At 46.4% G+C, this 288,358-nt stretch overlaps 1 protein-coding gene across 1 annotated transcript; it reads right to left on the bottom strand.

Annotated features, from left to right (window-relative positions):
- Positions 1-112,303: 112,303 nt before the first annotated feature.
- On the bottom strand, positions 112,304-263,968 carry LOC144148447 (hapless 2-like). Its single transcript, XM_077679984.1, has 17 exons — positions 263,771-263,968; positions 257,435-257,575; positions 255,866-255,961; positions 243,418-243,485; positions 238,010-238,181; positions 232,511-232,642; positions 222,562-222,680; positions 222,105-222,147; positions 216,995-217,185; positions 212,702-212,943; positions 212,111-212,208; positions 209,769-209,928; positions 207,642-207,807; positions 192,742-192,892; positions 116,335-116,389; positions 116,167-116,226; positions 112,304-112,398 (listed from the first exon to the last, which is right to left on the bottom strand). The coding sequence occupies exons 1-17, from the start codon at positions 263,966-263,968 to the stop codon at positions 112,304-112,306; spliced, it is 2,187 nt and encodes a 728-aa protein (XP_077536110.1).
- Positions 263,969-288,358: the final 24,390 nt, after the last annotated feature.

The raw sequence follows: 288,358 nt of genomic DNA, 5'->3' as shown, positions 1-288,358 counted from the left end.
CCTCCTTTCTGCGATAACTTTCGAATTTATGCTTGTCTGAAATGTATTTAAGCAAAATTTCATACACAATCTTGATTTAACATCAACAGTTAGTTAGCAACTTAAGCTAAGAAAGAAAAAAAGGTGAAACAGCACACCTTTCAATAACTTGCTGCTTTCATGCTGTAGCCTAGACACTTCGCCTTCCACTTCTTCTTCGGGGTTAGACGTTGTGTACTTAGAGCAAGCGTAGGAGTAAAAATCTTCACAAGGGTCCGCTTCTTGGTCCACGTACGACAGAACCGTCCCAGCTAGAATCGACAGAGTAAAGGCAGAGTATTGGTAACGGGTACCGGAATTACTGTAAAAGAGTCATGCATCATATAGCAGAAAAACATGCTAATAAAGACTCTTACGAAGGTGATAAAGGCTGTTTTAAGGCAATGTGATGAGCATACATCATACCTTTATCAAGTCCCGCCTCCTGAAGCGATATTGTAACAATGAATCTTCCTCAACTAAAGAAAACTTAAAAAAAAAATATAGAAGTGCCTCTAGGCTTTCGCTAAGCCTGCAATGTGGCAAATATTACTGCACTATTAGATGTGATTATTGTTGAAGTGGTTATTAAATAGACCTCCTGAAGAAAAAAAAAGTAGTAAGGGGATAAAAATCTGGATCTCTCGCGTTTTACAAAGGCGAGGATTCCTAGGTACCTAAGAGTGGTCCACAAAACTCCATCGCTGATATGGATGGCTCGGTTTCTTTTCAGTAAATCAGAGCTTGAATTCGACGTTCCAGATAATATTGTTAAATGGCGCCAGAGTGAATGCGATAAAAATCATTGCAGATCACAACGATCTGATGGCATTATTAACAAGGTGGCCATCGGAGAGACGGCGCAGGCTCCACCCGGCCACAGCTGCACCTTTGGAGGCAGCAGTCAGACATTTGTGTACCACTGTTCGCATATTCGTCCTGTTGTAGCATTGCCACGTCGTCGAAGCAAGCAATCTCGGTCGAAGACACAGTAAATGTACTGTTGCTTTGAGTACAAGAGTTGAGAAGTAAAGAAAGAGTGGGGAGCCCTTGTAGCCTGGTATGAGAACGTGGAGTTTTTTAACACCGTCTACAGAGCCGCACTGCTCGCCAACGTAATGAAGCGAAGTTCAAACCTTTTTGAAAACTGGCCAAGAAAAGGGATAAGGGAAAGTCGGAAGCTTCGGGTCAGGCTACGGCTGCTCATGTCGTATAGTCTCGGTGGGTAGAACACATGCCACTGGGAAAAGGTCACGTTCATGGCGGACTGGTACTGGAGCAGAAAGACGCAATCGATGAGCTTAGAGGGGACCGAATCAGTAGCAGAGATGGGGCGACGCTGAGCCAGATTTTGAATGGGTAGCCCCTCCAAGCAAAATATCATTCGCAAACAGATCAAAACGTTGTTCTTAACAGGTAAACTTTCTGTAAAGTTTCCTGGTACAAGCGACACTTTAAGGTTTGGACGCGCGGAGCGCAGCATTTCCAGTAACGTCAAGACGGACACAGAACGGCCTTGGGAAAGTACGATGCACATGAGGAGAAACACTTCTGTATTGCGGCTCATTTAGAGTGGCAGTGGGCTTTGTCCATACCTTGGTCGGGCATAGGGCGGGCGTAAGGACATCCTAGATCTTGGCGGCGAAGGCACATTAAGGGAATGTGGCGGCAGTTGTTTTCCGGGCCACCTATGTGTAGACCTATCAGAAGAGTCGATTGTCAGGCGAAGCGTTCCGTCGTGGTAACCGAAACTAGGGACCCTATAGCTGTCAATTGTTTTTGGACAGCGGCAGATTTATAGCGGTCATAGTGTTTTCGTCAGCCCTTAAAGCACGCAGTATGTCAGAAGCAAAGGAAGCAAAGATGTTAGTTTGGCGGCCCGGGGTAGATTGTGGGAATGCCACTCCACCGGCTTCCTCCGGATACCTTGTCTCTTTCAGCTCGAATCTGGCCCTGTGTTAACTGTTCTAACGGCTACGCTTCGTTAAGATTTACTTTCATGAGTCATGGTTGCTTAGGAATGGTTGTCAGCCCTTTGACGATACGATATCCGAATATCTCGGGCGTGAAAACACGGGGCGCGTGCCGCATTTGTGAAAACCTGTGTGGGGTGCTTCCGATGCCCGCAGTATTTTCATGTGGTTCCCTGTGTTGTGTTTTTTCTCGTATTTTTGTTTAGTCTTCTCCTATTTTAAATGTTGAAGAGTTGCCATCGTGTCAGTGTTACGGGTGCGTAGCCCGCCGCAGTTCTTACACGGATTTCGTAACGCACCCAATCAGATCGCTACGAGATGCTAATAAACCTCTGCTTGGGGCCGCACCTAAGTAACCCGTTTGGAGCATGAGACGCGTGGTGTCGGGGTCCGTTCATGGGCTTTTAAAGCGCTATGAATGGTCGGCGTGCTGCCGAGCTGGCAAGGTTCACCTTGGGAGGTTTTTCCACTGGGATGGTCTTAAGCCAGGATCAGTCTAGGACGAGGGCACCACGTGAAAAAAATGTCTGAGCTGGCTAAAATTGTCATTATATTTTTCCTTTGTGAATTATCAGCCTGCCAATATTCTGTAGGTTGTTTTCACCAAAATGTACAGTTTAAAAAAATCCTCTCTAACTGTCGTCGCCATGTCATCAGTGCCGCACCTAGAGCAACGTCCGCAGATCATCAAGCAGACTTCTCGTCACAGCGTCGACGCATCAAAACCACATCGAACGTTCATTTACAGGCGCAGTCGGACAGAAGCGGCCAGGCACGACGACGAGGACAGCGACGACTGATATCCAACGCGTATCGTCACGTGTGTAATGTGCAGAAGACATCGTCTACCGGAAGCTCGTAGCAGGCACCTTGACAGAACTTTCGCTGCAGCTTGCCTAGTACTAGTACGAGCAATAGATAGTCGGCAAAACGTTGTCGGAGTGACTACGGGGGAAGCAGCACACCAAAAATATGAATTGTGGCAATTACTAGACGTTTTGATCGTCCAGTGAGAATCAGCAGCGAAGGGATGCCACCGGGAAGACTACGGCGGGGCGTCAGTCGACAGGGGATCATGGGGTGAGTTCCTTTTGCCTTCTTCCATACGCGATAACGGCCGTTGGGTCAGGGCACGCAATAGCGTAAATGGCTATTCAGTTAATACAGCAAATCATGGCGAGCGAGCATCGTTCAGTATCAGCAATGGAAACTGAGCTCAGGGATATTTGGGGAACACTTGGATTGCGTAAGGTGACTCAAATTATGGAACAGCGCAAAACCTCCAAGCAGCTGCCGTTGCGTGGAGCGTAAGGATAAAGGCTGCGTGATAAAATCCAATATTCTATTGCAGTCAAATACGGTTATAGCGAACTAGAATATTCGCCACGATTAGTTCGATATATTCAATAGTTCCATATAGTCGGACAGCATATAACGAGTTGATTGTTACGAGTTCGCAATACGCGGGAATCTCCTTGCGATCCCCGCATGCAGGAACGAACAAAACAGAATACGTCATTATCATACCCAAAACAATCGATTTATTGCAAATAATAATGCTACCTTCCGCCTCAACGCATTAACTGCCTACTTACCAAAACAGCGGTGAGTTTTGTTTTCCCATTCGTTTTGGCAGCGTCAACTAGCACAGCATTCTTTACTAGAGATATTGTTTGCACCAGTTCGGGTTCGTGTTCTTCAATATCTAAGAAATATTACCGGAGGACATCGACTGCCAAAAGCACTTCATTAAGCGTAGGACAGCTTTCACTCGCGGCATCCTCGGCCTCCTGCGTGCTTTTCACCAGCATTACGACGGTGCTGCGGACGGTGCCCGCATCACGGCGGCTTATAGTGACGGCAACGTCGTCATCGACACTCAGGAAATCTTCGAAGGGCACTTCTTTCGGCACAGCATCGCGAAGGTTGGCGAGCTGCCGTCTTAGTCCGAGCTCACTGACTGGGCGGGTTCCTACGTGAGTTCCGCGCGTCAGAAACAGTTACGGAAACTGTCGGTCTTCATATCACTCCATACGAGGCGCAATGTCTTTGTTCGACAATGCAACCAAACAGATCGCCACGAGATGCTGCTTGGCCTGTGCGTCCGGAGTGCATCCTAAGCGACTGACTAAAACCACGAGACGTGAGGTTATGAGGTCAGATTCGCGGGGTTTAAAGTGCTGTGACCAGTCGCCGTACTGCCAAGCTGGCCAGGTGCGCCCAAGGAGGGACCCACGTCCTGGGTTGTCTTAGGCCAGAGTCCGTCTGTTAGGGTGGTACAGCGTGCAAAAAGTCTTAGCTGGCTTAAACTCTCATACTTTCATTACTTTACTACACTTCGGTCTGTAAATATTGTGTAAATCTCTTTCGCTTAAACATACAGTTTTAAAATCTCTACCCCAACTATCGTAGTCGCGTCATCAGCGCAGCACCAAGATGCACCACCGAAGATCATCATGAAGACTTCATGCCACAACATCGGCGCAGCAGATGTCAGGGTGGAACTATCCAACCACCAGCCGAAGTACCCATAGAATCTTCCTTTAGTCGTTCTCCATTAGTCGTTTAGTCGTTTAGACGCTACAAGGTTCTCCCGTTTACAAGAGATAATATTGCAGCCGTGGTCTCCAACGTCTGAATAAAGACGTAAAGTTTTGGTGACGAACCTGTAGGCCCGTTCATTTCGAAGCAGATGCCTGAGTGCCAAACTGCAAATCATACCTACACGTTGGAAATGTGGGAAACGACTTCTGTAGCATGTGGTCATCGGGCTTGGATGGAAGATTGCATGCCACCATATAAATATTACTTTTGCTATCCTTTCATTTTGTAAAAGCAATATTTAACCACACTGGTCGGAAGCCTGAAGTTTATGGCACCCAAGCCCAGCGCCCAATAGTAGACAAATAGAGTGACTGCGCCAATAATTTGAGGCAGGTCAATAAATGAACGAGCCACATTTCGCATGGAAGCTTTCATAAACAGCGTAATCTAACAAGAGCAAAAGTTACGTAAATTGGGCTAGGGGTGGGATTGTAACAAGGATCGTACGGGAGGAGAGTTGAGGAAAAACTCATAGACCACTGCAGCCACACAATTTTAGTTGAGGAACGTTAAACAAGGGGCGTTGCGCTTAGCTTAGAAACGCGCGTAAGTGCAACGTAGTTATATTACAGAGAAAGGAGTTTCCGAGTGCTACATGCAGATATAGCTATTACGCCAGTAGCAAAGCGGGTCTTCGCTGATACCACTATCACGGCGATGGGCTATCCCTCTCAGCAGTAGTAATGAATCGAGTACAAAAAACATACAATGTGGAAAGAGTTCGAAAACAATTCCAGGCCACAATGTCTCCAGTGGACCAGTGAGGTTCGAGGAAATGTTAAGGTGGCCCCAACGTACACAGCATTCAATAAATGAACATAAATTAAGTGGCGTACATTCATTCACGCGAAATTTGTTCATTACCACACCACGAAAATTGAGCATAGTCTTATATTTATTTTGAAGAGTGAGGAGTTTTTAAACCTCTACCGCGGTTTCTAGAGTTGTCAATTGGCCTGAAACAATCCTTGCACTGTAAAAGATGCGCCCGTTTTCTCAATGCTCTTCCGTGCTTATATGCTCTCAATTTTTTTTTCTCGTTGCATTAGATGTACGTGATCTCTCACGCACCACGTTATATCATTCTAAAAGATAACCTAATATTTCTCCCCGTTAAGTACGCGTCGTTCAGGCCACTTCTTACTTAGCGTTTCTATGCTTTGATATTCCTTCGGGACGAATACTTTGGAAACAAGCTGCTCGGTGTCCTCATACATACTCGAACTAAATACGCTGTTTGACATATTCGGTAGTGTATTACGTAGTGTATTACCTTGGTTATCTGAACTATTAACCTGAACAATTATTCGTTCCGTCGAAGTTATGTCTGTTCAATAAATTGTGCTACAATCCTTGGCCACATTCTCCAAGGAGCGAAAAACACGAAGAAATAAAAAAACGGCTTGACGTTTACGCATGTGAGAACTAGGCCATTACGAGATACTTCGGCAACTTCTTCCAAAGGAGGACTAAAAAAGAATTATGTCTAAATATAATATTATTCTTTTTAACATGTGTTGTTTTATATGACACAGAGCGCAGGAAAGGTGAGGCTGCGAAGCGTACGCGATAAGTTTTGGTGATTGCGGGTAGACGGTTTTATGCTCTGTCGAACGATGGCACAAAATGGGCCGATTATGAGACGCGAATCGGCCATCAATTAGCTTTACTAAAGCTGAGGACACTGCTCGGGACATACTGCGCAGTTATGCGACCCTTACACTGGAGGTGCATACCTTGACTTTTAGGGTTACGAGATTCTTGATACAAAAATAGAAGCTTAGCCAACGACTTCAGTGTTATAAAAATAATTTGATCCTCCACAAATATTGGGAACACTGTTGAGGGCTTTTTTTAAGGCGCAGAAAAAGTGACGAAGCCATGCCTCTACATTCACAAGTATTTGAATTCGTAAAAAAATTACCTTCAATGGCAAACAAATAGTTGTTGTAACTGTTTATTTGTTGTAGTATTAAAATTATTTGTATTTAGCCTTAATATTACAGCAGACTAATTTTAATCCTTGACAGCAGAACTCCAAGGTTCCTTTTTAAGAAGCTACATAGAAGTGATTCCCGTCCCCAGGATATTTCTGAAAACACACTACTTACCTGAAGAAAGAACGGTGATACTGAAATTTTATCCTAATCTCAATATCAGTTCATGCATCATGAAAAGCGCTAAGTTTTGGCAAACAATGAATAATTTTGACGTTTTCATATATTAGACGTACCGCGCTCCTCGCATTCTTTTGATGTACAGATTTCTCTTTTCTCGATTACATCTGTAAGATGTGTGCAAAAAAAGCTTTTTAAAATTTTGCGACATGAATCCATAGCAAAACGCACACAGTACTTGGGGCATCATAGCCCATTTGTTGGCTATATTAGTGTGATATAGCACCAGTAAAGATAGACCACTACACATGCCATCATGTAGCACCATAGCAAGGAATAGGATAAAGCTTCAGGGTACCCAAAAAAGCATGAGACATTTATTTTCTCTGCCGTACAATGTCGCGTAACTTCCAAATTCAAAAACAAATGTAGCCGAGTGAAGAAGTAAGGTACGTGAAAGAAGACACGGACAAATATCACTATTAAGACCACGAAGATGACGCTTGATCACAATCACAAAAGTGGCAATAACACCAAGAAAAGGAAAAACAAATAAAAACAGTCAACACGATTTATGCTGTACGAGGACCTCTCCAGATAATTTATAATCTGTTGTGAGCCAGTAGATTACATTCTTTGCGCTGAATCAACTGAGATAATTTCTTTTTATAATACCTACATTGTCCCTATTTATTATCTGTTAATGGGCAGCCGCTCCGTTCGCGACTACTCCACCGGTTGCCCCGCATGCGCCGGATGTGTCCTGACAAAACACATTTCTTTCACATACTTTCAGTGAAATATCTTCCATATAAGATATTACAGAATCTGTGTTGTTTTTTTCTTAACTTTCTTTTTATTTCGAGAGGCTTAGTAAAACCCCACGTTTCTGCCAATTACGTTGTTTCTGGGAAAAGACATTTAGTTTATAACAGCTTTTTCACTAACGATGGAAGCTTACAGCTCAGGTTGTAAACTGCTTACCGAATGCAGCCCGCCCGATAATTGTTCTGTGCTTACATCTGCTTTCAATATTTGCATCAGCCCCAATACCATGCCGAAGATAGATGTAATAACACACTTTTTTCAATATTTTCCCACCTACTATGGGGACATGGTTGTTTGCACTTTTATTGCCCATAACTTGGTGCTTTTGCAGTTTAACCCTGAAACATACCTTTAAAAGTACAACTATGGATACATGTCCTATACTCCCTGGCTTCTGTGACCTACTAGGTCAAGGAACCCCCAAACCTAACTTGACTGAGGTATTCCCAATAACACTCTACTCCTGTTTGCTCCTTCAAACCCTTCTTGAGGCATCTTCACGGCATGCCTTACATGGGCAAAGACCGTGCCCCAATGCCTTACACACTTTTTCTAATAAACTCTGTTCTCCTTCAAACAAGTATTGTTTGAGTGGATACGTGGTACATTTCTGAAACCAAGGCTATATAACACATGCTAACAGCATCATCGTGGAGCACTGAGTCAAATCCTTCTTCAAAATGTATAGGCGTACAATACAAATTTATTTTATTGTGAACAATTGTAAATTTTTCCAATAATGGCTTGCTTATGATTTAAAGTTGGAAACGTTTTCTTAAACAGGCCTGCTTCTTTGGCTCCTAAAAGTCTAAACGGCAGCTGTAGGCAGTTAATTATTCCATTTGTTAAAGAATGGGAAGACACCAAAAACATCCTTCGGGTTTCGAATGCCAAACCTCGAAAGTGCATTTCAATGCCTGAGACCCCTTGTTTGCACGTCGCCTTGTTGAGGAATCTGTAACCCGTTCCATTGAGACGTATGGGATATCCGATAACGTCTCAGACAGGTCTGTCTTTATGCCCACGAAGGAGTACGAAACAGCCCCTAAAAGTGTAACGCGAGGTGGGCCGCAGGGCGGTATTTTAATCCCAACCCTATTTATTATCCGCCTTATTGGAATTGAGAAGAGCGCGCCACACTGTGTTAAAATATCCCTCTATGCCGATGAAATCTGCATCGTGAGCTCTTACCGCAACAGGCGTATTTTACGATCTCGCCTGCAAGAAGTGAAATAATTCAATCCCGGACATTTTGACGTGACAAAGCCTTGACATTTCGGCTAAGAAATGTGCGACAATTGCCTTCACCAGGCGTCATGCCTCGCGATCCATTTTAGTTTTTTTACTTGCACTGTGGTATCTTCTACTCAAGTTTTTCAATGATCTAAGAAGCTCATTTCCTGTCTCCAGGTTTTAGTGCATGGCCGGTTCCATGGCGCGTTCAGTTAATTTAACTTTGCTTTCCTTTTGTTTAGTAGGGCGGCAAGTTTGAGCTTCATATGTCAACACCGGCAGCATACAGCGGCTGTATATTTTTTTTGAGTTATAGAGGTGCTTGTAAGAGTGCTTTGAGAATGAATATGTACAGTGCTTGCGAGTTCTGAGCTGCACATGCCAACTCTTCCCCCAATTTCTCTCTTGATTGGAAAAGCACTAACCATCTGTCAGAGGTAGTTCTATTCTGTTACTTCTTCCAGCGTTTCTTCTTCCATTTTGAAGATGGAGCTTTCGGCATGCGTATTCCTCAGTACCAGAGTTGTAGTTCTATTTTTTTTTATCCGCACTGCCGTGCTTGTTGATTGCAGTTAAGCACGCACTTTTCCCAAGTGGTCTGCCGTCTCATTCAGCAAGACTGTCGTCTGCAAATGACTGAAGATATCAAATGACTCAAGTGACTCGAATAATTCAAGTGAATCACCTGAAATGACTCAAGCATTCACGGTTTACACATAATACTGTGTTGTCCAAGTCACCCTTCTTAATACCCCCTCCAGACATGATGTGAAACGCTTTGCGAAATGGTTTTGTTCAGGAAAACTGGGCCCCAGGCCACGGCACCGCTCAGAACGCCTGCCTTTATTCCCCTTCTTCTTTTCTAACCAATGATGGTGATAATTTCCTATACAATCTCGTCTTCGTTTTTCTTCAACGTCCTCCCGCCCGTGACAATGACTCATACGCACACAGATATGCACGGGCACGCGCAGGAAATACCACAAAAAAAAAAACCCGCCCGCATCTTCCCACAGGGGGAACTCGAGTAAATGCGTCGCAGAGTGGTGGGGGTATCGCGGGAATGTTGCGTAATTAGGTATGGTTTAAAAATGCTTAATTGTTATTTCGTCTTTATTATTCTTATTTATTGAATGAAGGAGAAGCGAAGGCAAGGAGTGTAAAGTTAGTCTGTTTTTATAGCTTGGTGCCGTCAAGCAAAGCGTCAAGTAAAGCGAAAGCCTAGCAAAGACGCCCTTGACTGAATTCCGAACGCGCGCTCCGCCGCTTATATACACACCACCCGCGTTCGAGGGAGAGGAGTACGGGGGAGAGACGTGCATGCGCACACTTCCGTATACAAGTGCGCGAACTTTCCAGGCCCCCACCACGCCGTTATCACATGTACACGCCCTGCCGCCGTTACTGCTGAGCGCGACGCAGCGCACGGGTAGCTACGACGCATGCGCGCACAGACGCGCTCCCCCCGCACCGCCGCAGCTGTTGTTGAGAACGACGGAGCGCACGGGGTACACGCGCTCCTCCCGCACCGCCGCACGTGTTGTTGAGAGCGAGGAGGGTACGGGGAAGAGACGCGCACCTGCGCCTCGACGCGACGCGCATGCGCAGTGAGCGTGTGGACGGCGCCGACAACCTCGACGAGTGACATCGAGAGCCTAAGAAATGCTCCGCATTTAAAATCAGTAACAGCCAGTTCAGCACCCTCGTTGTGATTGATTGAGCCGTCTGTCTGACGTCGTGATCTGCTTCCATTTCCACCGGTGCTTTGAGGAGTGATATAGCTTCCTTGTTCCGATTTTGTTCAGCGCTAGCAAGGAAAGTCCAACAATCCTCGGTTCCGGGGTAGGAGTTAGATAGCAGGCAATCTTGGGTCGAGGTTGTTTGCAACGCCGGATTGATTTGGATTCCTCGTGATTCAGACGTCGTTTTTGTCGGTAAGAGTGCATAGTAGTTTTGGAAACTTGGTCTAGCTTGCTCCTGCAAGCTTCCTTTACGCCTGCGGGCTCCTCTTCGCCATACTCAGTGAACATTGGGGCGTGGCTGATGGCGACGAAGCGCTGATGAGAAAGCAGTTCATTGCTGCACATAAGTTGATACCCGGTGCGTCGGTAGCCGTCCTGTTCTCCCGGTTTGCCGTAGCTGCCAGGATCGTAGGGGAACTCACCCTGCTCGGGCGGTCGCCTCAGACTGACGAGCTCAGTCTTGTGCCCGCGGCAGGCACGCACGTAGCCAGTGCCGGGTGGCAGGGATGGTAGCTGCTCACATGTGACCACTCGTCGTGTGCACACATTGTGATCGCGAACTGCTCCCCCATGCCTCAGGAACGATGATCGTGTCAGCTGATGGTGTGGCGTCCAGGAGCTTCCCAGGGGGCCGCAAAGCGCGGCAGTTGAAGCTTCCCAGTTGCCGTCCACGAGGTCTCTGCAACCACGGTCGCCTGACTGTTCGTGCGATCCAACTCGGGAGGCCGGTACGCCGGTCAGAGTAGCGGATACCAGGAAGCGGTGACGGCAGCAGAGATCCCAACAGAGAAGCCAGCGCCCGTAGCAACACGGCCACCTTCGTACAAGTGAGAACGGCGCCCGATCGCGACCATTAACAACCAAATTCTCTCTCAGCAAGGCACCCTCACGAGCGGAAGCGATGTCCAAAGCATCGAGGAGCATCACGCTAGACAGGTCCGCATCACCGCACATCGTGGTCATGGGGTCCTTGGAGAGGTCAGTGCCGTCCTGGACGACGATGCAGTCACCGCTGGGTGGGCAGCTGGGTACACCTAGTTGTACCTCAATTAAATCGGTCGTACTCTCCGCTGGTCTCTCTGGCGGGTCAGACTCGTCGGCAGCTGCGAAGACGTTCCGACGGTCAGAAAGGCACGGCTCACACGCAGCGGGAACGTTCGCCACATTGTCAGCCTCCGTGGATATGCTGCTCTCACCGGAGTGCACTACGGTGTTGCCGTGCCGGATGACGGCGAAGTATTGATTTGGTGCTCCGGTGCTCCGAGCAGCCACTACAGAAGGAACGGCAGATGGTCTGGTAAAGTACAACTGTGTACGGATAGTGACGACCTTTTCATCGTACTCGTAGCTCTCGAGCAAATCGGCTTCCATCTCGTCCACATCGATTATCTCATAGATGCGCGTATCCAGGGACTTCACCTCATCGTACCTCCTGTTTACGGTGCGCGGGTGCGATAGGATCTGGTCGGTAGACGTGAGAGGATCCTGCAGCAGTAAATGAATGTCAGCTACGCTCCTTGTGATGGTTTCCCTCACAATTTCACGGCGGCAGCGTAGCTCCTCCATTGCAGACGGCATGAAAGCAGGCGAGCTGGTGTACTAGGCACGAGCAACAGCGGCAGACAGGGTTTGATGACGAGGCTGGCAGACTAGCGAAGCTTCCCGGGGACCCCGGGCCTAGCGTCCTCGAAGACTGCGCCGCATCAGGTCAGGCCTGCTCGTGGGTTGTCTCCGGGTTCTGTGGGCGTGGTGTGGAGTGTCGAGCAGCCGGCCATGGTGGGCGCCGCCCAAGGGGAAGGCCGCAGAGATGAAGGAATCACGAATTATCCGAACCAGGAGTTTCCCACGCCTTGCAAGCCTTGAAGATGCGCTGCGCCATCAGGCAGTCCACTGGGCCGTTCCTCCCGGGTTTCACGGCACCAAATGTCGAGGAACTCGACCCAAGGCCATGGCACCGCTCAGAACGCCTTTATTCCCCTTCTTCTTTTCGATCCAATGATGGTGATAATGTCCCATACAATCTCGCCTTCGTCTTTCATCGACAGGTATATTGCGGTCTTCCTCACTTCGAATCGCTAATGAATCGCTGAAATTGTGAAGTGTTATCCTGGTCGTATATCGCATACATATGTCATCTAAAAGGCTTAAGGGATAAGACGCGATTCAAATTTTTATGCAGTCACAACCTCCATGGGTACGTTGTGCGGTTTCGCATGTTAGTGACTATCGTATCGTGTTTCTTTATGCGCAACTGGTCCTTATTAAGCACTGTTTTGTGTAACACGAAATATGCGTTGAACGTTTAACGTCCCAGATGCAATCGCTTGGCAGTTCTCAGAATTAAATAATTTTAGATGGAACAGTGTGTAACATGAGCATGGCATGATCGCTGACGAACACACAGCCGTGAAGGTTAGCCCAACTGTGGCTGTCCTGAAAAAACTACAGTATTTGGGAGCTTGGAACCAGATGGGGTGGATTCCGGTATTGCCGCTGACGGCCTACTATACAACTTGTGTAAATTATTCAATATGTCGGTGTTTTGTTCCCAGAATAAATAAAACCAAGAAATTTGAGGTAATAATTTTTTCTCTTAGGCATTTCTTTAGCGCAATCTTTATTGTGGTACGCTCTGATTTCGACAAAGACCACACTATCACAAAATGTGTTCCATATGCTGTGTCCACAAGTTGTCAACTATTTTAAATACCTATTGAAAAGTAACGTACAGGGTTCAGTATATGCAGGTAGTAACGAAAAAACAAGAGTGGTAAAATTTCTATAAACTCCACGTGTTTGTCCTTAAAACACTTAAATCTGGTGAAGTTGCACTCGCTGATGAGTTACTGCCCGTTTATATTTTCATTGCGTTTGCACAATTCTCAGGAAAGGATCTTTAAACAATGTATGCGGTCAATGCTGAATATTTGTAGTTGTCTGCAATTTAAAACCAAATTTGACAGTTTATGTATATAAGGAAAGTGGTCTACATACCACACACGGCGTCTTATATTTGTACTTACCCCTTTTTTCTGGGAACAACAAACCATTACAGATTCCCATAGTTGCTGCGTACAGTAGGCATACACGAACGGTAGCCATCTCCTGCAAAGGAAGTTCAAATTCAAGATTCCACGTACAATGTCGTTATATTTAACTACATTGTGTTTTAAGACCTCCTGTGCACCCTCAAGAGTCCGCAAGTCTATTGTCAACATTTCTTTTTTGACGTTGTTGCCTCTGCGAAAAATAATTTTGCAATAATAATTGAAATTCTGAAAATAGCTGCAAATAACCAATAACGTAGTTCTAAAAATATACGCCTAAAAAGCGATGCCCCCCAAAAAACGACCTGTAAAAATTTCTGTCTATGAAAGCTGCAATGCATGACTTCATTAGATAGCGTTTCTACAAAGATTCCCGGCGCCGCTCAAGTGCAACATATCAATCCAAAGAACACCTTGTAGCACATCAATTTATAGCTCATATCCTTACTTTCTCTGATTCTTTGCGCTTTCCTCTAGGATTCATTATCATCATCGTCATCACCAGCCTATCTGCGCCCACCGCAGGGCAAAGAATTTTTCCATTATTCGTTAATTACCCCGGTCCTGTGCCAACTGTGACCAATTTATCCCCGCAAACTCCTTTATCTCATCTGCCCATCTAACTTTCTGCCGCCCCCTGCAACGCTTGCCTTATTTAGGGGTTCACTCTGTTAACCTTAATGACCAACGGTTATCTTGCCTTCGCAATACATGCCCTGCCCACGTCCATTTCTTCTTCTTAATTTGAACTAATATGTCCTTAACACGCGTTTATTCCCTGACCCACTCCGCTCTCTTCTTGTCCCTTAATGTTGCACGTCTTATTTTCCGCTCCATTGCCTGCTGAGTCGTTCGCAGTTTAAGTTGAACCCTCTTAGTGATCCTCCAAGTGAGCCTCCTCTAACATTATGCTTCCTCTTTCTGGTTCCCCTCCACTCTCCTGGAAACACCCCACTACTCTAATCCAGTACCAAATGACATACCCTTCCCAAAACTGCAGCGGCGCTCCATTTGCTCTCCCCATCTCCTTAATTCCATCTATATCACTGTTCATTTTCCCCTTCGTTCTTTTGCAGCACCCACCTTCTATTTAAAAAAGATATATACATCAAATAAAACATTTGTGATTAGTCACTTCTCCTAAGAAGTAGGCTTCAGGAACAAACAACGCATAGCACATTTTGGTGCGGTGTCACGGTCGGAGGAGGATAATTGTAGGAAGGAATTGCCAAAGTGTTGCAAGATATTACTCACGAATTTCGTCGTGGACGATCGTGAAACGGTTACGTTAAAGCACACAAATACTACAAAGCGTCTGTGGGGAGAAATAAACGCAAGATGTCTTCAGTGAGAAATCAATGGTTAAACGTGCTGCGCTTTCACTAGAAGTTAAATTTGATTCGAAAAGACCCCCGTAGTTCCGCCTAATTCGTGATTGCTCGGAAGTAACATATACAGGCGATATCATGTTACCCTTCGCGTTGCCGACACTATGCTTTGGTTTCCGAGATGCGTGTTCTAGGTGACACCTGGTGCTTTTTATAAAGTTCCATGTAGTATATACACCCGCCTTGGTTTCAGGCTAGCATGATGGACACCATTTTTGTTTTTATAAAATACGTGCAATGAAGAATAGTTACCAGCTGTGTAGTGCCCCTCACGATGAAAACGCTCGCTATTATTGCATGTTCGCTCGACAAAGTACCTTAAATAATGGATCTAGTTTCCCTGTCACGAATACAAATCTTTCTACGAGGGGAATTCTTCTGCTAGCGTTGACACAGTTTTTTTAGCTTCTGCTTTCGGTAACCATATTTAAGGCGAAAGGCCTATCTGCCAGGCGAGAAACCCGGCGTTGTGAGGTGGCAACCGCAGAAAAATTTAAAAAGCGCACCTGTGAAACGACTTCCGAGGGAAAGGGTGGCAAAGAAGAAATAAATTAAGTGAAAAAAAATACAGAATGAGTTTCCCCACTTTTCGTCTCAATGTCTGCGCCTGCACCTCGGGTAGCGCAGCCCGTCTATGGAAAATATTACTTTCACCGGTACTCAGTTGGACTAGTGGTATTGACCATAGGAACAGAGTCAGAGTGAATCATCAAAGTCCCTTTAATAAAAAACTATTGATAAAATGCGAAAATTTTTTTCATGCGTCAGCCAGGTCAAAGTCCAAAATTTGAGCTCCGGAAGTCCAACGCCAAAGCCGACTTCAGCTAAGCCAAAGTCGAAATTCAACGTCCAACTCCACAATACCAAAGCTCAAAGACAGAGGCCAACACTGGCTACCTAGAGAATGTATTTCATCTTCATCCTCCTCCTCATCATCATCATTGCTAACCGTGTTTACCCTGAAGCTCTGTTTTTCGTATTACAACAGGTCGGGTTAAGTGTTCCAAGAAATCTCGTCGTTATCTTTTGTGGTGCAGGTTTGATGTACGCTTTGTGAAATCTATTGTGTTGAGATGGCTCTCGTGCAGTGTGTTTTACTTTAGCCTGAACGGCTTCAGCGACGCATTGAAAACATAGGTTTTAATTCCTAACACGCACACATTGAAAATGTATTTTATATCGAGGCCAGGAAGAAATAGGAAACAACATCTGGCGTTACGCCAACATCCAAAAACCGAAATATCAAACATTAAAAAATAAGCACATCGAATTACTGCGCAGCACCGTGATGTACTACTAAAAAAGACTATCGCGCTTAACTTCGTGCAGTCTAATGCATCTTACCGATCAAGATATTCAATGTCACTTGCAAGCAGGGCAGCTAAAAGGGTGCTTACTCATTGGCAGCTCAACCAAGGCACATATGTGCTTTGGACGGACTCTTCCTGAACTTACCCACCACAGTGTCATAACTTTGCCGTGTGCACGTGTACCACCAGCTCTTCTGTATCTCGGTAGCCTCAAACTGTGTCGAACGACCTCAAGTTGGAAGCTGTACGAGAAGATGGCTAAGGGCGGATATTATCTGTGGATACGAACATTCATTGAAATGTTTCTTCAGGCCTCTACTGCCGGACCCAAGGACGCGGGTTTGATTTGCGGGCGCCGCGCCCACTTTTCTGATGGAGATTAAGCGCAAAATTCTCCGTGTTTTCGAGATTTCGGCTCGTATTAAAGAATCCCAGGTGGTCAAAATTAATCCACAGTCCCCCACTACGGCGCACCCCATCGCCTGTGTAGCGCCGGAGCGTTAAACCTCATCATCAATCAATTATTTCTTGAGGTAATAGTTGTTTTTTCTAGGGTTTTCAGGCACAGAGGAAGGAGTAGCAAGTACATAACCCACTGAATATATTACGTGATGAATACTTTATATAAAAAAAACCTTACCTAACCTTTATCAGACACTGTGACCTTTATAAGACACTGTGTAGTTGTTCCAATGCAACACCTTCGGCTGCATTGTGCAGTTTTACATGTTTAGTATGTCAGTTGACGGATTGTGGATGGCTAGATAACTACTTTATTTGCAAGGTGCAGCAGATGGGAAAACGCGGCGCGCTTGATCCGGATACACCAGAAGCCAATTTTACAAAGTCACAAAATTTTTCAATGCCTTCTCTAATGCTACCTGTCTTTTTAAATAAAAGTTTTATCTAATTCATATATATGTATGATGTTGGTTACACTAACGCTTAACTTAGAAAAACACACTTACGATGACTATACGGCCTAGAGAGAAATTTGTGCACAGCGCAAACTCGAGTTTCAGCGGTCAGGGCACATATACGGTGCGTCGCAGGAAGGATTTGTGCGATGAGCCAACCGAATGCGACGCATGCTATACTGCCGTTTACTTACACCGCCTCGTCATCGCTGGCGAGTGTGTTGTTGCGAAACACGTTAATCCTACCGCGCGCATATTACGTCGTTCGGATACTGCTATGTTCATACGACCGAATAGCCATATCGTGCGCTATGAACGTAACAAAACGGCCTTTCACCCCGTTCGGTTGGCTGAGACGTCAAATGACGTCATTTTTTAAAGATGTTACGACAGTTGCGACGAAAGTCTGAACCCGGCCTACGCCACGAATGAAACACGAGGCTAAATTGTGAGGAATGGTGGTGACTCAATGACGTCATAGCAGCGCTTGCCGCCCACCCCTGAAACTTTCCTCAGAGGCTCCGTCGAGCATCTCGTGTGGTCTCAGCGTACTGCCCTCCTCTTCACTCTTTCGCCCCACTTTCCTCCACCGTTTTCTTTCCTCTTCCCTTGCTCAGTTACAATGGCATCGCGAAGCTACTGTAGCGGCCGACAAAGTGATGCGCACTAACATTTCTCGGAAACATAAACCTGCTTACTTGCTTCGAAGTAAAAAGTCAAGCGAGTGATCATCACATTTTGCTATCGCTACACCGTATTTGCATCTGTCCTTTTGCTTTCATTTCTTTGAGTTTTGACACTTGTCCAACTGACGTGACATATCCTTAAACTGTCATGCCGAATGCACTGTTACCATTCTTCTTCCCTTCTGAGAAGATCTTGAATTAGCGGAGTGGTAACGCTCTTGTATCCTGCTCTGGAAATCAGTGCTCATGTACTAAACGGGCCAAAAGCGGTTCCTATTAAACATTTTGCCGTGATAGCTACGGCCATTTTGGTGCCGTTAGTGTGGACTCCAGGGTCCACTCACAGATTTTGGGTTTGATTATGCACGTGGGGCCTCAACCTAATGAACACTTTTGTAACTCGTCATGTCTATCAACTCTAAAAGCAGGTAACAGAATTCGCACTAATTAAACTACATAAATGCTATCTACGAAAAAAGGGTAACTTTGGAACACCAATTTTAAACGTTGACTTTCATAACAATTTAAGGAGCCACGGAGACAAAATACAAGTTGGGTTTATTAGAACGACGGCTTAGTCCCGAAAAAAATGATACCATTATCACCGCAATCTTTGAACAAATAACGGAGAAAACGTGTGAAGGAGTCGCGACCCCTAGCCGATTTCCCGCAACTTTTCTATGACGTCACAGAACCTTGTTTGTGAGATTGGCGGCCGCCTAACAGATCTTTCGCGACGACCCCTGACTGGACGTCTGTAATGGGACCTCTAGTTCCTTTTGGCCGCATCACTTGAATGCTAACGGGCAGTTAACGCACTGAAAATTATGTTTTATTGTTGGCCCGTATGACATCATTCTTGTTCATAACACGTCACTGTGGCGCAAAATTTGAAAGTGTTTAAATACTTCTTGCTGTTTGTTAAAAAAATAACTTTTGTGGCTGTAATGGAGCTGAGTGAGATACTGAATCCCAGCTCTTTCAAATTACACGAAGTTGTATTTTCTCTTCATGGCTCCTTTAAATTGGTTGATTATAAATCAGTTTTCATTACGAAAAACGGACTGATAAGTGATTGCCTTTACATCGGGTGCTCTGGGCGTGGGTGCAGGGGCGATATTTATGAATATATACTCTTATACAAAAGGGAGCAACAGGGATGTGCCATTGCTCCTTTGGGGGACTAACTGCGTTGCCACAATCATTATTCCCCTACCGGAGTAAATGCGAGGGGACGAACGGTTACTCCCCAAACTGTTCGCCCTCAACAGACGAACGGTTGCTCCCTTCTGTTACTCCGCCGCCGCACCCCCCCCCCCCCCGCCTCCCTGGAGGCGAGGGAGCAGCGGCGAAAAAAAAATGCGCTGAATCGAACCACTGCCCCTCAAAACACGAATGCGACGCGCTATCGACTAGGCCACGAGACGTTTTTTCTTTATTGCATATTGAACAGTCACGTCAATGTCTACGAGACCAGATGGAGAAACGGGCAGAATATGGGAAGTCGAGTGCAAAACGTTTGTACCATGAACTTGCCGTCGTTGCGTTTATTGCTGGCGTCGGAATTCCTAGCGATGCAACTGCTTGCAATTCCTGCGCTGCTAACTCTAGACATTATTGCTGACCTTCGACTACCATTAGGCGCTCACAAGCATAGGTTTTCCTCGTAAGAGAAACGAAAACCAACCATGGGCATCGCGGCAGGAGGCTGGGTATTCTAACGATGCAGCCATTCGGCCAAAAAAAAAAAATAAGTTTCCAATGTTACCCCAGATTTCTTTGGTCTCATATGTAGAAGTTTATGGTTGTCTGTGCGACAGAAATACTAGGGGGACAGGGCTGATGCTCCTCCGTAGACGAAAGAAATTGCAGCGCTGCGGACTTCTTCAAATAGCGTTGGTAGACGGGACTGGAAAATGCAGCCGGGTCTGATAGCAGTTGAGGTATTTTCATTGCTTTTGTACGAAAGGCATTTATGTCCCGCTAATGAAATCTAACAGCAACGCGCTCGCGTGTAGTGTTGGCGTACGATTTGCCGTTGTTGTCTTCGTTGTTGTCGGCCGGTATAAGCATGTGTATTCACTACACTTAGTGAGTAAGGTGAGCGATTTTTTACTACCTGCCTCACTGTGCCATGTGCGCGGAGTCTTTCATTTGGCCTTATTATCGCTCACGAGCCCTAGGTGCGTGACACTTTGTCGTAATGTGAGCAAGAGGCATTGGGGATATCGCACATCGCCGCTTCGTGCCGCGAGCCGCCTCTTCACTTCCGCAAGGCACTTTTTTGTTATTTTAAAAACTAAAATTTTAAAAACTAAAACTAAAAACTAAAATTATTTTAAAAACTAATACTCCCGTTGCTATTTCGTCCTCCCGTTGCATTTCGTCCTCCCGTTGCTATCTAGATCGGCGGGGACGAACATTTACTCCGCGAATTATGCACATGGAACGCACGCTCCCACAGTTCCTCCTTTTGAGGAGCAATGGTGGCTAGCGTGGTCTAACAGCTACAGTTATTCCTTTTTTCGTCCTTTTTGGCTAAGAGTGTATTTAAATATCTTGAATATGCCTGGCGCAAATTCCTTGTATACGCACCTTCACCCCAAACCTCACCTGCCTTTGTAAAATATGCCGTGCTTCTGTTGTCACCAAGTGGCAAGGAGAAAGCTTCTAAAGGATTGGCTAAATTTATGTTTTGAATGCATTTTACATAAATGAACGAGTGCGGATTTTAACAACAGGTGGTAACCCGTGATTTTTCTTTGTATGTTTGTGAGTTTTTATTGATCAAAAACGTTCTCGTTGAATACACCGCTGCGTGCGTCTGTGCGTTGAAGAGGGCACGATCCAGGTACCCCCTTCTCAACATACAAGTTTTCACCGCCAGTCTGCACGGTGCCGCCATATTTTCAAAAATTGACCTTGTCCGGGCGCACCACCAGATCCCCGTCGCTGCAGAGGACATATACAAGACGGCCATCACAACACCTTTCGGGCTTTTCGAGTGGTCCCGAATGTCGTTCGGACTCAGGAACGGTGTCCAAACGTTTCAGAATTTTATCCATACTGTCACGCGTGTACTGCCCTTCGTCTATGTTTACGCGGATGATCTGCTGGTAGCAAGTACGTCCTTAGAGGAGCATCTTCACCATCTCCGCATTCTCCTCGAACGCTTAGCTGCCTAAGGCGTCATCATCAATGCAACGAAGGGCGAGTTCGGTGTTCGCGCCATCGACTTTCTGGTGCATCGACTGGATGCGATAGGCATTCGGCCCCTCTCCAACAAGGTCAAGGTCATTCTTGAGTTCCCAACACCAACGTTGGTCACCAAGCTCCGCCAGTTCATGGGATGGTAAACTTCTACCTTCGTTTTATCAGGAACTGCGCCAATCTGCTTGAGCATCTCGACCGCCTCCTTTTCGCGAAGCGCTCAACCACCGAATTCAACTGGAACGCTAATGCTGAGGCAGGCTTTCACGCCACCAAACGTGCGCTGGCAAACACCGCTCTCCTCGCTTACCGAAACCAAGGACGTCCACTAGCAGTGGTGACGGACGCCTCGAGTTTTGCTGGGGGAGCTGTCCTCCAACACCACGTAAACGGTGCGTGGCAGCCCTTGGCCTTCTCAAAACGTATAACCCCACCGCAAAACCGGCACAGTGTCTTCGGGCGTGAACGTTTGGCAATGTACTTGGTTGTGCGTCATTTCCGACATCCTCTGAAAGGTCGTCAGTTCACCATCTTCAGTGACCAGAAACCTTTGACGTACGCCATCGGCCGGCCTGACACCCATTATACACCACGGGAAGTGCGGCAGCTTGCCTACTTGTCCGAGTACACGACGGATATCAAGCATGTCAGTGGCGTTGAAAACACAGCCTTTGGGATTTGTTTTTGGATTCTCCACAACAGCCTTGTTTTTAATGGCATGTGTTTTCGAAAAATCTTCAGTTGGGAAGGTCGCGAAAATACGCTTTCGCTTGTTAGCATCCTATGCTCATTTTAATTCCGTTGCCCATTATGTGGTCACAATCGTTGGGATCTCATTATTCAGATCCTATTCCTCCGTTATCGAAATGCATATTTGACTTGTTCTTCGCAATATCTTTATTCATCCGCGGCTATTCATTCGTGCCTGGCAATATTAGCATCGCTGCCGTCCTCAACAGATCTTCCTATCGGCGTGTATATATTATATGCGTGTTTCAGAAAGTCACTGCACACAAGGTTTGCGGGAATGAGTTTTAGATTGCTAAGCAAAGTGACAATACAAAGAGAGCAAGTTCATATTATTAAATCAAAGACGAATGCAAGAATCATGCTGACTTGAAAGTCTAGATCTGGGATGTGAACAACCCGATTTTCCTTTCGTGGCTATGCTGAGAGGATTTTTAGTGATTTGGAAGTAACGGTATTTCTTGGTTGGAATATTCTCATAGCAGATGGGGACAGTTTTCTTAGGATTTTCGTTATTAACAACTCGTCGAACAAGTAAGTCGTCTTCCCTAGGCAATATAATAAACTACTGTGGCTTCAGCTGAAAGGTATCGATCATTCAGGAATATATGTTCTCGAGACCAATTGCAGGTAGTTTGTGCCTTATAGGCAGCCATGCTGCAGCATGATTGTAGGAAACGCCTTGTAGCAAGATAAAACTAATCACGCCTGCAAAATTAACATCTTTAATGTCAATACGCGAAGTAATATGTCCACCCGAACAAGATTGAAAATACTTGTTTGTATTTAATACGGAACCACTGCTTTGGTTAGCGGATTTCGAAATTATCACGTTGTCCAAAATCAGATTGGAAAGCAATACGGAAGCTCATCCAAGCCTGGGTTTCATTCGCTTTTCGTGCACTACGCTGACACTAGAGAGGTTAGAAAGGTTCAGTAATACTTCCACCAAAAAAAGACTGAAAAAAATGCCGCCTGCATGCAACTAAATAGTTCGCTGAGTTTAAGTTGTAGGCGGCAAATAAAAAACTTCATTCCCTAGTGTCTACGCGTACCCGGCACGGTGACGTGCACATTGAGAGTAAAACTGTCAAAGGAAATCGCCGACACTTTTACGCAAAAAGGACTAGAAGTTAGTCTTTTGGGGGACTGACGGCCTTAGTCACAACCATTACTCCCTTTGGAGATCAACGGTCTCCGACGGACGAACAGACGAACAGACGGATGAAGAGCGGACGCACGGTCAGTCCGGCACCCGGTTGGTCCGTTTCCATACTACCGAAAGGCGAACTGCTGCAAGGGAGTTGCAGAAAAAAAGTGACACCAGCAGAGATCGAACCACCAACGCCGGCAAGTTTACAAAAGGAACCCAACATGTTAAGACTATACCACGCCGAAGAGCGAAGTTTCAGTCGAAAATATTGAAGTGTACAGCCTGTAGTACTGTTGACAACGCGACCGATTCACGGCTACTGGTGTCCGAATTTTTATCCGTGCAAGCGAACCTGACGGCGATTTACGCTTTGCACTTAGCGCTTTGCTAACTGTAGGATTATTGCCTAGCTTGATTCTAAGTAGAACCTCAGAAACATAGTTCTTTGTCGTAAAAAGACAACCAACTCGTCGCCTAGTTGAGACGTTGTTGGGTGATCGGACGACAAATTTTTTCCGCAGGAGTAACCGCAAACTAAGTATAATATTGTCACGAAGTCAAAGAAGACGCAGTCGTCTTGAAGAAGAACACGTTTATTGGAGCGAACTTGTGCTCCCCTAACAACTCGAAGAATACATAGGCGGCGAAGCTGCCGTCAACAAAGTGACGCGTGCGGGCGACCGTCGACGATCGGAATTCTGTGGCGTCTGCTCTGCAGGCTTTTATCTTTCGGCGCGAGTGTTTCTGGAACCGTCAATTTACATCCAGAACATTGTAGATCAGAGAAGATTATTCTGGGCTATTGACGTTAACACGAAACAGTCTGCTTATCTGAATGAGATAGCCCGTGCGGTATAGAAATAAATAATGCAAGACGCGCTTCGCTTGACTCAGAAAGCATAGCCGGGCGTAGCCGGGCAGTAAAAACAAACAATAAATAAACAAAGAAACGCATACATGGGTCCCGGCAATATTAGTGCGGTCTGCCTATGTTAAGGGTTCCAGGTATTGTATGTAAAAGCGGCCGTCTCTGTGAGTGTCAGAAAAGGGAAACAGGCCATATTTTCCTGCATAAGCCAAACCAAATTCGGTGTTGCTTAGCCATGAATTCTTCAAGGTAGCGTTGCCTAGACGATCGGGACTGGGAAATGCAGGCAGGTTTTACAGCAGTTGCATCATTCTCATATTTCAAAACAAGAAACACAGGTCACTGACCAAGTCAACACTGTACACTGTACTATGTACACTGCCCAGCGGTGTACATAGGTGAATCCGGTAATTTTTGCAAACGCATAAAGCAGCACCAGTACGACGCGCGAAAGAAAAACGTGGTCTCCAACGCCATTGCGGAACACGTGGCGAATACTCAACATGCGATAAACTGGGAACATTCCAATATACTGACAACAGAACGCAACATATCTGCACGCCTGAATCTGGAGTAGTCCTTGATTATTCAGACAACTCCGCAAACAATCAACAGGACGGACGGCTGCATGAATCCTGACCACGCCAAATCTCTTAAAAGATTACTGGGGGCTATATAATTCGGCGTCTTCCAGTGGCCGTTTTCATTGTGAACAAGGGAGCCGTAGCGCTCCCGAAACGTCAATTTGTTGTTTTTGACTTGGTCAGTGACCTGTGTTTCTTGTTTTGAAGTATGCTACCTGACCCGACGGTATGCCGTCCAACCATCGACTTCATCAGCTTACGCCACCAATACGGTCAAAGTGCCATCACAGGAATCCGCCGATTCATAAGCACCTCCAGACGACTGGCGGCATTTTCGACGCACCTGCGTTTCAACTTGGCCTGCAAGAGCAACCAATTAATTCCTCGATCCTTGCGGCTCAAAATACCCGTCAAAACACGTTTTGGGCATCACGTTGTTGCGAAAGCGGAACGTCACCTTCTCCAAGCACGCATCGAAGAGTGCAAGCTAACCAAAAAGCGCCTGGAGACGGATTTATTCTTCGCAAAGCGACAGATGGAATTCATCGCCCCCGACGCCTTCGCAAGCGTTCAATTGGTTGCGAACCACGAAATGCGTCTGAGAGAAGATCAGCTTACGAAGACCAAGAAAGGAAGCTGCAGGCGCTACTAACCACGAAGGAGAATGACCGGGCAACTCCATTGTTCGAAACCCGGAACCTTTCTTCCTACGTCCTGTCTTCAGCCGAAGAGAAACTGCTCACCCGTGGTCTGAATTTTAACCAGGGGAAGCCACCTGACATACGCAAGGTCGCGTGCGCTGTGGAAGGAGCTGTACGTTTGCTGGATCAGGACGTTCAAGATGAGGTTAGGACGAAAGCCATAGGTGTGCTCTCTCACATAAAAAGGAGCACTTTTCGCAACCCCTCTCAGAAGATGAGCGCAGAGCCATCCGTAGCCTACGTTCCAAAGACGACATTGCTGTCCTGCCCGCCGACAAAGGCAACGTGACCGTCATCCTTGACCGGTCAACGTACCACAAGAAAATGGTGAGCCTCTTGCACGATGAAGACACTTATAGCCGGCTTGCGAAGGACCCCACCTCTAGAGTGCAGACGCACTTTCAGAAATTGCTGGCGGAAGTTTTCAAGGGATTACCGCCATCATACAAGCGCCTGTACTTCAGGCTGCTTTGTACCAACGGATCAGCTCCAGCCATTTACGGGTTGCCGAAAGTGCACACACCAGACGTGCCGCTCCGCCCAATAGTCGATTTTACGAGGTCTCCTCTTTGCTCTCTGTCGAAGTACCTGCACGAAATCGTAGCGTCACTGGTCGGGAAGACGGGGACCTACATCAAGAACACATCGGACTTTATTACGAAAGCGAAGGCTGTCACTCTGGAGGACAATGATATCATCGTGTCGTTTGACGTTTGCTCCCTTTTCACAAGCGTTCCTGTTGAACTGGCAATTGAAACTTGCAGGCAACGTCTAAGCGAGGATCCATCGCTAGAAAAACGGACCCCTTTTGACGTGATGGAACTATGCCAGCTGCTTCGTTTCTGCCTGGGAAACACTTACTTTAGCTACAACGGTGAATTCTACCAGCAGACTTTCGGGACAGCGATGGGGGCCTCAATATCCGTGACAACGGCAAACCTCGCAATGGAGGCCATAGAATCCAAGGCATTGGATAATTTCCAGCCACGACCAAAACTGTTTCTCAGGTATGTGGATGACTGCTTCTGCGTCCTGGACCGGAGGCACGTTCAACGATTCCTGGAGCACCTTAACGGCGTGGAGCCTTCAATTCAATTTACGGTTGAAGAGGAGGCCAGTGGCTCACTTCCTTTTTTGGACGCCATCGTTTCTCGTAGCGGTGAAGGCCTTACTTTCCGTGTTTACCGGAAACCGACCCATTCTGAAAGGTACCTGGACTTCAAGTCTGCACAGCCTATCAGTCACAAGCGGTCAGTTGTCCTGGCATTAAAAAATCGGGCCAGACGAACCTGCTCCGATGAAGTTGTCCTCCAGAAGGAATTGGCAACAATTGAAAAGCACCTAAAGAAGAACGGCTACCCGCTTTCGTTCGTGAGAAACACGCAGAGAAGAATGGTTCCGGAGCGCCATCTACTCGAGGAAAATGTAACAAGCCAGAACACAGAGAAGCCAAAACGCGCCGTGGTGCTATATGTACCTGGGATCAGTGAGGCCCTGGCATGTGTTTTCCGAAAGCACAATTTGCAACCGTTCAGGCACCTACGAGCAAGTTGCGCAATGAGCTGGTGAATGTGAAAGACAGCCTTCCGCGTTGCAAATTTCCTGGTGTTCTTTATCGGATCGCTTGCGCTGAATGCCGAGCGGTGTACATAGGCGAATCCGGTAATTTTTGCAAACGCATAAAGCAGCACCAGTACGACGTGCGAAAGAAAAACGTGGTCTCCAACGCCATTGCGGAACACGTGGCGAATACTCAACATGCGATAAACTGGGAACATTCCAAGATACTGACAACGGAACGCAACATATCTGCACGCCTGAATCTGGAGTCCTTGATTATTCAGACAACTCCGCACACAATCAACAGGACGGACGGCTGCATGAATCCTGACTACGCCAAATCTCTTAAAAGATGACTGGGGGCTATGTAATTCGGTGTCTTCCAGTGGCCGTTTTCACTGTGAACAAGGGAGCCGTAGCGCTCCCGAAACGTCAATTTGTTGTTTTTGACTTGGTCAGTGACCTGTGTTTCTTGTTTTGAAGTATGCTACCTGACCATACGGTATGCCGTCCAACCATCGACTTCATCGTTCTCATATCTTTGGTGCGCAATGCAATTATGTACAGAGGCTAAAGGATAACGTCAACACGCATAGCTGTAGCCTGCGTTTTAAGTTTGCAGTTGTCATTAGCAAGTAATGCTTTCTTCTCGTAGGTTAAACATATACAAATTCATTACGATTTAGGTCAACGTTTGCTATTGCCACTAATATTTATCTTAATGTTGACGTGCTGGAAATGTTTCATTGGCCGTTATTACCTCGCAGGATTCAAATGAAACTTTTCAATAACCACAGCCTCCACTAGAAGCGTTCATCCATTGCGCTTCGCCGCTCTTTGCCATTACCCGCCGCTCGATTAACCCTAGGAGGTTTTTTTTATAATTAGCATCGATACGCCCTTCCGGGGCACTAAGTAAAGGACCTACTGACTGCACTTACTTGTATTTTGGAAGTCTAAAACTGTCCACAGACATGCACGAAATGGCAACAACGACGTGATTACAGGAGATTCACGGAGCCGCAAACAGACTAAATGCATGCGTTTGGGCTTCCCGTTACTACATATAGATTGGCGGGGACGAAGTATAGTCCGACATTGTACACGTGAAACACTGGCACAGTGTTACTCTATTTGAAGATGAATGGTTGCTCGAGAAGATTGAGGGCCGTATTTTAGTCTTTATTTTGTTCCCTTCTGCCTACATGTGTATGTATGCGAAGCTCAGGTTGAACGAATCAAAAGACAAAACTGTGCGCGTGTACTGCGCCTTCGCCGCAAACTGCAGCTCCTCGAGAACTATGAGAACGATGTCCACGCTGCGAAATCACTGTGTCTGACCCCGCAACAAGAACGTTTAAACAACTCCTGTAATCATGCTGCAGGAATGGAACAGGAGTTGGTGCGCTTGAAGATTGGTGTTACATACTCCAACGTATTGTGCAACCTGGCATACACGTAAAAAACCCGCACAGCGATATGTAACAATGTAAGCGTTCCTGTAGCCATTTGTATGATTATTTTGATTGTAGGGTTTAACGCGCCGACGCAATGCAGGCGATGAGGAGCGCCGTCGTGAAGGGCTCCAGATTAATTTTGACCAACTGGGGATCTTCACCGTGAGCAGAAATCTCGTACACACGGGAGTTCATGCTTTTGGCCTCCATCAGAAAAGCGGCCGCCGCGGCCGGGAATCGAACCTGCGACCTCGTGCTCAGCAGCGCAATGCCTTAGCCACTGAGCCCCCGCGGCGGGTTATGCGTACTATAAACTGTCGTCCCTAACAGGGACACTGCAGGAACACACGGACACCTGTATTTTAACAAGCTCTTTTCCCTAGTTGGCTTTGCACCATTAAACACCAAAGACCACCATCATCGAGTCATTGTAGATCTATGGGAGGGGCCTTTGCCCTGCAGTGGGCCTAGACACGCTGATGACGAGGATGATGATGATCATCCTTAGATATTAATGTCCACGTTTGCTCCACCGTCCTTTATATTATTAATGTAATTATTTATTAAGAAGGGGTGTCTCAATTTTTATTCAGCGAAGGGAAAGACCGTAAACGAGGTCAAGGCATCTCCATGCTTTTAGGTACTTGAGGAAGTCCTCTGGGAAATGACAGTTTCTTTTGAGTGAGCCAAGATTATTAAATAACTTGTATTTGGCACATTTTCTCCCAGAATCTTCATCAGTGCCGGCAGAAGACAGTGGCTTAATGCTAGTTAGAAGCGTCACATGCATGCTTAAGGTATGTATGCATGTTTGAATGCATGCTTCACTCGCAGTTTGGCGGAGTCGAGGAGAGAAGAGGAGTTGGCCACTTGGAGAGGGCGCAAAACTGATGGTTCAGAGAAGCGCGCATAATTAAACGACTGCGCTTGGCGGTCGTTTTTGGAATGTTTAGAGAATAAATGTAGTCGGAATCTCCAGTGGATAAAGCAGAACGCTAAGAGGGCCAGGGAGAGTGGCACGCAAACGGGCATTCCTTCGGCCGGGGAATCTAGAAGCCTGCGCAAAGGATACGGACGCCATGCGCAAGCAGATAGATAACCGTTCAGTAAATCTTACCTTCGGAAAGTCGATGTTTTGGCTTTGATCAATTCTTTTAAGTTACGCCTTGAGAATAGGAAGGCCAGAAAGCTTCGCTGCTGATGTCAGCGTTTGTGACGTTACGTCACTAAAGCTGGTCTACTTTTTGTGTCTTGTAGTTTCTTCGCGTACAAATTCACAAACCTTGCTTAACTCTAAAGGCGGCTATCCTGAACATGCGTTTTCAGCATTCAGCGAGCTTCGTTAAGGGGAAGCAAAAATTTCTTTGAATCTTGACGTGTTCGAGGACATCGCTTACAACCCCTTCAAGCGGAGGAGCCCATTCTCAAACAATAAAATTGGATTTCGTGCCTGGCGAGGTCGTATAGCGAGTGGCTGCCTAAACACGACTTTATTCACAGCCGTGCCATTGCGCAAGTTCCTCCGCCGTAGTTTTTCTTTGGAAGTTTGTAATATTCAGCGTTCAACACGTGCGTCTCACTATCTTTTTGACTACGTAACCATATCAGCATATCAATATTTGCCTAATAGCTAAAGGGGACGATCCCACGAAAATTGTTCGCCGCAGCAAATACTCTATCTATTCGCCATCTCACCCCTCACTGCAACAATCATAACGGTGTTTCCTTTTTCAATTTATAGCTTTTCCTCTTGCTAAGGAATATCATCATCATCACTACCAGTCCACTACGTCCACTGCAAGGCGAAGGCTTCTCCCATCGGCATCCTAGATCTCCTGTCCTGTGCTGCTTCAGTTAATTCGTTTCCTCCGAAATTCCTTATTTCGCCCATCCATCGAATACGTGGCGTGCGCCTTATCCTATACGGGTCTCCCAGTATCCACTTTTCAACTATGATAGTCCACCGGTAGTCATTACGCTAAACTACGTAGTAAGGTGAAGTCCAGTTGTTTTTCTTTAATTGAAGTGTGATATCTTCTACTCTAGTTTTTTCGCTAATCCAAGAAGCTCAGTTTTCTCTCCCTCTAAAGTTTCTCCTATCATTTGTTCCATGGCCCGCTGAGCGGAACTATATTTGCTTTCAAGTTGTTTAGCAAAGCGCCAAGTGTCCGCTCCTTACTTCATCCCATTTGGAACGAATTCATTGTATATTCTCATTTTCAGTGTTAGAAGAAGTTTAATTTTCGTTAGTTGGAGTGTGTGAGAAGTGCACAACAGCCCATATCTAATGGCACCGCTTTTTTTTTAACGTGGTTGGGATCAATACAGGCAACCTGACTGAGGTAATCAGGACCTTCTTCTTGTTCTAGCGCTACATGCCATATGCTGAGCAGGACGCTTTATGTATGTTTATTCATCATCTCTGTACAGTTGTTCATAGTTATTTTTCTTGCTAAATTATTTCGCTTTCAATATATTCAACACGCATTTTTCGAATGTTTCCTGCTGACTCGCTCAGCACGACTATGTCATCTGCAAACCTCATACGGCTCAAGTATCTGCCGTTTATCTGTAATGCCAAGAGACCAAAGTACATATTGCAACGAAGTGGCCAGACCAGCCACCGTTGTTCAGTACCTGTCGCTGTCCGCCCCAACAAATGAGAACTTCTTTCTTATTCAGCAAGCCGGGCTCGCTGAAGCGTATCCTAAGCGAAATGATCAGTTCTACATGTCTGGAGCTAGTTTTAACGTTATCGTTTAGGCATGTCGGCCTACTCCAGGCGAAAACAAAAACAGCGAGTATTGCAATGAGAGATGCATTTAGAAAACGTGAGCGTGCTAGCTTGAGCGGTGCACTCAGAAGGCACTTTTAAACTGTGAAAAAAATGTCTTTTTGTTAATTTAATTGCATTGAAATAAATCACAGCCCAACAACGGTTTTTCTATTGGTGGAGCGATCTCGCCGCTTCTCACACATACATTTTCCCTTCCAGGAGGCGATGCGCATACCCACGTACACTCCTGAAATCCCCTCGGTTTCCTAGTAAGTGGGCTCGTGGGTTTTAGTTTTTATTTTTATATTTCATTTGGGCGGCGCCGCAGGCGTTCAGTTTAAGCCGTTGCGAAAAAGACAGTGCGTCCACGCAGTGTGCAGACAATCTTTCGGTTGCATACAACAGCATTTTTTGTGATGAATCGCTTTCCTGTATCCCTTGCGTACCATTTTTTGTTGGTTAAAATACCATTTGGGTTTTTGTATAACGCTGTGAAAGCGTCGCGGCCATTTGTTCTTATCCCGGCTGAAAATGGTTCAGGGCTAAAGGCCGTGCTTCGGGAAGTCGCCTGTTCCCACAATTGACAAGTTATGCCTTCCTTGCCCTCAAGACGGCGCCGAACACATAACATCAGTGGCGCCACTCTACCAGCCGACGAAGCCCATAGCCGCAGAGGGCGCACACCATGCTGATGAAGTTGGTCATGGCTTTGGCCATCTCTATCTTGACAAGGCCTATTCTTTATATGAAGAATTCCACTCTACAATGGCTGGATGACTTCAGAAAGACCTCCTTCCATACGGTTCCAGTACAACATCGAGATGCATGGTACTAAGGACAGGGTTCAGGAAGTGCACAATGACGAAGGACACCTTTATGCCAACGCAGGCAAAAGGACACCAAACACAGTTCAAAACTACAACTCTCTTTTCGGTGATCTTGACAGCCGCAGAAGCCGAAGCAGGTACCGTGTAGAACATTAAATGGATAGGGTGCATCAAGTGCCCAGGCCATAACGGCCCACTATCTCGTCTAAGGCGCTCACCACTACATTCACGGTGACGCCCTTCCGTCCCATAAAAAGAAAAAAAATGGCAGCACCTCCACTCCGTAGTTGATGTAGAGTGTGCAGAGTGTGAAATATAAAAAAGGTATAAAGGGGGCCAGAGATATCTATTTTAAAAACGAAAATAATAGATTGAGAGCCAACCTATAAGCCTTTCTGGCAATACAATAAAGGGTGCAGGTCTGACAGTCTGGGTATTCACGATATCGTATATAATAACCAAAGTTTTCTTGATGACACAGCCAAGGCGAACTGCTTAAAAAATTATTCCAAATCTATCTTTTCACCAATACAGGATTTCACTTCTTCATCCTACGCAACTAAAGTATCCCCAATGAACCCGATTCAGATTAGCGTAAGTGGCATTGGAAAGCTATTGAAGCAAATAGATGAAACAAAAGCATTTGCCCCCGATGGAATTTTTCCGCGTATCTTGAGACGCTGTGCTGAACCGATCTCACCGTATCTGCTCATAATTTATGTACAATCTTTATTGACAGGCGTTTTACCTGATGACTGGAAAATTGCTTATGTCGTCCCATTCCATAAGGGGGGATCGAAAAAGGAGGTTGAAAATTACAGATCAATTTTTTAACCTCAATTCTGTGCAAAGTAACCGAACACATTCTCTATTCCGGAATAATGGAACACTTGATTGAAAACAACATCCTAACAAACTACCAACACTGGTTCCGCAAGGGGTTCTTATGCACCTCGCAACTTGTTGAATTTTACCATGATCTGGAATCTGGCCTTAATTAAGGGGGACAAATAGACTGTATTTTCTTAAATTTTCATAAAGCATTCGATACAGTAACGCATTCGTTTCTCGGTAACAAACTTAAATTACTAAACATAGATACCGTTGTGGTTAAGCAAAATATATAATTATTTTTGTCAACGTCGACAATGTGTCATTTTAAACGGCAAAGCTCTCAGTACGTTGATGTGGCGTCGGCAGTCCCGCAGGGATGTCTATTGGGGCCACTTTTGTTTTTATTTTATATTAGTGATATTCCAGTAGGTATTTATTCAAGTGTGAGACTGTTTCCAAACGATTGCGTCGTGTACAATGAAATCAGAAGTGAGAGTGACTCTACCCAACTGAAAATTGACTTAGAACATGTTCAGGATTGGCGCTCTACATGGAAAATGAAGGTAAATCATAGAAAGTGTGTTCACGTTTGTTTTACAAGGAAACGGAAGCCAATTGAGACTGGGTACCTTTTAAACAATGAGCCTGTAAAAAAAAGCTGCTAGTTATAAATATCTAGATGTAGAGTTTTCATCATACTGCTGATGGAATGCACATGTACGCGACGTAGTGGGAAAAACTGGAAGGGCGCTGAATTTTATACAATGCAGCTTAAAAACGTCGGAGCAAAACCTAAAGAAGACGGCTTACTTCATATGTCTAAGACCTATACTAGATTATGCCTGTGCCGTATGGGATCTCTTCTAAGTCACACTGTCTGACGGACTAGAGAAAATTGAAAGCCGAGCGGCTTGGTTCGTCTCGGGACGGTACAACAGAGGAGATAGTTGCCCTCAGATGAAAAACGAAATTAGATGGGAGCTTCTTTCCTCGCGACGATGAAAACTGCGGTTAAATTTTTTTTGTTCAGATATTTCACAATAAAACAGGAATTAACAAAGAAAAATACTTCAAAGAACCTCATTACAGTTCACACAGAACTTACCATGTCTTCAAACTAAGGGAATGGCGTACCAGGACGGACCTACTCAATAAGTCATTTTTTGTAAAAACCATTTACGAGTAGAACCGGTTGTCTGAAGCGCAAGTGTGCTGTAAAAATGAAGATTTGTTTATGTCCATGCTGTAACCCCCCTGCTGTAGCGCCTTCGGGCAATGCGGGGTAATCTCTCAATAAAGATAAAGAATAAAGTCCTTATAAAACAATCCGACTCTCGTCGTTTTACCTCGTTTCCTTATCAATTTCTTCTTGAAAGGAGCGGACATAATGGACATGATGCCTCAACCGCTGCCGTTACAGGGAAGCGTTGTCATTGGTGGCTTGTCGACGTAACTCCAAGTTCAGGAGGCCTATAAGCAAAATACAGATATTGCTTCCACGTTTTTTTTTGCGTTTCTTTCGACCACTTCATCGCCGCAGTATTTTTAAGATTATCGTGGGAGCGTCTACGAGGAAGAGTGGAGCGCAATATCACGGTATATAGCGGCGAAACAAGAGAGGGTTGTCCGCACAATTTCCATGACCAGAATGAGGCCACGAGTACAGTCTACATTTAATAGGGTGTAGCAGAAACTACACCCCAACCGTTTTGCGCTGGATATCAGCCGATTGGCCGTGAACGAGGCGGACGCGAATTGTTTGTCCTCGCCCAGCAATGAAGATAGCCGCCTTTAGAGCATCCGTCATGTAGCAGTTGCATGGTGACAGATCGCCGGGCAGGCGAGCCACCTCTGTACCGGACGATGAAGAGCCGAGCAGAAAACTTCAATTGTTCATTACATGCGAGACGGCAGTTGCGACGTTTCAGGGGCAGGAGTCCGCTATAGTGATGTGAGGATTCGGAGGGAGTAACGTCTCGTTGCTATGCTGAGGGCGTTCTGACTCGGCTGGTGCAGCGGCTGTAACGAAGCGAGAAAACAAAAAATACACAACAGACATCTTTGCTAGATACACCGATAGGATATCCCTAGAATCAGCGCCGAGGTCTGAAGTAGTCCACAAATGATTCGCCGAAAGGAACTTAGGATCGATGAGTCATGCGCCAAACGGCGCCACTGCCGTAGTTACAGATCATGAGTACTGAATCTTTACCGCCACAAGTAAAAACTTCGCCGAAAAGCACAAAGATGCTCCATGGGCTCGTTTCCCGGCCACCGCGGCCGGTTTTCTGATGGAGGCGAAAAGCGAAAACTCCCGTGTCTGCGAGTTTTAGGCACACGTTAAAGTTTCTAGGTGGTCAAAATTATTCCGGGGCCCTTTACTACGGCGCGCCTCATCGCCTGTGTTGCGTCGGCGCGTTAAACCCTACAATCAATCAGTCAGGCTCCGATTCACTCACAGGGCAGCGCGGTACGAATGGTATCATGTTATCTTGGAGAATTGAGTGCCGCGCACTTTGCCATGCACTCGTAAGTTTATTTGACAGAGCCCTTATTTTTGGAAACATTGAAGCACATCGAGATCACTGTTGATCAAGAAAGAAAACTCTAGGCTACAGTCGGCAGAGTGAAACCATTTTACTACTAAGAGGATTTCAAGGGGCAACACACAACACACATAGATATTGCACGCTCCGCTGGAAAGCGGTAACACAGACTGGGCGCCCAAGCGCTGGTACCAAAACACAATCAAGACACGTTCGCGACAGCAACCACATAATAAAACAAATCGCGCAAATCCATCCCGTGAATGTGGTTGGAAAGCAAAGCTGTAAACGGCACCCATACCGATTACCCATGCCACGTCACTTAAATTCACTCACATCGCTCTACAAATAGCAAAACTAGATAGAAGTGAAATGTACTTAACCACACCATTTATTACTTCTAAGAGATATTCTTGTTAAGGTCAAATCAATGCAGGAAGCATGAACGGGGTTTGGTTAAGTTGTATTGGTGCAGCACAATAGTGGAAACGTTTTTTATAAAATTAAAGTAAGCTCCAACCCGGTGTTCGACGATCTGTCTTCTCCGTCTCTGCGTCGCGGACGGAGGCGACGAGATTTGAGGCAGTAACGGAGGAGGAGGAAGAAATACTTCTGTTCAGATTTCTGAACGGCCTAGAGTGCAGCCCTGTGGAGTGATTCCTTCTTCTGTGGGGCCCATATGCACTCCGCGCGGCCTGTGTTTTGTCCACCCGCTGAAGCTGGGTAGGTAGAGAGGGCCTGGACAGCAGCATCTCCCATTACTCTTGTTGGGTAGTTGACGGAAAGAGAGGAGGGTGCTCAGGGCTAAAGTCGCACACCCCGATTACGGGGCGGAGTGTTCTTACTTCTGAGCAGAATTTACATTCAGCGTCGTAGCCATTCGGATACATTAAGTGAAGATGCGTAGGCTGTGGGAAGGAGCCCGGTTTGTATGACCCGTAGGGTAGTTTGTTGTTCTCTAGAAAGTTCAGGGTAAAGCGAACGTACGGTCTGTCTCAGAAGGCTATAATGCTGGGTTATCTCCCTGAACGTGACAAGCGAGTGACTGTCCTAGTGCAGCTCCATAGCACGGGAGGTAAAAGCGCAGGCTTGTTGGGTGGGCGTATTTGTTGCCCTCCATTGAAGCGTGAGGGGGTGTCCAGATGAACTGAATGGAACCGTTTGGGGAGAGGTTTTTTATCACGCGCAGTGCAGGTCAGGACCCCCAACCCGACTGGTAATTGCAGTAGGCTTGCAGGGAATCGGCGACTACCCTCCGAACCCCTGGTTGAGTAAGAGCCAAGGTGATGGCTGCCTCTTCTGCTGTCGTCATTTCTTGGGTCCTAAGCGAGGTACACGCAATAAGGAGGTTTGGTCTGCAGGTAGCCACGATGATGGCGTATTGCTGCCCTCGATGTTTGGAGGCGTCTGTGTAGATAACTGCATGATCCCCACCGAGGATGTTGTTTAGCGCTTGAGCCCGTGCTTTTCAGTGACCCTCGTCATTTGAGGGGTTCATATTTTTAAGCAAAGGGAGCATCTTTAGTTTTAGTCGCCAAGAGTCTGGGAGTACGTCAAGCGGAGTGACATTCTGGGCTGCCCAGCCAATCTGGTGAAGCATGCGGTTACCCATCGCAGTTATGATTCGGACCTTCCTGTTAGAAAGATGGCCTTCTCTTATATATTCCACCGTGTTGTGGAGCCCCGTGCTAAGCAGCCTCTGTGTGGACGCACTCATGAGAAGACCAATGGCCTGCTCGACCGCCTTTCTAATCATTATATAAAGCATCTCTATGTCTTCCTTGTCGAGAAGAAGACAGGGGTTGACGTAAGTGACTATCGAGAGGACAAAAGCTTCAATTATTCGAAAGGTACCGGATTCCGTTAGTCCTCGCTTCTTGGTGGCAACTCGCCTGATCATGTGTATGATTTGATTTATGCTGTTTTTTAGGCGCTGCAAGGATACGTCACTCTTGGTCTTAGCCTCGAGATGTAGGCCCAGGATCTTAATGCTGGGGCTTGGAGTGATGGCCTGGCCATTAAGGAGTATTTGAATGTATTGTTTGATTTGGCGTGAGGGCGGACGACAAGAGGCTGGGATTTTTTACGTGAACACTGGAGGCCACAGGCTTTAGCACATTGGCGTACTAGAAGTGAGATGCCATGCATTGGTGTGAGCTTCCTTTAATTTTTGTAACTCTTAGCACATGAGCGATGTGCGCACAGGGCCGCTAGACGGGCGTGAGTGGTCGCGTGACGCTTTCACGTGGCATTCAGCGAGAACGCAGGGGGTAAACCCGTAGATGTGCTTGGTGAGTACAGCACCTTTCTTCCCAGTCTTTGCGTGGGCTCGTAGCTAAATCGGTAAGACCATGAGCACTCGCTTTGTTAGGCTATTAGTTCCGGGTTCGATACCCGATAGTGCCAGTAAATTCTTTTATTTGTTCGTTGGAGTCTTCTGGTGACACCAACGGTCGCGAAAGAACCCTTGGAGGATAGGGGTAAAAAGCTTTGCTTTAAAACGCGAATATATATTCCATCATCTGCTATATTAAGGACTGAGGCAAACCACGAAACGACTTCAGGCCACGTGAGCCATTATGAAGGCGTGGAGAAACCGTCGTGAACAACCTCATAGACTATTCGGCCAACACCTAATTCAGCTGCGTTCGGTCCAAAATATCGGCCCCGAAACTTCTTTCTCAGAGTGTCTAATTGAAATGGTTTGAAACCCAAACGCAATCGCAGAGGTAGGGCTTTTCAATTCGGCGCTAGAGGCTGTAGCCTGAGCAGACTACGAGTGGCTGGTCTGTTGTGAGATCCCGAGCCTCCTGACGGCCGCCCTCCGCGTGTTGCAGGTATACCTAGACGTCGGTTTCTCTAACGTGCGATCGCATCAGGCGGATCATTTTTGCTGCTGTTTTCGGTTTTTAGGGTTTCGTAATAGGGTTGCAAACAGAATGGGGCCTACTTTGTGTTTTACTACAGCAAAGTGTCGCGTTTTTGTGCTCAACTCGCTTTCAGGAGATGCTCGATTCGATTCACGCATGGTCCAAATATCTGGTCTGTTTTCGCTTTACTAAAAAATTTCAGTTTCTGCCTCGTTTCTGTGCCCTTGCGATACAACGGACGGTATGCTACAGCTTCTCTACTGAATGATTTTTTTGTTGTTGTGGATATTATTCTGCTATAATGAAGATTTACCGTGTGCCGAATGGGTTATAGTGCGTTCTCACGAATTGAAATTTCACACTGGTGAATTCTGTCGTCACCAGTGCTTCTGTTCTTCGCCATAACAACACGCGAAATATAGGTCAGGAGAACTTTGCAGCTTGTCTTGGGGGAAAATTATTTTTAGGGTTTATGTGCTCAAAGACGTTGAAAGAATATGTCCATATGTCACGAAGCCAAAGACGACACAGTTGCCTTAAAGGAAAAACAAGACTATTGCGCGAAGATGCGCTCCCCTATGAACTGAAAGAATGCACAGACGACGAAGCAGCAGTCAACAAAGTCAAGTGCGCAGGCGAGTGTCGCAAATCGTCTACCGCGGCGTCTTCTCTGCGTGCATTTGTCTCGTGGCGTGAGTGTTTCTCGACCCGTCTAATTACATGCACAACACTGTGGATCAAAGAAGATTATTCTGGGCTGGTATCGTTAGTTCGAAACACCCTTCCTATTAAAGGAAACAATAAGTGCGGCATCTAAAATATAGAAGTGAACATGCGCTTCGCTTGGCCCACGGATAACACAGGGAAAGCAGCCCGGTGCAGCCGGTCGGCAAAACCTGAACATAAACAAACCAACTGCATGGTTCCCGATAATATTACCCTGTAAGGGGTCCTCCTGAGTAGTATAGTTTAGTTAGCTGTCGTAAGAAAGGCAAAAAATATGCTTACACATATACTGCGCAGATTTCTTTGTGTTAAATCATTACACTTTTTTCGGTGAATGCGCTTCGTACCCGCTTGCCTCACTCCAAAGGTCATGGGGAGATAATTGCCTGCCGTGGCCGCTGCCTGGTGATGCCCTTTATTTTCTCCCATCCCACGTGTTTTCCCCTCCTCTATGCCTTCTATAACTGCTGCTATCAATTTTTACTCAATTCGATTCAATATTCTCGAGTGCCTCAGCATGTATGTCATCTGTTCAAACCCTTTATTATTTGTATTTTGGAACAGCTGGAGCGTAGATTTTTCGCTGTTTTTCAACGAATGTGCGTTTGACTCCGGTCTTGCTGCGTTTTTATCCTTTGCAAATAAACACTTTCATTGCTGTACTTTAAACGGACGTGATAGTTTCAGTTATGCACTGATTAAGCTGCTCAAATATGGCCAAATATTTGTTTTTATCAACTATGGGTATGCCTGTGATTCTGCCCAATGGTTTCAGTATTTTGCAGCAAACTTACCTAAAACAATTCTCGCTGAAGATTTTTTTCAGTTCTTGGTCCGGTGACGGACTCAAGTGAAAGAAAGGCAGAAATGGGGACAAAATGTATCGTCCATGGGTAGCCCAAGAAACACTATTTAATTTAAACGTTGTGAAATTCACTAGAGTCTTTTAAGGTTTTCCTTAGGAACCTTCACCTACTGTTTCATTAGTTGCGACAGGTATTACTATTTAGGTTTTAGCTTTCGTAGGGCGGTCATTTAGTGTCCTCGGTTTTTCCAGATCCTTCGATGGCCCCTCGAAAATAACCCCACAATTGAAGCGGTATACAGTCCCGGGAGACCTCGTGCGCTGAGCAAATAGTTACACAAACACGGCCTCTTTGCATGTTGGTTTAGCGCTGCAACTGCGTTGTTTAACATGGAGGAAATCATACACTATTAGTACAAATGTACAGTTGAACAAGTGCGTGAACAGAAGAAAAAAAATACTGACAACGAAAGGAAAGCAGCATAATAGGCGTGCGGAGTGGGGTAGGGGTCGACATTACAGCCTTGGGTGACTGCCACGCTTATTGTATAGGTATGGTGTCAACAGATTATCACTAACCCGCAGAGCACCTGCCACCCACCTACCCAAAGGGAAAATTAGAAAAAAAAACGATATCCGCAGGGCTAGGCGTGCATTGTTTTAGTGGCAAAGCTCTTCAGCGTGTTGGGGTGTCGGCACGTTTTGTTATCATCGTCGTAGATTCATGTAGTCGCAGTACTGAAACACCGAGGCACTCTTGCATCGCCTCGCGCTAAACGCGCCTTCTCCGTTGGAAAAACGCGTTCTAAAATAGCACACTGGGACACTCCTTTTCCACTGCCACGCTCTTTAACGCTTCGTGCTTCAAAGACAGGACACTTACATCAAAGCTTTCACAACTGAAATGAAATAATTGCATTATCCATATGTTGCCAGCGCTGATTTTCTGTGCGCAACTGAGATGATAGGAAGCTTTTCAAGCTGGTGAACCATAGCAGGTCTTTAAGGCTCGATCAGATGAGACTACACAAGCTCATCACGGCTGTGCTGCGCGAATGTTTATTTACACAATTTTGGGGCAGTAGCAGGATGGATCTAGGAAAATAATAGACATCATAGAAATGTCATAGAAAACATAACAAATATTGTACCTCCCATTGCATCGTTGCTACACGAAGACAACCAAAGTCGTTGTCAAATTTTTCTTACTAATTTGTCTTACTGCGACCAAGTTTTCGGCTTCCTCAACTATGCTTTCATGTTTCCGAATATTCTGAGTATGAGTATCATGGGATGCTTGGGCTTCTCGCGCTGGAGACGTACAGATCGGCCCCTTATTAGGAACCCATTGACTCAAAAACCATCCATGGAGTCAAACTGTTGCTCGCATACGCGCACGTGCCTTGACTGAAATCTTGCTCTGTTCCACATCTCGCGCTGTTATCAATCGCTAGGAAAGCTGAGCAACAAAATTATTTCCTATTCTCTTCGGTTGCCTGAGAAGCAACCCAGCGTGCATCACATCTGAGGCATCGTAGTTGACGCGGTTGGTCCTGCACGTTGGGTGCACCAAGGTATAATACACAACAAACACCACAGCAAGATTGCGAACCAACGCACTGCGATCGCGGCCGTAGCCATCCCAGCCGCTGGCACCGGACTTGGAGTGCTACCGCTGGGTAGCTTTGACCCACATGTGAAGCCCTCACATAGCGTTACGAAAACGTTTCGTGACCAGAAAAAAATTAAAGCACTTGATAGAAATACCCTTTTTATTGCTAAATACATCCTAAAAAGTTGAAATACAGACGTCCTTTCCCCCAAGTACGACACCAATTTATCAGGAGGATTGGAGATTATTGGACCCCCAGGCGTGATGGACAGCCACTGATGGACAACGGGAACAGCTGAAGGCCAACGTCATTTTTACCGTCGTCTTTCTTTGTATGGTAAGGCTAAAAGTTAGCCTTGGCTGAAAACTGGCTCAGGGAGACAAGCGACAAACGATAGAACAAGTGATGCGGTTGCCATTGGGGGGAGGAACTTTAATGTAGCGGTACTAATTCCAACACCTTCTTGCAGGGGTACGGCGAAATGCATGCTTTGCCGACGGAGCCAGAATGTACGTTTTATTTTTCGTGAATCTTATAGAAGTAAAAGTTTTTCCTCTATAAAATAAAAAATATAAAATAAATAAATAAATAAATAAATAAATAAATAAATAAATAAATAGTCACTTACGGGGAAACCCGACATAAATGCTCGAAGAATACGTATAGACTACAAATGTGTCGCCACGCGCGTCCTATGTGCAGCGCGCTTTCTTCTAGTGTTAAACACCAGTTTACACAAATTTGCATACATAAACCAGCATACGCAAGTATTCATTAGTCATATTTTCGTTTGGTGCTTCATCGACTCTAGTTTATGAAACAAGGTTCCTTGTGTTGCGTCTGTACACAAATATGGGCGGTAAAGTTTCCGTGTCCCGCCCAGACTACAGAAGACGTCCTCTATTATTAGTCGGATCGAAACAGCAAAGCATGTCCTGATGCGTTGTATAAGAGAAACACGAGCAACAAACACATACTCTACGGTGTTCTGAACACTGTGAGATAGTGGATTCAGCTGCTTCGAAGAAAACAGTGGTTGGTCATGTCCAAGTTCTGTGTGTGGCCTCATAAAAAATATAGTTGTGTAATGTGGAGCATTAGTAGGAATTGGCAGTCACATGCAGTCGCACCTCTAAAGAGCTGCTTGTCTGCGAAGCCCTACGGAGATGAGAACAGATTCATGTCTACTCGCATTTCGCACATTAGTTACAAATACAAATTATTAGTTACTTAATACAAATTGTTTATTATAAATTAATATTATTTAATACAAAGATTACCCGGTTCTCTGAACGGCATCACGTATACCTGCCGAAAGCTAACACCAACTACGGTAAGCAAACTGCCGTTTTCTCAGCCATAGCACTCTGTAATTCTTTGCCGGTATCGATAAAATTATCGCTTTGTCAACGTACATTTTCAAAGTGTTTGAAAACATACCTACTCCAAATGTACCTAAGTAATTCTTAAAATCGTGTTTTGTCTGTGTATCTTTTATCTTTTGGTTGTATACTTCTTTCTGCATTTAACTTCAGAATTTTGGCATTTTTTAAAGATGATGATTGCTTAGATATTTATGGGTTATTGTACTATCACGTGGTCCTGATTTCTTGATGTTTCATCCCAGAGTTTCAAATTTAGAAGACAAGTCACACGACCATGCTGTCAAATCCAGAAAAAAAGAAGCTGGCAGCTTGTTTACCATGAATTTCGCGCTGCTGTGTCAGCAAAGGACAGCGAACTGACACGTATGAAGGAGCAGTGGCGCCGGGTGAAAGTTACGGCAAAAACCAACTGGCGGTGGGCCGCCCGTTCTTCAACTGGGGGAGGTACACCTCCACAACACCTCTCTGCATTGGATAATGCCATCAAGGATGCCTTTCCGGCAGAATTTTGAACGTGACACAAGCTCGTATGACGAAGACTGTGTGCTGGATACAGATTGGTAAATATTGTATTTACTAAGGTTTTATCTTTGTTAGTGCCGCGTAAAAAGCAAAAAAAAGCAGTTAATTTAACGTATGAAAGTGAGAATAAGTGGGCTTGTAAATGTTTACTCCCTGAATTTTGTATTTTTGCGTCGCAGTTTTCCGGCAAAGCGATACTCGAATCACCTTTGCTTAACCTGCACATTTCGGAAACGTGCAGGCCGACCGGGAGCCATCAGCCTGTGGCCACTACTGACAGCAGAATATTCGAAGAAATCACCCGGAATGCGTCAAGGTGACATATACCGGCGTGATGCTGGTGCTCAGATTACTATGTTTCTGCGCGCAGTGTTTATTTACCGTAGAACCGTTTGTCTGGCATAATTTTTTTTCTGCGGGGACGAGGACTTCTTCTGCTATCTATTCGCTTCATGTTCGGGTTATGTGGTGCCTACACGTGATCGTGAAAGGTGGCCAGATGCCACTGGCCAGATTATACAGAGGCCGAACAATAAACTTCGCTTTCATGCAGAACACGGGAGAGTTGTGTGCTCGGCCCAGCAGGAGCAGAAGCCGCTGAAGAAAGCGCAACTCAGCATACAACCACAGGCACCCGCAAAGAAGTGCAACAGAGTGACCCACTGCCAGCCTCCTTAGCGACATCAGCCGTCTGCGATGGCGTGGCGTCAAGGAGCCGTAGAAATCGGTAATTACACGGACGGGGAAGTGGAGAGTTCTCGGGTAGTTTTTAAAATTCCAACCCTGTCCCCGATCTATTGTAACTGTCTTATATCAAATTATTTTGGAGGGCACCGTGCAGTAATCAAAATATTGCTCTCCCATTTCGTATCAAACCATAGCTGTGACCAACCATTCTTTCGAAGGATGCCATGGTGAGTTTAATATTACGTGAGTGAGCTTGCGTAGTGATTGCTTCAGGAAGGAGAGAAAGCTGGAGGCAAGAGCAGAGAAGGGCAGATACGCGTGGTAACTACAAAAAAATTCAGAAATTTGCTCAAAAAATGAAATCCTGAAAGGCGATGTTGAGGGAAATCATTAGGTCATGTATAGTTAAAATTTCTATAAACATGCGCGGCCGCTGAAAAAAGCGGGAACAATATTCCTTACCCCGTATGCACAACAAGGACGCCCGGTTATCAACCTTCATATAACAATGGCGCTGCTCTGAATTCCTCTTTTGAGGATTATTGTTCAAAGTGATGCGGTTCCAGCAGGTGCCCCAACTCTGAAATCTGCAGCCGGCGCACTAACAAAAATTTCACGTTTCTCGTATAACGAAACCCACCTTACATTATTGCTGTTTCCAATCATTTTACGGCCCAGATAACGTGGTGTTACTCGAACAGATCTACCAGCAAGATTCCAACGTGTTCAGCAAGGTAAAGCAGCGCCACCACTTTTTTTTGTTTCCCATTTTTTTTTGGAGCTCCACTCAAACTTTTTTCCATGCCCCAAGGGACTTTGAGGTCGGCGCAGTCCATGGTGGTAGCCGAGTGCTACGAAAACAGACTGCGTATAGAGATTACGTGCGAGCGACAGCAGCACGAACTGCAAGTCAAGCTCCAGGAGCGCAAACTAGAGCAGGAGGACGCCAGGCGAAGGCACCTGGGCGAGAAGCACAAAATGAAGATGGCCATTTTGAAGCAAGAGCTGAAGTACTTGCAGAAGAAAAACAGTAGCATTTTGTAGTTATCGATAAAGTCTGTTACCCACTCCTACCTCAACATAAAGTAACCTGTCATTTGAACATTTATAGTTGTTTGGTTTTTATGTGTATTTCTGTTTCGTTTTTATTCTGTCAACTCTATTAAATACGTGTTATTCTAGATAACAAACTGTGCATTTCGCTTTCGCCTATTTATACCTGCCATTCTAAATATAGGAAGAAAATTTTATTGCGTTGCTGATCTTTCAATTTAGAGTAGACCTCAAATAATTGTCGAAAAAATAAAAGTTTACAGCTTTCCTGAGCAACAACAGTGTCCGCGGGCTATAGTAGAACATAGGCCATGCGTGACTAATTAGTTCGCACGATGGCGTCCATTCATCACAAAATTGTTTCGCTGACAATGAATAGAATGTAGGACAAGGTAGCCTCCTGGGAAAACGACGTTCGAAGATTAATGAGCACACTACCACCCGCGAAGTGTGTCCGTATGTATAGAGCCCTGAGCGCTGCTCTACTTGGGTAGTCTGCCGGCACATCGGAGCTACCACCATCGTCGTCACTTCCTCCTGTTGCCTGGCTGACATCCACCTCCTAGTCGGAGTCCTCCAAACTGTCATAGTCCCCTTAAAAGGCAATGATGATGATGATGGTTGGATGTTTATGGCGCAAGGCCAACTGGGGCAAAGAGCGCCAAAACAATAGTCATATATGAGGGGTGAAACCTTAAACACTAAGTAAAGTCAGCAAAAACAAAAGTAAAATCACAAAACGACAATGAGCTTGGCTGGTGTATAGGGCTAGATTTCATTATGCGTGATAGAAAATGAGGTTTAAAAACTTGACGTCTTAGAAATACTCAAACACACGTTTCACGGCAACAATGGCATCGTCACCTAGAAAAAACGATGGATGTAGGGGAATATGTCGTCTGTAGAGTTCTATGAAGTGTTTGTGTCGTGTTGTGTGAAGTGCCTTGCATGTGATTAGTATGTGCACTACGGATAGGTCCTCTCCGCACCTGCTGCACTGGGGTCTAGAAGATCCCGTCAGCAGATACGAGTGTGTTGCATGGGTATGCCCTATCCGGAGCCTACCCAAGACGACTTCAGTGTATCTGTTGTGTGAGTCAGTTATGTAGCGTCCCAGTTGTGGTTTTATTACGTGTAGTTTGTTGTCTGTTTGTTGACTCCAGTGTAGTTGTCATGTGTTACGAAGCTGTCGTCTGATGTGCGCCTTTAGGTCGGTGTAAGGTACTGTTGTTATGTCAACTGTGGTCATGAGAGCAGCAGCACCAGCCGTTTCTTCAGCGGTCTCATTGCCAGGAATCCCACAGTGAGCTGGTACCCAGCATATGGTTATTTCTAAATGTGAAGTATATGCAATCATTATGACCTTTAAAAGAACATTGATTACATAGTTTTTTGATGACCTTCCTTATGACAATGCCTGCACAGCGCTTAGAGAATCTGTGTAGACGATGGCCTATGGAATCTTATGTTCGAGGATGTGATTTGAAACGAGGAAAATGCCATACGCTTCTGCCGTGTAAATACTGCTGTGTAAATTCATTGTTTTGATAACTCTAAAATTTGGTCCATGCGCTGCACAAGAGACAGTAGAACCGGATTTGAACGCGTCGCTATAGAATTCTGCGCACCTGTACTTGTTCTGCAGGAACAGGAAGTGCTGCAGAATCGCATTCCTGGGTACCCTATTTTTTTCTATAAGAGTGAATGACAGGTCGCATGATACAGGACGAAGATGCCATGGTGCGATGAAATTATGAATGTGTGTCTTGTGCTTGTCTGAAAGGGGGACATTGAGTGCAGAAGCCTCCTCCCTCACTCTGCGAGGGAACGGTAAGGGAATAGATGGCCTGTTTAAAAAGAGTTGTAAATTTGATGTATCGTTCATGATAGGATTAAAAGGATGGTTGGTCAGAGACACGATCTTGGATGCATACAACAGGTCAACATACCCCCGCTGATGACATAGGCACCATTTGTCGCACTCGACATAAAGACTTTCAACCGGGCTAGTGCGGAATGCGCCACATGAGAGGCGAAGGCCAAGATGCAGCACTGGGTCGAGGATTTTCAGTGCTGTTTTTGTAGCCGACCCATACACGACACTGCCGTAGTCGAGCCGAGACCCCAGCAACGCTGTGTACAGGCGCAGCAGGAGTTGTTTGTCGGCCCCATAAGATTGATGTGAGAGCACCTTAAGAATATTCATTGTTTTTAAGCATTTGCATTTGAGCTGTCTGATATGTGGGATGAATGTAAGTTTTTCGTCAAAAAAATACCTAAAAACTTGTGCTCCGTGTTCACAGGAATTGGCACATTCGCCAGAGTGATGTCTGGGGCCGGGTGGACGCCACGTCTCCTGGAGAACAGAACACAAGAGCTCTTTGCGGGATTAAGATTAAAGCCATTCTTGTCAGCCCAGCCGGCAAGTTTCTTGACTCCGAGCTGGAATTGACGTTCGCAGATGGACAGGTTACACGATTTAAAGGATATCTGAACGTCATCTACATACATGGAATAAGAGATTGTAGGTGGCAGTGCCTTTCCAAGAGAGTTCATTTTTACTATGAAGAGAGTGTAGCTCAACACTCCCCCTTGCGGCACGCCATTTTCTTGCACGTGAACATTTGAAAGTGCACAACCAACTCTGACGCGAAAGGTTCTCTCCGACATATAACTACAAAGGATGTTCAACATGTTGCCCGAAACACCGATTGACTTTAGGTCACTGAGGATACCATACCGCCAAGCGGTGTCATAGGCTTTCTCTATGTCGAAAAACACCGTAAGACAAAATTGTTTATGCACAAAGGCATCCTTTATATATGTTTCAAGAGCTAAGAGTTGATCGTTCGTTGATCGCCCCGCCCTGAAGCCTGCCTGGCAGCTCTCGAGAAGACCGTTGTACTCAAGGAAGTACACGAGCCTGCGATTTATCATCTTCTCGAGACGCTTGCACAGGCAGGTGGTCAGGGCAATGGGTCGATAGCTAGCAGGAGAGGAAGGGTCCTTCCCTTCTTTCAAGAATTCTACAACTATGGCCTCCCTCCAAGACTTTGGAATGTGCCCCAAAAGAAATATCTTGTTGTAAAGGTGAAGGAGTGTTACAAGAGTGTCTGTGTGTAAGTGCAGGATCATTGTATATGTAATGTCTGGGCCTGGAGCTGAGGATTTACATGTGCTTACAGCAGACCTCAGCTCATGTAGTGAAAACAGGGAGTTGTAAGAAGTCTGTGATTTGTTGTTGTCGCGTAGGGACTTCTTTTCACAAGAGGCTTTATGTTTCAGGAAACTGTTTGTGTAGTGTGCAGAGCTTGACACGTGTTGAAAGTGTTGTGCAAGTGTGTTAGCCTGATCTTCTAGTTTGTCCCCAGTCGTGCTGACCAAGGGCAGGCTATGTGTATGTTGTCCTTTAAGTTTACGTATTCGTGTCCATACTTTGCGTGTGTCTGTGTATGAATTTACGCATGTTATGAAGGAGCGCCAACTATCCTGTTTTGACTCACGGCGCACGCGCTTTCCCAAGGCCTTTGCTCTTTTAAAAGAAATTAAGTTAGCTGACGTGGGGTACCAGCGAAGGACACCCAACGCCTTGTTCTGGGCCACTCGCGCTCGCCTGCAGTCCTCGTTCAACCAGGGCCTCCTTTGGTTGCGTGGGGCCCCGGAGGCCTGGGGAATGGACTTTGCGGTTGAGTCGAGGATGTGCGAAGTGAGCAGTTCGGTTGCCTCTTGTACGTGTAGGTGTTTTATGGATGTGAAGTGCAGTTTAGATGTTTCTGTAAATGTACTCCAGTTTGCTCTTCCCTCATTGAACCTTTTACGAGAGGGGGAAGTATTTGTGCCCATGCCTATGTATGTCAATTTGGTTGGAAAGTGGTAACTACTATATAGGTTTGTGTCCACATGTCACTCAAGAAATTGGAAAAGAACTGCAGAGCCAAGAGCCAAGTCAAGATGTGAATAACTGTTTTGTCCTATGTTATAATATGTAGCTTGGTTTATGTTAACAATGCAAGCTCCCGATGATGTTAGAAATTTTTCAATTAGGCGACCTCGGGCATCTGTGCAGGAAGAGCCCAGATTGAATTATGTGCATTGAGGTCGCCTAAGACTAACTACGGTTCAGGTAGTTGATCTATCAGGACCTCAAAATCAGTGTTCTACAGTTGGTAATCAGGAGGGATGTAGAGGGAGCATACCGTTATTAACCTATCATAAATAATTGTTCGAATCGCGACAGCTTCAAGCATGGTGTTTAGGTGGATGGTGTGATACGCTAAGGATTTTCGGGCTACTATGGCCACACCACCTGAAGAATAAGTGGAAGTGTGACTGTCTTTTCGAAAAGCCAAGTACCTATTCAAGAAGTTAGTATGTTTACTATTTAGGTGTGTTTCCTGAAGACACATGAGACTTGGCTGATGTGAATGAAGTATCTCGTACACATCATGTAGATTGTTGATAAGGCATCTACCGTTCCATTGAATGATGTTGTCTGTTCCCATTATTTACATTTAAGAATGACTGAAGTGTGTGTGTGTGTGTTCATGTGTCGTCTTTCAGGGCTTTTACTCTGGGATTAGTCTTTTTAGGCCTGTCTGTAAGCTTGGTATTCGGTGGCCGCTCCTTGCGCTGCGTTGCAGGCAGGAAGAGCCCGACATCCAGATCGTCGTCGGATGTCCGAGGGGTGCCGGACGGACCGGGCCCCCCGGACTTGGCCCCCCCTCGGGAGCCCTTCGTTTGAGCTGCCACCGGCGAGGGCGTCCGGGGCACCATAGGTGGCACGGGCGGTGCGGTGGCGGTGGGAGCCGGTGCGGGGCCCGTGGTGTCCATCACCTCGGTACCCTCCAACGCACTGGAGGACGGGGAGACAGGGGCGGGAGCGGCACCGGTCCCGACAGAAGTGGTTTGCACCACAACCGCTGCTGCCTCAGCAAGCGGCGTGGTGCCGTTTGGGCTGCGTGAGGCAACCCAGCGGGGGGCGGGGGCGGGACCAGGTCAGACTCGCTGAACTGGGTTCCTGTGGACACCAGACGCCGCTCCGCCCCCCGGCGAGCTTCCTCGGCCTACCTCCACAGAAGGAAAGAGGCGAACCTCTTTCTCGCCTCTGGAAAGGTGATGTTCTCAGTGACCATAATGTTTATGATCTTTTTTTCTAGTTGGAATTTTTCGCACTTGCGGGAGTATGCCGCATGCGGCCCCCCGCAGTTTACACAAGTGAGGGTTTCAGATGGGCAGTTCGCGCTCGGATGATTGTGCGCCGCGCATTTCACACGTCGTTCGGCCATGGCAAGAGTTCGTACCGTGCCCGAACCGCTGGCACTTAAAACAATGCCGCGGGTTCGGATTGTACGGACGTATTGAGCACCGGATAAAACCTGCAGATATATGTTGTGGGAGAACTGCACGGTCAAAGGTCAAGATGATGTGCTTGGTAGGAATCTCCTTGTCGTCTCTGTGGATGGTGATGAGTCTCACGGCAGTGACGCCCTGATCCTTCAAGCCGGCAAGGAGATCCGCATCCGTTTCGTTCAGGAGATCTGGCTCTGATACCCTGCGAGCTGTTGAGGCTCCGATGGGGTGTGACACTGATGTCTAGATCAGCCAGTTTTGTCTGAGCTACAAGCTTTGTGGACTGCTGTTTGTCATTTATTTCGGTGAGGAGTTCACCAAACCTTTTTTTTTTGCACTTATACGATTTTCCTATTATGGCTTGAAGATACTTGGTGATCAAGAAGACTGACTGAGATGCAAGAGGGTGGGTTGGATTGAGCGAGTCCATGACAAGAAATCGAGAGTAATGATCTGGTTCAGGAAATGTTAACGATGGCAATGGGGGAAACGATACTTCGGTGCGGCTAGGGGGCTGATCACGTTTGGGGGGGGGGGGGTTTAGACAATACCATAAAGCATAGTACAAAAGCAGGGAGACGGGGTACTTTCTCCTTTGACCTTACCCTGGTAGTCAAAGAGGTCCTGGAGCTACCTGCCTGGTAGACAGGCAGGGAGCCCATCAGCCGGAGCTTGAGCAAGGCTCCGACGGCCACCGTTTACGGCTTCTACCCTTCACCTTTAAACACCTAGCCACGGTTGGACACGGCTTATGTTGGGAGCTCGGGGTCCGCGGTGTCACTGCTCACCGTCGCCATGAATACTCAAGGTGCCCCGTGCGGAGCCTTAAAAGGCAACAAAACGAACGAATTATCACAGGGTAATTCTGCTAGTAGTCAACAAACATCTCCATTTTCGCATTACCATTCTGCAATTTGGCGATATTATGCAGAATGCAGGTAGCTACAATCACAGCCTTGGATGTGCCAAGGCAAAACTCCATTTTCTTGATTAGGCCTCGGAACCGGTTCTTCAGCTGTCCATTCACGCGTTCCATGACATTTCGGGTGGACTTATGCGCCCTGTTGTAGGCATCTTGGGGAGTGCGCGCCTGGGCGGAAAGCACGTGGGTAAGAAGGTGCTGGCTGCAGGCATATCCGTCGTCGCCCAGGAAAACACCGTTCACTTCCTGCAGCGCAGTTCGCTCGACTATTATTCCAGTGAAATGTGCTTTACATGCACAGAGCGAATCTCGCTAGAACGTCCCAAACACTACGCAATAAAAGCTATTTAGCGGAGGTGCCGCGCTGAGTGAAAATGATACATTATAACCCAGCACAGATTCTATTCGTAGTTTTTGTTCCACTTGGAGCAAGCGAGCAAGCACGCAAGCTATTTGATTATTGCGGAGGGAAAGAGGGGGAGAGAAAGGGCTCAAAAGTGTATGGCGTTGGGAGCCGCAACCTTATCAAACCCACTGGTGCTACGGGGATGGTGCCGTAAATCAAATTTGGACCGTGGGAACAGCAGGTAAGATTTATGAAGAGAACAATAAATAATTGTGCATGGCGGAAGCTCGTTGCAAACGCTGGCATGTATCCACCGTGCGAAAGGAGGGAAAAGTTAAGCGAGGGGCACTGCAACAGCGACGACAGAGAAAGGGGAAACAACAGGGGGATAGAACGGTGGCGACAGACGATCTCCACCAGCGACGAAGGGGATGGAGATATACGGTGGACCGCTCGGGGGGAAAATGTTTGACGGGGTGCTAGCTACCGCTAGAACTGTTCTAGCCATGGCTACAATGTACAATAAAATACGAAAAAAATTGCAAAAGGAAGGCCCCGGAGATCAGAATATGCTCTGTGTGTCAATGGGAGGCCCTCATTTTAATAGTGAACCTAAATACTTATTTACAGTACATATGTGAGGCAGTGCAGCTGATTAGTGGTGATGTGTTGTTATTTGCAGATGGGGTACTTTGCGAAACACGTTTACTGAGAAGAAGAATGAACTTTTCTAGTCCAAAACAAAGCCAGTGCCCGCATTACAAGATTCCAGTTGGCCGGGCCGCCTCGCCCCGCTGTTAACCAGAAGCTAAGTGGACAGCAGAGGACCCAGCCAATATTCATCCTATCCCACTCCCCTACGGCTGCTAATAAATCGCTTGAGGAATCATCGATAATGAAGATAGAATATTGGCACCATTGACTATGTGGTATAAGGTGCCTGGGATTCGCAGAAGCACGCACGGGGGAGTAGCATGTAGGTGACAGCGTGGAGAATTGTTGAGTGGTGGGTGTGGGAAGCATCGTGAGCTGCTGTGCTTTTTGCAAGGGAGTGCTCAACCTGCTGAGTTTTGCTCAGGTACTTCAGACAGGCTCAGCGTCAGAGGCCACACAGGAGCTGGCCGCTCAATGGGGATGGAGACCGAGAATGCTGAACGCACATGAATAATTTCCACACTGGTGACTGCACGGGGCAGACATGTCGCAGATTGCGGCGTAGCTAGGGGGTCAATGGTTCACAAATGTTCTTTTTTTCATTATAATAGCTGGCGCTCCCATCGCTTCGCCACTGGCGAAGGTTGCGAGAAAACATGGAAGGAAAAAGGGAAATGCAGAGAAGAGACCAGAGAGGAGACACACCCGCCGTTTTATTTAAAATTTCTTTCTTTCCTTCTTCCGCACACCGCGCCGTCCCCTGTTACTTGCTGAGGGCAGCGACCCCGCCACAGAAAGGATAGAGCGGGAGTGGGCAGCAGTCTGGCGAATTGGATCAACCACCAACCCGGTGAAACGTCACGGAACTGTGCGGGCGAGTCCACTCGGCCACTCGGCTACGAGGGGAGACTCATCGATCCGTAGAGGAGCGCGCATAGAATATTTTGCCCAAACTGTGTGCATGTCAAAGCTGTGATAATCGTTGTTCCGGTTTGTGCCCCCTGCAAGCGTTTATGGTGGCCCTTCAAACGTTTCTACGGCGTTTTTGTATACTGTTTGTGTGGGCCAAAGCAATGGAGGAATGGGTACGTGAAATTTGTTGCCGCTATCACCGGACATCTCAGTGGCACACGCTGATTTCGTTTCCCTAGGCTTTGTTCATGGCGTTTTATGAGTGGTGCACTGAAACGGATGCATTCGCGAGGCTCTGTTCGCCTCGGGAGTTTCTTCCCGAGTTCCAAAAAACAGTTGGTAAAAGTTAACCTTGCAAGCACGTGAAAGGTTCTTTTAGGGAGTTTTTATCCCTCTTGCCGTACGCTGCGCGTGAAATAAACTTGTTTGTTCCCAAAAAGTCCTTGACTTCTTTCCTTGCTCTCTGTTTTCAATTTTGTCAGGTAGAATGCTTTATTGCGTACAGCGTTTTTTTTTGTTCAGCTTTCAACAATGACTCGCACTTCATTACAGTGGTGTTGCGTTTCTCCCTAGCCGCCCTTTTTGTTTAGTTGTACAATCTGTGTGAGCCTTGTATTATAGGTCAACGTACGCATTTCGAGTACGTGTAAAATCTGTTACTTACGTTGGCAACAAACGTCTTACGGAGGTTAGACTCCTCCCAGATACGGTTGTCGTGAGCGCTGCCCCGCCACCGCACAACGCCGTTTGTGATCTCGTCGGCGTCGCAGACCAGCTGAAATGAATCGTCTGCGACGTATTGCGCTTAAGCCTAACTTAGTAGGTTCGGTCACCTGAAAGTTCCAGGAGTGAAAGTTCTTGCGGCAAATATAGAGGGCCTGTGTGCCTCCTCCAGGGTTCTTTATCGGTATGTGTGTGCCGTAGATAGCACCGACGACACCGGGAAACCGAACTTCTCGAACAATACTCTGGCGGTCTCTGTTGTTGCCGGCTGGTCGGGAAGTCGGGAATTGCGATCGTCGCTCACACAGCGCCTGAAAAACTTTCCGCACGATTCTTGACTGTGTTGGCTGGCTTATGCTGTGAATGTCCGCCACTTCATCTTGGTAACTGCCCTGCGAAAAGCAGCGGTGCGCCCAGTACACTTCTACAAGGGGCGGTACGGCGGCGCAGGGCACTGTTCTCGGTTCTAGGCTTCCGCTTAGCAAGTCAGTCAAGCTCACGATGGTCTGCTTACGCAGAGGGTAGCGTTGTCGAAATGCTTCCTCGCTCCATGCTTCGAGCGCGTTGAGGCGATCTTGCAAGAGTTGCCGCGCAGTTGAAGGAGAAAATTCATCGCAAAATTTGATGAAACTGGCCAAGCTCACTTAGCTTGCGTAGGTCGCCCATATTTAGTCACTGCCTAAACAAGCCCCGAGCACTACTTAAGTTCTCCTGGTCACGCGATAGTTAGACCACTAGACCCTAATTAGACCATTAGACCATTAGACCACTAGACCCTAGCTACTAGACCCTAATCACGACCTCTGAATACGACCAACGATAGTTCAGGCTCTAATGAGGTCACGTGTCATATTTAGTCAGTGACGTAGAATAGTCGACCGCTAGTCAGGCATTAGTCACGAGACACGACTACGGGCCTATATCTTTAACAGTTGAAAAGAGGGAAACTCCTAAATCTTGTCACTTCCGCGAAGGGCCAGAAATATCTATATTTTTCTCATTCATATATCCTTGGTTACTTTTGAAATACATTTATACCTCCTACTACCATTTGCACAGATTGCCACATCGGTGTTTTTAAATAGTACAAGGGAGCGTAAAATCACCACATGCAACAAGTTCACCTGCAATAGTAAAACGGGTAACTGAACTTTATTACAAATCAGATCCCTTACCTTAACAATGTCAGCGATAAGTCTACATCTAACCCGAAATGGATCAGGCGATAAAGTGTGGTGAATGTAAAGCGTAGTTTCTTTGTGCCACTTCAATTTTAGCAAGTAGGTACTGAGATAAAGTTATGGGCAGTGTTTTTTTTTAATCTTCACTAATTTACGTTAATCGCTATATTTATTAAAAACTAAAAAAAGGGTGTAATTCGCGTTTAGTTTTTATTTAGAATTGGGCATTGATTGCAAAATTTTGCAATTGTTCATTGTTGTTTTAACAACTGCTAAGGACAGAGTTTCATTTCAAGGAGTCGAACAATGTTGATAAATACGTGAGTTTTATTCAACGAACAAGCCGAACCATACTCTCTAATAACTTCACCCCTAATAATATTACGTGCTTTACGACAGCGACTAAAAGGAGGAATTAGATGTTGAGATTTTTCTCACACTACGGCTGCAACTTAGATGGCACCATCATCTCAAGCAAGGAGTTTGGCATAGAAATTCCTAAACATGAAACCTATAATCCTATACATGAATTTAATGACAATTCCAAAACACATACCAATGCAGAAAAACAATTGGCGCAGACAGAGGCTTATCAATCGTCTTTATGCTGGAGGGGACTTTGAGAAGGTAGGAGATTGTGGTCAATGAGGGATAGGTAACAGGTTTGGAGCGTTCGCGTAGTGAGAGGAATGATGAGGGGTCTGTGTGCGGGGATGAGGGTAAATACGGGTACTGCTTCCCCACCGAAGCCGTTAGTAGGAGGAGGCGCGCCTCTTGAATCGCGGGAGGTGTGGCTACAGGGCTCATTGAGGCACCATGCTTAGTCGAATGTTGTGTGACAATGTATTACAGCTTGTGTTTATGAAACCAAAACTATAGCTTTTCATATTATTTTTGTGTTTGCTTTCTTAAAGTTTTTATTTTGAATAAGACATCAATATTGTTCCGGAATTGGCCTCGGGTTTGCTTATTTACCAATTCCAGTTTCTTTTTAATTTCTTCGTAATGTGTGTATGCGCGTGCGTGCGTGCGTGCGTGTGCGTGTGCGTGTGCGTGTGCGTGTGCGTGTGCGTGTGCGTGTGTGCGTGCGTGTGTGTGCGTGCGTGCGTGTGTGCGTGCGTGCGTGCGCGCGCACCCGAGTCTGTGTTGGAACAAACTCGGCTTTTGCAATAATGTTTACGTGGTTTTATTTTTGCCACGGTAATTATCCTTACTCTCGGCCAGTAAACTTTATACAATGTTATCTCCACCACCATTTTGGCACTGCGAGTCGGTTGATTCAGGCCACGTGGATGGCGTCTGTATTTCTGTACCACGTATCCCCTGAACGCTGGGAATTAGGTGTTTACGTTGTGTTTACCCTGACGTTGTAGGTCCGCTTTAGGGTACAAATCTGGCATTATGGTGCCCGTATTGTACTTTTGTGACGTTATTTGTTTCGATTGAATAATGACTTCGTCACCTATTCTACGTGCCTACTTCTCTCTGTCAAAGAACGCATTTTATATTACCCGTACGTGAATAGGATTTTGTAAATAATACGACGTTAAATAGATTGACATTCATAATCTTCGCTTTCCGCCGGCAAACAAAAATCGCAATCACTCGAATCTCCAAAGTGTTAACTTTGTGCCCGAACTACGACAGCGCTTCCGAAACCCCATTTAGTACGCCGCGACCTAGAAGAGCTATAACAGAAAAGACAGATGTTTTACTTTTGGGCCAGGTAATATTACCGGTTTTTGAAAACATTGCAGTTCGAAAAAAGCCAAGTACATTAAACGTAGTTCAGGGTTCTGGAATATCTTGTGGCAGATTTCCGTACAACTTTAAATATTTCAATGACAACTACGCCGGAACTGTATGTTGTCCCTAGGGGGACGTGGGATTTACGCGATTTATTCGTCATCATGGCACTCTGAAAACAATTCACATCCATCACAAATTTTCCTAATTTTTCTAGCCACAATTATTTATATTTCACTCTTCTTGCCGTGATCATTTTCATAGTAATTTTCTGATACCGGAGGCGTAAGTCGGATTTTCATGCAAGTGTGATATACTGCTTTCACGTAGTATTCTCTCTGTTTTAATTTTCTGGAAGCCTACAGCTTTAGAGCGTGTATTCTTCCGGTCTAATATTCTATATTAGCACGTCTTTTGACTTGTATGTATTTGGTATGAGATATGGTGGAGCTTTTAAGTAACGACAACAGTACTTAGCCCCTCAGGCTCCTTCAAATTGATTTGCACATTTGATAAGCCATTGTTTGTTTATAAAGTAGGTTGACAAAACTAGGCACGTTATCTTTTTGACAATTCCTCCAAGTTAACGTAATCGGAAATCAAATAATTTTTACAGGGCTCGAGTGCGGTTTCTTTCTCCTTGGCGATTGTACTTTTCCGCGTGATGAGTAGAATTCTAAATGAGACCTCTGAGAATCTCCAGGAAACATTTGAATTTTCGGGATTTTAGTAAAAACAAAGCAATACCGTCACCGTTCTTGTTTTGGCTGGAATCGGAACTGAGCAGGAAACCGGATCAAAGTGGGCAGTGAAACATCTATGAGACACACTCATATGAATGCTGCTATGGGAATTATCTCCCAACCACCGGTATTCAATACACCGCTTCCTGGAACGACTGGTGCAATGCCTAGTTTGGCATCAGAACCATCATTGGGTAGAAATTTCTTTTGCCTGAGCACCAACAGCCTCAATAGATTTTTCGTCTGCAGAGATGTATAGCTACGTAACAGCAAGGGTGTCACAAATGGTGCACGAAAGCGATTTGGATCATAGGTGTCGCTACCCGCATCATATGATCATTTGCACTGAACCAGCATTTTGTACTTTCTTAGACAACACATCCAGTCGAAATTAAATCAGCGGTTTTTTAGCCTACTTTTGCTTTACATTTACTTTTAATTTTCTTTTGCGCAATAAGCAGAAATGTCTTTGCTGTGCACCGGATGTGGTGACGCATATTTTAAGGAAAAGTACTCTGCGCCGCCTTGAATCTACGGAAAGGCTTCAAACCAACTACAATAAGAATGTTTCAAGAAGACAATAAAAACATTACAATAATACAATATGAACAAGTAGTATAAAACTTTCGTGCAAGTTACTTTGTTATAACTTCATCCAGGCGCAATAGTTTCTAGGAACTTGGAACTGCTATTCCGCTAATGTTTATCACTTATTCTAGTCGCGCTAGTCATAAAACCTTAGAAACAAAATCATATAGGTTTGTCATATCGCAAAATTAGAGGTAAAAAGACTTTCTCAAGTTGGGTTTAGCTCCCAATACGTTCCATGCATGCGTCAGTTTGCAAACACAGTACCGGTCTGGGCAGCGAGGAGCAGCAGGAGTGAAACTTTATTTTTCTTAAGAAGAAAAGAGAGTTAGGGCCTGCGGCCCTCCGCACAGGTGCAGTCCCTATTCCGGGACCCCATTGGTGAAAGCCACCCGCCGCGGTGGCTCAGTGGCTAAGGCGTTGCGCTGCTGAGCACCAGGTCGCGGGTTCGATTCCCGGCCGCGGCGGCCGCTTTTCTGATGGAGGCGAAAAGCAAAAACGCCCGTGTGTACAAGATTTCGGCGCACGTTAAAGATCCCCAGGTGGTCAAAATTAATCCGGAGCCCTCCACTATGGCGCGCCTCATCGCCTGCGTTGCGTCGGCGTGTTAAACCCTTCAATCAATCATTGGTGAAAGCCGCCGCTCTCGCCCGCCGAACAAGAGCCCTTTAAGACTCCAGCCCCGAGCAATTCACCAGGGCTACCTCCAATGCCTCTCTGGTAGGGGGAGGGTTGGGGGATAACGCAGGGTTGCTCTGGCATCCCCACAGAACGTGGAAGGTGTCAGACACCTCCTCACAGTGCAGACATCGCCCATCTGTTTTAGGGTCGAAATGCTTTGCTACTGCAGGGCACATAAATGTGTTCGTCTGCAGGCGCCGCAGTATTCGCTCATCGACCTTGCTCAGACCCTTTGCAGGGGCCGGGTAACGCCGGCGGTTATCGCTGTAATGTTTTACCATTTTTCTAAACGGGAGAAGTGGTTTGCTAATTTCCGAGGCGTGAAAGCATGTGTGAGGCGCCCGGTGGGTAAGCGTTCGGAATGCCGCGTGCGCGGCCTCGTTACCTCTCAGACCCAGATGCCCCGGTTCTTTAGGTGCTGGGTCTACGAACCGCACCGCTCGCTTTAAGATACTGTAGGCCAAGGGTGGCACCATGCCCGGTAAATAGCTTTCACAGGCTCGGCGAGAGTCCGTCATTATTGTAATTGACTTCGAGCCCGAGGCGGTGAGCGCTATGGCCATCGCCTCACCTTGCGTGGAGTTAGAAGCCCGGTAGGAGAGCCCATCGACTTGCTGGTCCTTGTGCATTACAGCGGCAGTGAAGAACCCTAGAGGCGACGGTCCTGCCACATCAACGTAGAACACACCGCGCCTATTTCCGTATTTTCTTTCCAGGGTTTTAGCGCGTGCTTCCCTCCTGCCTTCGTGAGTCTGTTTTTTAATGTTACGCGGAAGTGAATTCACCCAGAGCCTGTGCCGCCACAACTCTGGCAGTTTGCCCGTCTCCTCTGGGGTGCACTCGTGTTTGATTTCTAGGCGATTATTAAACAAGTGGCGCCCCGACTCCGTCTGTGCGAGTCTCGTGTACTGATTTGTGAGATGAGCCTCTTTCACCTCTTGATACGAATTGAGCACTCCCAGCGCCGATAACCTGGTGTTGGTGGTAGCCACCCGGAGGCCAAGGGCTCATTTTGTGGCCTTCCTAATGATGACGTCAATGCTATTCTCGTGTTGCTTAGTCGTACGTAGGTACGGTGCGGAGAAGAGGATCCTACTGGTCACAAAGGATGTGCGAGCCGGAGTGCGTCCCTGCCTCGTAACCCGCCGCACTTGTTGGATACGCGTGGTATCATCCGTCCGACCTGTTCACCTGTTCGCTTCAGTTTGGCAATGGTGGTCTCTGGGCTAAGTTTGTAGTGAATAAGCAGACCCAGGATCCTGATTTCTTCCACTTCTCTGATAGAACCACCTGTTAAAGAGATGTAAAGCCTTGTGTTCTCTTTAGGATTGGGTTTAATGTGCAAAAGTTCTGATTTGGTTGGGCACATTGGAGGCCGCAGTCATTAGCATAGCTTTCGACAATGCTGGCAGCCCTTAGAAGGCCGCCCTCCATTTCCACGAGGCTGCCTTCTGGGCTCCAGATAGTTATGCCATCGGCGTAAAGGGCATGTGAATGCCCTCTAACCAAGTTAATTTGCGTGGCAGCTGCATCATAGCGAGGTTAAAGAGTAGCGGCGACAAAACCCCTCCTTGTGGAGTACTCCTTGTACCCATGTAATATGGACCGTACTCCTCATCTTCGATCCTCACAAATGCATGACGCTTGGAGAGGAAATCTCTGACGTACGCCAAGGATTTCTGACCACAATCCGTTGTGCTTAAGTTTACTAGTAAGCTGCTGTGCCTGACGTTGTCAAATGCCCCCTTGAGATCGAGGGAAAGGATGGCTTTACTGTTGTGTCGCATTGTAGTCGTTCGAATTACGTCGCGGTGTAGCGGGAGAAGGACGCCCTGCGCTGACATATGTGGGCGGAACCCGAACATAGCGTCAACAAAGAGGCTCGTCGACTCGTGTGGAGAGAGATGATCCCGCCTCCATTAGCTTAACCGCGCATGAGGTGAGCGAAATTGGCCTCAGATTATCAATATTATCAATTTTTCCTGGTTTGGGTATAAAAGTGACTAAAGAAGGACTTCCATTCGGGGGGGGGAGTGGACGGCCGTCCCAGAATTGGTTTCTGTAATCTAACAGTTCGAAGGTGGCCGATTCCCATAGGTTCGCCATTATTTGGACTGTTATATAGTCTCTTACCGGGGCTGTACCTCTGCGCATGTTAGCTAAAGGCGAACGAGGGTATTGCAGTGTAAAGGGGGCATCCATGTCTGGGTTCTGTTTGCCTGCGTACTGATACTCAGGTCCATTGGGGTCTTCCATGCGGCAGAGATATCTGTCACATAGAGTATCCGCGAGTAGGGTCGTCGTACGTTGGTACTCGTGTACGGCTCTTCGGAGTTGACATTTCGTTTCCCCTCTCGGCTGAGTTGGTTCAATGAGACTACGAAAAAGGCGCCATCTCCCCTTTGATGCCATTTGACGCGCAGCCGAATTGCATCTCTCTATCCAATTTGCGTCACTAAGTTGGACAGCGTATTCGGCTGCTTTTCCAGTTAGTTCACTGATGCGGGCTCGAAGCATGCGATTAAGTTTCTGTTTCTTCCATCTTTTAGTAAGGCTCCGGCGTGCCTCGCATTTATGCATCAGATGGTTTCCCACAGTTGAGTTCTTTTCGGTTGTATGAATTGTTGTAACGTGTTGCTGTTGTAAGGCGGTGATCTGTTTTGCCCACTCCGTATAGCTGTCTGTGAAGAGAACAGGTGGAACTTCTTGCAGCCTAAATTCATGCCAGTTGGTTAGTTTGGCCTGGCCCCACTTTCTTCTAGCAGCCTTCCCCAAAAGGGTGATCCTAAGGAGGCAGTGATCGCTACCATGTGTCTCCTCTAGGTTTTCCCAAGTAGCTTCTCTACTACTTCTAACTAGGGATAGGTCGGGACACGTGTCGCGAGTTACCGAGTTTCCCATACGCGTGGGACATGCCTGGTCCGTGAGAGCGTAAGTCGAAGCGTGGAGATTAACTCCGCTAACTTGCGTCCCGTGGCCTGCTCGAAGTGGTATCCCCAATGAAGGCTCGGGGCGTTAAAATCTTCAACTATAACGATGGGTACTTTGTCGGCCGATTTAAGTTCTCGAAAGAAGACTTCGTTAAAAGTTATGCGGAGCTTGTGCGGGGTGCTGTAAATGTTCAGCACATCTATTGGAGAATCACGACGTCTAAGTGGAAGGACCTTTAACATACTGTATTCCTATTCGGTTTCCAGATCTAGAACGCCTTGGAGCGCCGTATACGCCTTGTTCAACAGGATGCCAGTCGAAGGAAGGCCTCCTCCCCCCCTGGACTGAGCTATGCCCTGGAAGCTTAGCATCGGCTCCAGGCTCTTGAAGAGCCAGAATAGCTGCTGCGGGGCCGAGGGACTGGAGAGGTAAATGGAGATGCGACCTTTTGCTACTATTCCGAAATCCTCTACAGTTCCATTGAATGATCACTATTTTCTCATATGGAGTCTTGCTTCAGGCTTTCCGTGGCGGTCGGTAAGCCATGAATGAAGATTATTGAAATTTAAGAAACATGGCCTCCTCCCAGAATTTACGGTGTCTCTAACGGATGCACCAGTGCTTCCGTGGGGGTAGTGGCCGAACTAATTCCTGCGAGCCTATGGCAGGACGAGGACCACCTTACGCCTACGTGAATCCGATCGCGGGGATCATGAGCGGGAGCGATTGTCTCTGAGTTGTGTGCTGACCCAATCCTGAACTGTGTCCATGACTAAGTCAGTTACCGCTAGAATTATCTAAAAAAGTTCCTGCTGCCACAGCTCTCCAAAGGATGCCCTGACTCCTTCTCGAATTTTCTTTGGCAGTTGCTTTATTGTGCGTTCCTGTTTTGTCAGCCGGTGTTTCACCTCTGGCACACGTTGTACAAGTACTACGTTGTACGGGAAGCGCTACACGCCCCAGACGCAAACCGAGGCGCTCACATCCCGCTCTGATGGCTCGGAGTGTTGCATTGACTCCGAAGACCCAGCTGTTGTTTGGGACTGCGTGAGCCCAGCCAGCCTCTTTTCTAACTCTGGAATTTTGTTCGCAAGCATTTCGCTATGGCGCCTTAGCTCCGCATTTTGTTGCTGTAGTTGCTGTGGGTTTCGGGGAAGGAAAGGGAAACGAGAGGCCTGGAGGCAGCCCTATCCCAATCCCTCACCTCGGTTTTGGCGTTTCGCAGGGTTGGAAAGTCCTCAGAACTTAAAATCTGCGTCCTTCGCACCGTCCCGGGTCCGGTGTTGTTCTTGACCGGAGCAGGTCTGCCGGACGCTGGAGTCGCAGTCTTGAGGATTTACTTGCTTGCTTGAATTTTTTTGAAGTCTTCTTTCCGTTTGTCTCTGGTTGGTGAGGTTCCAGGCTAGATCGGTTTCTGTTATTTGCCGTTACATCCAGGGGTGCCGGTGAGATGGTCGCCCCCGCAGATGAGGCAACGGGCAGTGCTTTTGTGTTCGATATGGCCCTCGAGAGTGTTAGCCACCTCGGAGCCGCATTGGTCGCAGCACACCGGCTTGGGTCTTGGACAGATATCCGCCCTGTGTCCCAACGTGTCGCAACGATGACAGGCGGGGTTCGTTTTCTTGTACAATCTCACCGGGATGCCCTGGTCGTTGTAGTAGATGTGGCGGGGAACGAATATTCCCTCTGAGATGACCACACCGACGTTGCTGCTGCCGAGTCTTCTCACGGAAAGGATTTCGCTGTTTTTCCAGCGCAGTTTGAGTTTGAGAGAGCCTGACGTATCATTGGGGTTGATGGTGATGACCCCTTTTCAGACGTCCCCTGTGGCTTTGGCATGTCCAGGAAGGGGAGCTGGCGGCCGTCGACTGACACCGTGACATCGCCGAGCAGTCCTCAGGCGGCAGGCTGTGAGTTCAGTCCAAACACAATCGCGTTTTTTCCCACACCGGCATCACAGACATTTCCACGTTATCGCATTCGCGTAAGAAATTACGCACTCCGGATCCGACTTGGCCAGGAGCAAAAGCTGCCTTCAGATCCAGCGTTTTCCTCGGCTTGAGTACCACGATGAAGCAAGGTGGAAAAACGAGCTAGTTGGTGAACATCCGTGAGTGAAACCTAAGCGCAAGCAGACACAGGGACGAGAAAGGGAAACGACACCAGTGCTTACTATCAACTGAAATAGTTATTAAAATCGAAAACACATATATGCCACACAAAGACCTAACCATCATGCACGTGTGACCGTCGCACATGCGTACGACGGTACATGAGGACAAACCCTCCATCACCTTCTCCTCTTGTTCTTTCCATCATCTTCTACTCCCTCTCCTTAAGAAGTTGCACTTCTTTATCTAGAATACTCAGCGACGGGTGACGTATACAATCGGAACCCTTAATCAGGATATGGAAGGCTTCAGCAATTTCCCTGGTAGCACGGTCTCTGTGTTTAAAAACAACTCGCGTGTCTGTGAAGCATGGCTTAAAATCCGCAGTCTGAACAGTGCAGCGACACGTGTGTGTAGGCCTACCTTTCAAGGAGGAATGATGCTCCCTCAAGCGTGCATAGAGACATCGGCCGGTCTGGACGACATACACCCGGCTACAGGCATTGGAATGCAGGGCAAAACATTGGTCATACACCGAACAAATTGGAGTCTTGTTTTATCAAACAGCCACATGGGGGAATATTTTCTCGGGAATCGAGCCTGCTCTGCACCATGCTGCATAATCTGCCTAGCTTGTTCCTGGCCGGGAAAACCACCGTAACCCGGAATCTGTCAGCCATCTTCTTAAGGCGTTGCGACAGCGCATGTACATAGGGGATGACTGCCACTTTTTTACTCTGGTCGGTATCTGTTATGTGATGTGCGAACCCTTTCAACTGCTTTACAAGACGCTGACAGATCGCGTGGAGCACGAAGAGGGGAAGCCAGCATTCTCCAGCCGTACTATTTGCGCAATGAAGCTCTGTTGCGCCAAATGTTAACAGGACTTGTTGACTAGACATTTGAGGCACGTGTAGGCTATCCCGTCCCTAACTAGCTTCGACTAACTTAACTTCGACTCACTTCGACTTCTTAACTAATTTAACTTCGCAAGTGGAGCTCGCACACCGAGGGACTGACCAAACTCTTCTGGAACACTGTCCGTCCAATGCTGCCAGTCTTCAGAAGGAATGCGCCTCCCGAAGGTAAACTCGTGGTGCTAGGAAACGTCTCCTTGGACGCTAGTGAGGAAAGTGTGTTAAAACATGGACCAAAGTTTTGTTTGAATACTTCATTGAATACTGTGGAACAACTGGCTCTGGCGCGGAGTGTTGCGAAAGCTGTTGCAGAGGCGGAAAGGGATCATTTTGTCGTTGAAAGTGTTGACGCGGATGCCAGGCGCGGTACTGCCGATAGAAGGGAGGCTTCATTGAGCTCGATCTCTAGTCGTTTGGTAGCTAAACGCGCCCGTCTTTTCGAGTCGGATAAGGCAGGCCATTTTGTTGTCCTCGAGCAGTCCACGTTCACGGAAAGGGCAGTGGCAGCGGTGCGTAAGAATTTCAAAGGGGTACGTGCCAGTGGAATAATAGGCAGGGCCCGGGGCCTGGATATGTGTACTTCGTGGAATCTGGATAGCCTAGTCACGGCTATTAAGAAGGAGGAGGAACACACGTTGAAGCTGTTTTTTATGGCAAAAACCCACAAGCCGGGGGTACCCTGTCCTTCTATCGTTTCTGAGCGAGGGTCTTGGTAGGTGGCTGTTTCTGGTTTTTTACAGAAGCATTTAGAATCTTTGACTATCATTGATTCGTTTTCAGTGCTGAACTCTGAGGCGTTGGTGGAGTAATTGTCCTCTGTTTATTGCTTGAACGTCTCGGGAATTACCGTGGACGTTGAGTACCTGCTTTACTCCCTGCCTCATGATGTGCTGATGCGACGTACTAGAGATTGCATCACAAACGACAATATTGAGCTGGCCTTGGTGAATCGTAGTGGATTCCCCGTGGCGGTGTTTTTGGACTGCTCAGTGTCTACCTTCAGAGTACTGTTGTGGGGTTTGAAGATAAGGTCTACGTCAAAAGAGTGTGCATTGAGTTTAAGGTTGCGCCAGTCCTGAGCAGCAATTTTTGGGTCAAGGTCGACTGTGATGTGCAGCTTGCTTTCCAGGGCGTTGGCACTGAAGTTTTCCATTTTGTGGACGATTTGTTTCGTCCTGGGCAGCAACGTACAAATTGAGTTCTTCCAATATGCTGTTCTTGATGCCTTCGAGGCGAAAGGTAATGGTTTGAAGTTCACGGCCGAGGTTCCCCTTGATGGCAGCTTGAAATTTCTTGACCTTGAGCTCTGTTTCTCGCGGCATCATACATGCTGGATGGACGCTCCTTGTTCTAGTACGCCGCTCTTTAACTTCGCTTCCTTTCATCCTAATGTAGTTAGAACGGGATAGCACACACGTGCCTCAAATCTGCAGTCAACAATTCCTGTTATCATTTGGCGCAACAGAGCTTCATTGCGCAAATAGTTAGGCTGGAGAACACTGGTTTTCCCCTCTCCATGCCCCGACCGATCTGTCAGCGTCTTGTGAAGTAGCTGAAAGTGTTCGTACTTCACATAACAGATACCGACCAGAGTACAAAAAGTGGCAGTCATCCCCTATGTACATGCGCTGTCTCATCGCCTTGACAAGAGGGCTGACAGATTCGGGGTTAAGGTGGTTTTCTCGGATAGGCACAAGCTATAGGATTATGCAGCATGCTGAGCAGCAGGCTTGATTCCCGAGACAATATTCCCCCACTTGGGTGCTTGATAAAACACAGACTCCAATTTGTTCCGTGTATGACCAATGTTGTGTACTTCATTCCAAGGTCCTGTGGCCGGGTTTACGTCGGGCAGACCGGCCGCTGTCTCCAATGAACGCTTGAGGGAGCATCATTCCTCCTTGAAAGGAAGGCCCTACACACACCTGGCGCTGCATTGTTCAGACTGCTGTTGTAAGCCATGCTTCACAGACACGCAAGTTGTTTTTAAGCACAGAGACCGTGCTACCATGGAAATTGCTGAAGGCTTCCATATCCGGATTAAGGGTTCCGATTGTAAAAGTCACCCGTGGCTGAGTATTCTAGATAAAGATGTGCAACTTCTTAAGGAGAGTGGGTAGAAGATGAGGGAAAGAAAAAGAGAAGGAAATGGGGCGGTTGTCCTCATGTGCCTCCGTACGCATGTGCGACGGCCACACGTGCTTGATTGTTAGGTCTTGGTGTGGTATATATGTGTTTTCGATTGTAATAAATGTTTCCGTTGATAGTAAGCGCTGGTGTCGTTTCCCTTTCTCGTCCCTGTGTCTGTTTCCGCTTAAGTTTAACTCATAGACACCATGATAAGTTCGTCGCGCCCAATGTGGGGCATGTGCTTCGCTCGCCACTGGGGCTTGCTGGATCTGTGCGTGGAGGACTTGCTAGCCCACCCCCTTGAGGAGCATGACTAAAGTGAGCCGACGTCTGTTGTTGGCGTGGAGCGCCTTTGCCCTTGGTAGCTTTCGAACTGTGTTTGCGTCACCATATGCGAATCATATCTTCTAAATATTCTTTCTCGGATGGCGGACGGTCCTCGTGTTGGCCGGTGTCCATGCATACGACTTGCATTGAGGCAGGATCGTAGCCTGTGATGGTCTTCGACGCCCCCACCACGGCCAGGAAAGTCCCGGCCTGCGCTAGCGGCAGCATGTTCGCCGGTAGTTGCGGGGCAGCCGTTGAAATATTGAATCACTAAGAGCGTCCTCAAAAATGTGCCCACCTTGATAAGTACGGTATCCGCTTGTGCCGCTGACCATCGCGAAGGCGCTGATGCCAAAATGTTCGAGGTCCGTGTTGAATGTTCACCACAAAAAAGGGGAAATTTGCGGGGCCCACCGAACAGGCGACTGTTCCATGCACGTGCCGGCACGTGCCTCTGGGCGTCGAAGAGAAAGTGTAGTGAGTGCCCAGCGCATATGCGATATTATTTAAAGCTATTGGAACAAAGGACTTAAGCAGTTGCGGTATTTCTTAATGACATTGTTTTAATTGTCGTGTCTCACAATCTTGCGTAGCCGCTAAACTACGCGTTAGATGTGGGGTATACTTTCAGTTGAACTGCGGCAGAAATTAAAATGTCTTGTGCAAATATATAATGTGTAATAGGTGCAAATTCTCAAGCAGGGTTTGTAAGTTCTACAGATGAGTTTGGTAGTGTCTGAAAATAAATGATAAAGTTAGCAACAAGGCGCAGTGTTGTTATCGTTCAAGGATAAGCAGTTTTCACCTGAGATATAGTTTGTAAAAGCTGTTACAATGATCGAGGGACTTTTTGTTACAGACTCTTAAACAACATCGCTGGACTCAGTTCGCAAAGGAATTTCAACAATTGAAGTATTTTGCCCCTTCCTTAGTTTTTCGCAACCTCAGTTTTTCATTTGTGTTCCAACATTTTTACACATATTTTAAGGTGAATGCATGAGGGTAGTCCCTCATCCTTGTAACCTTCTTCATATATATATAGACTCAACTATTTCGTTTCGCGCTGTAGTTCCAACATTCTTCTACACCTGCTAGCGCTAGTCCCGTCTGATCTTTCTGTGTCTTTGTCGAATTTTTGCGCTCAAATTTCCACTTGAAAAATGAACCAACTAGCTCAACAAGTTCTGCTCAGTTAACGTAAACACAACATGAAAATCCCACAATTCTGCTACGCAACCTTTGAAATCTTTCTTTCTGCTTTTGACAGCAACCAAAAAGGTCCTGATCAAATCTCCAGAAATGGGAAACGAAATTTTATCGTCCGCATTAACTCCCACCGAGAAGACCCATAGTAAATTCGGAACTAATATTTAGTTTTATCAACCTAGCAATACCACGTATGTTTGAGAAGCCAACGCTTCTCCTACAGAATTTTCTTGGTAAAATCGGTATTAAAACCTCGCAGCAGTGGTCGTGATCTCAGGTAGAGCTTGTATCTTTTCGGCCGTAGTAACATCGTACACATATTTTAAACGCCTTTTACGTTGACGGTTAATTCACAATGCGGAAGTTTATTCCCTCTAATATTTAAAGAAATATAAGCCTGTCGATCACACAGCATCATTGCCGAAGGCGTGAACTCTGTTATGGACAATGTGAATAGTTAACCATACATGGACTGCGACGCACCATGTGTAATTTTGTCTGTTTTACTTTATAGAACTGCAGAAATTCCTTGCGAAAATGATTTCGCTGTCGTAGCGGGCTACATCGATCGCAAAAATTTTGCAATGCGCGAACGCATGTGTGGTGTCCTCCCCTACCTGCACATCGCTTAGGCAGTATTCAAGACTGGAAAGGATGCAGACGCCCTTTTTGAATAACAACGTTAAGTGGGATTTTTCTTGCATCTAGAACCAGATACTTGCGGTAGTTTTTCATGCCTCTATCGTATTGACTTTTGACTGTTCATAGAGTTCAACGAAGGGCGCTCATGAACAGAACAACGCAATTTCGCTTCCTTCGATAGCTCACGGGCTTTTTTATACTCCCTCGAAAAACACCCTCCGTTGACGAACTCAATAGTTTGCTCAACAGTTTTATTTTGGTAAAAAACAATGTACATTGCAAGCATTCGCACGCTAGGAAGCACAGCTGCTGTTTTGGCCGTACATGAACTCGTAAATTTATAAAGAAACCATTCTTTTGGCCATCCTTAAAACACGTTGAAATGTTATTAACATCCTGACACATACTTTTGTTCGTAGTGAAAAATAACAAGGCCTTCGTTGGCAGCCTCCGTTTGTTCTTAATAAATATTTTGGTGCAGGTTTTATTTACTGAACAACAGGAAGGTAACACAGATTAACAAAAGTTAAAAATTCAGTTTGGAGAAATTATGTTCCTTACATCTACAAGGTGTCTCCTATGATGAGGAGCGTTGCACGACGTATCTGGAGGACGTAACTCTCTTTCTGCGCTGCCACTGAACGTTCAAAATCTGCGGGGCTAGGACGACTTCATTCTAACTTATCAAGCATCTGGTCGTAAGAAACAAAACTCGTCACATGCGGACATGAGTTCCCCCTTAATGAAGCCTTATCAAGAGACAGGCTACTACAGTTAGTCGTAACTACCGTCCTTCTAGCATACCATTTATTAGCCGTCTGAGTGCACGTGGAATCCAAAGATGTAAACATAATTATGGATGTTTTACAGGGTTTTATATCAGGTGAGAGGGCTAAATCGGAGATACAATTTAATGACATAATTAACGGCCGCGACAATGCTGGACAATACGAAAAATTGTAACACACTTTTACTAGGACCAAAAAAAAAACAACTTTTTGGGGACGTCCTGCTACTACTTATTTCAACTGTTACTGTAAATGGCCTGATTTAAGACACCAAGAATGTAAAGCTTGTTAGCCACTGGGAAAATATTATGCAGTCATTGGTAGACATAGTTTGATTTCCCAACCAACACTACAGAGTTCCCCGTACTTTTTATTTCGTATCTCTTTATTGTTGCAAGTTGTGGCGCCGCTCTCCTGCACCCATCAATTTTGTTTTGTCATTTCAAATAAATTCACCAGAAATGTGATTTTCCTTCAACAAATTATAAGGGCACTCCCTGTTAGAGCAGAGCTTAACGCATTCTGTGTCTAAAAGAAGTTGTGCAGATTCGAATTCGGTTTTGACCATTTGATCTCACTTATCTCTGATCATCTGTAGGACCTATTCAATTTTATAGGAGCAAAAGGTTTGTATTTAAAAGCCCCCGCTGAATCCTCGTAATAAAATATTTAGTATGCCATAAAGGACATTTCACGAGAAATACAAATACAAAACACAGCGTTGCGAAAAGCTACTCGATGCCTATCTAAACGTTGTAGCGTGCTCAAAATTCCTGAAGGGTACTTTTCTCCTTGGCTTGAAAATTGTTAACAGTGGTAAAATCTATCGGAATGAAAATCTCATTTACAACCCTGGAAACTACTGTCCTTAGATAGCCCATCGAAAGTAAATAAACATACCCTCTGCGAGGATGTCACTAAAAAGAAGCAAATGATAGGAATATGGGCCAACGCAAGTAACATCAGCGGAGCTATTCACAACTTTATTTGAGCACGAGTGATCCCTGGCAAAATGCCTCCGTGAAGTTACTAACATTTATTTCCTCTCCACTAACGCTACGTGGCGCAATTTCTGCTCCTGTTGCGCTTAGATTTTTCTCGGTATAAAACAGCGCAGAATAGGATCGGTTGTAGGTCGATGGGAGAGGCCTCCGTCATGCAGATTGCCTGAATAGGCAGTTCATCATATTGATATCTTCGTCTAGGAACCATGCCGATTTTCCGTGGTACCAAAAAACATGAAAAGCAATCGTGCGCCCAGTTTACTTCTTTGGGTGACATGTCTTGTGCTTCTCCATTCGAAAGTGGATTTAAAATTGAAGCTAAGCGTGCATGCCATTTCTGTTTCAATGTCGCTCGCATGGTATCAACACCCCACTTGATGCCCTTTGAATGGCGCAATTGTTTCCTCCTTAAGTAAACTCTAGGAATTTTTTGATGACTGGTTGGTTCGAGGTTCTTTAGGCGTCCATTCCTTACATCTTTCAGGACAGAAGCTGCACCAGACAAAGAAGAGGCCTGACAATATTATATTATCCGGTGCCATATATTATCCTGTGCCATATATTGGATGAGGTTATTTTATTAGCGTTATACGAACAGATGGTAACATGCAAGTTTGTAAAAAATAACACATTATTGATACATGCTCATGTGTGGGATTCAACGCTGACCAAAAACCAACTGAGATATTTTGATCTGAACATTGTTTTCTTTGAAACGGATATGATGGGGGGGCTTTTCTTCTGCCTTTTCACAGCAACATGCTCTTTTATTACCATGAATTCTATTTACGTCCCTCGAAGTATATGAACGCTTTTCTACTGCTCCTTACACTGTTCGAACAGAGAAAACTCAGCTGGGAGGATGTATAGACGGTATTCGTTGAAACTTTTAGCGGTCAATTTCTTCGCTTGGCAACACTGGAAACGGCCACATACATGGCTGATGCGCCAGGGACACGGCGCAGCCTGGGCCACTGCGGCTGCACTCCGAAGAAAAAAAGACACCGGCGTGCGTCACCTGCTCCGTTCCAATCCGGTTCTAAACTGTGGCGCCAACCGAGGTGTCATTAGTCGCACTCACAGTGAACTCGAAGCAATACTTTGTATTCGGCGAAGAGTTCGTTACGGGAAACACAGTCATGTGTTTTACAGTCGTGCTTAGCACGGACAAGTGCCGCCATCCCGCGGAGCCCGAAGTAACGAGTGACGGCGCACCGTGGCCTTCGCGATCGGCTACCGGCGGCGAAATCGCGGAGGCCACGGGCGCACTCACACGGTTGCATGGAGGAGAAGAGAGGTGCCTGATCTGCGGGCCGTGCGCGCAACTTCGCCTAGCAACAGACGCTTGGCCACAGATATAGCGGTGCACACTTGGTTGCCTGCATACATTCCACGCCATTGAATACCGAGGATTAGATTAGTATGGCATTGGTCATCACTATGTGTATTTTTAAAAGTTGGGGTTTACACAGTTGGCAATACCTAAAGGGAGGTCCGGGAGATCACACTTTCGAAGAAATGGAAATGAGACAGCTATCTCCTATTATTTCACGCCCTACGCAACGATGCCCCAGTTCCGGCGTTTTAAATCGACTCACAGCAAAAAAAAAAAAAACATTTTCTATAGATTTGGTTTTTGAACTCAAAGACAATTACGGATACTTGTACATCACGTTCTTCATATTTTGATGTCGGTCATTCACCGGTGGATGGTTTCTTCCCGGTAACGTTCCAGCCAGTGCTCATAAATATTTTCAAGACCAATATCTGAAGTCATCCTGCTTTTTACGCCATTACATCCCAGATGCCAACTGAAGAGCGTGCGGAGTACACCTTTGACGGGAAGTTAATCCCTGACTAAGTGCTGCACAATATCACCAAAAAAGTAAGTCTAGCCCCTACCCCGAATCGAGAACACATCTGCCAGGCGAAGTATTTCTCGTCGATTAATCAAAAGACAGGTTACTGAAAAATAGAAGTGGACGAGGGAGACAGAGATAAGACTGCATTCATAACCCCGGACGGTCTTCATGAGTAAGAGGGGCTACCGTTCGGGCTGTTCACGGCACCAGAAACGTTCCAAAGAGTCATGGACAGAGTCCTAGCTGGCCTGAAGTGGCGCACCTCTCTCGTATACCTCGACGACATTGTGGCATTCGCCCGAACCTTCCACGAACACTTTGCAAGGTTGGAGTCTTTACTAGATGCTATTCACTCGTCGGGGTAGAAGCTGAAGCCTGAAAAGTGCCGGTTCCCTTACGAGAAACTCAAGTTTTTGGGCCATGAAAACAATGCCGTGCGAGAACCGCCCAACCCGGCAAAAACGTCGCAATTACCAACTTGCCAAGACCGAATGGCAAATAGTGCGCGCGAAGAATTCTCGGACTGTTCGCATACTACCGGCGCTTCTACCCAAACTTCATACGCATTGCAGAGAAACTCACGCGCCTGACAAAACATAGTGCCCCTTCAGCTAGGAAAACGCCAAAAAAGCATTCTGCGAGCTGCAACAACGCCTGAAAAACTCGCCCGTGCTTGCTCATTTACACGAAAATGCCGAAACTAAAATGCACAAGGACACCAGCGATATATGCTTGGGCGCCGTCCTCGTCCATAAGCAATACGGTTGCAAAAAAGTAATGGCCATTGCAGCCATGGCCTGTCGAAGGGGCCGGACTACTCAGCCTCTGAGAGGGAGTGCCTCGAAAATAAATGGACCATTTCAAAATTTTACCCATACGTGTATGGTACACCATTCAAGGTTGTGACAGACCACCATGTGCTGGGTGGATCACCAATTTGAAGGACCCCTCTGGCCGTCTTGGGTGGTGGTGTTTGCGCCTGCAAAAGTTCGACGTTACAATCGTCTCAAATTCGGCAGAAAACACTCCGACTCTTTCCGCAGTCTCGCGCCTCGGTCGACCCACCACCACAAGACTTATGCAGACAGCTCGTCCTTCGGAGTCATAATGGAGAGCGACCTAGCCGCTAAGTGGCATGTCGACCACGATTTCCCATCCTGATTGAGTACCTTCAAGGACCAAACGTGGTCATGCCTAGGGCGTTCAAACGAAACTTACCAGTATTCAGGCTCCAAAACTACATCCTCGTGAAGAATTTCAGCCCCGGTACGAGTAAGAATGATCTACTCGTGATCCCCGCAGACCTTCGTGATGATATTTTAGATTCGGGCAACGACTTCCCGCGTTCCGGACATCTCGACACAGCTCGCACTATTGAAAAAAATTCCTCGACTCGCGCAGCGCCTTAGAAGCGCTCCGAAAGCTTCCCAACAACCGCAGTCAGCTTGTAACTGAAATTGCCGAAATTCACACAATGGCAGTGCGCGAAGGTCATGACATCATTCTTCAGTGGCTGCCGGGTCACTCGGACATACAATGAAATGTCGTTTCAAATCGCGCGCCATCAGCTGCAAAGGGTTCGCACAACATCCGACAGATGGCGACGAGTGTACTGGCCAGTAGGAAGACGCAGTGAAACATCCCCCTCGCGAGGGGCACGATCAAATGCAGAGCATTTCCGGGGGCGCACGACGTTAAGTAGTTTGCGTTACGTTAATGTTGTTGCACTTGTGGCAACTGCTGACGAGAGAGCGCTCATCAGCAGTAATTTGAATGAGTCAACGATATAAGGCGCGTTCATAGCGTCCCATTCTGTGTCGGCTTTGTGGGGCAGTGGTTAGAGCACCATGTACATTGCGTTCCGCCCGCAGGGTCGAGAGATCGAAACCTGGCGCCGGATAGTATTTTCTTTTTATATAGTAGGGACAACGACGGTGCGGACTACGGATGTCAACGCGGGTGACATCGTGAGTTACTGAAATGCTCTGCATTTAAAAATCAAGACGAAGTTCTACTGCCCCGCCTAACATCTGACGTCACCCACTACGTTCGGAGTGTTTGTGGCTGCCAGTGACAAAAACGAGCCCGACAAGACCCGCAGGACTTCTGCAGCCAACCGCCGTCGCATCGAGGCCTTTCCAACCGATTTGAATGGACCTTCTGGGTCCGTTCCTTTGGTCCCGATCTGAGAAGAATTTGATTGTTGTAGTGACAGACTACATGACGCGCTGCACCGAAGCCGCCGCTCTTCCGGGTAGGGCTGTAAAAGAAGTCCTGAAATACTTAATAAGCCAAGTTGTCCTGCGACATGGAGCCCCTGAAGTCCTAAGCATGGACGACGGAACGGCCTTCAGTGCGGAGCTTATGCAATGAATCTTACGCTAGATCAACACGGATCACCGAAGAACGACGGCGTAGCACCCCCAAACAAACGAACCAACAGAACGTCTGAACAAAACGACCGCGTATATGCTGCCATGTACGTCTGCGTTAAACGTAAGACTTGCGACGAAGCCCTCCGTACATCCCGTTAGCATACAGCACGGCTATCCAGGAAACAACGCAGATGGCACCGTTCGAACTTGTCTACAGGAGACGGCCGACTACGATGGTTGACACCATGCTTCCTCACGTAGAAGACGACGACCTCAACGCCAACGTTCAAGGATACCTTCAGCTTGCGGAGGAGCCCCGCCAGCTCATCGAGTTCGCCAACGTAGCAGGAGCAGGTAGATACCACATGCTACAACCTCGGATGCTGAGACGGTTAGTTCCCCTCAGGAGATCGTGTGTGGGCTTGGACTCCCATCCGACGAAGTGGACTCAGTGACAAGCTTCAACGACAGTATTTCGCACTGTACTGGATTCTACAATTTGCTGCGAGGGTACCCAGCTGGTGATTCCGGAACACCACGACGACGCAGACGGCCCGACGTCATACACATGGTTCGCATGCTACACAGGATGGTCATGATTTCTTGTTTTTTCGGACTGTCGCTTTAATATAGCATCGGGTAGATGAACTCATAGAGGGGGTATTGCCGCCAACCATGCATTGGGTTTGTTTGTTTATGTTTTTGCTTTTACCACACGGCTGCGCCGGGCTGTGTTATCGGTGTTCCGAGTGAAGCCCATGTCCCATTCATTTTATCTTATTCCGAGCGAATTATCTCATTTGATTGGGCGAATGTTTCGCCCTAACGCCACTAGCCTAGAATTCTCTCCTTTTATATACAGTGTTCCCGATGTAATTCCACGTTTAGAGGAACACCCGCGTTGAAAGATAAATTCCCACAAAGCAGACGACGCGGCATACCTTTCGCCGACACTCGCGTGCGCACGGCACTCGCTGACTGCTGCTTCGCCGCATGGGTAGTTTTTGTTGTTACGGAACACAAGTTCGCTCCAATAAACTTCTTGTTCTTACAAGACAAGTGCGTCATCTTTGGCTTCGAGACAAAATTTCTAACGAACTTTAGGCTATCTCTCCTTGGTAAAATGTGGGAGGACACTGGATCAGCATTTAATTACTCCGTGGACTGTGGAATTCCCCACCTTGTATTAAATGAGTTGTTCGAGGTTGTTTCAGACGGCGCCTCGAATTTTCTCTACGTATACCTCGACGCCTCTTCGGGAGAGTCTTGCGACTCCATATTAAGGCTACTGTTTTGCTGGGGTACGAGAACTTTTCGGTGCTCGAAAGGGTAATTCTATTTTGGACAAGGGTTTCAACTCCTTGGACGAGCGACCTGTACTTCTACAGTTATAAGAGTGTACATCTAACTACACAAATTTTCTATATTGCACTTGCACGGAAAATAAAGTGGCGTACTTTATGCCTTAGGGAAGCAGGTCAGCAACAACAAACGCAAGAAACCCCTAATGCGGACGAGCGAGCATCTGGGTTAATGGAGCCACCAAAGGAGAGACCACAATACGTACAAGTCTCTGACAAGCCGCAAATCGAGCTGTTAAGTATGCGGAAGTGCATTTTAAATTGCCCCATGATATATTTAGTCTCACACATGTCGTTTCACGTAGCATGTAAATGCCGTTTTGGAATATTTTGGCGAATCTACTGGCCTTAGGTATATCTTAGACGAAGAAAGACTCTATTCGCCTAATTACAGCGAGTTGAACGCAGTACAGTATATGCTACAAAACATGTGTGGCTCAACCATTTTCCGTATGTATTATTCAAAAAAATTTGACGCCATGTAGAGAACGTTCTGCATAAAATATGCTATCTTTACACACAAATACGAATAAAGTGAAATTTATTTACACGCAACATTGGTAAAGTTAAAGCGGTTAAAACCTCGGAATCTCGCATGGCTTGCTGTGTACACGCTGCTTGGCGAACTATTAAACCTATGGCTGTCTGGTTCTAGCCTAGCAGATAATATTGACAATACCACGTCACCTTTCTGTGTAGAGCATGAGCTATTCCAACAAGCGTAACATGCGAAACTGTGCAGAGACCTTATGGGTGCTAACGCAAAGGGGCGAGAAAGGTTGATAATCCGCCGGATTAATTTCTTCAGATTTATGTTTTTCCATAATATAAATTCACAGGGAGCCACCTGTACCGCGATTGAGGGTTCGTTGATACGACAGTGTTCCTTTGCACGAGTAACACTAAGCGTAGTGGCATTAAACCGTACTGTTTGCGTCTTTTTATGTGGGTTTGTGCTTTCGTCTTTTGGCGCACTTACTTCGAGAGGCTGACTTGGTACTCTTCTTGACACCGCGACTCCAGAAATAACGTTCTTTGATGCAATACTTGTGATCGTAAAAGCCTGTTTATTTCGACTGCAAATTTCACATTAAACGAAAACATGATGACAATAGAAAGAAAACAACGTCAAGATGTTGAATAACAGCGGCACTTGCAGACGGTAAAGCGCAGATATAGCAGGAAACAGTGCGGAACGTCGAGTAAGTGCCCCATTCTGTGACCCTGCGAGAGCATGATAATCCCCGAGCCCGCCCATATATTTGTTTTGTCGATGCTATGAAGGTTATCAGGAGGCAGTTGTAAGCAGTATTGTTGATAATTGTTCCATGTCAGGCAATCGCGTGAATTTTTGTTTGCCAAAAAACGTCAGTTTTTTTTTATCCTGTGACGAATTTCGCCGAGGCAGGGATTTCGCGCTTTCTCCGCGTTGGACGCTGTTTCATGTACGTACATGCACTTAGCGTCATCGATTCACTTGTACTGAGGAAGGTCTCCCACCGTGTTTACGAACATCCGTCCTTGGTTTTTCGTTCAAAGTTAAGTTTAAAATTCATTGTGGCTGGCCTCCACCTGCTACATTCACTTGCACTGAAGCTAACATGTCACGTAGTTTGGGCTAGCTGTTGTTGAACCGCTGGCAATGTGCTCTAGTAGTGAGGTAGTAATGCACTTGTATTCAGCACGAGATATATGAAATTCGCTCCCGTAAGAACTGAAATGTGATCTCTCTTACGACGTACAGCAAGCAGCCATTTAGGTTTTCCACACACAGGGTACGTTCGCCGTAAATACGAAGAACTTTATTTTTGAAACTGTGTTTTATTTCCTCCGAAAGTACTGCCAGCGTTGTTGTGAGTGGGTTTATAGCAGCTGTTACTGAATACATGGCTCAACAAATATCGATGGTCTCAAGCAGGCGCACAAAAAGCCGTAACCAAAAATGTTTTAGTGAGTTGTGATGGATTATAGAAGGGGCGGTGTTCTGCTGAGGGAAACAATAACTCAGTTTCGGGGAAAGTGAAATAAAAATTTTGGGGATGGCTGAAGCCCCCTCTCAGTGTCCCACAGAAATGTTTTTGTTTCAATTCCAATTAGACTGATTATCCCACATGAAGCAAGATATTTTACAATCTCCCCATGGAATGGTAGGATGAAGTACATTTAAAATTTCTGCTAGGGGCGAAGACAGGAAAAGGGCACACCATCTACGTTTCAACAAAAAATTATCTAAGGCCCCATCTTCGTCTAGATGATTTATGTAAGGAGAATTCAGGTTATGACCAGTACAAAATTTCTGAAGGTATCCAATTTATTTTGTTGAGTTCTGTGACTTACTCAACGAATCAAGCGCTTTGGGTAGTAGAAATAAATTTATAGTGGTAAGATACTATTGTATATATTTTGTATACTTACCTTTGTGTAGAGAGGAACCGACAGCCAGTGGAAAGTGAGGGTAACAGAGTGTTAACCAAGAGTTGAGTTAGAAGGAAGGCTAGTAATATGACGGAGGTATGAAATAAAGACATTCAGGCGTAAACTATGAAATCAAGCCGCACAGCATAGGTGACATTAGAGGATAATGGCAGAGGCCTTCATCCTGTAGTGGATCTGAGTAGGCTGACGATGATAATTTGTGTAAAGTAGTTTCCTGCTGCTGCGCTGAAACCCTGCAGAGAAAACAGCATTAACATCTGAGATTTAAACCACATTTTCCTAGATATATAACAGCGTACAATAAGTTATATTTTAAACTGTCAGGGTAACAATGGTAACTATTAAATATAGGTCAACCATTTTTAAGCCATTCGTATACCGGATTGCAGTAGTAGCATTTCTTTAGGAATCTGCAAGTGTCGGGATAATATTCCAATTACAAAAATAGGTAAAAGATGTGGGTTACGGGAATATCATTAGCACAAGAATCAAAAACTGCGACATTTCCATATTTTTACGATCCTGGATGACGGCGCACTGGTCAATATATCCCGAATAGCAATTCATTCCGAATAGCAAATCTCATACTTAATTCCGAATACTGTTTGGTAAGCTTCCCTTTGGTATTTAGCTTTGACATACACGAAAGCGCAACACTATGAAGATACAATCTATTTACTGCAATTCTGAGTAGCCAAACATATGTAACGGGTAGAATTGTTAGCGTGCCACATGATTCGATCATCTGATCACCGCTAATGAATAATGCAAGCAATCCTTTCGAGCTAATTCCAAATACCTCAAACTCAGGGGGCAGCTCTGTTACGGTTTGTTGAAGATAAATTTGGCGCAAAAAAAGTTATAAAAGAAATTTGGACGCACGCAGCTCAGCTACACTCAAGCAATTTTTAATGCATTGCAGAAGCTGTACTACCTGACAAATAATGTTTTACTTTTGCAAAATTCTAAGTCAGGACAAATCTTTCTTTAAAAAAATGTACCAGAGTAAAAATGCTTCTATAGCTTTTAAAAGATCCTACACATATATTTTTGACTAGGTTGTGGTTAAGAACATATTTAAAATTTTTATAGTTTTCTTTCAAAAACTACTACAAACTTTAACTCTAGCATCAATGTCATAAAATATTTGGCTTAAAAAACTTACGGTCCCGATTTCATTCTGGCGTTGTAAATGCACTAGGGTTGCAACCACCGATGGCATTTTGCGGGTTTGTTGATATTAACGTTTTCGGTTTAAAGAATATGGTCAGCGACAACCCTAAATAACATATTGTCGCGTGGATTGTGTGTTAAGCAGGGCAATCCCCTGTTTAAGGTATGTAAGGGTCATTGCACTTGGTACAATCTCCAAGTGATGGATACGTGCCGTGTTTCTAGGATAGCCATCTAGTACGAAGACGACGACACAAACGCGTGGCCCGGGCCCCCCGCGCGCTTCTCTCGGTCAGCCATTTTGCTGAGACTTGACGTGCTCCCTCGCCTTCCCATTTTAGGCGCCCCGCCCCTAATAAATCGGTGCAACACCGTAGAGCCGATTTTGCCTGCGTCTATCGGGACGCAACAATATATATAACAATACACCTAATTGCGATGACGGTACTGAAAAAATTACTAGTGGCTATGCCAGGACAAACGAAGGGTGAGCTAAGGTTCAGCTGGCTAGTCTTACCTTTCCTGGTTGTCTAGGATTACCGTAATTATCATGCTTACTGCTGATTAAATGATACACACACGGTATACGCATTACGTGGAATATGTATATTTATCATGCGGCTCCGGCGCAGCGTCAGCAATCTCCCCAGAGCTAAGCTGGTTCCACAGGCGCAGGCTTGGGTTGCTGCTACGCATGAGCCATCGGTTCCACACCCGGCCACTCCTCGCATGATCATCAAGTGGACCGCGCCGCCATGTGTGCGAAACGGATGTCGGCGAAGACGCTGCGCGAGTGGGGTGCGTGAGAGACGCCGCGCTGAGAGCAACACTCTGTTCTCCTTGTGATGTCGCTACTCCTCGCGCATATGAAGCACGGCTCTCCAGTAGCCACGCGAAACTGTTCAACCTCACCTATGCAGCTCGCGCTAGAAAACTATTGCAACTTCAAAAGTGTGCCGGTGTAGTCAAGATGGGTAATCCTCTGTTGCGGATAGGGTCTTAGGATGAATAAGGTGGTCCATACGGAATACCACGCTCCTTTGCGTGTTCTCAAAATTGCCTTATCCGGCCAATGTTTCTAAAACGTTACTTGACAAAAGGGTATGTACGCGGTCTGAGCTCCAATGCTGTAGTAGTAAAGTGTTTTCGCACAACACTGAGTGCGGATTCCGCTTCTCCAACATACCCAGTTGGTGCTTAACAATGGAGCGCGCATGGATCTGTGTTGGCAACCACGCATGTTGAAAAACCATGCTTTTATAATAGTTTTAGTGCGGTGATCTGCTTAAACTCTTCGTTCAGTTTATGAATTTAGAGTGGCCAGAAAATATTTTTGGGCTTGGCTATTTTTCTTTATATTGACCATTTTCTTCAGGACCTCTGTAATGTGTTGTTTAAGATTTGATTAAGTTTCAAGCTCATCTTCTAAAACAAACTTCATTGCGGATCTTATTGTTTGTGTGCGAGAAGACATTTCTAGTAATATATGCGGCGTTTTATATTTGCTACAGTGGCTGAACTAACCCCAGGTAAACAAACAATATATTATTCTCTCGATGCCTTTTCAACACAGCTTACCACTTTTGCAAGCTAATGTTTCTGAGACTCTATTAGTGCATAGCATATCCCAAGAACACCCTGCTTTGCGAGTTCACAATGTGGTATCTCGTGACTCCGCCGGTGTGCTTTACAGTTTAAATTTAATGTTGTTCTCTGCATTCATTTAATTTGCCGGCGTTTCTTGTCATGTTTCATGTTTGGGTACCTCAATAATTTATTCAAGCCGCCACTAACTAGGTATTGTTCGTTAGGTATAGCGTGCTTACCTGTATTGTGTTTGCCTTGAGCGCGACGGGATTAAGGAGAAACCTCCGAAGCTTCATTTTTTTGCTGCGCTTTAGTTTTGATCTAGGAATAGCCGGCCTCACTTACTAAAAATCGAACCTTCGTAGAGTGAATCAACTCACAGTAAGTACACTAAACACTTAGAGTGTTAAGGGGGGCATGGCAGGGTAAACCACTCCAAAAACGGAATATGCAATTTTGGCCCACAAAAAAGAACGAGTGCACTATGAGGGAAAAAAATACCACCATCTCCACGAAGTGAATAATGATGAGTGGGGCGAAGCTCCAATGTTTATCGATAAAACCGCAAAACGTTCGCCCACACATCATATAAATATAGACTCGACACGTTGTTACCGCGCCGCCTTGAGCGGCAGCGAGCCATCTAGCGGGCGATCTATGAAATATTGCACAGCTATGCCTCTAGCGGGCGCCTCGAGAACTAGAGGACAAGGCGCGCTGAGGGACTTGCCCCGAGCAAGAGGAGCTCGCTCTTAAAACTAGTGGACACGGCGCGCCCAAGGACTTGCCCTGAGCAAGTGGAGCTCCGCCCCTAAAACCTCTGAAACCGCTTCGTCGAGCGCCCGCTAAAAACGGTTTAAATGCCGCACGAAAATGTGCCGAGCGCCCTGTTGTTTAAAAATGGCGGACAAAGTCAATGGACGGCTTGTTTATCACCGTTTTTCGCAGTTCGCTTGAATATTTTGCGGTTTTTTTGCTTGCGTGGGTATCAAAAATACGTTTTGTGTAATAGTTTATCACATATTTTTGAAATAATTCACTTTTATGGTACCCGCTGCTTGTGGTGCTCGTGTAGCATGTTTCGTCTTTGTTATTGTTCCCACCAACATGGTTCCCAGACATTTACGGTCGTAGTCGCATTGTCCCTGTTTCGAGTTTTAAGCGTCCTATGATACCACAAGATCGGAAGTTCACCGAGCAAATGGTGCAAAAAGACAATGTTTATAGGCATTCGGTTTACTAGCAAGCAGGACACTTAGAAACTGGCTTGACGTAGCGCAAGCCTCAGGAAACCTGGTGGTGCATCTTGTGATGTAACCCCGCAAGTAGAACTGTGTACACCCCCCCCCCTCTTTGACTTCGCTCTTATCCGCACCTTTTCGCCACATTGCTGGGTGTCAAAGAACAAAAAGGAAGAAATAATTTCAGAAGAGGCTCCCGAGAGGCGTAGTGGTTTGGCATCCTCTATAAAGGTTACCTGCAGCGAGTGCGATACTTTGAATGTGCTAAGACATCAGGGCGCACTGTTAGCAAAATCTGTTATGTGAATGAAGGAACGATGCTTGACAATTCCTGAAGCGAACAGGAAACGTCACACTAATCTTTAAATTAGGCTCATTTATTTCGGGATGTTTTTATCCATTATGCACTTTTGGTTTGCGTAGGGCGCGGATTTCGAAAACGAGTATCTCGGTGCTTTAGTACAGAGACCACATGAGAATACGAAATTAGACACCGACAGCTCGAGCGACTAAGAGGCTTCGCCCCTATAGGGAAATAGTAAGGCACCTCGTTCTGTAATTCAGCGGCCGGCATTTCGAGAGACGAAAATTCGCTCTTCTTCACCTACCTCTCACTCACTTCTCTGCGCGTCAAAGAAGCCGACTGGATTCGACTTCTGCTTACTTCCGAGACTTCCTCTAAGCGTTTCTTTTGTTTGTTGTTTCATTCGTTTTTGTTGTCATTCTTGACCAAACTTGGCGTATTTAGAACTGTATTGTTTATAATAATTTGTTCATATTGAATTGTACAGCCTCACACCGTATTTGTTGCCCGCCCTTATCTAATGCCCTCGGGCCTTTAAGGATGCAATAAAAGAAATGAAATGAAATGAAATGAAATAACGGCCCCGCGTCTTCGTCCTCTTCGCCTTCATTAGCGCATTCTGCATTGGGCAGCCGTAGCCCAGCAAGTGCAAATACTGTAAGAGCTGCAGCCATGTTGAAAAATCTAAGAATAAAGTAGTGGAATGTACCTCAGCAGAGTGCGCAATAACGTCAAAGCATAATAAGTACGTACCACTGCCCCGTTTCCAAAATTCCAATTCCAAAATTCCAGAGTGGGCTCGGCGGCACCGTCCAGCGCATGCGGGCTAACATGATCGTCTTCGTTGTGCAGATGTTACTTGGACTGAACGAAGCCACCCCTGGTTTCGTTCCTGCATCTATCAGTCGGCATCTGCATCGTGGAACAAGAGTGGAACAACACGTGCCATGGTGCAGTACGTTGGAAAAGGTATCGTCACGCGTGGACGGGATGCCCTTCTCGGACGCTCCGCCCAGTTTGGATCACCCGTTTGGTTTGCCGGCGACGCCAGCGAAATCAAGTCCGCACGCAAGAGAGTCCTGGCAGCGCACCCCCTTCAGTGGGCTCGGCGGCACCGTCCAGCGCAAGCTGGCTAACATGATCGTCTTCGTTGTACACGTTGGTGATAAGTGGTATTTTGCAAAATGTTGTAAAAGTAGCTCATTATGCTTAGTTGTGCTGCCGAGCCCCGGTTGTGTTTGTCGTTGCTGCCTTGAATGCTTTCGTGTAATTCGCTTCCTATTGCTACTCAGTGGTAATGTTGAAGAAAACCCTGGGCCGAAGATAGACGAAGTACTGGCCATTGTCACTGAATTTAAGGCTTCGCAAACTGTACTAGAAACTGGTTTAAAAACTGTGGAAACTCGTTTGGCTGATATCAAGAATTCGCTCGGCGAACTTAGGCAGCAGCCAGAGAGTTGCTAAAATGTGAAGAAACTGTCACAGTGCTTTGTAAGGAAGTTGCATATTTTAATCACAAAATAGATGATCTTGAAAACGGAAGCCGCAGAAATAATCTAATAATACACGGGCTCAAAGAAGCAGATGATAAAAAAAATTCACCCCACCTCCCCGAAGGGAATCGTGAGGAAATGCGAATGCACCGGGATCGGCCCGGCGCCGCTGCCGCTTGGTCTCGGCCTCGCGCCTCTTCACCTGAGGATCGACCGAGCTAACGGGAGAGTGGGGCGAGCGTCGAGAGGAGAAGCACCGAAGCACTGCGCCTACCCTCGCCTACACTCTCCCACACACGCGGGAGCTCCGGCGAGCTCCCGCGATGCGAGCGCCCTCACACGCCCGAGCGCGCTCCTCCTCTCCACTCACTCGCCGCTGATCCGCCCGCACCACCTGCTCCGGTTGCTAGGGGAGAGGAGGAGCGCGCGCGCTCGCAGCTGTTGCTATGGGAGAGGGGGTGAGAGCGGAGAGATAACACCTGCGGGCGCGTGGACGCCGCACGGCGCCTGACATGGCTCGACTAAGAAATGCATTCGCATTTAAAAGCGCGCACATAGAGGAGACCGTGAAACACATATTCACGAGTAAACTCAATCTGCAGATAACGTCTGTTGAGCGCATTCACCGGATCGGCCGAAAGAACGAGGCCCGTGAACGGCCAGTTATTCTCCGATTTTTTAACTTTGACGCAACTGTTCGAAACTGAAAGGCACCAGTATTTCAATATCTGAGGACTTCTCGCAAAGTGTTCGTTAAGTACGGAAAAAACTGTGGTAATCGTCAAAACACAATCGTGACAACGGTGAATAGGTCAGCCTTATTTTTGACAAACTTAAAGTGAACGAAGATATGTATGTTTGGGACGTTACAGAGAACAAGAGAAAGCCATTAAAGAAACTGAAACGCGATCAGTCTCCCAGTACAGATGACTGACGCAAGCGCTCCACAACGCTATTTTCTTTGTTATGCCTAAACACTAGGAGTATTGTAAATAAAACAGATAAACTAGAAGAAATTTTGCTGCTGTACTGCCCCGACCTCGTTGTAATCACTGAAACGTGGTTGCATTCTGGTGTACACGACTCAGAAATAGCCCCTCGAACTACTATCTCGTTCGGTCAGACCGCGACGGTCGGGGTGGCGGCGTAGCAATTGCGGTTAAGCAAGGCATAACATTTGTCCAGGAACCAGGCATCGACAACATCGAAAGCGTTTGGTGCACCGTAACCTCTCCCCGCGGTTCAATGCTAATAGGTGGTATTTACAGAAAGCCGGGCGCTCCTGATGACTACCTTCAGCAACTATATGATATCCTTCATGGCAAAGTGAACCGTCGAAATAAAATTATTCTAACTGGCGACTTCAATTTACCTTGCATTGACTGGAACACCCTAAAAACCGGCAGCAGAGAAAATAGGAGCTGTGAGTTTCTTCTAAATATAATGCTTAGTTTTTCGCTATCACAGCTTGTAAAAGAACCGACGCGTGTTCAAGATAATTCTCGCAGTACACTTGACCTTGCCTTTGTATCGCACAATCTGATTGATTGTAGGGTTTAACGCGCCGACGCAACGCAGGCGATGAGGCGCGCCGTAGTGGAGGGCTCCGGATTAATTTTGACCACCTGGGGATCTTTATCGTGCGCCGAAATCTCGTGCACACGGGCGTTTTTGCTTTTCGCCTCCATCAGAAAAGCGGCCGCCGCGGCCGGGAATCGAACCCGCGACCTCGTGCTCAGCAGCGCAACGCCTTAGCCACTGAGCCACCGCGGCGGGTGTATCGCACAATCTAGAGCCCGAACTTAGTATAGAGGACGGTATATCAGACCATAGCATGGTTGTTTTAAGAATTAACTGGTAATCCCTGCATATCGAACGAAATAGGAACTCGCATGTTGCGATAAAAGACTACATTAGAGCCCAGAACCTAGACATTATTGATTACCTAGACGCAAAGTTTGAGCAAACTGGGGATGACGCGTCTAGCAATGTAGGTGACTTGTGGAACTGTTTCACACAAAAAATTTCGTATTGTGAAGACAAATTCATCCCTACCAAAAAGAAACGAAAAAAAAATCACGCCATATACACGGAATGAATGATGATAAGTGGGGCGAAGCTCGAGAGGGGGAGATCATCGGTAACCGTAACTCTCCTGTGAAAGTTCGCCCATTACATCATTAAGAAAGATGTAAGACTGTGTGCGTACATTGTACAAATCAACTTTTATTTTCGGAGTCAATGCTCCCAGGCCCAGACCTGGTGAAAGACCCTGCGCCATCGAGGACTACCCCGCACCTCACCACAATTTGTCACGTAGGATGGGACACAACGGTAAAGAAAGAACTTTTATTTAGGGCGAACTTGTGCCCGAACAAGACGAAAGGAAACGAGAAAAGGTCCTTGCGTCTCGTTCGATCTCCGAGAACGACTGCCTGCGTTCGTGGCGTGATCTCTTGCGTGATCTCCCCCTCGCAGTGCACGTGCGCTCGCGCCTCCGTTGGCGAACACACACAAGCTCGCGCTCTCGGTGCCGAGTTTGCGCTGCCGGTTGTAGCCGGTTCTTGCGCGTGCAACGCGGCCCACTTTGCGACATCTCCGAAAGCATGCGGCGGTCACGTACCACTAGACACAAGGGATGGACAGACCCATGGCTTTAGGAGCTTCGCCCCTAGAACGAAAAACGCCTTGGATAACTCGAGATATTATTCACATTAAACGGAAACTGAAACGGGCGCGCAAGAATAACAAGAACCCTCTTGTTATCGCTGAACTTTCTTCTCTTCTGAAGGAGAGAATCAAAACTTCAAGAACTAACTTCTTTTCAACCACGCTAACAAGCTTTATGACGTCCCAGCCCCAAAAGTTTTGGCGGTTCTTATCTAAACCTGAAAATCCAGACTCGCGAATCGAGATCGACGGCAATGTAGTCGCAGACGACCACATAGTTGCAAATTCATTCAACTCGTACTTCCAGTCAGTATTCGTGCGTGAACCGGAGCCACATCAATTTGTAACCCAATACTTTTCTTCAATGCCTGATATCACGATCACCCAAGAAGGCGTTCTTAACTTGCTACTGCAAATGGACGTAAAAAAATCGGCAGGCCCCGACAATGTGTCCAATTCGTTCTTAAAACGGTATGCCGCGCGGCTGACCCTTTTCTGTGTGTCATTTTCACAGCCTCGCTCAGAACATGTCAATTGCCTGCTGACTGGGTTTGCTCAAGGACTAAACCAATCTACAAATCGGGCAATCGACGGCGCATTGATAATTAGAGGCCCACATCACTGACAAGTACATGCCGCAAGCTGCTAGAGCATATCATTAATAAAGCTATTGTTACTTACTTGGAGAATAACAACCTGCTCTTTCCTAACCAGCATGGCTTTCGTAGAGGACTTCCAACGTAACACAATTACTTGAAATCACCCATGGTTTTGCATCGGTCATTAACCGAAGGCTCCAAGCAGATGCAATATTTATTGATTTTGCTAAGGCCTTCGACCAGGTTCCACAGAGTAAATTATTAACGAAACTTAGACTTACAGGCATAAATAGTAACGTGGTGTCATGGGTACAAGACCATCGTTCGCATCGCACCCAATTTGTTACAATAATAACGCTAAGTCCAATCCCTTAACCGTACTTTCGAGAGTTCCGCAGGGATCAGTCCTTGGGCCTACATTTTTTCTTATTTACATAAATGATATCTATTGGTGCGCAGAACCTGGAGTGACTGTTCGGCTTTTTGCCGACGATTGTGTAATTTATACCACTGTGCATGAAACTGATGACCAATTGCGACCAAATTCATCTCTGTCTAACATCGTTGCCTGGAGCGATACATGGGGGATGAAAGTTAACGCAAATAAAACGACATTCATTACAATAACTCGAAAAAAGTTACCTCGGTATTTTACTTACAGTCTAGGGGGGAATACCTTAATTCGAACTGATACCACGAAATATCTTGGCGTTACGCTGACATCTGACTTGAGGTGGACCGGCCATATTGATAACGTCTGCTCCAACTCAAATAGGCAACTGGGTTTTTTACGCCGAAAACTTTCCAAAGCACCGCCTGATGTGAAACTCACTGCATACAAGAGCCTCGTACGACCGATTCTTGAGTACTGGAGCATAATCTGGAACCCCTATCAGGCGAACCTGTGTTACAAACTTGAACGAATCCAGAACATGGCTTTCCGGTTTATTTATTCAAAATATTGGAGGCAACAAAGCGTAATTGATTTCCGCACCCAAGTGCTCATTCCAACTTTGGAATGCAGGTGTTGGGTCGCCGTTTTAAGGTTTAGGTTCGTGCTTTATCCCCGCGGTTTGAAATTGGATAGAGACGAACCCGCCGCGGTGGCTCAGTGGCTAAGGCGTTGCGCTGCTGAGCACAAGGTCGCGGGTTCGATTCCCGGCCGCGGCGGCCGCTTTTCTCATGGAGGCGAAAAGCAAAAACGCCCGTGTGTACGAGATTTCGGCGCACGTTAAAGATCCCCAGGTGGTCAAAATTAATCCGGAGCCCTCCACTACGGCGCGCCTCATCGCCTGCGTTGCGTCGGCGCGTTAAACCCTACAATCAATCAATCAATCAATGGATAGAGACGAGTATCTTAAACCACCTTATCATCATTCCAGTCGTACAAACCACAGTAAATGTGTGAGGCCATTCATTTCCCATTGTGACACATTTAAACATTCTTTCTTTCCGAGGGCTATCGAAATGTAGAATAGGTTACCGCGTGAGGTTGTAAGTATGAATTGTGTCGACGGTTTCGCTGAAACAGTCAAGGAACTTTGGTTACGCAGCAATGCATAAACATGCTCCATGTATCTTTTTGTTTAATTTTGTGTCGGCAATGTATGCTGGCTTCATGTTAGTTGTGTATAAACTCTCAGTTGGGTGTTTCCTTTTTTGCATTTGCTTTTTTTGCGTTCAGTTGCTCATCAGTGTTCTGTTTATGTATACGCACTGACGATCTTGTAAGCTTCCCTTGTGTTTCACTTTTATGCCTACCCCTGTATGGGCCTGATCAAGGCTCACAGTATCAATAAATAAATAAATAAATAAATAATAAACTTCGGCGCACAATCGTGTTGCACGCGTTGAGGCAATCCGACAAAATCTGGCTGATATAAAACCCCTTCCACAAGAAGCTCATTTTCTCTGCAACTTTCTCCAAAAAAAGGCAGTTGAAGCATGCATACAAGTAAGCAGGGTTATTTCGTGTAAAAAAATTGAAGCCTTGTATGTCAGCAGTACTTCGTTGGAATCGAAAATGTGTCGCCTGCCAAAATTAAAACAGCCTTCTAATCCCTCATCGAAATACGATTACTGGATTACTGCAGGGCCCCCGGTGCGCCCCAGTGCGCACCGATGTGGACAATTCTCCGCGGGAAAAAACCGTGTTAAAAAAATAGAATCACACAAGAATGATCGTGGTTTAGACCATGTCGGAGCGAAAAATAATGCACATGTTTTAAATGCGGGGTTCGGCACTGCTCCCTCCATACACAAACAAAAAAACGACGAATAAAGAGCGTGCATTTTGATGCAATCTCTGGAATTTCAGCCTAAAATAAAGAAGCGTCCTTTAATGCACCCTATGTGGAATACGACAATTTTTTTTGGCAAATCCCTTTGAAAAAGGCTGTTTTTGCAACTTTCTCTAAAGGTTCAATGCCACTGCTATGCTTTTGCTACTACAACTGCCTGTCTACAGAATTGATTTTGGCTTACTGCCATCATTCAAGTAGTCAGGTGAGCTAGCACGCCTACTTCTACATACACTGCTCAGCGTGCCTGCTTGCACCTTCCAGCGACAATTTCAGTGCCCTTCATTACTACCACAAACCTTGGCAGCCATACACCTTCATGGATTCCGCAACAGAGTGGTCATTTGCCTATACTTAATTTGGAACCACGCAGAATAGTATAGTTTAGGAGTTTGTCTGATTAGTTATAGTGCATAAACAAAAATGCACATCATTAGGAGTAAACATAACATTTCTATAGATCAGAAAGAAAATAACGCCTAAATATTTGCTTCAAGCATAATTTGTTATAAAAATGTCCCGTAGACTTCAATTTTGATGAAAGTGGTAAACGCAATGAGTTAGATTTTTGGAAAGAGTATTTTGTACCCACACCACCAGTTTATAATCCAAAGACCACTGATTAATTGAACTGTTTTCAGTATTGCGTAATGTCTTCGCACTACGGCTGTATAAACAACCTTCCCCATGAGTATTCGTAGAAGCTCATGAGAGCGCAGTGGAGACGCTGATGTTATCTAACAAGAAAGACTGCGCTCCCTCCCCCCCTCAAAAATGCACAGCCCCATCCCACCCCGCGGCAGCGATATCTTCACAATCCAAATTCGGTAATTTTCTTTGCTGAGAAGAAGAATTAGAAAAGCACACTGCAAAATTTAGAGAGTTTGCATGCAGTATCACCTTTTCCAGCAGGCAATGTTGGCCGTCTCCTGAGGTTTGCACTGTTGATGCTTTGTTACTCGACTCGTAGGACCTAGAAGGGCTCCGGTATTTTAGAAGCAAAGCATCTCTTGCTCTCGGCTCCGTCATCCGTCGCCCGTCGCCCATCCATCCACCGGCCCAGGAAGACACCGGCAACACTGCCGCTCTAGGAGCCCTTTAAGGGGAAGCGTGCTCGTATCGTGCCGGACCAGGAAGACACCGGCAACACTGTCGCTCCAGCATCTCATGGTCGGGGCTATGTCCCTCCCTTGTTGTGGCGCCGTCCACACCCCCACTGCGCATGCTCGGCTCATCTCGGGCCGGCCCAGGAAGACACCGGTAACACTGTCGCTCCAGGAGTCATTAAAGGGTAAGACACCACCGGGCGTTCAGCAAGCCCAGCATGCGCAGTGGGGGTGTGGACGGCGAAACAACGCCAAGGGAGGGACACAGCCCCGTCGCAGCTAATAAAATTACACCATCTTCCCAAAGTGGAACCCAGAGTAGTATGCGAAACAGCCATGGGCTGAAGGCAATTTCCCATTTCGTATTTCCGGTAAGTGAAAATCTGGGAGTTACCATGGAAACCAAACTTTAAATATAACGGTAGCTACGTACCTCAACCTAACGGAAACGGCGGACTGAAAACTAATCACACTTGAATCGACCCTATGGCTGCTTTGCATACTACTCAGGGTTCCCTTACGGGAAGATGGTGCCATTTTTTTTCTCGCAGCCCTGGTCGCGGCACAATTATGCTGCAGAACAAATCAGGAACAGTATCAGCTCCGCAATGTCTTGTTGAAGTATTCAGTGCACATTCCGCTAGGTTAAAGATTCCGCTGTTCTAATGTGTACAACCTGTTATTCAGAAAGACTTGGAAGAAACACGGACAAGTGCTCAGTAGGGGACGGAATCGTTATAAGCGAGTGTTTGCGCACTATAACACCACCAAGCAAGTGTCATAACGTATCCCATCAAACAAATGGAAACGGTAGCTTTTTGTAGGAACATTATAAAAAACTTACATTGCAATATTAAAAAGCAAACGTGGTTCAGAAAAGTAGAATTGCGTAGCATTCCAGGTGTCCACACGAATAGTATCCATACTAAAGTTTGTTGCAACAAAAGTTTCATTGGCAAACACGACCTCAAGGTTTACCTCCAAACGGGAGAACCGGTTCAAACGATTTCTGGTGAGAGGCAGTGTAATAGATTGCGCGTGGTCGTTCTGTATTGAGGAACATCCCCTGCCTCCGAGGACTCGTAACTCCGTCGCTCACACGTGACCCGCTGAATACAGTTTGCTCTCTCTCTCTCTCCCTCTTAGTGTCCTTACATGTGCAGCTTTCATGCTAGCACAGCTTGCCCACTTTATTTCTTGCGCCACTCGCGCATTTCGCGGGGCCGCCACTCTCTTTAACACTATTTCTCCTCGACTTCAACCCTTGATGTGTTAATTTCAGGTGCAGATGTTCGCCCGTTTGTGCTAATTGTTTTAAAATCATCAGAAGGACGCTCAGTGGGAGTGTATTTAAGAGACATGTATAAAATAGAACTTTTTTATCATATATGTGCATTCATTTAAGGATCAGCGTCTCTTTTTCTGTGGTGTTGTCCAGGGATAAAACCGCTTTCGTTGTGGGCTTTCTGCAAAAAACTCTTTGACGCACCCCAATTCAATTTTATTAGGAGGTATATAACTATCCAACTAGCTCAGACATCAATTTTATACGCAGTATATATCGTAGTTTCTGCTAGCAACATTTCAAAAATTGTAAGGCTGCCGCCATAACGAAACATTCACCGAAATATTTATGACAGATTTCACCGTAGATGCTCAGCGTAACCATCGCACTACAGTTTAAAAGGACAAGCAAAGGAGTGAAAATTATCCAAGATTATTCATCGTTCCACTGCCCACTCCTCCCTCAGTGATAACTTTTTTAGACTGCTTTCGTATTACGTACTATAAAGCTTTAGAAGCCCTGACGGCGCTTCCAGTTTGACAATATGAGGGTTGCTGTTCAAATATTTTATCTGTAAATATTATTGGACAATACGTCTTGCTCTACCTGTATGGTCTGGCGATGCTTTGCGAAGAAAAATCTTTTTAGACATCAAAGTGGAGTACTGCAGGCTGCGAAAAAGTTGTGATTTGGTGAAAGGTATTTCGTATTAGCGACATTATCTACGGTTTGTACTATTGGTCGGGAAACAATACGCAGACTATGCTTTATTGCGTCTTCACCGCGTTATGATCAGCGTATCGGCGTTGCAACGACCGCCTGCAATATTATCGGGTTCAAACACCCTGTCATGCCGGCTTCCGTTTTTCGCCGGTTCCCCCCTCCCCCCCTCATAGACGGGGAGGCACCGGGTTTTGTGCGCAACGACGCGTGGCGACTGACGCTGCCGCTCCACACAAGCCGCTTTCCGCGGCTTCACGGTAACCCAAGCGGCAGCCGGCGAAGCAAGTCACAATGAGCGAGAATGTTGCACGGAGGGATTGGCAAAGGCGTAGTGCAGCATTGCTCATTCGGCGGCAATCGTCAGCTGCGAGCCGTGCATCTTGGGGCCCCTTTGTTGTGGGTCCAGGACACCCCTATTCAATAAGCACCCGCTCCCGGATTACCGACCGGGCGCAGGCGTCCTCCTGTCGCTTCTACATCGGCTGGCCCTAATGACTTTGACTTTGGGAAGATTGCACCACCGAAGTCAACCGAACGCTGACCTTTGCGAGAGGAGAAGTGCCTTCTGTTTGTGAGTGTGTGAAAGTCAATTTCAGTGCAACGGATATTTCTGATTAGTGCGTTCCTGAAAGCAGTGAGAGAAAGAGTGAAAGGGGGCGGACCCAACCTAGTCATTTAATCTCATGCGCGCAGGAGCGCAGAACCATGTTCACGAAGTGAAAGGCTATGTATATATGTCTACATAAAGCTTCTTTCCTCGCCCAACTCGGCCCCAATGTTTGCTCCAACTCCGGACCTCGCCACGACTGGAACTAGCACTTACGAGTAGCGACGGGGCTCGCCGCGATTTATGAGTGGGCTCACCGCGACTGGTGTTCGCACTCATTCGTACTCGACTCACTATGCCGAAACGATGGTGAGGTTCCCTCACCGCTCACTCGTGAGTGGTGAGGGGTGTGTGTGTTAGGGAACTCATGACTGAGCCTGATGACCTATGAAATTTGTAGGGGTTCCTGAATGTGGGGAAAAATAAATTGGCCCAGTTTCAGAATGGCAGGGTTTCGTGTAGGCTGCCCAATATACTAAGAAAAGCAGAGCCACTTGGCACCATTTCCAAACAAAGCCAGTTGTAGGATTTAACGTTTTGCTTTCTCAGTTGGGATGCACCACCTGTCCTCTATGCTTCCCGTCATTGAATACCTGTCAGTGCTGATCGACCCACTTACAAACCTGCATGAGCTAAGGTGCTTTTGTGTACCACCGGCGTCATTCTGTAGAGAATATGAAAAAAAACCACCACTTTTGGCCACACCACAAAAGCACCTCCAGTTTTAAATTATTTCAAGGTTGTTGGAAGCCTGAAAGGCACCAATGTGGTTAACGCACATTAGTGTAGTCCCAATGTTGTTTCAAATATTTGAGATTCCTTTGACATAATTCAAAATATTCCACCGCATTTAGTAAAACGTTCTATCCATGCTTTATGTAGCCGTGGTAGCTGTCAAAGAGTAACCCCGTTTATGCCCACAGGATTGCCGTAGCAACACCATGGTAGCATATTCGGCCGTATTTTATGAGGCGTAATTTATGCCGGCTGGTGTAATGATATTGTGCCTTAAGAATCATTAATGTATACTGCATAAAATCTTCGAAAAAGCAGCGAAATTTTACGCATAACAAGAGAATAATAAATTCCATATCTTCATAAATATTGGCAGGGGCATGCTGACCGAATGGCTAACAATGCAAAATGACTTGAAAATAATGATAGGTGCCTAAGCCAATTACGACGTTTCAGCTCCGTAAGCTAATCACTGATGATGGCACTGCATGTATAATCAATTCGCTATTTCCGCAAGTTCCCTGTGACGCTAATATTTTCCTACAGCGCCGAAGAAGGCGAGTAGTAATGCTCCACAAGTCTACGCTTGCTCTCGTCAAGTAATGCGCGACACAGCTTTACCAAACAGGACTTAAATTGCCAACAGCTATCTTGTATCAAAAACTACCCGCATTCATAAACAGTAAGTGGATAAAGCTGATCTGCCTAGATCTTTCGCAAGCCAATAAGAACCCGTGAAAGAAATCAAGGAGACACAGGAAACTTTGAAACCAACGAAAACATTTTTACAACGTATGGCGCAAATATTTATTATTGAGAGAGTCCACAGTAAAATACTTTCCCGCACGCGTAATGCACACAACCTCAGAATGACTTCTTGAAAGAGCATAATACACTCAGCAATGTCGGGGCAAAATGAATCTAAAAGAAATTGCACACTTCTTTGTAGGAAGTGAGCGAGGAGCCACAACACAATAGCGGTCTTTCACATCGGGCAAAATTCCGACCTTCACACTACACAAATTACGAACAGAAGAAGATATCACGAACGCCAACCAAATCAGCTACAAAGAAGTTTGATATGTGATTTTCCTAAAGAACTTCATATATGAAGGTTGGAATGAAGTTAATATTTATCTGCCGAGTGTATACACTCGCCACTAAGTATGACTATTGTCACGAAGTCAAAGACGACGCAGTTGTCTTCAAGGAAAACAAGTTTACTAGAGCGAACTTGTGCTCTTCTAACAACTCAAAGAATACACAGGCGGTGAAACAGCAGTCAACAAAGTAACGTGCTCAAGCGGGCGTCGGCGATTGGAATCCCGCGGCGTCTGCTCTGCGGGAATTTATCTTTGTGCGCGCGTGTGTTTCTCGAACCGTCGGTTTCATCCAGAACACTGCAGATCAAATCCGATTATTCTAGGCTGTTGACATTAGTTCGCAATGCTCTCACTATCAAAAGAGATAACACGCGCAGCATAAAAATACAGAATGGAACCCGGGTTTTACTTGGCACACCGATAACACAGCCCGCCGCCGACCGGTCGGCCAAAACAAAACAGAACCAAACCCAATGCATGGTTCGCGGCAATATGGTTGCAAAAGCCACCCAGAAAACCCTGCGACCAGTTTCTGAAGCAGAATTTTCAGACTCTTTTGGCACTGAATCTATTGCCAAATGAGCTGGCGTCCTAGGACATGGCCCTGCATTTGCCCACCAAAATTTAGGTTACAACGGTAACACACTTGCTTTTCGATTTTATAACTTTGTAAAAGAAAGCAGGAGGTTTACAGGAGCCGCCTAGCATCCGCACCTCTGTAATTCTGCACAGAGATATTAAGCCCAGTTAGTTTTTCAGAGAGGACTCCTTATATTACGGTTGTATGGAACGTGCGAGATGCAAAATTTGTTGTGGGGACACAAAATCATGCCAAAATTCAGAGAACGAGGCGCTAGCCGGGCATCATGAGTTAAGAAACTGCGGCGACAGAGGGTGGTCATAAGGAGGCTTCGCAAGGTTGAGGCAGCGCGCGAACGGGGGAGGGTAGGCCGCTGACACACGTGCAAAGCAAGCCACCTTGAAGCGCAGCACACATGCACGACGCAAACACGCCATTTTCGTGCGACTGATCGCGACGAGTCTCAACGGACCAGTTATCGCGTCGTGAGCTGGTCCGACCAGCCTCACTGGTGAGTGATGACTGGCGAACAAGATGCCATCGTACGATCGTCGCGAGCGTCGTGAGGACGCAGCCAATAAGAGAACGAAGGTGTCTTCATAATATCGTTACTGTGAAAGCTTCTTTCAAAGCTTCCAGAGGCGATAGTTGCAGTTCCTAGTATTTCGAAGGGAGCAGCGCGGGGCGCGCTCTCCGCCTACCCGCCACTGCGAAGGAAGAAGGAGCTTCCTGCACAAGTCCCTACACCCGATTTTTTTCTGACTTGTGAATTTTTTTCTTTCGGAAGTGGTTTGTCTTGGTGGGTAGTGGGCTGATGGCTGCAAGAAGTTAGGGGTCACAAAAAGCTCCATGGAACAGTTCAGAGGTGCAGAGAAGATCGACATAACGCCGCTCGCGTCATCCATGAACAAGGACAATACAGACACCGGGTGGCCAGCCGTACCAACCGCGTGAACGATGAGAATTGAAGCGCTAAACGTCACTAAAAGTTTTACTGAAATTATACACTGCGGTTTAATGTTAATAGTACTATTCAATTTTACTTGAGGTTGATAATTCTCTTCTTTTCCTGCTCGGATTTCTCTTGCTCATATCCCAATCTGCGGCAGTACCCTTAAACAGGGAGGCAACCATATAGGGAAAACCGTGGGCTGAGCGCAGACTATGACGTATTATTCTCGCGCGTTGCAGCGTGTGTCTCAAACTGACGCGTGGGGATAGCCGTGGCTGCAATATTTTCTGACCAGCCGTGCATCACATCCGACGGTTCCGTCGTGCGTGTGTCTCGCGCTAGTGTTGAGGGTACCGACTGGTCCGAATAGGTGGCTTTTGCGATAGCAAGCTAGCGGGAAAACCTTCGGAGGATGCTGTTGAAGGGTGTTTGTCAAGTGGTGACAGTAGCGGCTGCAATTTTCGGCAGTAAGTTCAACAACGGACAAGCAAAAACATCACCCACTTGGTTTCGCATTCAGATTATTAAGAACTTGTAAGCATCCCCTGTAATTATTTTTACAATTCATTTCCGTTTGTTGTTAGTGCGTGTGGGTGTTTGACCACCTGTGAAGACTTGAAAACATCACCCCGTGAAGGTCACAAAACAGACTACATCAGATGCCACAGCGCACAAGCACTTAAAAAGCTCTTGCGGCGTGTGAGGAGTTCGCGCCAGCAGAAGCCATGTTAGGAAGCGACAAAAACAGCAGGAGCAAAGATATGATACGCAGTAGGTGATTTTCTCTACCCGGCTCGCTCAAATAAACAAATGAACTATAGGGTATTCCCTACAAGACATTACAGAGCTGCGGGGCGTGTTCAGCCGCACCGACTGCGATGAGTAACGGCCGTTCAAAAACTGCCATCTTTCCTCCCTCTGATACCAATATTCTGTGCAACAATTTTTAGACGTGTCAGTGGATTTATATAGCTCCGCACTAGATTTAGCACGGTAGTTAAATCAGGTGTAGCAATCTCGGGAAGGAATTCTTTGGCCAGAGGTGGAATAGTCGCTTCTTTATCGGACCACCTCCATTAGTAAAAGCACGAGCAGATGCTAAAGGGTTTCTTGAATAAGTACGTCACAACAAGTAGGAAATGAACCTATCAAGGAGAGAATTACAAAGCGCGCCGATGCTCATTAATATATATTATTCCCAGCACAATTTCATTGTTTCGTTTGTTCATTCTCTTACTATCTCTAGTCCATCCTATTTGCTCCCGAAAAAGCCTGAAAACATCCGCTCCTGGTATCGCAAAAACGTCCCTTCAGGTCTTAATGAGCCTGCACCGGACGTAGGGTGACTGCACCCGTCTGTTCCCCGCTATAACGAGGGATTGACGCATTTTTTTTTCTGAATAAGTGGCTGTTGGTGTCCGGAGTAAAAGAGCGTTATCTCAGAACGTTCAGTCGGCGAGCGTCACTTCTACAACAGGGTCCAAACAGCGAAGACGTGAGTAAGCAACTCAGAAATTCCTTTCTATAATTTGCAAGTTCATCTCCCGCTTTACCGCATCATCCTGATCATAATAACACCAGCCATTCATCTGAAAAATTAGCCAGCCTAATATCCAACGTCTCCCGGGAACTCCCAAACAGTATGGACGCATACTATTCTGCTGGCGTGGGCTGTTTGGTGGCCTTAAAGGCCAACTTGAACAAAACTTTCGGCTCCTAGATGCACTATTTTCGGGTAGTGTTTCATTGAAAGGTGCAACGTGCAGTATTTTGAGGCCCAAATATGGGTCGCTGCACCGTGAGCGAAGATCACAAATGCTTTTTCGAAACCGAAACTGGATACATTGAGGGCTATTACGCCCGGGCGAAAGTAACGCTTCACGCAGGATTCGAGTTGGCGCAGCCATAGAGTTTCTTACAATATACACCGGAGAGGAATCTGGCGCTAGCGTCAATGCGGCTCACATCATGGCCGTCTGTGTAGTCGTGGACCACCATTACGCATTGCGCTCACCTTAGTTTCATCACTCGCTTGGATTGAAACGTTTTAGTGACCGCAAATTTAAACGAAGTGCCACAAAAACGCGAAGAATAGTGTGCCATTATGTAAGTGGAAAATAAAAACAGGCTGTTTTAAAATATAAAGAAAAAGGAAGTAAAGCGTATTTTTGCCAAAATGGTTGTGCCTGCTATTCCGCAGGCCAGGGCTGTAGTTACGAACAATGAAAATAATGTGGGGAAAACTTATAAGAGACAGATTTTATTAATTTTTCAATTATTTCACATAAATAGTTCTTTGAATAGTTTGAAAAGTTTTTTGAACGCGCCTGTGAAAACGTTGCCTTCGTGGTGGACCGGTGCACCGACCGCCAGCTAGTTTAACAAGAAAAAGAAAACTTTGCGTTAAACAGTCGTCGACGATGACGAGATAGGATGCATACTAGCGCGCGTATCTATCGTATCATGTCTTCTCGAAGTAAGTTTAATAACTAGATTTAAAGCTACACTGGCCGAGATTGAGCAGTTTCGCGTTGGCCGTGAAGGGCCGTTCTGCGCAAGCGCGAGGAGCATTGGATTAGTTTGGATCAGTTCGTATTGGATTGGCTTTGCTTGGCTTGGATGTGGCTTGGGTTGGACTAGATAAAATTGGGTCGTGTTGGATTGAAATCCAATTTAAATGGAGTACGAGTGTGTATATAATTCAGTCTGCATATTCGCTGGTCTACGCATTCCAGAGGAATGACGTCATAGCCGCGGCAGGCGCACTGGCGCCGGCGCGTGCCTAGCTGTGCGCCTCCGTTGCGCAGTAGCGAAGTCTGACGCTGCGCCGGAGCCGCTTGATAGCCATTTCGGGTGGCTCCTGGAGAGCCGTGCTGCGGGAGGAGCCATGCGCGAGGTGCAGTGGCTGGACTGGATTGGATTTAATTGGATTGGATTGGATTGGATTGAATTGAATTCGAAATGTTTTTAGCAACCGCAAACATGATAATCAGCTAATCGTACACAACCAGGAAACCTAAGAATAACCAGCTGAACCTTAGCTCACGCGACGTATATCCTGGCATAGCCGAGCTAAGCCACTGCTAATTTTTGTTTCTTTTCGTCGGCTACAAATTTCGCGGCGGCATATTACCCGCTCAGTCATACGTCCTTCGACTGCAGCATCAGCAACGATAGGTGCGATCACGCACTGCCTGCTGTTTCACCGAACACGACTACCACAGAACAGGGAGGATTTCGGCTTCCTTGTGGCTCATAAACGTGTTATGTATTGTGAAGAAAGCAAATCCCAAAAACCGCTTAAGAATTCAATTGTCATGCCAAGCATAAGCCAAAAAGGAGGGTCTTCCCATCAACCCCCCGAGGACACGGCTTACGAGGCGCAGTCTCCTCTCAAGTATACTTACTAAGAACTCTATGGGCGCAGCCACCGTATTGTCGTATGGCTGCTTGCATTCAATTTGTTTCCGTTCGTCCCCCGAGGACACGGCTTACGAGGCGCAGTCTCCTCTCCAGTATACTTACTAAGAACTCTATGGGCGCAGCCGCCCTATTGTCCTATGGCTGCCCGCATTCAATTTGTTTCCGTTCGTCCGTTTCTCCAAAAACTCAAAACCGTGCTCGCAACGTTATTGGAAATATCGTGCAAACATTGTTTTCACTGTAAGCGGCTGAGAAGCGCCTATACGCCTCGAGCACTGCATGTAGGGGAGCCATTGAAAACGCTCTACCGGCCCTCCGAAAGCAGCCGCTGGAGTCTGCGTCCCGCTCCCCACTGTCGCCGTTGCTTTTGCGGCGGGTTTTAGATAAGATTTACCGTTTGTCGGCGTTGGGAATACATGCTTATGCGGAGTAGTCACCCTGTTCGAAAAAGTAGTGTGTTTACTAGAGTAAATGTTTCTGACACGACCTTAGTGTGGTACATTAAGTCTGTATAAGCTCCAGGGGTGCGTTGCAAGCCAGCGTCGCTGAACCGGCATATGCATATGCATGTATTTCCACTGCACCGAAATTTCTTTGCAGTGCCTTCGTAACCCCCGTTTCCTCAGATGGCCATGCTTCGCGGCTATACACAATGATGTAAATCGGTTTTGTGCGCTTATATAATCAAGCGGAGCACTCATGCCTAACAGCAAGCCAACTGGAGTGGCCATTATATACATCAGATGTTGATCACCACCATTTACAACCCAGTGTCTTAATTTGGCGAACATTTTATGAGCGAAGTACGATCGATAATAGAAAATTACGCTCGGGCATCAGCGCACGAAAAACGGGCGCCTTGTGGTGAGGTGAGCGCCCGCAAATATTCATCTGGTACATTATCGACTTATTTTAACTAACGATCCTGACATTTTTTCTGCAATTACGCATCTCGATGGGCTATCTGACCATGATATCCTCACTGGCAATCTTCGTATTTCCCCTGTCGAGCGAACAACTACTACTAAGGAACAAATTAGATTTTATAATAGTTGCACTGCTGAGCACGAGGTCACGGGTTCGATTCCTGTCCGCGGCGGCCGCTTTTCTGATGGAGGCGAAAAGCAAAAACGCCCGTGTGTGCGAGATTTCGGCGCACGTTAAAGATCCCCAGGTGGTCAAAATTAATCCGGAACGTATACGGCGCGCCTCATCGCCTGCGTTGCGTCGGCGCGATAAACCCTACAATCAATCGAGATTTTATAATAGGGCTGACTACACAAGCATTAACAATGAACTGATGTCGTTTATCTATAATTTCTTGGAAGAACACCAATCGCGTTCAGTTGAAGATACTTGGGTCATGTTCAAAAATGCGGTGACTTAATCAACAGGTTCATTCAAACCATCACCATAAAAACATGAAACACCGCTGCTTGGTATAACCAGCAGATTCGACGCTTGAATAACAGGAAGAAACGCCTTTTGCGCCATGCCAGTAAAAAAGATCCTCTATCCGATAGCAGGCTGCATTACAAAAAAATGTGATAAGGAATATCAGTCGCTGCTGGCATAAACTCGCCGTCATTTCTTTCAAACATGACTTATCATCCTTTTTAAGAAATACCCTCTGAAATTTTCGTGTGTGGTCAATCCTGCTAATGATCCTGAGATCGTCCTCGCTGACAGTACTAACGATGTCATTCCCATGTCTGAGTGCGCAGAGGTTTTGCATGACGCATTTATATCAGTATTCCCATGTGAAGACATTACGTCATGTCCTAAAGTTAACTTCATGCGTAATATCAGCATGCCAGCAATAAAAATCAGTCAATTGGGTACAGTTTCATTACTAAATCGACTCAAAATGTCTACTGCTTCTGATCACGTGGGCTTCAATAATAAAATCATCAAACATTTATTAGCCAGCATTTGTCCCATACTGTGTGGCCTTTTTTTTGCAATCCTTATCACCAGGTTGCATCCCTCATGCCTGGCGAGTTGCAAAAGTCATGCCGATCTTAAATCCAGAGAACGCTCTTTAACCTTAAAGGGGCCCTGAAAGGCGTTTTGAGCACACTAAATTGACTAGCGCAATCGTTAGATTGGGTCGTCAACATCATCTGTGCCAAGTATTAGTCTTTTACGCGCAGCGGAAAGCTCACACTTTTGTTGCAAAGTTTGTCGCTTTTTTCTCACCCTTTCCTTCGTGTTTTTGGACGCCGCCATCTTCACATGTCTACATCATCGATTCCCAGATGTTCGTCATGAGCTAGACATCCTGCTATTGGGCGGCTTTTTCACGCACTTCCGGCAAAGAGATGAGTCGTCTGCTCAGCGTCGGCTCGCCGGCTGATCTGCCAGTGGAGTGCCGGAGTGCTTGGACATTTTACGACAAACGAAACAAGTGTAAACAAACGCTTAACCTGTTTGTATTGAATGCAACAGGGCCATAACACGACATGAATATTCTCTTCCTTGAGTACGTTCCATAAAGAAAGCGTTGAAGCCCCGTGGCACTTCTTTCTTGCAATCGCAGAGAACGCCCTGAGCCGAATGCCCGGGTTTGACGCACACATTTTATTCAACTTCCAAACAATCCAGAGATGCGTTTCGAACGAACACAACGTCACAACATGCGCTGCAAGTCCGAACCGCGATTGACAGACGATGGGTTGCCTCCTCCTGCCCCTCGTAAGTTCGGCACTCACCTCGCGCGCGGTTTGCGGGCACGAACAGCAAGTCACTTAACTCTGGCGCACAAGCCGAGATGGCTTTTAACCACGCACACTGCACATACCCCATGCGAGGTTGAGTCGTACGCCGCTTGAGAAAGATAATCCAGACCATGTGAAGCACTATCCACCCGCAGAAGCACAACGTCGCATTTCATCGCGAAACAAAGGCGTCCACAACACACACACCATCGCCTCCTGTAATGCCAAACGCATCTCGCACTTCCAAATGGGAGTGAGTAGTATGCCTGCAGCGCCCATATGCCGCGAGGTGGGGCCCCAAGCTGAACCGGGATCACGCAACCGTAACTGACTTCTAGAGCGGTTTGTGCCTTGTTGCCAGGGCAACCGATGTTTGATATTGTCAAAGAAATGGTGCTCGCTCCAGCGCCAGAAAGCTCACAGCCGCGCCGGAGCATGTTTTGCCGATGTTGCCGCTCTCCACCACGCGTCGCCCCAAGCTGAACTGGCGTTTTGTGCACGGGTTCTGTATCGGTCACATGCCGCCGGCAGGAATTACCACCGCCACAAAATAAGACCCGGCACCAGCGGGGACACATCTGATACGGCGCTTTTTGGATAAACAGTGCGCGCTGTGCATCCAAGGGAGCGAGCGCAGGATCCTCCCCGTGCGGATGCGAGTTCGCCGCCGATAAAACGTCGCGTGCCGCCGATAGCAAAGTTCTGCAGCAACGTACACCGCGAAAGGGCAAGGCCAGGCCGCCGCACACATGGGGCCAGATTTTTCGTTCGCTTTTCCAGCCTTGAGCGGAGTGTTGGATTCATGGTGTCAACAAAGCTTGCCCGTAGCAGACGGCTGTGTGAGCAGCGCAATAGCGGAAGTACGTCACCGCCGAGGAGCGCAGCATCATGGGAGGCTAGGCTCGCTCGCCGTCAACAGCGGAGAGTAAGTTGAAAGGAGGAGGAAACGCGGCGCGACGATAATGCGCGGTTTTTGATTTGCGATTTCTCAGCTAATACTCATGGCTTCAACAAAATTCTTGCGGGAGGAGATTGCTAATACATTGCTTTATTTGGTTACATGTACATCCACGCATCGGCGGAAGGTATTTCAGGACCCCTTTAATCTATGGTCCCACCTCTTTAAGTAGCAACATTTGTAAACTCCTGGAACTTATAATACTCAGACAACTAACTACCTACAAAGACACAAGAATATAGTACATAAACACCAACGTTGTTTTCGTAGAGGGCATTCTTGTCACACACAGCTCGCCGCTTTCATCCATGCCATTAATTATTTTCTCGACGTTGGATCCCCAGTTCACGCTATTTTTCTTGATTTTTCGAAAGCTTTCGACCATGTCCCTCATCACCGGTTCCTCGCTAAAGTTTCTCGGCTTAACGTTCACTCGAACCTTTTATCATGGGTAAAAAAACTTTCTTTCGTCGCGAATACTGGGCACATCCGCTAACCATTGTGCCCCTTCTTTTAAACATGTAACTTCCGGAGTCCCCAGAGCAGCCTACTAGGACCCCTTTTATTTTGATCTATATTAATGACTCGCCATTCTGTGTATCTTCCAAAATATGAATTTTGGCTAACGACTGTGGAATTGTCCCAATAATTTCATGTGATATCGACCGAAAAACGTTGCAAACCGATCTCAACACTATCAATGCATGGTGCTCTTCTTGGACACTGACCCTAAACCACCCCAAAACTAAGTATATGTCCTTTACTTATCACGCCTCCCGATTTCCTACTTCTTATATGCTTTATAATAATTTCATTGACCTCGTCTCTACTTATCAATATCTAAAAATTCCCTTACAGCCTAACCTGTCATGGCATTACCACATAAAACACGACCCCGCTTCCGCTAATCGCTTTTTAGTTTTTCTCAAGCGTAACTTTAAACATGCTCCTTCTAACATTCGATAAGTTGCCTTTCCTACACTAATACATCCTAAAATAGAATATGCATCAGCCATTTGGGATACCCACAAAGCATATATAATAAGTGATATAATCTCGGCAAATTCTTGCAGCTCGCTTCATATATTCAGCCTACTGACGTCATTATTGCGTCACAGCACCTAAACGTCGCGCCGAACTACCGGATCTAGCCCATCGCCGCCAACTTTGGCTCCTATCACTGTTTCACAAGCTTTATCACCATCTGTAACTTGACGATGATTTCTTGGAACCACCTGCCGTAATTATTCCACGCTGCGACCATTCCTAAAATGTTAAATGCGTAAATTGCCCCCCTCTTCCTTTTCCCGGTATTTCATTTCACGTACCACAGTCGAATGGAATAATCTACCATCACATATCTCCTCTCAAAAGACAACGCAAAATTTCAGAAACTAACCCAAGAGATAATCTAACGCTTTTCTGTCGTTCTGTGTTTTTGTTTCCCTTCATTCAAAACGTGCGCTAATTTCTTTTTTCACCCTGTAGTTTCATTTTTTCTTCATCTATTTGTTGCAGTAATCTATAGAACATTGTGTTCGCGTAAGTGTTTGAACCATTTGTATTGTATTCGTGTCTTTTTTTCATTGTTATTATGCAGGAAATTTTGCATTACTGTTCAGCCGGTAAAAGGCTTGTGTATAACACAGCGTTCGTACTCTCAGCCCTATCCTGCCCCGCCGGAGCGGGATTTGAATAAAACTACTGCGGAATTCTGAAGTCTTAGCTCTTCGCTTTTGCCTCCGACATGTTTGGAACGAGTATGTTTCGGCAGTTTTCGTATGTAGCTGGTTGAAGTTGAAATCGCTGTTATAGACAAGCGTTTTACCGGCTGTTCTTTTTAAGGTCAGAATGTGTGGTTATATTAGCGTTCTCCGTTTGAATATTCCCTTTTTTGTTTGTATTTTCTCCGATTTCTTCTTTGCTCTTATGCAATATATGTGCAAATGTAACCCCCCTATGTAATACCCCCTCACTGTGGACTTTAAGGGTATTGTGAATAAATGAAATATATAGATAAACCCTCCGCAAGCTGCGGCGAAACGGACCTATAGAGTAATCCGCATCCGCAACCGAACGCTTCATCGAAACATCATCATATGGCACAGGAAACCTGCGGAATCTAGCAAAAAGTCAAATCAGAGGCCCCTATCAGATACCCCGCTCTTCAACGACACCTTTTATTGCTTTTCAACAGCTTACCCTGTATACTTCCAAAAATGCGTCCACAGCGGAACAAGCTATTCCTTGAAGTCGAAAAACAAAAGGAAAGTGAACGCGCAAATATAGTGTGTGTTATTGCTATAACGTTCATTGCTTGACTCTGCTCCGCATTTGTACACAGTGACCCCCTCGCCTACACCCATGTCTTGTAAAATAAAAGTGCATTTCGCCTCTAGTTGGTCTGGTGAATCCTAACTGGCTTAAGTTTTGAGGAATGTGTTTAGCATGTCCGGAGATGCACTGGGTTTTTTATTGCCATTAGAGCTATTCTGTTTGTTCCGGACTAGCAGACCATTTATTAGTCCGTGTTTTCATTACCGTTCTTCTATTTTTGCTATCAGGCGCTAGTGGGCACATATTTAACGATGCAGAGCCTTGGAATAGAATTGACATTTTTGAATCACCTATATTTATATTAAAGGGGGATAATTACATCCCAGAAACATTGTTCTACTACTTTTATTTTCGAAACAAACCCGCAGTCGTTTTCCATGCTCTAAAGGAAATCAACCCGCCATTCCGGTAGTACCAGGGGCGCTATTCCAGAAGGTCCGAGATAGCTCCGTCCCGAGTTTCCAGCTGCTCGAGTTAACAAAACAGGGATAGTACAGGATCTCATACACCTCAAGCGACACCGCCGCAATCGCGCGGAGCACGCTTGGCATTATCAGCACGCCCAGTCGAGGCCTCTCGCGTTGAAAAAGCACGGCTTGTACAAAGATCCCCGTGCAGCGCCCTCACTAATCAATTAGAAAACGCACTCCGTTGTGTAAAGTAGATAACCCAGCTATTTATTTTAAAACTCCAGCCTGGCCCCAGCCTTCTTTTAAAGCTCCGCCCTCTAGAAGCAGCGTGGGGCGGCTCCGATTTTCTCGGTGTTCTGTTCTTCCACTGAAATGTGTTTGCTACGTGGTTTGAGGGTGGCTCCAGTGGAACTCAGGGGAAGCCCAAATCAAGTAAGTGAATCAGTTCACTGTAGCGAAAGGAACGCGCCCTTCTCCCGACTGTCAAACGACACCGGCATTGTTTATGTGCGTACGCGGGCGTAGTATCAGACATTGCCCCAATTTAGGGTGTCATGAGTGTGTTTCAACAGTTTGCTAGTGCATTTTAAACGTTGAAGGTGTGTCGTCTGTCGTCGGTTGTGTTTTTTTGCGTATGAATTTGGCTGCCATGGGAAAATCTTGTCTTGTCCGCTCCCATCGTCCGGATTAGAGCGAGACCTTCTTTCGAACCAAACCACCCCCCACCCCTCCCCCTGCGACTGAGGCAGCATTTGACTGACGGTGGCCCGGGGACTTCATTCGTACATTTTTTTCTGTGCTTCTATGCTACCCCACCGGCGATGGGGACGCCATGGCAGCCATAGTTGGGTGGGGCTTTTGTAACTACGCCGCTCCCATGAATGGGCTGGGTGTGTGCGATTGAAACAAAAAGTTGGAGGAACTTCGGGAGAGACATCGCACGGCCGAGTTGCACCCGTGACGCTTGTGTTGGCGGCTGCTGCCGCGTGGTTCATTCTTCACAGTCTCCGTAGGAGGCATATATCTATCCCGACAGAGTTTTGCTTTGAGCCGAGGAGGAATTTCAAGCTCTGTTTCGTCTCTCGAAAGTCCTATGCCTTCGGTGTGCTGCCATTGGCACACAGCCCCCTTTGCGATGACTTTGAGGCGGCTCTCGCTCTATGACTGTCGAGGACAAGTGTTGCGGGCGCTGCGATTTTACGCGATGGGCCCCTTCCACGGAAGCGTTGGTAGCGAGCGCACCAGCGACCACCCTCAGGCGACAGTCAGCCGGTGTGTGCGACATAGGATTACTGCAGACAAGTTTTTCTCCATTTTTTAGTTGGTTAGCCGGACATGGCTTTCGCAGGTTCTACCATGCATGCATCCGTCTGCAGCCAAAGCGTACGCTTCACTCGGGACCACTCGATGGAAAGAAGGTATCCATCGTGTGGCCGTGCTTCAGTTATTGTCTGCTAGCAAAACGTTCTAATGCGGTGTTGTATGACCATGCGCTTCATTTATCGTCCGCGCGGCAGACGGTTTATCTTGAGGCGTTTCGTGTCCACCATTCGTGCAAAAAATTTACTCGCAGGATAGTATATAATCAACTGCGTGGGTCAGTTATCGGAGGCGATCTTTATGCATTTCAGCGGGTGTTGTCTAGCGTCTTTGTCATCTTGGAGGAAGCGGATGATGCAAATCTTGTAAAGGGAAGATTGAGACCGAAAGAAACATCGTGACGCCGAAAGGAGGGTTAACGTATATAGTCCATCAAAAAGGACTGTGGAGAGCTTCATCGAACAGGACCTGTGAAGCTTGAAGTGAAATAAAGGAAACAAATGTGAAAAGCTGTGGTAGTTGCTATTCCTTTCTCCGCAGCGCACGCCCAATTGGGTGACTTGCCCGCAACTGAGAGCTTGGAGGAGCGAATGTGCTCGGTTTTCAAAATTCACAAAACTGTGAATTGGAAAAGCAAAACGTATGGAAGAATGTGTGACAGGTGAACGTGGTGGCACATGAGAAGGACAGGTGCACACCACCCGCGCAGAACCCCGATTATAGGGAGGCTGTGCGGTGTGCCAGTCTTCTTGTTGACGAGTGCACTACGAAATGAAGGAGAAGAAACTGACGCAATTACAGTATAGCATAAAAGAAGCCTGTCGGATGCCAAAATTTATGCCGAAAGACAAAGAAATAAAAGCGAGGAATAATACGCAAGTGTAAGATATCAGTTAACAATTATCGTAAGTACAATAATGAGTTGTTAATAAGTATCGCAAGTACAATGTATCAGTTGTTATTAAGAAGCGCCCTTGAAATCATGTAGGCAGACTAAAGCGCTTGTAGGAAATTGCGTATCTCAACGCGAACTAATGGTTTCGATAACACCCAGGAGCAATTACTTTGAACGTGGCGCGTTTCCATCACTTGCTTTCTTTTTTTGCCAGTCGCCCTTAGTCACGTGATATTATTGTCTGCCCCCGACGGCATACATGGGCAGAAAGTGGTCCTTACGACAGCGAATTTCAAACAAAATCTCATAGGCACGCTTAAAATAACAATAAAGGAACTTTGTAGTGAAATACAGATTAATAAAATAAAAGCGTGATAAAGTAATGTAGTTGGATTTGCTTGCCCGCAGTAGCCACAAGTGCAGCAGTGGAACTAGAGACAGTAGTGAAAAAAAATCGCGCCAATCCACCCCGTGAATGTGGTTGGAAAGCAAAGCTGTAAACGGCACCCATAACGATTACTCATGCGACGTCACTTAAAATCATTCACATCGCTCTACAAATAGTAAAACCAGAGAGAAGTGAAATGCACTTACCACACCATTTATTACTTCAAAGAGATATTCTTGGTAAGGTTAAATCAATGCATGATGCATGAACGGTGTTTGGTTGAGTTGTATTGGTGTAGCAAGAGTGGAAACTTTTTTTTATAAAATCAAAGTAAGCTCCAACCCGGTGTTAGCCGATCTGACTTCTCCGTCTCTGCGCCGCGGACGGAGGCGACGAGACTTGCGGCTGAGAAGGAGGACGAAGAAACACTTCTGTTCAGATTTCTGAACGGCCCAGAGTGCAGCCTTGGGGAGTGATTCCTTCTTCTGTGGGGCCCATATGCAGTCCGCGCGGCCTGTGTTCTGTCCACCTGCTGAAGCTGAGTAGGTAGAGAGAGCCTGGACAGCAGCATCTCCCATTGCTCTTGTTGGGTAGTATACGGAAAGAGAGGAGGGTGCTCAGGGCTAAAGTCGCACACCCCGATTACGGGGCGGAGTATTCCTACTTCTGAGAAAAATTTACATTCAGCGTCGTAGCGATTCGGATGCATTACGTAAAGACACGTAGGCTGTGGGAAGGAGCCCGGATTGTATGAGCCGTAGGGTAGTTTGTTGTTCTCTGGAAATGCCAGGGTAAGGCGAAGGTACGGTGTGTCTCAGAAGGCGATAATGCTGGATTATCTCCCTGGACGTGACAAGCGGGTGACTGTCCTCGTGCAGCTCCATAGCACGGGAGGTAAAAGCGCAGGCTTGTTGTGTGGGCGTATTTGTTGCCCTCCATTGAAGCGTGAGGCGGGGTCGAGATGAGCTGAATGGAACCATTTGGGGAGTGGGTTTTTAGCACGCACAGTGCAGGTCAGGACACCCAACCCGACTGGTAATTCCATTAGGCTTGCTGGGAATCCGTGACTACCCTCCGAACCCCTGGTTGAGTGAGAGCCAAGGTGATGGCTGCCTCTTCTGCTGCCGTCATTTGTTGGGTCCTAAGCGAGGTACACGCAAGGAGGTTGGTTCTGGAGGTAGCCACGATAATGGCGTGTTGCTGCCCTCGATGTTAGAAGAAGTCTGTGTACATAACTGCATGATCCCCACCGAGGGTGGTGTTTAGCGCTTGAGCCCGTGCTTTTCGTTGACCCTCGTCATGTGAGGGATTCATATTTCTAAGCAAAGGAAGCATCTTTAGTTTTAGTCGCCAAGAGTCTGGGAGTACGTCAAGCGGAGTGACATTCTGGGCTGCCCAGCCAATCTGGTGAAGCATGCGGTTACCCACCGCAGTTCTGAGTCGGACCTTCTGGTTAGAAAGATGGGCTTCTATCAGCTCTTCCAAGGTGTTGTGGAGCCCGTGCTAAGCAGCCTCAGTGTGGACGCACTCATGAGAAGACCAATGGCCTGCTCAACCGCCTTTCTAATCATTATATAAAGCATCTCTATGTCTTCCTCGTCGAGAAGAAGATAGGGGTTTGTCGTAAGTAACTCTCGAGAGGACAAAAGCTTCAATTAATCGAAAGGTACCGGATTCTTTTAGGCCTCGCTTCTTGGTTGCAACTTTCCTGATCATGTGCATGATTGGATTAATGCTGTTTTTGAGGCGCTGCAAGGAGACGTCACTCTTGGTGTTAGCCTCGAGATGTAGGCCCAGGATCTTGATGCTGGGGTTTGGAGTGATGGCCCGGTCATCAAGGAGTATTTGAATGTATTCCTTTATTTGGCGTTAGGGCGGACGACAAGAAGCTGTGATTTTTTACGTGAACACTGGAGGCCACAGGCGTTAGCACATTGGCGTACTAAAAGTGAGATTCCATGAATTGGTGTGAGCTTCTTTAATTTTTGTAACTCTTAGCACATAATCAAGGTGCGCACAGGGCCGCTACACGGGCGTGAGTGGTCGTGTGACGCTTTCACGTGGCATTCAGCGAGAAGGCAGGGGGTAAACCCGTAGATGTGCTTGGTGAGTACACCATTTGTCTTGTCGTGTTCGCGTGGGCTCGTAGCTGAATCGGTAAGACAACGGGCTCTCGCTTTGTTAGTCTATTAGTTCCAAGTTCGATTCCCGGGGGTGCCAGTAAATTCTTTTATTTGTTCGCTGGAGTTTTCTGGTGACACCAACGGTCGCGAAAGAACCCTTGGGGGGTAGAGGTAGAAAGCTTTGCTTTAAAAAGACGAAAAGAGAAACGCAATCGGCGGTGATTGTGCGTAAAAAACAGCGATTCTGGAGGACCGCGCTCGTTCATCTGCTGCGGCGGGCCGCGCTTTTTGCACCTGCGCACTAGTGCATGCACTGTCATTAAACACTACTCATTTGCGTCGGCGTTACGAATGCGTGTTGCAAGGTATCTTGAGTTTTTATTGTGGGTCTCAGTGACAATAGGGAGCGAGCGCCAGAAGTGTTAAATCTGAAATATGTGGCCGTAACACAAAGTGGTCGTGCGAACTGAGTGGAATTTCTGTTTCCTTGTTTCATCTCGCTTTAATTAAATACGCTCTTGCATCGTATATCCCAAGCTCCCACTTAAAAGGCTAGAAGAGGGGTCGGCAACCTTTGAAGTAGTACAGTATCGAGTTGCACGACGGCAAAACGGCGTAGGGCTGGGTGACAAACCGGGTGGGAGGGCCTTCGAAGGCAAAGAGAAGACATTCAGCAAATTGCCAATAATATTTTACAATAGCTAACAATATTCTGGCCAAGTGTAAAGACGTGGTACAATGCAACTGGAACCAAAAATTCTCTGTTCTTGTCTTGCCGTCTAACCCAATTTGATGTCAAAACTGAGGTATTGGGCTTCAGATTGCTAGTGACAGGAGGAGGGGTTTGGGATCCGACAACGTGCTGCGGCCGCATAATACAGCACGCTGGCACGCGTGCAGTACGGTACCGACTCCTGCACTAGAAGGCAACGAAGACAGTCAGGGGCGACTGAATGTGTATGAATCAGACGCTCTTTCACGCCTAAAAAGTGAACAGGAGTGATAGGCCGTTTGGCCTTAGGAGCGCATGGTAGAACCACTAATGAAGCAGTTCAGGGAGATATGGGGTGGGCGTCCTTTGAAGTTCTACAAACGGAAAGTAAAATATGTTATGAGAGGAGGTTGAGAGCAATGGATCAACGTAGGTGGACAGCTAAAGTTTTTAGGCACCTATACTTGAAAAGCGTGGACACCGAGTGGTTAAGCAAGACTAGAAGGCTAACGATGAAATAAGGAAAGAACAGTGATGAATCCAGAACCGCCAAGATAACCAAAAATGAGGAAAGCTGATAGCAACGAATCAATGAAGAAAGAAATGGAAGCTAAAACGTCGTAAGAGATGTACAGGACTGAAAAATTTGACATCAGAAAGGAAAATTTCTACGATAATTCCAAGGGCAGTGCTTTGCTTTTTGAGGCTAGAGAAGGTTGGTTTAGAAGTAAGACTTTTGTGGGGAAGAATACAGGAAATGATGGGGAATGCGTGGTCTGCAGAAAAGAAAGAGAAACTATGCGGCACACAGTTTTATAATCCGAGTGTATCTATCCAAATCTTTAAGAGGGAAATGTGCGACTTCCGGAAGGCCTAAATGTTAAGGGTAGATAAGAGGGGGTTAAGTTTAAGGCTCTCGAAGCGACGGAAAGAAGATTCGAATGCTGGTAGACGAACAGCAGAGAGGGGAATAATGCCCACGACAGCTACCACCTGCAACAGGAAAAAATTATTTCGTGCCTGCCCTGAGAGTAGCCCTAGTATTTAATGAAGAGAATAAAACAGATATGTCAGTTTTTCCTTGGTAAGATGATACGTCATCACCCTATTTCAAAGGGGATACCCATAACAATCAATTAATCAATTATTTATGAATCGATCAATCAATCAATCAATCAAACAATTATTCAATCAATCAATCAAAACAACATATTCCGGGAAAGATATATCCCGGGACTGATATGCGCAGATGACATAGTACCGCTAGCTTATACCGAACAATGCCGGCAACGGCTCACAGATATATGCGGGGGAAAAGCCTGTGAAGTTGGGTTACAGTTTAGCGCAGCAATGTAATGGCGATGCCTATGACGAATCGGTATTCGTTCAACAAGCAACAATACCGTGGGTAAGAAAACAAATATCTTAGTACATGGATAAACGAAAGACAGGTCTGTATAAAAATTTATGAGGAGCATTTAAGAAAGAAGGGAAAAAGAAACGCCTCGATCATGAATCACAGGGCGCTATTGAGACGTAAAAATATGAAGTAGGGGCGTAAACCAGGAATGGTGAATGGTTTAACCCTCCTTGACACCTATCGGCTGAACAGGCATACCACTTCCACGCATTTCAATGAAACACCATTCCCAACCCTGAGAGGGTCTGCAACTACCCCAAAGAAATTACCTCCCCCAGCTGCCTCTTCCACGGAGCGGGCGGGATTCATTTCCACATCGTTCATGAATTCCCCTTCCATACGTTTCCCAAAACAAATCCGTTAAACTCCCCAGAGCTCTGAAGGCTCGCATTGGTTAGCTCATTCCAGTCCGAACTGCTTCGGCTGGTGGAGCGGGCTTTAGAGGCTGGCAAGGTATAGGGTGTCTTGGACGCAGGTCTCCCCCTTGTAAAGGCTAGATGCAACTTTTAATGACAATAAAGATATTTGTCCTCCTGTTTTTCAACGCGTACGCATCTGAAGACGTAGGGGCCTGCCGGAAAGTAGTTGACGACAACGTTAAGGAAACAATGATTGACAGTTGTCGGGGTCACAACTCATGAATTGTGTGGCAGATATATAATGAACAGTTACTGTGCATTGTCCTGGGGAAAATAAACATTTTGGTTCTTTGAATTTTCTTTCAGACTGTTCCTGGCAGCATAATGGCTTGGAATGGGAAAAGCTTGGTGCTGCTTTTATGCCTCACGGGCTGCTTTGCCACATTTCAGCCGCCGGATGTTTCGGGTGGGTTGAAATCTTAACCCCTGTAATAACTGCCTTTGAGAACTGAGGTCAGCTGAATGACAGTATCAAATAAACTTATTCTCAGGTGAAACAAAAAGAATTTCCCCTAAAGTCTTGCTGCCTTTGATGAGCGCCTAAGTTCTTTACGTGGAGGTGCAAAAACCGATAAATCCAGGGATATTTTTCATCTAAGCCTCCATGTAGCCTTTTATAAACACCTCATTTTCAAAAACTGTTAAAACCGGCATCGCTAAACAATGCACAATTCAAGCAACAGTAGTACCTCATTCTAAACATACCAAGAGGAGCGTGACATTATGTGAACTAGCCAGTGTTGGTTATAAAATTAGGCATTTGAATGAAGGACATTCAACGGGTTATCAGCCAAGCATGCAGTTGACACTGACTATGGGGAATAGAATGAAAATAAAGAGTGCTATTTTGAGACTTGACCAAACATAATTTGTATGACGTGTTTTCATGCTTACAAGGCACACAGGGATACAAGCAAACAAACAAAGTGACAACCAGTACCCTCCACATATACCCGGCACAATTGACGAGTGGTGCAACCTTTCACTAAAGCGACCAGTTTATGTATTGGTCCCTAAGTCTTCCTTCGCTAGCATGGATGCAAGTTTCGCCGCGCGGAAAATAAAATTCGTTAATTATGACCGATGCCATCCGCTATAGCACTACAACCCCAACATTGAAATTCAGCATTACTAGATTCCCGATTTCATGACATTTCATTACATTTCATCATTTGCTACTTCAGAGTTCGTCATAACCAGTCTCGTCTGTATTTAAAAACCGAAAAACTAGTTGAAAAAACAAACGTTGACCGAAAGTACTGCGTGCGTTAATTTTTTTGCACAATTTCATGTGCAGAAAGGGTTGAGTCTGCATCACAGTCACGGCGAAATCAGCTGAGAGAGCAGCACAACCAATTGGGTGCTCTGCTGCATAGCGCTACAGTTTTCAATGTCGTAAATAGAGCTCTTGCGATCAGTTACTTTTCAAAGCCTTTTTAACAGTGTTTAAACGTAAAGTACCGACAGCTCTCCGGCATGAATTTACGAGCTTGCACTTCGCTTTGACAGGATTAAATGTTTATTTAGAAGAAGGATTCGCAGGAAAATACAGTAAACCAAAATGTTAGTGACATGCTACGAAATAAATAGCGATAAATTGTGTGGAAGTGTTCAGGGAATACTACGTTGAATGCTTTATTTTTTCTCTCCAACCTACAGAGCGATGTGAGAAGAGACTGCACCCACTGTACGTCAAGGACGCTGTTAACGCCTACCTCCGAAAGCTACCGAACAGGCATAACTTTCTCCAGTCGCACCCACCTATCGTCTTTGATCTCATCACCGTGAACGCTTTGGGTATTAGTGGTCTAGGCAGCCTGTGGCTGTACCAACCACCGAGAACGTATTGCATCGGTGGGATTACCGTCGTCGAAGTCGTCCTGCTCGCCGGGCAGGATCTGCGTTTGACCCTCGGCATGAAAACCTGTTCCGGGAGGGAAATGGAGCTCGAGACCTCTGCAAAATCATCAAGGCTTGTGGCTGTGTTTGCAGTAGCGGCACCGAATTCGTCAGAGTTTAATGTTAAACCTGCCTCCGTTCGCCTTCTTCATGTTTATCCAGAAGACATCCAGGGCACTGCACTTCATCTTTCGGGAGTGGAGGAGCACATCAGCCATTCGGTTAACGTGCTGGGTGTGCTGATAACACCGTACCTAGAATCAATTTGGCGGTATGCTCTAAGGAATAGCATACAGCTCATGGTGGAAGAATGAGAAAACCAGGCATTTTATTTCACTAAAAGTTCGCTTCTATTTTTCTCATACAAAAGCATCACAGTTTATAAAGCTCCCCTTGAAAAAAAAAATGCCCTCATGTTTTCTCGGAAGCCTGCTATAATAGATATTTTATTTCCTTGTGCTGGCGTAGCTGCAAACTGCATGAAACTTTGGTTCTCCTCCATGAAATGTCCCAAAATTGATAACTCTGACACATCGGACTTTACCAGTCTCAAACCCAATATTGTGTCTATAAATGCAGTAGTGCAGTACGTAGTGGTGCTTCGGTACTATTAAAGCTTGAAATGAACATAACAGTAACATATATTAGGAAACAAAATCAAAGAGTGGTGTTAGGCCTATTGCTCGTGCTCACGCTCGCCTTAATACGTTTAGTTCTTAATAAAGTTACTCCTATCCTATTCTTAGTAATAAATAGGTTTTGGAGATTCCAGTTCCAATAAACTGTCTACCCCAACTCACGGCTACACCATTGCTGTTTAGATAGCTACGGCTGTGCAAAAAAAAGTTTTTTGCTATTTAAGCATCACCGAATATGCCTTTTTCAGCGTTATGTTCGAAGTGTGTTCGTTTGACCACGTGATGGAGAGACCTGCATATGTTCTACTACATGTCTAAAAATAAACGTCTTGTTAAGCGCAGTGCTGTCGTTACTGTCTTTCTTGCACTTGCATTACTTATGTGGGTTAATCATGCTAACCGTTTGCCTGCTGTTCAAGTAGTAGTAATTTCCAGTTCGCTTTATGAAACTTGAAAAAAAATGTTTCTGACTTATTACGCTTGGCGCGCGACCTACGCTACCAGAGCGATATCAGTTCGCGCAATGCGCACGAAAATATGAAGGCCGAGTGTTTGTCCCGGAGGTAAGCTGTAATGTCCAGAATTGCGATCAAAGTGACACGGCGATTTCGGACCAATAGTAATTTGCCTGCGGGCTGCCGCAGTGTAATTTTTTTAATTTGCATTTACTGTAGCCTAAGCCCAAAGTAATTGATAACGGCTATGTCTACAATATTACGAATAAAAGACTTGATGAGGCTTTATGCGGTCGGGTTAGGCTCCTCAGTACTTCTGGATATCGTACAAAGGGCGAAATCCCAGGAACACAAGGAAGAACATTTGGGACGACAGGCATTAACATAGCAGTCACCCACTTCTGCTTTTTTTTATTGGAAGCTGCACGTGGGCTCGCAGGCACTGTAGTATAGGGCTCTAGAGTACTTTGTACCCCCAGCGCATCTTTAACCTGCGCAGAAATATTGAACACACGAGTGTGTTCTTTTTTGGCATCCATCAGAAAAGCAGCCACCGGGGCCGGGATCAAACTCGCGTACTCAGGCTCAGCAGAGCACAACGCCTTGGGCACTGAGCCACCGCGGCGGGTATTTCCTACATGTGTACGTGAAAAGGCGGCACTCATGTGTACATGAGTGCCGCCTTTTCAAGTGAAGAACAGGGTATTCATCCGCAAATCGAGTTCGTTATAAGTGGGCTCGACTGTATGTATATATTGCAAGACTCGGACGCAGGGGAATAGAGGACGCGATTAATGACGACGCAGCGTCGCCGGGAAGCCGTTGCAAAAAGCGAAGCTGGTGAAGGCGCGACGATGATAGATAAAGATGGTGTGGTGCTCGCATGTGAAATGCTTATGATGAGATGGTAGGAGGGGTTGACCACTCCAGTAACAGTTATATAGCAGCGATGACGCCTGTGCTTACACTATTCCCTCCTTCCGCCCCCCCCTCCCGCCCCCCGGCGGAAGCGGCCCCTCCGGGCGCTATAGCAACTAGGGGCGCGATGAAATTGCTTGAGGCCCGAGGCATGGACAATGTCAGTTCCGCGGCACCGACAGTCGGACGTGGGGAGAGTAGGAGCCACACGGTAGTTGACTGGAGAGGTCGGCTCCAGAACGGTGTAAGGACGGATGAAACCTGGAAGGACCTTTTAACATAATGCTGCACGCATGGGAGTCTCAATTAACACTTCATCACCTGGTTGGAAGGAAACAGTCCGATGCATCGCATCATGACGAGACATTCAGTCTTCTTGGCAGGCCTGGGTGTCCAACAGTGAGAGACGGCGGCAGTGTTCGAGGTGCGAGACAAACTCACCTGGGATATCCGCTTGCGGAGAGGCAGGTGCAGAAAAGAAAGCAGCATCGAGGACGGAAGACGGAGGGCGGCCGTAATCGAGAAATGCGAAAAGCCAGCACTCCATTGCGTTGCAGTGTTGTACGCAGAGTGACGAAGGGTAAAACGGGTTCCAAATTCTTATGGTCAGGGCTTGCATAAAACGGAAGCATATCGGAGAGGCTGCGGCGAAACGGCTCAGTCAGCCCATTTGTTTGGGGATGGTAGCTCGATGTGGTTTTGTGGACGGTATTAGCGGCGCGAAGAACTTCATTCAGCAATGTTGAGAGGAACGTTTTTCCGCGGTCGCTGAGAAGAAAGCGGGGAGGGCCGTGTCGCAAAAATATGTCCTTTAGAAAGAAATGAGCCGCCTCTGAAGCACAGCTGGCACGAACCGGAGCAGTTTTTGCGTATCTGGTTAAATGGTCAACCGCAGTGACGATCCACAGTTACCTGCTGCCGTCAATGGCAGGGGCCCGCACAAGTTAATTCCCACCGCGTGGAAAGGAGCGGACGATCAAGGCATAGGTTGTAACAGTCGTTCAGGCACCGTGGTTTTCGGTGCTGGCAAGCAGCACACGATGCAACATACTTAGCGAGACTGGTAGCGAGGCCAGGCCAGAAGAACCTGCTCTTGACGTGGTCACACGTTTTGCGAACGCCACATGGCCAGCGGTGGCGGCATCGTGGAACGCTTCTACGGTCTCCTTTCGAAGCCAACGGGGAATCACAGGAACCCATCTGTCCCTGGTAGGATGACAATTGTAGTGGTACAGAGTGTCATTCAAAAGGTCAAATTTTTCAAGCTGTTGATTCGAGCCGAGCGGCTGTTAGAAGGCTGCACCAAGCCACCGAGGTGATGGATGAGGTCTCTGCAGTACATGTCGGCCCGCTGCAGAGAGATGAGGTTATGCGGCAAGTTGTAGGCATCGGGAACTGCAGGTGCAATCGGCAAAACTAGGCAGTTAACACTAGGATGCTCATCATCTGACTGTGGCCGCAGCGGGCAGCGAGAAAGAGCGTCCGCGTTCTCACGTTTCTTGCCTGACTTATAGGTCACAGTAAAATCGTTCCCCTGCAAACGGAGAATACAACGACCGAGGCGGCCCGACAAATTTTTCACTGACGACAAGCAGCAAAGCGCGTGATTGTTAGTCACAACACATAAATGACGGCCGTACAAGTACGTATAAATTTTTGGACGGACCAAACGACGGCAAGGCATTCGTTTTCCGTTGTAGTGTAGTTTTTCTCGACAGGTGTTAAAGTCCGGCTTGCGTAGGCAACAACTTGCTCTACTGATTATGAGTTGGGTTGTAGGAGGACCACGCCGATACCGTGTCCACTGGCGTCCGTGTGGAGTACAGTAAGAGCACCATCGTCAAAGTGGCAGAGAACCGGTCCAAAATTCAAGGCATCCTTGACAGTCTGGAATTCCGCTTCGCAGTCACCAGACCAGGTAAAAGGGGTCGTAGACGCTAGTAGTTTGTTTAGTGGAGACGCTTTTTGGGCAAAACTACGGGTGAACCAACGGAAGTACGATGCCAAGCCCAGGAAACATCGGAGGTCTTTTTGATGTAGAGGTCCCGGGAAATAACTACGGAGTTAATCATATAGGAATCGGGGCGAATTCCATCACGGCTAACGACATGCCCCAAAATTTCGATTGATTTGCTCGCAAAGCGACCCTTTCTGGTGTTTATTTACAAGCCACCACTGGCGAGGCTGGTTAAAACTACGTCCAGACGGTGAAGGTGCTCGTCAAAGGTAGAAGAAAAGATTACAATGTCGTCAAGGTAGCAGAGGCAAGTCTTCCACTTTAAGCCACGAAGAACATTGTCAATCATGCGCTTAAAGGTGACAGGCGCGTTGCATAACCCGAAAGGCATAATGTTAAACTCAAACAGACCATCTGGTGTGGCGAAGTCTGTTTTTCTTTGTCGGCCGCATTCATAGGAACTTCTTTACAGTATCCCGACCGACGATCAAGGATGGAGAAAAATTGTGCACCTTGCAATGTATTAAGGGCGTCGTCAATACGCGGCATCGTGTATACATCCTTACGAGTTATCTTGTTTAGGGCTCGGTAATCGACATAAAATCGCACGCTTTCATATTTCTTCGGAACTAGTACAACGGGTGATGACCAAGAGCTCTATGATGGCCGAATGATGTTCCGCTTCAGCATATCATCCACGTTTCCCGGAATAATTTTCCTCTCTGATAGAGACACGCGATATGGACGGCGATGGATGATGCAAGAGTTGTCCGTTTCGATTCGATTGGTTGCGGCAGACGTCTGGCCAAGGACGGAAGAGTAGCAGTCAAATGATTCTTGGTGCTTTGTCAATTCTCCCGCTAAATCGTGTGTTTAGTGACGTCCGCAGTGACGTATCTCGGCCGGGTATTAGAAACAGATGTCAAGTACTTTGAATATACGGCGGAAGGGAATGAGACGAATCCGTTTCATTGCTTCCTTTGCGGTCATTCATCCAGATGGCACCGCCATACCGCTCAGGCACGCAATATGCACTCACTTGGTTTTTTATAGTATTTGCACCTGGCTTATTTTTGTTACGTTTGATAGTATTCGCGTCGTAAAACAGTGCGTATGCTAGTAAAACGGGATCACATAAGACAATGCCGTAAAAGCCAATCGGCAAGTTTCATGTGAGGCTACCGCGAAGTGCCGGACTTCTGTGCCGCTGAATCAAGCACAGTGTGCGCTGTGCGCACAGGTGATTCTATGTTAAAGTGCGCTGTAGTTACTTCGATTGTTCCCCCCCCCCCCCCCCGGTGGAACTGTCCCGGTGGAACGGGAAGGGTTTCAGTTCATGAGCCCGTTTAATAAAGTGCCTCCCCCACAATGCGTACTCCAGTAAAATGAATATTAAAAAAATTAAGCGTTTTTTTGTTTCGACATGTGCCAGATCAAGAAACAGAAACTAAATCGAATAAAACTGCAGTGACGAGAAAAACTCAGCAACTTTCCTGTAAAAGAAGGGTGGCAAAAAAAAAAACTTGAGATAACGCCCTTAAAACGTGTACGGGGATCATAGGTCGTGTCGAAAAAAGTCAGATCCTGCTGTTTCACGGATCAAATTCGGCCAAATCGATTTGCCCAAAAGGAGTTCGCTCATGACTTTACTGTTCGGACTGTTTCGTGGGTGCTTTCGGTGTTTTCGGAATCTTTTACCACTTTTCGGATCTGGCTTATTATGAATTCAGGCGGCAATTAGGAGATCGGCGAAAGATCAGTCTGCAGATTTCAATGACGAAGTGAACGAAAGACGAATTGAACAAAATAAAACTGAGATCGAAAAAAATTGAAGCAACGATTTTATTTCGTCTCACTCGTCCCTACGAAATATTTCTGGTCATATTTATTTTTTTACATCCATATGTATTACTTCAGTACATAAATTAATAGCTGCTGCCTACAAGTTCTGGCAAATCTCCGTCCTCTAGGAGTACGAAACACTTCATTGAGGTGAAGAAGGTAAGACCAGGCTTCTAGTGAAGCGTTTGGGAAATTCATGGCACAGCAATAGAAACCTTGCTTACTGCGTGAGTGCTTTCAGACGTTCCCAAGAAAAGTTTCCTAGTGAAGAATTCGAAAAGGTTTGCTAATGCTGACAAGAGGACTCACCTGCCCTCCGTGCATATTTCTACTGTTCTTGAGGACCTCTTGCATATTTTTAATGTCTTTTTCAATAAAAACGCCATCGCACCATGCTTGAAAGTCAATTTAAATAAAGTTGATTTAAATAAACTTCTCCGTTTCAATTCAATGTTACCCAAATCCAAACTTATCGCCCAATATTGCTTAAACATAAGGCATAATTTTTAGTTACTTGCGGCCTTAAACTTCACCTAGCTAACACATAAAATGTATCATATATTAGCTTTGACAGCATTGCATTTAGGTCCGGAAACAAACTTCCGCTTGTTTTTTCAAATTTGCGCTAGGTGGATCTGGCTCATCCCGAAAAAAAAGCCTCAAATCTAAGCGCACATATTTCGTACAGCAAGCTCACACCCCAGCGTAAGGTGTGTTTGCTTTTGCCGGCGTCAAATAATCGTGAAGCTGCACTAAATACTTTCTACGTTCCATTGCTGTAAAGGAGCTAGCGGCCCACAGAGCGTTGTTTTTTAACATTTATATAGCCGATTTTGGTGAATTTAGCGTTATTAGTGGGTACAGTTTTGTTCTAACAAGTCAATCTTTGAAATGAAGCACACTTGCCTTTTGAGCCCTTTAAATAGATGTGAATCAACGAAGCAACTCAGGCAGTGGCGTGTGCTCTATTCCTACAAAGCTGGTCAAGTATTCTAGCAACGTTTAGTTGACAACGTAGTCAAACGTGCTTTAGCAGAATTCTTTAGCAATGTTCTAATAAACGTAAAGTGTTGCATCAATTTTGTTTTCGATAATTCTTTAACAAACTGTGATATAGCAAGAGCATACGTTGAATATCTCGTTGCCTTTTTATTAGGCAATTAATCAGACACTGCCAACTACCAGGCTACTAGATGTTTTCGTTCACCGTAAAAGGTGAAACTCTGTACATCATTGTAAGTTTGAAACAAATGATAATGTAGGACTTAATAGCGAAGCATGCGCCGAACCTGATTGCGGGAAGCAAGTGGTTTTACGCGAAGTGCCATTGCGTCTGCGAGAATTATTTTTAACTGGACAACTTTTTAGCGCTCTAAATTGTCCGGCGATGATACAGGTCACCCCAGATGACGGTGACGCCCGTCACCGTCACCGGTGACGCCAGGGAAAGGCACACAGCTGGGACAACACAATGCGCCACCGCATCGAAAGTCGTCCATGCGCGATCGTGGCACCCGGCTCAGGTCCGCCTTCCTAGATATGCACCAATAAACCGCCAGACCTCCGTGGGTGAGCTTACACTATGTGCACAAGGCGGCCAGTGGTGTTGTTAGCAAACGCCACTTCTGGGCGAGATGACCGCCACCATGCCTAAGTTTCCGAATACTAATATATCGTACTCAAGCCGAAGCTTGTCGTACGAGAACTGTAGTCCTGCGGCCGTACGTGTCCACCGCCGGCTCGCCACATTCGGGCCCTCACTGTAGACTGAGAACTTCTCCGAACACGATGCGACGGCCATCCAGTGCGCGAACTCTTCTCGTACGCCGGTGCACGTGGCGCTCTACCACCGCACATAAACATACCGATACAGTTCCATACCCCCGTGGGTCAGCTTTAAGTACGTACATTACGCGGAAAATTAAACTGGAACACTAAAATACGAATCAGAACATGCAAAATTAAAAATACTGTTTTTTGAGGTCTAACAATGGCGTGTTATTGGTGTGTTCGTGAAGCCACATTTCCTGACGTCCAGGGGCGTGTCAAAGGCACCAATGCGTGCACATGTGAATTCTTCTGTAGACCATTGGGACATAGCTGTTTCCCTGGCAAGAATGCGGAGGGCCCTAGCTGCGTCCGTCCTATACAATGGGATTAGTATTCCCACGGTCTGACGCAACCCTTCTTTGTCGTCTCTGGCTGGGGGTGGCGTTGACAAATGCTTACTCAAACTTAACAGCAATGGCAGCAAGGGCGGAGTGGGAAACGTACGGAACACCGGAGACGATACGCCACGTTTTATGCGAGTGCCCACGCTCTACTCGCCTGCAAGAAAGAAGCTGTCATCAGCATTGAGGAACCTAGACTCTCGGCCGCCATTTTCGGAAGAGAAGATTCTATGCCACTGGCCTTCTCTATCATCGGCTCAGAAGGCCAAGGAACAACTAGGCTTTCTACGGGTGACGAACGTAAACACTAGGCTTTAGACTGAGAACCTCCAGTGTCAATCAGTGTCAGTGCTTCAGCACTGCACATACTTGTCTGGTCAAACATTTCTTTTTTTCCTTTCTCGTTTTTGCCAATTTTCTCTTTCCTCCTATTCCCACTATTTTCTAACCAGATTAACTTTCCTGCCTTCCTTCTACATCCTTCCTTCCTTCCTTTCTTCCTTCCTTTCTTCCTTCCTTCCTTCCTTTTTTCCTTCCCTTACGAAAATGCTATATATGTCCATATATAAAAATTGCCATATATGGCCACGTCAGGAATCGGGCATATATGGCCATATATTCCAATTTTTGACATGGCCATAAATGGGTGGGGTCATAAATGGATGTAGGCCATATATGGCCTTATATGCCCAATTCCTGACGTGGCCATATATGGGCGAGGCCATACATGGGTAAGCCATATATGGCGTCCTAACATTATATATGTGGCTATATATGGATTGAGATAATGACCACGTGGTAGCATATATAATGAACTTCAGTTGACAGCAGCAATTAATGCTGCACTCCAAATGCTGACAAACACTACATGACATACCTTCCACATTTTATTACAAAAATGATGCACGTGCATGCGAATTAAGGTGGTTGCAGGTTGCTTTGTTGTGGCGATGAGTCAGTGGCTGCATTCTTCTTGGCTAGCTTGGCCCCCTATGATGGAAGCACAAGTTTCTCACTGCATTTATTTAGATTTACCTCTTGTATCTAGCTGTGGCTTTACTAAATATTGCAATTGAAATGAAACAAATAGTTATCAGTAGTCAATGTCCAAGTTCTTTTTTCATTAATCCTGAAAATACCTTTCGTAAAAACTTCTGTCACGTCCTCAAATAATGGCCTGAACCAATTTCTCTCCTTTGCCCTTTGCTAATACTTGTATTCTGCCTTACATTCTTCACAACAGGATACAGAACACAATTGTTATTAATGATGCTGAAAGGTAATTCCTTGCAATTTTGTCACCATAGTCCATGTTAAAACCTGTATGCAACTTTTACAAAATAAAATTTATTTGTTTAAATCGAGAACTCCTTATTTTGACAATTAAACTTTTTAAGCAAATGCACTTCAGCTATTCACTTCGTCAAGTGTAAATGCACATTGCAGCCCAGAGAACATTTTTTCTGCTTATGTTGATAAGAAAAAAAAGCGGCATAAAATGGCATCAATTCCTGCATGGAGAGGTGTCTGCTGGATGGCTGGAATGTGCAAACATTTGGCTTTTAAATCCTTTCTGGAGAATGCGACGAGGCAAAAAACCTCCTCATTATTCAACCCCACTGTAGTGCTAACCAACCCCGAAAACAACAAATAAATTATCGAAAATTCATTAACCACATTCAGCAGGAGAGCATGCTCATGCAAGGGGCACATTTCTCGGGCAGATTTGACATGGCGATAGTGCTACTAAGATATCATCAGCATGCATTTATATTCACCGACTTTTCTTCAAAGTATAAGTGAAAGCCCCGTGGATATTATTTTGTGAAGATGTGTAAGCTATATTTAAATGCCCAGCGGAGTACAGATGAACGATGCTATAACGAACGCTAATATAGCGAATTATCAGCTGCAGCGAACTTAATACGAACTTTGGTTGGTCACGCTCCAATTCAGTGGCACATTCTTTTTATAACAAAACTAAAACATTAAGCCGTGTGCTATATCGGCTGTAATAAAGCAATATTTGGCTAGCAGGGATAAAAAAAAATTTAAGATAAGACTTTATTTAGAAGAAACTTGAAAAAACTACCCGAAACAGCACAAGTAGAAAACGCCATTTTGTGCGTGGAGACTGTGAAAAACTTCATCCTAATCCGAGCTGTGAAAAGCCACCGGATAAAGACCGCATCCTTCAAATAAATGAGACCGCAAACCTGTTTTGCAAACAAGCGATGCTGTTATCCTTCCACGTGCTCATGCTCCGGTCAATTACCCAGAGAATGCATTAAAATGTTTACTTTCGCTGCCTACTTAGTGATAAAAAACTGCGTTATCTTCCGCGACGTAACTAATGCAGCAGGCAGCCACGCGATAAAGCGGTTTCAGGGAGTGCGCCCACTAAGTGCACAAACTGCGAGGGCGCGTCAGCCTCTCAACAAAGTCCTGTGCATGCATTGAGCGGAACGCGCTCCCGTGTTTACTGACATAAAGCATTCGACTGTACCTCCACGGAACTAGTGGCCCGCACTAAGCTTTTGAAAAATAGATCCAGGAAAAGGCGGTAAAACAGGGAAGCACTAAGTGTCCAGGTTAACAGCTCTGAAGAAAACTGAGCGCTACCACCCTTACAACTTTTGTCGTGCACGTACTTACGTGTTGAGCTTGCAGCTAATGCGTTTCCAAAAGAAGCCCTTACGTTAATACGATTTTCTTCAGCGGAAGAGGGTACGGAGAGGGTGAGCTGTAAAGCAGCGCTTCTATTAAAACAAGTAGGGTTGCCGCGGCAACTTTTCGAGATAATTCGGAAGCGTAAAGCATCGAGTGTAAGAACGCATCCGACGCACCCCCCAGGTTAAGAATTCTCGAACCACACGCCGGTGCCACTGGTTCTAGCGTGTTTATAGTGGTCGAGGCTCGGACGCGAAGGCCAGTGGCTTGATCTGTATGCGTGGCTACACGGATAATATAAGCATCCGCGAAGTGAAGCTCTCATACCTAGAAAAAATATTACCTCCAATAAGCAAAGCCTTCGGTGCTTGTAATACAAAAGTGCGGCTTGGGAGCCAGTTACACGTGCACGTGTATCCTCTTGAAATGAAAGTGCAATTCTATACCAAAATGAAAAAAAGCGTACCCTGGAACTCTCGCTGAGGCTTTCTCGCGCCACCGAGTGTATCCATGCATTCCTCAGTCTTTCTTCCCTCGGGAACGTGAACACGTGTACCTTCGTGCCCGCGGTGTAGTCGCCGCGGCATCGTCGTACACAGCACTTGCACGGCATCTCAGTGTACTTCCTTTGACATTGCCAAAATTTGCAGACGCGGAGACACTCACAGAAACACGCAAAAAACGAGCGACTCGATGGCGAAGAGACGCACGTGGAAAAAGACACGCCATGTAATGCCGAATCTGCGGGACAGTAGGGGCACCCTGCAGCTGGACGTGTAATTCCGAGAAGTCGCGGAGGGGCGATTACCTCCGCGGAGCTCGTGAGCGCGAGTGGAAAGGGTGAAGAACTGAGGCTTTCTTCCTTTCAAATCGTTGTATGTATACGACCCCACCGCGAGCTGCCGAAAGAGAAAAAAAGACAAACGTGCAAGGCTGGACAGCATAGCCGCTCCCCAAGCGGAAAGCTGAGGAGTGCCCCTTTGTTTACTTTGCGGGAGACGCCTTCCAAGAATGGCGGACAGGCAGCCCACATGCTGACATCGCTGCTGGAAAAGGTCCATTTTCTTTCAAGGTGTCATGCGCTGTAGGGCTGTTTGAATGATCTGAATCACGCGCCACGCACGTGATGCTGTAGGTAGCGACCGCGACATTGGGTAGGCGCAGCAGGCGGCGCCGCTTCGGCGCCGAGCTCTAGCTATCGCTAACCGATCGAGTTGCGTCACTGTGTAGCGTCTTCGATAAACATGCACCAGGGTTGCCCCCAAATCCGGCGCGGTGCACAGTGCCCCGCGGCGGTGCGCACCGGTACGGAGCATTATTGGAGGACAAATTGAGCGGTTCTACCCAAATGCCATCTCGTTAGCTGTGAAAGCAATTCACAAATGCTTTCACAATGGCAATAAAGTAGTGCAATATGACACATCACTACTTAAAAGATAGTTATTGAGAGGCAATGATTTTATGTGGAAAAACACCATATCTTTCTCAAACTGAAAAAAAAATCACGATAGCAGAAGAATTCTAGATTGATTGATTGTAGTGTTTAATGCGCCGACGCAACGCAGGCGATAATGCGCGCCGTAGTGGAGGTCTCCGGATTAATTTTGACCACCTGGGGATCTTTAACGTGCGCCGAAATCTCGTACACACGGGAAGAGTTCTAGGCCAGAGTGTGATTTGTGAACATTCTCTTTGTCTACTGAACGCAATTTTAAACCTACTCGCCAGAGCGCTCCGATTAATAAACAGGTTTTAGGCTTTCAAATGCCACCACCACTTATTTTTTAAACTGAAAATATCTTTTTCTCGTAACTAATTACGGCTGTTAACTGCGAAATGTTTTTCACAGCGAGCATAACCAGCTATTGGACGATACTGTACATAAATGCTGTGTTGAAAAAGAAAGAATAAAGACTATTTGTTGTGCTGTTGCATATACGACAAATAAAGAACTAAGGCAGCTGCATTAAATATAATTGCAGTTTTGAAGTACGCAAGGAAAGATCTCTATATAGTAAAAGAACTATCAGCGACGTAGCTGGGTAATTAAAGATAAAGTGTTCTCGCAGAATATATATTGACAGGGAATTCGTATTCCTGTGATAGTTAATTAAATAGTCAGAGTATTTGCATATATATTACCTTGGAACTGCGTGAATCAATTGTATACATCAGTAACTGGCCGCATATCTGGCTGCATTTGGTGTAATACATAAATCTGATTGTGTCATGTAGCTGTTGTTCAAGCCATACAGGGTGTTCCAAATATCATGCACCAAGATTTAAAAAAAAGAGTAATGGCGCAACTCGAAGAAAACCTAGTGCATAATGTTTGAAGTACTGTGGAGAAGTGGGCAGCATTTTTTTGGTAATGAGACTTAACTAATTAATTGTAAATAATTTTCGAACTCGAGAAGTACTGTCCTAATCCCTAAAGTGTCAATGAGGCACTTGCAGGTACCCACGAGCGGCATCTAACTGCGGTATTTTCAGCGGAGAACCAATTGCGTACTCATTTATTCTGACTGATAAAGAAAACCCGCGAAATATGAAACATACAACGGGACAGCGCCTCCGCGCGCATCGTAAAGCAACGCCCTCAAGCAGGCGGCCTCTGAGTTAGGCAGAATAAAATAAACAAAAGAAAGAAAGGAGAAATCGTGACCGAGTTTCTGCCTTATCTGCACATGCGCCCCGCAAATCTTGCTGTTGCTGCTCCTTCCATGCATGCCATTATCAAGGTGATGCGCTGTCTCTTCGGGCAGGTGACAGGGGAAGGAGTTGCTTTCAATCAGCTTATATGGGGATGCTGCTTTGCAATGCGCGCGGAAGCGCCTTCACGTGGTCTTTTTCATATTTCGCGGGTTTTCTTTGTCAGTCATAATAAATAAGTAGGCAATTAGTTGGTCGGTGAAAATTCCGCAGTTAGATGCCCCTCGTGGGTACCTACAAGTTCCTCATTGACACTTCAGTGATTTGGACAGTAATTCTCGAGTTAGGCAATTAATTACAATTAATTAGTTAAGTATCATTAACAAAAAATTACTGTCCGCTTCTTCACGGTGCTGCAAACATTGTGCACTAGGTATTCTTTGAGTTACGCCATTGCTCTTTTTTTAAATCCTGGTGCACGATAGCTGGGACACCCTGTATAACGAAGAACGTAGCGCCACATATGGATGTAGAAGGCGCCATATATGGGTTGACCAGGCCATATACGGCTGTACTTGGCGCCATATGTGGCTGTAATTGGAGCCATATATGGGTTCGACGCGCCATATATGGGTCCACGTGGGGCCATATATAGCCATATTTGGCGCTATGAATGGGCTGACCACGCCATATATGGCCCTATTTGCCCCCATATATGGCAAGATATAGCCTGATATGAACACATATATAGCTATATATGGCCACATATAAATTATATATGGGCCATATATGGCATTTTCGTAAGGGTTCCTTCCTTCTTTCCTTCCTTCCTTCCATCCTTCCTTCCTTCCTTTTTTTCCTTCCTTCCTTCTTTCCTTCCTTCCTTCCTTCCATCCTTTCTTCCTTCAACGTTTTCTGACTGTTTTTGTAACCAAGCCGCGCGTCATTCTCGCTGGTACGTAAATAAATCGTACTATTTGCGTGTTCTGATTCATATTTATATCTTTGCGTTTCATTTGCCGCGTATTGCACATACCGCGGTGAGTTGCGTTGTGAGCGACCCCCGCATCTTTCGCCTGTCGCCGCCTGTCTGCTGAAGTCAGCACTCTGTTTCAACAAGTTTCGCCGGCGTAGATGTCATTGGGTCAATTCGCTGGGAACGATTGTCGAAAAGGGAGAGATACATCGTATCAAACATGCAATGGAATGACCGCTCGCTCAACAGGACGCAGATCGAAGGAAAACAGACCAGTAACAACATGAAAGGATGAAGTACGGAAATGCGGTGGCCAACATTGGACTCCAGGGGCGAAGGACAGGAACTATTGAAAGACAGTGGGAGAGGCCTTTGCCCTGCGGTGGGCCTGAGTAGGTTGATGTTGTTGATGATGATGGAACTGGTTTTAATTTTCCTATTGTGCGTCGCACATATTTGAGCAGTATGTGAAAATAATTCTGTTCACCAATCTCCAGCAATTTTAAATCAAGAGAGATCCGTGCACGTTTTTTCAATATTTTCAGACACAATAATGTTAAAGCGGAACACCTAGTTATCAAAGTCGGTGGCTCTTGTTTTATAAATATATATTTTATTGCTTCTTTTTTAAAGGTACCCTCAAAATTTTGTGCGGCGATGTGTATAGAGATCAAATTTCTGTTGATGTGTAAAACGCTTGTTCTACGAGAGCTCGCACCTAATCTTTTTATAGTCTGTCTGAATAAGTCTTTTTAGCGACGACAGTATTGCTGAGTTACAAACAGTGCAGGAACAGGACGATGGGAGGATCACACAAACACGGCGCAGATTAACAATTTCTGTTTATTGAAGCGAACGAGCAAGAGGTTGTGACTTCCTCTTTTTAATCCCTTGTAGCAGACGACGCAAACCATCGTCATTCATTACGCTTTTCACGAGCTGCCGCATGCTCATGTGGCTGCGTCGGCTCGCGCCACTTCTTCTAGTAGAATCCATTAAAGCCTCTTCCTCTTCGGCCGTGTCACTCCCCTTCATGAGCATCGCGCGGCAGCTGGAGGACACAGAGGTCCAACACATGGTGCCGAGAAACCGGGACTTTTAGACAACGCCAAGCCCATCGACGCACTGAGCCGCGAAAGCACAGGAAAAGACACCGCTCCTGCGATCTTGGTGAGTCCTGAGCTGCGTGCGACTGAATAGAACGACAGCTTCGACGACGACGCAGCCTATGGGCGCAACTGGATGGCCTTCTAACGGAAGCGGAAGGCCAGATAACTGGAAATAGCGAGGTGATGGCAGGAGCAGTGAGTGTACTGCTCGTACGAATCAACGCATTTTGTGGCCAGATAGAGAAGTTAGACGAGGCGATCGTTGAAGATACACCGGATGACCTAGTAGGCAGCGAGACGACAGACGCGGGTCAATACCTCGACAAGGTTGTCAGCGCTACCGCGATCCTGCGTCTCAAGCTGCAAGAATCTCGGTCTTCAACGCCACATCCGATGACCGTTAACCCATCAGCAACTCGCAAATGCAAGCTTCCCCAGCTAGAGGTCCTCAAATTTATCGAAACAGCAGATCCTGGCAACGATTCTGGACGCAGTTTTCGGCAGCCGTCCACAACAACGACGAGCTCAGCACGGCTGACAAGTTCAACTACTTGATCAGCCTCGTGACTGCAGCAGCTGAATTTACTTAGTGTTTAAGGTTTCACCCCTCATATATGACTATTGTTTTGGCGCTCTTTGCCCCAGTTGGCCTTGCGCCATAAACATACAACCATCATCAACACAAGCCTTTTTCCATCTTTCTTATTGCTTTTTTTATTTTCTCGTGTCTTTCCATGGATGCAATCCTTTTATGCCGTTCATCTTTAAGGGAAACATCTAGGATCACTCTATGTTCCTGCGGTTTCCATTAGCCCGTCTGGATATTTCTCTTGCCACTATGTGTGCATGCGCTATAACCGTTCGCGTGCATTGCCCTGTGGCTATAGGCAATACTATCTGTATGCATATATTTGTGCGTGTTTGTAAAAGCATGTGATTTTTATTCACTGTAAAAAAAGGATTTTCGCTTTTGGGTGTGTAAGATATGCACATTTTGCGCCGCAGGTTTCCTTTTGTTTCTGTTTTTTCTCGTGCGCTAGCATAAAAGCCCGCTCTGGACACAATGATAAACATTCATTTATTGAACATTAATATTTTTATGGCAACATGTTATTGTTATTATTATTATTATTATTATTACAATTATAATTAAAATAATAATAATATAAATAATATAATATTATTATGCACGCATCTTTACTTTGATGCTAACTTTTATAAAAAAGGCTGATGGCCAGTAAATAAGCCAGCATTCTTTGCTCCTGAGTTTGATACCGCAAACACACGCCGATTCACTGCGCTGAGTGCAACATGCGTGCTCATGCTGAATGCATAACGTTGCCGGATTAAGACCTCCACCTAATCAAGTCTGGTGCGCGTCGCTTGACCTGCAATACATGCAGGTCTGCTTCGTCGCTGGGTGCGCCGGCTAGCCCTACGGCGAAGCCTCACGACGATTCGGCATCTCACCAGCAGCGGAGGCCCCCTTCGTCGACCCCTACCCCGGCAGTCACCGTAACCCCACTGACCCCACCCCTTTACCTTCGCGCCAAGCTGCTTTCCCTGCGCGCCTTCTTCGTTGATGCCGTGGAGAGAATTTCCTTTTTCTGCGACCAGTTGGGGGAGGAAAATGAGCGGTTGCGCCGGGAAGAAAAAAAAACAAGGCCGAGGCGCACGCCGGTGTTCTGAGGATCCTGCCCGACGAGGTGCGATCATTGTGCACTGAATTGGTTGGGTTCCGGGGGGAGACTCGTCTAGCTGAGTTCACACCGCTCCCATCCCCGTCAGAAACATATCCGACTACCCCGCGGACGCCTGCGCTTGATTTTCAGTGTTCCACATCGCTGCCTCCAGAAGCCCGAATCCGGTGTCGTCGGCATCTCAAAATGTATGTCTCCCCCACCCGACGACGTGCTTCAGATTTGACGCGCACTCCGCCGCGTCCGCTGGTGGTTGGCTCCTGCGATCAAACTGGACGGGTGGTGGTCGACTGTCCCAAACCCAAAAACCAAAACAGCAGAGTTCGTAACACAGTTTGTCCTGATGACAACTTCTGCCCAAGTTTCTGCACACCTGTTTGCAGTGTGGGTAGTGCCGCTTTTGTGCAAACGAGTTAAAGGGCGGCATGACTCGTATCTCTTCTTTTAAGTTGCCTTCGACGACGCTGGTTTCAAGTGATGGAGAGACCCTGCTCGCTGGCTTAGGCATTGTGTGTACAAGCCTTTCGGGGGAGAGGTGCATAGTAAAATTATCCTTGCAGAGAAGTACCCTTACGGCAATTTATTAGGGCTTGTAGTTTTTTACGAGAATGTCCGCGCCCTTCGAAATAATTCCGGTCTTTTTTATGATGTTGTTTCATTATGTTTTCTAGTTATCGTTTTCTATTAATCGCGCAAACCAAGTTACGTATGCGAGAAAGGGCATGATGCTGTGGTGAAAATTCACGCAATATATAATCGCGCGCGGTAGTAGCGCAAGCGGCGATCCGCATTCTGCCGTGATGTTAAGCCTAAAGTTCCCTGCGGGTACGGGCTGCGGACGGAGCTGGCTGATCCGAGCTCTTCGAAGCTGGCGCCACGGAAGCGTTCTCCGCTATGGGCGCAAAGGTCAAGTCCCTCCCACACGCCTTCTACGGATTGGCTCATCGCGCGCTAGCCTCATTCGCAGGAGCCTAGCGTGCCTCGTAAAGGGCTCCTTTGATGTACGCCTAAAGGAAGGTTTGTGAAGCGTAAACCGGCCTTTTCTTGTTCTGGTCGTTCTCCGACACTTACAAAAGGCGTCCTTATGTGATAAGATAAGTATGTTTTCTGAATACGGTGGTTAGACCATTTTACGTTTGAAGCGCCCTGAAAAGACCGTAACGCTCTTCCACAGACCAATATGTATATCCCTTCGACCAGAAGGGCGCAGCTCCAGTGCCTACGCGAGCCCCGTAGCACACCAATGCTGACAGGTATTTTTATGAGAGTCTAGAATGTTGGGCCCGTGTAAGAACACTGATTGCGGGCAATAAAGAAATCCTATCTGAATTTCATATAAAGGGTGTTAATTATATCTAGAACTAGCCTTCAAAGTATAAAAACGTTATTAGATACGCAAATAAAACCACCTGGCTCTTCTCAGGAGGCGTGTTACCGAGGGGCCAAAATGCTGCGTGAGGGTTCGGTGTGTAGAGCCTTTCGGAGTAAAACAGAAAGATAGAGCGTCGGCGACCGCCGCCTTCCCGCCCGAATTGAAATCCTGGCTACGCCACCGCTGCATTATTACATCTACGTGTTACATATCTAGTTGGGATTATATGGGTTTCGTCATACAGGGAAAAACCCCACCCACATAAGTCGCATAAATAAAAGTAATTTATTTTAACGCACAAGTTGGAACGTCTAGCTAATGCATGCTAATACTATATTGTGGCGTCCCAACACCTCGATGAAAATTGTGTTTAGAGGTGGCGCACTTTCCGATTCATAGACAACACCACTACTTATGTACATATACTAGAATTTTCCACTACATCTCGAGATAGCTAAAAGTTCCCCACTTCATCTGTTTCCACAATTTTACTCCAGTGTCTAGATTTACAAAACAAAGGTAACACCAAAGCGTTGTCATAATGATCAAAAAGTGCGGCAGAAAAACGTCAGTTATGATTAAATGTTTACAGCGCAAGAAACTGCACAAAAAGTTTTAAACAATACTTCTGTAAACGTGATTGCTTTAAAACATATCAAACAGGAAAAACTAATTCAGGGGTGACTGAGTACCAGAAAATTATGCTGTCAAAAAACACTTCGTAGTTCTGGAGGGGTGCAGGCAGTTTAAGAGGTGATGTATAGAGGATGTAGTTTTTCACTTACGTCTGCAGCTATCTTCGCTGCTTTTCGAGCACTCAACGTGAAGCGCTGTATATGGAAAAACCGTGTGCAAACTTATGTACAAAGAATCGCGAAACATTTTTACTTACGTGAAACCTGGGGAGGAGCGAAGCATGCAGTGTATAAATGTATTCAAAGATTTTCCCTCTCTTGGCTCACGGCACGTGCTGATTAGGCGCCGGGGAAGCGCCGGAGGTAGCGCGATTGCTGTGGTAGCGGTTGCGTCTGTTAACATCGAACCGGAATTACAAAATTTAATACGAGGCGGAATGGCTGCACGTCTCCTTCATGTCACATGCCGCACCGTGCTAAGCACTATGCGAAGAAGTATTGGGAGGATTTTGAAAAAGAGTGTTCCGGTGTTTTAGTGCAGTGACTACATATGGCGACAGGACACCCAGACAGTACCAGCAGGTGCTTCCCCCTTATTATTTAATATTTTCTGAAACACCAAAATTGTGCAGTTTCTGAGCTTATTTTCTCGGCTCTAAGAACATTTTCGATAATGGTTTTACTGCCACACAGCTGAGACGCAGACAGTCCGCACCCATAAGGTGCTTCGCCGCTAATAATAATTAGCTTCTGAAACGCCAAAATTGTGCAGTTTCTAAGGTTATTTTCTCGGCTCTAGGAGCATTTTCGATAATGCTGTAGCGGAAGCCGCTCGGCACTGCCGCGCAAGCGCCTCTTGCCGACGGAGACTTTTCCTTTCTCTCAGGTCTGCCGCCAGCTTGTCGACAGTGCACCTTTGTAAAAGAAGCATATTGGAGACGCCACCGCCTGCTTACTACGGGGGTCATTCCCCCGCCCTCTTCAACGGTCGCCTTCGGGGGAACACACAATTTGTTGTCCGGCGGACTCCTCGCATTCTTCCTGGCGCTGTGGCCGTCTGCTCGCTTGGGGTGCCTTTTTCTTCACTCTTTTGAAAGACGCGCGGCTTCCCCTACTTCCCCTCGTCGGGGAAAGCTCTCGGCGCACGCATCTTTTGTAAAGAAACAGTCGTGTCTTGCAACCGCTAACCACCTCTACGTCCGCTTTCTCGCCTCCTTAAGCAGCCGACAATCCGGGCTGCTACAACAAAACGAACATGCCGCGATGAGCTCCGACGACAACACTACTGCCTCCACGCCTGCAGGCTTCCCCACAGAACTAAAGCTACCATGTTTTTGCTCTAAAAATCAAAGAGATTGGTACCGCCAAGTGGAGGCCCGTTTTCAGTTCTGGCACATCACCTTGCAGTCGACGAAGTACCTTCAAGTCGTCGCAGCCCTGCCCCCTAAAATCGCCGACCTGTCGTAGTCGACCGCGTAAGAGTAAGCCTGCTAAAAATAGTCGACCGCGTAAAAATAAGCCTCTGCCACACATTCACAATTTTAGTGCGCGGCTGGCAGGTAGAAAAATATGGAGCAAAAAGATCTACCTCGTAGCCGCATACCACGAAATCCCCGTCGAACGGAGGGCATACCAAAAACAGCCATAACTCCATCCGACCTGTTTGAGTTTGTCCGTATGGCCTAAGGCCTAAAAAATGCAGCACACACCACTGAAAACTTCATTGATGAGGTCACCCGGGGTCTTCTTTTCGTCTTTGACTACCTGGATGACAAATTGGTGGCCGGCATAACTCCAAGGGAGCACGAACAGCACCTCCGCCACCTCTTTCAGCGTCTGGATGAGCACGGTCTGGTGTTGAAACCTCAAAAGTGCGTGTTTGGTGTCGATTTTTTCAACTTCCTCGGCCACCACATCACTGCTGAAAGCATTATGCCATTGGAACTGAGGGGGGAAGCCGTCAAGAAGTTTCCTGCTCCAACATCCTTCCGCAAACTGTGAGAGTTCTTCGGGCTCTTAAAGTTCCACCGGCAGTTCATTCCGTCTCGTGCTCGAGTATTCCAGCCATTGACCGAACTGCTGCGCCCAGACGACCAATAGGCACCAGAATTTTGTTGGTCTGAAGAACACCACACCGCTCTCCCGAAAGCTAAGGACCACCTGCTCGCGGCTACCCTTCTCATTCATCCACTGCCTGACGCTCCTACACACCTCACGGTGGACGCCTCCTCCACATCAGTCGGAGCTGTGCTGCAGCAACAGGAGGTTACACAGGGGAAGCCACTGGGCGTCTTTTCGAAACGCCTGAATCCTGAAGAAGTACGGTACAATAGTTTTGGAAAAGAGATGCTCTCAATCTATTATTCCATAAAGCATTTCCGCTACATCCTCGAAGGCCAGAGTTCTACATCTTGACAGACCACAAGCCTCTCAGCTATGTATTAAAAAAAAACAGTTCCTCCTGCTTAGAAGAGGAAATTCGTCAGCTCTCATTCATCTTGGAGTTTTCTGCAGACATCCGCCACGTTCTCGGGGTCGAAAACGAAGCAGCCGACCACTTGTCTCACGTCAATGCTTCCGGCACAACAGTCTTGGACTTCGAGGCGATGGCAGCGGCTCAGCGGGAGGACACTGAGTTCACTTGACTGAAAGGTGGAGGATTTTCCCTCGTGCTTTCGGAGGTTGCGCTTCCCTACGTCCAGGGCCCGATAACGTGCGATACCTCCCAGGCAACGCCACGACCTTTTGCCACACTATATTTTCGCCGAGTGGTACTCAACACCTGCCACTCCATCAGCCACCCAGGCGTCCGCGCCACCCAGTGGCTGATAACACAACGCTTCCTTGGGCCCGGCGTTAACGCGGATGTGCGACGTTGGGCACGGACATGTGCAACGTGTCACCAAGTGAAGGTGACTCGCCACACTCGGGCTGCACTACAGGAATTTCAGACTCCTGAGTCGCGGTCATTATTCAGATGTGAGTGTCCCTCTTTGGCTGTCCAGCCCGCATGACAACTGGCCGGGGACGGAAATTCCAGAGCAACCTCTTTTCCTCGCTTTCGACCCTCCTCGGAACGAGGCTGCAGCATACAACCGCCTACCACCCCGCCAGCAAAACAGAATTGCTGAGTACTTGCACAGGCAACTAAAAGCCACACTAACAGCGACATTCGATCGCCGGCGCTGGGCGGAAAAGCTCCCGCTCGTTCTTCTTGGCCTACGCTCAACGGGGAAGGAAGACCTCGGTTTCATCGCAGCCGAAACGGTGTGCAGCTCAACAGTGTGCATCCCGGGCAAATTATCTTACCAGAGACTTTCCGTACCCAGCAGCCTCCGACCACATCTAGAAGTTGCGCGCATGGATTGGGCAACCCAGGCAAACAGCACCTCGCATCGCCCGCAAAAGAAACGTTTTCACTTTTACGGACACGGACTCAGCTACACATGTGTTCGTGCGACACGACGCAACGAAGCCACCCCTCACTCCGCCGTACGACGCCCTTTCAAAGTTTGGGGACGTAATAACAAGACCATTACAATCTACGTGCGGGGCAAACGAGAAGTCGCCGCCGTCGACCGCTCCAAGCCTGCTCATATTGAGGCTTCTGGTAATGCGGCCTCTCCCGTACGTTTTGAGTGATAATCTTTGGACTCTGACCTTTCCCCATTCAGCCTGTAACTGGTGCCCTTCTTTAAAAGCTCTAAAATCAAGGCGGGAGCCTCCATAGCGGAAGCCGCTCGGCACGGCCGCGCAAGCAGCTCCCGCCGAAGGGGCTTTTAATTAAGAGGCTTTTAACAGTGCGTCTTTGTGGAATCTGTAGGTCGCCCTTCCGCGACCTACAGATTCTTCCCTTTGCGCTCACAGCGGAAATGAAAGTTGCAATCATAACAAATAAGGTGATACACAACAACTACCCAATGCCAGTCGACCTGTTCACAATTCCCACCAAAAATACTCGCCATGCAAACCATGGGAACTGTAACCTACCAATAACTATAAATAACCACGGCCAAAGACTCATACAATACTGCGGGGCGAAAATATGGAACACGATTCCACTGGAAATTAAGGTATCTAGTAATTTTGTGTTTACAGTAAAAAGGTTTTTTAAGAGCAAACTTTAAAAACTGATTGCCTTTCCTATGTGTGCATCTGCGAAATATCATGCCAAGTATTTCCTACCTTGTCTTGAAACTGCAAATCAGATCTACTACCGCTTTCTCGCCTCCAGTAAGGAGCCATGAAGAGAAAACAAAAGTTTGTTTCATTCGAACGATTAGGCGTTTCATAGTACCCTAAGCGCTTTCTTAGAAGCAAATTATGCTTTATTCACTGAGAAATAAGGCAATTTAAGCCAAAATATTAAATCTCCCGCTAAATTGCACAATTCGTGACGTGAACATGGCGCCATACGAGCCGATCCATGAAACAGATACTTAGTATGTCGACTCCATATAGAACCCATATGCGGGAATCAAACAGGAACCGGAACTCGTGCCGAAACCGAGACGGCGGCCATTTTAAAAATTCTAGTAAAACCTAGTGCACCCGCAGCCCTAGTCATGGAATCGCCTGATCCGGAGAACAAAACTCTCGCCGAGAAGCTCGGGCTTGCGTTTAACAACCTCACACCACTTGAACGCTCAATGCTTCTAAGTGCACGAGCGGCAGGAGTTGTGGGATGCGCGGATGGACCGGAAAGCGACCATTCCGCGATAGCCACAACAGACGAACGCCCAGCCGTCGGCACCGCTGCCTCGTCAGCCCCGTCGCGACGGACGAATACAGACTGGTACCTATGTGCCGTATTTTTATTACGGTTAATAATAGTTCAATTTCAGTACCAGTATCGCTTATGCCAGTTGGCCGGTGTCGTGTATGGAAAGCCGTTCGTGCGAGCTCTCTGCTCCGACCAGAAAGATACGAGCGTCAATGCGCAGTGTGTACGGAATTTTTTCCCCCAAGGTCAGAGCGCTTTGACGGCGATTTGACGAAGTCGGCGACGAGCGCCAGCATGTCCCGGGAGTGAGCTAACGTAAGGGTCCCTGCCGTAATCACTTCCTCGGAAATGAAGCGAGCACACTCGTACTTCCTTTAGCTCTCTTACAGGCAGGGTCGCTCGCACACCCGGCGCTTCTGCACAAAATGTACCCTGCAGAACACGACAGCACATGTCCATTCTGCCGGGGAGACGGCACTCTCGCGCACATTATTGGGGAGTGCCAAAAACTCAAGACACCCCCCTACACCCTTCCCCCCTCCCCCAATTCCAACCCGCTCGAGCGATGGGAGACCTTACTGTCCAGCTCTGACCTCACCATTCAGCAACAGCTGGTGGCTCGAGGAGAAGAATTACTGGACACATATGGGTCCCGCGAATAGGGAACCACCCCATCTGGTGCGTGCGCGCACCATTCTTTATTTGAAGCTCCGTTAAAGTTGTTCACTCACTCACTCTTTCTCCTCCGTTTGCAAAGTTCACAAAACGTAGCCACTTGCTTCGCCGAGGTTCGTCGTTGGGCAGCACATGAAAGGAGATCTCCTCACCGGCGGGGATGTCGCACTCCCACGACGATTTGCCCGTGCTACATGGGCATTTCAAAACGCAGCAACGAAATTTCATTGTAAAGTACTGGAACAAACTGAAGTTTTAAGGGGTTGTAAACTGTAAACGAGCTCGTAACGACATCAGCAAGCCAACTCGACCTCCATACCGAAACCTGTGCGACGAGTGGCACTATCTCGTTGCTGCTCTCTGTTCCTTACTCCCCTCGTTTCTATTTTTACCTTTGCTGGTTGGTGATATGACGGCCAAACTTTCGGTGAAGGGATTACGATACCAAGCTAGGTCGCGCCTGTGCGTGCTGGGACGGTTCGTTGGCCCCGAAGAGCCTCGAACCCGAAAATTCGTCTGCTCGACGGTGGCGACGGCGAGATGTCGAGTTCGGCTGGCGGTAGTTTCGTACGCATTGGCATACACGCTTGTGTGTTTATTCGGAACTTCAACCGTTTACTCCACCGTTCTTAGTGTCATGAAAGGAATGTGCAGTATGTTTAACGGGCATATAGTTCCCTATGCAAACTGGTAAGCCCTGCCTAACTTGCGTTTTCTTTTGCCGGGCTCCGCCAATCGCAGAGCATTCTCGTGTGACATCATAGGTTCTGTTTCGGGAAATGAGTTGGTGGGTCGCATGGTCATTCCCTTTTTTCCTAATTATGTAGCGTATTTGAACGAAGTTTGTGTTAAAAGTGGTGTCAGTATGGCTCTAACGAGGCAATCTTTCGAATGAACCAAACTTGTGTTTTCTCTTCATGGCTCCTTTAAGCAGGCGGCATTCCAGGCTGCTACAAAATTGCTGACCGGAACAACGCTCTAACGAACACGCCGCGATTCAGCCACAGAGCTGAAAATATTTTTTTTTTCGCTTTATTCCTTAAGCTTCCTTTTGAACCAGAATATAAATATTTACCTTAGTTTGTTGCGTTTTCAACAAAATATTTGAAAAGCACAAAAACAGTTTCTAAACATTTTTAACAGAAAAAAACACGAATAAAAAACACAGACAATTCTAGGAATGGACACTTATTTTTGCTCAGAATAGCTACATGGCGTTCATGAAGGACGCAGAAAAATGATGTTAAACACGAATAGTTCACGAGAAATCATCCTTTTCTGATCGGGAATGGTGTTTCAAGAAATTAAACTTTGATGCTTTCGTTTTACTTTTTCAAATTGCGCTTGTTGTGCAATTATGCAACATTTCATGCAATCCAGCTGACACTGTGGCCTTCAGGCATAAAACATTGCTCTCTTCTGTCAAAAATGTAACCAATCACGTGCCCGCACACCGAATGCTTGACGACCGACCAGATATGCGGAACCTATTCTAGCTAACCCAGCACCATTGCGGCACACACTGAACTACCATACAACTGACGTAACTAAGGGCTATATTTCTTAGTAAGGAAAAGGTTAAACGTAGATAAGCCTTTTTAAAGAAGAAATACCAGAATGAATACTACTCTGAGTCGTTTCAAACTTCCTGTTAATAGGCGGGGCCACATTAGGGACCGGTTGGTGTTATTTTTATTTCACTTCTTTTCCCATCTGAGAATGCCAATTCGTGGCTTCGTTAACAAACTCAAAACGTTGCTTCGTTAACAATAACAAAAATCCACAGTAAATACGTACACATTGTCTAGTTATTCCTTCTTGCTACTTGTAAATAAAAGAAGACAGCGCTGGGTAGACGCCGAAAGGATGACACCTCCTGCTAGCCCCTGGCTGTGCAGACCACTTACACACTTGTAATAACTTATGTGGGCGCCCTCCTTAGGGTCCTTGAACTGTCGTTATGGTTACTATAACGCACCTGGGCTAAACCACTGTTCGCCATGTGCGTAAATTCGCTTGCATCCATAATATGGTGGTGTCGCCTTGTATTAGAAAATCGGCCTTTCGGTAGGACACAATTTCGCCGTCGTCCCCACTCTAGTGAATGAAACCTTCGGCCCCTCAACCCAACTTAATAGTGTCGTTATCTGAGCTATGCTCCACCCGCATATCAGGTAAGAGATATGTGTTCTGAGGCGGCCGTGGACTCCTTGCGTGTGATCATGTCGATGTCTCCTGTGCCCGTGGTCGCACTGCACGCATGCACTCACGCTTGGGCTGGGATATCATACTGTGTACAACCCTCTTGCTAATTTAAAAAATATATATGTTGCGATGACGTGGGAACGATGCCGACAACGAAACGAGCTATTCCCAAAGAAAAATGGTGTCCTCCCTTCTTAAAACCTGCGTGAATCTTTGGCAGTCTGGAAAGGAGAAGAATCCTCTTCCCTTCAAGCTTCGGATTCATACTCAGGGTACATAACCAAAATTTTGCCGATGTGCCCAATGTTCTAATTGAGCTTTCATCCAGGCCAATTGAATCAACATTGGTAGGAATCGAGCTTTATTCTACTCGACAACAATGAGGCTGTCCGTACACCTTCACGCGTCGAAGGCTTCCTACTTTCTGTGTAACCCGCCAACCTAAACCGCTCTACGCGGAGCGGAGCAGTCGGTTCGGTTTAGGGCGAGAGATGTCGCAAGTAAACCTTCCTAAATATTTTCTCACTATATCTTCCAAAATCTGAACTCACCATTTAAAAATTCAAATCTATTGACGCGGACTACGAAGCTCCAAATGTATATGTATCCCGGGAAAGGTAAGCAGATAATGACACAGTAAATAAAATTTTCAAAGGATCTCCTACACTACTTTTAATGGATAAATGTCCAGTTCTTCGGAATGCGCCTTTTGTAAATTAACACGTGGCGGGATGCTTCCAGCATTATCGGAATATAAAGCATTCCCAGCTTTCTCGGTCAAAATTACAACCTCTCAAGAACATAGAAAAACCACTTTAGGAAAATGATATGTGGAATAAAGCTAGAAGTCAACGTGAAGATTAAAACGCTAAAAGAACATTTCAGGTTTCTGAATATTTTTTGTGTAATTCGCTGTCAAATCTAACTCCCCACGCATTTCTATGGGATAGTTCACATGGCTCAGGAACCCAGTCGCGCAACGTGCCCGACTTGAAACTGTGCACAACGCAAGTATTCACCCAAAAAAGAACTTTTCATTTCCCTAAAATATTGCAGAGTAATCACTGTTGAAAGGACTGCCATGAGCGGGAAAGCTGCACATGGGTTAAAGCCTGGTTAGTCGTTATGTTCCGCTGTTCGCTCCATTGCTCGCCTTCTCGATAGGCCACGTTATCGCCTGCAACCGAGAACTCAACTTCGCGATGCGGCTCGGGCTGCTCTTGCCCCGTAGCCCCACCCGTCACAGCCGTTTCTGTTACTATTTGCTGGCGAGCGCTCCGACTTTCTCTACCTGCAATGTACCTTACAACGATTTGTTTTATATCACTGGTTCCTGTTAGCAGCCATAGCAGAAAGCATCCTGCGGAAGTACAGAAACCCATGTTAGAGAAACAAAGCACCATCTGATTGGTATTTACGCACTGCAATACGTTTTTGGTATAATTGTATACCGCACTTGAAATTCTTCGGAGAAATATTTCTATTTTTACATATGTGCATCAACTCGTTCCCGTTCTCATAACTCCGAAGTTAAGCGCTCTCCCGAAAAGTCTACAGGTTGGCACACACGGAGTTTAAGGATTTGTGGCGTAAAAGCAGTTGTCTCTGCACCCCGAACTTGCTGTACACTGTTTTCACGAATGTATCCTTAATTTCGAATTTATGTCAGTCAGTGCTTATTAAAGTCCAACACAAGAAATAATCTCCAGAAGGTGCAGTGACATAGTGGCCCAGTTCCGCTCAGTTCCGGATTAGAAAACTTTGAGGCCCAGGGCTACTGCGTCCTTGGGGCCCTAATGATGATGATGATGACCACGGCGATGATGATAACAATTCCGCTTTATTATGAATAATTTTTGGAAGCCCATATTATGCTCTCCGATCAGTGATAAATTATACATAATTTTACGGTTTCTGAAAACAAATCTCTTGGCCTGATGTCCAGTATCATATAACGGCGTCAAAGTTGGTATCGTTTCACTGCCGGTCCGTCACGAATTCACAATTAATCGAAGTGCCTCGTCGGCCTGCACACGCCATAAAATAGAAGAGTATTCTCTTACAACAAGCACATTTTATTAAGGCTTTAAGGTTATATTTTTGTACGCATAAAAATCAACAGGACAAATGTATTGTCGCAAGCTGTAATGAGTGAAGTTTTTTTTGGGAAGTGCGGCGTCGATCAGGAACCCAATCCCCTGGCTCTGGCTGATTTGGCAGGGGGCTCAGCATGGAGATGGTGTCGAAAGTTTCGGAGATTGTGGCCGGTGTGACGAATTTCAGATGTTCTTGATATGATGAAGGGAAGTAAAGAATTTTTATACAACTATATATGTTAAGAAAGCTTAGTACATGAGTAATAAAAGAAAAAATTCAAAACTGCAGTTACACTCCAGCTCCAAATGCGTGAACACCACTTGAGCGCCCCAAACTCCAACTCTTCTCTCTCGCCTGATCCTAGTGTACACAAAGCAAGGTGTCAGAAATAACTATTATTACACCGTAACACAAACCGCTCGAGCGACAACGACCCGAACTCTCTTCCCGCCGCAAGATCCGTCAATTGGCCATAGCACAGCTGTATCCTTAACTTCCGATGCCACCCTCAATCTGCCTAGCATTAACGGTTGCGAACCCAAGTCTCAGGGACACTGCATATAGCTCGAATGCGCAGCCAAGAACCTTCTTTGTGGCAAAGCCTCGCCCTTTCGACAATTTTCGTCCAGTTCTCAACATGCATATATCGGAGGGCTCAAAGTCCGCGCAGGCTTCAGGCATCTGCCAAACAGGCAGCCGCCACGTCTTTCGGGCCAAAATCCTGCAGGTTACCCTCGCAGACGACAAAGCACACGGCAGTTAGAACACGCGTTGCCTGTAAAGGACGCTGGGGGGAGGCGATGGGCTCAGGACCCAGTAGCGGTGCCGGAGATTCAGTTTAGGGAGGGCGATTTTTTTTTTTTTTTTGGGGGGGGGGGTCCCTTTTTGCCCAAATTTTGCGGAGGAAGTGATAAACGTGCAGGCTTGTGCGGGTATGCGGTGCAACCCGCTACCGCAGAAATCACAGCGACACACAGGTTTCTGGCGCCCCTTAGGCGGTGCAACGGCTGGCTCTAGCCCGCATTTCTGACAATCGCAACATGTTTCCGACCTCGCACAAGTGGATTTATTCTCGCGCAAGTTGAATGCTTAGAAAAAAGCTGAGGACCTCTTTGGGTGCCCTCCCCCCCCCTCCTTGGCACCGCCACTGCTCAGACGTGCCACACAAGGCCACCTTCGTATCACAGCCCGATTCCCACAAATACAATAAGCAGAAAAGTGTCCCTTCTGGGGCTGGATAGCGGTTTGAGATAGGTGGCGAAGCAGTGGAAGTGGTAAGCGGATATATATACTTTTGCCAAGTTGTGACATTGGATTCCAACCATGAGGCAGATAGAAGGATAAGAATGGTGTGGACTGCATACGGCAGGCATTGTCAGATAATGAATGGCGGACTACCATTAATCCCTGAAGAATAAAGTGTATGAGAGCTGCATTTTACCGGTACTGCACCTACGGCGAAGAAACTGGGAGGCTGACTAAGAGGGTTCAACTTAAATTGAGGACGACTCAGCCAGCAATGGAACGGATGATGATAGGTGTAACATTAAGGGACAAGAAGAGAGCGGAGTGGGTCAGGGAACAAACACGTGTTGGAACATATTAGTATAAATTAAGTAGACGAAATGGACGGGGGCCGGACATGTAATGCGAAGGCAAGATAACCGTTGGTCATTAAGGGTAACAGAGTGGATCCGTGGAGAAGGCAAGCGGTGCAGGTGGCGGCAGAAAGTTAGATGGGCAGATGTAACGAAGAAGTTTGCGGGGATAAATTAGGCACAGTTAGCATAGGACCGGGACAATCGGAGGTCCTTGGGAGAGGCCTTTGCCCTGCAGTGGGCGTAGATACGCTGGTGGTGGTGATGGTGATGATGATGATGAGCGGACCGTTTTTTTTTTAATTTGCAATTTTGCAATGCGGCATATAAAGAAAAGATAAGGCATTTGGTAGAATAAAGAGAACGGGTACAAAAGCACAGGTAGTCAGGAAATTGATGACCCTGTACAAGGCTAAAGGTAGACATGGAGTCCGGTGTCGTCTAAAAAGTTAAGCAGCGGCCTGCAGTAGCGGTCTTCGTGCACCCACCGGTTGAAGTCCCCCGGTTTATCCCACCGAAGACCAAACTACTCTTAGCGCATTTTCACCAGCTGTTCTGGTTCCTGTGCACGTCCACAAGAGATGATTGACATCATCTTCAGCCGCCGAAACCGGACACTTAATTGGGAAATGTTGCTGGGTCTTCTGGTGTGGGTCTCCAAGTCCAGGTGACTGAAGGTGTGAGAGCCACTCCAGCCCGAAGCCTCCAAATAGAAACTTTCGTTTCGTGCATGGGTTTCCGCATGGCCATCGAACGTTCAGCGGCAAGGAACTCCTCCTGCGTTGCTGTGATGGCCTAGATAGTCGGCAGGCCGTTACACATTAACGGGTCCCCTTTGGGTTGGAGAGCGACAGGTGAATGCGATACATGGCATCAGACAACAGTTTAGTAGGGATAAAATGCCTATGCTGGTCCCCGTGCAGCTGCTGTAGGAGCCGTACAACAATTACAGCAGCCAGCAGTTCGTTGTTGGTCAGTAGGGCCGAAGTTCGGTCGTCACTGACATTGGAAACACGCTGAAACCTCTCGTCAAGATTCGGGATCTACGACGGAGGCGAGCCTTGGTCGATCTCTCGCTTTGGAGTCCTCAATACGTCTGCCGCGTCCACTGTTTTTCCCGCACTCCTTAGTGGTTCCTCTCCTACTGCCGCCAAGCCCAAGCGGGACCAGATCTTCGGGCCGCCCTCTGTTCCCCCTCTCCGCCGGCTTATTCCAAAGTGAAAAGCGCCCACTGGAACATACAGCCTGCCGTCTCCTAGTCTCGGCGGAGGCCTGTTTCCAAGTCGGCATCGAAAGGGTCGCACGCAGGATGCTTTTAAGGACGATAGTCTTTAATGGGCCACTTAAACACAGATATTTTGGTCTGTCTGTCCGTCTGTCGGTCTGTCTGTCTGTGACTCGATTCAGCCACCCGGTAAAAGTAAAATTCGCAATGCGAAATACTCTTATATACTCACAGCCAAATGTGAAGGTTAAGCCCGGTTTATATGTTCATACTTGTCAACTTTGCTGAACAGGAACAAGACATTACGCAAATATAGGACCGAAAATAATACACAAGGGATATTTACAGTGTTCCTTTATTTTAAAAAAAATTCATGGATGCATGGTTTTACTCTAGCAATTGATAATCTACATCTACTGCAGAAAACCACCGCCTGCCGTTGCCCGCACCACCTCCTGGCGGCATATGAGAAGTCACGCGGCAACAGCAACGGAAGGTTCCACTAGCTCCGTTACATGTTCTGCTTGGAACGCACGTCGACCGCGGCAACGTTGTTCTATGAACCTTGAAGTCGGCCGACTCGATTCAGGCGGGTCTCCGCCGTACTGCAACGCTGGCATCGAGGAACCCGGCCTCTAGCAGTGGAACGCGGTAAATTCAAATCGCCTTTAGCAAACCTTTAGTGTGTTTACCTTGGGATGTGCGCGACAGAACAGGAACAGCATGAGAGGTGAGCGGGAAATCACACGGGGCATTTCCTTGGCAAATGTCTACAAAGACTATCGTCTTTTGATGACATTTGCAACGAAAGGAGCAGATACGCGGCCAATTTTTTAAGTGGACGCAGCTTTAATCACCCCGAAAGGAAACAGAAGTTGTTGTTGCTTTGTCTGGCGTCCACGCCTGAGCTCTTGACACCACCTAGGCCTGCGTATTCCCCAGCTCGAAGAAAACTGCTTGGGTAGGGCTGGCCCGGCGGCCTCTGCGTCCCCACGGAGTGGCGCCTCGAGAATGACGCTACGAATGGAGTCGCGCGGACGTGTAGCCTCCGCAACGCTTCTCGCTCAGACAGCCTGCAGAGGTTACACCACAGAAGCGCGGGTTGAACGACAACGCGAAGCGAAACGACCACGCGAGTGGCCTACACAACCTTTGAACATTTAAATAACCATTAGTTGATCATTGCCGCAGGTGCAAGTGCAGTTTTACGTGGATCAAGCAGTGAATGCCAACGAGAAATCTTCGAGGCGTTTCGAATTGGCGAATCAGGCGATGGCTGTATCAGCATCTCTTCCGTGGCATTGTCCAAAACAGAAGTATGGTTCCTGAATCGCAGATTTACGCACAAGCGTGTAAAATAAGTCAGTCTTCTCCTTTTCTCTTTTATGCTCCGGGATTTTTTTCTGTGTGCAATCGATCGTTGAACATTCAAAGAACCTAAATCGCGAACGAAGAACTAAGCCATGCGACGAATTTTTGCGCACTTCATTAACGCTTCTAGGAATGATCTGAATGTATACCGATGCGTGGTTTATGCGATAAAGGTATACTATCGTACGCCTTCTTCATGATCGATGCGTGTATAAGGTGTCGTTTCGATACAATGCAAGTCCTGTTTCACGCAAGCGCCACGTGTCCAGAGCCTTATGAAAGCTTTTCGGTCGACAAACCGGTATGAGGAAATTCTTTAGTTTTTTTTACAGAACGGCATCGGTCCCGCTACGAAAGCTGTCACCTTAGAAAATTCTGTTTGAAGTCTCGCGTTCGTCCCGCGCATTTTCTTCTGTGTCACGTCCTACGGCGCCAATAAAATGTACTTGTAACAGTGGTTTCACTCTTCAATAAATAGTTACATTCTGTATACGATAAAGGAAAAGAGTTATGTGAAACTAGGTCTCATTCCATCGACATGATGGAAATATTTCAACTTCTCAACGATAGTAGAACCCAAGCAGCTTTAAGTAGGAACAGATTTCAAAAGGTGTGCTCAAGTGCATGCCATGGAGCACCCACCCTTATTCAAAAAACTCTGAAGGAAAGCCGTTTCAAATTCCTCTTTCAGCCCGATATCCTATTCGCAAAAGGTCACGATCACTGGGCGCGACATCCAGCCTCTTCTCCTGAACTTCTTGAAGGACACAAACCTTTGTGACTCTTGATGATTTGCCACGAATAAATTTAAAAGGTGTCACTCGGGCGGAGCAATTGACGGCCCATCTCGCAAGGTTAGGTCTGCCCGCTTGCTAACTCACTCACTCACTCACTCACTCACTCACTCACTCACTCACTCACTCACTCACTCACTCACTCACTCACTCACTCACTCACTCACTCACTCACTCACTCACTCACTCACTCACTCACTCACTCACTCACTCACTCACTCACTCACTCAGTGTTCAGTCTGCTAGTTTTTTACAGGAAAAGTTAGGTATAAACATAACAGCAATGGAAACGATATCTTCTGCATTATCATTTTGAAAAGATCACTCGCGATTGTGTCTTGGAAAGTGCAACACTTAAGGTAGTGCAAACAAACAGAATCACTTGAGCCAGATATATCGAGTCGATATCAATCACCCTTATGCGATTCAACTAATCCACTAGTTTTAGGAACGGGTCATCATCGCAATGAAATTCTTTGTCAAGCGCTATAAATTGAAATTTTTGGCAGAAATTGTGTACGCAGACATCTGAGCCCCTAGGTGTCAACAATTACATTTAACGTCCTTCGGTGTACTCAATTTACAATGTTCTTCAGGCATTATTTTATTATTCGCATGCCTTATGCTTTCTGTTACCGAAACGTCCGCTCGCTTAAACGTTCGCGTACTTAGAGTTCCGTTGACCGAAAAGACTACCGAAACGACTTGTGTCGAAAAAGACAGGAGCTGAGCTCGGGGCCTATGTTATGTGGCTTCTTAGGCTACGTCAAGCTGTTTACCCGCGAATGTTGGTCCAAAATGTCTTCTTAGAAACCTCTGGAAAACAAGGAGCCGGAGGAGGAATACCTAAATCGAATTGAAATGGACTTGAAGGCTTTCAACCATTGTGTGAGGGGCCCCCACTCCTCCTTACCTGACCAGCTTCGGTGTGAAATTGAGGTTGAAGATCTTACCTTCAACTTGCGATGCGGGAAGCAAGCATACTCAAGAACGTTTTTTTTCATATGGTCGAGCGGGGCCCCTGACAGCTGTGGGCCCGAGGCTGCAGCCACCGTCTCCCCCCAACCCTTAACCCGGCCAGGGTACCGCTTGGGACGAAGAACCTTCCCACCTCAACATCTCAACATGTATCGCGACCGGCCATATATAAACAGCTACAAACTAACCCATTTCCATATGATGCATTACTACCTTCAAAGCATCCTACATTGTACACATACAGTACTAAATACTGCATAAAGCCATGCACTCCCTACCACTTGGTGTGGGAGTGCCGCCTCACTCCATCCGTTGCAAAAAATCCAAATCGCTCTTTTGAGCAGTGGGAGGCTCGCTTGACAAGCTCTAACCCGGATCACCATAACATGTGGTAGATTGGGTGAGGCCGGCCCCCAAGACCCAGGGCTTTTTGGAATAAGGAGTTCCCCAATCTGGCGGTCAACCCAACAACAATGAGTGCTCAATTAAATGTTTATTCCTGCGCCACATGAATGTTCGCGTGGCTGAGTGCATTTTGTGCGCTGGCACAGTAAGGCATCTGTGTGAGAGCCCAAGTCCTAGGTATATTAGCGAACGCTATACCCGACCTCTGAATCTGGGCTATCATAAAACCAGCGGAATCATGAAGTGAGAACCGCGAACACAATTAAGCTCTCTTAACATCTGATTAATGTTTTCGCTCTCTTTCTGTGTCTCTCTCACGATCACGCCCTGCACTATTCTAACTTTACTGACATATGACATAGCACTAGGACGTGTTGTCGCGGCCCAAAACCGGACGGGACGGAGACCCTGTCGAAGCCGATCTCGGTTCCCTCGGAAGGGCGTGTGTGCGAACAGGTTAAAATTTAATTCCGCGAAAATGGATCCTGGGGCTAGAGCATCGGCTTGATTAGTAATATGTTCGACGGAATGCAGTTTAGAGGCCTTGTGAAAGTGTACATTTTGTGTATTCCCTAGGGTGAAACTCTGTTTGGTAACAAAGGTAAAATGTTTGGGTGAAAAGTGCAATCGATGAGAAAGCCATGTTAGAGAGAGCAACTTATTTATCAAATTCAAGTAGCCATATCATCCGGACGGCCTTAGCGAGCGGAGTGGGAAGGCCAGCAGTCGGATTGAGAATAAACTGCAGCGCGAAAAATGGAGTGACACAGTTCCTACACTTCAAATATATCGAATCTTCACACGTATAAAACAAACGCAACACGTGAGCACATTACTGAAGTATCCCTGATGTGAGAAAACCACTAACAGATGCAGTTGAAGGGGAGAAAATCATACTAAAGAAAATGAACCAAAACGTCCAAATTGAGTATGTGGCAATCTCACAGCGTTATTAAAACCATGGAGAGTAAACTTAAAGGGACATTCAAGTGATTTGGAAACATTCAGGGATTACTAGCGCAAATTGTAGTCGGGAGTTCACAGGCCATGTTTCAACCACTCAGTAAAGATGGTCCTGTATTTCGTTCCCCGAAGTCCGGTGTCGATCAGGAACCCGATCGCCCGGGCTCCGGTTGACTTGGCAGGAGGCTGGCAGGGCGATGGTGTTGAAGTTCTTGGAGACGGCGGTCGAATTGACGAACTCGAGGTGTTGCAGTTGATTAAGTAAAACCACGAGTTTATATACAGCTATTTACAGTAGGAAAACTGGGTACATGAGTGATGAAAAAAAAACATCGAACTTCAGGTAGACGCTAGCTCCGAGTGCGCACAAAGAACTCGAACTCCTCAACTTCGTCTAACTCTCCTATTCTCGGAGTGTACACGAACCGCTCGAGAAAAGACGGCCGAGACTCTGTCTCACCGCAAGATCCGTCTAGTTGCCCAGAACGGCGCTGCACCATAACCCTCCGACGCGATTTTACCTCTAACCAGACTTGGAAGAGAGCTATACTACGGTTAGAAGCTCGTGGTTTCAACTTCGAAAGCAAGAACGTTTGGGTTCGCGAAAAGCATTTTGGTGCTAGCGACGTTGTAAGAACCGACGAGCACATTGTGAAGGGGGTGGTCGTGTCGCTTCAGCGAGAGAGACCGAGGTTTCGTACGGATGCTGTTCCAACGATTTTGGATGGGCTCCCTGCCTAGCTGACAAAGCCGAAACCGCGTTCCCGGCCACCGATTCAACCATCGAAGAGGCTGCGCGAATTGTTTAAGCGTCGTATAATTAGCACCAAATGTAAGATTAATTGCATGCTTTAAACGATAACCGCCCCCCCTCCCCCAGCATCCAAAAAAGAAAAACGAAATGTGTGATGTGGTGCCTCGGTAGTGGCAAAGGCGGCTGAGCAGCCAGCACTGGCATCAAAAGGAACTTCCAGATTAGGCTGCTGTACTTCCCTTCCCGAGAAAATCATTTGTGGTCGGCCGGTAATTAATAATGCTCTAAACAGTAAACCCAAGGAAACGTCAAGAAGCGGCGGGTGTCCCGTGTACATTGCGTGGAAAAAAGTGATCAATCAAATGTTAGGCACGTGAAACTCGTGTTTAAAGCGGTCGCGAAGGCGCTCGGCTGCTATAACCACGCCATCGAAAGTCCCCGCGTCAAGAAAGCGATCGGCGCTCACAAACGTGTCCAAAACAACTGCGGATTTGGGTGTAAACTCAATTGAAAGGTCTGGAATAAAACTTCTGGCTGTACCATTCCCTTCATTTGAATACTTGGGTAGAAGCGCGCGAGAGCCGAGCTGGATGTAGTAAACTAATGTGATTGCTCCTGCACTACCCAGTCGTGTCTCATTCCGTTCAACTTCCTCCTCTATTTGCGGCACTACCAGAATAGAAAGCTCACCTACCGCATAAACATAATCGCCCTTTGGCCAGGCGCAAATATAAACACGTTGTCGAGCAGATCTAGCAGTAGCTGCTCGCATCGGGAGCATGGAGCATGAGCATCGTCTTTCAACACTTGTGAGCTAGGACGTACCTCTTCGAGGCATCGTAAGTACGCACATATTTGGGCTATGAGGTAATTATTAACGCAATGCGTTATTGTTCGGCCTGAGAACACTTTAAATGCGCTGCTGTTTATAAGGCAGGCCCGCACTCCCAAGCAATCTGCGCGTGCGTTCCACTCTCATTCCTCGTCAACACTGGATCCCGTATCGACCTATTTATCTGGTGGCATTGATGCGTTCAGAGACGTTTAAGAAAAGGTAACAGGAAGAACAGCCCGCACATTATCGCGTCGAAACGTCGGCAGTAGTGCGCATACAAGCCCAGTACTTGCGGCGGCTTGTGGCCACCCTACGACGGGTGGCGCCGCTAGCGAGAGATTTTGTCCCTATATCAACCTTCGGGTGGAGTTTGGTGACCAGAAAAGCATTGAAGGACTCTGCTTTAACATACGGGGCACACAAATCCCAACCTAGCTTCAACGGTCGATACTCCTTGTCCCGCCTGGAACTGCCCAGCTCGGCGCTCAGACAAGAACGATTTCCAACGGCCAAGTTCGGCCTTATAAAACCTCAAGATCACCCTCTCTGGGGAACGCCCCTGTAGCATTCGTACACGCGTAAGGGAATGCCCAACTTCACGTACACAGCTGTCACTCAGCACACCACGGAATATTCAATGAGGCGCTGCCATCTTTGGGTCAACGGCACGCTCGCAGACGAGGAGGTGCGTGCGACCCCGCGGGGTGAGAGCGAAGGGCGGCGACAGTACACTGTGCACGCCAAGTCGCGACAACAATGGTGTCTTGCTCGGCGCGCGCTTCGACGCCGGTAATCCCATTACCTCCGCGCGTCACGCGGACGGTTCCCGGAATCTGACGGCGCCGTCTGCTTTCTCAATGGTGGATTATCCCTGTGGTATGCGGTGGGCCAGACAATCCGTCTCCCGTGCGCGCCGTGACGAATTGGCGACGGCTGCAGCGTAGAGTCTACAGTGCTGGGCCACCAGACAGAGTGGCGGGTTCTCACGCGCAGCCCGGGCGCCTGACCGCTGATCTCATCAGTGGACTTTACAACTCCCCCCTTTAAGAGGGTTACCGGACCTCTTGATTCAGTCAATCCGAAAAGAATTTAAAAGGGACATTCGTTTCATCTCTCCTTCAGCAATAATAGCGGAACAAACAAACAAATAAAACACGTGGAAGGAGCTAGGTATAACCACAAATGAGCCCCCTTCCATTTCTGCAGCTGATCCGAACCCTGTCTCACCTAACTATCACCTAACTACAAACACAACCTATTCACTAGCGGTCAATAGGGACGGAATACTCCAGCAAACCGGAAACACACACAAAAAAATGCTATCAACACCAAGTGCGAGTAAAAAGGAATTGGGTCGTGTCTCGGGAGCGCGTAAACGGCGCGAACAACGAGCCAACTCAACATATAACACTGATGCGCGCTATAACTGCAAACGCGCACAAGCATCCCGGCACTCGACAACAAGAACAAAAGGAATACGGACTGGCAAACAACGCGGGCAATTTTGTAGTCAACGAAAAAAAAAGGTTAATAAAGTTTGCATTGTCACTATGCGCACTCAAGCAAATGTCCTCCTTGACGGCGTAGCCTGATAACGTTCCATCAAGAATGTTCGGCGGTGCTTTCGCTCACTCACGGTGCGCAGAAAGTTCAGTTCAGTGCGCGGATCGATCAATTCGGTGCACGAATCGAGCACCCAAGGCATCTCGTCGCGCACAACCAGGGCACACACACGCACACCACCGGCGAAAAAGGACGGGTGAACGGAAACGTTCACGTCAGTCGTGGCGGTGTTAAGGCTGGGAAGCAATTCAATAGTGGGCTCCCCAAGCAACATTCTGAAAACAGGGTAGTGTATTCGCGTATTTCCAGCAACCTCTGCAGATGATCCAGACCGTGTAGCGTTGGAATGTCAACGGAAGTTTCAACAATTTGGCCCCATGAGGCGAACACAACTTCGGGGAAGACGGAGTGGTATCGCAAAATGCGACTTTGCTTCCTGCACCATAGGCCAAGTGGCCATGCCTCCCCAATGCCCCAACGTACGGCAATGCCGCGTGCTGGCAGCGGGAGCGAAGGGTTGATGCTCGAGCGGAATGTAGGCCCGCGAACGCGACGACCTTCTCGGGGTCATTCGTGGTCTTATTTATAGGGTGCCCCGGTGCAACCACCTCACCAACATCTGTTATTACAAAAAACCGCTCGTGCACGCTATGTGCATTCTGAGCAGCGGCCTGACGAAGACAGGTTTTCAGCTGTCCAAGCACGCACTCATCCTGGCATAACTCAGAACTAGGGCCCGTGACACACTGCCAGTTCGCAGAACTTAGTGCGTCAACCCTTCCAGCGCGGCTCCCGACTAGATCTCGGTAATTGCCGCAACCGACACTAAAGCTACGAAGCTCTATCTCAGACACCGGTTTCGCGAGATCGCCGATTGCGTCTCGTACCTCTGTTTCAACTGTAGCTGCCTCCTTACACGGGTTTTCCCTCTCCTTCGCAACCTCCTCGGGAGCTCTCATTCTTGGTTTCGCAGTCTCCACGCATGAGTTTTCGTGTTCTCCATCGGCCTCCTCGGTTACACTCTCACCATCAAGACTAACAAACCCACGCGACATCTCCATATCGTTCCTACCCTCTTCAAACGTTCTGAGCTCCTCATCCTCCGTCTTCTCGCGTTCTCTCTCACTTGCTCTTCCATTTTCTACCTGTTCAAACCAGTCTACCTTCTCAGCTCACTTATCCGCCTCTAACTCCGGCTTTTCCTCAGCCCGATCGTCAACTCCGCCTCTTTTTCGCTCCGTCTCGTCACATGCTTTCTCGTCTTCTATCTCCTTTCACTTCTGGGCAAGCTCCTCAATGCCCGACACGGAGTTCGCTTTCTCGTGCAACTTTCGAGCGTAATTGGGAGCGCGGCGGGCCCCAAGACTTTCCTGCGCGACTCCAGTCTCCTACGGTCCACCGATTAGAATTTGGGTACTGCCCGTGCCAGCAAGTTCAGCATGCATTAGCGCACTGTCCGGTGCAAGCGTAATTTGCTGCCATACGCTCGCAACAACAGGGCTACCCTTTGACTCCGCGCTCGCTAGAACACCCCTCACGCTCGCTTCCCTTTCCGTGCAGCTGTTCCCGGCTGAGCCGCTCGCCACCTGTGCGCAGCCACGGCCGCTTATCTCGTTCTCACGCGGCTTCAAGTTGAAAAACGGGCTGCCCCCATTCAACTTTGCTGTCAGTGCATACCTTGGCCCGCTCGACGGGTTCTGCCGTATGCGATGCACCTCCATCCCAAAACTTTGCCTGCGAGGCTGCTCGTCATGTTCGAGCATCACTTCATTACACCGCTCTACGGTGTCACCGGAAGCGCTTATTTCGTCGCTCCTCATCCCAACGTCCGTCTCCACACGTTTGGCACCGGCGGAAATGCTAGCTTCCCACAGGGAGTCACGGCTGCTTACTTTGTCATCACAATCTTCAGCTTCCAAACACTGGCCGGAACCATTCAACTTCGCTGTCGCTATACAACTAGCTGGGTCTGTGCCCCATTGTTTCTGCTCGCAAATGTCTGAGCGCAAGGGCGTATGCCTTCTCCGCTCCAGCTCCAACTCATACCTTCGCAACCGCTCTTCCTTTCGCTGTTGGAACTCCAACTCCATTCGTCTAATAATTATTGCCTCAGACTCCGCTTGGACCACCCCTCCTGCCGCCGTACCTCCTTGAGGTGGCGCCTCATGTGTCTGGCCATTTCCATCCCCTTCCGCCATGTTCATCTGCATGCTCCGCGTGACTACCATGCAACCCCAGACTCAGCCTACACCGCCACAACGAAGCGCAGGAAATCCCACTCACCCGCACCTTCGGTGGTCGGCCGCCGCGTCGTTAGCCTCGTGCGCTGGCTTGACTCTGCCGCGCCACTCCGCGCGGAGCTCGGCTGCCGCCGATGAAGGCGGGCTTGCGTCTGCTTACTGCCCCTGGTAGTGGCCTGATGATTTCTTCTGCCAAATCCTGTCGGCTGCGCCATAAAGATGGTCCTGTAGTCTGTTCCCCGAAGTCCGGTGTCGATCAGGAACCCGATCGCCCGGGCCCCGGTTGAATTGGCAGGAGGCTGGCAGGGCGATGGTGTTGAACTTCTTGGAGACGGCGGTCGAATTGACGAACTCGAGGCGTTGGGGGTGATTAAGTGAAACGACGAGTTCATATACAGCTATTTACAGTAGGAAAACTGGGTACATGACTAATGAAAAGAGAAACTTCGAACTTCAGCTAGACGCTAGCCCCGAGTGCGCACAAATCACTCGAGCTCCTCAACTTCGTCTAACTCTCCTATTCTCGGAGCGTACACAAACCGCTCGTGAAACGACGGCCGAGACTCTGTCTCGCCGCAAGATCCGTATAGTTGCCCGGTACGGCGCTGTACCCTAAACCTCCGACGCGATCTTAACCTCTAACCTTGGGGGCTCGCACATCCCATCCTAACTTCAACGCCCGAGACTCTTTAGACTCCTTATCCCACCGGGAACTGCCCAGCTCGGCGCTCAGACAAGAACGATTTCCAACGACCGAGTTCGGCCATATCAAACCTCGAGATCACTCTCTCTCGGGAACGCCCCAGTAGCGTAAGGGAGTGCCCAATTTCACGTAGACAGCTGTCACTCAGAAAGCCACGGAATATTCAATGAGGCGCCGCCATCTTTTGGTCAACGGCACGCTCGCAGACGAGCAGGTGCGTGCGACCCCGCGGGGTGAGAGCGAAGGGCGGCGACAGTACACTGTGCCGGCCAAGGCGCGACAACAATGGTGTCTTGCGCGGCGCGCGCTTCGACGCCGGTAATCCCACCACCTCCGCGCGTCACGCGGACGGTTAGCCGGAATCTGACGGCGCCGTCTGCTTTCTCAATGGGGGATTATCCCTGTGGTATGCGGTGGGCCAGACAATCCGTCTCCCGTGTGCGCCGTGACGAATTGGCGACGGCTGCAGCGTAGAGTATACAGCGCTGAGCCACCAGACAGAGTGGCGGGTTCTCACGCGCAGCCCAGGCGCCTGGCTGCTAATCTCATAAGTGGACCTTCGACACTCTGAGTGCTTTTACGCGAATATATTTGGTAGAAGAAACAATTCGAAAATGCTATCGTCCTCTGTGCATCCTAGCCCATTTTCTGTGGTGTCTTCGTGGGACGTCAGGAGGAAATGACTTCGCTTGACTGTGCTACTGCACGCCTTTCCAACCTTGCGGCAGAGTTAGTCGGCCCAGCGTTTTGTCCGCCTGCCGCCGGCGGGTCGTCGCAATTCGTTCGCTAAGTTGACACTAATCCACGACACATTTGTGGATAGAAGAATGTGCCTTCCTTTATTTTGTGGTTTCTACACTGTATGGAGCTCCAAGTCCAGGTCGCTCCACACAAGCGCTGGGGAAGCGCACATGCAACGCTTCGCTGACTTGTACGCGAGCAAGAAAATGTGGTGGCACTTGAAGGCGGGAGAAGAGTCAGCGAAGTTAATGTAAGTATTAAGGAAATGAAATCAACTGAAACTTTTACCGTAAAGCGTAAAACTAGGAGCAGGACGCAAATTTACGCGCCGTCTAACAAATGCGACTGCTAAACGTGAGATATTGTGGAAATTGGGGGTACGCTTACTGCGCGAGCGCTATACAATAAATAGTCACCTAATCTGCCTAAAATTATAAAACTAAATCAACGTGCATACTGGTTATCTATTATATGCCTTATATTTTCAACGCCGGCCGCGCTGGCCCGTGTCGCGATGTCTGGAGCGCTAGGTACGTTATTTTGCAAGTCGCAAGTTCGAATCCCCGCTGGAACAATTTTTGTTTTTGTAAGTTGATTTTTTTTCTTTTTCGACAGATGTTTTCTATGCCCAGTTCACCATTTGTTAGCCGTAACGTTCACTGCTCCACAAGCGAGTTCGCAGGACGCGCGCAGACTAACACTGACGCGCTAGCGAGTTCTCTTTGGCGTGGTGTTCCCATAAGCACAGACCGCTGCGGGAAGTGGGCCCAGGCCAGAATCAGCAGACTCTTCGCCTTGTGAAAACACGATTTTTACGATACAGGTGTGAATGAGGCCAGCTCTAAATATGAAGGAAAGGCGCATGGCATTTGAGCGTCTTCGGTGACGCGGAGGGCGTTTATCGACTGCGTAGGCCTCGGCTAGTCATTGGTACGGTCCCGAGCCGTCCTAAGAGGCTTATTATAGGCATTATACAGTCGACAACATGGCAGAAGCGCGGCAATACAATTATTGGGATATCGAGAATCCCAATCCAACGATAACGTCGGATGTCAAGCAAATTGTATTCCCGAACTGATCCCGAAACTTGTTTGAATGCTAATCTTGGATATCGTGCAATCACGGTGCACCTCTTCCCGACGTCCAGCCTTTAGTTGGCGCGGCCGCCACAGAGCCCGCATGGTAGTTTTTCTTCCTTCCGGTTGTATAAAATAATTACCCACTTATCAACCGTATAAACGGTGCAAAATGTGTTAATTTGAGCCAGTCTACGCCTTGCAAGCGAAAACGCGAGCTTGACAAATTCACTATTGTCACCCTTTACGTTGTGGTACAAATATGACACGCAAACATGCAAGTTCCTTCATAAGGAAGTCCTTCTCGGTATTAAAAAATGAGGAATAACGTGGGGCGGCAGTGAGTAGTTCCGAACTTTAAAGGGGGATATTATGCTGAGGACACAAGGTTTTTGCAACTTTCAAGGCAGTTTTAGACACACGCCGTGCACGCACCCACAGTTAATTGAAAACGTTAGAATGTGATAATGTTGACAGAAGAAACTCATTAAAATGCATATGTAACTAAACATGCGACTTCAAGACGTTAAAAATATAAAAAAGCGTTATTAAGAGTTCTGAAGCATTTGGTAAAACAATACACAAATCCGAAAAATATTAGCAGAACAGCAACGCCCACAAATGTGTTTAAAAACGAGCGGTTGATCTTTTTTGAATAAAAATATACAACGCTTAAAAAATGAAATAACCTATAACATCTTTTTGGGTTACAATTGTTTCGGTTTAGAATATTAACAGCTATGACATCCCTCCGCAAGATTTTGCGATGCAAAACAATACAAAAGCACCGAAAAATGCTTTGGCGGACACGACGTACTCCCGGATTTCTTCAGGCTCTAGAACCGCACCCTACCGGCCTAATCGCATTTTGGGCCCCTGCAGGACATTCAGCCAAGCTATCCTTGCAGTGCAAAAACCGTAACACGCCCTGGCACTGAAAACGTGTTTGTAAGACGTCATTCCCCGATCTGATATCTGCCCCCAACTTCCTGTTCGTTAGTTTCTGCTCGAAGCTCATTACGGGACTGCGGTTTTTATTTAAAACATCGTACAGCGTTCCGTAGACGTTCCTTTTGTTAATAGCAGAGCTGTTTATGTTCTCAGTTGCACCGCTTATGAATAAAAAGAATTCATTCAAAATACCGAGTCCATGTGAGCGTGAGTTTCGTGAGGAGCGGCCGGTGTTGTGCAATGCTTGCTCGAAGTTTTGCGTCACGTGACGGGCTCCAAAAAAAGAAAAAGAAACACCGAGCGAATGTGTCAGCGTTTGAGCAAACAGCACCGTTGACAAAACGAGTGTCGTCTGCTACCTCTCTTGCAATCTGCTATACTCGCATCTGTAGCGTAGTGGAAAGAATAAAGCGCTCTTGCACAGTAAACTTTTTAACACCCTTTAAGGTGCTAAAAGGGTGCCCTCAACATTTTGCACCCTTTTTGCACCTTTTAGGGACGAAAACATTGCTCCGGCACCCTATCATGAGGGTGCCACAAATTAGGGGTGTAAATCTTAACATTTTTACACCCTTTAATGCGCTAGAAGGGTGTACTGAACATTTTGCACCCTTTTTGCACCTTTCAAGCGCCCAAATATTGCTCGGGCACCCCACCTCGAGGGTGCCAAAATTCAGGGGTGTCATCAACAGTTTCCAAGGGTGCTACGACCGTTAAAGGGGTGCTAAAAAGTATTTCTTCTCGATTGGGGAGTTACCACGACACCCTATCGTTAGGGTGCCTAAAAAAACGGCGTGTGAATGCAAGCATGCAAAATTGCACAAAAACAGGCTGAATTTTTAATCCGCACATTGCACTATTTCACCTCCCGTTTAGAGGTTTAAATAAGAACTCTCCACATAGACCAGGGGAAATGCTCTAAAATTGCTGTTCGTAAATTGAACAATACGTGCTGAATGTTTAAATTCCACTCTGCACTAATCTACTTCTTCGAGTGTATCACATGGTTCGTTTCGATGTCTGGGTGCACGGGAAGGGAAGGCTACAAAAGGCCTCTTGTAGTCCTATAAATAAGACTTTTACGCGAGGCATCGGTGTCCTCAACAAAATCGAATTTACCTAAGAATTTGTTCCCGTGGTATTATACCCCGGGCAAAAAGTCCAACAAGACTTTATTGTTGGGCCTGTGGGTCCAATACGAAGTTCTGTCGGCACTCCATCGTTCCAATAGCATAGTCTTCCAACAGGAAGTTTAACCTTAATGGCGTTTGTGGGGCCAATAAGAAGCTCTGTCGGCACTCTATCGTCCCAACAGTGTAGTCTTCCAACAGGGAGTTTAACCGTGATGGCGTTTACCGGCTCGCCAACACGATCAGTGAACGCCAACAGACGCCTTGTTCGTAATCAGCGGCGCGAGCGCGCCATCAGACAGAACCGACAGACGCCATGAAGGTGGTTTTTAGGGCCTAAACAGCAGCGTCTATGTCTGGCATAGACCCTAGACGTTAACGTTTGTGTTCTGAATTTTCCCTTCAGTAGGTAACAGTCAGACGGACGATGACATAACGATGTGAAGATATGCTTGGGCGTATACCACGGCAAGAACAATCGTTTGTGGCTGCAGCCTCGGTTGCTCTTCGTCCACAACAAACTGAATCGGCTGTACAGCTTTCTTCGAGGGCTTGTATGCAGGGGTTCTATCTTCCTTTTTTTCTCAGGCCGACGGGGGCGGTCATGTAAAATCATTTTCGCTCGTCGCTGCCGTTCTGCCTACCTGTTTGCTGTACTTATTACGTCGCCGCCACCGCATGCTTCGGTCGCTTTACAATAATCCCCACTTGTTACAAACTCAGAGGTTTTCGCACTGTTAGCAGTCGTTTTACACGAGAGGTTTGATGCGCCCGCCATGCCAGGAGTGACATCGCTTGTAGTATTTGCGCGACGTTGCTTGTCTGCAAGACGGTGCCGGACAAACAAGCGTTATGAACGCCATAATTCTAACGACACATTCCATTTATTTCGTGGCTACCGTGGCTTGCGCAGAAAAGGTCGGGTTGACTGCGATAGCTTTTCTTGAGTCAAATAAGGGAGCTTTGGCTCAATCGCTTGCAGTGCTAGCAATGCGGCCTCGTCTGCAAGACCGGTGCGTGAGAAACAAGCGTTAGGACAGCCAGAATTTCAAAAATGCCGCATAAACTAGACACAAGCGACAATATTCGTTGACAACTTAGGTAAGTATAGAGTTTTTTTAGGCGCCCCTAACACCGCGCGCAGAGATAGCGGCGTGTTAACGCGCCCGTTTACTGTTTTGTAGGTCAATGGTTCGATTCCTCGTCGAACGTGTTTTTTTTTGGTGAGGGTTTTATTAGCTCTTTTTTTTACGACCAGGGTAAGCGCCTGTTCCTTGCCGACATTTACCGCCCTCTTCCTAAATCCGAAGTAGATCGTTTTTTCCCACCTTCTCTTTTGAGAAGCCCGCCGTGAAAACAAAACCAAAACAAACGTCAAAACCTCTTTACAATATCAGTATATATGTCAATTACTTTCTGTGTATTCAATTTTTGTGTTTAAAAACCTTAAATGTGAGTTATAAACACATTTCAGACTTTGAAAGCAGAAAGATAATTACCAACATTACAGTACTAACACAATTTTCGTCAAACATAGAGGTGCTGCATTTGAAGTCTGGCAACTATCTCTCACTATCTCTCACGACAAAGGGAGGTGGGACGACTGGCCCTGGGTGCTTACTGGTCGACACCAAATGAGGCAGTCCAAGGGGATGTAGGCTGGTCATCCTTTGAGGCACGAGAGGCCGTGGCCAAGCTGGGTTTCGAGATCCGAGCATGCTCGCTGAGCAGCACGCTCTGGGTACACCGGGTTCACCGGTGTATGCTGTTAGCAGGTGACGCCACAAGGTGGAAGAGACGGGTTCGCGCACTGGCCCAGAAGAACGAGGTGCCGCTACCGGTCCTAAATAGCATCAAGGAGACAGCCTGAGCGGGAAACAGCTGCGGGAGCGAGTGGTAGCTGCGGAAACGAAAAGATGGGCGGACACGTTGCAACGCGGAGAGTGCATCGGCCACGTCGAGACCGTAGCTTCTGTTGTGGCTGTGGATTTTCCGGGTGATTTAACAACCCTTGACGTCAGTGGACTCTACGCTCCTGCAGCAGTGACACCCCCACCGTCTGCAGATGTCTTTCTTCGCGCCGTTGATGACAAGCTTTCGTCGTCCGAACGAGACCAACTTCTTGCACTGCTGCGCCGATTTCGGACGTCTTTTGATTCTGTCCAGACTGGCCTGGGGCGTACCACCACTGTTGAACACACCATCGACACCGGGAGTCACGCACCCTTACGACAACGTCCCTACCGTGTTTCTCTTACTGAACGCCGCGTAATTAACGAACAAGTCGAGGACATGCTCCTACGTGCTGTGATTCGACCATCCACGAGTCCATGGGTGTCACTGGTAGTGCTTGCCAAGAAGAAGGACGCTTCTATTCGGTTTTGCGTCGATTACCGACGGCTTAACAAGATAACCCGCAAAGACGTATATCCTTTTCCAAGAATCGATGACGCCCTCGATTGTCTCCAAGGCGCAGAGTTTTTTTCTTCAATTGACTTACGCTCAGGTTATTGGCAGGTCCCCATGGCGGAGGCTGATCGTGCAAAAACGGCCTGTGTTACTCCAGATGGCCTCTATGAGTTTAACGTCATGCCGTTTGGCCTCTGCAATGCGCCTGCAACCTTCGAGCGAATGATGGACAACATTCTCCGTGGATTCAAATGGCAGACATGCCTTTGTTACCTGGATGATATTGTGGTCTTTTCTCCAGATTTTAAAAAGCATCTCATTCGACTTGAGCAAATTTTCATGTGATTAACTTCCGCAGAACTACAGCTAAACCTCAAGAAGTGCCGTTTTGCTGCCCGACAGCTTACCATCTTCGGCCACGTTGTCTCTAAAGCTGGCGTCCTGCCGGATTCTGCCAAGTTGCGTGCTGTGTCAGAGTTCCCGAAGCCGACATCAGTGAAGGCCCTTCGCAGCTTCATTGGGCTGTGTTCGTATTTTCGCCGCTTCGTACGGAACTTTGTATCCCTCATCGCGCCACTGACACAGCTCCTCAGCAAGGAAGGCAGTATCTCTGAGTGGTCAACGGCTTGCGACGACGCTTTTACTAAACTGCGTCATCTCCTTACATCTCCGCCAATCTTGCGCCATTTCGATCACGACGCCCCTACCGAGATTCACACCGATGCGAGCGGAGTCGGTTTGGGGGCAGTTCTCGCACAACGGAAGGCAGGTTATGACGAGTATGTGGTCTCCTACGCAAGTCGTACGCTAACAAAAGCCGAGACCAACTATTCTGTGACAGAGCGAGAATGCTTAGCTGTTGGTTGGGCGCTTGCAAAGTTCTGCCCGTATCTCTACGGCCGCCCAGTCGAGGTTGTTACGCACCACCACTCGCTTTGCTGGCTGTCCTCACTAAAAGATCAATCCGGTCGCCTAGCACGCTGGGCTTTGCGACTCCAGGAATATGATATTCTCGTTACCCATCGGTCAGGCCGGAAGCACCATGACGCTGATGCCCTTTCTCGCACCCCATTGCCGCATGAAAGTGAGTGACTCTCGACTACCGATTGTTATCTCTCACCACTGGAGATACAGTCCATGTCATCCGAGCAAAACAAAGACGCCTGGATTTCCTCCATCTTCAAATTCCTGTCAGGCTCATCGTCGAAGGGTGCATCTCGAAATCTACGCCGGCAAGCGTCGCACTTCGCCATTCGTGACGGTCTGCTGTTTCGACGCAACTACCAACCCGAAGGTCGCAAGTGGCTCCTAGTAATTCCACGCCACCTACGTGCACAAATATGCGCATATTTTCACGACGAGCCGCCCTGCGCCCATGCTGGTGTACCCAAAACCTACCAACGTTTGCGCCTGCGGTACTACTGGCGCGGCATGTACTGTTTCGTTCGTCCGTTCGTTCGTACCTGTGTTCACTGCCAACGCCGCAAATCTCCACCTCGCCAAGGAATTGGACCTCGACAACCTTTACCATGTCCAGAACGACCCTTCGACCGCGTCGGCATCGACATCTATGGTCCTCTCCCTTGCACGGCAGCTGGAAACAGGTGGGTTGTTGTGGCTGTTGACCACCTGACCTGATATGCAGAGACGGCAGCACTGCCGGCTGCAACTGCGCCTGAAGTTGCCTCTTTCCTACTTGGGCAGTTCATTCTACGACATGGAGCGCCTAGAGAACTACTCAGTGACAGAGGAAGGTTTTTTCTGTCTGAAGTTATAGAAGCCCTCCTCACAGCCTGCCGAACCATCCATCGCACCACAACGCCGTACCACCCGCAGACCAATGGTCTCACCGAACGTTTCGACCGGACGCTAGGGGATATGCTCGCAATGTATGTGGCATCTGATCATTCTAATTGGGACACCAACCTTCCATTTGTTACAGATGCGTATAACACCACCACGCAAGCCACGACTAGCTTCTCTCCGTTTTTCCTTTTGTATGGACGCGAGCCCTCTTGTGCGCTGAACACATTACTTCCTGATAGCCCTGATGACTCAGAGTGCACGTCCATCTCATACGTTGCCAAACACGCCGAAGAATGCCGCCAACTGGCACGTTCACTAACCAAGGAAGACCAACAACGACAGAAGACACAGCATGACAAAAACACCTCTGCACCGAGCTTCTTACCCAGATCACTTGTTTGGCTGTGGGTGCCAACGACACCTCCTGGATTGAGCAGTAAGCTCATTTCGCGATACGATGGTGCCTACCGTGTCATCAAACGCACCTCCCCTGTCAATTACATTGTCGAGCCCGTTGGCCTATGACCCGACCAGCGACGCCGCGGCCGTGATATAGTACATGTCCAGCGCCTCAAGCCTTACGTTGACCCTCTCACCATTTCGACTCCCTGATCGCCAGGATGGCTCTTTTTCCCCGGGGGCAATTTTAAGGATGCCCGTCGCCAGCGCAATTCACGGAGCAACGCGAGTATAGGAAGCACTGTCCACTCGCCATGAGACGGTACGTGCCGAAACAGTAGAGCATCATCATCGCAGTCAAGTGACAACAATAGACGGCAGCCGCATCGCGAACGCTTGGAAGGAAGAAGAAGCTGCCTCTCGCTTTTGCTCTCGGCCTACACTACATAGCGGTCTTCGTGCTCCTGACTCCTGGAGCTGACTTTGAGCTGTCCAGTCCTTTGGCCTTGGAATAAATCCTCCTTACAATATATATTCTAGCGAGGTTAAAGAACCGGACGTGACAGGCCAGCAAGCCCCATCGGTGTATGTGCCTCGGTCGCATAGACCATGAAGCATTATGGAAAATCCACACACAGGGATATGCGCTGAAGATGTGTCAGGGAAGACGCTAAGCCCAAGGGTTGCATACGCCAGAAAACGAGCTTAGTGATCTCAAAGCTCGGACCTGCGTTCCCGTTGGCTTCGTCCTGCGAATGAACTATTTAGACCGGCTACCGGCGTGTCGGCTGTGTTCTTGACAAGTTACGTCAAACCCCAAGTCGGCGGTATTCTTGACCAAATGTTACGTGGTTGTAGGAAAAAGAATGTGAACCATGAGATAGGCGAACGATGTACTTTCACTATTTACATGATCTGGGTCATGAGACATAACTGGCCCTGCGGCCTGGAAGAATGCAGCAGGCTGTGGTGGCGGCCTTGCTGTTTCTCCAGCGTAGGTGAGACGGTGGTAGGTAAGAGGAGAGATGGGCATAGGGCAACGAAAGTGCGGTGTGTTCGGCTGGTGCTAATGCGTTAGCTACCTGTTTTCGCATCATATTCCGGAGTGTAGGCGCCAGTGGAGAAAGCGGCTCTTCGGTGCAGGGGAGCTCGGACACTTCGCGGGCCACTTCTTCTCGGATAAAATCTTTGAAAGGGGAAAACAGAGTGGAACCCTCCTCACACGTTGCCGCCGCGCTCACCATGGACTCGCCGCGAGCACATGCTTGTCGAGTGAGAGCTCGCCGCTTGCGTAGATCGTCAAAACTCTAACACAAGCTGACGACATCCGCAACAGTTTTGGGGTCTCTTGCCAAGAGCATCTGGAAAGCGTCATCGTCAACGCCTTTTAAGATATTCCGGACCTGCTCAGCTTCCCTCATGGAGGGGTCGACGCGTTTGCACAAGTCAGAGAAATTTTAGATTTAGCTGGTGAACGTCTCTCCAGCCTGCCGTCCGTGTGCAAGTAAGCGCTATTCCGCGCGAAGTTGTCGTATAGCCGGGTGGCCGAATATAGTTATGAAGTCAGTGCAGAATTTCGACCACCGCCGAATATGGGATTCATAACTGTCGTACCACGTTTCCACGGCTTGGATTAGACAGGAGGGCACGTTGCTCAGCTTGGCATTGTCGTCCCACTTATTATACACACTCACACATTCGTGGAAGCAAGCCAGTCCTCGGCGTCGCCGTCGTCTCTACCGCTGAACTTGGCCGGGTCCCACTGGCGCATGGAGCTTGGGAAGACCACGTGCTGACTAGTTTCCCTGGACGTTGGGGGTAGCGTTCGGGTACGAAGCGCCAGGGCAGGATCGAAACTCCTGACCTCCACCACTTGTCAAAAAGACAGCGACGCGCTGGTAGCCGGTCGAAATAGCTGATTCGCAGGACGAAGCCGATGGGAACGCAGGAGCGAGCATTTAAATCACCAAGAATTCTGGTGATGCCCATACCCCGATGGCTTGATGGCCTATCGGGTTTGTTCATTACCCTACTAACTATATATACATATAAGAAGGGTTGGCAGTCAAGAAAACCTCAGAAAGCAAATGGGGGAATGCGGTAGGTCATAGACACAGATGACGAATTTTTCGAGTCAGAAAGAAAGTGCTAAAAAGATGCCCGCCGGGTGGGATCCGAACCCACGATCTCCAGAATACCGGTCCTGTGCAATGACCACTACGCTACCGGCGGGGCTGTTTTGCCAACACTTTCTTGGGTATTTATGTTAAGTTACTTTTTGTTCTCTGCACTTGGGGGTGGTAGCCAGCGCCACTCGGTCACACGGGGTGAAGGGGACCTTCTTTTTAACCCCCGGGGCCGTTACTCGAGTGTCTACATGTAAAGAGTGGTCGACAAGCGTTGAACCCTCTTAAGCTACCTTTGGCACCAAGAATGCCAGAACAGAGGACCTCGCTATGCATGTAGCGAATCAGAAATGGGAAATGAGGGGAAATGAGAAATCGTACTTGGGTCAAAAGACCCAGGTATGATTGCGGGCCAAAGGGGGAGTTGTGTTTTCACTTCTCCCGTTTTCGCCTCTGACCACATCAGTGAGAACGCTAAAGCTTCACTTTAAGGTATGTAACCACCTTTTTCAATTTTTTTCCTAAATTTCGACCGATAAAGGTTTATTTCCCATAGACCTTACAAAGGATCGTTTTTTAGGATATTCAAAGGCTATAAATAGTGAAAATAGTATTATTGATGCTTTTATTGACAAGAAATTCCGACTTTCTCTTTTTTTCCTGAAATATGCAGTTGAATGGTAACTAGAAATAAGCACACTTAAACAAAAGTGTGATGAGAGGTCACCTTCTATGCGTACTAGAACCGGTATTTACAGAGAAAACACGAGCAGGTATCGGTGCAGCCGCGGGCTGACACAAAGCAAAAATGAATAGTAGGGGGTAATGCGCTTTGAATTGAGTTGCAGAGACAGATACCAAAATATTTGATTATAAACAGCCGACAAATGCCATCGCCATTAAAACAAAGGTATCAAAATATTGTTTTCATGGGTCCTTTTTCGAAGCCATACTGATAAAGCAAAGCATGCTTCACTCTCGCTTTCCGACGCAGAAGCGTGTGCATTTTTTTTTTTGCGATAGAATGCCCGTTGGCATAAAAATAACCTATTTACAAATATAAATGTTATTTCTTGAGCCGAGTGCTCTATGGTGTCATCTTTGCCGCTTGAAACGAAGAAAAAGACAAGGTTGTATGAAGGGGTTCGACGCGCACGCACCCATCGGTGTCTCGACCCTAGCCGTCCGATGGCGCAGCGATGCAAAGACAGCACAATTGTCGCACGCCAATCCGTTTAAGTCGAGGGGGCGAAGTTATGTCTCCTATTGCAATTTCATAGGTACGATTGAATAAAAAAGACAATGAAATTCAAAGCTCGGCCGGTGATTCCGAAATGTTCAGCGCTTTTAATTACTGATTTATGCGTGACAGTGTCAAACGCCATTTTAATGTCAATGCCTATTACTGTTCTTGTTTGCACTGTACTAGTAGGGAGAAGAATGTACTTGTGAAGTAGCAGTAGAGCATCCTAGGCACTGGCATGCGGTCTGAAGCCTATTTGGAAAGTGTGTAGTACGTTGTTCCTTTCTATATAATGTTGTAACCGATATAAGAGCATTCGTTTCATTAATTTACAGGTAGTGGAGGTAAGTGATATCAGGCGTAAATTGGTTAGGGAGGTAGATGGTTTGCTTGGTTTAGGAATGGGAATAACAACATATTTTTTGCAATCTGGAGGTATTGTGCCACGTTCCAAATTATTGTTTATTTCATCTAATAAAGCTGTTTGGCATTCTCAGAAAGGTTTTTTAAATCAGAATTTGCAATCGCGTCCTTTTCCGCGGCTCCATTCGACTAAGTGGAGTGCAAAGCAAGCCCTAATTCCCTGTGAGTCCATGTCCGTAGGAGGTGGATGTAGGAGGATAGGCGCGTAAATGGAAGGATATGGGGGCGTGGATGGTTGAGGATAGAAGCTGTCTCCTGCCTTTATAGCCAGTTCGTGAGGTGTCATATTCAAATGTAATGCAAAATGTTCGGCAGTCGTGCGGCTTTTAGTCTTACCGAACATTGAAATAAGGATTGTCGAGATTCGCGAAAGATGACGAGACCCACTTAAAGAGCCGCAGAGGTCTCTCCATTGATTAGTGTACAAGTCCTTAGCGTAAGATGTAGCCCGTTTAGTTGCGAGGTTGAGTTTCTGCCTAAGGCGTGGTGTGATGCCTTCTCTCTGTATACGCTTCAGTAAAAGAAGATGGGAATTCCAGAGGTTAAGTAAATGCCGAACAGAGTCTGGATTTTTGGGATGGACACGCGTCCTGCTAACGGATTCTTTTCTGGCATGGCGAATAGCCTCCATAATTAGACTTACGCTCTATGGTTGCAAATTGGTGTTCATGAGGGCACAGCGGTACCTGTTTCGATTGATGTGTTGTGCATATCTGTATGGAATGTTGTTTTTAGAATGCAGGGTAACAGCGATAGGGAGATGGTCGCTGCCCATAGTATCAGGTAGTGCAGTCCAGGTATGCTTAAGTTTGCGACTACCCCATGGTAAGTATGGTGTTGTGTTGTTTTGGCGATTGTATTGAGCTAATCTAGTTGGCATGTGTACACCGTTAAAAAGGACGAACTTAGCCGATGGCATGCTAGATAGTAATTGATGGCCCTGATGGCTGGTGCTTGGATAACGCCAAGCTTGATGATGTGCAAAGTGAGATTTTAATTCCGAAAGGCATGGTTTTGTGCCGTTTATACTGGCACAGAAAGAGTAATATTTATTTATTTATTTATTTATTTATTTATTTATTTATTTATTTATTTATTTATTTATTTCATAAGGGGTGGACATTTTATACAGGGTTTCATCGATGTACCTTATGACAATAATAGGGCTTGGAGCGTCCTACGACGTCGGACTCGGGTGGAAGGTCATGCCAATACTTCGCTGTCTGAACAAAGTATGACCGAAGCTTCGCTGTTCTACGGGCATGCGCCGAGTAAACTATGTTGTGGTGGTTTGTGCGGGAATAGTGATTAGATCATTTTGAAGGATTTGAGAGTCATTAGGGTAGTTAGTATGACCATAAATCAAGCAGTCGTCAGCAAATAGACGGATTTGGGACGATGTACTGGTAGGTAGGTCGTTACATAAATTAAAAATAGAAGGGGACCGAGCACCGTACCCTGAGGTATGCTTGGAAAGATTTGATGCCTGGTAGATGATATTTGGTTGGAGTAAACGAACTGTTCCTGGTTGGACAAATAACATTTTATCCATTCTAAACTGTTGCGGGTATGTTCAAACGCGAAAGTTTTAAAAAAGGCGTTAATGGGTTCCCTTATTGAAAGTTTTTGCAAAATATAGGAAAAACACATCTACAGGAATATTGTTATGGATACTTCAGCTGATGTCTTTAATAAAGAGCGTTAGTTGTGTGTCACAGGAGAGGCCTTTCCGAAATCCGTGCTGCCTGAGACGGAAAAACTTTACTGAGATATCAAATTTGATTGTTTGAGAATAAATGTGTTCCATTCTTTTGCAGCACACGCGGGTTAGCGATATCGGGTGGTAGTTTCAAGGTGAACATGAAGGACCTTTCTTGGGTAGATCTAGGCAACCTTCCAGAACGGTGGCACCACTCCAGATGACTGATTGTTGGAAGATATCCGACAATATGACAGCAGAGAGGTGTATGGTGTTCTTTAAAACTTCTGAATTTATACAGTCAATACCAGCTGATGACCTCATATTTGAGGAATGACTTGGATGAAACCATTTGCTTCGAAAATGACACTGGGCATAGCATTGTAATCGAGGGACCGCACACTTGGAAATACATGGTATTGTTCATCGGTAAACACTAAGCAAAACGTAGAGTTCAGTGTTTCGCCGACCTTTATCTCCGGAATGGGAATGATTTGTTGATCTAATCACCAATGGGTTTAGCATGGGTTGGGTTTATGCTGTATCAAAACTTTTTTGGGGGTTTGTGCGTAGCTTCTCTGGTAGTGTGGACGAAAAAAACGTCCGCTTATCGTCCGAGATCGGGGATGCGGAAAGTAATTCAGTGTCACAATATTTTCCGCAAGCGTAATTTTAATTTGATTTTTTACTGACTGAAATGGTCTTTTCTTTTAGATGCGGATCATCTTATAGCGAAAGCCTGTCCCGCGTCGGCGTCGTCGGTGTCCGCACCCACACTGTGCATGCGCAACTCTCCTCCTTCCTTCTCTCCAAACAGCTGCGCGTTACTCTCTTCGCTCTCTCTCTCTTTCTCTCTCTCTCTAGCAGCTGCGTGTGCTTCGCGTGCGTTCGCTTGTACTCACACCGCCCATGCTCGGCGCTTCCGCATCTCTCCTCCTCTAGTCTCCTCTCCTTCAAGTGTGAATATAAGCAGCGGTAGCGCGCTGCGCGCGTCAGTGCAGCGCTTGCTTCGGTTGACGTCAGTAGACTCCGCTTGACTCCGTTGACTTCAGATGGAGTGTGATGGAAGCAACAGCCCCGTCTGCGAGTGGGCTGACGCAAACTCATACTAGCATCAGCACACAGGCACACAGCAACGTTACTTCCAATCAAGACAAAGCTGCGAAGCGAAGGGCACGCGACGCTGACCGTAAAAGTTTGAAACGAGCGGCAGACCGTGAACTACGACAACGAGAAGCCGCTTCGAAAAGACAATTCGTCGAGCGGCAGTACCTGAGCGAGCAGCAGTACTCGCTCCGCATCACCCCATGGTTCCCCACGGAAAGATGGTGTAATTTTTTTGTTGCTAAGCCGTTTTAAAGTATTATTGTACCATGGCGACGTAGGCCTTTCTCTAATGGTAATTGTGGAGATTTACATGTTTAGTAATTGCTGCATTTGGTTTTGAAGAGCTCCCAGTTTTCGTCAACAGAACGTTTTGAAAATCCAAGAGGAACCTATCGCAAAGAGAAGCTAGTTCATGATTCATACCTTAATAATCTGCTTTGTCGTATAGGGTTCGTTTCTTTTGTTTTTAGGGGGGGTTGGGCAACTTGCATTGGAAAGTGGCATAAATGACGGCATGATTTCTCAGGCTGCTCGTATTAGAAACGGAAGAAACTTCATCATCTGGATGGGTTGTTAGAAATAAATATAGTAAGCTTGAAAAATTAAGAGTCGTACGTGTAGGGAAGCTAATTATTTGAGATAAATTGACGGTAAGGCAAGTATCAATGAGGTAACTTTGAGTGTTCTGTTTCGACATCGTTAATGCTAGGTTATACCAAGTTATCGCGGGAGAGTTAATATCACGAAGAAAGAAACGAGGGGCGGTATCCGAGGCTGAAGTTAATAGTTTAAGAGCCTCATGCAGCTCTCCAACGAAAGCGGGATTGGAATCAAGGCGCCAGTAGCGGACGCCAATGGTAACGGGTGGAACGGCAGCTTTGCAGTGAATAAAGATTACTGAAAGACTCGAAGGAATTTGGACAGCGCAATTGCGAACTGATGAGCGCCGTTTAACACTCTACCCCCCCCCCCCCCCCCCCGGCTTGTTTTAGCGATCGCAACGAAAATATCGAAATCGTTGAGCAGACGACGCAATTCAGACTCCAAGATAGATGCGTTCAGCCACGTTTCGGTTAGCACGACTGAGTTACAGTCGCTTGCTTGAAGTAGGCTATGCAATACATCGTGTTTGGGCAGTTGGTTGAAAGGCAACTGAATGAAAGGGTTCATACTAAAAACGATGGATGGGAATGAATGAAAGGATTCAGGAATGGATAAACGAATAAATGAATGAATATTTTTTTTACAAATAACAAAGTCCACCACCAGACGTAGGCTGTAGCATTTTACAAAGAGTGCATGGTACGAGAGTTCAGAGCACGTATATTTAAAGTATAAAAATAGACTTAGAAAGAAAAAATTCTAGGGTAATGTTTTATACGAAGGTGCTAAGGTACTTACTACCCCGGCCGATGATACCCTCTTCCTCAATGGCGCAGGTGGTCACGTTGAAATGCTTGTTCTCTTGCGCTGACCCGTTCGATGAGAAATATACAAAAATATGGGAACTCGAAACCACGTTGGAGGCTACACCGACGCGGGTTTTCAACGGCAATTCTCGTTGCTTTCTTTGTTTTTAGCTGATTTTTTCTATACTGAATCAAGCATTTTTGCGCTGTGACGTTCTACGAGCGAGTTCTACGAGTGAGTTCGCAGAATGTGTGCAAACTGAAACTGACACGCTAGCGAGTGCTTGTTGGCGTGCTGTTGCCATAAGCCCCAACTCCTTGCGAGCCATTCGCACAGTCCCGAATCATGCAACCCTTGGCCTGGTGCGAACACGCTTTTTACGACACAGTTAGGAGCCAGGAAGGCTCTAAAGATGTGGGAATGCCCATCGTATTTGAGGGTCTGCAGTGACGCGCAGGGCGTTCATCCACTGAGTACGTCTCTTCTAGTGATTGCTACGATATCGAGTCGTACTGGTAGGTTTGCATGGCGCATTTAACAACCGACAACGTGGCAGATGCGCGGTATCGCGATTACTGTGATATCAAGAATGCCCTTCCACCGATTACTTCGGATGCCAAGCATGTTGCTACGCAGAACCGAAACCGAAACTTCTTGAAATTCTAACCTTGCACATCGTTCAATCACGTAGCATCTTTAACTGACGTCACTGCTGGGTTTTTGTGCGGCCGCCGCCAACCGCGCGTGGTAGTTTTTCTTCTTTCAGGGTTCATTCAATAAATACCGCTTTATTACCTCCTTATCAATATGTACAAATACACGGCGTCAAATCTGAGTCACTAAATGTTACCTCAGGGGTACCGCAAGGTTCAGTTTTAGAACCGATACTATTCTTAACTTACATCAATGACATTTCATGCGGCATGATAGAAGAACTGCAGTGCGACTTTTTGCAGACGACTGCCTAATCTATAAAGAAATACACAGTGAAGCGGATCAAAAAGCGCCTAATGAAACTATTGATGCTCTCAGTAATTGGTGTACCGAATATAAAATGGAAAGAAATCATTTGATTGATTGATTGATTGATTGATTGATTGTGGGGTTTAACGCGCCGACGCAACGCAGGCGATGAGGCGCGCTGTAGTGGAGGGCTCCAGATTAATTTTGACCACCTTGAGATATTTATCGTGCGCTGAAATCTTCTACACACGGGCGTTCTTGCTTTTCGCCTCCATCAGAAAAGCAGCCGCCGTGGCCGGGAATCGAACCAGCGACCTCGTTCTCAGCAGCGCAACGCCTTAGCCACTGAGCCACCGCGGCGGGTGGAAATAAATCAAACTAAAATACTCGCTTTGCACGTCACAAACAAAAGTAAACGTGCCTTCCATTCCGATTATACTCTATGCTCCACCCGCCTGCCCACCGTCAATAAAACAAAATATTTAGGTGTTACAATATCCAGTAATCAAAATTGGAGGGCCCATTTGGAAAACATTTGTACGGTGGCGGAGCGGAAACTATGGTACTTGCGAAGAAAATTACGACTTGCTTCGACTCCCATTAAGCTAGCAGCATATCTTAAGTACATGCGGCCAACATTAGAACATGCCAGCGTTGTATGGGATCCCTTTGAAATCGGCCTTATTAATAAGCTGAAAAGCGTAGAAAGGCGAGCTCCAGGTTTATTCTTTCAAAGTACTCTTCGACCGAGTCAGTAACAGAAATGATACGCTCTCTTCAACTCCCCACTTAAGGCGAACGTGGGCAATTGGCTAAGGATGAAGTTCTTATTTTTATTGTCAAAAAATAGATTAAACATTCATACAACAAAATACTTAACGCCACGCCACGGAAGAACCAGACAGGTATAAACGATTACACATACAAAGTGCCGCAACAGCGTGTCAATGTCTATGCGGATTCGTTTTTTCCTAAAACAATTCGTCAGTGGAATGCTTTGCCATTACCACGAAAAATTTGAGGAAGGGCTCACAGATTTTTGCCGTAAGCATGGTCTAGTATTTTGATTTATTGTCATTTGTTTGTACGGTGTCTACGACTGAACTGTTTTTCCTTTAGCCTCAATGTCGGTGTTTCCAATGTATGCTATGTAACTTTTCCAGGTTGATGTGTGGCTGGTTAAATATCTGTATGATCCGAATGTATTGATGTTTGACATTCTTAGTATGTACCACCGTTGTAACAGCCGAAAGGCTAACAGTATTCAGAAAATAAATAAAGAAGAAAAAGTGTGTTTATTTGAGCTAGTCAACGCAGTGGAAGCAAAAACAGGACCTTGACAAATTCAATTCCGTGTCCATTTAATTCCGTGTCCGTGTCTCTTACCTTTGATCGTTTCGTTCGCGGCTACTTGTACAGCTGCTTGAATGATGGCTGTCATATCGAACGCTTGCTGCGGCGTCGTAGATTTACTCGGGTCTTCGTTTTCTGATCCGGTGCAAATGCGATTCCTTCACAGCGTTTGGACTTATTCGCGCTATCTTCACCTGGTTTACTTTTTGAAAATGATCTGTTTCGTGTAACAGGTGGCATCGTAGCTTACAGGGGTTGTTTCCTATGTTACGACGTTGTTACTAGGCCAGAATTCTGAAGTGTCACTGATCCAGAGATGTGGGTTTGCTCAATGCCAGAACAAACTGGAGTTCGATTAACTCATTCGTTCAATAAAAAGCCTGTGGCTGCCTCTAACATGGCCGTCGGAAACAGTCGCTCTTTCCTTCCCGAAGCGCGGCGCGCAGATTATCTACTCTGCTCGTATCGCAGCCGGTAGGAATCGGTGTCCCGATCCAGGGAAACTGAAGTAAACGCGCTCGGCTGTGTCTGCATGCAATATCATTAATGGAGTTCAGGCTAAACCACCTCACGCTCATTCAACGTACCGATGCGTATTGATAGCAGCGCTTCTACATTCGTGCTGAGCCCCGGAGCTTCACTGCGAAAGTCCACATTACCAATTACAGGAGGAAGAGGCGCAGCCTCTTCAAGTCTGTTTGAACAAATGTGCAATTTAACTCGATAACCAGCTTTGGATTTCCGGCGTAATGCTTCATTTTCGAGCATCAAATCTCTCACAGTTAGAAAACTCGAAGTAATATTTAAACTAACAATAAAATAAATTGTGGTTGTATGTCTTGGATAATTAATTTTTAATAAGCAGTGTTACTTTTTCTAGGTTTTATCAAAAAGAAATTTGCAAATATTCATTGAAATTTGCAGCATGAAACTTTGGTCTTAATATTTGCAAATTTGTGTCACATAATGTTTAAAATTAAGTTTTTTTATTATTTTTGATTGGAAGTCTCTCCCACATGGGGAAATTTTAAGTTATTTTTCTCAATCGTCTTGACGTGGATGTTCCATTGTTTAAAACAACGTAGTTGTGATAGTTAGAATAAGGCGTTAATCAAGGTGTGCTGTTTTGCAAAGGCAGCTGACGATCGTGGATGTTTGGCTGTTCCTTTGGCCGGGGGGCAATATTTCGTCTTTTTCTAAGAACGATTCACCCGCTTCGAAGCGCGTAACTTCTGTGGGATTGATGGTGACGTAAATAACACGAAATAATTACTTGGGCAGGTTGGCTAAAGAAGGCGCCCTCGCGCGTCTAAAAATGCGCACGCTTATGAAACAGCAAATGCACCTGCAACGGCGAACAATTCCCTAATGATCCAAGCACAAGGAAGCGCAAAATCGATGTGCTTTCGAATCCTCGTAGCTCGAGGTAAGCGCGCGGAAAATCGGCGTACTCCGGCGCAGGCCGTATACAGGAACGTACGCGCTTGTGCTTCCGAAAACGGCGCAGCCCAGATATTCGTGCACTGCACAGGCACAACGGGCGGCGAAACTGATTCCACCCACGCATCCGAATGACCTGGCTCGCCGACCATGTTCGTAGCGATAGCGCGGCTCGGTGCATTGCCTACGCGTTTCTGTTCGCGTAGACGTAAACGCTGTTGTGGTTGGTTCTTGACGCGGTCCATAGAATGTTACGCGTTTAAGCGCGGTGGGTACTTCAAAAATAGACCATACAGATACGCCCGTCGTACTCTGTTACACGGTGTGTTAAAAAAATTACAAGAAAAAAGAACACAACGCAACATCCTTACAACGTGTCAATTGCTATTAGCTCGCAAGCGTTCTCATAGAATGTGCATAACTAAAAAGACACAAAAAATGCGCGCAAATTCACCCTGGGAACCTAATTGCAATGTAAAGGTGTAAACGACACCCACAACCATTTCTCATGCGATGTTACTTTCATTCCCACACGTGGCACTACTAAAGGTGAAACAAGGGAGAAGAGAAATGTACTTAACCACACCCTTTGTTACTTCACAACGACATTCACAACTGCTTTATGAGCCGTGTGATACACACTGATATTTTTCGGCCTCAGTGTAGAAACATTCTTCACTAATGATAAATCAATTCATGATCTATGAATGGTGGTTGGTTGAGTTGTATGATGACGGACATGACTGAAAAAATGTTCCATTGCCAATTGTATGAACCACTTGTTTTGCGTTTTTGACGTATCCACAGTACAGTCCACGACAAGGAACTCCGGGTGGTGTGATCTGTGGCCACTGAGAAGAATTGCGTTCGACTGAAACATTCCATGTCCGATTTGGGGGTACTCAGTGAGATGTATACCGTGAAAATTAAGATTCCTCCGCCGGTATTAACGGAACACGAAACCCCACAGTCGAATTTCATTATTCGCATTATTTGCAAATGCCGTTATCATACGTTATGTGGTTTGCACTTCACACAAGGGCTTCGAATGAGCGCAGTTCGTGGACCGGCGGGTGTGCTCGTTGAGTACACCGTCGGTCTCTGTCTTCTCGGTGGGTGCAGCTGAGAGAAACGGGCTCTCTCTCCGTTTCTCTATTCGGGTCTAATTTCGTTTCCCAGTGGGGCCAGTAATTTGGTTTATTTAACCTGGTTGGGAGTTTTCTGAGGCGTACGCCACGACGAAACGGTTGGCTGGTATATGTGGAAATCCTGGCTTCAAAACCGGCGGGCGCAGAAATAGCGCGCGTTGACATGGTAGCCTACAGCCCCACTCGAGGCAGAGCCGCTGCAACAAAATTATTGTTTCTGAATGAAGAAGCCGTTCCGCTTACGTTGGCGGGGTTCTAGGCAGTAGTCTAAATAGGCAAAGACGGCGAAAACCTAGCAAAAGGAAACAATTTCACGCTCTCATCTCACTAGAATTAGCTTAGGCATCTTGACAACCTTCCCGCGTCACACATTCACTGAACGTGATGGTACAGTAAAAGCTCGTTCAATTCTAACTCGAAGAGGACCATAAAATTGTTCCAATTAGGCGAAGTTCGAATTAGTGGGTGGACGCTATAATGAATGTCCAATATGTCACAGCGCGCAGGCAGAATACAAAAAAGCTACCTCTGGAATTTTTATCGCGAACTAGGCGCTTCCACACGTTTGAGGCAGATGACTTCTAAAATAATGACGCTAGTTATGCCGCGAAACGCGCTTATTTACATGGAAACGTCGAGAAAATCGAGATTAAAAGCAAACGTCGCCTGCGGAAGCGAAGTAAGCTGCTGCAGCAGCGTAGCGCGCGCGCTTTGTTGCTGTTTTTTTGTCACTTCTTTTGCATCTCTAGTAAATTTGGTTTGGATTGGATGTGCCAGACATTGTAATCACGAAGGCCCGAGTCCTTCTGCGACTAGCGATGAGAACCAGTGAACCCAAGTTCGAATTAACCATTCTGGATGCCGACGAGTTCGAATAATCCGGAGTTCCCCCCCCCCCCCCCCCCCCCCATTGAAATATGCAGGGCTGTGCGGGACCAGGGCGCCAGTTAGAATTAACGGTAAGTTCGAAACAACGGAGGCGGAATTAACGTGCTTTTACTGTATTTTGTTGCCTGGAGCTTAGCAAAGCGAGCAACCGGATTGCGAAAGCCCTCTTTTTCCGTGCAGTTTATATTGTTTCTGTAAATCGGGCCGTCTCTCCAAAACATTCCCTTAGCTAACTATACGTATTAGATTCTCAGCGACTGATGCGTAGAAACTTGGCATTTGCAGTGGTCGCAAGCAACGTTTAGGGACCAGCTACATGAGTGGCGAAAGTTATGTGAATATTCGCAGCCTCCTCAAAATGTTTGTTTCAAATAATGCTTCCTTCTCTGGAAAAAAAAAGTTATGTTTCCTGGATAAAGTAGCAGCTCTACCACGCTAAAAACGGCACGGTTGGAGCGGCCTTAGGAAAATTCAAGCCTCATGTCAACCTATACATTTGGGCGAACAATCTCCGGTTGCTTGGTTGTCAGTATGCGATGCGTCCACTTTGCCAGAGCCCCCCAGAGGTGAAAAATAGGCATACTTCTTAAGTTTCGTTGTGATAATGGTTGCTCCCTAGTGTGCCAGGGTTAGTGAAATAGCTAGCTCTAGTGCTTCTTTGGTTGTGGCTGGTTTAATGGCGGCACCGATCAGGGCGTATTTCTTCGTTGTTACCACCGCTTTGGATGGTATGTGCCTGCGTCCGTGCAGGCAACGCTGCGGAGGGACTCTCAATTTTTTTAAGGCTTTCGCCCTTGCCTCGGGTCTTCCTTCTGGATAGTCGGGATGAATGCTTCTAGATAACGGGAAGTACTTGATGCAGCTTTGCTATTCGGGCGTATGTTTACCTCGGGATGGGAGGAGGGCACGAGTTTACTGCTTGGCTAATTCTACTTAAAGGGACACTGAAGTGAATTTGTCAAGCTCCCGTTTTTGCTCGCACTGCGTAGACTGGCTCAAATTAGCACACTTTTCATCGTTTATCCGGTTGACAAATCGGTAATTATTTTACAAAGCGCGAAAGAAGAAAAACTACCATGCGCGGTTTGCGGCGGCCGCACCAACTAAGGCTGTGACGTTGAGAGGAGGGGCGCCGTGATTGGACGATGCCCAAGGTTAGCAATCACACAAGTTTCGGTTTCGGTTTCGGTTCTGTAAAACATAACCAATGGCTTTGTTGGATGGCCATTCTCAATATCTCAGTAATCATCGTACCGCGCTTCTGCCATGTTGTCGGCTGTAAAATGCACAAGATAAGCCTCCCAGGACGGCTTGTAGTCGTAGCATTCACTAGCCGAGACCTACGCAGTGCATGAACGCCCTCCGCGTACCCGCAGACGCCCAAATGTCATGCGCTTTTCCCCCATATTTGGAGCTTGCCTCCCTCATGCCTGTATCGTAAAAAGCGTGTTCGCACCAGGCCAAGGGTCTGTTCATTCTGGCCTGTGCCCACTGCCTGCAAGCAGTCGGTGCTTATGGCAACAGGCCGCCAACGAGAACTCGCTAGCGCGCCAGTGCCAGCCTGCGCGCGTTTTGTGAACTAGTTCGTGTAGCCATGAACGTTGCGGCCCCAAAAAAGGTGAACTCAATATAGAAAACACCGGCGGAAAACAAAAAAGTTAACTTACAAAAAAAAAAAAAAAAAAAGCACGTACCCGCGAGGATTCGAACTCGTGACTCGCAAAACATTTGCGGTGAATTCCTGGCTCCCCAGACCGCTAGGCCACGGAGCGGGACGGGAATGCTTTGCTAATATAGGGTATATATTGTACAACCGGTTTACACTTTTATTTAGTTTTGTCATTTCAAGCCGCTTAGGTGACTATTTGTTGTACTGCGATCGTGCAGTAAGCGTCGCCCGAGTTTCCACAGTAGCTCACGTCTAGCAATTGCATTTCGTAGACGGAAAAGCGTTCGCAGATGCGTAGTCGTGCTGCTGACCGCTGTGCTTGTTCGCCCAGCGCAAAAAAGTGTTTCCCGCGCCCTAGTTTTACGCTGTACGGTAAAAATATCAGTTGATTTTATTTGCTTAGTACCTATATTGACTTCGCTGACTCTTCTCCCGCCTTCAAGAGGCCTTATATTTTCCTACTGGCGTACCAGTCAGCGAAGCGTCGCATGTGCAGCGCTTGTGTGAAGCGACCTTGACTTGGAGCTAGATACAGTGTACAAACAAACCAAGTAAAGAAAGGCACATTCTTCCATTCACAAACGTGTCCTGGCTTCGTTTCAACTAAGCGAACGAATTGCGACCAAGCAATTTTTTTTTAACCTCCTTGATTGCGACGACCCGCCGGCGGCCGGCGGACGAAACGCTGGGCCGACTGACTCTGTCGGCCGGGGAGCCGTGCAGTAGCGCAGCCGTGGCGCAGCCAATTGCCAGCTCATCCCCTCCTGACGTCACACGAAAACGCCACAGAAAATGGGCGAGCGTAAAGAGAGGAGGACAGCGTTTTCCAATTAGTTTTTCTACTAAATAAAATCGCGTAAACGCGCCTAGAGTGGTCGAAACATGGCCTGGGGACTCCGGACTACAATTTACGCTAGTAATCCCGCAATGTGTACATATCACTTCAGTGTCCCTTTAAGGACCTTTTCACCTTTAGAGGTGTGTGCACGGCCACCCGTTTGGTTAAACAGGTGGCCTTGTTTAAGCTCGTCGCGCGTACTATAGTGCCCCATTCACAAGAGTCTGTCGGGTTTGCCTCCCGGTAATCGGGAGGCCGATGGCTTGCTTCGTGGCTTTTCTGAGAGTTACGTTGATCTGTGTGGTATCTTTTCCTTAGTACTGTATATGGCAGAGGGTACGTCACCTTTGAGAGGACACATGGTTGGACGTTGCGGAATGTGTGGCTCACCTTGACCCCATGATATCTGTTCGTTATTCTTCTAATCACGCGCAGCACCTGCACCAATGTCTTTGTGAGCCGTTGCATCATCCGGGCGTTTTTAGCGTCTTATTTAACCAGGAGGCCTAATATCCCTATCCATTTCAGTGTTTTGATGACCTGTTCCTATAGGCTGACTTGTACATTGTCGTCTTCATTCTTTGCGCGGCACCGCCGTGCTACACCCGGCGCTCAGTTTTGGTTCAGCACGAAAGTCCGCATTCCTTAGCGTTATGGTTCACGCAATTCTTAGAGGTTTTAGGGTCTCTTGCAGACTCTCGAGCAAATTCGTTTTTGTCCAAATACCACGTCGTCTGCAGAGAGTGAATGGAATAGGTTGCGTATACTCCCCTGGCATCTAGGGAGATGCAGAAGAGCAATGTTGAACAGCAGTTGCGAGATGACTTTGCCTTCGGGAGTTCTTCCTCGACATCCGAGTTTGACGGGATCATAATTGGCAGCTCCTGCCTTGATTGTGGCTTTGTGGCTGGATAAAAAGTCAACGATATAATTTTATGTTCCTTCCCCACACCAGGCGTTGTTGAGGTTCCGGAGTATCGCCTCGTGTGCTACGTTGTCAAAGGCTCCCTTCAGGCCCAGTGTGAGGATAGCTCTCGGGGAGGGATGTTAGGCAGGGATGAAGATATCCTGTTTCAGTTGAATGAGCACAACTTCGGAAGCGAGTTGTATAACGCCGAACACAATTTGCGGCATTTGTTGATTCTCATGCAGAGATTGGAGGCGTCTGAGTGGTATTCTTTCGATAAATTTGCATACGGATGACGTTAGTGAAAGCGGCCGTAAATTTTCGATGTGGAGGGATTTGCCAAGTTTGGTAATGAAGGGAATTTTAGCGGTCTTTTGCGACATTGGTATTGTCCCCATAGACGAGATTTGGTTAAGGTGCTCCACCGCACCGTCAAACGCTTGGTAACCCATGTTTTCTAGAAGCTCACAGTGGCCCCGTATGGCCCTAAGGCACTTCTTTTCCTACTTGCGGCGATGGCAGCGTTGAGCTCGTGCAGTTGCATGGGTGTGCCAGTTCCGTATTATGATGTCCTGTGTAGAATGGGGGGTCAAAATTGTGCTGGCTTTGAATATATGTGTTTTTTCAAACTTAAAAAAGTCCATTATGTTCCCCTCTTAATCATGCGAATCACGTTGTCATTATGTTCTCCTTTACTTTATAGTGGGTAAATAAGCCGCCGCAGGTAGTTCCAGGACCTTACTTTGTACTGTGGGCCTCAAAGCCCGTCGCATAGGTTGGAACAATTTTCTTTGCGTACTGTCGTCGCATACTCGCGTGTTTGTTTGTTTACTTTCGGAATTAGTGAGTCCTGGTTTTGATTTTCCTGAATGCCTGGTTTTGCGGAATTGGTACCAGTTTGTGATGTGATCCGTTGACCCGACATAAGCCCGACATAGATCCTTGGCTTTCATGCGAAGGTACATGACATCTTGTCTGAGTGGAGGTTAACCTTGGCGTTCGTCCACAATACCTCTACTGACCAGGCGAATAACCAGATATCAGGGCTCGTATCACTGGACATGTTGGTGCCAGGTCTGGGCGGTATTTACAGGTCATTCTGCAGAGTTCGGAGGTTATGGTTGATGATGTTGGCTATATGTTTTTTTATAATGGTGTTTCGTTAATAGCCCCAAATTTGGTTGGGCGTTTAAATCGCCAATAATACGTGCGGGCTCGCTTACCGCAAGCGCCAAGACTACTTGTACAGTTTCTCCAAATTTTCGTTGTCTGCGCAAGAGACCAAACTCATATTTACGGTGAACAGATTTTTTAGCTTCTGGAAAAAAGACAGTATTTGTCAAGAGTGTGCTCGGACACTTTCATAGATGTGCTCACAGACTGTCGAGAGTGCTCGGACACTCGAGTGCGCTCCGAGAGTGAGCCCTAATGTGAGGCTCGGAGAGCACCAAGCGGCTGTGAACGCGCACATGGGTGCTGGCCACCCGGTGATCGTTGCCGCTGTTGCATAGGTTGCACCAGATTTCTTGCAGACGCGCACCTTGTACAGGTTTTCCTCGCACAGAGACAGAGAAACTCTTGAGGTCATTATTATAGGCAGAGAAGGGGAAGGATTCGCCAGAACCCGTTTCTTGGAGATTTGGTTTCCCCATGCACGTGTAGGTTTATTTCACGCCGTATGATATGGGCCAGCACTCTTGCGTGACTTAGTGATAGGAGCAAGCGGGAGGCGTGCAAAACTGTTTTCTTTGTTTTCGATTTGTTAAATATTCACACTTTTCACGCTTCATGTGTGAATAGACGTTTGTTCTGTTTTGCGGCATAAACTAAGTTGAAGGTCAAGCTTACGTTGCCTCTCTTTAGCTTTGTCCCTGTGGTAATGCGCGAACTACAATGAAATATTGAGTTAGTTACCAACTCTCCCAACTTAGCGCTTTAGTTGTTCTTGCACACTCTCCGCCGAGTTAGGTGTAGTGTCGCCGCAATGCTGTTTCTAACTGCCGGAGCTGTACATTCTCCTCGTAGATTCACGAGGGTAATGTATCCGGGGTGTCATATTTCATAGTTCAAGCAGCTTTGCGGCAGCTTCTGTGGTTAGGTACGGGAAGTTATATTGCAGCTTCGTTGGCAACTCATAATTCATTTAACAACAATACACATAAAAATAACAAGATATCACTTTTTTGTGCTGGGCACAGATGCCATTTTGTTGGTTTTGTAACAACTTAATGAAAAGCACTGCCTTGCCTATGGATATTTTACAGGCCTTAGTACAGAACTGCTGACATAGAGGTTATAGGGATTGCTTCTAAAACAACAGAAAATCCAGAAATGGCGTCCTCGAGATTGTAATAAAAGGTGACTATTTCCGGTGCAAATTTGTCTAAAATAGGAATAATTGTTTTGCATTGCAGTCACATGACGACTTTCAGACCGTTATTTTTTGTGAAACTGTAGTAGCATAATGCCACCAACGTTTTTCTAGATCACTGAAAAGCACCTACAAGTAACAAATGACGCCTTGCTCTACTGCAAAGCGAAATATAATTTGCATCTTAAACAACAGCGCAAAAAACAAGGACTAGGGAAGAAGCACAGACAAGCGCTGTGTGTGCTTCTTCCCTAGTCCTTGTCTTTTGCACTGTTGTTTAAGATCAGAATGAACCAACTGGCCCCAGTCGAGACGATAATTTCCATTCCCGTCGAGTTTCTGGTAATCAGTGAAATACATTTATTTCTATCCGTGGAATCGCTCTAGTATTGTTCCTTTCAGGCTTTCATTTTGTGGTGTAGCCGAGTACTACGTGGTTGAACGAGTTCTTCTGCCTCCTTGGAATTTCGTAGGAATAATGATTTCGCTTGCGCGGCGCCTGGCTCCTTCAGAGTCATCCTGAAAAAAAAAATCAAAATATTTTATGGTGTATCAAAACTCGCAGACGTTTGGAAGGGCGAAATTTCTGTACAGAGCTAGTTTAATAAATGTTTAGAGTTTTCATTCAGTACATAATTCAAAACATACCCACATGTATTTTAAGATGTTTAGGGCTAGTATTCTAATCAGTGTTGTTTTTACAGACTACAGTTTCACTACTCCAGCAAACCATGTGGTAAAAACTTGCTCTAAATTCTATATGCTGTCACACACCTAAGAGAAACTTTCGAATCTCAAGGCCTGTCTCGTACTGAGTGCCGCCGATACAGTGCAAGAGCAGTTAAAATCGTGTATTAAGTGCAAGGGAATGTCAGATACAACATTTAGCACGAAATATATCATGTACCCAAAACCTGGGACCATCGTTCCCAAGAATATTAGAGGTAGCGCCAATTTCACATATTTTCTACTTTGAATTAGGCGGACATAATGTTGGAGGTAATGTTTTTATTGTGATAATATGCCCTTTGGTATAACGTAGGACAGTCCTAAATATTTAAGTTTGCTCCGTTTCCTACAGCAAGAAAACGTGGTTACTTGCTACACTGTTTGTTAGAATAATTGGCTTGCAGTTGGTAGCGAATGTGTCACTCAATTCTGATATTCGTTTGAAACAATACGAAGGACAGCCAAACCTACGCGATTGCTTTCTACAGAAGACGCGAAGTTGACACCGACCTGCGATGTGCTGACGAGTATCCGAACATGCATTCAGCATTAAGACCACGTCCCTCCGCACATAGCTCTTTTAACTAAATTGGTGTTTTTGCCGGTTCTTGCTGCCAGTACTGATCTCACACTTTAGAATGCAAATAGTCAATTTTATCCGCCACATTATCAGTGGTTATAAGAAAACTTTTACTAAGTGAAAAACGTACAAAATTGTTTGAGCTGCTGATGTAGTGGTCATTCAGGTACACATGCTACACTGAATGGAATTCTCAATTTTGTTGCCTAAACTGAACGATTATTTGTAACAAAGAGTGCGACATCCTTAAAATCATGTTCTTCCTGATGCTCCACTACGTCATGGTTAAGATATCTCACGGAAAATGCCTTACAGAGAGATAATAACAGTCTCTTGCCACTTTGAAGCTTGCGAACTTATGTTTACTACGAAGGTTCATAAGGGAATTAAAACGTCTCCTCCTTATTATACAATAGCGGTGGTAGTGGTAGCAAAAATATGTCAGCGTAGTTGCAGCGAAATGCACTACTGACGTAATAGTCTCATTCGAGAGATTTAAAGTCTTTTGTTGCAGCAACCTAAATGTTGCAAAAGATACGATGACTTATAGGAGAAGTTTTAATCATCCACCAACATGCCCAACTTGCGGAATTGCTTTAGGAAGAAGGTATACTGGGGGCTGTTCACAGATCTGTGTTATGTTGAGAACACCGGTATATTTCAGATTTCCCACCTGTGTAAAGAATCCCAGACTTACTAATATACTTCGTCGTGTGAGTGGCAAATCCCACCTTGCATTTGGTACACCTCTTGCGAGGCCACTATTTACCCTACGGAGGACATACCGTACATTGTGTTTCCACAAAGACGAGAATAAAGTCATCTTTACACAACTAATAGGAAAACAGTACCGTTATGATCCTCGCACTTTAGAAACAAACAAAATGTTAAATTGGGTTCCGCACCAGAAAATGTTGCACTCGCACATTAAATGGTTCTCACTTTTATCAGCTAAAAAGAGTAGTATAGGTGTATTAGGCGGGTTTGTAGATATTTGTCACCGGTTTTCTTGCGTTCTATTACCCAAGCTGTGGCTTTGCACCTTTCATGTGTGGCAACAAAGTGTGTGCACAGACAGCCACACCTTGGGTTTCCTGTACGGTGCTTAACATTTGTAGATTGGGTGCTTGGTATTTCATCACAACGACGATATTAAGGCTATATATACCGAGATTTGAACATCCACACCTTAGAAATGGTGAAAGATATTCACGTCCACCGCCGTAGCATCTCCTTTCGAAGCAGTACGGCCCCTTTATATTGGGATAAAATTATTGTTTGGCACAAAGTTGTTACACAGTAATTACAGAGCCCATACATCAGTGTTAGTTCATCACATTGGTGATATTGTTAGTATTGATGAAACTGAACATTTGTGTCGTGAGTGAAACTGAATGACAACACAATTTTTGCCTATGTTATATGTCATTTGCTCCTGTCAGTACAAATGAGTTACGTTTGAAAGGTATACAAAATAATACTCTGAATGCACATACTGAACTCTTTCGATCATGTAGGGCTCTATAAAGCCGGGAAAAATTTTGGAAGGTGGTGACATCCTTGCTGATGTTTTCCCAACACTTTGGCACATTTTGTGGCTACAACCTAATGCTCTAAAAAGGTTTGTATAGGTGCGATTGGTGTGGCGGGAGGTGGTTAAACATTTTCTGTGTTCCAACAGACTTTTTATTTATGTGTAATTACAACTTACCACTCTATTTTTGTTTTCGTTTTAAAAGGGTGTAAGATCGGTTTTGGGTTACAAATGAATTATGTCCATTCACACTGTTTTAAACACCAAGAGGTACCAAATATTCATCTGCTAGTTTAAAAAGTCTTGATCCTACGTCGTAGACCCTAATATCTAAGAAGTGCGGCTCCTACATACCTTGATAACATTATTCTTTTGCTATTACCAGTTTCTGCACGAATAGAACAACCCAACGATCAGTGTTGGTCAACCGAACATTACTTCCTTGTTAGTACTGATTCGAATAAAGTTCTCATAAATCATCGAAAATAACACAATAATTGCCCATTCTGTTATTTTTGTGTTTTTATCATTAAAATATAATGTATTAAAAGGTAGTGAAAAAAGGTTACCTTCAATCCACACACAACGCTTCCGTTTGCATTTTAGCCCTCTCCAAAGGTTTGAAAAACTTGCAAAGGGCAACTCTTGTTTTTTTTTTGTTGTTCCAACACTTTTGCACACACAGAAAATGGTGATGAAATAACAAACACCTTTCTTCAACCGTGGTTGAAAGGGTGTGGGATATATTTTTCGTAGCCGCCAAAATTCAATAATTTAATGAACGCAATAACTACAGTGCTTTGCCTATTCTGCATCACGATTACAAAGTTTTTGTAAATCTGCAAGCTGACTTGCATATTCTGACAATTAATGGGTAATTTCACAATTTGTACTAAATTATAATCTTTGTGGCAAGCCCACCGACTGAATCAGGGGACTGTCTTCTCCGGCATTGAAAGCGAGGAAATATTAAAGTATATATATATATATATATATATATATATATATATATATATATATATATATAGACTGAAAAGATAAAAACTCACACAGAGCGCGAAAAAAATAAGGTTAGTAGCGACAGAGACAAACGAGAAAGACTTAGAAAATAAAAATAAGTTTACTGACGTTTCAGGGAGAGGACTCCCCTTCACAGGATGGATGGATGGATGGATGGATGGATGGATGGATGGATGGATGGGTGGATGGGTGGGTGGGTGGACGGACGGACGGACGGACGGACGGACAGATGGACGGATGGATGGATGGATGGATGGATGGATGGATGGATGGATGGATGGATGGATGGGTGGGTGGGTGGGTGGATGGATGGATGGATGGATGGATGGATGGATGGATGGATGGATGGATGGATGGATGGATGGATGGATATGGATGGATGGATGGATATGGATGGATGGATGGATGGATGGATGGATGGATGGATGGATGGATGCATGGAGGAAAAAAAAGCTTAGGAGAGGCCCCCAGCTATCCCCGCGCATTGGCAAAAGTGTGGAGGAAGTCACGTGTTTTCGGCGGCCATTTGAAGTCGCGTTAGCAACGGCGTCCTAGCAACAGCCCGCCCGCCGTTCGCCAGTCATGGAGGAAAGGCAGCGCCTGCCTTGTCGTCCGATTGCGAAGATTGCTGCTTCGCTTTGCTGCGCTGTGGTCTTGCGGAACTCGAAAATGATGCTGCGAGTTGCGACAGCTGCGCCGATGTGAATATGTCATTTAATTTCTACTTGCAAGTGCACCTTGTACCGCGTCAAGCTTTTGCTCCGGTCGCGATCACGACGCACCTATTGAAGTGCAGATATCGTGAACGCGCCGTCCCGTCGTACGCGCGGACACCCGTCAGGTAGATTTTCGGGAAGTGATACACGGTGTGCAGTACGTAGGCGACTTGCAACCGAACGATTCGCAACTCAATTTTTTGGTTATCGCCGCTGCTATATTAGTTTGCTAGGCCGGCAATGCGCGGCAGTGCCATTGCAACTGTTACAAGGTAGATTCCCAGTTGATATAATTCCATCGTCCTATTACCTTAGTAGGTGTCCGTCTGTTGACTGGAAGAGTGCTGGATCTGGAATCTGGATCTTTTTGTGGTCTCGCTCTAGATTTCGCTTTTCAACGCTTCATACTGCGAGGTTATAAGTGTATGAACGTTTTCAACTGATATCACCTTGAATTTATTGACACTGAGACAAGTTGAAACTTGGCGAAAAACAGTTTATTGACGCCACCCACCCTCTCATTTCTTTTTACTCAATAAAACGTTTTGCCTCCTCCTCCTCCTCCTTCGCAAAAAATTCTATCGAAGGCACGCGAACAACGGTAAAAACATTCCACAATTTTTTAGCGTGAAATCTGCATGAAGTACTGCTTACCTATATATATAGAACGGCCGTTTAATTGACTGGTAATCTCTGGGATTGCCAGTGAAACTGCAACGCAAACTTGGGCACTTTCCAGTCCGGTAGCCGCACGGCGTTCGCCCACTGTTTGCGGCGTTCTCCATCGCTTGGGAACCTATAAACGGCGGCGATTGCAAACAAAGGATGAATGCACACCAATGTACAGCAACACTTGTCAGCGGAATGATGCACTAACCGGTGGAAAGTGACGCCCAATTCCTTGGGTACCGATCGCGACTTGCAGCCTGGCACCGAGCATTGCGGCATTGTTAGAGCGAGCCGCTTCGCAAACCTGCTGCGGCCACACTGAAGACGTGTAACAGTGTCATCGCGCGTTTAGGTTCACGGTCACGCGCTGCAAAACGGCCTTCTACCTGCCTATCAGCTGATTTCCGCCGGCTCGGCGCTGGCAGTTGCAGACGACAAGAGAGGCAATACAGGACGGAGGAGGCGGAGAAGGTGCACCGAGAGAGAGAGGCAAAAAGAGTCCGCCAATGGCATGGAGGGCCAATGGTCCGCCATTCGACTTACAGAAATGGCGTTTCCGGCTGCGCTGGGTGTGACGTCAGGGCCTCTCCTAAGCTTTTCTTTCCTCCATGGATGGATGGATGGATGGATGGATGGATGGATGGATGGATGGATGGATGGGTGGGTGGGTGGATGGATGGATGGATGGATGGATGGATGGATGGATGGATGGATGGATGGATGGATGGATGGATGGATGGATGGATGGATGGATGGATGGATATAGTCTTCACAAGTATATATATTATGTATAATACTAGCCATGATCATTATTTCAATGCCTCAAAAAAAACGGCACGGTTGATGATGACGCGAAAGCGCCTCTGCTGCCAACCTTAATCTAAAAGCGTAGCTTTGGTGAAGGAATGAGGACAAATCCAGATTACTTTTACGAAACACCGGTCCTTGAAACAATGCATTCTACCTCTTACCCAGGAACTTGTAGTGCTGCTCAGGAGGGTATACTTCCGTGTGTCTTTCTTGCCAACGCGATTCTTGAACAGCAGAGCTGGCCAGATGAAGAAGAACAGCGTGTTCAGTAGGAACTCTGCGGCATAGCTGATAGCCCTTACACGTTGCTTCCTGCGTTTAGCACCATGCGTGGCATTAAATCCGTCACAGGGAGCCCCGTCAAGTTGCTCCTTCAAAGTAAAACCTAATGAGACCATTACACTTGTCACCGTCGGTGAGCATACATGGATATGTTTCCTCAATTCAATTCACCCATGCACTAACTGTAGGCAGTTGAAATAAACATGTGCGATAAAATTAGCGCAATTAGCTTCAGCAACATGACCCATGCAGCCTATCGAACACTCGCAGTAACTCATCAAGAGTTCTCAAAACTTGGGTACCGCTGATACTACTGGCAAAAACATTTTTTGCTAAATTTACTAATTTGCGCGTAAATATACACAGTATGAGGTGTTTTGTTGAAAATCAATAAACATGGTAGTTGTAGTAGCAAAGAATCTTCATTCGGCCGAAGCTACACGTTACGGTATATACTTCACACTTTCGAACAATGTAAATACAAAAGCCGTGTTTGGTCTTCTGAGGAGCTTCGCTTCAACTTTCTGGTGAACTTGGCGGCCGCGATTGTCACAAATTGAGCATGTCCCGTGTATAGTGCCCTCCGAAGCTCGTTCCACCAGTAATCCATCACCGGGAGCCTCCTGTTCGCCCCCCTGGGTACATGCACCTCTCACAGCAGCTGATATTGCAGGAGCGGCTGCGGCCTACCCTCCCTAATAAACCGTTATCTTTAGAAGCGCGCGGTGACTCGTGAGTCGCCCTTTATCGAGGATCTCCGCTCCGCCCCCCCCCCCCTCCCGTACCCGGGACCCCTCCTGAGAAGCTGTATTTGTTTTCTGGCTGTAGCTCCCCGGGTCGCGTCCTTACGGGCGCATTGCCGCCAGATCACTCTCGGCGGCTCGCGCAACTTCAACTCTTTTTCAGTGCATAATTTCTGTACCGCTTATTGCGCGTGCTAGAAACAAACGAGTTTGTGGGTTTGCCTTACAAAGTCAGGTAGGCCATCCTGATTATGGCCGCATAATTGATAATTTCAACCAAAGTGCTTATCTTTGACAGCGAGTTGGACCACCCTAATTTAAACTGCCCATTGTGCACATCCCCTGCATTTTGTGCACGACCTTACCCTTGGAGACACATAAGTAAGGATAATAGCGCCGATCATAACAACCTTTTCTCCAGACTAACATGTTTTAGCAGTGCAATGATCACAGCGATAAAGTTGAGTAAGATACGTAAAAACCTCAACGCCGCGCAAGTTCATTGGATATAATAATTCATCACAAGGTCTAATGAAGTATAGCTTAGAACAAAAACTTGGAATGCACTTTCTTTTACTAACTCACTCGCATAGATCTAAGCGGAGATGTTACACCAATGTATAGTTATTGGTATTGGTAACAAAAAAGCACAAACTCTGCGTATAATTATGGAAGGGAATGAATTCGGCTGTTACATAAAATGTTTGCAGAGGACTCTAGTGTGGTTTCCTCTATATTACAAGCTAATTTCTAGGGTTATCTATGCCGCAATATGAGCTAAGCAGCTGTTCCCTTACTCCAACTAACATCTTAAATTGCGGATTGCAATGCAGGCTTGCCACCAACACTTCTAATTAGACTGCTTAGCGGCAAGTCTGCTGCAATCACTGGCACCGATGTGTTTATCTGAAAACTAACCACACATAAATAAAACAGCGATGTTTTTCAGCTGATTCCTTTGGCATCCTTTTTGGCGTTCAGCAATAATGAAAGCCTCGTAACCAGCTGTAATGCCTAACAGAGTTCACAGCGGACAACAAATGTAATGGTATAGCGAAGAGACCTTCGACAAGCCATCTGGGGAAATTGTGAAAAGTTGTAGCGCGTACACAAAACAGAAGCGGAAAAAAGCACGCAGAGTTAAAAAAACAGCGCATGAGGCAATCTGTGAAGTCAATAAGAGGTTTGGGGTAGGCTGGTTTGCGGTTGGGGGCCCTGAAACTGGGAATGCGCTTCCACAGACACGCATTTCTTTTGCGATCAATGCATGATGGTTCACAAATATAGTTTTAAGCGTTCGAAATAAGAATATTGTGATGTTCTCTCCGTATCGGTACGCCTTTCGAAGGCAGGCTGAGTGGGTTACAATATTGTGCGTTTGCGGATAAATGCTTCACGAATTTCTAGTTTTGTTGAACTCTAATGCTGTTGAAGTGGTTGTTTTGTGTGTAGGGAAGTTGATAAGTTTCTATGGGTAGTTTTTGATAGTGTGGTTTTGAGGTATCAGCAGTTTGAGTCAAAACCTGCTTGGTTTGTAAATATCCGCTTAAAACGGTTAGTGTGGCTAAAGTTTCGCTACCCTGCAGTACATTACAAGGTTGCTGGAGAATTGCAAATATTGCCGCATATCGATAGGTTTTCAATGTAGTTTAGTTCAAAGCCTGACTTGGGAAGCGGTCGCACTGGCACCCAGAAAGTAAACACTGTTCCCGCAGTAGGATTGACAAAGGAAACTGCTAAGCTATGTTAAGGGAAGTGCTTCCCTGAATGTGGGGTTGCACTTCACCAGGCTGCCAGAACAAAATATGTCAACTTTATGCGGTTTGTTGTACAGGCCCCTTAAATTTTGCAATGCTAAGAAACTTTTAATCTACACTTCCCATAAGGATATCGCCGTAGCAAAGAGTTAAGTTTTTCCTTGCGTTCAAGTGATTTTTATGTGTTTGACCCTGTCAGAAGGAAACCTGTTAGGCTGCAAATTTATTGTTAAGTTCAAAAGCGTTATTGAATAAAAATTTATGTTACAAATTAAAAGCGCGTTGGTGTATAATAGACCAATGCAGTAACGGAAACACTTAGAATAAGTTGAGTTCCGATGAATTGCATACGGTGTTTTGGAATATATACAAATATTAGTGGAAACAACTCTGAATAACTTAAAGCTGGGGTGAATTGTCCAGATTGGCGACAGGCAGCACCCAGCGTCAGTAAATTGCTGAAAAAAGCGTTCCGCCAATTTCCTCACGGGCACAGGTTAATTACCAAACGCGACAACACTCGTTTTGACGAAAACTAAGATGTAAACTTCGGCGATCATTTATTACAACCAGGTGTGCCTTCTAAGACTTGAACATTTTACCTAGTTGGAATGGCGTAAAATCAGAGGTTTACAATCAAAAAGCTTTTAATAGAGGGGCGTCTGCCTAGGGGGACCATTTGTGCAAAAGAATTCGCCCCCCCTACACAGGCAATATTCAACACGTTTGGTTGGTACCCGCCCATCTGCGCACAAATGAGAACTTTTTGAGGTACTTATTATGGTAGCGCAAGCTACATTACGCTCCCTTAGGACGTTTTCGCGGGGTGACTAATTTTGCCCTTGAGTGGTAGAGGTCAGACCACACCCCCTTCCGCCAAAAGGCTCTGCCTTCCGCAAGCGCCCGGCACGGAACAGCGGCCCGATAACTGGGAGTGATAGGCGAGAAGAAAGAAGAGGCGTGTGCGGGACGTGGAGCAGGTAGGCTGTAAGAGCGTGCCACGAAGGAGTGCCACCTGCGGAGCAGAACCTTGTGCGATAGAGAAAGCTGAACATCCAGTGTCCCTCGTACAGCAGCGGCGCTTAGACAACGCCGTGAGGCGATCAAGAGGAAAAACGCTGCTTTTGCGTACGGCTTCGCCACCTTCATTCTTGTGAATTATAGTGAGCTTCCTTCATTTTTTTTCGACGACTTCGTCTGCTACAAAATTTTCGAAGGAGTGCGGTCAATTAATGCTTCTGAACCAGGCACAAGGCTTAGTCACTCATAAGTTTGAGCTAGGGAAGGTATTGTTAAACCGGTGTGAACGACGCCCCGAAGCCTTTCTGCCTTTGTAATAAAATTTTCGAAGAGGTAAACAATATACCTATAATGATCAATATTCAAGTTTTTAAGGAAACTTTGTGAAATAGCTGTTGTTATAAATGCCTTGTTGCATAATTCGAACCACACAGTCGGTTATTCTTGAGCAACCTACAGATCCAACGAAAAAAGTTTAATGCGATCAATGCGCCCTTCTGATGTTTACGTAACGGAAAGAAACTTCGACACGTTCTAAACAAGTTTACAGAAGTGTTAGGAAACATTAATTTGCTACGTAAAGAAATACCGTAATAGTAAAGCAGATTTCTTGGAACCTATACTATCTAAGATTGGGTGCAAGCATACCAGCAAGACGTTCCAGATAAAAGTGCCATGAAGGAGATTAAATATGGGCGAAACCTACTCAGAAGGAGAACATATTCGATAACAAAATGGCTGATGAGCCCTGAAACTGGAAGTCAACAAAAATTGACAATTTATATCAAGTAGCAAGACGAGAACGTACGCGAAAACAAACTGGTCTATGCGGTTTGATAGGAGGAATATCAAGGTGATGTTTTATACATAGCAGCGTGTCGAACAAAAAAAATTACACCATCTTCCCGTAGGGGAACCTTGAGTAGTATGAGAAGCAGCTATGGGGTCGAGTCAAATGCTCATTAGTTTTCAGTTCATCCTTTCCATTAGGTAGAGGTACGCAACTGCCGTTATATTTACCGTTTGGTTTCTATGGTAACTCCGACACTTTTCCCTTACCGGAACTACGAAATGGGAAATTGCGTTGACCCCACGGCCATTTCGCACACTACTCAGGGTTCCAATACGGGAAGCTGGTGTAATTTTATTGGAGGGGATGAGGGGTGTTGAAGTGGAGAGGCATTAAAGAGAGAGAGAGAGACAGAGAGAGACGTTATACGTGATATGAGTTTGTCTTTTTTTAAGCATTATCATCATTATGTTCAACGTAGGTGACGTCGAGCTATGATTGGCGTTCCGCTTCGATTATGACCGCCTTACGGTCTGTGAAATGTAAAGTCAAGGGCTGTTGTAGTGAATGAACCCTAAAGTTGCTGAAGATTAGGTCGAGGCACGTTTCCTGGATGGTTGTGGGCTGCTTGTAATCACGGACCGCCGAGACTCGCCGACGCACGCCGCTGCCGACCACGACGAAACGTCGAAGGCGCGTGAAGCGTGCTCGTCTCGTGCCGGCCCAGGAAGACACCGGCAACACTGTCGCTCCAGGAGGCATTAAAGGGTAAGATACCACCGGGCGTTCAGCAAGCCGAGCATGCGCAGTGGGGGTGTTGACGGCGCAACAACGACAAGGGAGGGACATAGCCCCGACCATGAGATGCGTCGCATCTAAAAAAATATCGGTTTGGCTGCAGTTCGGTCAGGGTAAATTTATTTTATTCTGATTCAGTCACTGTGCGACCAAATCACGCCTTGAACCGGTTCGCAATCCGGTACGTAATCTTGGGCTTGTTACCTGGTTTAAAGTGTACTGGGTGAGTGCGAGAAAGCGTTTTGTACTTTAAAGTCGCCGTAATAGCCAAATACAATTTGTGCACATTCAAACTGAGCGTTTGTCGATAAAGGTGGGGCAATTTGAATCACCGTTAAACAATTGAGCAAGGCACACCAGGCACAATTTAGCCCAGTCGTGACATCATTCTGCGGACTACATAAAGCCACCGCCTGAGGAAAAACTGGAATAGGTTGGTGCCTGTTATGTTTTATTGCACCACTTGCATGCTAACGAGGAACTAACACGCGGCTAACATTTTGCATCATCATCATCACCATCATCACCAGCTTATCTACGCCCACTCCATAGCAAAGGCCTCTCCCCTTGTTCTCCAATTAATCCGGTCCTGTGCTAACTGCGACCAATTTATCCCCTCAAACTTACCGATCTCATCTGGCCATACAACTTTCTGGGCCCCCGGCCACGCTTGCTTCTCTAGGGATCCACTCTGTTACCCTTAGTGGATCCCTCAGGGTAACAGGTCCTTCTGCACGCCTCGCGTGAAAAAGGACCATGGTTCGAATCGCGATGCCGGACAGTTCCCACGGGAATAAAAAAAAGCGTGTAAATGAAATTTCATAATGAGGCTTGGGGTGCGGCCTGACACCGACGACCACTGCCGGTAACGCAATTCTTAAGCAGAGCAGGATTGGGCACCCTGGTGCAGTAATGGCCACAACCTCCCATGAACACGCAAATAAACTTTTTTTCAGTTATGACCCAATTACATGACTCCTGACATTGTGCGGCAGAAAATTTCAAAATGTTTCACGATAATTTTTCTGTATTTCATTAGAACACGTTCTTGAGGCCATATTGCGGATGGGCGAGTAACGAAAGGCCAGTTATCTGAAACCAGAGATGATTTCGCTTTGTTTCCAGAGTCCATTTAGGAATCCCAGCGAAGCTTGTAGGATGACGCAGCAGACAATTAGCACCGGACGCGGAGTGCGGAACCTTCTGTATCCGGCTTGCTATCCTTCTACAGTATACCAAAACGATCTACAAACAAACTTCCTCGTAAGGCGGACGCACACCCACCCACACACGCGCGAACTCTCAAGAGGGCGTTGCAACTGTTGTGATGAGTGGCTTTTCCGGTACAAAAGACTTTGGTATGAAAGATTCCAAAGGCAATCGGTGACCTCGGACATGTCGTTCCAAATTTTGGCTACACGACTCAATTGATATTAATACAATCTCTGGAATTTGAAATTGACGCGGAATATGTAGCATTGCCCCGCCCTCCTGTTTGACAGTTGTATGCTTTAGATCGATATCGCTTGAATGGCTGTTGCTGCAGATATTTCGCCTGGCTTATACAAAGGCGATGCCTCGAACCAATAAAGCAACGTGGTTTCGGTAGTCAGCGCAGGCCTGCTCATCCTACGCTCATCCGTCGCGCGGTCCTTTTCATCCTTAAGATAAGGTACCACCAAGCCAAAATTCGAAGAGTTTCATGTCCTTCAACTAGGCATATTTAGGGTTTCAACCTCAGCCTGCGAACAGTGAAGCAACCTCACAGTCTGATGGCGGCGGAACTGTCCCAATGAGGGAAGCGCGAAGTATCTATTGATACGTTTTGTGCACCGATGGCGCCCAATAATTACAAATTTTTGCGCAAAACGGAAGACACGGAAGAAATCAGGACAGAAACACACAGCGCAAACTTACAAATGCATTTTATGGTGCCACTGTGCCAAAACTATAAACATAACAAGGATCCACTGCGCACGTGCATGTCTAAAAATGATTAAACACCAAGGGATCCGAAAGCCACGAGAGGCAATTATTTGTGAGCGCTAGCGACGGCGAGCTGCCATACCTCCCAATGTTGAAATCGCCTCAGCCTCCGTAATTTATCGCATAAGCTGCGTTCTGCCACGCCATACAATCGTGTATCTGTAAACGAGAGGTTTCCAGCCGCACTCTCAACAATGTACAGTGAAGAAATCACCTATGCCAAATTCAACGTTATTATCCTGTTCCTAAACGGGTCATTTAGGCAACTCCCGGTCGCCCCAATGTATTGCTTTTAAATGAAAGCGGGAAACTCGACACTACCCCATCTGTACAAGCAACAACACTCTTTCGGTGGCTGTTGTTGGCCATCTCGAGTTCGGAGCGATTTGAGTACGTCAGTTCACACAGCTTCTCAAGCCTATTGGGAGGCAAAAAAGCCAATTTAGCATTCGCCTTCCCTTCTATCTTCTTCTGATTATTCGCTAACTTGTGTAGTTAGAGTACTACGCCAACTTTTGGGCTATTACCCGATGTTACACCAGCAGGCGTTAGTAATGCGCTGAGGCTGGCCTCTCAAAATCCGTGCCGCTACCTGCACGAGCACAAGCTTCTGATAATATGACGAGGATTGATATTTACGTTGCTCCAAACAGCTTGCGCCCAGAACGTGGCTGCAAGAGTTCCTTTCCTGCCAAGCAAACACTGGTGACAGCCTTCTTTTAAAGATTAGACTTGGCAGACGTATACTGCAAAATTAGCGCGTTGGCTCACAGTTCATAGGACAAACCAGTGTGGCTAATCCAGATGATAAGGCCGAGATAAATAAACCGGATTGACCCTTCACCTGGCAACCTAACTGTTTCTCGAAGGGGAATTAAGCGCTGTTCAAATGCCGACAATGCTTTTGTAGCCACAAAGGAAATAGGTCATAAGGGCACTAAATTATTAAACAGGCACCATTGTACGTGCAATCTTTAAACACAGGGTTACGCCGCACGTGGCTTAAAATTTAATGCTCTAAAGTGGCTAAAAGCTGGTCGCTAATGACGGGAGTGATGCTGGAACCGATGCAGACACCACTCTTTTGGAAAAAATCATTCACTCTCCCCTGTGGTAAAAATGTAATTAATGTAAAAATGTAAAAGCTAAAAAAAAACTGATGGCGTGGCATGCCGAACAAACCGGAAGCCTTTGCACTCAGGGACAATTTGTTTTGCGTTCTTCATACGGAAAAAAAAGGGGGCTTTGGTGTGTTCCAAGAAGGAAATTTTAACGCGAAATCTCTGGAAGCTCTTAGTGCTGTTTAAGCTGCCCCAATGATGTGTCCCTGTCTGAAGTAAAAGCGCAAGCCAAGCAATAGTGCTCTTCGAGGCTTAACCTCCAAAAGCTCCGCAAATGTATTGCAAAGAGTAGACAAGGCGACCTTCAGGTTTTCTTTAGTGCCGGAACGCATAAGCCCGATATCACGCTCCAGCTGATTGATTCAGAATATGATTCTTGTCAAAGCCTTTTGCCATGTTTTTGGAGGCTATACTCCACCTTTTAGGTCTATGAGATCCCTTCATAGAATACTGCATGACAAAGCCTTTTGCCATATTTTTAACGGCAAGCGCGGACTTTCATCTATCCGAAGCCCCTTTCTTGTTAGGAACTCGGACCCTGTAATGTCTTGAAATGAGATCCGGAATAGCATCTTCAAGCATTTCCAATTGACATTAAGGACCTTTATTACTCTTTACCGCATTAAAATATGCTTTCCTGTATCGGTACAAGTATCGACGAGTTCGGCCTTGTTCCCTTGTAGAACGATGTCGGTATGTAATGCTTGTTTAGAGCTTTTACAGTTCATCTTAACTCTACTTTTATCCAACGGGAGAGAAAATGCTATTTGCATAACAGGGATGTGGGTATCGGCTCCTGCATCCCTTCCATTCTTGGGGAGGGACGAAGGATGATGTTTACCCTATATAGACAATAAAAGTTCAAGTCTGGTGCAGTGTAGCACTGTTCGTAAACTTGTGAGGTACGTTGATATTGTTCGTATTTAGAGTGACAGCCCTTGTGACACGTTTGCTCTGGTGGCGAAAAAACTCTATCCACGTTTCAACATTGCTTTACCCTTCAAATTCCTCATTAGTTGCTTCAGTCATTACGAAACCTGTTGGTCCCATAAACCGCGAACCAACCATTCACTTTTGCCCTATACGTTTGCCCATTCTAAACTTGTAAGACGGACCGTAGTTAGTTTGCGCTTCACAAAAGCATTAAAGAAGTCTTGATGCCACTTATTTAGCACAAGTATTCATCAGCGGAGCAAAAGTATCGGCTGGGTATTCCCAGTCTTCGCTGGTTTCGGTAGCAAAACCGATTTTGAGAGAGGCGAGAAACAGTGGAAAACAACCAGCTAGTGATGTCAAATCCGGCAATCACCAAACAGTTCTTGCAGTTCCACCATGCACAGTGTAGCCAATATTCTGAAGGAGCTAGTCAGAAAGCGAATGTTGAGGTGGCCTCTTGTCTCCCCAAAAGCTTAAGAAGCGGTGTACACTGACGAACTCCAATCGCCCCACCGCCGAGAAGAACAACAAGCACCAGCGGAAGAGGTTTGTTGTTTGTGCGAACCGGGTATTGTGAAGCATTCGCCCTCATATAAAAGGCAATACATTAGGCAGACTGGACTTTGCCTTAATTACTGGTTAAGTGAGCACAACAACAAGGTTAAATCTGGAAGTGGCGGCTTCTTGACTGCGCATTGTTTAAAATGCGGCTGTAAACGTATGTTGCAAAACTGTACGACTGTACTCCGTGGCAGGACTCAGCTTACGCAAAACATTACTGACGCTGTGGCGATTGCAAGACTCAGAGTTAAATGCGTCAGCTAGCCGCCGCTTGTGCTCACCCTGAAAAAATTGGCTTTCTTGGAGGGTACATTACCGCCCGCCTAATCCCTTTTATGTGTAGGCATCCGCACTGGATCGCTTTTATGTGTTCGCGTTTCCCATAGGGGCATAATGAAATGTAGTCGGTTGGTTAAATGATTGATTTTGGGGTTTAACGTGCCGACGTAACGCAGGCGATGAGGCGAGTCGTAATGGAAGGTTCCGGAATATTTTAAAGCAAAGCTTTACTACTTTCGTCCAGGGATTTCGTGGAGAATGCGAAAGGTGACCTTTTAACAAGGACGCAACCCCGGCGACACACCCCTCGAACCGCATCACGTTACTTCCCGGGACCGCTGTCGGCGCGCTGTCGGCGCGGCCGAGGCAGTCGAGCACCCCGGCAGGGTATTCCCAAACCATATCCCGTAGGGGCCCAGGCCAACCACACCCCCTTCAAGCGGCGACGTCACAGCGTGACGTCACTTTCTCTTCGAGCGCGACTTTATGCGCCGTGGATTTTTTTTTCTCGTTTTGGGCGGCGGCCGATGGCTTCGCTCCGTGCGCGAAGCGGGGGCTGCGGCGCTGGGGAGCTGACGCACATTTAGTAGAAGTTAGGCCCAACCACATGCAGCGTACTTTCGGCGTTATCTCGCGTGGCGACGCGAGCTGCCGCTCGAGCAACGCCGAAAGTCTACGCTCGCCAGATATCGGCGTCGATGCAGCGCGAGAAAGCAGCGGAAAGCTGGAGGCAGCGGAGTGGTTTTACGTCCTCCTCGTGGTTTGGGGTCATTCCTTTCAGCAGAAGAGAATAAATTTCTTTTTAACTTGCGGTTATCGGCTGCCTTGAGACAAATTGCAAGCTATTTCGGTTCGAAAGTGCTCATTCACTTGTTGCTTGTTTGGTATTCATCGGGGAGATCGGGTATTTGCGATAGCTTTTTTTTTAGTTAAATAAGGGAGCTCTGGGCACGTCACTTGTAGTATTAGCATGATGGGGCTTGGCTGCAAGATTGGTGCGTGACGACCAAGCCTTATCAACGCCAGAATGGTAGCGACGCATGCCATCCCATTCGTTGCTACCGTGGCTTGCTTAGAGAAGACCGAGGTTTTGCGGTGGCTTATCTTGAATCAAATAAGGGGGCTGTGGTTACATCGCTTGCAGTAATAGCATAACTGCCCTCGGCTCCAAGATGGGTGCGTAAGAACAAGAGTTAGTTACCACGGCTCAAATCTCTCAAACACGACCAAAGCAAATCACTCGACAATATTTGTTGGCACTCTTTGTTAGGGTCCCAAATTCTTGGGACCCGCGTTTTCTTTTGGCGTGGTCGAGCGGTTGCGCGCTTGTGTGCTGGCGTTTTGTTTCGAAAGTCCATGGTTCGAATCTTGGCGTAACCTCGTTTTTATGTAATGAGGGTTTCACCGGCTTTGTTTTTCTTTTTCAAGCTAAACAAAGGGGGCCAGAGTGCCTTGCAGTTTAACCTACAAGTGACGTTCGACGGTACCCTCAGTATCAAGGCAGCCCCGAAATTTGATTTGCTCACACTATGAATACCTAGCAGTTGGTACATTATATCAAGGTTAAATCAAGTAGCAAGTAAAGTTGTGCTAAGTGCGTATCTTATTTTGTCCTTACTTACTCACTTATCCTATCTTATTTTGTTCAGATTTGACGGTAATTACACAGTTATAAAAACGGATCAATACGCTCGCTGATGTTAACAGCAGATGAGCGACCGACGTACGCGTGTGCTTTCGACCGATTGGGAGCAAACGTTCTGCGCTTTGGTACGGAATCCAAAAGACCACCCAAGATCAAAAAAACATTTTCGTCTTCACTGTAATGATCGAGAGTGTTCGCTTTCAGGAACGTAAACAATGACCACATGTACGTGAAAAAGCGTCCGCCTGCGCGCGCACATAGAGCACCGCGCCCAGCGCTAGGTTAACTAGGAACAGCATGGAAGACGAGCGTCTGCAGGCTCGCAAGAGAGTGCGGAGAGTGAGACACGAGAACAGGTATGCAAAGGTATACTTCCTGCTTCAAGCTTCCCAGCGCGTACATCATGCTCACGCACGGAGCGAAACCATCGACCGCCGCGAAGCAGCGCGACTACAAAAGACCAAAACAAACTTTGTCTTTACAAAAGTTGAAAGTCCTACCCACATGGACGCAAAATCACGCGTTGCGCGAGCGTCGGCGTCGTTCGGCGGCAACGCGCAGACACGGGCACTTTCAATCGCTTTTGAAGTGAATCGCGATCGAGGTTTCGAACGCGCTGGACGCGACGCACTGCCGCTGCTGGCACGTTTCAATCGCGATCGAGAAGTTGCACTGGTTGCATTCGTGTACGCCAGATGGCCCGCTTTCCGCTGCGTTCTTGCGCTGCGTTGACGCCGATATCTGGGGAGCGTAGACTTTCGGCGTTGCTCGCGCGTCAGCTCGCGTCGCCACGCGAGATAACGCCGAAAGTACGCTGCATGTGGTTGGGCTTAACTTCTACTAAATGTGCGTCAGCTCCCCAGCGCCGCAGCCCCCGCTTCACGCACGGAGCCAAGCCATCGGCCGCCGCCCAAAACGAGAAAAAAAAATCCACGGTGCATGAAGTCGCGCTCGAAGAGAAAGTGACGTCACGCTGTGACATCGCTCTTTGAAGGGGGTGTGGTCGGCCTGGGCCCCTACGGGATATGGTTTGGGAATACGCACCCCGGCAGCCTCCCATGCATGCGGCGCTGGTCGTTTCTGGTAAAGTGGCTCGTCTCGCGCCTGGCGAAAAGGAACGGTCGAATGCCGCGTTCGCCAGGCCTCCTGTGAGTGGTGCACGGAACCGAACGGCTTTGGGACCTGGTCGGCAATACAGCTAAAACAATGGTTAACCAAGCGAAACCAAGACTCAAGCAGATTAAGCCAGGCTTTTGCTTGCAAATCCAAGATTAGCTGAGCAAAGCCGCAGCCATCTTTTTGACCACCAGGGGATCTTTAACGTGCCCTGAAATCTCGTACACACGGGCGTTTTTGGTTTTCGCCACCATCACACAATAGGACACTGTGGCCGGGAATAGAACCAGCTTCGTCGTGCTTAGCCACCGAGCCACCGCGGCGGGTAAAATGTAGTCGGAAGATCGCACTGCGTGTGTCTGTCCTGATATCGAACGTGTGCCTTTTTTTTTCGCGATTTTCTCTGACAAAGTAGCTGCTTGCAAACTCCTGTAAGCTATCAAGACTGTAAATTTTTGTTCAGAGCCTTCCACTCTACTAATATTGTTGCGCAAGTCTTCCCTAAGTTCGCGATCCCGCCGGTTGAGTTTATAGCGTTTTCATACATTTGAAGGGGAGTGCCCGATGGATTGAGGAGTTCATGGCGTGTTAAAGAGACAAACCACGAATGACATTCACTACTCGCTTTGAACCACGGAATGCCGAAAAGTTTCATCGCGAAGCGTTAACTGTTATTTATTAGTTCGGCTCAGTTCCGGTTAGGGTTCAGAGGCGGCAAAAGCTGAGGGTTCGGTTTTTGGTTTTGTTTAAACATATAAACAGGGTCTTTTCCGGTTTTCGGTTTGCTTCGGTTCGGATTAGATACCGTGATATACATCCATACGTTATCTTAAATTCCTTGCGGAAAACACGGGTACCCGTCTAATGGATCTTGCAGAAAGGCCCCTACCCCCCGCTCCCCCCCCCCGCCCCCCCCCCCCCCCCCGACGCTATAGAGCCAAGTGCGTAATGGCGGCTAAGACTTAATGCATGCTTGGGAAGTTCACCCAGCTTGCACGGGAAATCGCCACTATGGAGAGGGGCAGCCGCAAAAACGCAGGAACAAGATTTTGACAGGTACGGAAACGTAAATCTCGTTTATAGTATTTGCGAAAGAACAAAAAGCATGCTGGATTGCTCATCAGCTCAACATGTTTTGCAGGGTATCTTGCGGTCGTTTAGTACGAAATGAAAAGTAGCTATGTGGAGCTTTGTATGTCGGAGCGCACATGAACATTGGTGAGAACTTTCGTGCTAGTGGGAACACATGATAAAGCCTTCTGGTTGGTCCTTCTTGCCGCAACTTTTCGAAAGGTGTTGAGGGGGTAGCAGCGACACAAAACTACTTGGACTGCTGTTTGCTGCTAGACACAGTTATAAAGCATGTTTCGAAGTGCTGTGCACCGCTAGTTTCAAGAAAAAATATCAATGACCTTTATGCGTCCTATTGGTCCTACTGGGGAGGGATATAGCATTTTCTTCTAGGCCGCCTAGTATTACACGTAAAAAGAAGTCCAATGTGTGATCAGATCAAAAACATCAAGGGCCATATATGCTTTACAAGCCGTTGCAGTCAAAAATAATTCTGTATCAGCTAGAAATGCGAGAAAACTTGTCCTAGTCTTTCCAAGCAATACCGGGACATAAAGGCTTATGCTCAAGCTTCAGCTCTTTAAATTTGGAACTGTGCAGTTTAAGTTTTGAGGACATGATGCGTGTTTTGCAAGTTATTTTAAGCAAACCAGGAAAGGTGCTCACCTTTGATAACCGCGCAATTTTAATCCGAAATTTATTTTTATACTTTTAGTGACCTAAATGGCCTAGCTTGTCTAATGTGGCGTCCACTTTTATAAAAATGGCCCCCAAAAGTGGAAGTGTTCCCCACATTTCAAAAATGGTGTACCTTAGCAATTAACACTTCACTGACTGAAGAATGGCGGAATCCTTATTGCCTACAAGATCACCGGTACAAATTACAGCTCTTGAAAGGCATGCACGCACAAAGATCCCACTGCAACCTATACGGATAACTTTTCTCAAAATCGTACGTCTTTGGGTGGACAGGGTATCCTTCGCAGTCATGCTGAACTGTGTACTTCGAAATTTCTCTTTCGTAGTAACGCTTCAGACGTCGCTTGCTGTAGATGCAAGGATGTATACCACACTCGCCAATAGACTTGCAGCCAATGCAGCCCAAGAAAGCTTTCACGAAGCCTAGGGGAAAAGGAAGTAAAACATACAAACGTGGGACATAATTTTCATTCGACTCGCTCCGCGCTGCGGTACATTCGTTATTACCGGAACACCGTAAACATTCCCAATTATCACGATGCAACAGGTAGCCCTTAAAAACGTTTTGCAACCGCATAAAAACGATTAAATTAGAGAAGAGAACAATCACAATAACGTAAATATTGATTTCATTTCGTGCAAACGGTGCGAGCGGCTTAAGGTACAAAGGTTTGGATCTCATGAGCTCTGAATTAAACGAAGAAATTTGCACACACATGATAAAGACACACACTCAAGTAGACAGCCTTCATTGGGATTCGTTCCCCGTGCGATATGATATCTCTACATTTATGTCTGAAATACTATATGTAACAACCTGAAATATTTAATTTAGACGTCCAGATTTCGATGCTTTCCTGAGGTTTAGCTATCTTTCGGTCATACCGCAAATGCGTCTACACTGCTGCGTCTTCAATGGTCAGCGGCGATGGGGATCCTTGTTATCAGTTTTTCAGCGCAGAACAAAGTAATGGTGACAGGGACAATTTATGCAAAAGTCACTGTAAATCGGTAACGCACTTTAATTTGGGCTGCAAGAGTTTGTTAAAGTGGAAGTTAAAGCCGCACGGAGACACTTTCAGAGGATGACCAGGGGATTATTGTCTTGTCAATCTCCCCGCCATTCGCCTTTATTCGGTTTCCAGCTGAAATCTACCGCAAAACATGTTTACCATAATACCATGACAAGCCAAGAAAGTATACAAACGAAAAAGATAAAAATCATTATGATTAAGAACAAGAAAAAAACAGCGGATCAATATATTAGTTTTTCAGATGGGAGATAGTATAGCAACGACGAGGCGTTATTGCAGTTCTTTTGGAAATTTCACGGTGGCAGTATACATTCGCGGCACAATAAAGTGATCATGCCTGGCAGTTTTCAATTGTGCAATATATCCACGTGTGGCATGCATTTATTTTCACATAATATTCTGTCAATGAGGTTAACATGCTTCCTAGTTCTCTCTGAAGCTTAAGTAGGTGAACGCCTAAGCCCGGCATCACACAATTACCAAACCTGCTATCAACTGTCAAATCCACAGTACCTGATTTTTTTCCATTTACTAACAAAATCGTACTCCGCCACGTTGTTCTAAGTGAGCCTGGCTAGGCATAGCAAAATATTTATAGTAGCAACGGAACGAATACGAAATGTAATTGTTGCCTTAATGTGTAAACAGTTCGTGTTTTAATACAGATTACATTGACTTCGAGCAGCGGGAACAAACTGACCCAAGCAAGCTCAGTTCTCTTCCTACCTTACGGCTTCGACTATATTGGTTAGTTGACTGGGTTCGGTTGATCTGCTGCTCGATTGGAGTTCCGGAACCTGAGTCTCAACTTGTACAAAAATAAATGTCACAATTCTCTCCTGCTTCTTTCGTTCAACAATGTCGACATGAGACACGCCGGCTATGATCACTGTTGCGTCATTTTTTGTCCGACTGGTGCAAGGCGTTCAAAGGGGTATAACCGGAAGCCACTATACCGCTAAGGCTATGTACTGCTATTTGGGCACGTATTGCAGTGTATATACAAAGTTTAGATAAAAGAGGTTTTGGTAATAAGCGTTGGCCAAACCACTTATGCGGGTGTGCATAAAGATCGCAGCACCTGGAAATGTCTTTAAACCTCAGAGCACAAGATTGGTCCTGACGTCACGAAAATCTTCAGAAATCGTTCGCTAATACACAAAACGAGCAGGCGATGCTTTCTGAATGTGCAAAGCTGTCGGATAGTTGTCCAGCATACAAGCACCAAACATCTCACTGACTAGACAATACCCGTTCCTTGTGAAAAGGATCATGCACAAGTACTCCAGGAGTTCATGAATATTACGAAAAGGAGGACCGATCAATCTGCAAGTCCTACTGTTGGGTTACCTGCTGCAAGCAGTGCCACAGTGCAAAGTAACACAATTTTATCTGGGGACAACTCGACGTCGTGCTCATCAGTAGCGCGGGCCGCACGACTCTTGTAGAGGCCAGCCTTTGCAGCGTCGTCTTCATTGATCAGGTGGCATGAGAGGCTATCGTTGCCGCACTGTCTTGTCAGAGCAAAGAAATAAGAAAGTTAGGCGACCAACAAAAACTTTATCCTCTTTACTCAATATAATGATTTGAATTATTACTTTTATTTTTCTAAAAATTCACAGATGTAATCTGTTGCAACAAACCAATAGTGGTGAGGTAGCAAACAGAAATTTTACGTGATATTTCATTCATGCGATATTTTTTCTCTGAAAATTTTGAGAAAATTCTTTTTTCCCCAATGAATTACGAGTATACAAAATATTTACAACACAAAAACCCTTTACGATAACAAGGTAGGTTATAGGTGCTATATAGCTTTCTTTTCTAATAGGTTTGTACGGGGTATACAATTTTATTATTAGACAACAGCTGAATTTGTACGGGAGTAACTCACGGAATACGTTTATGTACTATCGGCGACAAATGAAACGCGTGCACGAAAATATGAACCAGAACGTGCAAAATTGAAAAATACTGTTCGTAGAGTTCTTATAACGGCACGCTATTAGTATATTTGGAAAGCCCCTTTTCCCAACTTTGTTTTTGTAACTAAGCCACGCGTGAGTTTCGCTTGCATGCAACGAAATCGCGCTATTTTTGCGCTCAGGTTCATATTTTCGTGTTCGCGGTTCATTTGACGCCGATAGTACATTGGTGGGGCCAGGTCACCGACGTGTGTCAATAGGTCTAAGCCAGCAGCCTGTCCCGTAAACAGCGCCTTTTCGCTTCTGTTTCCACGAGCATCTCGTGTTTTACAGACCTCAATTCATCGTTTTGTCATGTGGGCTGCGATGACGTGTCATGCAGGAATGTTTTTTTTTTTCAGAGCGTACGGAACTTAGTAGCAACTTCCCCGGGATTGGCGTATGCTCGCCCTCGACAATTGCGGGAATTTAAAAAAAAATGTAAAATCTTTAAGCGCGCCCACACGGAGTACTTTATGAACGACGGCCCTGGGAGTTGCTTGCGCTGTAATGCTGCCAGCTTATCTTGAAAGACTAAAAGCTACAATACGCAGGACTTTTGTTATAAGAACTACGAGTACAGCAGCCGAGTTTCTGTACAGCAGTTCAGAGCCAGACAAATGCAGAAGGACTGTAAGAAATTGGCGGGTGCTGGTGGTAACATTTATTCGCGAAATCCTGCGAAGCGGGAGTACGAAAACTAGCGAAGAATTCGACCTGTTAAGAATGAAAGAAAATTTAAGCGAGCTCTAATTATTTGCGGTTCAAAAGCATAAACAGCTTAAAGTCAAGCATTTCGATAGGGATGGAAATGGACCCGAGGAAGAAAAGCAAACCGCAAAAAATGAACCCAACGGCAAAAGATAAACGCACTAAAAACCGACGCAAAAAAATCCCGCGAAAAAATCCAAATAATAACGTACCACCATTCCTGAATGTAAAATGTCTGAACATTTTGCGGAACCTGTCACGTATTCCTTCGCCCGAATGTAATTCAGCTGGCATACCCCACTTCCAACGAGCGGAAGATCCAATCCGATCCTCGGGCCCTGAAAATTTGTTGGTTTGTTTACGCCTTTTATAGTGAAAACCTGCTGCCGTGCGAACTTTCGCTGTGATTTCTGTTGATATCGATAAAGTTTAGGCGAGGGGTTGTGTAAATAAAAAAAAGGTAGCGCAACGAAGAGTTTCCCGGTTGGCAGTGTTCGATGAATACGGACCAGAATTCACACAGCAAATTTCTAAAGAAAGAAATTTTAACATCACACTGTAAAGCTAAACGTCTAAAACTCTCACTATTCAGACGACTCACCCTCACTTTCGGAGGCTTGGGATAGTGGCGTGGCCTAAATGTGTATTTGAAGATATAAAAAATATGTTTACCTGTTTCACGTGAATTCGTAATGCTTGAAAACGATTCTCATGCATATGCTGAGAAGAAACGTTTTTTTAGTTTGTTGCTTTTGCCTCGAGATCAGGTTGATTTACTGTTTTCTGCACAATCCTGAAGAATCAATCTTCCGCTTTGTGATACCCATTACTCCCAATTCCTCTTGCCTAAAACACTCCCCAGCTGTGCTTCCCGGTCATCAACCCTTAAGTCCCATTCGTTGCACACCCAATGGTTTAATATTCTGACCTCAAGTTGTCTATACATCAATGCACAGACGAAAACCTGAAGCAAGATGCGGTACTCCCGCAAGAGTATAATGTACATGACTCACTCACGCTGCATTGACACGACAAGTAGCAGACACATTGCTTTCCGGGCCTCATGGTCACGAGCCTTGACGCTACCATTCCATATTCGGAGTCGTGAAGTTCCACTAGAAGCAAAAACAAATAATTTATAGTGGTTTTACGTGTAATCCAGTTCATATTTTGGTAGTACAACTGTAACAATTAAGGGGTAATCAATCTGTGTTGCCGTGTTTCTTGGGCCAACTTGCATTTTTATAAACGCATCAACACCTTCTGCAAATGGTTTCATTCATACCTCTCTCTAATCCCTTCCCTGGTGTGAATTTGGGGTACGTTTTAATGTAAGTCTCTTCTAAGGGTGCGCGGTAACATGGACTTTGTTCTGCGGTCATGTTGCCCGAGTTTGTAATTCTTCACCTTCGGCAACCTTTGTGATTTCCGATTAGGTTCTCAGGGTTATGTAAACAAATAAATGAAATAAAACACCATTACATGCATACATGGAATAATATTCTAATAATAAAATAAATTTGCTGTTCATATACCGCACAATTATCATGTCAATCTCTCTTATAACTGACACGAAAGCTACGGCCGTTTAAAAAAGGGCGCCCACACCGGTGCACTTGACGTCTTCTCGGATATCCAGTGCACCAAAGAAGACCGATGCAAGGAGCACTACTGACTGCCTTGGTCTCAGTGGGGCCGTGTCAGTATCGCTGTTGGTTACGCCGTGGCTGCAACGCGTCACCTGCAACGTGAAGATGGTGGGTAGCTCGCCTAAGTTCGTCACGTCGGCACGAACCGCTGACCCAGAGTAACTGCTTCGAGCAGACACAACGTTGATGCGTCCCTTTTTCCTGCGTGCAAAGGTGACCACATATGTAGGCTCTGTGTAATATTTCCAGGTTAAGTACAAGCTCACATCCCGAAATGCAAACACACCAGTAATTACGTCATTACAATTCATACCAAACCACAAACATTTTCGTATAGATGCTGCCTCTGTGGAGCTGCTTAAAGGTTGTCTTTATGATTGCAATAAAACAATGATACCTTTACGCATTGCACTCTCTATTTATTGATTCATTGAGTGCTTGCTAAAGGTAACCCCTTCGTAGCCTGGCAATGACCTGTCATCTCACCAAATAAACTAATATATCTCTGTTTATGCGAATCGTTTAGTCTAGCACATCGCTTATGACAGGCTCAAAATATGTTTGCTATTTGCAGGTGGTAGCTCTTTTATGCAATATTCCCGTCTCGGTGTTTGTCCACCAGTATTCTAATCATCTGTTAGTCGCTGGGAACGCCTGGAAGTTCACTCCCTTTGTGCTACCCTTAAAGCCTATGCCTTCAGGAAGCCAAATGTTACCCTCGTGTAGATTTTTCTCGTTACACTCACTTTCAAACAGTATGAGAGGAATAGTTTCTGATGCTTTCCCGCAATAGAAACTGTTGTCAGAGCAGAGCCCCTATGCAGCGAGCCCCTGTATACATCGATATTGTTATCGCTTTCTATGGGGTTATGCAATTTCAGCGTTTTTTTACGTTTTAGGAGAAACTTTGCCAGTGTATGTCAACGTAATTATTTCAGGATTTACACAACATCAGCTTCAAACGAAACATCGAAAACGTAGGTTTCGATTACCCTGATGTTCAGCATGACATATTGTGCCACCGGCATGGATTTCGTTACTTTATTAGCATGGTACACATAATAATATCGTTATGTCCGGTGCGTCCAGTGCAGCAGTTTTTTTATTATTCAGCATTAGAAATTATTCCTGGGAAGAATCGGTACGGTATATTTTATACTATATATACATTTCAAAAGCCAAGCCCCTGAGGTGCTCGAGCTAAAGGCGTCTCCTGTTTTCCTGGTGTCATGTAGTCACCGTATTAAAACGCAGGGACACTCGTTTTTAACGCCTTGCGCCAGGACGTAATGGGTACTAAAAGACAAGTGTAGATAGATTAAACTGGTTCAAAATAAAATAGCATAATTTTATGTTTTGTGGAACGCGCGCTGTCTGCTTCACCAATCGTCGTTCACAGGCAGAAGCTCTTTGTAGATGCTTTAAAATTTGTGTTAGACTGAAATACCAACCGGATATCGACGCTAGGCCTGTTCGGGTCGGCTGGTTTGTCGAAACAAGAAATGCCCCACTTTCCTGGGCCGGGGCCTCCTTGATCACTAAGGACGAGCCCCACGGCGAAGAGTGGGCATTGCATTATGCTTGCTTTGGGTCCTGCCACTACACAAACTGGGGCATATGGGCAATGAAAATTGCCCGAATTCAGGTCCATACAAGCGAGGGCGCCACCTCCTCAACAAGCGTGCGATAGTTCCTCTGAACGGCGATTCTCCGGCGCCCAAACAGCGCGCGCCGTACAGCAAAACAGAGACTTACAATCTCAGACCGTACTTATACACTACATGCTTCTCCCCTCCCCAGGTTTCACGTTCGTGGAGATAGCCCGGGATTTTTTTTCCTCTGTCCTTTGCCTTCACCTGATGCTGCACAAGTCTAATTAGCAATAGATCTCCTGGAAGGAAAGGACGGCCTTTTTGGAGGTTTTTAACGCTTCTTGTATGAACCCTCAGAGCAATATTAGATCAGTCCTCTACCATTTCACACTTTAACATTCAAATAAATTTGACGGTAAGGGACGTACAAATAACACTTTAAAGGAGCCAAGGGGACAAAATATCTTGGTTCTTTAGAAACGCGGTGTTACCCCATTACAATGAATCAAATTTTAACTCAAACTTATGAAACGCAGCATCTCTTGAGTCCAGGTGTCTACGGGAGCTTTCGTCCACAAATATACGACTGCGTATGCAAACAGAGCCATGAGCTTGAACGCTTGTGCCAAAATAAAAGAGGATCATGAAGTGCAGGAAAAAAGTCACCAGCAATTAAAATAAAAAGTATTCTAAAAATACAAATGCCTTTCAGCAAAGTTAAATTCTGCACAAGAAAGCAATCGGGTTTATTTTCTCTCGCGACCACCGGCCATTATCGCCCACGTGGCCTGTTCATGTTTCATCTTTGCAGTCTCTTGAAGATCGGCAAGTTGTGTCCGTGTCATCAACCTGCATGCGATAGTTCACATCGGGGCGAGTGTTCCTTGCGCTCATTTCTCTTGTAGCGCATTGTGCATGCTATAAACGACAATATGACCTCTTGAATATTCAGCAATTGAGGACAAATCTTGATTGTTTTATGTTGTTTTTTTCCATGGACGATGAATTAATGGAATGAACTTAATGGGTGCTTGAGCAGACGCGGAGGTGAGCAATCAGAAAAGGATATGCGTATTTAAGGGACACGGTGAATTGCACACTATCTATGTTCTGAACATCAATACATACTCCTGCAATGTCTGCGAAAAAGAGACAGCAATATCTGGAAATAAATAAAGCTCTGACTATGTGATTTCGAAGCCAAAGCCTTGCCATGCAGAACTTCGTTGCTGCAACATAAAATTTATGTATCTTTTCTTTTTACAGCTTTCCTAGAAGTGGGTTCCTGCGGACCTTTAGTGCCCCTCTTCCAATCATTTGCCATACGTTCAGGTGTAAGATCTTACGCAATGCTTTATTCTACAACGTGCACGTTTCAACTCCGTAGTTTTGTTTATTTGTATAGATGGCGCTTAGCTAGTCAAAGTTTCTGATTCCTGTCCCATTCCACATCTATGTGTTAGCATGTGTCTGGGTGCAGTGAGAAACAAAAAAATGTTTTAAGAGGGAAAGTGTGGGGTTGCACAACTTATTGACCACTAGGCTGCTACTGTGCAAAGCCGACTTTCAATCTCATGCATTCAGGCATGTGTTACTTTTGTTTCTTTTTCCTTCTGCGGCCATCTTTAAGGACCGTTGAACGACAGAAAAAACAGCGCATTTTCGTAAAATGTGCCACTTAAGCACGCCAACATAAAATGCACGTTCATTACCACTCCTAAGGATCAACGGGAGACTGTGCAACATTTCGAGAACCTTGAAATTCAAAAGTGGACAGTCGTAAAGGCCGGAAACACCGACAGAAGCCAACGCGGCTTCCCCATCATCTAGGGCGGCACAGTCCAATATAGGCCTACCTTTGGAGCCAATAAACTTCTTTCTTTCTCAGAAACTAATCAAGATATTGGAAGAAACCAACTAGGACTGTGTAGCAACACCTCGCTTTCTCGCCGGGTCTTAGGGACTTAGTAAAAACATTCCGCCAACAAACTTTACGGCGCAGTTGCAGTAGTACCCTCGATCCTGCCGCACAGTAAACCCATAACTGAGTTTTTAGTACTCGTTAACTTATGTAACGTCTGGCGCGTGAAACATATATATTTTTTTAATTCTATACCTTTTAAAAGAACCCGTCCCGTATGATTGGAACTCAATTCATAATTACTACGCGCCACTTCATTAAAAAAATTCGTTTTTAAGTTTGTCAGACTTACACAAGCCCCATTTACGTGCTTTGTTTTATTAGCGCTGGTACAGCCCATAAAACAACCCTATTGATTTTCTTACACAACAGCTTGAGTCATAACAGCAGGGTGTGATTTCTTCTAGGTTTTTCATTAATGGCACTCGGTGAACACTTTTGGTCTAAAAGCTTTAGGCAATATTTTAGAGTAAGAATTTATAGCAGCAAGGCTGTATAAAAGTAAAACAAAGAAAAAGCGTCTGAGATGAGGACGTTTTACTGAGGGAAACAAAAGAAACTCAACGGGTGGCTTTTTTAGCGGTAGTAAAAGCGGGATTGAAAATTATGAAACGAAACAACCATATTGGTTTAATCGCCTGTCGATAACTACACACCCATTAACTAGACCAAATTATCACAAAACACAACAAACCACACCCCCGAGAAAACACGAAATGAAAGCAACCGGTGAGATTACCCCTGTCTAAGGAGCATGATGTGGTCCGCATTGATCTCGAGCAGGATGAGGCTCAGGTGTGGGTGGGAGTACTTGAAACTTAGGAAACGCTCGCCGCTCGTTTCGTTGTACACGATGGGAGCGTCCGGAAGGTTGTCCTTGTAGGAGCTCAGCAGTATCGATGAGTTCTCGACTCCAGCCGCCTGCTTCGCCTGTTTGAACAAGGGAAAAAATGAGCCAAAGTTATACTTACAAAGTGTACGAAGCATTTTTTGGGAAGGTTTACTAATGTGAACAAATGTATCTGTGTCTTGTCTTCATGAACGTACAGAGAGCCTAGCCCGCTGCACATCTAAAAGTAGATTGTGAAGCTTCATATTATTCCCACACTTTTTGAGTCTATATGAACAAGGTCAATTCTGAGTAGACGACGTGAGGGAGTATATATATATTTATTTATTTATTTATTTATTTATTTATTTATTTATTTATTTATTTATTTATTTATTTATTTATTTATTTATTTATTTGAAGTGCTCACCAACAGCACAGGGCCTTCTCGGGTGATGCACCGCATACATAGGTACAAAGAATACGAACAGGCAACATACATGGATACAAGGAATACAAACAGTACAAATAGGGGCAGCGTATAAATCAGACATTGGTAAATGTGGAAGTGCAGATAGATATATACAAAAGTGTAGTGTTATCGAAAGGAGACGCAAACATTTTTGAACGGTAAAGGCTCGGATGATGTGTCTGGAGTATGCACACGAGAACGTACGAACATGGCAAGGAACGTACGAACACGTACGAAGATAGGCAAGGTAGTGCTGTATGTGAGGAAACACGAGAGCAGGGAGAGAAGTGCAGGAGCGACCTCTCCACAGCATGCGTATGCAAAATATCATACATTTCAGAGAGCGCTTAAACAGTACCAAATCGCTGCAAAAAACGTCTATAGGAGATGGAAACAGACTGTTATAGGTGAGCTGGCACCGGCTGGCTGGTGCCAAGCTCATTGATCTGTCTACATCAAAGCATCCATGCGGCCGTAGTGGTCTGCTTGGCACTCGCAGATGGACAGAGCTTACGAGGCAAGGGCAGTCGAATTTCGAGTGAATACAATTAAACAGAAAAGCCAGGTCGCGCCTGGAGCGCCTCGCTGATAGCTCATCTAAATTCAAGATCTTCAGAAGCCCACCGTGCTCATATCGGCTCATAGGTGAGTGGCGAGAAAACACGGTTCTAGTAAAGCGCTTCTGAATCCTTTCTAGTCGAAGGGAGGACGAAGGGCTTAAACAATAGACCCGTGCAAATAAATTCACCACTTGTTAAAACTTTCAAGCCTTGAAGCAATCGTGACAAAGTAGAAAATTAGTGAGCAAAACACATAAACAACACAGAACAACCAAGAAACGCAGTACTAAATTGCTACAATGCTGGACTTCGGCTTTCGACCGCCACAGGAATTGAATTACAATTGTCGGCGATGGTGATAAGCAGAAAAGACGCAAAAGCTATCCAAAGGCCCATTTCCCCTTACCATAGCCAGCGCCGTAGGCTCGAAGAGTTTGTCCCGCCTGTGTAAGGTTGACTCGATGGCCTTGTTCGGGTTGTTAATATCGCCGCACAGGAAACCATTTCTTTAGAAAAATACATTACGACTGGAGATGTAGCATAACGGAGAGGAGAAGGAACCTACATCGGTTGTCGTGAAATGAAATCACCCATCGCTCATATAGACATACACTTTGGTTGAGGCAATTGTATTGTTTATACCTGGCCGGCAGGCCAAGATTTACGAAGCGGTCCGATATACAACATTGTTCCGGAATCCTTCCTTTAAACTGCCTGTAAACAGTCCCTGAGGGCTCTTCACATGTGGGTGACCGTACATGTGGGTGGGCACAAATACGTGTAAGTGTAAGCGTGACGGCATGCATGTGTGTGTGCGCACGCCTCCCTCGAAAGGGCTTAGTTTTAAACTTAAACACGTACGTCTCAGCCCACACATTCGTCCTCGCAACTCATTCTCGTTGTGGTGCGGATGCATGTCAGGCTATGCAAAAGTCCTTGCTTTGGAGCAGTGGAGCACTACATGATAGTTGTATGAGCAATTTGAATGCACTAGACCATGTCCGCTCGGACACAGTGTGCAGTTAAGACAAGACTAGTCTATGCTTTTATTCTTTCAACGGAATAAATTTTCATCACAATATTAAAAAAATGGAGGATGATTACATACACCCTCATGCAAAATATATGCTCAGCTTCAAGTGCCGTCCTCTCGGTCACGGCTCATACCTGCTGAGTTATAAGGAAGTGATAGCGAACGCGCTGCCTTGAACGGTACGCTGCCCTTATCAAGCACAGTGTTGTCACCGCCGACATATTGTAAATCGTGTTTGAGCCTTCTGGTCAAACATCACGTGGTTCTGTTGAGCCTTCCAACACGGAGGAGACAGTTAATTTACTAAAGAGAATTGAGCAACCGGAGGAACGCCGAAAAAGCTATGTTCGTACGTAACGCAATACGTGCTGGGCTTTTATGGCACCCCCTCTCCATACTGCCCTGCTCCTCACACTTTTGCCACAGTTTTCTCTTCCCGTTCTCTACTGTCTTCGGTGTTTCGTTGTTGCATCCATTACGAGGCCAAAAAAGACGTGAAACCACAGTAGCTTAAGCTGAAGTGGTCAGTAATTAAATAAAATCGTTCGTTTTCCACCGGCTCTTTGTTCTCCTGCGGACAGAACAAAAAATATTTTGTTCTGACTGGCGATGCATACTCAATCAGGATTAAAGCACTACATGCCTGTCGTGTTTCTTAGGAAGTATGGCAACCGTTTTTTTTTAATTATACCATCCGTTTGCGCTGGCCACTTTCGAGAGTAATTACATTCTGTATTTCATTTTGGTATATTGCCACGTCTAAGAAGTATAATTGCGTAATAAGATGTGTCCAATGACATTCCAAATTGCATTTAAAGCGCATCCTCAAAATCGTATCTACCCTTACACGCGCGTAATTGACCCTAATTGTTTACTCTGGAGAGTGGAAGAACAAAAGTGGAGCTACTTCCGGTCTTCGTGAGTATACACTGACCGATTTGTAGGCGGGAGCGCAGGCTGATAGGCCATTCTCGTTCCTACTACACGGAAAGCCCATCCTTGCACTAGAAAGAAGTGTATACTTCAAACAGCTGCGCCGGTTGGGCCGGCGGAAACATTTAGGATACACATGGACGAGCATACCGGAGCAAAAAAGCTTTCTTAGAACTCCTAGTGGTGCGAAAATAAAGCATGGGCCAATTATCAACGTGGTTAAAATTAAATTATAGTTGTATAAAACGCCAAATTTCAAACAGAGCAATTAAAAAGGACCAGGTAAAACAGAAAATTGTAACCAAGACAAAAAAGAGAGAAAAATATGTTCTGGAGAAACAAGTACTAGTTAAATCCCCGAATGGCTTTTAAAATGCTTTGCTCACATAATTTTAGCTTAGCGGTAAGGAATATTCTCCTCAAAAGTTTGCGTCTGCGTTTTGTGTTTTTGTAGAAATGCTGCTAGACGGTGCGCTTTCAACCGCAGCGGCCAGGCGGGCAGGCTATAAATACGGAAACAAACATTGTGTCTCCCTAGATGAACATCAGAGGTAACTTTTTGGGTAAACTCCAAAAGCTGCTGTTTTGCTGTAACTTCTGTCTTTTGCCAATGCTGTTGTGCTTTTTTTTTCATTTTTGAACTGTACATTTTGACAAACCAATTCAAATTTGTGTGTACACGTGCTGCTGAGCATGAGGACATGGCTACTTTTCCCGGCCATGGCGGCCGTTCTTATGATGGAGGCGCCAAGCAAACACGCCCGTGTGTACGAGGGTTCGGCGCCCATTAGAGATCCCCAAGTGGTTAAAATTATCCTGGAGCCCCAAATACGGGGCGCCCTATCGCCTGCGTTGTGTCGGCTCGTTAAAGACTGCAATAAATTATCTAAATTTTCGAACCATATTACATTTTTGGCTCGCCTCGCAGTACACTTCAAGAACCTGCAATTTAAAATTTGCGGCGCCTGTGCATGTTAGGCTCTGACAGTACATCGTGCCAGCCATTCGCATGGAAATTTCATTCAGGTCGCAAGTAGCATCCCAAGAGTAGCTATGTATTTATTTGGTAATATACGTTGAATGAACGCGAAATTTTTTTCTCTCCCCCGCATTTTGTTTCAGGGCATGGCCTCATTGCTTTCTCGTGGCTCGCTACGTATCAACTCTGTACCTACGGTTGCGGATTTTTTTCCACATATGTATTTCAAGAGGAAGCCAGCTTACGTTGTTTTGTCTGACAGTAACAAGCTATGTTTCCCTCCACCATATGCCATCATAAACAATTGCATGTCCAACTATTTCTTTGAGATAGTGTGTTGCATCGCCATAGCTTCGTTCGTAATAGTGCTATGGGCTCACTTCTGTCATGACCGGCAGTTACGTGTCTTGTAAAAAATCTCTGTAAATAATCCGCATGTCTTTAACAAGAATCGAGGGAAAGCGATATGGTTATTGGATTTCTATATTCTATAACATCGCGATATCTCTTTTAGTAGGGTTAGATGAAGCGCTACCCTTTCGGGTACTTTGACTGTATTTCTATTTTAGAGACTTAGTATTGTAATTTCCTTATATTTTATCTCAATGAGTAGGTGCAAATTTTAAAACGACGCTTGTATAGCTGGGGTCGTCATATTTTATAGGCATGATAATACAGCTCGAAAGAAACCACGGAAGCCCAAACTGTTCTACATTGCGAGACACTGAAAAAGTAATGCTCCGGTGTGTGGTGTGTTGAGTACGGTGTCAAAATCAAAGTCGCAGGCCACACAAATCGCAATGAGGAGACATAGCATTTGATCACACTTTTTATCTAAAGTCTGTATCAATTGCATGTGTTGTTAAAGTCTTCGCAGGTCATCAGGTCCAACAGAGCGGAGTTGCATGTATATTTCTTCTGTCACATTTTCCCAGTGCTAACCTCGGTCAAATGCGCTCAGATAATACACCCATGCAATTCCCAACACTTACACAATCCTCGAGCAATAAAAACAAAAAGTAATGCAAGTGCACGAAACTTACCTCTTCGTCCAGAAATATATCATAGGGCTCCAATTGGAAACACCTGGGTGAAAAATAAGAAGCCATACTAAAAGGCCTCTGTGCGCTATAGTGTGCTTAATAGGCGTGGTTTATATTATGTGGTAATAAGTGTGTAACGCACCGCCTCACGATAAAGATATATTCTGAGGCTTAAGACCCACGGTAAAAAACAACGCGTGGTCACCACGGACTAACCCAATGGCAAAACTGAAGAAACTGAGGCATGCTTGTGCGGAATCTGTGTATTCCATTATTTTTTAGGTGCGATAAAAGACGCCCGCAAAGGGATACTAAATACCACGGAGGGCTAACAGATATGGCCCGATCTTTGTAACAATCTGCGTTCTTCACGAAACCAGCTATCTCTCAGTTTTTTTTCACTGTTTTCTACTTGTGTAAAAACTCAAATTCTTCGCCTAACGTAACAACGTCTCACCTCTTGTTAGTTGGATGACAGTGCTCCGACATACTAGCAGGTGAAGAGTTGATGCACTCCATGACATCAGAAGATTTAGTAATATTGCTTGGAATAAGCATAATGCTGTCAGATCCTTTCTGCAATGTGCAAGTCGAAAGAGGTATCCTAACTTGAATGTTTTAGGGATAAGCTTAGAGCAAGGAACTGGGCGGGAGTACTGCCACACACCGACGCGGATAGCGCATATGAAGCCCTGCTCGTCGAATTTCAATCTTCTCATGAAAACTGTTTTCCTTTCTTGCACCATCGAAAAATCAAACATAAAAAACCTTGGGTAACTGCGGATTTGCTACAAAAATCTTAATAAAACTGAAATTATATTTGCAGTTTATGAAGTCGAGAGACATTATTAAATTACCTACCTACAAGAAGTATCGAATCAATTTAAAAAATAACTAAAGAGACCCAGTCTGTTTACTTTATTAGCGTTTTTTTCTTCCACCTCCAACAAGAACTACCGCGACTCATGGGCTCAATTAAACTGCGTACTCAACCACCGATCAAGAGTGTCACCAAAAACAATTGAACATGATGGCACTGTTTAAAGCAGTAAACCACTTTCTGACCAATACAAATTAACAAGTTCTTTATAACCGTAACGCGATCCTTATGCTGCTGATCTAATTCTCCATGCAGTTATGCTCCTCAAGCTGCAAGCGTGAACGAATCTTTGTCATGTCTCCAACCACTGAAATAGAAGTTCAATAAATATACAAAAATCTCAGACTGAGCAAGGCTCAGGATATCGATGGTTTTCAAATTCATCAATTTAAATATGTAATCGACCTACTAGCCTTTGTGTTGGCTTTCTTTTGTAACCTTTAACTGGGTACTGGGATTTTTTTAAGACACATGCCGATTTTGAAATGTGTTTCCATGCATAAAGGTGGAAGCATTCCTGATTTTTTCAATTATAGACCAGTTTCCATCCCTTCACTAGTATCAAAGGGTTTAGAAAAGATCATTTACATATGAATGAACAATTTTATTATATCTAAGCACTTGGTGCTTTCAGTGTGTCAGTTTGGTTTGAGAAAATATAGATCAACAGAGACTGCCCTGCTGAAACAAAAACAGTAATTAAGCAAAGCGAGGCAACCCATCTTGCTCTAGGGATATACATAGATGTTTCAAATGCATTTATTGTGATTCATCACACAATTTTGTTGGACAAACTTTTGATTACGGTATCAAAGGCTCGGTCGCTACTCCTATACAATCATACTTGGAACACCGTCGTCAAGTAGTAGACCACTATAACATATTCTCAGACATGCAACCAATCGTGTCTGGTGTCCCATAGGGCAGTATTTTAGGTCATTTGCTGTTCCCTTGATGTATTAATGACATCTTGTATAGTTCATTCCCAGGTAACATGATATTATACGCGGATTGTATCACCATGCTGGTTGCGGAGAGTACAGAAACAACATTGTCAGTATATGGCAATAAATTTCTCGAATACTTTCGACAATGGTGCGGAAAAAACTAGTTAAAAGTAAATATGAAAAAACAAAAGCGAAAAACAAAATTTTACTTGATACTATTAAGATAATGTATAAATTATTGTTTTGATATTGTTTCAAACATAAAGTCCTTAGGCGTAGCCTTTTCAGAAACACTCAGGTGGGATCCACAAATCGACCAAATACGCAATAAAATGAATAGAATAAACGGTGTTATATGTAAACACAGGTACTCTCTTCCAACAGGAGTGAAGCTAGTTAACATATTGCCATACTATATGGGAAGCAACAACAAAGAAAAATATTCTAAAGTTAGTGGAAGCACAAAAAACTCCCCCCACCTCCCCGGAGGGGATCGTGCGGAAATGCGAATGCATTGGGTGCACCGATGAGTGAGCTGCGGCAAGCAGTAACGGAGAGAGGCGTGCGCTCCACTGCATTTATATACATTTTCCGAGCGCAGCGAGCGGAGAGAGGGTACGCGGAGAGGAGAGAGAGACCCGCGCAACACGCCCGCCCCGCGCGCGAGCTCTCTCCCGCCGAGCTCCGCCTCGCGAGCGCCCTCACACGCCCGAGCGCGCTCCTCCTCTCCACTCACTCTCCGCTACTCCGCCCGAGCTCCACGTTGCGAGCGCCCTCACACGCCCGAGCGCGCTCCTCCTCTCCCCTTGCCCTCCGCTACTCCCGCCCGAGCTACCACCTGCTCCGGTTGCTAGGCGCGCCACAACTGTTGCTAGGGGCGAGGAGGAGCGCGGAGAGATAACACCTGCGGGCGCACGCCGACGGAGCACGACAACCCCCCCGCCGCGCCGAGACGACGACGACGACGACGAAGGCAGAACTACGAGGCGCGCGCTCACGTGCGCTCGCGCTGGAGGAATGCAGGCGCACGCCGACGGAGCACGACAACCCCCGACTAAGAAATGCATTCGCGCGTACGCCGACGGAGCACGACAAACCCCCGCCGCGCCGAGACGACGACGACGACGACGAAGGCAGAACTACGAGGCACGCGCTCACGTGCGCTCGCGCTGGAGGAATGCAGGCGCACGCCGACGGAGCACGACAACCCCCGACTAAGAAATGCATTCGCATTTAAAACAAACATTTAGACTAATAGTAAATATACCATCGTATGCGCACACCCAACGCTATTTCGCTCAATATCATGTAATTAAAATTAATACCTTATATGCCTTTAGATTTCTAATTACGTATAAGAATGCAATATCAAGAAACAATGAATCATTTATTTCCTCGCCTCAACTCAGACTCCATGCCACTTCTTACAAGGTACTATCAGCGCCAGGCGTACTTCCGGTCTTTTTTCAGAAATAACCATCGCCTACAGTCAGTGTGCTATAATTTACCATGGTATCTAAATTGGCTTGAGAGTAATAATATTTGCCTCGAAAAAACTTCAAAGAAAAAATTGTATACGGTTCTTTGCCTGTTTCATTCACACTGTATTATCACGATGACACTGCATTAAACTGTTTGTGAAGCAGTAATCTGTACGAACAGCAAAACCCCTTATGATGTGTGTTTTATGCTGTGCCTTTTAAGCTATGTGCTATGCTTTTTATGCCTGTGTTTATTTTGTTTGTACTAGTGCAAGTGTGTTTTGTGATTTTATTTTATCCTCCCGAGCGACAGACACATCAAGTAGATGTAACAATTGTGCTTTAAGTGTTGTATGAAGTGAAATTTTTTTTTATCCAAGCTGTCGGGTTGTGCGTATGTAGTCGTCAAGCTGCGTTGTTTGCGCCTTTTTCCCATGCGTCCTCTGTCGACTGTACCGAAGAAAGAGAAAAATAAAGTTTCATTTCATTTTAAAGCACAAAACTCCACAAAGTGTTTGAGTTACTCAAAGAGACCAGGTTGTGAATTCGTGAAAAATCTTGTTTTTCTTGCTTTGCAAAGACAGGCTCAAATAAACTACATTTTCATCGTTAATCCAGTCGATAAAGCAGTATTCACTGTTTAAAGCCTGAAAGACGAAGGCATACCGTTCCGCGTTAGCGGCGGGGTAAGAATTATCAGTACTGACGCGTCGTAGCCTTAGAATGTGATTGGACGATGAATCAAATTTTAAAGTTCTAACCAGTTTTGTTTTCCGTTTTATGCCACAGCATGCTCAGTACCAGACGTAACCATTGGTTGGGCTTCCTCCACACCTCAGAAAGCATAATGCCATGCTTTTGCGATGTTGGCAGCTGTAAAATGGGTCAGAAAGCCGGGGAGTAGCGCTTCTAATAAAGATGTTCACGCGCCGAGGTGTGAGCAGTACCGGAAGCCCCTCCGCGTCATCAGAGACCTTCACCTCCCAGGCACTGTTCCCCAACGGGTGCAGGTCGCCTTTATCGTAACTATGTTTCAACAGAGATGTTCGCAGCAGGCCGAAATTCTGCCGATTCGCCACTGTTCTCACAAGCTGTCGGTACTGACGCCAACGCGCGCCAACTAGCCAGCGCATCCGTGCAAGCCTGCCCGCAGTCTGCCAACTAACTCGGGGAGCAACGAAGGTTGCAGTGCAAAATGGTGGATGCCGTATAGAAAAAAAATTGACTCCAGAAAAACAGTTCCTCTCAGGGATTTCCACTTGCTTATTGCGACACACTACACCCAGAGGTTAAGACCACTGCTCCTAACATCCCCCCTCCCCCACCCGTCCATTGCTCGGGAGGAAACATAGTTATGAGATGGAACACGGAGAGAACGGAAGAGATATAGGCAAACACGAGGACACACACACATATATATGCGCAGTAGCACATTTTACTGCCTCTTTTTCGGCCGGATAGAAAGTTTAATTCCTTCTTAGTGCAACGGACGTCCAGCTGACGCATGCCAGTCCAAACCTGTTGATCAGTTCCGCCTCTATAATCTCTCGTGCGTAACGTTTAAGCATTTTTAACACCTGTTTTATCGAAGAAAGGCCCACATCCGCATGTGGAGCAGTGCTGGGCTAGAATCCCATCGCGCACGTTTCTTTCGAGTGCGTTCTTTCAAATGCATTTTTGCACTTGAAAGAAACGTGTCGATTGGTTTCTAGCCCAGCACTGCTCACCATGCGGATGTGTGCCTTTCTTCGGCAAAACAGACGTTAAAAATGCTCGAACGTTACGCACGAGAAATTATAGAGGCGGAACTGATCAACAGCTTGGGACTGGCATGCGTCATCTCACCGTCTGTTCCACTGACTAAGAAGGAATTAAGCTTCCTACCGATGCGCAGATGAGAGACATGTAGTATAGTGTGGTCACTGCGCCTACATATGTGTGTGTATTTCTTTATATAAACTGTTGGTTGCCGCGCTCGTGTGTGTCTATATCTCTTCCTTTATGTCCGTGTCCCAGCTTCGCTGTCGTCCTATAATTATCTTCAACCAAGCATACCAAATAGCCTATTTAAAAACATAAAATATATAGTGCAGTCTCTTTTTTCATTTTTATCATTGCTAGCAGCGTAGATGAATGCATCCTGAATGACGCATTTTTATAAGGGAATCCCAAATATCCAAAAATATCTCGTATCTAGCGACCGCGTGCTCTAGGAAGGAGAAGATATCGCAAATGTGTGGCTTTGCTGCCTACCGCTGTGCTCGAGTACCTTGGGTTTTCACCTATTACAGTAAAGGTTTCGGTTGAATTTGATTCCTCATTTCTACGTAAGCAATGTGGTCTCTTCCCCACCATTAGTTTGACTTAGGCTTTTTACAAGCGTGCCAGTCGCGCAAGCATACTAGGCTTACAGCTCCAGTGAAGCGGAGTCGGCGAAACGTCGCATGTGCGCTTTTGTAGAGCTATTTGGTCCATATCGAATTTACTAAGCTTCGTACATTGTACGAGTAAGCGAAGTAAAGCCACATTTTTCCGAGAAAAAATCTCATGGCTTAGTTGTATCGCTGGGAAACAAATGGAACGACTCGCATGCAGCCGGCAAACTGACTCTGTCGGGGGATCAGCGAGCCACTCAGTAGACGGAGTCAGGCCAAGCCAGCGAAAGTCATCGTCGTTTAAAATGTCAAAGAAAATCTAATAAGGTGCATAGACTAGGGAAGCAATATTGAATTGATTTTTCACTCTATAAATTCGCGTAAACACCACCACAGTGGTCTAAGCCTGGCCTCAGGATACCCGACTGATGCGCAAGTACGTCCAGAGTTTTTACAATTCAGTCAGTTTTTCTTTAATTATGAGAGATCCGGGCTGCTATTCAAGAAGGCCTGAGTTTGAGCAAAATTGGGGCGAGGCGGAGCTGTGGTGATAATAATAAGATCATGATAATGTTTCGGGGCAGGGTTAAAATGCATTAAAAGTGCGATTCAGGGCATTTGCTGAATATTGAGGTTACGTAATCGGTCCAGGGCAGTGCGCACCAAGGATGCGCCAATGAGCCGTGGCGCATCTTTCAGTGCTTTCTCTCGCTCCACTGTTACACTGGTGGCTACTGGGGGCACGCAAATCCAATTACTTCATTTTATTGTACTTGTATTTTTTTTAATCTCTATTTCACTACAAAGTTCATTTTACTTTTTATTTCATGCGTTGATATGAGCTTTTCGTTTGGAATTTTTCGTCCTAAGAACTAGTTCCTGCCGTTGGTGGCACACAGTGCAATCACGTGACTATGGCCGACTGGCAAAAAAAGAAAGCGGGTGATGAAAGCGCGCCACATTCAAAACAGTTGCTGCTCGTATTACGTTATCGAATCCCTCCGATGTTCGACACAAAATTTCCTCTGCGTGGTCCAGTCTGCTTACGTGCTTTTAAGGCGAAACCCTGGTGAGACGTATTAGCAACATCTTTTTTCATTTATTGTACTTGCGCCTTTTTCCTCAATTTCTTTCGTTTTCTTTTAGCACGGATTACTTTAAACGTCCTTTTTTCTGCTGTTGCGTGTTTGCGTCCGTTTTTTCTATTTCATTTGTTCGTCTTAGTGTGCAAGCAGACTGGAACACGCCACAGCCTCCTTAGAATCGGGGTTCTGCGAGGGTGGTGTGCACCTGTCCTACTCCAGTGACTTCACGTTCAGGCTTCACGCTGCAGGCACTGTTCTACAACTGTAACTCTTCAAATTCTCAGCGTTACTAATTTTGCAAATCGGGCCCGTTAGTTCCTCAAAGGTCCAAATTCCGGGCCCATCCCCTAAGTGGCCATGTGTTATGAAGGAAGGAATAGCAACAAGGAAAACGACTTTTCTTGTTTGTTTGCTTTATTTCATTCTGCTCTTCACAGCTCTTGCTCGAAGGAGCTCTCCACAGTCCTTTTTTTTTCGTAGAGTTCAATCCCCTCACAACCTTCTCTTCCTTCGCGCCCTTCCCACTTCCGCCTACCCTCCCTCTGGCATCACGCGGTTGCTTCAATTCTTAGATCTCCCCTTTACTCGCTTTCCATGCTCTGCTTCCTACCACACGACGCTGACGCTGAACAGAACCCGTTGAAAGGTGTTAAGATCGCCTCTCACAATAGGCACGCTCCGTTGACTGTATTGTAGCGAGTATAATTAAAAGATGCAACAAACCATCAAGCTATCGGGGTATTTGCCGTACCAGCGTCGACCACGTGGAACAGGAAGGCAGGATTATGTCCAATCCAGACACGGAGCCATGCAGCCAAGACGTGCCAGGAGAAGAAGACGAACCCCATATCGTCCATGCGTGAGAAACGTGCTGGGCTATCTCAGCGCTCAAACCTGCGTTCCTATCGGCTTCACACCTTCCAATATACCACTTCAACCGACTATGGGTGTGTCGACTGTCTCCTTGACAGCATATGTAATTCGTATAAGATATACTGCCAGTAACGTTTCCACAAGAAATGCGCGCGACACAACCCCTCGAGGGAGACTGTCCGCCCCGCTGATGATAAACAAAACGCACGGTCATGCAACGCTTCTTTCAAAACTGCTTTGCGAGCAGACGATAACTGAAGCGCACACGCCGGCTGCAGACGGATACACGTGCGGTAGGAACCTCCGGAAGCCATGTTCGCCGAACCACCTAAAAAATTACACCATCTACCCCTGGGGAACCCTGATGAGGATGCGAAGCATCGTGGCGGTTCCGTGTGGTTCCATTGTGTTGCCGTTATGTTGAGTGACCTGGTTTTTACTAGCGCCAGAGAGAATTCCGCGTCCATTTCCACACCGGTGGAAAAGGCACGCAAGTACTGTTGTGTTACGGTGAGTAGGCGGTGGTTCTCGAGGCGCCGAAACTCGTCCATCATGTTCTTGTCAATGTTGTCTCTGTGGTAGAATCGGTAGTCTCCGTCAGCGTTGGTGAGGTAAAGGTTGTTGACATTGGTGCAGCGGCTGAGAGCAATGCACATGCCCTCCTCTTTGCAGCTTTGTCTCCTCCTTCTTCTTCGGCGGTTCCCCTACGGGAAGATGAAGACGGTGGTTGAACGCGAACCTGTCTCGTGATGGATTCTTTGGTTGGCCAATCCCTAGGGGCATCCTGCCACAATCAGCATCAGAGGCGCTGCGGACGAGGCAGGTTGAGCTGCAAGGCGCGTGGCGCTTCCGGCCACAGCTTTCCCACGGGAAATTCAACATCCTCCTCTAAATTTTTCAGTTCGTCGTTTTCGTTGACGTTCATCTTCGTGTGCTTTCGTTGTATCAGTAGCTTCTTGACGTAGTTTGAATGAGTCAAGGACATAAGGCACGCTCGTAGCACTTGCTCCTGTCCCGGATTTGTACCGTAGTGGGAAGAGCACCGCGTACCTCCCGTTGCGGCCAGAGAATCGTCGGATCCAAACCGGGCGCCGCTATTTCTTTTTTTTATAGTGTAGTATCGCGCAGCTGTGGGTGTAAAGAGGAGATTTGCGCTTGCGCAGTGTGAGTGCGGACGCCGACGCGGGACATGCCGAGACCATAAGATGCTTTCGCATCTAAAAAAGGCGAGGTGTGCAAAACATGTCTCCAACTGATTATATTGCGCATACACCCGCTACCTGGTGGCGGTCGATGGTGCAGTCGCTACCAACGCTTCTATAAAAGCTGCCCGCCGCGTAAAACCGCAGCGCACACTACACTTGCTCCTCGACGGTAATGGAGCTAAAAAGCCGCCTCTAAGTCACGCAAGTCCCGCAAACGACTGCACAACCAATGCAAAGCACTTTTCGAGTGAAAGAAACGGGCTCTAAATTCCTGTTTCTTTTAAACCACCTGTCGGGGCAGAAATACGCCTGCTACGGAGACCATAAATATACACCGCGCCGTAGCAGCGGCCACCACGGGCGTCTCGAGTTCAACCCGGCCGTGCAAAACCATGCCCGAGTTTCCTCCGAGTTCTAATGTCAGTCAAACACACCCAGCCTATTGGTGGGCGTGGCGTAACAACCGAAGCCACACCCACCCACGGCGTCCGCTTTGTGAGGGCGTAGCGTTGTAGCCACTAAGTCGTCACTTGATGCTGCCCCGTAGGAGCGACAAGAACTTAGTACAAAACAAAAATGAAGTCCCCAGCCCACCGTCAGCCAACGGTGCCACAGTCTCGGGGGTGTTCGGTCCGAACTGGAGTTCACTATTGTACAATCCGACAGGAGAAGCAAAAACGACACGATTTTCCCATGCGAGCCTTCTTCATACACCGTGAAAACATAGTATATGACTAATGACCCAACATCAAAGACTAAAACGCACACGCGAATTCTAAAACGCTCTTCAATTGACACGGGACGATTTCTGATAAGCGCCCGCCGTGCACACTCAAGCAAGCCGTAAACAAAAGCCATATTTGATGGTCGGGAGCAGGGTGCGTTCCATTCGCTACAGTGGACCCCTTTGATTATTTGGTTTGCGCTTGCGTAGAGCTGCACTGCGAATGCCATCAGGCCATGTTGCAAACATAATTCAGTGGCAGAACAGAACACCGAGAGAAACAGGCCGCCCCTTACCAGGCGTGGACAACAGCCACGCTGGGGATTTCAAAGTAGCAGTGTGGTTATCTAGTTTATGCTCGGGAATGAGTATTGCATAGCGATTTCAGAGGGTGCTGCATGCTGAAGACAGCCCGCGCCGTACTTTATCAACATAAGCGGCACCAACACAGCGCGCTGAATATGCCAGGCGTGCTGCGCGCGATTCCGGTAGTTTTGCTAAAGGTGTATCGAATGCTCCACTACCACTACTTTCATAACCCAAGCAGCAGTAAACTCGGGAGTAGGCGAAACTCGGGCCTTCTGGAATAGTGCCCCTGAAGGTACATGTTAACTGAATACTCCTAAAGAGGGCATAGGACGTTACACTTGTGCCTAATTTTATACCCATCCACAAAATCATCCCGCGGCAAGAAGTCACCGCCATCAGGCAAAGAGCCAGGAAGCATAACTTTAAAACCTCCATTCCTAGAGCACCCATGGTGAGTAAGAAATAAGGTTGTCGCGACTAGTGCCATTGGTGTATGGAGAACTATAAAACACGCTCGGGAAACTCACCGCGTAGACGGATGGTAGGCGGTCAATCGGAATTCCCAAGGGGGGAAAAGGAATAAGCACGCGTAGTTTTCTGTAATTTTTTAGTACAAATGTGGACTCATCAGCCTTCTCAGACAGGAAGCTGGCCGTCACCTGTGACAAAAAATCATTATCAAACTTACTGTTATTCCTACAGTAATTTTTTTCACGTCACATGTGCAAGCTTTGAAATACTACGAGACGTTTTGAACAAACATATCATGTTTAATTCGCCGAAGGTGCACGTTGGCTCAAATATTCCCAGTAGTGGAGGACTAGATAAAAATCAAAACCATCTCGCTGGCCTAAACTTGCGCAACCATCTCGGCACACGGACGTTTTCGGCGCATAAACGGGCGAACGTTGCCCCGATAAAACGAACCAGGGTTCCTTGCGGGTAAAGCATGGAACTCATTTCACAAATACGCGTGTACTTCTAGCGGGTTAGATTTTTATTAGAGCCACTACAACTTTAATTCAAGCTTCCTCTGTAATTTAAATTTTAAAACACACTCGCTCAAAATGTTCTATTCAGCATTGTTTTCACAATACAGAAAAAACAAAGCTACGGTATGAAATCTTAATCTATGGCCGTTAAGGTTTGGTGGAAATTTAGTGACCCACATTCCGAACCTTAAAAGTGGCCCTGAAAGGCGTTTTGAGCACACTAAATTGACTAGCGCAATCGTTAGATTGGGTCGTCAACATCATCTGTGCCAAGTATCTCTTTTACGCGCAGCGGAAAGCTCACACTTTTGTTGTAAAGTTGGTCGCTTTTTTCTCACCCTTTCCTTCGTGTTTTTGGACGCCGCCATCTTCACATGTCTACATCATCGATTCCCAGATGTTCGTCATGAGCTAGACATCCTGCTATTTGGCGGCTTTTTCACGCACTTCCGGCAAAGAGATGAGTCGTCTGCTCAGCGTCGGCTCGCCGGCTGATCTGCCAGCGGAGTGCCGGAGTGCTTGGACATTTTACGACAAACGAAACAAGTGTAAACAAACGCTTAACCGTTTGTATTAAATGCAACAGGGCCATAACACGACATGAATATTCTCTTGCTTGAGTACGTTCCATAAAGAAAGCGTTGAAGCCCCGTGGCACTTCTTTCTTGCAATCGCAGAGAACGCCCTGAGCCGAATGCCCGGGTTTGACGCATACATTTTATTCAACTTCCAAACAATCCAGAGATGCGTTTCGAACGAACACAACGTCACAACATGCGTTGCAAGTCCGAACCGCGATTGACAGACGATGGGTTGCCTCCTCCTGCCCCACGTAAATTCGGCACTCACATCGCGCGCGGTTTGCGGGGACGAACAGCAAGTCACTTAACTCCGGCGCACAAGCCGAGATGGCTTTTAGCCACGCACACTGCACATAACCCATGCGAGGTTGAGTCGTACGCCGCTTGAGAAAGATAATCCAGACCACGGGAAGCACTATCCACCCGCAGAAGCACAACGCATTTCATCGCGAAACAAAGGCGTCCAGAACACACACACCATCGCCTCCTGTAATGCCAAACGCATCTCGCACTTCCAAATGGGAGTGAGTAGTATGCCTGCAGTGCCCATATGCCGCGAGGTGGGGCCCCAAGCTGAACCGGGATCACGCAACCGTAACTGACTTCTACAGCGGTTTGTGCCTTGTTGCCAGGGCAACCGATGTTTGATATTGTCAAAAAAATGGTGCTCGCTCCAGCGCGAGGAAGCTCAGAGCCGTGGAGGAGCATGTTTTGCCAACGTTGCCGCTCTCCACCACGCGTCGCCCGAAGCTGAACTTGCGTTTTGTGCACGGGTTCTGTATCGGTTCAAAATGTCTTTTTCACATGCCGCCGGCAAGAATTACCACCGCCACAAAATAAGACCCGGCACCAGCGGGGCCACATCTGATACGGCGCTTTTTGGATAAACAGTGCGCTGTGCATCCAAGGGAGCGAGCGCAGGATCCTCCCCGTGCGGCTGCGAGTTCGCCGCCGATAAAAAGTCGCGTGCCGCCGATAGCAAAGTTCTGCAGCAACGTACACCGCGAAAGGGCAAGGCCAGGCCGCCGCACACATGGGGCCAGATTTTTCGTTCGCTTTTCCAGCCTTGAGCGGAGTGCGGAATTCATGGTGTCAACAAAGCTTGCCCGTAGCAGACGGCTGTGTGAGCAGCGCAATAGCGGAAGTACGTCACCGCCGAGGAGCGCAGCATCATGGGAGGGAAGGCTCTCTCGCCGTCAACAGCGGAGAGTAAGTTGAAAGGAGGAGGAAACGCGGAGCGACGATAATGCGCGGGTTTTGATTTACGATTTCTCAGCTAATACTCATCGCTTCAACAAAATTCTTGCGGGAGGAGATTGCTAATACATTGCTTTATTTGGTTACATGTACATCCACGCATCGGCGGAAGGTATTTCAGGACCCCTTTAATTTCAGTATTCCTTTTATAGCTTTTTTTCAGCAAACCCAGACACTGCAAAACATACTGTTCAATTAAGCCCCACCCCAGAATTTCACTAGTTGCAGTTTTTTGGAGTAGGGTTGTATGGTCGAATTTGTATTTCAGTTGCCTGTGCGAATACCTTGAACTTGGCATCAGTAAAACCACACACCACAAAAGTATACCAATTCAAATTTTATGTGAGTCACTCCTATCCGTGTATTTTGGGAGTTGTAGAGCACCAAAAGGAGTTAGCCTGGAATATGAATAAACTTTCGATATTGCTTAATCACGCTTTACAAAATTCACAATTTACTTTCATACTCAATGGCCACAGTTTTCTCATATTTCCGTCAGGGTTGTATCTTGTATAATCAATAATTTTGGTGAAGTATGTAATTTGCTAAAGTATCATGTTTTAAAAGTGGTTCCCGAAATGTTGCTTGGAATAGTGACCTGGTGACGCCTTCATATTTACGTTTTTATTTGTGCACAACAGGCTCTCAAAGACTGTTGCTGTTTGTACCACGTGAAATATTTTTTTACCTCGTTTTAGGCTTCAATTTTGGCCTCCAGCTTACTGACAATCTCTGATAACGACTCCTCCTACCACCTCCTTAGCTTCTGACGTTTCCGAGAGCCGTGCCCTAGAACGTGTGGCGCAGGAACAAACGCCTTCTTACCCCCTCCTTCCGTGAATTGACCAAATACACTTTCCGATGACCTTTTCCGCAGCAAAAAATATGCCCCTTTGCATCCTCACCAACATCCACTACTCACACTCCCAAACAAATCTAACTTCTACACTCCCATCCCCAAACGCTCATTCCCTTGCACTCCTGGGGAACTGCCCCTATATGAGGCTTGCCAGCAAGGCGAGTGTTTGCCCTGACGAAGGAAAGTCTCTTTGCTGAAACATTGGGAACGACCGTGATCTCGTTCGAAGTGTTCTTTCCACATTCCTTCACTACTTTTTGTTATACCCCTAAAGAGTTTTATGCCCCTTTACAGCGGCGTTTCTTTTTCCTTTGTTCTTAAGTTGCTGTGCTTGTTAGTTCTTAGGTAGCTGTCCCCTTCGTTTATCCACACTCCCAAATATTTATATTCTTTGACTATATAATCCATCATGCTAGATTGTCACTGTGTCCGTGCTTGTGTAATAGAAAACTATAATTCCCGATTTTTTACTCGTGGCTCCTCGTCGTGTCGGCCAGCCTTCGCGAAGAGAGCGTAGATGCTTGTCATGACCGCCCCACCGCCGGACATATTAGATACATCCGCACACTATCGACAATAAGTTAAACCTATTACTGTTCTCGTCTACCTCAATCAGTCCGCCATTATACGCAGACATGCCTGGAATGTCAGAGCAGAAAAAAACCCCTAGCAAGGCCGGCTGGACCCATTCAACCTATAGAGCCATCAACAATGCCTTTTGAACAATTAGGCGAACATTTCCTTTTTCTAACTCCAAGAATCGATGGATCATAGTAGCAACAGACCACTGGACTCGCTACGAACCATCTAAAACACTTTCATCCGGAACTAGCGCAGAAAGAACAAAGTTTTTACTCGACTCAATTGTTTTGCGGCATGGTGCCCCCAAAGTGATCATCACAAATCGCAGCTCTGCGTTCCCGAGATCTTGCTTCTGGGCTAGTTGGTGCATTAATTCCTATAAAACACTGCGCTGAAATATTATTGACAAAGACGAAGGGCGAAAAAACACGCGATACGCACTTACGAAAGCGCAACTATCAACTGGCCTTTGCTTCCCGACCTCATCGGAAAACATTGGAAACATCAACGTAGAAACAAAAACATGTGGTGGTTTTGAATGTTCCTGTTTCCATGTTTATGTTTCCAAGGTTTTCCGATAGGGTCGGAAAATAAAGGCCAGTTGATAGTTGCAGTTTCGTAAGTGAGCATCTTGTGTATCACCGCCCTTCGTCTTCGTCAATGTTAATTTATCGCAGTGTTTTAAAAGAAGTGTGTGTTCACGAACCAACTCACACATTACATAATCCGATTGAGCAACACCAGCCACCGCCGCACAACACCGTACCACCACCAAACAATTCGCCTCGCAGGGAGGCTACACAGGACCATTAGCGATATGATCGCGATATAGGGAGACGTAGAGAACCGAACGTGGGACGAAGTGCTCCCTTTCGGAACGTTCATACATTACACCGCGATTCAAGAAACGAGAGCCTTCTCTCCATTTTATTTGGCAGACGGCCGAAACATCAATTCAATGCTCGACGCGATGCTGCCTCACTTTCTGGGTGATCTTACCACGAAGATACGGAAGGAATATCCGAAGGAGAAGAGGACACACGGCAACTCACGATCAGGATTCGACGACCCACACTATCGATAGCAGGAGAGACGCGTGACTGCACGCCGGCAAGAGCAGGCCTAGCACTTAACCGACATCACACTAACACGTTAGCAGTGCGGGGAAAAAAACCCTATGCAATACACTACACCAGCAGAATTTTCAAGGAAAGCAAAAAAGCTCATCAGCGTAGTGAATTCGTTACAACAAGGTTAGCCGTCACAACGCCTTCGTTACATAGACGTTGCAAACACATCGGTTTGAATGAGGCTGGCATTGGAGAATTGAGAAATTCGTCAAGTTCAGGAATCCATTACATTTACTTTCGTTACATCCAGGTTTTTAAATGTATATATATATCAGAATAGACGCATATCCGTGTTTAACACGAAAACAGCGATGCAGCCGTTAGAATTGATGCCTCGGCTTTGTACCTGCAGTCATGCACTTAAGGAAGTAGCAAGGCGTGTTTTGTGTTTTCCTTTTGCCGGGACCTGCAGGGCAGCATACCTTCTCTGATCGTCTCTAAATGACATAATCAAAACATACACGAATTCACCTTATAAGTGCAGCTGCAAATCTCACCATAGAAAAAACAGTAATTGTCCTGATATATTTACTATATCGACTCCTTCAGGGTTGTTCCTTTTGCTGAATTCGACCAATTTTTGTGGAGACGAGGTTAAAGGAGTGGCGTGCTATTAAAAACATACCGTGTTTTCTCTGTTGGTGTCTTCAGAGTGGTCGGCACTAAGGACAAGTTCTTCAGGGTGTTCGGGAAGGCTCTTCCATCGCTCGGGGAGATTCGGTTGCTCTGTTTGCACAAACAGCCGGATGTACGTCTCTTGCTTGATGACTGGAGGGCCCAGGAGTGAAACGATGTACCTTTCAGGAGTGAACAGTCAGCCGCAGTAGCAATGGAAATGTAGCCGTAAAGGAAACATTGTAGGGCTTTAAATAACGTCCGCTTTAAATAACGGGAAAAAGAGTTCAGAAAATATTCGCTGTAAAACAGTGTCCAAATATGATAAAGCTCCAAGCAAAACATCCAGCAATCTGAGAATACTGTTTGTGAAAGCTTTATAAGCACATGTAGCTGCTTAGTCGCTTCCGTCTTGTCACAGTAGTCCTACAGACATGCAAAGCAGTCACACAGAAACACGGTAAGACGTCTTGCAAACCCATACCATTTAAAAAGACCAATGGGGAATTATAAGCAGGATAACCACGTACGGTATTTCTACGACGCATCAGCCCTTGCACAACAGGTTTTTCTCCTGTTTCAGTCTATCATATTCATTCTGGCGAACTCTTTTTCAAACTTTTATCTCCTGGTAACAATTTCGCAATGCGAGATAGCATGATGATGATGATGATTGTGCGTGGCCACCACATTAATGGGGACGTCGGTTGTCAGCAATTGACTTTTCTATTTTATTCCTTCGATTGCTAACGGTATCTCCTATGTAACAAGCTAACGAAGTGTCATCTTACATATAATATTATATCCACGTTTTACGTACTTCTTTTAGTTCTAGCCCTGCTCTTAGGAAAGGCTCAAAATAATTCTTTTTCCGTGAGAGGTGGTTGCTGTCCTAAGTCATATTACCCGCTAGTTTTTTTCGTCCATCAGAACTCTATCTTGTTTTTATCGACTAGATAGCGTTGAACCTTCTGGATTCCTGAAGCCAAATATTTCGCTCGTGCATATCTGGATTGCTACACACCCATTCCAACCCTATGTGCCGCATAGTTTCTGTTTAATTTCCGCAGACCACGCATATCCCATCATTTTGTATATACTTCCCCACAAATGTCTTAGCTTTTAAGCATCCTGCTCTAGTCTCAAAAATCGAAGCACTGCCTATGGAATTATCGTAGAGATTTTCCTTTCTGACTTCCGATTTGTTTTCAATTTACATCTCTAACGAAGTTTTAGCTTTCATTTGATCTCTCCATTTATTTTTTTATCCACCTTGCTTCTTTTTGGTTAGTTTGGCTGTATTTGATTCTCTACATTTTTTCCCGTATATCATTGTTAGCCTATTAGTCTTCATTATCCATTTTAGCGTATTGCCGCTGTTTAAATATGAATAGTATGCCATGTCTGTTTTGCTTTTTTATTGTATTGCCGCGGTTTAAATATGCATAGTATGCCATATTTGCTTTTTTGTAGCCATCAGCACTAAATTTTGCTATTCACAGATTGCAGTCTACGCTGAGGCTCAATAGCTCTACTATATGGAGGCTTCATCGGCGTGGAAGCCAGTGAGTCGCGGTAACATTGGCGACTGGCTCACCGCATAAGATATGCTATATCGCATGGCGAACTTATTCTATGGAGAAGGTGTGTTGTTTTCTTCCAACGGGTCTTACTACTTAATTTTGGCGCTTTATTGGTACTTTGTATTAGCGCTTATCGTCCTTACGAATGGTCGCAGTAGTCCGCATTGTTGCCGGGTGCTCGGCATCAAAAAGTGGAAAAAAAGGCCCTTTTATGAGACAACGATGGTTGAAATCATAAGTTTTTTTCCATCAAACCTTAATAAAAGTCGAACCCCCAAAATCAAAACTGCTTCTACAATGTCGGAATGACAGAGTCCGATAGACGTCGGCTTCATAAGACGGACTCAGGTTCTATTCCTAGCACGAAAACCCTTTTGTTTTTGTGATGCTTCATCTACCTATTCTGAAGCCCGTCATCACCACATGCACTGGTATTGTGCAAAGTTGGCTTTCCTGAAGTTCCTTCGCGCGCACTGACGGCATTCGTGGGGAGACAAAAGCTACAATTTAAAACGACACAAGCACCAGGTGTTCTTTGTTATTTCCGTACTTAATTATTAATCAGTTTGTTTACCGCCCAGGGACCTCGGCTTAGCGTGACGTTTTTAAGTGCAATGCACTTCTTAAGCGACCCTGAACCTGCGTCCACGGGCGATGTCCGCGCAAGTGGAGATGGGCGCGCGCAGCCTGGCCGCTGACATGGCACATACCCACGTGGGGGATTGGCCAGGAATCTCCTCGTCTTCCTTGGCAACGGGGGGCGATGGGCGCGCGCTGCCTTGCCGCTGACATGGCACATACCCACGTGGGGGATTGGCCAAGAATCGGGCGTGAGAAGGGCTAATGCACCTGCTTAAATGAGTACTGACACGAAATTTCAAAGCTGAGATCCGCTCTAGCAATCAAGTACAACGACAACACAAATAGGTGTCTGTGAATAACTGCATCTTTCTTTCTTTGTAGTTGTGTGTGTGTGTGTGATCTCTCTTTCGCGAACATTACCGAACCGCGCAAATTCAACTCGTGCATTCGAACTTTCACATTCTTCCCCTCGGGGAAATGCGGGGAATTTTTTCTCAGAGGCAGGGTTGGCTAGGCGAGAACAAAGACAACCTCATCGTGCAGAAATGGTCTTCCACGCGAGCATTGCAGAACATCCAGTCCCCCTTTTCAAATACTGCATTGGGAATTATTCTCAAATAGACAATCTCTCGAGTAGACTTTATAGATAGAGTGATGTTCTTCTAGATATCATTGAACTGCACTTTACTGCAATTTTATTCATTACAGAGGGTACCATCTACCGGAAACACTTCGACTGGTGTGTGAGGTGGTGCCCACCAAATATGAAAATTCGCATAAGTAACAACAAATTAGTGCCTCCCATCGCAATTGTTATAATATTTTTGCAAAATAGTTCAGCTAGTTTGCAAGCACGCGGGGTATTCTTCTGTTCACTGGGTGTCAGCATGCCGCTGTGTTGGAGAAACCAAGGAGGGGAAAGCGGGACGTGGGTGATCTTTTTAATGGTGGAATGAAACTTGTCTCTTACAATGATGGTGATAGCAGGAAGCAGGAGGCAGCTGCCAAGAGACCTCTTCTTACTCTTATATATTTAACATCCTCCGGCCCCGCAAAAAATGGAGGAGGATGTTATATATTTAACATCCTCCGGCCCCGCAAAAAATGGAGGAGGATGTTTAACATAACGCCAGTAGTTCACCTTTGAGAAGGTATCCATTGACTCTGCCTTTTTAGTAGAATACAACAAAGCATATACTTTCAGGGTCGTGTGAGTGTTCCATTAAGATCCCGATCGATGTCACGCACGTAGTAGCCGCATCAGAGTATTCTATAGTTCTGCTTCCAATGAGGCTTGCTGCGTCTGTGGAACCTGCGCTTTGAGAAATCCGACCAGGATATGTGGCTCGTCTAGACGGTCTTCGTCCTGCATAACGACTTCGTAGTGCCCGTACAAACGTCGTGTGACATGAGCGCGGGGTTGCCTGTCGGGTACTAGAGGAATTCAGGTAGGCTGGGTCTTTTCATGTGATTAGCAATTTTTCTACGTGATGCTTGTCCTTTCGTTCTTTATTTTCGGTTCAATCCGCAGGTTGTCATGCGTTTCCATGGGCTTCTGGTAGGTACAACTGGCTTCGCTCTTTTAGCTGTCTTGGTTTTCTGTCGGTTGGTTTAGCTGGCGTCGGAGTTATGGAATCCTTAAGTTTGGCCTCAGCGAACGTAATCAATTCGTTAATAGTTCCACCCCAATGACAACATTAATTTGAAGGCTTGGTGGATGGTTCTGGGGCTGCGTGGATGTGTCAGCTCTTAAGACAAGGTTTGTGGTTAATGCTTTCTGCTTGTAGGCATTCATGAGGTTATTCGTCTTGCACCTTGCTTCTTTTCTTCTCATAAACACTACGCGAAGCGAAACACTTTTCAGGTGCACACCCTTTTTTGTCGTTGCTCCAGTGACAAGTTGGAGGAAGCTCATTTGTCGGGAGTGAAGTCGTCTGAACCAGAAATCGAAGCGGCTGTCTTGTCAGATAATGCCCTAATTTTTTGTTTCACTGAAGCTTTTCGTTGCGTTACCTTTGTCTCCTTTATGAACTTCCAAGGGTGTGACCAATGCACTCTTTCTCTGGAGAGAGTAATTCCTTGCGCTTCCTAGTCATTGTTGGTGGAGATACCTACCGGCTTTTCGGGTGCAATTATCTCAATATCATTGTTGGAATGGCCTTACAACTACGGAAACAATCGGTTCCTTCTAAATTTGCTTAACAGAATGGAATCATCGAATTTATATTCGATTTCATATTCTTCGAGTAAATTATACAAATCAACAAGTTCCTCAATATCACTGTCAAGCTTCGTTAGAATATTATGTATTTTGAAAACACATTTCTTCAAGAAAATCATCTTACCGATTGATGGTATCTCGGTACTCACACCAGTTTTGGTGTCGTCAATCAGTGTAGTTACGTTCTTTCGGATTAGGCTTCGTCTTTCGCAAAGCGTTTCCAGGTTCCTTCTGGACGCCGTTATTGTTTACCTGGTCGTGGAGAAAACTATCATTCGTTTATAGGCCGAACCCGTTGTCACTGACTCTCACTGGTATCTACTAGGCGTACGCATGACTCGGACAGTCGTTAAGGGCGTGGAATCTGGTACAAGTTTGGCGCGTTCTCAATTCCTTGTGTTTTCTTTGCAGGCGCTAGCGATCAATGGTCAGGAACAACAGTAGAGTACCATCGCAGCCGTGACACTCACGTAATCTGTAATGCAGTTTGCACGTTTCGTTCTTCAACTGTGTAGCCCTTCCATCTTGGACAGGACACCATTTTGTTAAAGAAACCCTGGCGCGGACCGGCGGGACGAGAGTTATCTCTTTAATAGTTGAATGGAACTGTTCTCTTACAGTGATGGTGCTAGCACCAAGGAGCTTTCAAGCTTCCTCTTCTTGCTCGAATATTTTAGCACGCTGTGACAGGGCTGAGCAGTACACAGCAACTGCACTTGTTCATCAAGACCACAAAATGAAGGCCGATCAGCAGACGCCTGGCCCCCTTGTGTGCCATATTCAAATCCTGACGAGGTCTACATCGGCTTCGGCCTAGTTCCACTTCGTTCAAATCCAAATCAAATCAAATCAAATCAAATCAAATCAAAGTTTATTAGTTACATCATAGTGCACAAATTCATTGGAGTGGTACAGTTTTTTAAAGCTCACAAAACAGTTTTTTAACGCCAACTGGGTTTTGTCAACAAAACCCAGCTTTTCTGCATTCATCGTGTTTTTTAAGTAATGAAAGGAAAAGTTGATCACACTTACCATAGGGGGCTGTACTTTAAGCAATGAACAGTGCAGTTTCCGCCAACCTCACAGCCACAGCAATAGCCCTGTCGGAAATAAAATTCTTCATATGTTTTTTTTTTATTTACAATCAAGTCGAGAGACATAAAGAGGGGAGTGGATACAAAAAAAGCGCAAATACAAAATTCTTTGGGTGAGTACATGGTTGTCACGTTCCTGGATATATACAATATTAGCTAGTGCGTACGATGAAGTTGGTGGTCTATAATGGTCGCTGTCGGTCCCGGAAGGCGGTTCCATTCTTTTTAAGTGCGTGGTATGAAGGACTCAACACAAGCTCTTGCTCTGCAGGACTGGATTCCAACTTTATGAACATGTTCAACTAGTGAAGAAATGTACGTTGGTGGAAGTATGGGTTCAGTGCGCAAATGAGGAGTCCAATTGAATATTACATAAAATTGGTATAGGCGAGAAAACGGACAACGGGACGCAAGGACAGGAAGGTGCAACGTGTTTTTCATATACGTTATGCTAGCGGCACGGTTAGTTATGAAATATGAAACTAGCGGAGTTGTTCGGTACTAGTTTTAGGGAGCTAATTAAGTTATCAGTGCTTTAAGCTCATATGAAAGAGGCGTATTCTAATGTACTAATGTAATATAACGTCAGTTTTAATAACAGGCGCGGAAGGGAAATTACGGCGAAGATAACCAAAGTTCTTTTACCACTGTCGACAATCGCGTTAATATGAACTGACCAGGTGAGGCACGAAGTAATGTGACACCAAGATAGCGGTAATCAGTTACTGACTCGAGAGCGGAATTATAAATGTAGTACGTAACAGTACTACATATAGGAGCGAGAAATACGTTGCGTTCATGTCAGTCTGCAGAATGCGAACGTCGTTTATATCAACATTCTCTCGAAATCTTACAGTCGTCATCGAATAAGTGAACATTAGAAAAAGCACAAGAGGGATGGTCGTTAATATATATTTTGGGAACAAAAGCGGACATTAAAAGTATCCCTGAGGGACGCCAGAATGAACCATACTGAAGGGATAGTTGAAATTGTTATCAGTAACAAATTGGGTTCGGTTGCAAAGAAAGTGCCCCAGCCGCACTTAAGGATCGAGACCAAGATTTAATGGTCTTAACTTAAGTTGTCATAGCTTGCGTGGTACCTTTTCAAGCGGTTTGGAAAAATCTAGAAAATACGGTCGGCGAGTGAACAACGATCAAGGATGATGGTAAGTTTATTAGTAAAGCAAATAAGTTGGATTTTACAAGGGAAGGTTCTGCGGAAGCCATGTTTGGCGCTGGTAGAAAATGAGTTCAATTTCCGATATTCTACAATGCTTGAGTAAACAATATGTTCGAGTATTTTGCCAGAAATGTTACATAAAGAGATTGGACGGAAGTTGAAGTGTGAGTCTTTACTAGCTGATTTATGAATGGCCAGCACCTTCCTGACCTTCGAGTCATCGGGAAGAGTGCAGGTGTCAATACACTGCTAGAAAAGCTTTGTCAGAATACCAGAACAATCAAATTTAGTACCTTTTACACATTTGGTCTTTAAAAAATCAATACCACGGCTCGAGGGAACCTAAAAGTATTAACTGGCTAGCATTATAAGGGTCATTTTTCTATTTGGCTGTGCCTCGTATCCGTCCGCTAACCGCCCTACTCATCAAGCGTCCACGGAAGTAACAACTGACGCAGCCAGATATATGACGCCCCCGTATCAGAAATTTAACAAAACTTGTTGGGGGGCTAGTTGGTTCATGATTCTTAAAAATAGGTTTAACGCAAAAAAAAAACAGAGTACAAGACACGAGACGATACAGGCGCTAACTTTCAACTGAACTTTATTCACCGCCACAGCCGGTAAATATAGAAACAACTGGAGCAAGCGCACATATGCGCCACAGTAATAGTATCACAAGTACGCATATGCGTGAATGACCGAAACGCTCAAAAAAAGATTTCTCGGAGTTAGACAGGACCACCGACGAATTGCTGATGCACTTATCGCCTTTTTGCTTCATATAAAAATCTTCCTAGAGTTCCCGTGCTGTCGAAACTCTGCTCGTACTAAGAATCTCAATCTTACGCAGAAGTAGGTCACACTGGCAGGCATCGCACTGCGCGGGCAAATGCGCATTTCCTTATTCTTTACCGACAATTCATGTTCCCGTGCTCGGTCGTTGATACATCGACCGGTCTGGCCGGCATAGACTTTCCAACATTTAAGTGGAATCTGATATAGGACGCCTATAGCGCATTCTACAAATGGCATCGTATGCTTCGTGTCGCATCCTTGCTTTTTGCGCCCATTGGAAGACGCGCGCAACGTCGGGCCAGCTTACGCGGCGCCGAAAACAGGATCGGAATCCCGTGTCTTTTGGCCACCTTCTTAAGGTGATCGATTTTGTGGATGTACGGCCCCACTTCGGGTTTTGCCGTTCTTTGCGCGGGCTCAGGCGTTCTTCTACCGGCGCCTCCTTTAACCTTCTTGATGAGTCCCCTAGCGACCTAGTTCAAAACCGTGCACGGGAAGCCGGCTGATAGCAGCCTCTCAATTTGTTTATCAAAGCTTAGAGAGAGCCGATTCCAGTCACGAGTGGTTGCTCTTTTTACTGTCTTGGAGTGCGCCGAGTCAAAAGGGAGGAGCCCTTTCTGTGCCCTTCGGAATACGTCCAGAAGATATGCTTGGTACCTCAAAGGATGTTCATATCTAAAAACTGCAACGAGTTCTGCAAAGATATCTCGTTCGTTAAAAGTAATCCCTTCGCACTGCGCCGAAAATACGATCAATCGTCAATGAAAATGGTTCTTGGCAGCACCTAATAAGCCAATACCTTTTGAAGAACTTTAACTGTCTGGAAATTGCTGATCCGTTTACTACCAAAAGTTCAATTTACTTGACGGGTGTTTTGCAGGGCGGAGCTCCTATTGGTTGCGCTTTTTCTGTGGATGTTGAGGACCGGTTTTATTCTGTGCCCCACGGTGTTTTGTTCGAGTAGGTTAGAGAGTGTATTCATGAAAATCGTGACGTTGGTTTTCAGAACTCGGCTGGTGTGTCAGTGGACCACTTCATTTCGTTGCTTGAGTTTTATTTAATGTCTATTTTTATCTCCTTTGACAAAGGTCTGTTTCTGCAAACACAAGGAATTGGTATTGGTTCCTGTGTGGCCCCTGTACTCTGAATTATATTTTTAGCCGCAGTTGACCGTGTTTTGCACAACGTATTTAACAACAAGCTAGTTTCAAAAGTTTTTAGATATGTGGACGATTTTTAGTAGAACATAACACCCTGACGCACACAGAATCTGTTGACTTAGTTTCAGCCGCTCTTCGGCGCCATGGGAAGGGTTTAGTTTTTACGCACGAGATTCCTTTGCAGGACTCCTTGCAGTTTTTAGACATTAACATCCATTTAGGTACCAAGCATGACTGCTGACGTTATTCCCCAAGGGCACAGGACGGGCTCCTCCCTTTCGACTTGCGCACTCCAAGACAGTCAAAAGAGCAATCGCTCCCTCGGGCCTGGAATCGGCTCTCTCTAAGTCGTGTCCCCACTCTATGCAGGCTAGATTTGATAAACAAATTGAAAGGCTGCTTTCAGCCGGCTTTCTGTGCACGGTTTCCAACTGGGTCGCTGAGGAACTTCCCGAGAAGGTTAAAGGAGGCACCGGTAAAAGAACGCCTGAGCCAGCGCAAAGCATGGCAAAACCCGAAGTGGTGCCGTACTTCCACCAAGTCGCCCATAACCTCAGAAGGTGGCCAACAGGCACGGGATTCCGATCCTGTTTTCGGCGCCGTGTAAGCTGGCCCGACTTTGCGCTCACGTCTTCCAACGGGCGCAAAAAGCAAGAATGCGACAAGAGGCATACAATGCCATTTGTAAAATGCGCTTTAGGCGTCGTAAATCAGATTCCACTTAAATGTGGAAAATCCTATGTTGGTCAGACCGGATGACGTATCAAAGACACAGAGCTGGAACTGCATTGTTGGCAAAGAATAAAGGAAATGCGCATTTGCCCGCGCATTGCGATGCCTGCCAGTGTGAGCCACTTCTGGGGGAGATTAAGATTCTTGTTAAGAGCAGAGATGCGACAGCACGGGACCTCTTGAAAGCTTTTTATATCAAGCAAAAAAGGAGATAAGTGTATCAGCGAAACATCGGTGGTCCTGTTTAACTTAAGTAATCTTTTTTCCAGTGTTTCAGTGATTGACGCATATGCGTACTTGTGAAAGTCTTATTGTGGCGCATGCTCGGCATGCTCCAGTTGTTTCTATATTTACCGGCTCCGACGGTGAATACAGTTCATTTTAATGTTAGCGTCTGTCCCGTCTCCTTTCTTGTACTGTATTTGTTTTTTGCCCTAAACATTTTTTTAACGGATCGGAAATGTCGAGCACCGGTGATTAGATTGTGGAAAGGTGGAAAATACAGCCGAGGCAGAAGGGAAGACGTGCTATCTGAGCAGGCGCCACACCGGCGAACTGGAGTTCGATATACACCTACGCTCTGTGTAGTCGCATGCTGAGCAGACACGGTCGCCAGGCGTCCCCGCTACTTACACCCCCACCAAAGCGCCTCTCCCACGAACTAAATTGATGCAGGCGCCGTTCTGTTGCCTTGCTGAAACCGGTGGCACAAGAAGAACACCAGGCGCTCAAAAAGCAAGGAAAGGCTACATTTAACCAGAAACGAACTACATTTGCGCCAATATGAAACAAAACCGAGTATCTGGGGCCTTATTACACGAATCTTAAAAATAACCTAAGAAATGTCTGGTCATGTCCCCATCGCAAGCTCTATTTGGCAACCGATGAATGGCGCTACGAGGTAAATTAAAAAAAAAAGATAACAATCGGCCAGCATGTGATCTCCGAAAAAAAGTTCCGTTAAATCCTCGCCTTGGCCCGACAGAGAAGCGGTAGACCGGTCCTGACGGAAATTCTTTTACCATTTAGCCAGCGTTCTAAGACGCCTCTACACGGGGAAGTGCAAGAGTGAGAGTAAAAAATGACGACGCTTAAGCAGGCACTGATCATGAGCCCGGTATCGCGCAGACTGCATTTATTTATTGTATGGTTTAACGCGCCGACGCAACGCAGGTGATGGGGCACGCCGTAGGTGAGGGCTCCGGATTGGTTTTGGCCACCTGGGAATCTTTATGTGCGACGAAATCTCGTACACAGGGGCGTTTTTGCCTTTCGCCTCCATCATAAGAGCGGCCTCCGCGACCAAAATCAAATCCGTGCCCTCGTGCTCAGTAGCACAACGCCTCAGCCACTGAGCCACCGCGATGGGTCGTGCAGACTGCTGTACCGTACACTACTTACCCTTACTGAACAAGGTGAAAGAAGCGCCATCATCAGGGAAGCGTAGATGGAGCCGGCTAACCTCCAAATTTTCACAATCACTTCAATTGTCTTAAATTGTGTCTTATAATGCCATCGAATAAACCACAGCCACCACTCTCATAGGAAAAAAAAGCGCGGGGGAAAACGAAATCGGGAAGGGTCATCCTATAAGATATGTAGTGACACCTCAGGTAAAAAAAAAAGCTGGACGCCATGATGGATGTGTCACCGATCCATTGACTTTCAAGAAAAGCCCTCTCCCTACTGGAAAACACATACAAACTTACGCGACGGCAGGCGAAAAGCCAGGATCAAATTCCTTTGAGGATACTTACAAAACCATGAAGAAAACAGTATACGCCGACGCCGGCATGTTTGAAAGTACGAAGGCAACAACTCTCCTGAAGGTGTGCCGTAGCAATCGCTGTAACTCTATTGCCTTCCTGCACAAGCCAATTGAATCCTCTTCGCAATCACCTCTGGCGAGACTATGAAATAGATGCTTACAAAGCATCGCACACGCTCATTCGGCCATTAGTCGCTTGGCTACAGGCAGAGTACCTAACACTTAAGAAAGGTGTCCCAATTCACGATTATAAAAGTTCATATTACATGAATACACGGACACGGGTTTGGAAGGGACCGACACAGCCGACCACGCTCCACTTCAACTCGGATACCATGCTCCCTGTCGAACACGACTACCACACTCCCCTACTTGAAAAATATGAAAAACGTCTCCTCATCCTACGACTAGGAACGCCATCCTTCCCATATTTGCTTAAGGATCGCAAAATCTGCTTAGGGTGCAAGCCAAGACTTATATACACAAATCGGGATTGGCGAAGATGCTTGGTAGAAGTGTCCAACATTAACCTAAAGTCTGCGAAACACCCAATCTGTTCAGGGAAACCTGTTCATACCCAAGGATGTGCTCAGGGAAGAGTACCTCAAACATTACATATACAACCTGTTTCGATGCATGACAGGCAGCTCTGACTAGCTTGTCACCTGAAAATCAGCGTGAGCTCTGGGGCCCTGGAATTCCCCTTCACCTCTTAGGGTCTACCATCCAGTTATTACTTTTCCCCAACTTTCAATAAATCTTACTCACCAAATATGTTTTTCCCTCCGTTCATCCCCCTTCCTTTTATCCCTCTTCCTGTCTGTCTTATGAAAACCAGAACGTCATATCAGGCCACACGATAAAGCTTTTAAGCTTGACGCTGCCTTTATCTTTCTAACTGAGCAAAACTCCGCCGAAAAACTTTTCACACTCACCTCTTTAGCGAAACAAGCTTAGATGTCCTGCGAGTTTCGTGTGCACCGGTGATCAAACCCATTGTGGCTAGGCAAGCTCTCGCCATTAATTTCAGTTCTTGGAAAGCACCAATGATAAACGCAGCAACTTCGTTCAAAACCGATCTCTCGACACCGGAGTGACGCTAGTGCGTCATACATCTCAAGACCTAAACGTAGATGTCATCTGCAACTTTTTTTTCACGCAACGAACTTTGACCAAGACCAAAAAGATATCCGCCGTAACGACAAGTGGCTTTGTGCAAATTCTAATAAGGTGGCTACGGTGATGCACACCAAATTGCCGTCGTCCCTGACAGTGCTATGCGTCGTCAGCAACGAAAGTACGTCATGCCGCCACACCTTTTTTTGCTATTCCTTTGGTTCGGTAATTACAGGAGCCATATTGTGCCTGCATTCTTAAAGAAAAGATTCAACTGCCCCATTACGCATAAAGGCGGCGTATAAAGTCATCGTGACCTAAATGGGATCCAGAAAATGACCGACAGCACTATAAAAATAAAAGAAAACAAAAGGTAAGTAAGGGGTCTGGCATTCGAGCTCGGGTATTGCAGAATGCCAGTACAACGCCTTCCTGGACTTAATCACCAAGGCTGGGGTTTCTGTAACAAAAGTTGCTTCTAGTTTTCACTATGAGGCTTAACACAAGGACGCCACCCAGGCGATAAGGCAGCCCGTTGTGAATGGCTGCGGAATAACTTCGACTACCTGAGGTTCATTAACGTGCGGCGAAATGTCGAACCAATTGGCGTCGTCGCTTGTTGCCTGCATCTGAAAAACCTACTTCCTTGGACTGTGCAGCGCAAAGCCTGAGCCACTGTGCCAACATAGCGGGTACTAAGAAAACTCAAACTCAAGAATCCGTGCAAGCCTTTTCCTTAAAAACATTTGTAGGAAGAGGTACTAAGGCCTGCGCAATTTCGGCACTATAATTAAAGGGCCTGAGTTGCAAACTACGGTTACGACAAACGCAAATATCTAGGGCTTACGAAGACGAAGGCAAAAAGCACCTCCCTGAAGGGAATCGTGCAGAAATGCGAACGCATTGGGTGCGCCGATGAGTGTGTTGCGAGTAATGGCGTAATTAATGACGAGAGTGTGAACGTAATCATTTATTCATCAGCACCTGTTTGTGTTATCGTTGTACCTGACGGCCACAATCACTGCCTTGTGCTCACTAAAGTGCACGGTCAAAGGGTCTTTGAGAAGCATACGCGCGTCACAGTTTCGCGTAAAGACCAGATCAATGCAACTCCCGTGAATGGTAGTGGGGCACGTGTCGAAGCCGGCAGAGAGACAATGCATAGAGTGCCTGGTCTGCATGTACTCGACCAGCCACTCGCCACTCTTCTTGCGCACGTCAACGTTGAAGTCGCCAACCAAGACTATGGGATCAGAGGGTTTGGAGCGCACGCGCACACTTTCCATAGCCGCGTCCAGCTTCGCGGCAACGGCGTCTCGAGCGAGGTTGGGAGCGAGGTACACGGTCACCACAAGGACTCCGTCTCCGGTGTAGGCAAGGGTGTACAAGTCCTTGTACGGAGACGTGTCTCGAACGGGAGACGTGGCAACGGCGTGCGATATCAAGTTCCCATACACGTTAGACACGAGACTAACACCGCAGTACTCGCCGTCCTTGCCGCTTCGAACAAACTAGTACAGCTCGCTTCAAGCGCATGCGTTCGGCATTGAGCGCGGAGAGATAACACCTGCGGGCGCACGCCGACGGAGCACGACAACCCCCGACTAAGAAATGCATTCGCATTTACGACGACGACGACGACGAAGGCAGAACTACGAGGCGCGCGCTCACGTGCGCTCGCGCTGGAGGAATGCAGGCGCACGCCGCTCGATGGACGCAAGACAACCCCCGACTAATAAATGCATTCGCATTTAAAAAGCGACGAAAACAATGCTGTATTGTGGTCACGTGTCGATATTCAGAAGGAAGGGGGAAAACTAAACTAAAACACAGAAGGGAACAACTACCCAAACGGAAAGAGATCATTATGATGACAATAACGAAACATAAAAAGCTCAGTCGGGGCCTCTGAGAGTATTTCTATCATTCCAATTACAAAGGAAGCAAGATACGCTTGCTCTAATAGCGTGTATTGGAAACCAGTGCGATTGGCAAACCGGCGCCATCACACCCAGAGATAAACATGCCCCGCAATTTTTCGCCAAAGTCCGACCATTGGACGCCATCATCAGCACTGTCGTCATTATCGCGTTATTACTGTGGTAGCGAAGAACTTGTAAGAGACGCAGAGTGTGCAGTCGGGCTAGTTTGTACCGAGGATCTATAATTTTACGTTGCGGAAAAAAAAATGGAAACGCACAGAAAGAGGTGACGGGCACAAATGCGAACTTCCAACTGAGCTTTTTTTGAAGATTGCACTAATTTAAACACGTAGGCGGAACATTATTATATACAATAAGGAGAAGCGAGAAAACGAATCAAGGTATTACAAAATTCGCACACAAAATAAATCACACAATAAAGAGACGTCGACACAAGCAGAATGAGAAATTTAGGTAGTTAAGTTGAAAGTTAGTGCTTCTGCACATCCCCTCCTTGCGGGTTTGTCAGGTGTTTTTGCCGTACGCGAATTTGTGGATCGGGATAGAAGAAGGCTTAATCAACACATACCTGCAAAAGGCATCCGGGATCACCTAGAATAAAAAATAGTGCCCTTCAACTCTGTCAGGAAGGCTGACCTGCGAAGCTGTCTGTAGTGCAAGGACTGCATACAACAAGACTCGTTTGCTTGTAATTTCCGATTTAGCATACTTCCTTGGAAATTCGCTGAATGAAAATTGAGGGACTAGAGCTCTAATCTGACCGACAAACGGGGAGCTGTATGTTTCACTCTCGCTTCGTAGGCGTGTTACTCTTTGGGTGTCACAGCTACCGAATTCGCTCAACCACACAAGAAACCATTCAGGTTGCGTTAGGCCATCTGACGTACACGTTTGACCGCCCCCCCCCCCCCCCCCCCCCCCGCCAACACAACGCACTGTTCATCGCCGGCAACCGGTTATGTACGCGTGTTCCAAAGTGAAAGAAATAGCCAGAAATATCGCTCTCAAAGCCCTTTAAGGTGAATAAGTAATATTTGCGCACTTCAGCGTTCAAAGCGGGCAAGTTGCCGTTCATCCAGGATCCGCCCGGGACGGATTCGCCGCCACTCGTAACAAGTGGAACTTCAGCAAGCAAAGGCGGCGGCAGCGGCTTTCCGTTGCTGTCACCGTTATTCGCGCTCCTGTCCGGGACGGCGCTTCTTCAGTTTCCGCTCTTCCTTCCAGCGAACGACACGCGTCCGGCCCATAGCGAGTTAAACCTGCAAGGCCTCGAGATTTATTCTAGTAGACATACGTGACTGCCCTATACTCGGTTACAACTCAAGAACGGCACCACCTCATGTAGTTTATCACTCCGCCAAAGCGCCGGACCCGTGACGTCAGTGCGCGCGTGTTTTGAAAGGGGTTTGCTATGAATGCGTGATATCGTCTGCCTTGTCTCACGCAGTTCGTTTGTCGTCCCTGGAGGCGTTTATAAGCATATTAAGTTCAAACAATCACAGGGACGGCTCACGCCATGTTCAAAACATTCCCAGTAACGCCCTACTTTCGCCGCGCGGAGACAAATCCGGCTACGGTGATAAGGCACAGCGGCAACTTCCGGTGCCGTTCTTAAGTTGTCACCGAGTATAGTCCTCCACCGTCGTACGCATGTTACTGTCTGTGTAACACACCATTCCATACCCACACCGCTCGATTACGGAGGACAGCTGACAGGGCACATTCTTCCAATAGGCTTCAGCGTTGAAATCTCCCACCAGCACAACGGGCATGCCATGGGTAGTGCCATGAAGTACAGCTGTGCGTCCACGTCCCGCTCCTTCCACCCCCAACCCGTGCGCGCATAAATCGGCAACCGGTGATGGGCGCACACATCCGCGAGAAATAAACTTGAAAATGCCGCTCGGAAAGCCTTGCAAGCTGAAGTAAGATTATGGGCTCACGCCGGCGTTCCAACCGGGCAAGTGGCTCTTCAACAGGGAGGTATTAGCATCACGTCATGCAATTTGAGGCGGCAACGTCGGCGGCGGCTTTCGGTCTTTTTTGAGCCCATTCGCGCTTCTGTGTATTGTCGTAATCATCCGATAACGGAGTTATCTCCGTTGTCAGCAGTTAGCGCAGCTAGTGAAAGAGGCATGGGTGTTGGCGAAGGGAATAAGAGTTTTGATAGGAGGTCACAGTGGCGACGAGGAGCCCCAGAGCGGCGCCGAGTAAAGTGAATTCGCCGAAATAAAAACGGGGGGGGGGGAGGGGGGGGGACCAAGTCTACTTCACCGTAATAATCAAGTCTGCTTGCCCAATAAATACCACATGTGCCTTGTATTAAATGTCGCCCTATGTTTTAGTACAAGAACTGCGATGTGCTCGCTTTATCGTGAAGATATAGAAGTTTCGAAATCTTGGTACCCCGCCCAAAGTCTAGGAAAGTATTCTTCTCGGTCCAGTGGGTCTTCTCCATTCATACGTGAACTGACTCAGGGGATGACAATTTTACTGCGAGGCCAAATTGCATTCAAATATGTTGTAGGATAAAAGTGCGGAAAATTGCGTTGTTTATAAGGTATTTCTCAGATGTCAGAGAATAGCGATGACTATCATGCCTAGCCATTCAGTATATTTTTCTTGTCTTGTAAGACGGAAGTTGTGAGAAAGCAAGAATAATACAAGAGAGGCGGGAGGGGAGGTGCTTTCCAGGACTGCCTGATAACGTCACAACCACTTGGCGACAGTTACATTTCCGGCATCTGGTGGTAAGGGAAAAAACTGCGGCGTCATTGCTACGCCCGGGCTAAATCAGAGGCGTGCGTTCCGTTCGCCCGCGTCCATACGATCCCGACCAGGGCATCGCGCAGGATTTCTCTCAGCCGCGGAAACATTGCGTGGCCGACGCGAGAGTGCGTGCGCTCTCCTGTGCTTCCGTGTTTTGTAAAGCCCGCCTCCACGACTGTTGAATTTCCTGCCTTTAAAATTGCCTGAGGCCGGTACGACCATATGAATGAGGCTTTTTCTTTTATTGCACGGGGAGGCGGGTTTTTGTTCCGACTATTCGCCGCTCAGGCGAGCGGCGGCGCTGCCTTACAACGAGTGCAGTGTGCTCGAAGCGAGCCGAGTGCGCCGGCCACTTTGTTGGTTCTGCGACAATGGACTGAAAAGGTCCCGCATTCACCGACGCAGCGCGACCATCACGCCTGCGCACGCACGCGTGCGCTACGTCCGAGATCAACGCACGTTCCGTGCCTGCGGCATAGAGCAGCTCCAGTGCATAGAACATTACGCCTTGTGGGGGATGCAGCAGACAACAGTATTGTTACCAGGTGCCGCTGCCTTGTTCTTCCCTAGCGCAGCTTCGAAGCTTCCATAGTTATTGTGACATTATCTGGTCGTTCGTTTGCACCGGTCGCAATGGGCGTTTCCTCTCATTATTCTTGCTCCGCGGATAAATAAATCTTAAATGAGGAAGGTGGCATTTACCAGTGTGCTGGTTAGCGTGAAGAGTGAAACCGTACAGTGCTCCGCACAATATACTCACGTACATCTATCAAAATATTGCATGCTCACGGCATACAAACTGAAGCTGAAAGTTACGCAGAAATTTCGATTCTTAAAGCCGTTTTCAGCGAAGCGGGAAAGCGTCTGATTTTTATCCCTTCCACGCGATATTAGTGTATACTATGATATTGTCTTACCTTGGGAGGCTTCTTTCTCATATCACCGTTTTCGCAAAGGGTAAGATTGCAGGAATCACTTGCGTGGACGGTTTCCGTCACCTTTCCATTAACTGTCTGCAGAAAGAGCGAATACATGAGGTGAACCTTATACAGGTATTCACCCCGTGGTATCTGTACAATTAACCTCATTAGCACGCGCAAACTATGACAATTTTAACATTTTTTAAATTTCAATTTTTTATCGTTGGGTTAAACTTTTTATTAAGATTCCAGGTTATTTACGTGCAAATAACTATTGACTGCACTATTTACAGGCAAATAACTAACAACAACGACGTCCATAATCTGCAATCAGATATTGACACTATTTCGCATTGGGGTGAATTATGGAAAATGGGACTTACCAATAAAAACTCTAAAAGCATGCGCAATTTCTCGGGTCACGACCACATCTCCTGAATTCTGACTAAACAATCCTTCTCTTGAAACTAAACGTCGTACAAACATCGTTATAGTCTTATAGTGTCTTCTAACGTTTCGTGAGAACCTCCATTTGATTTTGTTTGTAATGAAACCGTATCTTAAGATACATTCATAGGAACTTCAGTTTTTCAACTAGTTCTTTGAAACTAACTCGATAAAACTTTGTCTCGTTCCAAATTGGAATATGCGGCTGCTGTTCGTTATCCTTTTATTGCACCGCTCATCGACTAATTGGAGGCGGTTCGAAATCGCTTATGTCGTTGCATACATTCAAATTACATTCGCCCGTCCATCGTCACCACAATGACAGTAACTTTTCCCCGGCCACTTCTTGAGCGCCGAAGAGAAATATCACATTTGTGCTTTTTCACAAAATATATAGCAGCAGTTCTTTTCTTAAGGGTAGACACTAACCCTTCCATCCTACATCTCAGCGCACATTAAACACTGATTCAATATTGGCATACCTTCTTGCCATACAAAGTGCTTTCAAGATTCATTTTTAAGGAGTACAACTATCGCAGTGTCTGTACTGTTTTCGTAAAGAGTGTTCGTCATCAAAATAAAATTCAGTGTTTATTTCTCAAATAAGCTTGTTATCACCTACTCCTCTCTGTAATGCCCTTAGGCCCTGAGAGTACTTAAATAAAAAAAAATAAACAATTAAATCAATAAACAAAAAAATGAAAAATAAATAAATATAACCGACAAATTTGCGGTAGTCATCGCTATTTTTGGCCATTTTTATACCACAATTGCAGCATGCGACAATGCTTTGTTGGAGCTTTGGGCGTCCGGTCGGAAGGTACGTAGTCAGCCCTTCTAGCTAATCTTCTGCAAGCTGGTAACGTGAGTGTCTAAGATAGCTTAAAAATATCTTTAAAAAAGAATAGAGAGCAATGAAAACAACTTGTTTAATATGGAGGGATGAATTTGAATAGTGTTACAATGAATGATGCTGTAAACAGACCGCAAACTTAACTTTAACATCGAAGATGCCTTTTCACAGACATCGCTGCAGCGCATGCGTCCGGTAGTCTGCACATGGCCGCAGGATAGCCCTACTGCACCCTGGTGCAAAAAAAGCTCTACGCAATTACTCACGGTAGCGTATCTCATGGGATAAGCCAGCAGCAGCTCTTCCTGACGAAGCCGAATGACAATTGTGTTAAAAAGGCGCGAAAAGCGATCCATTTCTGGCTCGTACACCTCCGTCAGATGGACGTAGCCATTTTCTTTGTTTCCCTGCAAACGCAAAGGAGAAGTACTTAAGACCATTTTAGGTAACAACCTCAATGGACGATAATTTGCAGATTCGTTGTAAGTTAGAATTCGCGCTAACAGTATCTTTGTCCACCACGCCGGCACGAGGACATTTTTGCAACAAGATATCTTGGAGGCGTCATTATCACGCACGCACAGCTAACAATACCATCAGCTCCGCCTCTGCCAAGAAGAATGAAGACGCGTCACACACATACACGCACACGTACACACGCAAGCGCGTGCTGGGAGTCGTATTTCGCGCGCATATTTAGGTTGACCGGTCACCTCCGGTGTCAGTCATTGACAATAGCAGAAATACCCAGCCACCACATCCGAAAATGCGCGCGTTGTTGGAGTTTGTCATCGTACAAGAAAGGAAAGGTGACCGGCAAATCAAACTTGCTTTTGAAATCGGTTTGGTTATCATTGTAATTAATGTACCGTAATTACCCGATTCTAACGCGCACCCTTTTTCCAGAAAAATTGGTCGAAAAAACTCATGCGCGTTAGAATCGGATACGAAACCGAAACTGCCGCAACAACGGAAATTTCGTCCCGCCCATCGTCATCGCCATCTCAAGATGGCGCCAAAGCTTTTATCGACGATTTTGCGGACGCAGGAAGCATAGGCGCCCAAACTTTTTTATCGGCATTCACACAAATCGTCAAATTGTTCCACTTGCGCGCACTTGATAACAGCAATGGCAGCAGCGGCTCTCACGCGTTGAAAACGAGTGGTCGGCTGAAGCGTTCGCCTCTGGAGAAGTTCGCAGGATGGGCGTGCGAGGCGTGGGCCACGATCCCATCGATCATGGTTGAACGTTCGTTATGAAGTGTGGCATCACGAACGCGCTTGACGGCACGAAGTACGATCGAGATGTGGTCCACGGAGAGCGACGAGGAGTGAGATGAGTGAGATTACTTCGAGAAATAAATCGCCCGTTTCACTCGCATTGGTTTTTCTTGCTCACAAAGTTCCGTGCGCGTTACAATCGGAAGTGCAAGTTTTTTCGTTTTTTTGCCAGGAAAATCGGGTGCGCGTTAGAATCGGGGGCGCGTTAGAATCGGGTAATTACGGTATGTTGAGTAAATCCTTGCGACAAAGGCTAAGAGGACGTCAAAATTGCGATGAGTTTTATTTACATTTCGTAGTTAGTTTGACTGAGAACTTTCAGCGCTCCACAATTTGCAAGGGATTTTAAATATAGGCTTTACATGACCATTTGTATTGGAGCAAATGCCTGTAACTACTGTTTTACCGTACGTATTCAGCAACAAATACCGTAGAATTTGAATACTGAGAAGAATACATCACAGAATAGTTTATTCTAACCGCACCATGAATAATTATTGGTGTTATTTTTGTGCCAAGGGAGGCGCGAGTTCCGTTCTTTCTTTCTGAGCCGCATGTGTTATCTCTTCTGATAGGGAGAGCGTTCCGAACTAACGTGAACAGCCTACAATAATCTTAGTTGATCTACAGTGTTCTGGATACACTTCGACTATTTGAGAAACACTCGCGCCCAGTGACAAATTCCCGCAGAGCCGATGCCGCGACATTCGAATCGTCGCGCTCGCCTTCGCACGTTACTTTGTTGACTGCTGCTTCGCCGCCTGTATTCTTTGAGTTGTTAGGGGAACACAAGTTCGCGCCAATAAACTTGTTTTCCTTGAAGACAACTGCGTTGTCTTTGGCTTCGTGGCATCTGGTAGAGGTGCTGGGTACATGCACCCTCAACCAACTGCAAGTCGCCAAGTAAGCCCCACTAGTTGCAGCCGCCGACAGGAAGGCCTCCCACCCGAACTCGGTCTACTACCGGAGAAAGTGAAGAAGGAAGACGTCGCTACCAACACCATGGTCAACCAAGCCAATGCTCCCGTCGTTCTGCAGCAAACTCGGTAGCCCCCATCATTCCGAGGATCTCCTGGGGAAGACCCCGAAGAGTGGCTGGAGAAGCTGGAGCGCGTCCGAAATTTCAACCGATGGGATGACGAAGAAACCTTGAGGCAAGTGTTCTTCTACCTCGGAGACTCGGCTCGAGTCTGGTTTGAAAATCACGAGAGCTCGCTAACATCGTGGGGCACCTTCAAAACAGAATTTTTGGAAACATTCACAACTGTGGTGCGTAAAGAACGAGCTGAGCTATTGTTGCAGACACGAATTCTACACCCCAACGAAGGTGTTTCAGTGTTCGCTGAGGAGATGAAGATGCTATTTCGACGAGCTGACCCAGAAATTGCGGAAGAGAAGAAGCTGCGCTTTCTCATGCGGGGCGTTAAGCAGGAGCTCTTCCCTGGACTAATTCGCAACCCCGCAAGAACCTTCGCTGAGTTCGTGACTGAGGCGTCCGTGATCAAGAGGACCCTGGACATGCGTTCGAGGTAGTACGATCCATCACACAACGCGTTTTTGGCGAACACCATCAACGCCCCTGGATTCGCGACAGAAGACTGACGGGAAACAATCCGCGCCGTCGTTCGCGAAGAACTGACGAAACGTTTCCAAACAACGCCGCAACCCCAAGTCGCCTCCCTGACCGACGTTACACGAGAAGGAGCTCAACACGCACTGGGGACTTCTACGTCGTCGGAAGCACCCCGTGAGCCACAAGTTATGGCCTACGCCGAAGCTGTTCGTCGACCCCTCCCTGCACCCTAGCACCCTCTTGCGGGAACCGCGTGCGCTTCCGCCATGTTGGGGGATTCCCGGATCTGCGCATACCGCTGTATACATGATAGCCCGTGGTTAGCGACGCGCACGTCGGCATTTATGGTTGTCCAAGATGCCCAAATACTGCCGTGTAACTTGCTGTGTTCAAAGATGATACGAAGACGACCACGGAAATAGCGTACACATCTTTTTTATTGTTATTATTTCTCAACGGAAGCGTGACTCGTGAAGTCGCTTGCGGGGGTCGACTTCCCTTCGCGCAGTAATATTATAGCTTGATCGCATGCATAGTCAGGAAACGAATAATATCTGCAGGACTAAAAAGACCCCAAAGTAAGCTGTTTTCTAACCCTGTATTTGCCGAGGAGCACTCCTCCCTGCTGGTAGTTGAGGCGCACTGCATCGGTACTTTATCGTGCGGGTACTTTTGAGTCTGCCATTCGTGCTTTGCGCGCCCGCATTTTCTTTTTATTCTTGACGTTCGGTAGGTTTTATAGAAGTACTACGCATTCTTTTTTTTTGCCAAATGTTACAGGAAATAAGAGATCCGCGAGAGTTGCAATCTTCACGTAGCGCCAGGAGTAGCGCAAGTAACGTACATAGTAACCCGTATATCGGTCATTTACCGCTCGTCGCCTGCTGTTCGACCGTAGTCTATTTTCCCAAGATCAAAGTTTTCAAGCGAAATTTTCTAAGTGGTAGTGAGCACCCAGATTTGTTGTCCACGGCGCAAGCAGAGAGGCTCAGCGGTCGCCGCGAGGCACGCGCTCACGATCACTCGGCATTTCCTCGCTCTTTAAGGCTTCCGCAGTTTTTTTTTTTTTTTTTTGCTAAAGCCTTTGCGTGCGCTCGGGACGCTCGGCGGTCGCCGCGAGGCACGCGCTCACCAGCGCTCGACAATTTATTCGTAATTTATTGGCAATGTTTAACGCGTTACACGCCATACACGTTAGGCGCAACACATTACGGCCAGCTACAACAGCTCCGCTGTTAGAAAATGCCAGGTATGTAATTTATTTTTTATGTTTTTTTTTCCGTTTGCAAGTTTCCTCTGCGTCCTAGAGGATCCTTAGCGTATAGCTATATCGCGAGTGCCCCCCCCCTCCCCCATTTCACCCCCAGGGCAGCCCGCAAGTTTCGAAGCATTTGAGGAATGGCCTCCTGAGAAACCCGCAGGATACGAACCGGCACGGACGTACTTTCGAAGCCAAAAAAAAAAAAAAAAGAGAGCAGAAATGCGACAGCCTCCCACAGCTTCCCTGCCGGTGGCTCTCTCACTGCTTTTTGGATGAATAATGCGCGAATTTACGAAGTCGCCGGCAAATGTGGGCAACAGAGAAAGGTCCACAGATCACTCGTAGCTCATTTTGCTGCGCCTAAATCTGAATATAAAAGGATCCCCAGCCCGAGAAAGCCTCTCACACGCTCCGTACAAACCAATCCCGCGACCGCCATCCTCCAACATGGCGTCGCGTGCTCGTTTCGTTTTTCTTCCGGTAGACGGCGGCACTTTTGCATAAGGTCCGAAATTGACCGAAACTCTGTAATCAACGAGCTCTGTACCCGCCCCCTCACGTAATGGACATATTTCAAGGCGGGCTTAAAGTGCTTTAAAAATGCGATTCATGCTATTTGCTGATTATTGAGGTGACGTAATCGGTACAGGGCAGCGCGCGCGAAGGATGCGCGACTAGGGCGTGGCGCATCTTTCAGTGCTTCTCTCGCTCCCCTGCTGCACTGGTGGCTACTGGGGTCACGCAAATCCAATTACTTAATTTTATTGTACTTTTACTTTATTAATCTGTATTTCACTGCAAATTCCACTTTATTTTGTATTTCATGCATTGACATAAGCTTTTTAATTGGAATTTTTTCGTCCTAAGAAGTAGTTTCTGTCGTTGGTGGCACACACTGCAATCACGTGGCTATGGCCGACTGGCAAAAAAAGAAACCGGGTGATGAGAGCACGCCACATCCAAAACAGTTTATGCTCGTATTGCTTTATCGAAACCCTCCGATTTTCGACGCAAAGTTTCCTCGGCACGGTCCAGTCTGCTTGCTTACGTGCTTTTAAGGCGAAACCCTGGTGGGATGTATTAGCAAGTTCTTTTTTAATTTATTGTACTTGCGCCTTTTTCCTCGCTTTCGTTTCTTTTTCTTTTGCCCCGGATTACTTTAAAGGACTTTTTCTGCTGTTGCGTTTTTGCGCCAGTTTCTTCTCTTACATTTGTTCGTCTTAGTGTGGAAGCAGACTGGAACACGCCACAGCCTCCCTAGAATAGGCGTTCTGCGGGGGTGGTGTGCACCTGTCATACTCTCGTGACATCAGGTTCAGATGCACTCTGCAGGCACTATCCTACAAGTGTTACTGTTGGAATCCACAGTGTTACTAATTTTGCGAACCGGGCACGTTTGTTCCTCAAAGGTCCAAATTCCCGGCCCAGCCCCCAAGGGGCCACGTGTTACAAAGGAAGGAATAGCAACAAGGAAGAAAACTCTTCAGGGTTGTTTGTTTTATTTCCTTTTGCTGTTCACCGCTCTTGTTCGAAGAAGCTCTCCGCAGACGTTTTTTTTTTTTTTCGTAGAGTTCAATCCCTCACAACCCTTTCTTCCTTCGCGCCCTTCCTACTCCCGCTTACCCTCCCTCTGGCGTCACCCGGTTGCTTCAATTCTTAGCTCTCCCTTTTACTCGCTTTCCATGTTCTGCTTCCTACCACACGACAGTGACGCCGAACAAAACCCGTTGATAGGTGTTAAGATCGCCTCTCACAATAGGCTTTCGCCGTATATTGTTTTGTAGAGGCGATAATGAAAAGATGCAAAAGACCATGAAGCTATCGGGGTATTCGCCGTTACAGCCTCGACCATGTGGAAGAGGAAGGCAGGATAATGTTCAATCCAGACACGGGGATATGCGCCAAACACGTGCCAGGGGAAGAAGATGACCCCATAAGGTGCATGCGCGACAAACGAGCTGGGTTATCTCAACGCTCGGACCTGCGTTCCTATGGGCTTCACGCCTGCGAATGCACCACCTCAACCGACTATAGGTGCGGCGACTGTCTCCTTGACAGCATATGTTACACGTATAAGCTATCCTGTAAGCGACGTTTTCCCAAGAAAATGCGCGCTACGCAACCCCGCGAGGTAGACTGTCCGCCGCGCTGATGATAAACAAAACACACGGTCATGCAAAGCTTCGTTCGAAACTGCTATGCGAGGAGACGATAACTGAAGCGAACTCTCCGGCTGCAGACGGATAGACGTGCGGTAGAAACCTGCGGAAGCCATGTCCGCAATGTTTTTAGTTAGGGTCGAGGATTGACTGTCTAAGAAAAATGTTCCTGGCAAAGGCAAGTGACCACAGCCAGCCCAATGCAGGGGCTGCCCACAAATGACGACATGACTTATGCCCGTGGTAGTGCTTATTATCTTTTTCTACAATTTGCGGCTGAACGTGGATCGTACAGAAACACTAAGAATAAGCACAATGCTTCACTCACCCCAGCGGTGTTGTTTACCACAAGCGTGACTTGTATCTTCCTCTTGCAATCGGTGAGGCCGTTTCTCATCTCCACTGGCTGGTACGCCTTGTTGTCGCACGGAGCCAGGAGGGCCTTCATGCGGATGTCGGCGATGGCCAGTAGTCCTGACATGGTCGCCGTCAAAATGAAGAACAAAGCTTGCGGGAACGCGTGCATAGCGAAACAGACACTAGAAATTCTGACGCAGTAATGCCCGGACTGTTAACATTGCTGTGGCTGCGAAGTTGAAACCCCTCCCTGCCGACCCACGTCGTCAGCCCGCCCCACACCCAGCTCCTTCAGCTTGGCTGGGGTACCTTCCTGCCACACTGTATGATGCTAATGATAATTATAGAGGGGCTTGAGATGATAGCTCTATTAGGGCATGTAGAGAACCTATATGCGCACCAATTTACCTTTAGCAGATTTTATTGTTTACTCCAGATACTATAAACAGTCTGCGTCCGAATTTTCTCTAAAACTAGTGAGCGAATTCATGGTCTTTACAAGCGAAGAAAAGAATGAATTACCGAATGTTACACGGGGCATTCTGTTTCTAAAATAGCAGGCAGCCTTAAACGGTACTTTTACAATGATGCTGATATGGTTTTGGTTGCAGTGACATATTACGTACAATATTAAATTACCATGGGCATGAACTCGTCGAAATCAGGTAACTGGAAACCTTATAGGAATCCATAAGTTATTTAGATTTGCTATTCGTCAGTGTAGATGACACCACTTTAAGCTGACAATGTGGATGTTTGTTCAGGAAAATGATTTTCATGATAGGATCGAAAATAACTTTTTAAATATAAGGACATATTTTGTTTGGCATATAGCCACAAGGATCTATTTTGGCGTCATGTCTTACTGTACCATATTAACAAATTATTTTCTGTGGTACGGATCACAACTGCCTGCAGTTTCCGCGGCTTGACACCTACACTTTAATCATGTGTAGCAACCGGTGCAACACGAAGGTGAACATTTTCTCTACTTTGTGCTGAATAAATACAATAATTTTATAATACGGCGCGATTCACCGACACAAGATGTTTGCAACAAAGTTGATGGTCAGAACAATAGTACGCATGCACGACCAGTTGACCGACCTTCCATTCATACAATGCCGACAGAATCCCGCACGCGGGTATGCGTCACAATAAGAAGAAAAAAGACGGCTACGAAATAGCTCTGACGATTACTATACTCTCTAATGGGAAATTTGTGCGTAGGGTTAACTGCAGTCTTCTCTGTCATGGCGCATATCTCCTGCATCTGAGGAAGTGATCCAGTGATCAGCCAACCCAAGGCAGCGCACGCTCCTCTGCGGTTATCTTCCAGTGCGTCGCCGCCACCGGAGAGCATGTTGTTGCAAATAGTGTTTGAACCTCCCACGTAATGGTCCTATTGTTGTGATGAGCCGCGAACGGACTAGCAGCGACTCGACAAGTGTGAGGGTGAGGCTCAAAGAGATGACGGTATAGCACCGCCTGCTGCCCTCCTTACACTTATGCCAGCCTCTCCGAAGAGAGCATCGAGTGGGCTGAGCATACGGCTTTCCCTCTCAGACTTTGGCGACACCTTCCTCCGCAGTTTTGTTTCTGTCTTCGCTCGCTCCGTTACAACGCCGCGTCATCGGCGTCGCCGCCGCCAAAGTGCTGTGCACTAATAAGTATAAGTATTTAAGTAATAAATATATTATAATATATTTATATTATAACTTACATTTCGCACGTAATATTTGGGTAGTTAATAACCTTTTAATGTCCTGCATTTTCGACTGGCAGACTATAACGCTTTCCTTTTTCATTCGCATTCCGTTAACATTCGCTACGGGGCACTACATTCTCAGACTATCGAATCGTATCCGAAGCTGCGTCCACTAGTGGTGACAACTGAAGATGATGGCGTTTAGTGGCACAAGGGCCACTAGGCCGAGGAACGCCCAACAAAAATTATTTTGAACGTCGGGCGAGTTGTCTGCTCCGTGTTTTGATGAAGAGACGGTTATCTGAAATGGCGTATTGAGCTTATTATAAGCGACGAGTTGTGAAAATTGCGTTACGGCTATTATGCTAGCGGTTGGAACAGGACCTCATGATATGGGAGTTTCACTGGGCACCGAAATGATGCGGTACAGGATGTTCAGTTCACGTTTGGGTTTCGCTCACAGTGAACACCGGGGACGACACCAGTTTTCCTCTGACGCGGTACTCTTAAAGATAGCGTTAACAGAAACCAACACAGCGGCTACATGACGGAAATACGATGGGTCGCCTCAACCGGATTTCCCTGTCACACTTAGGCCGACTTCTTCCGCCTTGTCCTGGTAAGCAGAACAGGCTTATCCCCTCCGTAGCGGTTCCCTTCTGCGGTAAATTGCAAATCATTTCTCATTATTCACACTCTGGTGCGTTAATCACGAGGAACCACTTTGGGTGAACACGCTTTTCTATAACCATTGCAGCGTGAAATAATAACGTTTCAAGCTTAAATGTCTTTATTACGGCGATTAACAAAGATTGCGAGATAAAACCATGTGCTACACCCCGAGAATACCGATAGCAATCCCTTCTGAAACGCACCGGTATTCATGTTCGCGTCGAATGGTCGCCTGGACTCGAGGAGTCGTCACCGGGCGAACCAGAGAGCCCACTAAGTTGCGCGGGAGTGTATAACCTCTAGCCCTCGCTGCTACCCGACCCGAGGGAAAAAAAAAGACCGCTCAAAGCTTTCCCTCCAAGCGGCTTTTTATCCGCTCTGCCCTCGCTCCCGAGATCAGCCCAATTTTTTATAAACAAATATTTTTAGAATGCCATCCTTACCCCTCAGGCCTTCCGTTAGTGGTACACCCTATGTATGCCACCTCGATGTCCCTTCTACGCCTCCCGCACGCCCGCCAATCTCCAGCACCTAAATTTTCACTCTACGAAATTCGCGCTTTCGGTAATCTTCAATCCTCCTCCTAATACATCATCTTGATACAACGACACTCGTGCTCCAGAGCCCTCAATGCTGGCTTTAATTGCACACTTTTCTCTAAAAGCGGCCTAGCGCGAGCAGTTTAGAGGCGTGAGCCTGCTCTCCTCATTTCACGCGGCCTCTCCAGCCTTCTCAAGGAGCCCACCTATTTTGGGTAGAACTGTACGCCTTTAAGATGTCCCAAACTAAACCACCCAACCTTCACCCCTCCCCCCCGCTTCCCCCACTTCATGTATTGTCTTCCTGCCTCAATACAGGCTACCTCCTCCTCCCCTATATTTGAAGCTATTCAAAACGCGACATTCCGTTCCCTTTCCGGTACAACGCTGAGTATTCTAGTAAAATTCAGCGCATGTATTGGCTTCTTCTAAACACTTACGCTATTCTCAAGAGCAACGCCTAAATTGAGCTTGCAGATCGGCATCGTCGTTTAGAGCTGCATACACTGACGGGTTTTGTCACCAACACCTGGATTTGAACAACAGATCATTTGGCACTTGTTTTATAATACAGAAATGCTTCCTCTGATCAATTTTACGCGGTCCTCAAGTAAATAGCGATCGTTCGGTATGTTTAATGAGTGTTCAGGTCAAGGGAGCAGCCAATTATAATGCTTGACTACTTCATCGTCACTAAAGTGCCGGGCTTGTACCTTGAAGGTTTAGCAATATCACTTTCAAAATATAATTAATTTATTACAAGTAGGAAACTGGACTCTATAGATTTCTGTAGTGCGCCCGCCTCACATTGTGTGTCTTTCTTTCTTTCCTTTTTTTTTGCTTTCCTTCTTTGTCGTTCCCCTGTCCTGTTTTGTATATTGTTTTCCTGTTACCTATGCCCTGTGGCAAAATGGCACAATAAAAAAAAAAAAAGGTATGCGCCTCCAAGTGTACGCATTAGGGTAGCTCAGCAGGCTAAGCGAACGGTTGGGCACAAGGAGAAACATCAGCAACTCGAGCCTGCTTATATTTAAATGTAAACACGCAGGACAGACCACAGAATAAAAATATAGCTGAAACGAAAATAAATGAACCTGTCCTTGCCTCGTGCTTCAACGCCGCTTGTCGTGTAGCAGAGAAAGAAGACGAAAACATCGAGGCGGCCCCCACTGGAACCTCGTTTAAATCCTCCTGCAGCTCTTCCCATTTGGCCCCCTTCTTTGCAAAATTACTTCTCTGGCCTGCGAGTGTGCACCTCTTCGGCTCCGCAATAGCAGCGACATTGCTCCTCCGGCCACCAGTCAACCAGGGATCCGTCCACATTCGCAGAACGCCATGAGTCGGGACGAGTTCGTGCAAGCACCGCAACCGGGAATACCGGACATGCCGATGGTCATCCTAAGCACGTCGCACATGAGGAAGTCCGGAGCCCCTGCAACCGTGCAGCACGAACGCCGCCAGAGCGGTGTCAGCTTGGGGCAGCCACCCACGTCCCACCGACGGCCGTCCTACACCATTTCGCAGAACCTTAAGGTGAGCGGATCCTGCAAAGACCATGTGGCTGCTGCTTGTAACGTGGGTCAATGCGCTGAGAAGAGTAAGAGAGATAGGGATAAGTGTAACAGTTCATTGTTTTGTATTCTGCCGACGTTGTGAGTGCCCTTAGTCTTGTTCTTCAGTGTCCAGGGTGCCGCGGCTGCTGAAGAGATTGTTCGGCATTGCGCGCCGAAGTCGGCATAGACAGTGCCTCCAGCAGATTCGTCCTTTTGGTCGTGCTTGATTCATGGGATAGTCGTTTTCTAGTTGATTACGCTTAAGGCCGCAGCCAGAGGTATTGCCCTAGATTAAGTTTGTGAAATGTTCGGGGAGTGTTCCTTGGATTGAGCGGAGTGCGGTTTCACTGGTTTTTGCAGCGTGGGCTGAGATGGTGTTACGGTTATTTGGTTATTACAGCAGTGTTTTCTGCGTAATGAGTATAAACGGGTTACGGGAGCGGATAACCATTAAGTGGCGGTCAGCCCTTCAAAAGTGTGCCCTAGCGAGACCATGATCCTATTGGAACCCTTCTGACGTTTTTTGCCCAGGTGCTAATGTAATTTTGATTAGAAAATTATACTTGTATCCGACTGCCATTATTTGGGATGTTTTGCCAACGCACATTATCGAAAATCAGTTGCAGGCCTTTCGGGAATCGGATATTATTAGTTTTAAGGCATCTCGCTCTTGTAGTGTCACAACAATATATGCTGACTACATACAACGTAGTTATTAGCAGATTATTTGCGGCAGTGCGGTGATTTACTAAGGAAGGTTCAACGAACATGACACAGGAAAAGTAGGACGGGAAAAGTGTTCATTGCCAACCTATTTCATTTGAGGCTACGGCACACGCTAGTACACTGGTTTCCCGACGGAGGCTTGCATAGTTTGACGTACAGACTAAATGGTACCATAGACACAACAAAAGCGAAGTTCCTAACCGTTGAAGCTAGATAACGCGGAAAACTAAGCACATTTCACTTACGCGTCATCCACCCTCTTGTTTTAGATAATCTGCTGGTAACATTACGGGTGTGGCAGTGTTCCCCCTACTGCCAAGAATTTCATTTTGCTCAAAGAGAGGATTGTTAATAAAAGGGATAAACGCTTCTTTCCATTACATTGCCCCTCATGCCGATGTAAACTTTGAATTCTGTTTCAAGCGCTGCTGCCAAGGACGCAGCTAGACCGCATTTCATTTAAAAGCTTTTTTATTGGCACCGATAAAGCCCCATCAAAAAGCTAATCATTTCCACACAGACATTATGATCCACTGAAAAGCTTCGTTAAGATCTCCGGACGTGGGCGCGTGCGTGCGAGAGGCTTTAATTGTGGCGAAATGGTTACATTAAAATCGGAAGAAAGTTCACTGCAAGATAAGACAATTTACATATTCATCATGGAGTGCAATAGTGCATCCTTGTCTCATAAGCCTCGTATCGGATTACATTTAAATCGGCCGTAGATACTTACTAAGCCAAAAAATTGTCCCATGGGTAACTGCACCGTTCCCGTTTCGAGTGTATGAAGGTTTAACGGTAGATAACACCAAGTTTCAGCAAAAGCTGGACTCTCTTTTATTGAAGCTTTCGGCCCAGTTTTGGCGCACTTAGATTTGAAGATTTCACGCTTCGCTCAACTTCCAGTTACATACTTTTCATCAGTCAGGGCGAAAAAGTAACTGCTAGGATGACTCAGCGGTGAGGGACGCTAGAAAAACAAACTAAAATAGCTTTGGTACGATTTCAAACCCCTGGTACATATGTACATATGTACATATGTATGTATGTATGTATGTATGTATGTATGTATGTATGTATGTATGTATGTATGTATGTATGTATGTATGTATGTATGTATGTATGTAGGCATGTATGCATGTATGTGTGTATGTATGTATGTATGTATGTATGTAAGTATGCATGCATGCATGCATGCATGCATGCATGTATGTATGTAGGTATGTATATATGTATGTATGCATGTATGCATGCATGCATGCACGTAGGTATGTATGTGTGTATGTATGTATGTATGTGTATGTATGTATGTGTGTGTATGTATGTTGTCTTCTTAGTGCTCCTACACTCCGTGAAGAATGACCTGCAAAGGCGAACTTGGGGCACTGACTACACGAAACAGAACCCATTTGTTTGTAATTTGTGACTGATCATACGTCGTAACCAATTACCTGACTGAAACTAGGAAGCAGGCGAGCTTCATTCTAGCGGACACACATGAGCTGTCTGTTTCCCCCCGTGTCTTAGGAGTCTTTACGGTTTCTGTAACACAGCAACCCTATCTGCACGCCATACTGAGGGCCCGTGACAGGTGGCATTGGGCCGTTGGACGTCCTTGTTAAAACCTCCCACCAGCACGTGATCAGTAAGAGAAACCTAAAGGTGCAAGGGCACGCCCCCTCTTCCTTCACTCCCAAGCCGTGCGCTTGCTTAGAAAGGGTTGTGTGCGTGTACTTAGCAGTGAGAGACACTGCCAATAATGTCGCTTTAATGCCCTTTAAGCTGATCATGTAATACCCGCTCACGCCCGATTTTGAAGCAAGCATATTGCTTTTCGTCCAGGAGTGAATCACAGCTACTTGACGCGCTGGAACTTTATACGACAATAGTGGCGGCAGCAATTGTTCGTTGTTTTTGCAACCATTCGCGCTTGTGTTAGGGCCTACGCTTCTTCAATTCCAATTGTTCTTCCTACAGGATAGCAAATCGCATGTATGCGTACCATAGCGAGTTTAAACTTATAAGGCACCGAGCGTTATTCTGGCGAGTAAATATGCGGCTATCGTTTTCCGGTCTCTTCGTAGGCATCTTATTGTTTGTGTAACAATTCATCCCAAATCTAAACGCCTCGATAACGGAGTATGGCTTACAGGGCGCGTTTAGTAATAAGAATTCACGTTTAAATCTCCCACCAGCCCATTGGGCATTTACTGAGAAGCTACATTAAGCCGAGGTAGTCATCCACGACCCCCCTCCTTTCACCTTAAATCCGTGCCCGCATAAACCAGCCACCGGTAATGGGCGCATACTGCGGCGGGAAATATACCTGCCATAATGTCGCTCGGAAAGCCTTTCAAGCTGAAGAATAGTTGCCCCACGCCGGCGTGCTAACCTGACAAATTGCTCTGTAAGGGGGGGGGATTGGAAGCTGCTTGGCGAGGTGAAATTTCAGGCGGAAACGGCGGCGGCTACATGCTAGGGGGCGGTGGCTAATCGCCGTGTCTACTCCCAGTGGCGCTTCTGTTTATTCGTGGCAATCATGTGATAACGGCGCTACCGCCTTTGTCAGCGGATTAGAAAAACTGCGAACGAAACATCGGTTTAGGCGAGAGGAAACACAGGGTGAAGAAGGGTCAGCTGTGGAAGGAAGGTGGCCCGGTGTGGTGCCGAGAAAAGCGGCTTCACCGGAATGAACACTGCGGGGATTAGACAGATATTGCTCCGCCTTAAAAATTCAGAATGAAGGGTTGCTGTTGATTCAAGCTGCAGGAGTTGGCATGAAACCATGTAAAAACATCCTTATGAGTGTTCCCGTATTTGGCACAACGCTCCACCTGAGCCTTTGCCAAGAAAAGCCAAGAACTGCATTCTATCTCTGCCACTTAGAGGCGATGATTATTAGTACTGATGGTGGTTGTGGGAGGTGTTTAACAGTGTCAACTTTTGTCCGCGCCGGCTGCTGCTCAACTGATCTCAGAAAGTCAACACTTTTTTTAAAGAGAGCTGTTCCTCTTTCAGGACGCCATCATGAAACAACAATCGATGTATCTTTAATACAGAACTACCAATAACGAGGTTTGCTTTAGTGAATGCGATAGCCCTTCTCAAAATGAATCCATGGATAATGAAGCCTCCCCTTTGTTGCAGGGCGTAGACCGGAGGTATACCAAACTCATCCCAAAGATGGCTATGTGTGGCAGCGACACCGAATTCGCACGAGGCCCCATGAAGCCAATTCCTTAGTCGAGCCAGGCCAAGGCTTGCACAAATTCAAAAAGGCGGTTGCATCAGTTGATCGGTGCGAAATTACATTTAACATTCTGGCCTTTGTGAATACATGCCAAATTTGTGACCACCCGCAAAATCTGGCCTCTAATGCCAAGGTTTATTACCACAGCGGTAATCCAGCTAATCTTCATCTTATCCGAAGCTATAGCGGTGTCTTAGGAGTCAAAATAACGTCATCCCTGATTTTCACCGTGGTTGTGTCGCAAAAATTCTGTCTTTATTTTCTTTGGCTTTATTTTGTACGAAATATCGGTTCTTCATTTACATTACCCCTAGGGGGCAAGTAGCGGTTCCACGATGAAGTCGGCAATATCCACGAAGGCCGAATTTTTGAGTCCGGAAAAACGGTCGGCTACTGTACACCATTCTATAAAATGCGAAGCAGATATCCACGCCTATACTTAAAAGCAAATTGAATGGCTCAAACAAAAACAAAACACACAGGTAGAGAGTATCGGAAACCTTCGAATTGATATTTCAAAACATGAAAAAGAGTACATTTAATTCTTAAACGACTTTGTATTTGCATGCTTCAATAAAAAAACCTCAAACAAAAGCTGCAATAGTTTTGCATACGCTTTCCTGGACATGCACCTTCCAATATCCGGTGTGGCGCATAAGTTTATTGCTTTGTGTTACAGACGCCGACAATTATGGAAGAAGGCAGGGAGGAGGGTGAGGACTTGGTGTGCGAAGTGTCCGTGCACGACGATGCTCCCATGCTTCGCGTTGTTCATCACACTTCAAGACCATCCGGTCAAGGGCACCAGGGTAGCACACGGCGCGCCTCAGCTGGTGGGGCTTCTGCTGACAGTGGCTCACGCCAAGCACTGTGTTCGCCCAAGCTGCTTCGGTCGACGTCCCCAATGAGCCGACCGGGAACAGCCCCTGCCCGCCCTATGTCGCCACTGATCCGAACCTTATCACCTAAGCAAGCCGGGAGGCTATCTTCGGTAGTGCCACCATCGTAAGCACTCAAATATTTTCAAGACCAAACGCAGAAATGTTTGATTCGTAAAACTTGTAGATCGTGAAATAACATTGCGGGGCTCTAATTATACAGTGAAAATAACTCTACACAGAAAATAATTGCGATAGAAATTTTCACAACAATGACGGGATTTAGAGCCACGTTCAGACAAAAAAGAACTACATGTTCGGCGTTTCATTCATTCCAGTTAACGGGAACATGCATATAGAACCCACAACTCGTTTATAAGATCAAATATCTTCAGGTTCGTAACTACCCATTTCTGTACTACCAAACATAACCAGGAGGCCAAGGCCTTATTTTTATATTACAGTTTGCCAGGTAATAACTCTAGGAAACGCTTTCAAATGCATGGAAATTTCGAATTAACAGTCTTTATACAATATTGATACCTATTAGTTCGTCACTAAACCTTCAACGTAGTGACGCCATCAAAATGACCTAATGGCATCGACTGGCCCAATATAAATTTGTTCCGTTCTCTTCCTAACTGCCTGTGTTTATTTGTTTGGAAAGTTGGTGCCCTGCAAAAGTATGAAAGATACAGTAACATTTATTGTATAAAAACCATCTTGAGGACAACGCTCCTATTTGCGAAACGAACCGTTCGTTCGGCAGTCAAAGTGAAACGAAATATATAAAGCAGTGAGCACAAATACAAAACTATACATCGAAACGGCTGCATAGGTACGAAAGACTCTAACGAGATTAAATTGATGGACTAGTTGCCATCTAATAACTGAGAGAACACTATCTACTGAAGTACTTAAACTTCTGAAAGCCCATGTTGAAACTTTCTGTCCCTTTCCAGCTTGTGTGAAAGCATAAAAAACAAGCTGAGTTTAGAAACCCTGTGACCGGCGTCTTGTTAAGGTGGAAAACGTCTGTCTTTTTTGCCTATAGCCTGATCGGTTGCGCTGTGAGATCCCATCAAACTTTCTCGTGTGCGATAATGCTCCCGTTTTTGTTTTGGGGGATTTTGTAGCGTGAGCTACACTGGCCAAGGTTGAGCAGCTTCGCTTGGCTCCTGGAGAGCCGCGCTGCGGAATCGCGAGGAGCAGTCACGTCTCACGGCGCACCGAACGTTGCTCGCTGCCCGGCGTCTCATTCACTCCACGCGCCCAACGTCTTCGGCGACCTCCGTTTCGCACGTGGCAGCTCAGTCCACTTGATGATCATGAAAGGTGTGGCCGGGTGTGGAACGGTTGTCTTGTGCATTGCAGCAATGCCGGCGTGCGCCTGTGAAACCAGTCTGCGCCGGAGATGCTTCACAAATATATGTCATATAATGCGTATACCTTGTGTGTGTCATTGAAGCAGCAGTGGGAATGATAATCAAGCTAATCCTAGACCACCAGGAAAACTCAGAGAAACCAGCTGAACCATAGCTCACGCAGCGTATATCCTGGCATATCCGAATTAGGCCACTGCAATTTTTTTTGCCAAAGGAATGTAAGACGCAACGGAGTTATTTGTAATTTGTAATGTATAAACGATAAATGCTCACCAGTATGTTAAGACTCGGCTAAATTACGAGTTCTCTAAACCATGCAGTACGGAGTTTCAGTGAGAAAGATAAAATAGCGCTAAGAAGCAAAAACACTGGCCATGTATTTGCCACTTCGCTACAAATGTCGCCGAAACACTGAAGTATTCTGTTGCGTTGGCCACGCAAATGACTCTCTGCTCTCCCACGCCCACCTCTCATTCTGTTCTCCTCCCTTTATATCCTCACCAGATAAATGCGGAGGTGTGCTTAATTATTAAGCTTCCCCGCATTCCCCTGTTCGCGCCATATACTGGATATTGCGTTTCTGTTTAACTTTGAATACGGCAACGGCGTCCGGCTCGCGCCAGTTGATTCTGTATTTTTGGATCAAAACATTGTTAGCATTTGGTGTTTTTTAGATAATATCGGAAATATTAAGCAATGAACACTCCAACTACACGTTTTGCATTGATGGTTTGCCGCAATTATGCCTAATGTTCTTTTTCGTAATAATGCGGACATGTGCAAAGTGTTTTCCGGTTTTGTGTTTCATCAATATTTACGGCATGTAAACTTCCTGTTCACATATTCTTTTAGCTTTTGTTCTTATGTTTGAATCGACGGACAGAGAGACCGAGAGACTGAGCCCGACATAAATTTATAGTTAATTTAGCCCAGGAAAAACTATCGTCTTTATAAACAACACCCAACACGTACTGCACCATGAACCATAGGAGTCCACAAAATGTAGTAAAGAACTGCAGTCATAATGGTTAATTAATTTTAACGGAACGATATCGCATTTTATTCTGGCTGATGACTTGTGATTAAATGGTCCGACAGTACAAATACTCAGCGCAGCTAAAGAAATATCCGGCCATCGTTCAACGACATTGCGACGGCGCAGTGGGGTTTGGCAACAAGATGTCAATATTTTTGCGCTGTTGTGTTACTGTTCTGTGGAATAAGATTTTATTGTGAAAACCTCTCTAAATTGCAGCCACTCATCCGCGTTTAGACTATGTTTAGGCGTTGTTAATTCTCTACGGCGCGCTACTGGGTTTCGCAGCTCCGATGGCAGACCATTACCCATGGCGCCCACAACGGAACTTGCCGCCCGTCGCGCGGCGTATTCTAGAAGTCGCTCCGCTTCCTGGCCAAATTCACAGTGGCCATCGCCGACCTTATTGCATCGCCCTGGCTCAACGCTGATCAGTATCTACGAGGAGGTCGATGATGTTGAAGAGGACGAGGAAGGCGGCCACGCTCATCACGACCATAGCTCTTCCGGCCAACAGATGGAACTGCGTGTACGTGCAAAAGTATGCCATAAAACCAGCTTAACATTAGCTTGTGAAATCAATTCTACTTAGGGCTTCAATGTGTGCCTAGCGGAACTGTGAAAACGTTACAGCAAAGGAAACGGGTTAATCGGCAGCATATATCTGACGCTAATAATAAACGTCCTCGAACAGTCTCCGTGTGGGTATCTGGTAGTAGTGGGATGTGTTGTAGTCACAGCAATTGTTGAATCCGTCCTCAGCTCATAAATAAAACTTCATGGGCATTTGCCAATTTCTGTGAGACCACAGTTACCGGTCCGAAATCCAATTCTTCCAATTCTTTTTCCATGTTCCCCCCCTCCCAAAAATAAAAAGAATAACCTGGGGAACAACACCCGCTCCAGCAACGCTATGGCAGGTTTGCAGCCAATCAAAAATAAACGAACAGGGGTTATAACCCAAACATACTTTTTTTAGTAAAAGCCAATTTGTAGAATGCAAAATTAAATACACCCCCATATTGGTACACATTCGGCCAGGTCATAGCAGTTCGGCCAGTTCGTACCCGCACGGCCACGCATCCATGTTTAACTAAAGACATACAGAGCGTATATTGTACTGCGTTATCGGACACCTGCTGGAAGTACTAGTAAAGTTTCGCCGGACGAGGCCACGGCGTTTTCGCGTTGATGTAAAGTAGGGAGTATCGAATGTGATGGGTTTGACAAATACCTTTGTGTGGGCATATCAAATTCCCGAAGACCGTCAAGACATGAGGGCTGAAATACTACGTTGTGTTATAATGGTAGCTTCATTTCAACCACTGTGAAGCACAGGGACACAAGATTTAGCATAAAGATTTGCCGGCGAAAGCCAGGATGTGTTAGCACGCTTATCTTGTAATATCATAGGTCTACCTCAGAATTCATGTTGTCGTCCGCACTCAAGAATCTCCGAATTTTCAATGTAGCAGCCAGTATCGTTGACAGAAATATTATTCGGGTGTGTTATAAGCCGCGTGCAAAAAAAAGTATACAGAAACTAAACGGACAGATAGACTACGCACAAACATCATTCTATTTTCCTTTCCTTATCTAATTTACTTTTGTAATTTTACATGTTGCCACGAACCACCATGTTTTCAGTTTGTTTATGTGTTGTTTTTGCCGACCGGCTACGGCAGGGTATGTTATCTGTGTTATCCGTGGGCCAAGTGAACCGCCTGTTCTATTCTTTAAGCCACACGTGTTATCTGCTTTGGTAGAAAAAGTGTCGCGAAAAAACGTTCCCAGCCTTGAATAATCTTCTATGATCCACAGTGTTCTGGATGCATTTCGACAGTTCGAGATGTCTGCGCACGTCGCCAGTGTGCGCAGGTCACTTTGTTGAATGTTGTTTCGCCAACTGTGTATTCTTTGAGTGGTTAGGGAATAGCACAAGTTCACTCCAATAAACTTGTTTTTCCTTCAAGACAGCTACGTCGTTTTTGGCTACGTGACAATATCAATATGTTGTTGCGGGGTGAGAACTACGCGGAGGGAAAAAAAGCCGGACTCAGGAGAGGAGCAACGGGAGAATGCACCGCTCAAAAATTTGGGCTGCTGTTCCTACCCCGAAATACGCCCGCCTTAACAGGACCCTTTTACCAGGACTCACGATAAACCCCAATTAACAGGTTATAGCGTGAAACAGGGTGATTTGCGCTTAAGTCTGGACCACTTACTTAAAAGCTGGGCTAAGCAATAAAATTTACGAACAAACACCTGGACCTAGAAACACTAGTGCTTACTACGCACACTATGGCAGCCAACGATGCGCGGTTGTCCGGCGCGTTGGGTTTCTTTTACACAACACCGGGCAACTGGCATTACCGCCCCTGCCACTTACCGTAACCTTTACTGTAGAGTCATACCCAATACTTGACGAGGCGATTAATACGCCAGGGACAAGTCTGATCAGAAAATATCGTACGCGAACTGTTCTCGTCGAGCGCAATTATAACGCCAGCTATTTTGAAAGCTGACCCAACGAAAGTAACAAAAAGTATGCTTTTTTTGTTTTCGGGGCGGCGGCTTTATTAAACATACTATGTTGCCCTTTACATTTATGCCCGGTATACGTCACTATAGATGTCACGGAACGCACTATGCACCGGCCGAGTTGAAATGCTGACTTAAATGGTTTAATTTGTTGTAGCTTGGGGCAGTTCGCTGGCTGGAAAGCGCAGACGCAGTTATTATAAAAACGGTAATCATTCGCACAAAACAAACATGCATTTTGTCTTCACAGCCCCTTGATGATAGGTCTGTTGTGACAGTCGTAATCTGCTGCGACATAGCCGTCCTCCTCTGGATGGCAGTATATGCAGGACGCGTGACATTTGGGTTGCAACGGTTGCGGTTGGGGGGGGGGGGGGGGGGGTGGAGTTTACAGCCGCGAGCGCCTGCGTACGTACTCAGAATGCAGCATTGTTTTGTGTCCTCTTGCATCTGCTTTACATACATATAGGTTTTAGAGCTACCGGTGAGAGAAAACTTTGCGTCCATAGCATTCTAGACAGCAAAGACGAAAACTAGTGTGTAGTAGGGCGATCGTCTCCTCGTCATCATAACCGTCTTCACCTTCATTCTCCCATTGCGTCTTTTCTCTTCTGGGATACTATTACTGAGAGTATTTGCCTATCGCCTTTTGCACTATATATACGCTATTTCGGCACACATCATTTGCGGATTCACAAAGGATATAGTCAAATTTACCATGTTGGGCTAAATTTTGGGATTTTATCCTCTCAATGTTACAGGTACGATCGGTTATATTTTTGTCATTTTCATTCTTATTCTCTTTACTGTGACTGAAAGGATTGTACAGTAGCGCTTGTATACCTTATATGCATGTTGGTAGGGTAAGCACGATTTGCTGCTTCCGTAATAAGCATATTCAAAGTGCACCAGTAGGCTTGCATCGGCGCGATCTTGTACGATCCATCGTTATGGCGATTCGCAGTTTGCATCATTTTGGGTTATGCTTAATTTTCTTCTTCTCCTCTAACGTAAGGAGCCGCACCTGCAGAGGGGATTCGCACAAAGCTGACGTATCCCCATGCTGACACCAGCACTTAACGAGACCCAAACAAGCCTCTGCTGACGTATCAGTACAGGCATCGTGTGTAAAGTAAAAAAAAATGGCCGTGTATCTGCCCCTTTCGTTACAAACGTCGTCGCAAAACGATAGTCGACTGGCGCCCCTATCAAGTTATTGCATTACTTCTTTTTCCCGCTCACCTCGCCTGCTCATCCTCTGCCCTCTCGTTTCTTCCAAGATAACACGCTAGAGTTTCGGAGAAGTGAATTTTGATTTACCACGTTCCACTGCTCCAAGTCGGGTGCCCCGATGCCTGTGCTGCCCTACGGCGAAGGCGCGCGTGAATCGATGCACCCGCCTACAAATTTTATAGAAGCACGTTGCCCTACTCCACGACCGTTCGAAGCGGTATGGGGAACCCATCTAGTAGAACGTTTTTTTGTTGTTGTTGTTGCCGTTTAATTTTTTCGAATTCCGCCAGGTCACGCAGGAAATAGCAGGTGACTGTTTTCCGCAGTTGATTTAATATTTTAGTTGATATCGCTAAAGGAAAGAATCCGTCAAGGATAGAATCCGTCAAGGATCACGGCTAATATCACTCTTGTATTGATTTTCTGCCATATATTTGCGTAATTTCTTGTTCTTGTTCAATAATGTTGACAAGTATGAACATTAAAATCGGACTTGCTGTTTAGAATGGTCTGTGAGTACATAAGACTATTGCGCAGCATCCGCTTTACTTTGGCTGGTTGGCTGAATTGGGTGACAGACAGACAGACAGACCGACAGACCAAAATTTTCTCGTTCAAGAAGCCGAGCGAAACTATCGTCTTTATTATAACAGTTCGTAATGCCAGGCAACCAAATCGTTAGAGCTTATTTCATTCCATGTTTTAAGCGCAGAGTACTTTATGCGCTCGCCTTGTATCTCACTCGGTGGGCCCAAGTACAGCAACATGGCGTCCGGTGGTAACACTGTCATTCGCGGCGTAAACAGAAGCTTCGAAAGCCAAGCGGTTTTTATAGTCATAAGCGTTCGAAACTCGTTAACCGCTGGCGCTTGTCCTATATCTTGTCCGAAGAAACCTATACTGCTTGTTCAAAGAAACATATAGGTACATTTTAGCCGAAATATACATAATTAACCAGCAGCGCCCGCGTTCATTTAGTTTGGAACGCTCGCTCGGTTGGTTTTACGACAGTAAGCGAAAAAAGCGGCAGCTCAAGAAAACAATGGCGCGTTCGAAATGCTGCAGAAATGCTCTAGCCACGCAGGAAAAAAATGGTGCGTTCGAAATGACGCAGAAAGGCTCTAGCACCTCAAGAAAAAAGTGGGCATTCGAGATGATGCCAAACAGCTCCAGAGCAAATTATAAAAGAAGCGCAAAAAAAAAAACTCCCGCTGGCGCAGTTTCAGGCAGGGGGCGTGCGTGCACTGGAAGCGTGAAATGCAAAATGCATGGGGTGGTAGCAGGGAGCGGTTAACGGGAGTACATCCCATTGTGGCGAATCACTGCTTAGCACTTCCGACAGCTTTCACATTGAGTGGAACGGCTCTATTTTTTGGCATTACAGTTTTCAGCTAAGCACTCCTCTAACTGGCGGAATTTTCCAATTGATTAATAGGGCGTTGTTATAACAGACGTACTTTCTGCCCAATTCTTAGATATTTTACATGATGTCGCAGGTAAAAGAACATCTCCAATTAGCAAAAAATGAAATGAGAACGTCAACGCCGGTGTTAAATGTTAATGTGAAGCACTCCGTTTGATGTTGCAATGTGTTCTATCCCTTGTCATGCAGGTGGTGGGCGATGGTGTAGTGCTGTAACATAAGTGGTTTGACTCGCTGGGCCGCAACAGTTTGGGCATACGACGGCACCTATGCTGTCGCGATCCTTGAATCATTCCGTCGAAGTTGAGGCATGCTTTGTAAGGTTGTAAGAAAGGTTGTAAGCAAGGTTGTGAGTAAGGCTGTAAGCAAGGTTGTAAGCCACCGCCGCCGCCTCCACGTATGGTTTGAAAATACAATACCATTGTCACAAGCGAAGAATAACCACCTGTGGATGCCTAGTTTTCCTTGACAATATTGCGAAATCCCACCGCCTGCCACTGACTCTTCAACGTGGTACTCGGTGCAGGAAAATTCGGATGTGGCTGACTCTTCATCAAGGACCATGTACAAGAAAACGACACCCGCCGCAGCACTTACCGCAGCCGCCGTCTCAACGGCCGCCCTGGAGGCAGGACTCGAGAGCATCATTCAGGATCCTTGCCTCGACTGCTTGGAAGAGTTTGTGAGGCGCAAGCGGGCGGCTAATGGAAATTCCGCAGTCGAAAAAAACACCAACGCTTTTGAAAAGGCCGACAAGAAGCAGAGATCCCAACATCCAGCTGTGGCAGTGACACTTCTTCAGAGTAAAAAGGTGAGTGGTAGCAGCTGGCGCTGCCAAGCAATTCCTAGAGCTTTACCACTCCCCAATTTGGGATCCCTAAAGGATCCTAGCAACTTTTGGGAGGGGAACTGTTGGGAAGAGAGGCGCGTGCTACGATCTTTTTGACGCCACTTGTAGGATCATTGTTCCCATCTTCCTGCGTAGTTGCCTTGCAGCGCGTGACATTTCGTTTAGAACGCGCGTTCTAAAAGAGTTTTCTTGTTATTTTCGTGATTTGAAGTAATTCTATGTGCGTCATGCGCAGTTTGACCTCTTGGGAATCTATAACCGTATCAACTGTGGTACATTGTCCGCAAACAACTTGAGCATGGCGTATGACGAATGCGACCGAAGCGTAAGCTGCGGCTTGTTTCCCCGATCAACAATGTAGAATATAACGATCGCAGAGTTAAGTTTCTAGATTACCCTTATTTGCAAGAAATGTATAAAGCAGGAAATCATGAAGCGTTTACTGTTCGCAGAAACTCTCCGCATACGCATCCACCGTGCCTGCCCGCACGGCCGACGGAGCAGCCCGAACCGACCCAGGTCACGGCAGCAACTTGAGTTCGCTTTTTAAAAGCGAACAAGTCGTGAAAAAAAAGTTGCAGATTGGTGGAAGTGGATGTTAGTGTAATAGAAAATTGTGCCAGGTAGTGTTATGAACTGTGGTTTTCAAAGGGATGCTCAAATATCTGCCGCAATTTACGACGAACGGCGGCAGAGGTCGGTCCCCGCACCGGCAGCCCGTTAACGCGCGGTGCCACGAGTGGCCAAAGGGTGGCAATACCTACGCGCAAGAATCGGCCATAGAGATAATACACTGACTCTAGAGGAAAAGCATACCGCTGAGCCAATGCATTTGAACCGTCGACACACAGTGGCAGACATCATACAACGATTTGATGGTTGCCAGCTGAGCTTTTGCTTACTAAAAACAGCGGAAGCGATGGGTTGTAATCTGGCAACGTGCTACGGTGGCACTTCCGCTTCCAGCAAGCGAAGCATGCCGGGATTAATTGTAACATGGCGGCCCGCTGGCCAGGCGGATTTTGTGTGGGCGGCGTCGATAGCTTTGCGTAGTTTATCTCCTGCGGGTAGGCACCCAACGTGTTTTCTGTTTAGCGTGTGACTTATATGTACTGAGACTATTTGCGCAAGGTGTGGCAACGCTCACACAATACTTCCGCGCAAGCTCGAATGCGACTGATCGCATGCGCGAGGACGCCAAGGAATCAGCTGATTCGTACTGGGGCGCACAGAAAAATGAATCTCCGTCATGATCTCCGTGCATTTTTGCGCGCTGCCGCTTTATTTGCCATGCTGTGACATTTCGCGAGTCGCCCAATGCTTTTCAAAGGAAGTGAAGTTAACTGTGGCTTTAGCGGAATGTGAAAACTTTATTGACCCCAAAAAAACGTTATCGCATAGGCCAACGCTAATATTGCCGGTGAGTCGCGGCCCTTTGAAGCAGAGGAACGAAAGAGCGTGGTAGATCGCAGGCCAACGGAGTGGCAGAATGCATGCCAAGGGAGTATGCGAAATGCAGTCAGCGCCGAGTCCCGTTTTCCTTGATGTCTGCATTCGTCAAGTTCTAGCTGCTGTCCACCACTTCAAAGGAAAAAAGACATCACATTTTGCTATCTATTTTTTCGTTCTACATTTGCGAACGTTTGCGCGAAAGTTCGAAGCACGGAGAGCTGTATGAAGTTCCATGAACCAAGCAACTTAAACGGAACGATTGTAAAAGCTGCTTTTATATATTTGCCAACGGGAACGATCGCTGGCTGCCACTCCGTAGCCTATAGTGAACTTGAGGTATACAAGGTCAGACAGGAATCGCTGTTCCGGCGTCAGTTCAGGGGCAATAGATAAGGTGCTTAACGTGAAGCAACGAATTACAGCCTCGCAGGCGCCCGGGGAGGCAGTTGCTCAGCGCGTGCATCCGAGTTGTACCAGTTGCACACGTTTTGCACGCACGCAGACCTTAGCTCGATACTGCACACACACATTGAGCAATTTGGCGCAAGGGCCTCACCACTTCCTAGCGCAATTAAAGAAAACCGAAACCAAAACTGAACTACACATTCACTCTTTTTTCAATAATTAGAGCCTCATTACACCAAAAAATTTTTAAAGAGCTAGTTTTAATTACTGAAGCAATTATTTGTAACTATTCTGTTTCAGTTCTCTGTTTTAGGTAAATAATTACGGAAAAACTGTTTAGAGATATGAATACAATAGTTCTGGCTACCAATCGCATTGCATCATATCAGCGCCCACGACTCGTACGGTCTCGGAGCTCGCTTTATCCCCATGGAATCAGCCAAGGCCGTCGCAGGCGTCTTGATCATCGATTGCTTAAAGGAGCCATGAAGACAAAACACAAGTTAGGTTCATTCAAAATACGTCCTCGTTAGAATCATACTGACACCAGTTTTAACGCAAACTTCGCTCAAATAAGCTATATAATTAGGAAAAAAGGAATGGCCACGTGACCCACTTCCTCATTTCCCACAGCAGAACCTATCATCTCATACCAGCCTGCACTGCGATTGACGGAGGCCGGCAAAAGCAAACGCAAATTAGGCTGAGCTCATAAGCTTGCAGAACCAGCTTTTTGTGCTTACATTTAGGGCACATTATCTTTAAAGCAATAGGAATGGTGGTACAAACCATGGAAGTTACGAAAGCACATGGAAACATAAAAGTACTGATGCATACTGCTGTTGGTACTGCGTGCACTATGCTAGGTTTAGCTGTACAGCACTGCGGGGCTTTGGGGTTGCCTCAGACGACACTTGCCGATTGACGCGAGCCACGATATCTTATGTGACCATATTTGTTGAGCGAGCACTATCTTTCACGAAATATTTTTTTTTTTTCAGAATATCAACAAGCAAGGTTTAAATACTGTCAAAAACACACCAAAGGCAGAAAACGGCTTGCCACGTTATGATGGCGCCATGTAGGTTCAGTAACGTAATCAAATGCGCGAACGCCGCTGTAGACTCCCTCAATGGTAGCTCCGCCGTAAAGGGTGTAGACACGCTTTGAACGGTCCCGTGCCTCCGCAGTTGCGTCAACGGGCTTAACTCGTTCTTTTCGTTTTCCACGAGACCCAGTAACGCGAAACTGATAAGATGAATCACACTTCGCCAGTAAACCGCGTTGCGGCAATAATTTTAGCGCGGTTTTTATAAAACGACTTGCTTCAGTAAACCGCGTTGCGGCAATAATTTTGGCGCGGTTTTTATAAAACGACTTGCTCAGTGGCGAGCGAGTGACGCAAAATGTTGACTGTATACGTGTCTCCACACTGTATGGCGGACGCACGACTCAAAGCACCCTATGCTGCAGAGCGGTTGGTTACTAGGATGTCATTGCAGAATTCGAAAACACAGGATGTGGAGGTGAAATGAAAATTTAAACTTAAATTGGTTAATTTCTCAGTGAATAAAGCATCGTTTGTATCCGGAAAAGAGCTGGGGGCACTATAAAACACGAAATCCTTCGAATAAAACAAACGTATTTTGTCGTCATGGCTCCTTTAAACGGCAATCACCTCGGATACAGAGCTCCACATATGAGAAGGGGGGTGACAGTGCTGTGAAAACCAGTGTTAGGGACTGTCATTCGCAAGTGTAAGGGTAGCGGCGCTGAAATATCTCCCGCGACGCTATAAGTTCCCAACATTCGATTCCATGCATCCGAAGCCGGCAGCGAGCTATTAGAGGAGACCCTCTCGTCACGTGCCCCGTGTTGCAATTTCTTTCCCGTAACTTATTAAGCTCGGTTCTCCTAATATAAAACTCCCCTTTACCCAATATTATTAACGACGTGTTTCGCCTCGTACACAGCGTCTCCTTCTGTGAGCAGTAGTGAGCTTCTAAATTGACGCTATAGAAAGGCAGACTCGCTGCGAGCAGACGAAAGCCCACGTTGCCATTATAAATTCCCACGCCGAGGTACTAATGAAAACTAAATATAGCCATGGCCACACCCGCTCAAATGGGTCGAAAACTCGCGTTCATACCGTTCATACATTGCGGACAAGTTGTGGCGAAAGTGAACATATTAGCCGTGCAGAGTACAGCTGCTACGTCAGTGATCGTTACTCAAATGCGGGCTGCACTATAAAAACATTGGCAGGGGAAATAGGCACTACTTCAGCCAAACTGCAGATCATAGCAGCACTTTAAAGCTGGTGCGGCAAAGCAATCCGATCAGTGTTCTTGCGTAGTCATTCATTTGCCAGGCAATACCAGCAGAACGGGCGGTGAGATCATAAGTGAGTGGCGCGTTGCCGTTGCTGTTACCAGGAGTTTCCTTACACACACAGTCTCGTACATGTCCCATCACAAGTATTTCATAATGAATTTACAGCGTACTTTTCTCGGCATCGGTTGCATCGTCCTTGGCGTTAGCTGGCTGCGTACGAGCTGTGGGTCGCGATGGTAGCAACCGCCTAAACGCGGCGATGTCGCCTTGACAAGCGAGTGGCTGATTGCTCGCCCGGATTGTTCGGTCTGCAGACAACTTTTTTGGTATAATTTGTATCTAATCCACAGGGAGGGGGGGGGGGGGAGACGGTGGCCACAAAAAAAAAAAAAAAACACGGGGTCGCATACGCGCAGGAAATGTGCAGTAGCAGTCTACAACACGACCCGTCACTCGCAGGTGGCGCCACGGTATGTCATCGAGGCCATAGATTTTCATACAAATAACTAGAGGGGAAACTGGCGCTGCGATCGTACGCCTCAATGGGCGTGATGGGTAGTTGTGGATTCGGATTGGCGCTCAATGGCTTTCGAAAGTTACTATGGATTGCAGGCAGTTTTGTTTTCGTTTTGGATTTACATGAACGCATTTGCCTATGCGGTGTGTTGGGAGAAGCTATCAAAAATACGTTTCCCCTTGAACTGCATGCCGCGCGCGCACTGACGCCACCCTGAGTAGAATGTTATATAACTAGAGTTGCGAATTGGGTGGGTTATCAATTCATTGCCGGCACAGCCAGTACGAAAACACAAATGACGGAGCTCTGTGCGTCGAAGTTGTCTGCGAATTAGGAGTTGCGGCGCTGCTTATTCGGCAGAGCAATGTATTGTCGAAGCTAACGAACGTTGCGAATCACTTGAAACAGCCACACCTTCCGTGCGAACGCCGGCTCCTACAACGTAGACCAGCAGTATCGGCGGTTGATAGGAACGCAGCTCGATGAATGTCACTAATTCAGGAAAGAATAACTTCTCCAAACGTAATAGGTTTCTTTATTTTATGAGCACAAAACTTTTCTCTTCCTATTACAAATTACCAGCGGCGAAACTTTTTACAAGTAGTTTTTAAAGAACTCCCGTCCTGCTGTAGTTGGCGGCAAATGGCAAACCTTCTCCGCAAACCTCCTCGACTCCGCGTCTGCTTTTTATTTAACGCGGCGTTTTATTTCGTACAAAACCAATTTTTTGTCTCTAACTTTTTTGTTTGCCATGTAATTTGTAAACGGAGAACCGGACAATAAGAGTTTTTTTTTTTTGTCAAAAAACAATTTGCGCAGCCAGAAGCTTGTTTCGATCTTACACAATCCGGTTCCAAAACTACCCATCATTCCCATTGAAGCGTAAGCGCCGCTTCCATGTTCGCGTTGACGCTAGCGCCAGTTTCCCCTATAGTTATTATTGTATGAAACTCTATGATCGAGGCCAATAGAAGCTGAAAGCGTACTATTCAGCTTAAGTGTCAATGTTGAGGAGATCTTGACTGATTAAAATATCTTCAAGATGTTTTCAGAGCCAGTCCAAATGGCCAGAAATAAATTAGGTGAGGAATGAGATGATGTGCGGCCGGGGCATTTGCAGTATTTCCTTTCCGTGGAGGGGGTATGGAGGAAGAAATATAAATGAAAAATATAAAAGATGGAAACTAAAAGAACAGCTCTAAACAATAAAAAGCCAAAGGGCAATATTTATTTCACTAAAAATAAAAAAAAATGTTTTTGTTATGCTGTGCTGCTGGTACCATTCCCGATTGCTTTGCTTTTTTTTTCACTTGGCATGTTTATAGAGTTCGTTGCCACGGTACAAGTCCACGTAGCAGCCTATGATGCTTTGGTCTTAGTTTGCAACCCACAAAAAATATCTGTAGAAATTATTTAAGCAAAATTTTTCTTAGCCGGACCGATAGAGTACTTCCAAAACTAATGCATTTCCCCATACATGAGTTGGTCGACCAAACAGTTATGGTACGTTCTCTGGATACACGGCGCGTCTGTGAATCCAGGCTTCCATAGTGTCAAAGCGTTGAGTTAAAAATCGCAAAAGGAACTTTTCTAGATAAGACAACAGCATAACGTTCTCAGTAAAGCCACGTATAGATAAACTTTTAACTTGTTAGTAGATGCGTTCCCATGTTGCTCGGACAATCGTTCAAAGGATTGGGTTTTTTTTTTTCAGATGTGGGTTTTTTAAGGTTTGTTGCCGGTTGGTTGGACGAACTTATAGCTTTGCATTTCTCTTAGCGTTGCTTGGGAAGGGTTGGTACTTTTTTTCTGTTATTATAAGTGTTTCTCAAGGAGGCTGCGCCCTCCCTTCAACCCACTCCTGCCCCCACCCTTGCTCCTGTGCAGTCTAGTGGGGTGGTTTGCATTCGGGAGCAACTGCGTCACAGTTCGAAACTGAAGCAAAATGGCCACTTTAGACACGGTTGCATCTCCGAATTCGGTCACATGTTTACGGGTAGGAAAAGTGGTGCCACTGCTTGACCCTTCTCGTTGGAATGGTGTGACATCACGTCAGT

The sequence above is a fragment of the Haemaphysalis longicornis genome, unplaced genomic scaffold, assembly GCF_048455015.1.
Source record: "Haemaphysalis longicornis isolate Haplotype H1 unplaced genomic scaffold, Haemaphysalis longicornis Haplotype H1 scaffold_8, whole genome shotgun sequence".
Lineage (NCBI taxonomy): Eukaryota > Metazoa > Arthropoda > Arachnida > Ixodida > Ixodidae > Haemaphysalis > Haemaphysalis longicornis.
The sequence above is the reverse complement of the archived record's forward strand: the minus strand, read 5'-3'. Positions and strand labels throughout refer to the sequence as shown.

Coding starts and splice junctions, on each gene's coding strand:
- LOC144148447 (XM_077679984.1), bottom strand. CDS start 263,968: ATGCACGCGTTCCCGCAAGCTTTGTTCTTCATTTTGACGGCGACCATG. Junction 217,186..222,104: donor ATATATTTCTGGACGAAGAG/GTAAGTTTCGTG, acceptor TTGTTCAAACAG/GCGAAGCAGGCGGCTGGAGT. Junction 112,399..116,166: donor GCAGGACGACTTCGACGACG/GTAATCCCACCG, acceptor TTGCCTTCGAAG/GCCCTCCCACCCGGTTTGTC.